Source organism: Bos javanicus, chromosome 27 (assembly GCF_032452875.1).
Source record: "Bos javanicus breed banteng chromosome 27, ARS-OSU_banteng_1.0, whole genome shotgun sequence".
NCBI lineage: Eukaryota > Metazoa > Chordata > Mammalia > Artiodactyla > Bovidae > Bos > Bos javanicus.
The window spans coordinates 33723294-33967086 of record NC_083894.1 but is presented as its reverse complement, the minus strand read 5'-3'; the positions used below and the strand labels follow the sequence as shown (position 1 = coordinate 33967086).

The following is a 243793-nucleotide window of genomic DNA, read 5'->3' as shown; positions in this document are numbered from 1 at the left end:
CACTCTGTGTGTAACAGTCTCTAGGTCCATCTAGCAGAAATAGTGACACAGACATAGAGAACGAACATGAGTACCAAGGAGGAAAGGGTGTGTGTGTGTGTGAATGAATTGGGAGACTGGAACGGACATATATACATTACTATGTATAAAATAGATAACTAATGAGAACCTCCTGTGTAGCACAGGGAACTCGACTCAATGCTCTGTGATGACCCAGTGAAAGTTGTTCAGTCGTGTCCGACTCTTTGTGACCCCATGGACTATACAGTCCGTAGAATTCTCCAGGCAAGAATACTGGAGTGGGTAGCCTTTCCTTTTTCCAGGGGATCTTCCCAACCCAGAGATCGAACCCAGGTCACCCGCATTGCAGGCGGATTCTTTACCAACTCAGCCACAAGGAAAGCCCTAACTGGGAAGGAAATCCAAAAAAGAGATATGTGTATACGTATGGCTGATTTCCTTTGCTGTACGGTAGGAACTAACACAGTACTATAAAGCAAATACACTCCAGTAAAAATTAATGAAAAAAAAAAGTTAAAGAAAAACCTTCGATGGCTCCCCATTTCCTCCAGCATAAAGCCCAGACTGCAGGTTGGTGGGCCAGCTCTTCACAATTTGACCCTTGCCTGGGCTTTCAACTTGGACATGCCTGATTGCCATGGTCCCCAGAAATGATCTCTTTCACCCCATTCCTCTGCACAAGCTGGGTTCAGAGTGAACTTTCTTTTATTATTATTTTTTTAATTGAAGTACAGTTGATTTACAATGTGGTGTTAATTACTGCTGTACAGCAAACTGATTCAGTGATACAGCCATCATATTTTTTCCATTATGGCATAATATAGAATATTGCATATAGTTCCCTGTGCTTCACTGTAGGAGCTTGTTGCTTATCCATTCTCTATATAAAAACTTACATCTGCTAGCCCCATCCTTCTCCAGAGTGAACTTTCTGGTCCCTTCTCCCCAACATCCTACCTGCTGGGCTGTCCCCTGCTAGATTTCCCAGCAAAGCTAGCCTCCTGTATAGTCCCCTCCCCTGGGCACGGGTCTTTGTTACAAGATGTCCTTAATACTTTACTCTCTGACTCACCCCGCCTGGCTATGGAGGGACCAAGACTGGATTGTTTGTTTGTTTGTTTGATGTGGGTCATTTTTAAAGTCTTTATTGAAAGTGTTATGATATTGCTTCTGTTTTAGGTGTCAGTTTTTTGGCCATGAGGCATGTGGGATCTTATCTCGCTGACCAGGGATCGAACAGACGCCCCCTGCACTGGAAGGTCAAGTCTTAACCACTGGGCCACCAAGTCAGTCCCCAGGACTGGCCTTTGAGTCCCTAACACTTAGCACACCACCTGAATCACAGAAGCCCCTTGGTGAAGGTTGTTGAGTGAATGGAAGTTGCTGTGGCCTCAGGGCAGAAGATCACACACAGACTTCAGTAATTACCTTGGAGACTTTTTGATACAAAACAGTGGAGGGGAAAAACTCCAACAAAACAAGGGGGAAGTCGTGGCGGGAAGTGCATTTGCAGGTAAAGATGAAGGGAAACCCAGAGAGAGGGAGATGGGAGGACTTATCAGTGTTCCCTTTAAGTCCCCTGCAGTAAAATTAATTCCTCCAGCCCTTGTGGCTCAGACAACAAAGCATCTGCCTGCCATGCAGGAGGTTCGATCCCTGGGTCGGGAATATCCCCTGGAGAAGAGAATGGCTACGGCCTCCAGGATTCTTGCCTGAAGAATTCCATGGACAAAGGAGCCTGGTGGGCTACAGTCCATGGGGTCACACACATTCAGACATGACTGAGCGACTTTCACTTGCTTACCTAAAGCACAGAGACAAGCGGGGTGGGGGTTCAGAAGCAAACAAATGAAGCTTTAGGCCCTGGCCTTAGAGGGGGAGGAAGTCAGAGGTTTTGCAGAAGGGGAAGTCGGAGCCTCCTGAAATTACTGCACCGGTAAGAAGGCCTCCCCAAGCCTTTAGCTCACGCCTCCCAGCTGTCAGGCTCCCCTTCTCTCAGGCTGGGCGACAGCATCTTCCTGATCCCCTTTTGATGTGATGACCTCAGATGGTGACAAGTTGCTTCCAGGTCTGGATTCTGTGTGGTGTCTGCGGACATCAGGTGTTTCTTTCCGCACTTAGTACATGAAGCAACTTCATTCTGAGAGCTACTTTTATGCTTGCAACCCATGGGGTCACAAAGAGTCAGACACGACTGTGTGATTGAACTGAACTTTATACTTCGAAGGCTGACTTCTAGGCTGTAGGACGAAGCTTATACAATAGAACTAGACTAGAGACTTCCTTGGTGGCCCCTGGTTAAGGATCTGCCTTCCCAAGCACGGGTTCTCTGTGTTGTGCTCTGTTGCTCAGCCGTGTCCAACTCTTCGTGACCCTGTGGACTGTAGCCCACCAGGCTCCTCTGTCCATGGGATTCTCCAGGCAAGAATACTGGAGTGGGTCACCATGCCCTCCTCCAGGGCATCTTCCCGACCCAGGGATCGAACCCACATCTCTTACATCTCCTGCATTGGCAGGTGGGTTCTTTACCACTAGCACCACCTGGAAAGCCCCCAAAGCAGGGAACACAGGTTCAATTCCTGGTCTGGGAACTCAGGTCTCACACACAACTAAGCCTGCAGGCCACAACTAGAGAAACCCCTGAGCCGCAGTGAAGACCCAGTGCAGCCAAATAAAATAATAAAACAATAATAAAAGCAAAATGAACAAGAACAGGAGGCCTGGTTCCCCTCTTTCCTCTGGTGCCCAGCTAGCTGCCTGCATCGGGGCAGCTGTATTTTCAACTTCTGTCCCTGCTCAGGCCACACCTATGAAGAATGCCCACTCTGCTTTCTGTGAGACTCTTTCACACTGACCCCATGGCTCTTCCCCATTCCTAAGACTGGGCCTTTGCAAATTTGGATCTACTTGGCGAGTTCTCTCTCTGATCACTCTCTGTGAACTCCAATGGCCAGGAAAGTATGATAAACAAAAGGAGCCCTGGGGGAAGTTTCTCAAGCTCCAAACGTTTGATCTCAAAAATCTGGCTGAATTTTTCTTCTGAAACCACCATCGACAGGATGTCTCTGGCTGACCTCTCTGCCTTCAGCACCAGCCACTCTGTTCTGAACACAGAGCTTTTCAGGCCTCCTCTCTGCATCTGCAGAGATACCTCCCAGGAGATAGGAGCCTCTGTTCTTCCTGGAACCAATGTAAACCCAAAGGAGCCTTAAAATAAAAAAAAATACATGTAATAGTTGGAGAGGCTGCCCCCCGCCTTCCTTTTAACTTCTGAGCTCATTCCCTCTGGGAACAAGTGACATTTCAATTCTGGTGTGTAAGTTGTTTCTTCTTTAGATTAGTTTTTGTGTAAACATTCCGCGGCAAATTATTTTCACATTTGGAGTTTCTTTCAAGCAGCCAGTCAGACTGATTCCTCTCTGTTCCCTTTGCTACCCGCAGCTCAACTCTCTCTCACGCGCCCACTTCCCCATTTCTCAAACTCAAACTAATTCTACTGTTGGTGAAAATATTTCCCCCACTTTCTGGAATTTCCATGTCTCAGGGTTATCTCCTCTGGGCCGCAGCCAAAGCTGCACCCACTAGGAGCAGGGACGCCAGCCCAGGTCAGGAAGGAGGGGGAGCATCATTATTCACGCAGATTCGGTCTGCAGAGGCCAGAGCTGCCCTCAGAAGGGGCCTTGGGACCCACAGGACAGGCTTAGTGTGAGAGGGAGGACCAGCCCCAGGACCACGCAAATGGGGAGAACCTTTCTAATTATGAGACTGCCTAGAGGCTGGCAGTCACAACCAGAAAAGCAGGCAAATCGCATCCTCTTCTTCAGCCACCAATACCACCGCTCTTTGTAACAGGCCCACAAGGGCAACGTCTCCTCCAGTCTTGTTTTCCAACATCGCTGTTGAAAGTTTGGCCTAATTTGGTGAAATTTTCCCCATACAGATTCTACCTCTCAGTTTCATTTCAGGTCAGTCGTGTCTGACTCTTTGCAACCCTGTGGACTGCAGCATGCCAGGCCTCCCTGTCCATCACCAACTCCAGCAGTTTACTCAAATTTGTGTCCATGGAGTCGGTGATGCCTCTCAGTTTTCATATATATATATATATTCATATTCATATATGAATATGAAAGCTTCCCTAGTGGCTCAGACAGTAAAAAACCTGCCTGCAATGCAGAAGACCTGAGTTTGATCCCTGGGTTGGGAAGATCCCCTGGAGGAGAGCATGGTAACCCACTCCAGTATTCTTGTTTGGAGAATTCCATGACAGAAAAGCCAGGTGGGCTACAGTCCATGGGATCTCAAAGAGTCAGACATGACTGAGTCACACACACACACACACATACACACACACACACATATGTGTGTGTATATATATATGTACATATGTATATATATGTACATATGTACACATGTGTGTGTGTGTATATAAAGCTATACGGAATCCCATTCAAGGCATATGGAATCTTCGATTTCTCTGTGCCATTCAGGGTCTTTATAGTTGCGGCATTTGGAATCTAGTTCCCTGCCTAGGGCTCAAACCCAAGCAGCCTGCACTGGGGGCAGAGTTTCAGTCACTGGACCAGCAGGGAAGCCCCGTCTGCCTCTCAGGGACTGGTCAAAACTCCAGAGGTGCCATTCGCACAGACTACAATATATAATTATAAAATAGCAAGCCACTTCTCCTCAAATAACACAGTATTGTAAATCAACTGTGTTTCAATTAAACGAACAACCAACAAAACCCAAGCAACTTCTCTTTAAAACTTAGAGACATCATCTCTCCTTTCTCGTCTATACATTCGGTAAGCTAGTGAGTGGAAAGAATACCAATCATTGCCAACAGCCTGTCACAGTCACAGACTCACCATGTGCCTTGGACAGATCCCCTGGTTGCCCACATCACACATCTGCAAAACAGGGAAAAGCGACTGGGTCATCGCCAAGCGCTCTGCCCTCTGGCAATGAGGTCTTCTGATCAGCAGAAAGTGAGATGTCTTTGATCAATAAGTTCCATGATGGGGAATTTTTGCTTAGTCACTTTCTTCCAACGTTACATTGGCATCTTAAGTTGTTCAGTCTGGTTCCAAATTCAGCACTCTCTGTGTGGATTTTTGAAGTCTAGTGAATCCAGACTCACCAGGTCAGTTTTCTTCCTTGATTTTCTGAGCTTGGATCTTTTCTGAGCCATTAAAACCAGAGGTACTAATTTGAGGAGTAAACTGAGGTGTTCCTTTGACATTCAGTAGCAGCAGTGGCCCCTTCGGGTCTCACTTTTGCAAAAAATGAGGGGCGAGAAGGTTAACCAGATAACTCTGAAGGTTTAGGAAACAAAGCATTCCATTCTAAGTTTGGGGCAGTGAAGGCTGAATCACGATTCCTCCTGGGGTTTGTTCTCTATCAAATCACAATTTGGCCAACATTTTCCCACCAGGGGTCAGAAGCCAGTACCGGGGACAGAGGAGAGACACTGCCAATTCCAGAACTGCTCTGTGATACCAAGTTCCGGGAAGGGGGCTCAGGAGGCAAGTCTCTTTTTTTGACTGCATCCAAGCAGCACTTGTCAGGAGGTCGGGTTGTGAGGAGACAACTTGTAAACAATACTCCTGAACCTCGAGAATGATTATAATCTAACACATGTGCTGAATTAGAAAATTAAAACAGTGCTTCTGGAGCAGGGATGGGAGGTGGGGGCATGATAGTCTAAGTCAGTTCAGTTCAGTTCAGTCGCTCAGTCGTGTCTGACTCTTTGCGACCCCCTGGACTGCAGCACACCAGGCTTCCCTGTCCATCACCAACTCCCAGAGTTCACTCAAACTTACGTCCATCGAGTCGGTATGCCATCCAACCATCTCATCCTCTGTCGTTCCCTTCTCCTCCTGCCTTCAATCTTTCCCAGCATCAAGGTCTTTTCCAATGAGTCAGTTCTTTGCATCAGGTGACCAAAGTATTGGACTTTCAGCTTCAACATCAGTCCCTCCAATGAACACCCAGGACTGATCTCCTTTAGGATGGACTGGTTGGATCTCCTTGCTGTCCAAGGGACTCTCAATAGTCTTCTCCAACACCACAGTTTAAAAGCATCAGTTCTTCAGTGCTCAGCTTTCTTTTTGGTCCAACTCTCACATCCGTACATGACTACTAGAAAAACCATAGCCTTGACTAGATGGACCTTTGTTGGCAAAGTAATGTCTCTGCTTTTTAATATGCTATCTAGGTTGGTCATAACTTTCCTTCCAAGGAGCAAGTGTCTTTTAACTTCATGGCTGCAAACACCATCTGCAGGGGGTTTGGAGCCCCAAAAAATAAAGTCTGTCACTGTTTCCACTGTTTCCCCATCTATTTGCCATGAAGTGATGGGACCAGATGCCATGATCTTAGTTTTCTGAATGTGGAGTTTTAAGCCAACTTTTTCACTCTTCTCTTTCACTTTTATCAAGAGGCTCTTTAGTTCTTCACTTTCTGCCATAAGGGTGGTATCATCTGCATATCTGAGGTTATTGATATTTGTTCTGGCTATCTTGATTCCAGCTGGTGCTTCATCCAGCCCAGCATTTCTCATGATGTACTCTGCATGTAAGTTAAATAAGCAGGATGACAATATACAGCCTTGAGGTACTCCTTTTTCTATTTGGAACCAGTCTGTCGTAGTGATGCTTTCTAAGGCCCACTTGACTTCACATTTCAGGATGTCTGGCTCTAGGTGAGTGATCACACCATTGTGATTATCTGGGTCGAGAAGATCTTTTTCGTACAGTTCTTCTGTGTATTCTTGCCACCTCTTCTTAATGTCTTCTGCTTCTGTTATGTCCATACCATTTCTAGCTTTTATTGTGCCCATCTTTGCATGAAATGGTGCGGTAGTTTGAGTATTCTTTGGCATTGCCTTTCTTTGGGATTGGAATGAAAACTGACCTTTTCCAAGTAATTTCTTCCTAATGAATACTAAGGACACTAAACGTTGAAAGTGTTTTGAAAATATAGATTAGAGTGTATTTGTGGTCATCTTTCAATATAGAGATTTTTTTTTTTTTTTGAAAGTCCTTTGCAGGAATCCCTCTGAAGGAGGGAATTGTTTTTGTTTGGGAAAATACCTTGAAGAGACATTTAGGTTTTAAACGATGGGACAGAGCCTGAAAAGACAAATCAGTGGAGGAATTATCGAATCATTGTGTATAATAAAGAGGCAGGAATGGGGTGCTTTTGTTTGTTATTGTTGTTGGAAATAGTAGAGCCAGAGTTGGAATGGTGGTGTGTGGTCTGTGCAAATGGCTGTAAGCAGGGACTCCAGAGTTCGGTCACTGAGCCCTCTGTTTATGAAACTCACAGTGATGTGTTTAGTAATAAAGCAACTTTAGATGTAAGAGAATTGGTACTTGGCTTCCATCCTCTACCCAACTCCCATGCTCAACCAGGACTGGGCCAAGATTCTTTCTTTTTAATTGTGGTAAAATATATATAACATAGCATTTACTATTTTAACCATTTTTTAAAAAGACTTTTTTGATGGGACTATTTTAAAAATCTTTATTGATTTTCTTACAGTTTTGCTTCTGTTTTGTGTTTTGGTTTTTAGGCCACAAGGCATGTGGGATTTTAGCTCCCCAACCAGGCATTCACACCCCTTCCTTGGAAGACAAAGTCTTAACTACTGGACCACCTGGGAAGTCCTTATTGTAACTATTTTAAAGTGGGAAGTTCACTAGCCTTGAGTACTTCCACGTTGGGCTGGGCTCAGGTTCTTACTTTCTCTGGGGGAAGGTTTGACACAATCTCCGAAGACAGAAGCATACTTTCATCTCCTGTGTTCTCCCTGCCCGTGGCCCTGGTACCATCTAACTAGAAGGTTCCTGAAGTTGCTGCTTCCATCCTGGAGAATGAGGTAACCCCAGGATGGGTGATTGACCCCATCCACAGGTAAGCCAGGGTGATCAGTCGCCACTGAGTGGATGGTACCCGGTCATAGGATGAAATCAGAGGACACAACTTGACCTTGGGAACCATGGCCAATGGGTGGGACAAGCTCACCCCAGTCATTTCATGGATTAATGTATTTAGATGTAAGAGAATGGTACTTGGCTTCATCCTCTGACCAACTCCCATTCTCAACCAGACTTGGGGTAAGGTTCTTTTTTATAATTGTGGTACAAGATATGTAACATAACATTTACTATTTTAAACCATTTTTTAAAAGATTTTTTTGATGGGACCATTTTAAAACTCTTTATTGAATTTGTTACAGCATTGCTTCTGTATTCCTGCATCCTGTATCCAAATCCTGCATTTGAGGGACTGAAAATTTTGGATTCAGTGTATCTCTTATGGAGGAGTTTACTGTGTATATAATAAATGCATGGGTATATCTAGCACATAAGCTCTCAGTAGGTACCAGGCATGTCTAACATTCGTATTTAACGTGGTGACCCAAGAACTAAAGAACAGATAAAACCCAGGAGAGGGTCTTGGAGTGTGGGAACGGGAAAACCAGACCCTTACCATCCTTCCCTCCCCCATGTTGTAACTACGAATGGATTTCAGGTCCTCCTGAGCAGTATAACCTGGCTCCCCTCCTACCTCATAGGGAGAAGGTATTTGCCTTACTCTTCCCCCCAGCCAGCATATATGCCTCATCCAATCAGCAAATGACCTGCAAGACCCCTATCCCACTCCTTGTACCCTGGGTATAAAAGTGGACTGAGGACCCCTGTTCAACGTCGGTTCTCCCTTGAGCTGGCCTGCTGTTCTAACAGCGTCTCCCACTCTAATAAACTGTATTTCCCTCTCATTCTGTCTCATGTCTGGAAATTCTTTTTCAGCCCACGCACAGACCACGACATTTCATTCCTGTGATGTGAACTTGTTCTACGTCCACAGGATTTCTATGTCCTTATCTTTGTATCACGATTACTACTTTGGTGATTTCTTTAAAAATATTTTAAAGAGGACTTCACTGTCCAGGGGTTAAGACTCTGTGCTCCCACCGCAGGGTTTGTGGGTTCAGCCCTGGTTGGGGAATTAAGATCCCACATGCAGTGACGTTGGGACCCCCTCCAAAAAAAGATGCTAAGGTACATATTTGAGTCAATGCAAATATAGAGACATAGAAACAGTCATTAGATGTAAAGATTAAGAATTCACTGGAGGAGGGACTGGTGGTTGCCAAGGAGCAGGGGGAAGGCGGAGGGATGGAGTGGGAAGTTGGGGTTAGCAGATATAAGCTGTTATATATAGAACAGATAGACAATGAGGCCTTACTGTACAGCACAGGAAGCTATATCCAATATTCTATGATAAGCCACAACCAAAAAGAATATAAAAAAGAATGCATATGTATGAATAACTGAATCACTTTGCTATACAGCAGTAATTAACACAGCGTTGTAAATCAACTGGACTTCAATTAAGACAAAGTAAAGAATTCCCTGGAGGAAGGAAGATGGATCGAAGCTCACCATAAGAAGGGAAACTGCTGTAGAGTTCTTGGTGGTCTGGCGAGGACACTGGATTTTCTATTAGCCAGGGATTGGAGATTGAAGTCCATCCTGCCCATAGCATCGTCCAGCATCAGGAAGAATCCCTAGGTGACAACTAACTCAGGCATCAAGTCATCCCTCCAGTGGGAGAGAAGGAAGTGCTCTGTGGGGGCTGTGCAAATCCCAGGTGATCTGCCCGAGGGAGCAGGCGGTGTAGCCCAGCATTGCTCTCCACAGGCGTGGAGTTCACACGCTGCACCAGCCCATCTGGGTTCCACCCCTGACTCTGCCACAGGCCGGTGTGGATCCTGGGGCAGGATGCCTTTCTCTAGATTCCTCATCTATGAAACAGGGATGATAATAATCCATCAAGTCTGGAAATGCATGGATGTCCTCAAGGGCATCTCCAATCTATAAAAAATATATTGTTATGGACACAGGGTCGTACTAACTTTTAAAAAAAATCTTTGTTAATTTGCCCGTGCCGGGTCTTCCATCTTCGTTGAGGCACGTGGGGTCTTTAATTGAAGCACGTAGGGGTCTACTGTGCTGACGGGGGATCGAATCTGGGCCCTCTGCATTGGGAGAATGCAGTCTCAGCCACTGGACCACCAGGGAAGCCCCTTGTCATACTGACTTCTGTCAGAACAAGACTGTGAAAGAGTAAGCAGGTAAAAACAGATTCGTAAGTGCTCCGATCCACTCCCCAGCTCTGTCATCTCCACCTTTCACCATCCGGTTCCTTCCAACTCTGTAAAGCCTGTTGAAAGCTGATACTAATGAAAGTGATCCCCGTCCATAGAAACGTGTCTGTGTCGTGCAATAGACTATTGCCTTGTGGCTACACCTGCTTTGCATCTACTCCTAAGTTTAGTGCGGAATTCCTTATTCTCTCTATATGTCTAGGCTCTTTTGAGTTCTCCTTTGAGCCTTTTGTGACATTTGACTGTTTCCCTCATTAATTAATGAGTTGAATAAAGTCTTTGAAATGTGTTCATTTTATATATCCACATGACCGTCATGGTTAGCCAAGAAAAGTATAGGTCATAAAACTAGTTTACATCCATGTTTACTAAATGATTAGCTTCAGTTTTGGAAACTATAGAAATCACAATTCTCGGATCCGTATATCAGAACAAGAAGATTTTTGAATCCTTGTTATCTGTATTTTGATTGAGGATCACACAGTGGATTTCAAAAAGCTTTGTTTAGACTGTATATGTAGTTGTACGTGTGTGTGCAGTCACTCAGTCATGTCCAACTTTTTTCGACCCCATGGACTGTAGCCTACCAGGCTCCTCTGTCTTGGTAGGCTACCAGGCAAGAATTTTTCAGGCAAGAATACTGAAGCAGGTTGCCATTTCCTATTCCAGGGGATAATCCCGACACAGGAATCGAACCCAAATCTCTCTGTCTCCTGCACTGACATGCAAATTCTTTACCACTGTGCCACCTGGGAAGTCATGTATGTACTTAATAAATGTTAGTAACCTGCACTGGTTTTTCATCTGTTAAAAAATAACAGGGGGACGTCTCTGGTGGTCCAATGGCTAGGACTCTGCACTCCCAATGCAGGGGGCCTGGGTTCGATCCCTGGTCAGGGAACTAGACCCCACATGTCACAACTAAGACCGGGCACATCCAAACCACTATTTTTTTTAATTAAAAAACAAAACAAAAACAAAGCCACCTCTTGGAGGACTTTTATAAAAATCCTTTTCATACTTCACAGGGTTATTGTGAAGGTGAAGCGGGTTAGTGCATACATGATCCTTGGTAGCACTTGGCACATGGGAAGCACCATGAAGTACTGATTGCTGCAATTATCTAGACCACAGCGCTCAGTACCCTATGATACAACTGTTAATGTCCATCTCCCTCTGCAATGTAAGGTCCTTTGGGATAGGAACTGCAGCACAAAGAACAATAAAACAAAAGCCAAGAAAGAACCTGGTAGACAGCCAACAGATTAACTGAATGGTGTAACAGAGGTTGGCAAATTTTTTTCATAAAGGACCAGAGAGTAACCTAGACTTTGCTGGTCACAAGGTCTCTGTCCAGCGACTTACCTCTGCTGTGCAGGCGGGGAAGCCACACGGATGTTACATAAATGAATGGGGGCGGCTGTTACAGTAAAACTTTACGGATGCTGAAATTTGAATTTAATATAATTTTACACAACATGAAATATTATTCATCTTCTGATTTTTTTCTGACCATTTAAACATGTAAAAGCCACTCTTAGCTTGAGGGCTGTATAAAAACAGGCAGTAGGCCGGACTTGGCCATCGGCCATGGTTTGCTGAGCCCCGAATTAGATGCTGGGTCCATCAAAGCCAAGAATTTTGTCTTCTTCATATAGCCTTTCATCCAGTCCTTCTAGTGGAATAGATGTTCAGATATTTGTGGGATTAGGCAACACGTGGACAAAGGCAAAAGGGAGACGTTTTAGGAGAGTAACTTACTGAATCGTTTCAGAAAGATTCAACCTGTAGTTTGACAGGAGGATGCAAGCGTGGCCAGGGCCTGGCCCGCGGGTGGGTGGGAAGGAGTGGTCCCACGCGCATCAGCCGAGTTTCTGTCATCATCACGCTTAACTGAAACCTTCAGTGACACTGATGCTTCTACAGCCTGCCCGTTGGCTGCCTCGAAACCTTTTCAGAACAAAATGGAATTATAAATAATTCTGAAGAGTCTAGGCTGGTCAGAAAACGAGACCTGAATCACATTGCAGGATCCCTTCTCCAGACAAGCTAGAAAACCTGTTGGACTTATTCTGTCGACACCGGTCAGTTTCATAGACCTGAACTGGGAATTTTCTAGAACTAGGAAACTGGCATCTTAGTGACCAAACACACAGAGGCCCATGAGTGTGATCCACCTACGAGACTGAAGAGGCTCTGGTGGGAGCTCCAGAGGCCGCAGGCTTCACCTCCGGGTGACCATGCCTCTCGCCTCCTCGCTCTCCAACCCCCTCCCAGGTGTCGTCTCCTGGACCAACAGAAGCATTTGCCTCCAGCCTCCCTGAAGACCACAGCCCCTAAACACTGTCACTGAAGTCATCGCCACAAAGGCATGGCCGTAGTTTTGCTTTGTGTTGTGTTAGTTGCTCAGTCGTGTCCGACTGTGCAATCCCATGGGCTGTAGCCTGCCAGACTCCTCTCTCCATGGGATTCTCTAGGCAAGAATACTGGAGTGGGTTGCTATGTCCTTCTCCAGGGGTCTTCCCAACCCAGGCATCAAACTCCGTCTTCCACATCTCAGGCAGATTCTTTACTGTCTGAGCCATCGTAATTCCATTTCATTTTTTGTGCCTCCAATTTCATTTAGGGCTCAGGCAAAGGTTATTGTGGAGGGCGAGCTTCCAAACAGGAATCCCATAAAAAGCAATATTTCTTAAGGCAGACCTATGACCAGATCAATTAGAAGAACATCTATGTCCAGAGAAACTCTCTGGAATATGAAAGAAACCAGGACAGAAACTGGAAAAGAGCTCAAGCTTTAAAGACACATTTATTTTTAAGATAATTAAATTTAAAAATGTTTAATTATTAAAAAATAAATTTAAAAAATTAAAAATTGAAGTGTTAATTTGCAATGTTTCAGGTGTACAGCAAAGCGATTCAGTTATATATATGTGCGTGTGTGTGTTTCCATTTAAAGCCATGGTTTTTCCAGTAGTCATGTACGGATGTGAGAGTTGGACTATAAAGAAGGCTGAGTGCCGAAGAATTAATGCTTTCAATTTGTGATGCTGGATAAGACTCTTGAGAGTCCCTCGGACTGCAAGGGGATCAAACCAGTCAATCCTAGAGGAAATCAACCCTGAATGTTCGTTGGAAAGACTGATGCTGAAGTTGAAGCTCCAATACTTTGGCCAACTGATGCGAAGACCCAACTCATTGGAAAAGACCCTGATGCTGGGAAAGATTGAAGGCAAAAGGAGAAAGGGGCGGTGGAGGTGGAGATGGTTAGATCAAATCACTGACTCGACAATGGACAAGTTTGAGCAAACTCCAGGAGATAGTGATGGACAGGGAAGCCTGGCATGCCACAGTCCTTGGGGTCTCACAACTTAGCAATTGAGCAACAACAACAACATATTCTTTTTCAGATTCTTTCCTATTATAGGTGATTACAAGATATTGAGTATAGTTCCCTGGGCTATTCAGGGAACTAAATAAGTAGGTCCTTGTTTATCTATTCGCTATACAGCAGTATATATGTGTTAATCCCAAACTCCTAACTTATCCCTCCTCCTTTTCCCCTTGGTAACCATAAGTTTGTCTGTGAGTCTCTTTCTGCTTTGTAAATAAGTTAATCCATATCATTTTTTGTAGGTTCCGCAGATAAATGATAACATATGGTATTTGCCTTCCTTTGTAAAGACACATTTAAAATGATAGAATGCCTAAACACTTACACGGTTTTAAAAAGAACATAGAGTCACAGACCAAGTCTCAACTCCTGGTATTTTATAGGTGAGGAAGGAGGGCCAGACAGTGACTGTCCAGAGCCCCACGGTCAGGCCAGGCCTTCAGCCAAGCTCTCTTTTTCCACTTGACTCTGGCTCTTAGCATAGAAGATGCAGACAGGGAACAAAGGGGGCCTTTCTTTCATCTAAGATGAATTATCATCACATAATGGTTTAAAAATTTTAAGGTAGGAGTTCCCTGCTGGTCTAGTGGTCGAGTGTCTGCTTGCTAATGAGGGGGACACGGGTTTGATCCCTGCTCTTGGAAGATCCCACGTGCCTCGGGGCGACTAAGCGCATGGGCCTCAACTTCTGGGCCCATGCCCCAGACCCTACGCTCCCAAGAGAAGCCACCGCAATGAGAAGCCCGAGCACCACAACTAGAGAGGAGCCCCCGACTGCCACAACTAGAGAAAGCCCTTGAGCGGCAAGGAAGACCCAGCACAGCCATACATAATAAATAAAAACAAAAAAATTTTTTTTTAATTTAAGGTACTACATCTTACTGGGAAAGAGATTACCCAAGATACCACCACCCAGCGACAACTGCAGTGATGTTTGTGTCTAAGACGGGGCGATGAGCTCCCGGTCCATCCTTATCCCTTTGTGCAGCTCGCCACACGAGCACAATCATGTTTGTAAAAAGGCGGGCAGCCTCGGCTTGCCACTTCCCTGTCCATCTGCAATTATTGCAAAATAAATTTAAATATTTAGGGAAGCCTGCAGTTATTGCCTGGAAAATCCCATGGGTGGAGGAGCCTGGTAGGCTGCAGTCCATGGAGTCGCAAAGAGTCAGACACGACTGAGCGACTTCACTTTCCCTTTTCACTTTCATTCATTGGAGAAGGAAATGGCAACCCACTCCAGTGTTCTTGCCTGGAGAATCCCAGGGATGGGGGAGCCTGGTGGGCTGCCATCTATGGGGTCCCACAGGGTCAGACACGACTGAAGCGACTTAGCAGCAGCAGCAGCAGTTATTTCAACAAATATTCCAACCGACCAATTATTTTCCCAAACCTCTGGAATTCTCTGATTTCTACCCGCTTGACATTGGGGTGAACCTTCCTGCTTTTTTCTTACATTTATGTCTTCAGTTCAAACGCTCAGATTCAACTTCAAATTTTATCACCCTTTTGCAAATATATGGGCCCCTCGGGACGTAGTCACTGACCTCAGACACGTGGATTAACGGTTTGTGGTTACCAGGGTGAGGGATGGCTTATGTGGTCATAGAAAATCACCCCCATCTTGTGAAGACTTACATCAGATCTCAGTGGCTGCAGCTACAACTGCTCATCATTTGGAACTGAACTGTAAAAAGAGAGTTAAGTACAATCGAGGAGAATTCTTGCTTATAACAGAGGAAGTATGTGCTTATTTGCTAAGTTGTGTTCGAGTCTTAGCGACCCCGTGAACTACAGACCACCAGGCCCCTCTGTCCATGGGACTCTCCAAGCAAGAATACTGGAGTGGGTAGCCATTCCCTTCTCCAAGAGATCTTCCCCACCCAGGGACTGAATCCAGGTCTCCTGCATGGCAGGCGGATTCCTTACTGTCTGAGCCACCAAGGAAGCCCCTATAACAAGAGGAGGTTTCAGATGTGGGTTGGGTTCAATTTTTTAAAGCAATGATCGCAAAACAGAAGTGGGGCTTCTGAACCCAAGTAACTCTCCCTCCGCTGCCAGAGAGGGGGAGGAGGGGTTTGGGGAAGGAAAAAAGACTTATGCTTTTATTTATTTTTTAACACACTTCATTTTTTAGAGCAGTTTTAGGTTCAGAGGATTTTCTTCTTCATATACTTGCCTGTTAGCTTCCTGTTTCCTTCTTTAGAACCCTCTCAGCTATCTTATTTTTCTTGCCTCATTGCTTTATAGTGATAAATAGAAATGATAAAAATGAACATCTGTACCCTATTCTTATTCCATATTTTACCACTAAGCATAATAATAGCTATAAGTTTTTCATAGATAACTTTTTAAAAAATTTAAATATATTAAAAAAAATTTTTTTACAATGCTGTGTTGGTTTCTGCCATGTAATACGCAAATCAGCATTAGAAAGAAATGGTTGTAATGTCCTCTTTCCTAAATGCAGCTTCATGTGCTAAAGTTTTGATTTCTTTAAGTTACTATAAACTGTGGTTGCTGGTTACTAACTCTATAGTTTACTTTTAAAAGATGGATAATGTGAACGGAAGTTATTTTTTCTTCCCATGAAACCCTGAGTCCACAACCCCTTTTGCCCCAATACCCTAAAGTCAGTGGCTTTCAAACTTTTTCTTTGGCCTTTTAAGGCCCCCAAGCTAAGACATTAAAAAAAATTGCAAGCCAGTACACACGTGTGCATGTTTAAGTGAAATAAAAGCCTCACGAAACAATGTTTGCCTTCACTCTTTACTCTTACAAAAGCAGTTTTCTGCAGTTTTCTAACCCATATCGTCTTAAGTGGGTTTTGACCTGCCAGTTTAAAAACCACGGTCCGAAAGGCTGACTGTAAGCTGTGAGACTGGGGCCCCCCAGTGACCAGGCTCACACATCTGCATTAGAGACTGATGCAGCAAATAAAATCACGTTTTGTATTATTTTCTTTTTTTCTTCCTTCCTTCCTTCCTCCCTGCATCCCTCCTTCTTTCGTTTCTTTCTGGCCTCACGGTGAAGCTTATGGAATCTTAGTTCCCCAACTATGGGTTGAACCCGGGCCCTTGATGGTGATAGCACAGAGTCCTAACCCGTGGACCACCAAGGAATTCCCCAACGTATTTTTGCCTAAAACTGATGTTACCAAGATCAATTGAAAGGGAGAAAGAAAAATAATGTCAGGGAAAAAAAAAATCAGGATTTCATAAAAGACACATTTTCAGTGCCAGTTTTCCAGTGAAGTAGAAGGCACATCATGGTATGTCACCACAAGGTCTGGACTGGTCTGTCTGGGGATGCAGAGACTTTAGTAAAATACTGCGAGTATGCCTGAATGCACCAAATTCGCTCATTGTGCTGTAAGTTTTGGTATCTAGCACCAAAATGCCTTTTTGAACCTACAGAGTGTCTTGTGGTTGAATATTTGTGATTATGAGCTTGCGTATTTTAAGACCTGGACACATTTAGTCAGCTTATTCTCAGAAATGCAGACAAGACAGGCTGGCCTCCTTCACGGGGCGTGCAACTGAGCTGCTGGGTCTGCGGGCACGTTAGTGGGGGAACGTTGGGCAGTGGGTCCAGCAGCTGTAGTTCAGGCGGGAGGACAAGAGCACAGCCGTTCTGGAAAAGGACCAGGGAACGGCGTGGGGCAAAACAGGTCTTGGAAACTTAAAACAAAGATTCTGAGGCCTGAGTCCAGAGAAAAAGAAAACCAGCTAGAAGGAATAAAAGATGCACTTTATCTCTGTTACACTCACGAGTATACCTAGTTGCCACAAGACAAGAAGCTCCACTATAAATTTTAACCTTCTCTCTGTTCTGGTGCTTTATTGCAGAAAATGGTCATGTATTTCTCTCCCCTCAGAGAAGCCTTTCCTGTTCCTGACAGCCACCAAAAGAGCCACTTGAAGTTGAAGAAGTATGAAGATTTCTAGAAATTATCAGTAATCATAAGGCAAACCCAGTCAAGAACCTGCCTGCAATGCCGGAGACTCAGGTTTGACCCCTGGGTGGGGAAGATCCCCTGGAGGAGGGCATGGCAACCCACTCCAGTGTTCTTGCCTGGAGAATCCCAGGGACAGAGGAGCCTGGCAGGTTACAGTCCATGGGGCGCAAAGAGTCGGACACGACTGAGCGACTAACACTTTCACTTCTGCTCCTTCTACTCCAGGAGCTGGCACTTTTTTCCACCTTCAGTCTTGGGCACAAACTATCTATTTTATTAAAAAGCACAGCTGTCTAATTAAAAGCTTTTCTTGCCTGAGTCTTGGGGAAGCGATACCCATTTCTATGGTATTGCTGTCTGAGGATCTGGAAAGGGCCCAGTAACATGACACTTTCACTCTTGGGGGAGGCCTCAGAGGATAGAACCCAGCTTGTCCATCCTGCGGACAAAGCTGAGCCAGGGAGCTGCAATGGCCAGAGAACACAAGGGCATGGGCTTGGTCGTTCACCTGGGACTTGGGTCCAGGCCTCTTCCCTTCCCAGGTGATGTGGGCTGGCGTTCACGTCTCTAAACTGTAGCCACAGTGAACACGGCAAAAAGTCTGGTGGATCCACCATCTTATGGCAAGTCCACTACTCTCAGGGCATCTCACAACAGGCGTTTTCAGAATGATTTTCAAAGAAAACCTGCGGGACTGTGACCTTCTAGTTAGCACTCGAGGCAGACTTGTAAAATCACAGATCACAGGAAAGGGCCTGCTAGCATCCTTAGTGCAAAGGAGGGGTTAAGGGCCTGGTCAAGGTAGCTGACCAAAACCAGGACTAGAAAGCACATCTCAGCCTTCATGCTAAAGCTCTTTCTGCAAACAAGGAGGGCAGAAAGGAGAACCGGAGCTCTGATTTCCCTCCCGGTGCCTTCCCAAGACAACAATGAATTATGCATCTTTAGGTTTTGTGTTCTTATTAAACTTTGGTGAGATGATTATGCAGTGGCTTCTCTGACATTCACTGAAATACTCTCACTTGAGATGAGAAAACAGCAAGAAAATTCACTTGGTGAAGACAGAGTTGCTCCTGAGTCCTGGTGAGGAACGTTTTCCAAAGTGTGCCCGACACGACACGTAGTGGCCTGAAGAAAAGTGGGATTTGAGATCAAAGAGACCTGGGTTCACACGCCAGCTGTGCTCCTGGCTGATTGATGTGAAGGGCTTTTTAGTTTCTGGGGAAAGAATAGCTTCCATTAGCATACTGTTTATAGTGGAGTTTCATGGAAACTTCAAAACATTTCTGTTTAGGTGACTAGCCTCAGAGATTTTATTTTTCTCTATTTAATTTTTATGAAAGTGAAAGTCGCTCAGTTGTGTCCGACTCTGCGACCCCATGGACTATACAATCCATGGAATTCTCCAGGCTAGAATACTGGAGTGGGCAGCCTTTCCCTTCCCCGGGGGATCTTCCCAACCCAGGGATTGAACCCAGGTCTCTCTCATTGCAGGAGGATTCTTTACCAACTGAGCCACAAGCGAAGCCCAAGAATACTAGAGTGGGTAGCCTTTCCCTTCCCTGGGGGGGTCTTCCTGACCCAGGAATCAAACTGGGGTCTCCTGCACTGAAGGTGGATTCTTTACCAACTTAACCATCAGGGAAGCCAACCTTAATTTTTTTTTTTTTTTTTAAATAGGACTTACAGTGTGTTGCTTCTTTTATGTGGGCAGAGATTCATTGACATCTACACACACCAGGGCTTCCCTTGTGGCTCAGATGGTAAAGAATCCGCCTGCAATGAGGGAGACCTGGGTTCGATCGCTGAGTTGGGAAGATCCCCTGGAGAAGGGAAAGGCTACCCACTCCACTATGCTTGCCTGGAGAATCCCCATGGACAGAGGAGCCTGGCAGCTACGGTTCATGGGGTCGCAAAGAAGTTTTTGCGAACTTTGCGAAGTTCTAGTACAGGTTATTGAAGCATGTTGACTAGCATTCCTTTTACTCTTAAATACATTTGCTCGTGAACTATTTATATATGTTTTAGTGCATATAGGTTTCTCCCACCTCCTAATTTCTATTCCCCCCCCCCCACTTTTTCCCATTGGTAAGCATACGTTTGTTTTCGATTTCTCTTTTGAAATGTAGTTCATATTGTTGCGTTTTTGATTCCACCGCTGTGACATTACACGATGTCTATGTCTTTTTTATTTAGTATGATCATATATGGGTCCATTCGTGTTACCGGGGTGGACTTCACTCTTCTTCATGGCTCAGAGTCCATTTTCTCTCTGCATCACTTTTTCCTTATGCTCTCATCATTCCACGGACATTTGCATCGCATCTGTGACTTGGTTATTTTAAGTACTGAGTGCTGTGGCGCCCACATCTTTTCAAATTATAGCTTTCTCTGGCAACCCACTCTAGTATTCTTCCTTGGGAAATCCCATGGACAAAGGAGCCTGGTGGGCTACAGTCCATAGGGTCGCAAGAGTTGGACACAACTTAACAACTAAACCAGCACCACTGCATATATATCCAGGCACAGAGTCGCCTGATCATCTGATAGCTTGACTTTTGGTGTCTTAAAGGAGCTCCATAGTGTTCTGCATGCAGCTGTATACCTTCTCATTTTCTTGGACAGTACAGGAGGTCATCCTTTCCCAAGACCTTCTCCAGCACTTATTCGTAGATGTTTAAATGATAACCACTTTGACTGGTGGGAAATGATACCCTGTTACAAGATTCAATTGCTTCTCTTTAATCTTTTTAATTGATTTTATTTTTAACTGAAAGATAACTGCTTTGCAATATTGCATTGGTTTCTGCCATACAGCAACATAGATCACCCATAGGTATACATATGTCCCCTCCCTCTTGAACCTCCCTCCCACCTCCCACCGCTCCCCACCCCTCCAGGTTGTTAAAGCCCCGGTTTGAGAACCCCTGACTCACACAGCAAATTCCCAGTTAGCCTCAGAGATTTTTACCTGTTTCACTTTAACTCTGCAAATGCAGTATACGGTAAATGAATGAAGGTAGAAAAAAAAAAGTCTTTGGTTTTTGATTAGTCCTTAAATGCCTCGACTTAGAAACTGATATACATATACCACCATCCCAACCTGGGAGCACCTGGAGGCAGAACAAAGGACCAAGAGGCAGTGAATTCTGTTGCCCGTTTTGAGTAACAGCACTGATGCTCTGCAGTCCTGGTCACTGCACTGCTCTCTTTGGGACTCGGGGTCTCCCACAGTAAAGTGATTCCGTTGACTACATCAAGTTTTTCATACTTGACCACCAGCCACAGCAAGAAATTCTGTTTTCTCTTTTTTTTTTTGGCTGTACCACGTGAGTGGCAAGTGGAATTTCCTTGGCCAGGGATTGAACCTGTGCCCCTACAGTGGAAGGATGGAGTCTTAAATCCTGCACCACCAAGGAAGTCCTAAGAAAATAATTTTTCATCATGACCTGGCACACATTTGCTTATATCTGAAACTCCATGAACACTCACCCTTCTTTTGTGTAATGCACTCTACTTCCTACTGTATTCTATTTATTATGTATGTATTAATTTATTAAGTGCCATGCCACCTCGTTTGGTCATTTCTTTTAAAAAAAATGTATTTATTTGCTTGCACCAGGTCTTAGTGGAGGCGTGTGGGACCTCGTTCCCTGACCAGGGGTCGAACCCAGGCCCCCACACCCAAAGTGCAGAGTCCCAGACACTGGGAAGTCCTTCCTTTGGTCATTTTACAGGATTCCCTCTGGGCAGCTGAGGGGGCTCGTGAGTGAGAAATCTTCTTTTTAAGAGCTTCAGAGGCTGCCACATCTAAGAGAGTGACAGTGCTCTGGTTTTCCTTAGGATCCCCACCTAAGTTGTAGACGGAGCCTTAACTGACCTCTTAATTTATCTTTTCCTGTAAAAAACTCATGACATTTCCTAACAGTCCTCCCGCTCCTTGAAGCAGAGAGTTGGTCTGGTTAATACTGAAAATATTTTTTCCTGATATTAACCTAGGAAAAAACAGAAAACATCATCTCTCTTCTGCGGGCTGTGCTGCAGTGTTTACACGGTCGGGCTGACCCTGTGTCCTTCAAGAGCTGGAAAGCTTGGGGCGACTTAGGATTTTACAACTTGACATATGCTGGGGCAGACAGGCGGTCTGTAAGCAAAAGCAAGAAGTACCCAGTCAAATACTTCGTTTGCACAGATGCAAAGGCATGGAGATTTATATGGCAAGGTCCGAATTCCAAAAATCGTTTTTTAATTAACACACCCAACCAAATGCATAAAACCTCACAAAATGAGTGTAGTGGAAATGTCTTCTTTTCTATTTTTAGACTGAAATATGGAGGCCGTAAAAGCGAGGCTGTCATGAATCTTCATGTTTGGGGATAAAGTGACTTATAACCGTGAGGGCAGGGGCGGGTGGCGGCGGTAAGAAGTCTCTACACAAGCCACATCTAACAGTGGTAAACAGTTTTTATTCAGGCAATGAAACATGGAAAAAATATATTAGTAATCATTATAATAATTTCATTTGTGTGAGTATAACTTTTACAAATATTTACCTGACATATAAAAGGGAAATCACTTGTGCATATAAAATTTATGTTGATGATTATTTCACACAACACAATCCTGACAGCAGTAGTCAATGCAGCGTTAGATTCCTCCGGACGAGGCTCCTCACACACTTCATGGCACCCATGGGAACACAGTGGAAGCAGATGTGCAATTAATTAACATTTACTTGTTGGCACATTAGTAAGTACACAGGGGTGTCTACTGGCAAAGACACACTTGCTACAAGCGACACTGAGAAGTCTACAACCTCTGAGAAGAGAGAAACGCTGGGACCCTGTCTCACTGGGCAGGAGGGCCAAGCGTGAGGCTGAGAGTGTGAAACCTGCAGACCACCCCACACTGGCGGGGGTGGGGGTGGGAAAGGTGTGTGTGGGGTGGTTTCAGAGCTCACATTTTTATATGTCCCCTTGAAAATTATCCAGAGAGCATCACTTAACGGCGGGACAGGGAGATACTTGGTGGAGCATGTTTCAGATGCCGCTAAAAGGCAGAGGGGGAGTAAAGCGGCATTTTCCTGATTCTAAAGTGACAAATGGGTACTGGGAAGGTTCAGGCCACACCTCAGCGCCGAGCCTGGCCTTTGCCGCCTCATTCAGAGTGCTGGATGGACGACTGCCATGGCCAGCATCGCTCACCCCATCTCCACGGTACAACTATAACCAGAGGGTATGTACAGATGTGTGTGTGTGTGTGTATATATATAGTAGCTGTAACCATATTATAGTTAAAAAGTCATTCCTTAGGAATCTTGTTAGTCCAAATCTAACTGCATGCTAAGAGGCACAGAAATGGGATTGCATTTGGATGAAAAAAAACTATGAAAAGTGCAATCTTTAGTCTCCAGAATGCTAGCTCTGGGCACTAGGGAGGGAGTCTTCCCCGGAAAGTGTCATTCATACGACCTTCCAGAGGAGATCCTTAGAGAGAGGGCTCTATTACGTCTATTCCTTTGCCTTTTCTACATGGGAGACTCCAGGTTTGAGGGACAGACTGCTTTCTTTACGTCACTAGGGTCTGGAGGCCAGTCAAACCTTTTTGTACAGAAGTCTCCTTGAAATACTTCTTCATGAAAAGCTTTGAAGAAGATGACCCTATAGACCTTTGGCTTAACATTCTGGGATTCCCAGACTGTTATTTGTTCTTTAATAAGGAAATAATAATCTGCCATCTTTTCAATTCTTCAGAATATATACATCTTTACTTTAAAATGCTTTGCCTGAATCACTGAATCCTTCCAACGTCTAGTTTCTCTCTCCCCAACAAGAGAATAAAATAAGAAACCACCCGAGTCCAAGAGCAAACTTGCACAGTCAACAAACTACAAAGAACACCAGGCGTGGATGATTCACGAGACAGCAATGAACCGCAGCAGAAGACCAAAAAGGGGAGGAAAAGAAGGGGCGCTTTAGGGATCTTACTCCACTAAAAAAGGACACGCTGGATCATTTCCAGTTAGTGCACTCAGACTCGCCACACTCCTGTTCCTCACAACTCGGTTTTGAGCTTCAGAGTCATCGAGTTCTCTGTTACCTGTCGGTACAATGACTGCTTCCCTCTGGCTGCACCGAGTCAGCCCAGGGATATCTGGGGCACTTCACTCTCCCAGCTTATAACCAGTCAGGATGAATCCAGGACCCAGCTAAAAAGCGTCTAGGTACTTGTGTGAGAGTTGCAGAAAGTGTGGGATGGGAAGAAGGGTAACTGGCCGGTAAGCAGATCTGACTTGAGCCATCCTCCAACACACAGAGTGAACCTCTGCTTGGACTCCATGCCACCTGGGAAGGCCGCTAGGCCCTCGGCGTTCTCACCGTCAGGCACCTCCGCACTTCCTAATCTGGGCTGGGCCTGAGGACGCTAGAAGCCATGAGCAAAGCGGGCTTCTCATTGTTTCCAGGAGCATCTCCAAATAAAGTAAATGTCATGAGGTCTGTCAATGACTTAGCCAACCAAGTGACAGACTGAGGAGTCTGGTTACATTAGATCCTCCAGTTAAAACACTTTTAGGTGAAGACTAGCTACACTTTGGCAAACTCAAAAATTAAAAAACAAAACCAAAACACGGCTCTGGATCAAGAGCCTCAAGCAGACCACTCACGCTCCCAAACCACTGTCCAGGCCTGCGGCCTTTTCTCACTTCCCTGTCATGTTTGTCACGGGATGAATTACTGCCCAATTCACAAGTAATCTGGCCCACTAGTGTTTTGAAGCAAAACTCTAGGCTACATTCTTATTCCCCAGAGTAGGTCTCTTTCCCTTATTTTTTTAAATAAACATACTTCATTCTGCTCAGTATATTCTCTTGATGTGACAGTTGTACACGCTACATTTTCCTTCCTGCAGGAAGACTGTCCATCCACTAAATCAGAAGGAAGACGATTTCCTTGTAATGGCCATGGGAGAGTGGCCAATGGCAAATGTTACTTAATGTGGGCCTTTTCACTTTCCTTGCGCAGTGACTTTACTCGGTAGGGTCTAGTTTCTCAGGGGTCTCTTCCCACCAGCATGCTCAGGAAGGATTGTCATCACCTCTGTTTCAACACACAGCTACTTTTTTCTCTTTCTACGCAAGCGAGAAGCCTAAAACAAGAGGACTGTGGGGTTCTAAGGGACTATGATAATAAGCCTTTCATGTGTCCAACAGAGCGATACGAAACAAGTAAACGTGGGTACGTCACCAAAACACAGCAGCAAACAGGTTTAGCAACGTTTCTTTCTGCAAAACTGTGAAGTGAGTTTCTCTAGTCATGAACGGTTGGAAGAGGGTATGGTCACGTTGCCTGAGATGCCTGCTCCTCCAGGGCCAAAGCTATAGCAGGGCAATCGCTTCAAACCACGGGGACTGCTTCCAGGGCCCGAACGATTGTCACACCACTTCTCCAAACACAGAGCATTTCTGCTGTTCTGGTTTGTTGTTGCTGTTTTTTTTTTTTTTGTACAAAATGTTAAGACAGTAGGCTTTAAAATACAGCCTAAGCACCAATTATGGGAAATGCATATCAGTAAAATGGGACTTCTGGCTTTAAAAGACATTACTGACCTCCCTGGGGCTAAAGATTGCACCATGTGAACAGTACATGGCTAAAGAAAAGGTCACCTTAAGAGAGCGAGGGGGTCTCCATGAGGCACACTTCACTGCTGAAGGTGGGCCATGCAGTAGTTTTACAGGAAAAGTACCACAACTTACGTGCACTGGAGATAACACACGTCACCATGAAGACGCTCCGGGTGTTCAGGTTAAGACAAAAGAGCGCTTTAAGATGCCTGCGTGGATTTGGTTTTGCCTATTGAACGGGAGGGGTTCACACAGGAAATTTCCATTCGGGAGTAAGGTTCTCCGCCACTCTGAATGGAGTCCAGGAACAGCTTGAGGAATCTGGTTTTGTGAGTAGGGGTCTACTCCCTCCACCAGTATTCAAATGGCTGTGGTTTAAAAATACTCAAAATGCACTGATTTGGGGGTGGCTCATGTGATTTTCCTGCCCGTTTGGTTGAAAATTCTAAATTCTACTATCTTTCAGCTTGAAAGGATTTTTTTTTTTTTTTTGGGAGGGGGTGGCCTTTGGGGAAAAAAATCTGAAGAATAATTCATCACACTTGGAAAAGTCCAACTGCTGCTTTACCTTACAGTTGCTAATGGGGTTCATTAAAGAAGGTCGTCTAAACCTTTTATAAGCAGATTTCCTTTGCATATTTCAAACAAAAAGACAACAGAGAGCAAATGTAGACTCTGTAGCAACAAACTGAAGTAGAGGGGACTGACGGCTCTAGGACTTGGCAAACCCCAGTTGTGAGGGAACGAAGTAGATCCCCTGGGTCTGAGCACTAACCCCAGAGGGGCAGCGGCACCCAAGCTGAGGGCCATCCAGACACGGGTGGGGGGAACAGGACGCTGTGGCCAAGAGTGCCCCCCACGTGACACCTGAGTCTGAGGTTAGGAGCCATGCCACACACGGAGTCTACAGGCTTCACCTCTTCAACCCCCCCAAATTCTGCAATTGGGATTCTGAGCCAGGACTCTGTTTTCAAATAGGGTTTTACGATTCATGGAAATATGCCTTTCTGTAGAGAAGTTCTTATTTGACTATGCTTCTGGGGGGCGGGGGAGACAAACCAGCATCATGTATAAATATGCACGTATGTGTGTGAGAGAGTGAATGTGTCTATAAATAGGTACTCAACTGGAAGTAACAACAGGCCAAATCATCTCCTCAAACAAAACCACTAATATTGAAAATCAAATGTAAAAGATGTAATAAATAAACTTAAAAAAATCAGGTGGACAGGATATGGTCCCAAGTAATAGCCACCAAATCATAAACTGAACGCACGTGGGCCAAGTAAAGACGACTTTAAAACGAACCAAAGACAGAGAATCCTGCCCAGAGCCCATCGGAAGGATGGTCGGGCCACTCTTTCCACGTCTTCGTGATGAATCCTCCAGCGTTTTCTTGGGGCGGGCGTGTCGGCAGCAAAGCGGGACAGGCAGCAGTAGGCATGTGCTTTCATCAAGTGTTTTTTTCTCTGCAAAGGGGCAATTATTCCTGGATAAGGCAAGATAATCGTGGTCACGAGAGAAGCAGCCGAATGCAGATCTGCTGAGCTTACAGGGGAAACTCAGTCCGTCTTTCCCAGCTTGGCGATCAGCTCGTCGCAGATTTTCGTCAGTTCTTCGATTTCTTGGTTCTGAAAAACAAACAATGGGATGATGCACTGTATGTCCCAAGATGGAAGGATTATGGTGAAGTCGTCCTTAGACTGCCCATACCTCTCTAGGCACCTGACTTGATGGTTCTTCACTGTTCTGCATCAGAAACCCTTTTAAAGAAAGTTTTTTGTTAGTCGCCTCAGTTGTGTCCAACTTTTTGTGATGCCGTGGACTGTAGCCCGTCAGGCACCGCTGTCCACGGGGACTCTCCAGGCAAGAATACTGGACTGGGTTGCCATTCCCTTCTTCAGGGGATCTTCCTGACCCAGGGATCAAATCCCAGTCTCCTGCATTGCAGGCAATTTCTTTACTGTCTGAGCCATCTGGGAAGCCCTTTAAAGAAAGGAAGGCTCTATACCTTCTCCCCTAGGAAATGGTCATGTGTTCTCCAAGTTCTGCTTAGACTGAATAAGGGGCAAGTGTAATGACTGGCCCTCTAAAGTTTGTTTCTCAGATTTCCTTGTTATCACGAGAATTACTTGGGGGTATTTTTTAGAAATGCCAGATACCTGGGCCTCACTTGCTCCATCAGCATCTCCAGGGACCTGGAGAATGCCAAGGGCCATCGTCTCTGGGTTTATCAGACCCCTCAATAAAATCCCTGCCCTGGTGGAACAGATGCCACAGGCCTGAAAATATGTTTGGAAACACAGTAACAAAAACAGAAGAGGCACAAAGAACAAAGTCTAAGAATCACTGGGCAGCGTGGTTTTTGCTTATGTAGCCATTTCTAGACCGTGGCACCACTGACATCGGGGCAGGAGGGTCTTGATTGTGGGGTGTCCTGTGCACCTTGGGGTGTTTGGCACCATCTCTGGCCTCTACCCACGAGATGCCCACAGCATCTCCCAGTCCAGACAACCACATACACCTCCAGATTTTGCCTAATGGCTCCTGGAGGGCAAAACTGCAATGAAGCGGGACAATAGCTTCATGTGTTACAGAAAAAAAAGTAGAGAGAAAAAAGGCAGCCTCGGAGCCTAAACCTTTGGTCCGCTGAACTTCCATGAATGCAACTTTCCCTCTGCCCCGCCTGTGGCCAGGTCCCACTCATGCTCCCCTCCTTTGTCGCTACTCGAGTCAGTGGACTGAAGCGTCTGAGCAGAGAGACAAGGTTCCTTCATCCAGACCCAAGATGAGGGCGCCACGGCGGAGGAGGAAAACCAAAGGTCTCCTGGGCATGACATCCAACCCCTCGTACCTTCTGCTGAAGGGCCCTCTCCAGGGACTCCACCTTCATCTGTTCCTTGCGGAGCCCCGCGTGGAGAGCTGCGCTCTCAGCCTTGGCTTTTGTTCGAACCTGAGCAATCTCCTCATTGGCTCTGTTATGGAAAGAAGGGATAAAAAACACATGGTTTGTCATCGGTCACGGCGCAAGAGCCAGGATGCTAACAGCTGCCATCTGTGACACAGGACTAAGTCAACTGACTTCACCATAGAGGGAAGATAGGAATCAGTGAGCTACAGGATTCAATTTTAATTTATAAAAATTTAATTACACGTAACCGCTGAGATTTCCCTGGTGCAAACTACTGGCAGAATTCATCTCAAGGCACACGGTGCCCTTCAAAATTCACATGCCACCCAGGAGTGGAATCACAGGCCTACAACAACCTTAGTTTTTTTTTTAAAACCCAGTACAACAGTAAGCAGGATCTTTGTGGATTAACACAGCTAACAAGTCAGGATACTAACTGTTGGCATCTATGAAACACAGGCCTACAGGCAACTTTATTGAAGAGATGCAAAAGGAAAATTTAAAAACCACAGACGTCATCTGATAAAGTTAATTGATGAAAAGACGCTAAAAACTCACTGTAATCAGAGGTGTGCAAATTAAAACGATAAACTTTTAAAATGTATCAGCTTGGCAGAAATTAGCCAGGATGATCTTGGCCTGTGTTGGCCAAGATGCAAGGTGCTGACGGGGAAAGAAAACCCGCATAGCCCTCTCTGTGGATGCGGTGCGGCAGGAACTACCGCGTGCCTCCTGCCCAGGGAGTCCATCCTAGCAATCTCCCCGAGGACCACACTCCCCAGCACCACGCTGAGGGCACAGGGTGTTCACTGCCACACTGTTTGCAACAGGAAAGGGGTGAAATGCCCGTCCACGAAAGGCATGAAATAGTCTACAAACTAATAATTAGATTGAGCAATATGTTCTAAAGCAAAAAAAAAGGGCCATAATATACGATTACATGAAAATAGAAACCTGTATGATACTGTATTATTTTTTTTAAAAAGCCCAAAGCCATTGGGTAGTATTTGTAAAGGCTCATAGAAAAGATTAGAAAGATGCAAAATAAACCTTTAATACCAATGCCTCTAGGGGTGGGGAGGGAAAAGGGGAACTTACAAGGCTTTACAAACAGGAAGGTGGCAGAATGTACAAGGATGTATTACTCTTTAGTTAAAAAATACAGTTGGGTACATCCTTCATAGATCCTTTATTCCCCAGGATAAATTGCAAATGCATCAGATTTAAGCATAAAAAAAATTAAGCCTTATTTAATAACCTATAACAGAAAAGAATCTGAAAAAGAATATACATATATATAACTGAATCACTTTGCCTGAAACTAACACAACACTGTAAATCAACTACACTTCAACTTTAGTCAAAACGAATTTTAAGCAATAAAAAGAAAACTAAGCCATTAAAAGTACTGGAAGGTAAACATGGGAAAATGTTTTACACTGAGCATGATGAAGATCTTTGTCACTATGACAGAAGATCCTATAGCTATAAAAGAAATGATTGAGAAATTACACTATTATATAAAAGTAAATTTTTGCATATCAAAAAACACTATGGGCAGAGCCAAAAGGTAACAAACTAGAAAAATTATTCACCACTCATATTACAACGGGCTGTCATCTGCAATATACTTATATTTAAAATACATAAGCTGACACTAGAAAACCAGGCAAAGAAGAGTCATTCACAGAAAAGCAAATATACGTATGCTGCTGCTGCTGCGTCGCTTCAGTCGTGGCCGACTCTGTGTGACCCCATAGACGGCAGCCCACCAGGCTCCCCCGTCCCTGGGATTCTCCAGGCAAGAGCATTGGAGTGGGTTGCCATTTCCTTCTCCAATGCACGAAAGTGAAGTCGCTCAGTTGTGTCCAACTCTTCCCAACCCCACGGACTGCAGCCTACCAGGCTCCTCCGCCCATGGGATTTTCCAGGCAAGAGTACTGGAGTGGGTTGCCACTGCCTAAATATATGTATGTGCTGCTGCTGCTAAAATATGTTCAATTTCACTCATAAAATACATATGAATCAAAACTACGTTGAATAAAAACGCTGTGTTGCTTGCCAAAATAAAAGAAAAAACTCAACTAAATTGAAATAACCATCTTCCGCTGGTTAGATGTATCGAAAACCTGAATCCTGATCTGTTGGTGAAGCTGCATGAGAAAAGAGCTGCTTGCACACACTGCAGGGTTGTAAAGTAGTAAAAGTCTAACGAGGGCAACTGGACAATATGATCATAGTTATAAATCCATAAATCCCTTTGCCCAGCAGTTCACATACAGGGATCTCACCTGCCTCCCAGACGATAATCGTCTGAGGTTACTTACTTTACTGCAGCACTGCTGTAGCAGAAGGTGCTGAATAACCTAAGTGTCCAACAGGCACGACTGGTTAAGTAAAGGATACGTTCCGTCAACGGAACACCAGATTAAAACATAAATAAATAAAGAGGCTCTTCATGGGTTGACACAGAAAGATTTCCAAAACAAACTGCTGAGTGAATAAAGTGAGTACGCTACCGTCTGTATATTAAAAAAAAAAAAAGGAGAGTATCAGCACATTAAAAAAAAAAGGACTGTGACAGAGCCTCAGCCAGCTCGACGGTGGTGCAAACACAGTGCATCAAATCCACACTGTACACCTCAGGCTTGCACGACGCCACTCACAGCCCAACACAGCTGGGCTGGGGGAAGAGGAGGGGGAGTATGTCTGGAAGGGTAAAAGGATGGTGATTTCCTGGGGTGAGGGAAGAGGTGGGAACTTCTCGGGGGGAGGACGGGATGGGAGGGAGAGACTGTATCTTTTTATTCTTTTAAAAAATGTTTTCATTTTCTCTGCAGGGACAGCTGATTAACAATGTTGTGACAGTTTCAGATGGACAGCAAAAGGGACTCAGCCATACTCCCCAAACGCCCCCCCATCCAGGCTGCCCCGTAACTTTGAGCAGAGTTCCCTGTGCGGTACAATAGGTCCCTGTTGGGTATCCGTTTTAAATAGTCATGTGTACACATCCATCCCAAACTCCCTAACTATCCCTTCCCCTCACCCTTACCCCCAGCGACCGTAAGTTTGTTCTCTAACTCTGTCTCTTTCTGTTCTGCAGGTAAGTTCATCTGTATCATTTCTTTTTAGATTCCACATATAAAGGATGTCATATGATATTCCTCCTTCTCTGTCTGATTTACTTTACTTAGTATTCTCTTTGTTCTTTTTAATGTTTGAACCAGAGGAAGATTTCACCTATTCAAAAAAAAAAAAAAGAAATGAGCTGATTTACAAAACAGAACCAGACTCATAGACTTAGAGAATGAACTTCTGGTCACCAGGGAGGAAGGGCGGAGGGGGAGGGACAGACTGGGAGTGTGGGACTGACAGGCACACAGTGCTTTATTTAAAATAAAATGTCTTTCCAGAAAAACAAAACGACCAAAAAGCACACACACACAAAAGCAAAACAGTAATTCTTTTTTTTCTTTCCTCTGTCAGTCTTCCTACAACAATATGAAAAATGAAATTCTTCCGCACAGGCTCTTACTTGTCTAGTTTTTCCTCGGCATGGATCTTCAGGGCCTGATACCGTTGCTCTTCTTGTTTAACTCTGGCTAAGTAATCCTGAGCACATTTTTTCAAGGCTTCTTCATTCTGTTACCAAGTGACAATTTAAAAGGAAGGAAACAGGTCATTTTGTTTCTCTTCTACTAGTAACCTGCCATGTGTCAAGAGCTTTCCTTTTTTAAAACATGAGAAAACCTAATTACATTCAGATGCCTTCAAATAAGATTCCATGGTACTTTGAAAAAGGCACAAATAATTCCCACTGAGGAAACTGTAGATAACATCATGCATTAACTTTCAAATCAGATAGTGAGTTACACTGACACACCTGCTTCTGAAGTGTGCATGCCTGTGTTAAGTCGCTTCAGTCGTGTCTGACTGTGTGTGGTCCTGTGGACTGTGGCCTGCCAGGCTCCTCTGTCCACGGCATTCTCCAGGCAAGAATACTGGAGTGGGTGGCCATGCCCTTTCTCCAGAGGATCTTCCCCACCCAGGGATCGAACCTGCGTCTCTTATGTCTCCTGCACAGGCGGGCAGGTTCTTTTCCAGTAGCACCACCTGGCTTTAGGAAGGCCAAAGTTATTCAAAACTGAAGGGTGCAACTTCCCTGGTGGCGCAGGGGATAAGAATCCACCTGCCAGTGCAGGGGACATGGGTTCGATTCCAGGTCGGGGAAGATTCCACATGCCGGGGACCAACTGAGCCCGTGGGCCACAGCCTCTGAGCCCGAGCGCAGCAACTGCTGGAGCCCACACGCCTACAGCCCCATCTCCACAGGAAGAGGCCAGAGCACTGCAGCCAAGAGTGGCTTGCCGCAATTAGAGAAGGCTCGAGCAAAGCCACAAAGACCCAGCACAGCCAAAAACAAACAGAAAAACTGAAGGGGAATCTGATTCCTGTTTTGGACACACTGGACAGTCATTTTATTTTAATATGAAAAAAAGAACGCTCACTGCTATAAATGTGTCTTTAGTGATGATGAGTGACCAAATTAAGTCAATATGCCCACTTACACCTAAATTTGAAACTTCACACTTCCTTCTTTGATACCTTCGGCTTGAATTTTTCAGTGCTATGGCTTGACTCCCTTTTACTTTTGACAAATTGGTGAATGATCAAAAAGAACATTTCTAGAACTCTCCTAAGGTCTGAGGGCCCCAGGTTCTTACATGCTGTGCCACACTCTGGTCGTGTCCAGGGCTTGTTGCCCTGACTGAGAGGAAGGATTCAAACATGCCACCCAGGGTCCCTGATTCCCTGTTTCTGGGCCACCCACACTTTGGGCACTTGGGTTTGACGACCCATCAGCAAGAAGACGCACCACCAAGGCGGCAGAAGGCAAAGGACAGGTACCTTCTTGAACCCTTCCAGGACGCCCTTCAGGTTCTCATATCTCCTGAACAGGTCAGAGAGGGACCTTTCCACCGAGTTGAGGTCGGCCAGGGCCTGCTCCTTCTCCATGGTCAGCTGCTGGAAGCTCTTCTGAGAGCTCATGCTTGTCCTCTGTTCATCTTCTGTGAGTCACAATCAGAGAACACACATTCACCCAACAGTTCACAGCTGCCCTCTTGAGCTGCGAGGCAATACTCTAGGGGGTTGGAGGGGGGCAACCCAGCAAGGAAGGTGACAAGTTTCCACCCTGACACTCTGGTGCGGGAGACAGGCAACAGGTGACGGGGAAAAGAACAAAGCAGGGCAAGAGGGTGGGGTGCCTTTTATATCAAATGGCCTCTGTCTGAGGAGAGATGCAAGCAGAGACCCAGAGGAGCTGAGGGCAGGAGCCATGCAGCTCCCAGGTGTCAGGTGGCATAAATTATCATCTCAGCACTTCAGTTAATGCAGAGAGACCTGAAGTGACTTGGGGAGTCAGTCCTTACGACAGCGGCTACAAGAGGTTCTAAATTCAATGCAGGAGGATGAAGCGCTGTCCTTTCTAATGGCCCTGATGGGTCTGAGGCAGGGAAAGCAGGACCTGCAGTGGAGTGAGGCCCAGAGACGTCCCACTGGAGGGGGCGGGGAAAGGGGTGGGAGGAAGGATGTGGAGAGGCCGCCCACCCTGGTGCTGGAAGTGTTCATCCTCTACAAGGAACCTAATCTTAATGGATCCTCAGTATTTGCAGATTCTGTATTTGTGAATTTGCCTGCTCACTGTAATTCCCATGTCGCCTCCAAGTCAAGACGTGCGGTGGATTCCCGGCCGTTCGGGGGCATGTGTGGGGCGGCAGAGAACTGGGCTGACCCGCCGAGCATGTTCTCGCCTAAGGCTGGACCAGGAGATGCTCTGCCATGTTGCATACTGCCAACAAGGACCCTATTTAGTCTACTTCGGGCCTTAATTTTGCATTTTTGTGCTTCCTGTTGGGGAATTTTAAATGGGCCCCAAGCCTGGTGCTGTGGAGCCGTCTTGTGTCCTAAAAGCTACAAGGCTGGAGGTGTCTTGGGGGAAAACACACGTGAGATGAGCTTCGTCCGGGTACGAGCTCAGTATTAATGAAACGACAATACATCTTAAATAAGGTTATGTATTGACAAAATTGTTGTGACCACAGGCTCACAGGCACCTGCTTTGCCTTCCTGAGGATCAATGGGTTAGAACTGCCTAATTCAGTGTTTGTGGCAATTTTATAAAAACAAGAACTGCATATAATGAGAATCAACTGTATCTCAGGGATGGACAAACTGAGAGATTTATATTTTAATTTGAAAATCATCTTTGGATCCTGAGGTTCATATTCTAGAGAAAAATTTCCTTACCAATCATTTGGGCAATGGTCTTCTCATACTCAGCCACAATTTTCCTTAAACAAACAGACAAAAAGTCTCATCAGAAGAGAATATCCAGACAAGGGAAGTTGGACAAATGCTGCCCTAAACAACAAAACACAGTAACATGTACTGACAAACTCACATAACCCAGCTACCTGCTTTGGGGTGCCCCCCTGCTTTTTTAGTATTTAATATAAGATTTGTTAATGCTCAGAAAGGCTTTTCTCAAGGTTCTGTTTAACAAGGCTTGCATTTTATTTGGGCTTCCCTGATAGCTCAGTTGGTAAAGAATCCACCAAAACAACTGCCTTCATTTTTCTTTGCACCTTTGTGAATGACGCCAAGGCAGTCCGTGAATTCTGCTTAGAGAAGTGACTCTTTTACAAAATGAGTTAACGATATCCTGGGGGCTCCTCCTAAGAGGCCCGATCTGAGTTCAGGCTTTCCTGGCCCCAAACCACTCTTACAGGCAGTGGGTCCCCTGTGATTCAGTTCCAGGTTTTATTTTATTTTCCTAATTCCAGAAGCATTTTAGTTATTCAAAGTTATTTAAAGATCATCCTGTCCTGTTCATGCGGGAAAAGTGCAATCTTTTCCTGACCCTCCAGTGACGGGTGCCCCTCCCTGACACCCTTGGTGAGAAGAACTCTGGTCCTCACTCTGACTAGGCATCCAAGTTCTCACGAAGGCAGCTGAAAGCTCCCCGAGATCAGGGGCTGTGCCTTCCTCCCCAACAAGCCGGCACAGGGACTGAGCAAGCACTCTAAACACCAAATAATACAAGAGCTACAAACTAAAGTGGACCCATTTAAAATGTTTCATCCAAGTGCCCACTGAACAGTCTGTAAATTATTTATGCCCCCCACTCTTTGATGCCATTTTTAGTTATTTCGCAGCTCCTAAGTGTAGGGGTGAATAGTAAAAGCAAAGAGAGTCCAAGTTAGTCAGTCAGCTTTGTTTCCTGTTAAAATGCTTTTTATGCTCGACCTTGTGGCTATGAAATCTGAAGCTACCATGTATAGTTCGTTTTAGGAAAGGATTATGGATTGTAATGCCTCCATAACTAAAGATGTCAATAAATCTTGTTACTCTGTATTTCGAATGGGTATTTTTGCACAAATTTGTCTTTTCAAAAGACAAGGATTCTGTGGGTTCTGCTTACTTGTCATGTTCTGAACAACACAAAATAAGATACCACATTTGAATACAGTAATTGGTCAGCAATCCTCAGGAAATGACCTTACCCATCACAAATTAAGGTGCAAACAGCAAAACCCTCAAGTTCTCAAGAGCTGGTTCTATGTAAGCAAGTACTGTCATCCCTTCCTTTGCACTAAATCTAATAATACATAAAGGGACCCACCCCTCCCTCAAACCTCCAGTCTAACCTCATCTCCAAGACTTCTTGTCGGGTTTCTTCGTATTTTTTCTTCCATTCATTTGCTTCGATCTCTTTAGTGATTATCTAGATTATAATGCAGACAGAGCTTAGTTTTACCGGCTCAGTCTCTTTACAGTTTGAATTCAAGACTAGAGCCTGAAAACAACACACAGCCAATGTTCATCCCAAGATATTCAATCTACATTAGGAATAAAAAAACTTCAACCTCTGTGTGTATTGCACACAGACACTGGGGAAATGTTGTCGGCCACATAAGGATGCTGGAATGCAGTCACCAGGGTGAAGGGGAGGAGAACCTCTCCCAGGAAAGCCCCAGGTGGGAATTACCATCTCTGTAAACTCCATGTTGGTCCAGGGTCTGGCTCTTGGCCTAGAACCCTGCTGGGTCAGGACGACAACAGCTGAGCCACTCGTCTGGCAGACTCCTCTTAAAGGTAAGACGCCAGAGCCCCACTTTATTAGTAATTAGGCTGAGACATGAAACCATCACAGGATCAGAGTCGGGGGAGCTGGCCTGGCCAGGTAGTCTCTTTCTGCAGAGATTTCGGATTGAGTCAGAATAGAGCTCAGAAGGTCAGTGCCTCCAGGCAGAGGCACCCAACTCACGGTGGGCAAGATCCTGCTTGTTAGACCAAGATCCATATCCTACATTTGGCAGGCCCATGCTAGCTGGAAAGAAACACTCTAGATTCATGGTCTCAAACACCTCTTCCCCTGCACAGGGCTCAGATGGGAACCTATTGTTCTCCTGTGATTATACTTTCCTGTGCGTCTTTCTAATTGTGTACAATCTTTATTTTGGTGCCATGAAGCAGGATTTCAAGAACCAGAAGCCAGCCTCTCTGCTTCAGGGAGGAAGCAGGCACATCTTTGTTTTTTGGGCCCCTCTGTAGGGCACACAGGATCTTTTCTTAGTTCCCCCTGCAGGGGGAAAGTGTTAACCACTGGACCACCAGGGAAGTCCTAGCACATTTTTGCTTTGATGCATCTGGTCAGTGGTTATCTCATAATTTTAACTCTCAGAAGAAAGAAGACACTTTTCTCATTTACAACACTTTGTGAAGCCTCCTGACCACAGCGTTTTGACAACAGGACTAGCTGACACCACTAATTACCAAAATTATTGCTCTGTTTTAAAGGTTTGAAAGACCTAGGTCAGAGGTACTTAACCATGTTCATCACATTATAAAAATAAAATCACTACACCAAGGGAATTACCTTCTTTTAAAAAAGTGGAAGAAATCCAAGAAACATATAAACCAAACACATCAAACACAGCACAGAGGTGTAAGGGGAGGGTGGAAACGAATTAATGGTACCTAACAAGTGTCTTTCTATTTTCCAGATCACCCAGGAAAGGCCCAGCAGTGATCTATTTCAAACAGAAGACGTTCAATAAACACGACAGAGGAAGTTGAGAGTTAATTAGCAAGTTTATATTCCTACAAGTCTAGAATTTGAGGAACTTTTAGGCATGAGCCTATATCCTCTGTAAAACGAAGGGGTGCTGACTTAGTTACGTATGTGGGTGAAGTTGGGAAAATTGTGTACTTAAAACTTCAAGGATAAGCAATAAAGAAGTGTCCTGAAGTTCTCAAGGACACTTCGAAGTGTCAGCTTTGCCCCTTGGACACCAGAAGACCAGGACTCCAGCTCCAGGGAGCCCTTTATATGAGCTCTCCAGCTGGTGAGCAAGAACTCAAGCCAGCAGAGATGGAACCTCCCCACTGGCACACAGGCTTGACAAAGAAATAAGCAACAGCGGACGTGGTGGGCAAGTCTTCACCTCTTCCCTTATCAGGGTGAGCACGGCCGTCTTATCTGATTCGCTGAGGCAGATGCCATCCAGGGGGCTCTCCACCCCGCAGGCCACGGACACGGGGGTCTTCTCCACCGGGGACTCCAGCAGTGCCTATGGGGGGAGCGAGCGCAAGTAAGACATATGGGCCTCAGCTGCTTAACCCCAAATACCCTTCAGCGACTTCCTCCTGATGAGAACGATCACATCCTTTAAAAACAGGTTGGAAGGGGGGGAAAAAAGCCAGCCCGGGGGTGGGGTGGGGAGGAACCAGAGACACTGATGTATAGAACAGTCTTTTGGACTCTGTGGGAGAGAAGAGGGTGCGATGATTTGGGAGAATGGCATTGAAACATGTATAATATCATATATGAAACGAGTCGCCAGTCCAGGTTCGAAGCACGATACTAGATGCTTGGGGCTGGTGCACTGGGATGACCCAGAGGGATGGTATGGGGAGGGAGGAGGGTGGAGGGTTCAGGATGGGGAATACGTGTATACCTGTGGCGGATTCATGGTTGATATATGGCAAAACCAATACAATATTGTAAAGTTAAAAAATAAAATAAAATTAAAAAAAAAAAAGAAGAGACAAAAAAAAACAAACCAACAAATCTAGCTACAGTACAATCTAAAGAAAAAACCATTCTTAAACAATGACCTTATGGTTGTGAGTGGGGGGACGGGGAAGGACAGGGGAAAGGGATGGTTAGGGAGTTGGGGATGGACAGGTACACACTGCTATATTTACAAATGGATGCCCAACAAGAAGGACATGCTGTACACAGCACAGGGAACTCTGCTCAATGTTATGTTGCAGCCTGGATGGGAGCAAGGTTTGGGGAGAATGTGTGTGTGAGTTGTTCAGTCATATTTGACTCTTTGCAACCCCGTGGAATGTAGCCTGCCAGGCTCCTCTGTCCGTGGGATTCTCCAGGCAAGAATACTGACTGGAGTGGGTTGCCATGCCCTCCTCCAGGGCATCTTCCTGACCCAGGGATCGAACCCGAGTGTCCTTCGTCTCCTGCACTGGCAGGCGGATTTTTTTACTTCTGAGCCACCAGAGGAGCCCCTGGGGGAGAATGGAGGCGTGTGCAGGTGTGGCTGAGTCCCTTCAGTGTGCACCTGAAACTATCACAAGATTTTAACTGGCTACGCGCCAAGTGCAGGCGGCTGCGACGGGCGCGCCAAGCGCGGCCGAGAGGAACCACCCCACGTCTGAGGTCAGGGGCAGAAGCTGGGAGGACCCCGTGCCCGAAGGGCAGCAGCCAAGAGGAGTTACCCCATGTCCGAGGTCAGGGGCAGCGGCCAAGAGTACCAGAATGCGACGGCGCAGGAACGGCTGAGAGGAGCTACCCCGCGTCCGAGGTCGGGGGCGGCGGCCGGGAGGAGATACCCCACGCCCCATGCCTGAGGCCAGGGGCGACGGGCGGGAGGAGCTACCCCACGCCCCTAAGCCCGAGGCCAAGGGCGGCGGTGGGGAGGAGCAACCCCACGACTGAGGCCAGGGGCGGTGGCCGGGAGGACCAACCCCATGTCCAAGGAGCCCTGGCTGCGCGGGTGGAGGAGGGCCTAGAGGAACTATCCCATGTTGAAGGTCAGGAAGGGCGGCAGTGAGGAGATACCCCTCGTCCAAGGTAAGGAGCAATGGCTGCGCTTTGCTGGAGCAGCCGTGAAGAGATACCCCACGCCCAAGGTAAGAGAAACCCAAGTAAGACAGTAGGTGTTGCAAGAGGGCATCAGAGGGCAAACACACTGAAACCGTACTCACAGAAAACTAGTCAATCTAATCACACGAGGACCACAGCCTTGTCTAACTCAGTGAAACTAAGCCATGCCCGTGGGGCAACCCAAGACGGGCGGGTCATGGTGGAGAGGTCTGACAGAATGTGGTCCACTGGAGAAGGGAATGGCAAACCACTTCAGTATCCTTGCCTTGAGAACCCCATGAACAGTATGAAAAGGCAAAATGATAGGATACTGAAAGAGGAACTCCCCAGGTCAGTAGGTGCCCAATATGCTACTGGAAATCAGTGGAGAAATAACTCCATAAAGAATGAAGGGATGGAACCAAAGCAAAAAAGAATACCCAGCTGTGGATGTGACTGGTGATAGAAGCAAGGTCCGATGCTGTAAAGAGCAATATTGCATAGTGTTAGGTAGGTAGAATAGGGAAAAGGAGTCCAAAATGGCGGTGGCTAAAAGACAAGGAAGGTCTGAGGACCAGAGTGAAGACTTCAGGCAGGACAAACAGAACAAACAGCACTCCTGGCTAAGCCCAATTTGCATAGGGCAGGCCCAGGTGGAGGAAAAAACATAAAAGGAGGAGCCAAAGTGCTTTCTCACAGACACTCTCTCTCCCGCGTGCATGCGCGCGCTCTCTCTCTCTCTTTCTCCCTCCCCATGCACTCCTCCACTCCCTTCTCTTCGAGTCTTGGATTCTCCTGCTATCTTCTAAATAAAATGGAGCTGTAACACTGATTTGCCTAAGAGCTGTAGCACGGTTTGTCCAAGACCTGAGAGCTGTGACGTGCCGAGGGCTTTAATGTCTGTTGCTCCAAATCTTTGTTGTGACGAGACAAAGAACCAAGGAACATACACCTACGTGACAATAGGAACCTGGAATGTCAGGTCCATGAATCAAGGCAAATTGGAAGTGGTCAAACAAGAGATGGCAAGAGTGAATGTCGACATTTTAGGAATTAGCAAACTGAAATGGACTGGAATGGGTGAATTTAACTCAGATGACCATTGTATCTACTACTGCGGGCAGGAATCCCTCAGAAGAAATGGAGTGGCCATCATGGTCAACAAAAGAGTCCAAAAGGCAATACTTGGATGCAATCTCAAAAACGACAGAATGATCTCTGTTCATTTCCAAGGCAAACCATTCAATATCACAGTAATCCAAGTCTATGCCCCAACCAGTAACGCTGAAGAAGCTGAAGTTGAACGGTTCTATGAAAACCTACAAGACCTTTTAGAACTAACACCCAAAAAAGATGTCCTTTTCATTATAGAGGACTGGAATGCAAAAGTAGGAAGTCAAGAAACACCTGGAATAACAGGCAAATTTGGCCTTGGAATACGGAATGAAGCAGGGCAAAGACTAATAGAGTTTTGCCAAGAAAATGCACTGGTCATAACAAACACCCTCTTCCAACAACACAAGAGAAGACTCTATACATGGACATCACCAGATGGTCAACACCAAAATCAGACTGATTATATTCTTTGCAGCCAAAGATGGAGAACCTCTATACAGTCAGCAAAAACAAGACCAGGAGCTTACTGTGGCTCAGACCATGAACTCCTTATTGCCAAATTCAGACTTAAATTGAAGAAAGTAGGAAAAACCACTAGACCATTCAGGTATGACCTAAATCAAATCCCTTATGATTATACAGTGGAAGTGAGAAATAGATTTAAGGGCCTAGATCTGATAGATAGAGTGCCTGATGAACTATGGAATGAGGTTCATGACATTGTACAGGAGACAGGGATCAAGACCATTCCCATAGAAAAGAAATGCAAAAAAGCAAAATGGCTGTCTGGGGAGGCCTTACAAATAGCTGTGAAAAGAAGAGAAGCGAAAAGCAAAGGAGAAAAGGAAAGATATAAACATCTGAATGCAGAGTTCCAAAGAATAGCAAGAAGAGATAAGAAAGCCTTCTTCAGCGATCAATGCAAAGAAATAGAGGAAAACAACAGAATGGGAAAGACTAGGGATCTCTTCAAGAAAATCAGAGATACCAAAGGAAAATTTCATGCAAAGATGAGCTCGATAAAGGACAGAAATGGTATGGACCTAACAGAAGCAGACGATATTAAGAAGAGATGGCAAGAATACACAGAAGAACTGTACAAAAAAGATCTTCACGACCCAGATAATCACAATGGTGTGATCACTGACCTAGAGCCAGACATCCTGGAATGTGAAGTCAAGTGGGCCTTAGAAAGCATCACTACGAACAAAGCTAGTGGAGGTGATGGAATTCCAGTTGAGCTATTCCAAATCCTGAAAGATGATGCTGTGAAAGTGCTGCACTCAATATGCCAGCAAATTTGGAAAACTCAGCAGTGACCACAGGACTGGAAAAGGTCAGTTTTCATTCCAATCCCAAAGAAAGGCAATGCCAAAGAATGCTCAAACTACCGCACAATTGCACTCATCTCACACGCTAGTAAAGTAATGCTCAAAATTCTCCAAGCCAGGGTTCAGCAATATGTGAACCATGAACTTCCTGATGTTCAAGCTGGTTTTAGAAAAGGCAGAGGAACCAGAGATCAAGTTGCCAACATCCGCTGGATCACGGAAAAAGCAAGAGAGTTCCAGCAAAACATCTATTTCTGCTTTACTGACTATGCCAAAGCCTTTGACTGTGTGGATCACAATAAACTGTGGAAAATTCTGAAAGAGATGGGAATACCAGAACACCTGACCTGCCTCTTGAGAAATTTGTATGCAGGTCAGGAAGCAACAGTTAGAACTGGACATGGAACAACAGACTGGTTCCAAATAGGAAAAGGAGTTCGTCAAGGCTGTATATTGTCACCCTGTTTATTTAACTTATATGCAGAGTACATCATGAGAAATGCTGGGCTGGAAGAAACACAAGCTGGAACCAAGATTGCCGGGAGAAATATCAATAACCTCAGATACACAGATGACACCACCCTTAAGGCAGAAAGTGAAGAGGAACTAAAAAGCCTCTTGATGAAAGTGAAAGTGGAGAGTGAAAAAGTTGGCTTAAAGCTCAATATTCAGTAAATGAAGATCATGGCATCCGGTCCCACCACTTCATGGGAAATAGATGGGGAAACAGTGTCAGACTTTATTTTTCTGGGCTCCAAAATCACTACAGATGGTGACTGCAGCCATGAAATTAAAAGACGCTTACTCCTTGTAAGGAAAGTTATGACCAACCTAGATAGCATATTCAAAAGCAGAGACATTACTTTGCCAACAAAGGTTCGTCTAGTTAAGGCTATAGTTTTTCCTATGGTCATGTATGGATGTGAGAGTTGGACTGTGAAGAAGGCTGAGTGCCGAAGAATTGATGCTTTTGAACTGTGGTGTTGGAGAAGACTCTTTCGGGTCCCTTGCACTGCAAGGAGATCCAACCAGTCCATTCTGAAGGAGATCAGCCCTGGGATTTCTTTGGAAGGAATGATACTAAAGCTGAAACTCCAGTACTTTGGCCACCTCATTCGAAGAGTTGACTCACTGAAAAAGACTCTGATGCTGGGAGGGACTGGGGGCAGGAGGAGAAGGGGACGACAGAGGATGAGATGGCTGGATGGCATCACTGACTCGATGGACGTGAGTCTCAGTGAACTCCGGGAGGTGGTGATGGACACGGAGGCCTGGCGTGCTGTGATTCATGGGGTCGCAAAGAGTCAGACACGACTGAGCGACTGATTTCTGATCTGATCTGATGCCCCAATACAAAAATAAAAAGTAAAAATTTTTTTTAAAAAAGGAAAAAACATTCTAATGAGTATCAGGCAGGTCTTAGATTCTCTTTTAACAGGTGACTTAGAGAAGTTTTCTTCTCATTCAAAAAGGAGAAAGTGTAATTATCTCAGAGGTCAGTCACCAGACAGTCACGTGCAGAAGAAAGAAAAACACCCGCTGTTACTATCCTGCGAACCTGGGGATCTCTGGGGATGACATGGTCCATGGAAATAAATTTCAAAATGAGCGTCGACCTTTTTACATACTGCCTCCTGTGTACTATGCTTTAGCCACTTTGGATGGAAATGTTTCTAAAATGACTTTCAGGCCTAAGCAGGCAGAAATGGCGAAGATAAGTGAACGCTGACCCTCCCGGGTCGTCGGGAAGGGCAGAGGCCCCGAGCACTGGCATGCAGATCCAGCGGTGCTGTCAGGGGCACAGCGTGAGGGTCTGGGCTGCAGTTCCTCATTTCAGGCCTTCCTGCCGGAGGTTTTAGCTCCTTTTGCGAACATGTCACCTTCTGAGGTGCCAGCCTGACTTTTTACCATAAACATGCGTTCCTGGGAGCCACGTGCTGTTAGGATTTTGTTTTTCACAGGAATGTGGAATCTGTACCACTTTTCTTCCTAAAAAGCATTTTTGAGGGTTATTTCCTCCCACCTATGTTAACTTTTTGTATAAACGGAGAAAAATCTGATCCAGTAACACCCAAAATGCCAGCCAAAGTGACCTGGGAATCTTTTTTTCTTTTTAAAAAAATTATTACATTTAGGGTTAGGATTCTGGAATAATCTTAATAATCTAAAATGTCAGGAAAAAAAAAAATGTCAGCATGACTGACCAATTAGTTACTGATTATAATCGATCCAGTTCTCTGGTGTCTTGTTTGAATCAAATTTGAATAGGAAATCCAAGGTCAACTTAGACAAGGGGTTTGTAAACTTTTCAAGGTCATTATGGACTCATTCTCGCTTTAGAAAACACTCAGACACACTCACACTGTTTCTGCATACAGCTTCACAGCCATCAGCCGAGGGCCTAACACAGAAACCCTGGGCTGAGGCCACAGATATGGGAAGCACAAAAGCCACAGGCTGGCAGTGCCCATTCCAGCAGCATTTGGGGGAGGGTGGCCCACCATCTGACAGAAGCCCGAGGTCCCCCAGAAAAACTCTTATCTTGGGAGAGACCCGTCACCAGAGCCAGAAGGCATTTGCGGTCTGCAATCTCTAACAAAACGGTCCCCGGTCACCCCAGCTCCTGTATGAGTTCTCCGCAGCCTCCCACCACCCTGAGTTAGGCTGGACCCAGTGACGGTCATATAAGAACAGAAGATGGTAAACGTCACAGGGTGTCACTGGTTTACAAACAGGCTTCAGGCTGTGAGAAGGTCTATGGAGAAGCCACGTGGGGAGGTTCTGCCATGTGAGAGGGCCTGGAAGTGGATCCACCCCAATCGAGCCCAGACGTGACGGCAGCCGGTGACAGACCCTAAGTCAGAGGCACCCAGCCAAGCCGCCCCAGGATTCCTGACCCCAAAATGAGGAAATCGAGAGCGTGTCACTTGATCACTAGCACACTGCACATCTGAGTCAGCCCCTTACCTCTTGTGTCACGCACTCCTTATCAAGAAACCTTCCCTCGGGGCCTTCCCTGGTAGGTCCAGTGGTTAAGAATCTACCTGGCAATGCTGGGGACTCAGGTTTGATCCCTGGTCAGGGAACTAAGATCCCACATGCCACAGATCAACTAAGCCTTCAAGCTGCAACTACTGAGCCCTCGAGTCACAGCTAGAGTCCAAGCACCAAAATGAAAGATCCCACGTGACACAACTAAGACCCAACGCAGCAAAAAACAAAACAAAACAGAAACTAAACGAAGAAACCTCCCCGCAGCAGTCTTGCTTCCCCTGTGTAACTCGCCTACTGGGTACTGCCTACACTTTTGGTTTCTTGTTACACTGCTGACTTTAAATTAGTACATTTTACATCAGTCTTTTGTCTTTCATTATTCAACTCAGAATCCCTGAGTCAAGTCAACTCTGGGAAACTGGCCCCCTGTGCCTTCCATGACCCTCATGTTAGCAAGAATTTGGGAAATAAGCCAAGTTTTCTTGGTAGGGAAAATATTTGTCTCTTCTGGAGTTCTGCATCCCAGTCATCTGCGAGGGGATAAATGAATTCGGCCTGCCTGCTTGTTTAACGACTTTGCTCTAACAGGTGAGCTATCTGGAAGGGGCAGCGTTCTGTGCTGGAAGATCAGACAGACCTTAGACAGGAGTGAACACACCCAGAGGCGTGGGCTCTCCCTGGCCACACGCCACAAGCCTAGTGGCTCAAAATGCAATGGCTCTTACGAGGAATTTATAGCTGTGGCCTATTTTAGCTGCCTTTCCCGGTCCTCTAGGATTTATTTAGCTTTTTTACATTCCTCAGGCCTTCATAATGTTTCTCAAACAATACAGAAAGCCTACAGAATCTACCATCATCAGAAATTGGCCCAGCCATCTCCTCCAGGGCTGGGCAACCTAGTATGTGTTTAATAAAGATGTTAAACCAATCAGATCATTTATCACTTACATCCTTCCGAAAGGGTCCTGCTTCACATCTCCTAGTCCTTATCCCCATCCCACAAAGCATCTACCCTTGAGGATCCATGAAGACCTGTCTACAGACAGTGGGGCCCAGGGATGTCTTGGCTGCAAGTTGACAGTGAGCACAGATGCTACAAAGCAACTCTCTGTACTTGTCCTAGCGACTGGAGAATCTGGGTTCCTCATCTGTAAGGCTCATCCCATTTGTCCTTGAACCTGTCAGAGCAGGGCCCGCCCTCCCCCCGCCCCTTCTAACAGAGACACACTGTGAACTCAACGTTTGAGAAGTTCAAGGTTTCTCTGAAAAAAATAATAAACTCAATCCTAAGTGAGAGATGCTGCAGACCAGCTGCTGAGAAGTGAGACGACTGTCCTCTGGCCTTAGTAATTTCACCCTGGCCGTTCCCCAGAGCTGGACAGCGGATGCAACAGGAATGCCCTTGGGAGCAACACCCAGAGGCTCACAAAGGCAAAGGCCAGACTGAACAGATTTCCCTCTCTTCTTTTTAATTAACTGATCTCTTTTTGCTGCCCTGGGTCTTTGTTGCTGTGAGCAGGCTTTCTCAAGCTGCAGAGAGTGGGGACCACTCTTCGTTGCAGAGGATGGGCTTCTCACTGCGGTGACTTCTCTTGTTGCGGAGCATGGGCTCTAGGCGTGGGGGCTCAGTAGCATGGCACACGGGCTTAGTTGCTCCCGGGGGGATTCTTTTTTTTTTTTTTGTATTTGTGCTGCGGAAGCGAGCACCTGGGTGGACCACTGGACCGCCAGGGAAGCCAGGGAAGCCCTGAACAGGTTTCTTATGTGGCGTTTTGAACATCGCAAGTTCTTTATGCAGTGTTTATTAAACATCCTAAGGAAGCAGATTAATTTCAGCCAGTTCAGCTGGGATTACTATTCAAAAATCATGACCCAGGATGTGCTCTTTGCAGGGGGCGCTGCAGAGAAACCCCCTCAAATCCCAGAGGAGTGCTTCTGTCGAGAAACAACTGTCCTTTGTGACGACCCTGACCCCAGCGTGCGTGTCCTCCTCCTGCCTGGTGTCCACAGGCCCCTCCCCCGCCCCACGTCACACACTCTGCACCCTCCAGGGAAACACGTGGGTCACAGCCCAACAGTGAGCCATGAAAACAGTTCCTGGAGCAAACAATGTGCATTAAAAAATTGTAATGGAATAAAAAAAAAATCAGAATGAACCACTGGTAGAAACATGGAAACTGTCTTGTGCAATTTGTTTTGTAAAAATACAAATGGATGTGGAGACAGTTTCCTATGTATCTATTAGTTAAGATACAAAACATGGGAATTCCCGGCCGTCCAGCGGTGAGGACTCGATGCTGTCGTTGCCGGGGACCCAGGTTCAATCACTGGTCAGGGAACTAAAATCCTGCAAGCCTACTGGAGTGGCCAAAAAAAGATGTAAACATGCAGTTTTACTGTGGATCAAGGTAAAGAATGTTTCCATGACAACGTCACCTACTCCTTCAGCTTCAACCATCTTAAGGCCCCTCAGATCTATTAAAGCCAAGCCACACTTTTCCTGAGCTCGTGCTGAGTGCTTCTTACGGCCTACAGGAAATGTGAACCAAGAACTGGTCACACAGACGTCTCAAGGCCACACGTCTAACACTGAACTTGTACGATTCAGCTCTCCCTGTACTCCTGGTATACTGGCTCCTATGTTCAGCAGTGTTCACTGTGGTCCAGGCTGGGATACAACAGTGAGCACAGTCATGGCCCCACCTCATGGAGGAAGCCAAGGAGGAAGCCAAAGAGAGTCAAGGGGCAGGTCCACAGAACTGAACGAAACCCCGTCTGCTTAGGCACGTATGTGATGTGGGAAGGAGGCAGGGTTCGTGCAGAAAACCAAGTCAGCAGCAGTTGAGTCTGAGCTGAGCCTAGAGACAAGGAAAGCCAATGAAACAGTTTAAGCAAAAGGGAACAACTCCAGCTTACGGAAAAGGAGGACAGAAAAACCCTTGGAAGAGGGAAGTTTGTTAGGAAACTGCCACCATATTTTAAAAGGCTGGTGGTGGCCACGGGTTTGACAAAAGTGGGTGGATTTACACTTAATCAAAGTTAATTGTACCAATAACGGATACATGGACACACTGATAGCCACAAGGCCACTTCTGACGCACTTGAGATAAAAATGCATGAACTGAATTTCCTCAGGAGGAAAACACTGCTGCTGCTGCTAAGTCACTTCAGTCGTGTCCGACTCTGTGCGACCCCACAGACGGCAGCCCACCAGGCCCCACCGTCCCTGGGATTCTCCAGGCAAGAACACTGGAGTGGGTTGCCATTTCCTCCTCCAATCAGGAGGAAACACTAGACAAGCCCAAATCGCAAGAAAGTTGACAAAACAACTGACCAGCACTCTTCAAAAGAGTCAAGGTCGGGGAGGACAGAGACAGAGTGGGAGCTATGAAAGGAGATTAAAGGAGACTGAGAACACGGGAACAAATGCCTTGTGGGGTCCTGCCCTGGATTCTGCACCAGAAAAAGGACATTATCGGGGCAGCTAATAAGACCTGAATACGGTTTACAGAAGGGATAGCAATACTGCACCAGTGTTAATGAATTCTGATAACTGTCCTGTGGTCACAGAAAAGGTTGATGTTTGAGGAGCATGGATGGGTATAGGAGGTATAGGAGTTCTCTGAACTATTTTCGTAAGCCTAAAAGTTAAAAAAAACTGTTTTTAGCTCAGTTAGCTCAAATCCAGCCTTCCTGACACCTGCCATACAGTGGGTCAGCCCTGGGGACGCACCCTGTGCAATATTCACCACAGGGGAACCATTTCCACCTTGTACCTGTGGCCAGGAAAATAACAGAAGCCATGTGTAAGTTAAAAATTCTCAGAAGCCGCATTTAGAGAGTAAAAGGAAATAGGTGAAATTAATTTTAATAATATAGTTTCATTAACACAACAGATCCAAAATGTCAACATGTCATCAATATAAAAAGCTATCGGCATTTCATTTTCCTTTCTTTTTGGTACTTCGGCTTCAAATGCTGGCTGTACTTTACACCTGGGGGACATCTGGGGACATTCAGCTACCGTCTGAGTGCTGGTGGTCTCGCTCAAGACACCTCAGACAGGCGCTAAGCTCCCCAGCTGAAGGAACTGAGCTTTATTTCTATTTCGTGCCCATCACCAAACACCGACGAGAATTTAACTACTGAGTTTACATGGGCTTCAAAACAAAGACTGAAAGCTCCCATGCCCACCCTGCACCCCCATGAGCCTGGGAACTCACGGGCACAGTGGATCCATCCTTCTCCATCTTCTGACATGGATCCTTCTCGGAGCCTAAAACACAGAGGGTCATTTTTATAGTCATCCCGAGAGGTGGGTGCCCTTCCTTCCCACTGAGAGACTCCAGGAAACCCCAGTGTAGGCCTGGAAGGACATCTGTGGACCCCTGAACCCCAGTATCTCAAGACCCTTAAAGGCACACTGCATTCTGTTGACCCCTGTGCTGTGTTCAAAGTCCAGAACGCCCAGAGGGAAAGAGGCACTCGGGGCCAGTCGGCCACGGGCAGAATCGTGTCCTCAAGTGGAGAGGACGGCAAGACTGCCCCCTTGTGTCCATTAAGAGTTTTGCAAATGAGCTATACTAACCACAGGATCATTTGGCAAAAAGGAAACCGTAACACTGAAAAGTATTTATTACCAAATTGAGGAGAGAATCTAAATTCCAGCCCTGAAGGGTACCCTCAATGGAATTAATGTAGCAGATCAAATTTTAAAAAAAGCTCTAAATTTTGATGCCTGGAAACGCAATATCCTCTCCACACCCTTCAAGCTGGTTTCCTCATTCTCACTCTACCACGGGAGTCAACATTTACAAAAAACCAACACTATGCTTTTTCTAATTAAAGGTATACGCATCTGCCGAAGAATTTTAAATATGGAAAAACACACAGAACGCTAAAGCTACAATCCTCCACCTACAATCACAAATTATTATTTTAGGGCACTGTCAAGAGTGAATTATTCAGAACACAAATGGGACCATTGGTATTCCACTTAAAAACTCGATACTCAAAAGCCCTAATTCCTCAAGACAACCCTGCCTCGAGTTCCCACTTGCCCAGGACTCATGGAAAACTGCTGGGCATTTTAGCCGTGCAGCAGGTTCCTTCCCATCCCTGTGAGAGATTCCCTGGGGCACCTCTGCCTATGTATCCATCAGGACCCAGCCCAAAGGTGACCCCTGGGAACAGCTCAAGCACTGTACACTCACACCCTCCCACCCCATGCCACCGGGCCTCTGCTCACTACTCAGTCATCAACAGGGTTAACAGGAGTAGCTGTTCTATTAGCAGAACCCCAGCTCTGTAAGCTTCTGCCAAAGCAATCTCCTCCTAGTGAGGAAGGGCGTAATTCAACAGATACGGACAAGGCCCCTACACCAGGGAAAACTTGAAGATGAATCATTCACAGTTCTTAACCTCAAAGAGTTATCGAAGATGACCTTCTGTAACTACTACAGGGAACGGGAACAGAAGAAGAAATGCAGTGGGAACCAACTGACTTTTCTGAGACAGACCTGCAAGGAAGGGCAGAATTTCTACAGGGTGAGGGTGCAGAAGAGTATTTCATACCTAAGAAATAAGCGTAGGCATGAGTCCTCGGGGTGAGCCTGAGTAACAGGTAAAGGGGCACAAGGGGAAAAGGCAAAAAGGGTCTTTGTGGAAAATGTCAAAGCAGAAAGAGGCCTGGGAAGAAATCTGGAACAGTCCTTGGAGTGCTTATTTTACAGACGGGAAACTGAGACCTGGATAGGGGTGGGGGTGGAGGTGGCTGGGGAGATAACTCTTGCAAAGTACAGATTTCCACCTGCTTCTCTGATTTGATAGATGATGATCTTTTAAAATCTGAGTATAAAAGCCCCACATTAAATTACGTTGCTGAAGACACTAAGTTTCCAATAATGGTTAATGAAGTCAGGAACATGGTGCCAAGCACTTTACAAATCAAGGTTAAGGCCACAGATACAATCTGGGACCTGGCAAAGGGCCTCGAATCTAGAATATTCTAAAGTGGAAAACAGCAAGAAGCTTCAGCACAGGGAACTACCTGTGCTGCCTGATATAAAACAGATAAACAATAAGGACCTACTATATGGCACAGGGAACTATATTCAATGTCTTGTAATAACCTATATTGGAAAAGAATCTGAAAAATAAATATACACACACATATATATTACATATATATATAATTGAGTCACTTTGTTGTATATCTGGAGGCAACACAGCATTGTAAATCAACTGCAATTTTTTAAAAGAACACTATCTAGTGAGGAGACATGAGTTACTATGCATAAAGCCCTCTAACCTGTGCCTACATGTGGAAGTAACTATATCTGTTAGTTACTACTATGTCTATACATGAAACAAGGAACTCAAAAATCACAACATGGTTGCAAACCACTACACTGGAAGCTGTGGCCAGACTGAAATAATTTAAAGAAATCAAGCAGTCTCACACACGGGCGTCTCCGCACACTCTGTCACACTTATCCACATGTTGCCTGGCATTCCACGGATGCCCCTTGGTGTCTCCTCTCCAGGCAAAGAAGCAAAGCACAGACCAGCAGTCTAACCTATCCTTCAGGGGGCCCGGTTCTCCAATCGCTCTAAGCTGCCTCCTTGCTCTAGGCTTCCAGGCATTTTTATGCTTATGTATGTAAGAAAGATGAAGATTTGCTTCCGTACCTGCTTCTGAGGATGAAAACGCATGATTTATGGCAGACACGGGAACATTGGAACATTCAAAGTACTCCAGGTCGTCCTCTGGCTCACCTTTCCCCTCGGCCCCAGTGGGTTTCTGAACCGATGATGTGGACGCCAGCTTCTCCTCATCAGTAGCATGACCGTCCCTGTTAGAAATGTCTGAGATCTGGGAGATCACTGATCCTTCATCCTGGGAAAGGCAACAGAGGTGATGCTACATTTAGGAGGGAAACTAACGTGTCAGGAACGGCGAAGCAGCCACCATTCTACAAGATGCTCTCCACGGACCTGGTACCAACCAAGGAAGAAGCTGCAGCCTCTGAACCATGGAAGGTGTATTTTCTAGGGCTTACCCTCTGTGATTCAACTTCAGGGTTTGAAAAATTAGGTTTTTCTAGCCTAAATTATAAGAAGTTTAAGTGGCCCAAGGCAGTGGTTTTCATATTTTTTGCTCCAATAGTTACTAAATTTCTTGGGAAATTTTATGTAATCCATTGTATTTCCAGGTGTTATCTAAAACCTTTAAGTATGAGTTTAAACAGTCCCAAAGGATATAATATCTGCTATATATTATTTGCTTATTTATCTTTCCTTCCAGTTTTAGTCAGATATAACTGACATACAGTACTATATAACTTGAAGATGTACAGCATAATGACCTTACACACATCATGAAATTATTACAGTAAGTTCAGAGAACATCTATCCTCTCATACAAATACAAAATAAAGGAAAAAATTTTTGTTCTATTTTAAATATTGATTTGCTTATTAATTCAATTTAGTTACTCTAGTGATCCGATACTTTATCATCTATTTAAAATTGAACATAAATATGCTCTTAATGGTCAGAAATTTACATCATTCCTTTTCCTCTCTAAATTTGTATTTCCTCTCTACTTCCATTAAGAAATTATCCCAAAGAAATGTATTTGCATGCCTGAAAGTCTTTTAAAGTTCTGCTATTATATTTATTTAAAAAAATTTTTTTCTACAAGCCTAAGTCTTTAAGTGTCAACATTTTTTTTCTTCTGGAGAGTTATTTCATTTACAAATGCACAATTTATTCTAAAAATATTAGTGTTTGGTAAATACAGTCAAACACAAAAGTAAATTTTTAAAAAATGGAAATTATAACATTTTGTTGCACCAATTTTAAAAGTAATTTTACAAAGTAATATGTGTTATTTTTCTGAAGTAAGTCCACGGTAAATTTTTCATGTGGATAATTTTCAAATTATCCTACTATCTAGCACAGGGAACTCTGCTCATTGTTATGTGGCAGCACGGATGGGAGGGGAGTTTGGGGAAGAATGGATGCATGTAATACGGATGGCTGAGTTCCTCTGCTGTCTACCTGAAACTATCACAACACTGTCAACTGGCTTAATCTAATCTAAAATAAGAAGTTTAAAAACAAAGGCAAACAAACAAAAGGTCAATTTTTCATGGTTCTTTTTGCCTGCTCTTTAGCAGCATTTGAAAGTGGATAGTTCATACATTTGTAATAGATGAAAAATCAAATTGCAAATCTCTTTTTCTTTAATCTTAAACTATGTACCAAGTTTTTGGTCCTGTGTAAGTTGAACTTAAAATGCATTCTATTAATCAATGAATATATTTCTGTAATGGTTATACTGAAATAAAATTTTAAAAAGGAAAAAAAAGCACCTCACTGCAATCAAATGGGTCTGGGTTTGGGGGGGTTTTATTTGTGTTTCCCAATTAATTCATATAGTCAAGGATAAATATTTACTGCTAGAATGAAACAAAGGTCAGCATCAATTTTATTCCTGTTTTCCATTTTTATAATCAATTAGAAGCCGGAAGCCTTACTAAAATAAATAAGTGAAACAGAAGAAAGTTTGATAACAGAACCATCTCAATTCTTTGAACCCCTTTCCAAGTTATGTACCAAAAAATTCTATCATCAATAATTTTCTTTTTGATGGAGATATAAGTGACATATATCACTGTGTCAAAAGTTATTTTTAATCATCTATCAGCTGACAATTCAGGTTCTCCCATTTGGTGGAAAGCAATGAACTGGAAAACCATCTGACTTTTAAAAATATATTATCCAGTCATTGCAGTCAATCACCTTAAAACTTACACCAACATTTCAAGTCCCTCTTTGGTGCTCAGAGGTTCCATATCCAACTGTACAGCAATAAGACAGAGAATGGGTGAGAAGGAACTTTTCCCCCAAAAAAGTGGGAACAAAGTAACTGTGAAGGAACAGGGTTCCTTTGTCTTATAGGGCCCTTTCTCAGATCCACTTAGGAAGTCAAGGGACTGGGAACTGGCTTCCTTAAAGCGGAGTACTCAGATCCCACTGGAAAAATCTTCGTTAGCCACCACCCTCATGGGGAACACTGGTCTAAGAGATAAGCTGATGAAAGGGACAGACTTACCTGAGAACACCCATCCAAAGCAAGAGACTGGGCTTCATATTTCTTCACCTTACAGCCACTCCTGGGGAAAAACAAACAGAACGCCAGGCTGGTTTGGCATCACACAGACAAGCTCCCAAGCCGTGAGATGGAGCAGATAGCGGTGTGTGCAGAAACCAGCCAAAGCGCACAGCCCCACACGAGTCACACCGCCACACATCAGAGACGGGAACACCTTCCCGCCTCTGAATCCTCTCCCGAGAGACAGGGCAAGCGAAAACTGTAATTCAGTGATCCCCTCGCTTGTTTCTGCGGGATGCTAAACACCGACTCTCGGGCCCCTATGGTTTTTAACTGCAACAGCATTCCCAAGAGCAGCCCCAGCACCTGGAGACGGCGGGTCACGTGATCCGCGCTCACCTGGCTTTGACAGTCACCAGAAAAATTACCACGCCGGACCACATTCTTTAAAAATTCTTTATTGTGCTAAAAGCCACAGAAGTCCGGACCTGTGTGCTCACAGAGGGCCGTGGGTAACAGAAAATATGAAGATAAAAATATCTGAGCAATCTGTTACCACTCCTATTCAGTAGTAAGATAGAAAATGAACATCATGGCCAGAACTGGGGACACTCACACCGCCTGCTATGTTTAAACTTGCATGTGATTTGTGATCTGAAGACTAGTCCAGATTTTGTTCTGTCTTAATGAACCTAAAACTTCCAATACCACCACTCTGACCCCGCCCCCCATCACCAAATTGCAAGTTCTTCTCGTCTCGTGGGACAAAAACAAAGACCAGCATACATGGTACCAGAATATGGACCCTCTACCTCGTCAGTGCCTGATTTTCTTTCCTAATGCCTGAGTGTCACCCTGCTACCAAACTCAAGCTGAGCTGACTCAGGAAAATGTATCCCTTGTGCTCCAAGGCGGCAGCCTTATCCTATCAAAAAAGTCAACTGTTCCTGACACTAAACAGCACAGCAGCTCCTCAAACCACCGCGGGGATGACCAGGCGGCCAAGCCAGCACACAGCATCACAGCGCCACACGGGGCGTGCCAAGCCAGGGACGCAAGCTCTCGCACCTAAGGTGGGAGGGCCTGTCTCCAAGCCTTTGAGTACAGATGGCAAGGCTAAGCTGACTCATGAAGTGGCAAATGAAATGGAAAAGTCATCAGAAGATTCAACTCAGAAAGGGAAGCCAACATGCTGTGGAGGAGATGGTCCAGGAAGGGTGGGGGAGGAACTGCCAAGGATCCCAGGGGAGCCAGAAACAGCAGGAGTACTTACAACAGAAAACAGAGAAATTTCACTTGTTCAGTAGTCCTGATGCACCAACAAAATTAGAGACGGGAAAGAGACAGACAGATGAAGAAAAAAATCATGTAAAGCCTGGAATATTTATCTCTAGTCTGGCAGACGTAAAGGCTGCAAAGTTCTATGAGATGAGACAGAAATTATAAATGTCAGATTCGTCAATATGACCACTAGTGAGTGAATGACTCTCAGGAGGAAGAGAGTGGTGGAAACACTCAGAAATGCCACGCAGTCAAATTTAAGGATGAAAAGTAAACTATCAAATAATTGTAAATGTTAAAAAAATAACATTACTGCTGAGCATGTTTACTCTTAAATGTCTAGTCATCCAGATTAAAGACAATCAATGCATGAATAAAAATATAATTGAAAATATATCTCCTTAAACCTGTCAGTGTCTATCACTAAGAAACTCAAAGTGACTTTACCTAATTTATCTTATTTGCCTGACAAAATCCCAATCATAGGATGATCTGTTTTATTTTTTATTTCATTTTTATTATACAACAGTGACTTTATTTCCCTGTGCTATACATTAGGTCTTTGCTGTTTGTTTTATATATAGGAGTATGTATCTGTTAATCCCAAACTTCTAATTTATCCCTGTCCCCCTACCTTTCCTCTGTGGAAGATTGTTTTCTATGTCTGTCGGTCTACACCTGTTTTGTAAATAAATTCATTTGTATCATTTTTTCAGATTTCACATACTAAGTGATATCATATGATGTTTGTCTTCTTCTATCTGCAAAGTCAGTAAGATTTTGATAGACTTGGCCAAGATTTAAATATTATTTGAAATAAAAAAAAATTTTTTAAGTTAGAAAAAAAAAAGATTAGTAAAGAAACTTTAGCACGCATTAAACTGTCTTTATACTGGATGTCTCTATATTACAGGAGAAGAACCTGAGATGTCAGCCGTATCATCTTTTAAGAAGTCACACAAGGACCCTGTTATCAGAACTTCAAACTCTGCTAGGTGCTACCTACTTCTACCTCTTTACTTCCACTCTTTTCTACAATAATGGAATTTGCTAAATAAAACCCCAGAGTTACACAACAGGTCGAGCATCTTTCTCCTGTGGAAAGAAGGAGACAAGAGTCTTGGTTGCATAAGAGTTTTTTTTTTTTTTTAAATACATAAGGTATTTTAGACCAAGAAGTTCATTCATCAAAAACAGATTGGGAGGAAAACGCTAGCAAGTGAGGGAAGTATGGCTGGGAGAGGGTAGGTACTTCTTGCTACCGAAAATAAGATGTAGGATAAACCTTCCTCCCTTTGGATTTAGTTTTATGCCACATGAATGCACGGGCTACACACCTTCAATAAGCAACTGAAAGAGAGGCTCCCAATGAGCCCTTATCAACCCTGAGAGGTAGGGTCACTGATATTTAGAGGACCCCATATTAGAAAGCACCTAGGCAAAGACCTGGCCATCGCATCCCCCAGGCCACAGGTAACCAGATACAGGTAACTAACCTGAGCCACAGAACAGCACCCTGAGGACACCTGATTAGTAATATTTTTTGGCATCTGTGTAACTGCCCGTCTGGCTCAGCAACCACTTAACAATGAAAGAACAGAGCAAGAATGACAGATGACCTTTCATTCCCTTCAGACCTGGTGGGGATATTCTGAGGCTGCTGAAGATGTGAGTCAGATTCAGGCAACTGGTTAAAAGATTCTTGATTCTTTTTGGAAACTCACTTCCTTACTGATAAGAGCCAGAAGTCTGACCAGGAGACATAAGAATTCACAGTAACTCTGAGTGGTAGGTTTGTTTTCAATAGGAATCACAGCTTTCTGTTCAAGTGAAAAGACTTCTATACGCCCCTTCCCCCACGTTACTGACACTACACGGGCAACCTGCAGGCCTGGGAGCTTTGTTTCATCCAGAGAATCTGCAGAGGGTGGCTGGCACTGATCCTTGAGTTCTGTCTATGACACCCCGCAGCTCAGACAGGATTTCTGAAAACCATCAGATCTCTACCTGCCTAGCTCATGATATTCTTTTTTTTTTTTTTCTTTTTAAAAGCAGGAAAAAACATATCCAAGGTTAGGGGGGAAAGAACTCAGCAGAATAAGCTGAGGATTCGGAAGCAAGGCAGACATCTAAAAAGGAGACCTCTGGCATCTCTGATTCCACAGCAGAGTCAGGCACAACAGTGAAGGCTGCGTCAGAGGCTACAAGCTGTGTGTCTGCCCCGGGGGGCCTCCCCGCAAACCAAAAGCAGTGGCCAGACTCTCAGAGAGGACACAGAACACAACGCCCACGCCCGGCCCCACTCACGTTATTAAACGTGACTTGGCCTTCTTGGGTGATTCTAAGATTTCATTAACTTGATTACCGGCGGGAGAATCAAAGTCACCGCTGGCGAAAGTCATACTGGGTTTAAAGGGATCCGAGGACTCGTCAAAGAGGTCCGGGTCAAAGCGGTAGGAGCCCTGGGCGGAGAGCGGGGGCGAGTGCTGCCGCGCCAGCGGGCCGCCGCGGGGCCGCAGGGTGGGGCTCGCCCCAGGGCCCGGCTCCGGTGGCGCCTTGGCGCCATGAACCTGCGGCATGACTCTGCTGCCCGGTTTCCGGCCAGGCTTCCTCGGGAGGGCTCTCCTGGACTCCACGGTCTCCGTGTCTTCGGCGAAATCGAATTCGCATTGCAGTGGGGGGCTCCTCGCATCCTCCGGCTGCTCGGCCCCGGAGTCGTGGGCATCTCCGCCTGGTGTTTCCATCATCTCAGGGGCACATTTCTGGCTCCCGGCCTTCCCATCCTCCCCGACAGGACACATATCCTCCGGGGCAGGGGTCGCTTCCGAGAGCTCGCTGCCCAGCGCCTTCTTCCGCAGGGGCACGGGCCGTGGCTTCCGCAAGCGGCTCCGGCCGGCCCCGGGCTCTGGACGAGGGCTGCCCGCCCCGGGGTCGGCTTCCAAGGCAGCGCCCGCGGTCATGGCCTCGTTGTCTTGCACGCCCACGGCCGGGCCGAGGAGCGCGGCTGTGCCGGGCGCCACGGGGACGTCCCCGCAGTTCCTGGATTCTATGGAAAACGGCCTCACGACGGAGATCTTGCTCGCGTCATGTTCGGGCTCTTCTCTGAAATCCTTGACTGGGCGAGACCCGCCAGCGGGCGGCGCTGCCTCCTGCCCTGAGGGTCGAGAAGCAGCCGCAGATGAACAGCTTCCAACCACTTCAGCCACCAGCTCTTCCTCCTCTTCTTGTGAGTCTGAAACAAAACACAAAAGCTGTGGGTCAACAAATGACCTTTCCGGCATTAGTGAATCTTCTCTACTAGCTGAAGCCACACAGACAGATGGCAGGCTCTCCCCATTTTGCTTTTACAAGCATCCCTAAGGTTCTGTATGGATGGTGGTGAGGCCTGAAAGGGGACACTGGTGCTACGCTCTAAAGGGTGCCTGTGTATTACCCAAGTCATGATGATAATAATTTACTAGGACTTCCTTGGCGTTTGGTGGCTAAGACTATACACTTCCACAGCAGGGCACATGGTTCAGTCCCTGGAACTAAAGATACCCCATGCTATGCACTTCGGCCAAAAAAAAAAAAAAAGTTATACAAATAACAATTATACCCATCAGAGCTATTTAAGAAAAGGTGAAGTAGATCATGGGCCCTCTGCAAAGCATATTAAAATGATGCTGAAATTCCACAGGTTTAAACAACTGGCTTGGAAGAAGCTTTGGACCCTGACAGCTCACAAACAGGGATCTCATCTGGCACGGACATGGTTCCCAGGCACTGCCTGAGAGGTTCAGGGTCTGGATTTTATGCAGCAAATGGATTTTAATCTCTGGAAGTTAAAAATAAGAATTCCTTCTTCCCCAGGATAGAATTTAAATAACTGGACTGTTTTAAAATTAAATGAAACACTCATCATGGTCTGCTCAGAATAACTTCTCTGTACATGTAAAAACCAAAAGAAGCAAATAAAAAAGCTAATTAGAAAAAGCAGAGATAGCAAAGTGGTTTCAGGAACAAACACTCCTTATTTTACTAAGACACAAATCATAAAACCAATAAGTTTTACTTCTTTAGAAGCTTTGTCTCTCAGCTGGCCAGGAATTCTCTCAAATCATTTGTGAAAATGAAAGATCCTTTTTAATTGGGGTCAGTCCATCCTAAAGGAGATCAGCCCTGGGATTTCTTTGGAAGGAATGATGCTGAAGCTGAAACTCCAATACTTTGGCCACATCATGTGAAGAGTTGACTCACTGGAAAAGACCCTGATGCTGGGAGGGATTGGGGGCAGGAGGAGAAGGGGACAACAGAGGTTGAGATGGCTGGATGGCATCACCAACTAGATGGATATGAGTTTGGGTAAACTCCGGGAGTTGGTGATGGACAGGGAGACCTGGCGTGCTGCGATTCATGGGGTCACAAAGAATAGGACACGGCTGAGCAACTGAACTGAACTGAAGGAGAAACACTGCTACCAACAAGTTGTGTAAATGAGGGTATTTCTTAAAAGCACAAATTAAGATAGTGCTTTCCTGACTTAGGTATCTGAAGTGACAATAGAATAGCAGCAAAAACTGAGTAAACTGGTTATTATCATAGTATCTCATGATTTAACAAAAACTCAGAAATGACCATCTAGTCATACTTCCTAATCATAATCCAGGATCAAAGAGCTGAGTATCACTGGGAGAGGTTTTGAAAGCACTCACACATCTTTTTACATGATTCCTTTATGGTTGCAACTGGGCAGTACATTTACAAACTTTTCTGCACAGATACTTCAGATATTCTACTAATGTTCAATATGTCTTGTTCTTAAAGATATATTTAACTGTTATTAATGCTGGTCAAGGCTATGGTTTTTCCTGTGGTCATGTATGGGTGTGAGAGTTGGACTGTGAAGAAGGCTGAGCACCAAAGAATTGATGCTTTTGAACTGTGGTGTTGGAGAAGACTCTTGAGAGTCCCCTGGACTGCAAGGAGATTCAACCAGTCCATCCTAAAGGAGATCAGTCCTGGGTGTTCATTGGAAGGACTGATGCTAAAGCTGAAACTCCAGTACTTTGGCCACCTCATGTGAAGAGTTGACTCATTGGAAAAGACTCTGATGCTGGGAGGGATTGGGGGCAGGAGGAGAAGGGGACGACAGAGGATGAGATGGCTGGATGGCATCACTGACTCGATGGATGTGAGTCTGAGTGAACTCCAGGAGTTGGTGATGGACAGGGAGGCCTGGCATGCTGCAGTTCATGGGGTCGCAAAGAGTCAGACATGACTGAGCAACTGAACTGAACTGAACTGAATGCTGGAATTTTAAAAAAAAAATTTACTTTTATTGGCTAAATCGGGTCTTAGTTGTGACATGCAAACTCTTAGTTGCAGCAAGTGGGATCTAGTTCCTTGACCAGGGATTGAACCTGGGACCCCTGCACTGGGAGTGCAGAGTCTTCGCCACTGGACCACCAGGGAAGTCCCCAGTGCTGGAATTTTTAATAAAGCTCTCAATGCGTGGTATCTAGGATTGAACATACTTCAAAAGGATTTTCTTTTAAAAGACAAAGCCAATGTGGCAAAATCTTGGTAACTGTTGAATCCAGGGCTGGGTAAATTGGAGTTTTCATTGTACTGTTTCCTCTATCGTATATGCTTGAAATCTTGCAAAATAAAAAATTTTAAAACTCAACTGCCTTACACACAGAATTTTAACAAAAATATTTTAAAGTGTACTGACAATTTAACTTGCGAGCATATAGATTCTCTATTCTTTTTTTACATATTTGAGCTGTGATGAGGGTGTTATTGTTTCTCTGTGCTGATGGGAGGTAGGTAGACAAGTAACAGTGAAAACATGCCATCAAAAACCCGGGGCTGCAAAAATCTACATGTGACAGTCTTGGTTAGAAGCCAGGCTGGGTTTGGGCATGCCTGTTCATACTCTAGCATCAGTCTGTTGAAAAAAATAAAATCTTTATTATCTCAAAGTACAGAAAGTGACTACTTATTTTACATGAGCCACAGAGAGTGTTTAAGCAGATTTACTTATAAATCAGATTTATGTTCTCAACAGCTCTAGCTGAAATGCAGGGAAGGGCTGGAAGGAGGTCAGAAAAGGAACAAACAGAACCACTAGTGTGTTATTCTGGGGCTTTGATTAGGGCGGTGCTAATGGAAGGGAAGAGACGTGCAGAGCAACTGAGAAAATGAGGTGAGACGGAGAAGGTTGTAAGGCGCTGGATGTAGAGCTGAAGGAGGAGGAGGCATCAAAGACAGCATGTACGTTTTCAGCTCGTGAAACGGGATGCTGCCACTACTCAGTGAGACTCGGGGGTACCAGCCAAGGAGCTTGGGGCTGTTGGACAGGGGCTCGAGGTCGGCCCCTGGACACTGAGAGCTGTCTGGGACCCTGAAGCAGAGAAGCTGAGTAGGAAGTGAGTAAGTGAGCATAGAGAGATCTAAGCTGCAACAAATACAGGACATAACTCAAGTGATGACGTTCATGTCATTACCTTCAAAGTCACACTGGATGCTACACAACTGAAAGGTATCTCCCTTCTACACACTTTCATCTTTGAGCCTTAGCATATTTTATTCTAAATTTTTAGATAGAAGCTGATTATCTTTTTCTCTCAAAAGAAGATAAACCCAAAAAAGATTAAATAAAAACTTGAAGTGTATCTTTTGTAAATTAAAAGCAATGCTATTAATAATGATATCTGTATCTTTATTAATAACAATACGATGTCAGCTACATAGGAACACGTCCACACATCTTTAAGATGCTTACTGAAACATCTGTGACATGCTATCTGGAATTTGTTTTAAAAATAACTGAAGTAATAGAACAGAAGAAAAAGAGGATGAGGGGACGATGGGACCAAGTCTGAGAAAATCTGGACAATGATTTAACCCGGCAGGTAGGAACACAGAAGCTCCACTTTTCCATACAACATTGGGACCTGAGGACAATCAAAGAAAAACTCTTTTGTTACGTAACTTCTCTCCCAATCTCTCCTTGCCATTGAGACATTCTAAACATTTACGGTTGGTCTCTCTCACGGGAGCCCTGTCCTCTGTGTTCTTCCCCCACAGGCTGGAGATCAGTTGAGGGGAAGGGTGAGGCTGAGACAGGAGAGGACAGTGTCTCTAGCCCAGCGGCCCTGTCCCTTCTGGCAACATTTGGTCTTCATTTCCTGATTTCTTCACCATCAATCCCACACCTCCCAAAGATGGAGGGAAGACCTCTGGAGTCACCTTCTGAGTCTCTCCTAGCTTTGTACTTCTGCCCTAGTCTCCCCTATTAGCAAAGGCAGGGGCCTTCCCACTTCCCACCCCCCTACACTTGCCTCCACTCCTCCAGACCCCACCCTTCCCCATGTCTACCGGCCATGACGGATGAGGGATGAGGATGGATAAGCCTCTGCAACCTGGGGACACCTGGAGGGCTGCTGCATCCTAGAGCATGCCACCTGGCAAGGGGGAGGGGAAGGCAGACAACACCCCTCACCTGAATTCAGCCCCCCAGTCTGAGCAGAAGACCGCCACCCCAGCATTTCTTGTCCAACTCTAGGCAGGTGCCAAGTGGGCAAACCTGCCCATCCAAAGTGCACTCCCTGCAGGCCCCAGCCTGGTCCAGCATCGTCAGTCACCAGGACAGAGCACCGCGGGGCAGGGGGTAGGGGGGAGGGGGAGGGCAGCTCACTGATTTAAGCCAGTGTGGGGAGTCTGTGAAAATGTAAAAGCAAAATCCAAGCTTCTCACCTAACTTGAAGTGATACATCTGAGTAAGGTTTTATTTGCCTTTACGTTCTCCGTCAGCAAGCGTCCCAGTGCCAGCTGACCCTGCCTACCTGAGGCTGCCCTAAAACAGGACCTAAAGGGCAAGCACCGCACCACTAGTAACTGGAAGAAGTAAAACAGCCAAGGTGTCCTCAGGCTCCGGGTAGGTCTCCCACTGGTTAGCATGAGTTCTAACCTCGGTCTTCGGTCCTGGCTTTCATCTCAGAGCCCGTTATGTAACTAACTTCTATTCATCCTTCCATTTTTACACAAATCCTTCTCTCCTTCAGAACCTTCCTCCCAGGGGCGCTGAAAAGCTCTCTCCCTGGAATGAGTCTCATGCGTTTGGATGACTCTGACAAGCACGGCACTGCCTGGCGGCATGGTGAACAGACAGAGATGAGATCAGTGGATGATTTCAAAGCAAACACTGAGGAAATCCAAAAATAGACCGACATTTCCACTTCTGCCACGTCTGTTCTGTTAATCAAACTCTTCCTTTCAACAAGCACCCTCCCCAAGATCTAAAATGTGTGATGCATCCATGGGTGCTCTAACACAGATGCCTTTTATGCTTATTCAGGATGTAGGCTAGTCTCTTGTAAAAAGGGATCTTCCCTCCCACCCCCCCCCACCCCGCCCCCCCGCCTTTATAATACTTTTAAAAGAAAAGGCACAGAATGCCAAGATTCAAAAGGCTGAGGTAACAGCTTGACTTTCTGCTTTGCACTCTGGTACGATGAAAATATGGGCTTCCCTTGTGGCTCAGTGGTAAAGATCTGCCTGCAATGCAGCAGACACAGGTTCAATCCCTGGGTTGGGAAGATCCCCTAGAAGAGGGGCATGGCAACCCATCCAGTATTTTTGCCTGGAAAATCCCGGCTTTGCAGGCTGCAATCCATAGGACTGCAAAGAGTTGGACACGACTGAAGCGACTAAGCAGCAGTTGCAGCACGTTGAAAATATACTGGGTTCAAATACAAGTGTATGAAAAACCTTGAAAACCTCAAAAGAGGGGGAAATGCCATGCACAGAAAATATTTTTGAAACTCAGAAATGTATTCAGCTAGCATATACTGAGAACCTGCTCAGCTGGCTGCTTCCACATGGATAACCTCATTTAATAGGAAGTGAACCGCAACCACTCAGAAAACATTGTATGTTAACACTGCAGATTTGGCATTTTTCTCAAATATGCTTGACTCTTCCACCTCAGATTTTAACTTTCAGGTGAAACGCTGTCAGCAAGCTCCTTTTAGATTTGCCCATCACTACTACTGCTTCACGACTGAGCGACTGAACTGAACTGAACTTCTGCTTCAGCTACAAGAGGTCTCGTTTATGGCTTTTTCTTTTGTGTGTGTGGACCATTTTTAAAGTATTGAATTTATTATAGGACTGCTTCTGTTTTAGTATTTTTGGTCCTGAGGCATGTCAGATCTTAGTTCCCTGACCAGGAATGGAACCTGCACCCCCAGCATTGGAAGGTGACATCTTAATCACTGGACTACCAGGGAAGTCCTCTCTTTTATGGGTTTTTAAGTATTGGACATGTGGGACTCCCCTGGTGGTCTACTGGTTAAGACTCTGCACTTTCACTGCAGGGGGCCCGGGTTCCATCCCTGGTTAGGGAACTAAGATTCGGCATGTTTTGCAGCAGGGCCAAAAATCAAAACAAATACTGGACATGTAAAGTGATAAGTCCACCAAAATTTGAACAGGCCTCCTGTGTCAACACACACTCCGGCCTCCTTCTAACCTCAAAATTTAACCAGCATCTCACATCCAAGTCTAGGATGCAAGGTCTGACTCTGAGGCTAAAACAAAATCTCTGAACCAATACATGAAAATGAATGTCTGTGCAATAATTTAGGAAGAAAGAGTCTCAGATAAATGTTGAGGGTCCATGAAGCCCCAGAAACTCAGTGAAAAATTACATCAGAGCCTTCTCCAGGGAAGAAAATCCACAGCCTTCTCCAAAGCCTAGCCTCAGAAGCCATGGAGCAGAAGCTTGTATTTCAGCAGCATGTTTAGAGCACCTCGAAGGGCTCCTCTCTTTACTTGAGAGTTACAACTTCAACTGCCTCCCCACCCCCCATCCACCCTGCCATCACCACACCAAGGTTTAAAGGACCTTTAGCTACTGGGGAAAATATCCTAACATCAAAGAACAAAGCTCACCACCTCCCAGAACATTCCAAGGGAATGCTGCGAGTGCCGTTTTAAGCAGTTTTAAGTGTGGAATGTCTGAGAGGGAACACTCACCAAAACACAGATTTCAATAGTCTGTTTAAATAGGACTGAGTCACTGGCTCTGCATATGTTGACATTAAGATGGGAATGACGGGTGGGTGGCCAGGCCCGAAGGGGCACCGAACGTGTGGTGAGAGCTGGTGGGGGTAGTCCCGGCAGGGCACTGGTGTGCAAGGAAGGGGCGCTGGGACAGACCACCCCATGGGAAGTCAGGCCTCCGAGGAATAGACCTGGGTGAATACTTCTCTTCTCTGGAGAGTGGTTTGGAATTGGAGGGCAGAGTAAGGGCGGGAGGCAGCCAAAACCTGGCCTAAGTCCGCAGAGCCCTTCCCCACGCTCTGCTTAAAGGAGCCCCTCATCTCCACTATCTGCCAGTACCCAAGGAGCCTGCCCTCGGAGAAGGCAATGGCAGCCCACTCCAGTGTTCTTGCCTGGAAAATCCCATGGACGGAGGAGCCTGGTAGGCTGCAGTCCATGGGGTCACTGGGAATTGGACACGACGGAGCGACTTCACTTTCACTATTCACTTTCATGCATTGGAGAAGGAAATGGCAACCCACTCCAGTGTTCTTGCCTGGAGAATCCCAGGGATGGGGGAGCCTGGTGGCCTGCCGTCTCTGGGGTCACACAGAGTCAGACACGACTGAAGAGACTTAGCAGCAGCAGCAGCAGCAGCAAGGAGCCTGCCCTCAGGGGCCGCCACGCTGCCAGCCTGCAGGGACCCAGGGCCTGCACTGGCCCCGCAGCAGCCCCGTGTCTGAGGCCCCAGGAAGACAGGCGTGCACACCAGACGAGCAGGGGATGCTGGGGTCATAGCTGGACATCAGGAGATAGACTGCCTCCAGCAGGACTGGTCAGAGCAAGGCAACACGGTGGAGAAGAGGAGGGGCGAGTCAGGCACGGACTAGTGGGTTTGCTCCGGGACAGGGGAGTTTACAAATAAGACTCATGTAATCACAAGGGAAGTTAAAGGGAACACACAGAGATGGTGTGGGAATGGAGGAAACAAGTCAATATACTAACACAGCCCAAAAAGACATTAATTCTACCAAATGCAATATGTGACTTAGTTTGGATCCAATGTTAAAGACATTCTAAGGAGAACTGGGGAAGCCTGATTGAACATGGCCTGGGTTAGATGATATTAATTACGTTAACTTTACTGATATGATAACAGTCTTATGGTTAACAGGAAAAACATCTTTATGTTTAGAGATACACACTTAAATATTTAGAGAAAATGTCTCATCTTATAAATCCTTCAAAAAAAAGAAGCAAGCATGGTAAAATGTTGACTGTTGTAATGGGGTGATAAGTACATGGAGATGCATTATACTCTTCTATTATTACATGCCTACACTTTTCATAAGATTAAAAAAATAATATCTAGAAAAAACTTTCGAAGGATGTGTTTTTAAATAGTTCATCCCTTAAATTGGGACAATGGCTTATTTTTTTTTCTCTCTTATTTATCTGTTATTTTCTACTTTGTGTCTACAATTAATAGGACTTAAGATAATTTTCCACAGCTACATACAATAATACATATTTCCGGAGAGTTCAAGACAAGTTCCCTCCCTTTCCAAGCACCGTCTGCCTCCCACCCCCAGCACAACGCTGAGGAACAGAAGCCGGGATCCCTATGATCTCACCCCCGCCGGTGCCTGGATGCGCTTGACGGCTTTCTAAACCTGGTTTCAGAAAACGACCTCCAGACACAGCCTGTCACAGAAGGACGAGAAGCAATTTAAACACAGTGCTGGTGCACGATGCAATCAGACAAAACATTTCTCCAAGAACTGAAGCGGGAAGGATAATCACAGTCTGGCTATATCAGCAAGTGTAAAATTGGCAAGCAAACGGCAGGCGGTTTCAGGCAGAAACGGAACAGCACAGGCTGCGGGACGGAGCCGGAGGTGAGCCAGCTGTGCGACGGCGGAGGACGCAGGGCGGGAGTGCCCGACGGCCGGACAGATGGAAGGCAGGCCCGAGGCGCAAACAGATGCACCCAGCGCAGCTGTCTGCAAAGGCTCTCAGCGCGAGAGAGGCGCCTGCCCTGCTTCCTCTCTCCTGTTCCTCCCTCCACACTCAGCAGCACCCGGCGCTTCTCCCCGCCCCTCCCCCACCCTCCATCCTAAAATACACACTCATTTGTTCAACTAATGACAGCAACACTGAAGTCACACTACATGGCAGGTAATTTTGCTTTTTTTTTTTTTTTAACATTCATTCATTTACTTATTATTTATTTGGCTCTGCTGGGTCTCAGTTGAGGCATGTGACCTCTTAGATGTGGGATCTAGTTCCCTGACCAGGGATTGAACCTAGGCCCCCTGAATTGGGAGCAGAGTCTTAACCACTGGACCACCAGGGAAGTCCCATGTCAGGCAATTTTTGAGGGTCTCCAAATTCCTTTGTCGTTCTAATCACTGCTGTGATGAACATTTTTCTATACGTATCTTCATACTAGAAGATGTAGTATAATAAGAATGGCCTTTGTCCAACGTTCCTGGCACAGAGCTCCTAAAACCCTCGGAACTTTCCTGGATGACTGGAGTGTCATGCGACTGATAACAAGCCCCTTTTGATCACACCTGAGTTTAATGAGGTGTCTCAGGATGGAGGCCCCAGAGGGTGTCCAGATGGGGCCCGTCACCGGAAAGACCAAACTTGTGATGAGAAGGTGGGAACTTTCTAGAGGTGACGACTGATCAGGTTATAAGAAGCCTTAGACAGTGAGAGTCACAGGGCCCCCAGGCTGGTGAACCCACAGAGGTGCTGGCGAGGTGCCTGCCCCCCACCTGGCCCCTGCATCTCTGCCACTCGCCTGTTTACAATCGCACCCTTTACAGTAAACCAGTAAGCGTATCTTCCTGAATTTTTTTTTTTTTTGAGTCCCTGTAGAGAATTCTAGGAGCTGAGAGGGGGTTGTGGGAGCCCCCTCCGAGCTGCAGCCAAGCAGAAGGAAGTGTGGGCAGCCTGGGGACCTGGGATGCACCTGACAACTCAGGTGAGGGCAGCCTTGGGGGACTGAGCGCTGAAATCTCCGGCGTCGATGCCAACTCGGCATTAGTGCCAGACCAGGACTGGACTGAAGGACACCCAGTCAGTGGGTCCACCCCTCAGGGAATTGGTGTTTGAAAAGACACCACATATTTGCTGTCAAAAAGAAAACCCCTCTCAACTACAAGTGCTACTTACATTTATTCACATATTTACATATACTAATAACCGACAGGTTGACCACGGGCAGTAGAGAAATATAGTCTTATCTAGTAGCAAGATGAAGGTTCTGTCTCCATGTGATGGAAAAAGCAGCTTGATTCACAATTACCCAAGGCTGAGGAACTTCACAAGGGAAACCAGGCAGACGCTGTAAAACGTCCAGCAGTGATAACCACCCCTGCATCCCACAGGAAAAAGAACAGAGGAAAAGTCTCCCCACGGCCCCGTTTACCTTTATCGCTACTAGCTGTCTGATTCCAGGTCAATGATTAAAACAAAACAACATATTGTGGTGCAACATTAAAAATTGTGTTTGAAGTAGTTAATGACATGGAAAGATGCTGGCTATATCTTATTAAAGAAACCGGTTTCTAGACAACACTGGGACCGGAACCTTGGCTTCACTTTCAGAATGACTTATCCACAGACTGTTTATTGTGTAACTATTTTCAGGCAACAAACCTTAGATAAGCACTAAATTATCCCCCAGTGTTTCAGATATATAAACAAATGACTAATATTAAGCCAATCCTCCCATTTCGAGGCCCAGAATCCTTCTTAAGCACAAAAATCTCTTCTTTCTCAAACCTAATCCCCTTCTACCCTTTCTCCTGTCTTCATCTCAACACAGAACTCTTGTTCCAAGTCCCACCCCGCCTTCTCTTCCCAAGACAGAAGGGTGGGATGTATTATTGTCAAGGGCTGTTTTTGAAGGATCTCCCTCCTGACAAAAGTCTTCATAGTTAACACTACTATTTTAACTGTGCTGCGAGTTCCAGCACTTAATTTCACATTCACAACAACCCTAAAGAGGTGCTCCTTAACCCCATCTTACAGGTGAGGGGACCACAGCTCAGAAAGGTTAGAACCAAGAGCGAGGGAGCAGGAGAGAGAAGAGGCGTGCAGCTGGGTCGAGGGTACAGGCGGGTCACGGCTCAACCATGCTACGCAGCCTGCGAATTAATTCTACAGCTGTCTTCAATCACTCAATTTCTCTTCACTCCTGGGATGACTCTTAGAAAACCCTAATAGGGCCACAAGCCCAAGAAGAGAGGTTTTGAGGTGGAGGCTCAACACTACAATAGGACACCGTCAAGTATATCGCTCTACAGGGCTACATCTATGAAGTGGGTGGGCACCTGAGTCAGGATGGAAGCAGGGGGCTGTCCGTGTCTAGAACAAACCATCCATGTCATGCTTCTAAGTGTTCACAAGTCAGGGACGGAACCACGTGACCAAGCGGGGCTAGACATTCAAACAGGTAGGACTGGGGGCTTCCTTGGTAATCCAGTGGTTAGGACTCTGGTGCTTTCACTGCCCTGGGCCTGGGTTCAATCCCTGGTCGGGGAACTAAGATGCCACGTGGAACAGCCACAACGAAAACAAAAAGGTGGGACTATTCCTCCCTCACTGCAGGGGAGGTGATCCCACAGCTTCACACAACCCTCCGGGTTGCAACGTGTCTCATAACTGGCAAAGCTCAATCTGACAGCTGCGAGAACAGGACCCCTGGTTACCAAGGCCCTGGGGCCTGGATTTCTGAACTCTAACCTGCAGGGTGGGTCTCTGTGATTCGGGACCAAAGGGGATATACACAGAAATAATACAAACGTGGAGGGTCTGGCGATGACAGAGAAGTTTGACAATTGTATTACTGACTGTGAGCCAAGCTGCTTTGAGTCACAGCACTAAGAAATCCTACATAAAGATCCAAACCAGATGTTCAGTGTCAGCACTCCCTAATTAACTCAAACCCTTAGCTGCATCAGGACCTGAAGCCTTAAAATCAAATCATAAAATAATGTCTAAGATAATCATCTACCCAACCAACCACAGGCCCTGTGAACCTATGATGCTGCGCCTGGCATGAAGTAACCACAGAATAAGTACGTGGGGCTTATAATCCTGTCAAGGAGACAAGAGCCACGCTCCAAGCCCCTTCAGAGGACAGTCAGGGATTGAGCTTAAGGAAGTTCCTACGACCTTCTCACGTGCTGGCCACCTCCCCTGTTCCTGCAGAGAAGATATCACCACTGCTCCACCTCTGGACTTGCCTTCCCTTTCTAAGTGGGTTATTTCCCCTATGAATCTGCCTCCATATTTAGCAAGAGAACTTTCCAGACTACAGTAATTCTTCATTTTTGAAAACCAACTAAGTTGTATTTTATTTTTTTTATTTTTATATTATTGGCTGTGCAATTTATAGAATTTTTAGTTCAATCCCGACTGGGGATTGAACCCGAACCCTCCACAGTGAAAGCACAGTCTTTACTGGACCTCCAGGAAGTCGCTAGGTTGTATTATAAAAGAACTTTTATTGCTGACAGAGCAGTAAGCTGGGAGAAGGTGAGGTGAATGAATGCAGTGCCTCTAAGATACAGGTTACAGGAAAAAGGAGGACATCTGGGGCTGAACCAAGCTGAACACTTGTCCTCAGGGAGGACAAGAAACAGCAGTTCTCGGGGCTGGGCAGGAGCTGAGTTCCTAATGCGGCACTGATGCCCTCCAACCCTGAAAGTGTACAAGCTATGTTCTGCTACCCCTCAAGAAGCAGGTAGACTGGCCCCCAACCACTGTAATTCCCCTCCACCCCAACCTTAGCTTATATTCCTTTGGTAACAAGGTCGACAATCTTACCCATGAAATGCAACTCACAAAGGGGGAATGTAGTAGAAATGTTAAGTTGCATAAACTGTGGACAGTGGTGCCCTGGAACTAAAAATTTACACAAATACACTACCTCACAGTCATATGGTCTTCAAGGCACTTCCATACATACTGCTTAACCTGATCCTCAAACCAACCCAGTGAAACAGGCATGGCAGGGCTGATTAATTCTGTTTGAAAATAAGAAAATGACTCTATGAATAACTGTATGTTAACAACTTTAGTAAGTTAGATATAAAAGACAAAAACTTAAAAAGACACAAATGACTGAAACTGACTCAAGAGGAAATAGAAAAATCTGAATAGATCTAAGACAAATAAAGAAGAGTGAATTAGTAAATTAAAAACTCCCCATCATACACACAAAAAGATGTGAACCAGATTGGTGAATTTTACCAATCATTTAAAGAATAATTAACATCAATTGTTCACAAACATCCAAAGACTATAGGAAGAGTAAACACTTTCCAATTCATTCCATCATACCAATATCACCCTGATGCCAAAACCATGCCAGTATCACTGAAAACACAAAACCAAAAAAACTACAGACTAATATTTCTTATTGAAAAGCAACACAAAAATCCTCAAAATACCAGCAAACCAAGTCCACCAACACATGAAAAGGCAAGATTTACTCCAGGAATGCAAGGGTGGTTTAACATCTGAAAATCATTTAGTGTAACATATCATAGCAATAGAATGGAAGACAAAACCCATATAATCATCTCAATATACATGGGAAAAGAATCTAACAAAATCCAATGTCCTTTCATAATTAAAAAAAAAAAATTCAACAAATAAGGAATAAAAGGGAACTTCCTCTGACTTCCCTGGTGACCCAGTGATTGAGACTATGTGCTTCTGCTGCAAGGGGCATGGCTCGAGCCCTGGCTGGGGAAATTTCACATACTGCACAGTGTGGCAAAAAAAAAAAAAAGGACTTCTTCAACTTGATAAAGGACATCTATGAAAATTCCACAGCTAATATCATATTTAACAGTAAAAGCTGAATGCTTTTACCCTAAGATCAAGAACAAGATAAGAGTAAGAATGTCAGCTCTCACCACTTCTAAAACTGTACTTGAAGTTCTAGCCAGGTCGATCAGGAAAGAGAAAGAAAAAAAAATGCATCCAGATTGGAAAGGAAAAGTAAAACCATCTGTATTTGCAGATGACACAACTTTTTATACAGAAAGTTCTGAGGAATCCACCAAAAATTATTATAACTAATAAATGAATTCATCAAGGTTTCAGGAAGGATCAATATGCAAATATCAACTGTATCCTTATACACCTGCAATGAAAAATCCAAAAACATAATTATGAAAACAATTCCATTTACAGCAACATCAAAAAAAAATAAAATACTTTGAAATAAATTTAACAAAGGAAGTGTAAGATGTGTTCTATAAAAATTACAAAATACTAATTGAAGAAATCAGAGAAGATCTAAATAAATGGAAAGGCATTCCATGTACATTTAATATTCTTAGGGTGACAATCTGCCCCAAATTTGACTATAGTTTGAACACAATCTCTATCAAAATTCCAGCAAATTTCTTTGCAAAATTAACAAGCTGATCTTAAGATTCATGTGGAAATGTAATAGACCTGGAATAGTTATAACAACCTTGAAAAAATATAACAAAGTTGGAAGACTGACACTTACTGATTTCAAAACTTACTATAAATCTACCATAATCGAAACAGTGTGTTTAAGGAGACATACAGATCAATAAAACGGAATCAAAAGTTCAACTCTTACATCTCTTGTCAACTGATTTTTGTCAAGGGTGCAAAATTAAATAAAAAAGGGGGGAAAAAAGTCTTTCCAACATAGTGCTAGAGCACTGGATGTCCATATGCAAAATAATGAAGCTATATACCACTTCTTCACGATGTGAATAAAAACTAGCTCAAGACTGATCAAAGACCTAAATGTAAGTGTTCAAACTATTAAGTTTTAGGACGAAACACTCTAGTAAATCTACCGTGGTAAGGCAAAGCCTTTTTAAATATGACACCAAAAGCAGGGGGAAAGATGACAAAAACGAAGTACATAAACTGAACTCCATCAACAGTAAAAACTTTTACCCTTCAAATGCTATCACTGAAAAGAGTGAAAAGACAACCCACAGAATGGGGCAAAATATTTACAATCAGATACCTTATAGGGGACTTGTATTGAGACTACATAAAGTACTCTTTACAACTCTCTAAGTAACCTAATTAAAAAATGGGCAAGGAATCTGGATAAACATTTTGCTAAAGAACATACACAAATAGCCAAAAAGTATGTGGAAAGCTGCCCAACATTATTAGTCATTAGGGAAACAAAAATCAAAAGCACCATGAGACAACATTTCACGTTTATGAAGGTGGATACAGTCAAATAGATAACAAGTGCTGACTAGGACGTGGAGAAGGCAATGGCACCCCACTCCAGTACTCTTGCCTGGAAAATTCCATGGATGGAGGAGCCTGGTAGGCTGCAGTCCACGGGGTCGCTAAGAGTCGGACATGACTGAGCGACTTCACTTTCACTTTTCACTTTCATGCATTGGAGAAGGAAATGGCAATCCACTCCGGTGTTCTTGCCTGGGGAATCCCAGGGACGGGGGAGCCTGGTGGGCTACCGTCTACGGGGTCGCACAGAGTCCGACACGACTGACGCGACTTAGCAGCAGCAGCAGCAGCAGCAGGACGTGGAGAAACTGAAAACCCCCATATACTCTTGGTAGGGATGTAAAAGGGTGCAGATAGTTTGGAAAACAGTTTGACAGCTCCTCAAAATTAGAAATATTTACCTTATGACCTAGCAATTGCACTACTAGGTATACAGCAAGAGAAATGAAAACCTTACACCCACATAAAAACTTGAACATGAATGTTCACAGCAAGATTATTCACAATAGCCAATAAGTGAAAACAACTCAAATGTCCATCAACTGATGAATGGGTAAATAAAATATGGTTTATCCAGAGAATCAAGTATTAATCAAGAATTAAAAAAAAGAATGAACTACCAATATATATGCTATAACATGGATGAACTTTGAAAAACATTACGGTAAGTGAACAGAACCAATCAGAAAAGAGTACTACATACTGTATAATTTCAATTACATGAAATGTCCAGAATAAATAAATATATTGAGACATAAAACAGTAGATTATCAGGTGCCTAGGACTGGGGGTGGCAGAAAAATGGGGACATGACTGCTAATGGGTACAGTAATTCTTTGCGGTAGGTGATAAAACATTCTTAAAATTAGGTTGATGTGCTAGTTGCACAATTCTGTTCATACACTATAAACCCTTTCCATGGTGAACTGCATGCAGGTGAATTATATCTCAATAAAACTGCTTACAAAAGAGACAGAACAAAGAGACTCAGAGGGTAACAGGGTAGAAAGCATGTCCTGCAATTCCTACAACATGTTCTATTACACCACAGACTTACACTTCAGAAAATGCTTTAAATAGTCTGTTATGCGTGTCCCATACTTGAGAGAGCTGGTAGGGCTCAGCATCACATCAATTTGGGATTTCAAATTTTTCTTAAGGAAGCCTACCATGTGCTAGATAAATTCTATTTACAGAAAGAGGTGAAAAAAATGACATCACTCTTTTTTCCTGTAACAGATATAGCCAAGTATAGGAAGCACCTTAGAGACACGACAATTGACACGCTCAAAAGGCTTTTGGTTTTGTTTTGGGGGTGGGGGTGGGGCTGTTTTTTTTTTTAAAAATTCTTTCATTTATTTCTTGCTAACATTTGCCTTCTCAGACCTCCCTCACACATTCCCTTGCTAAAACTACCTACTGGCTGCTAAACCGTCTAGGGACGCCAAGGAGGCCAAGGGGCCGGGGGAACAGAAGGCAGCCAGCTCCCTCCAGACTGAGGTCGGCAGGGATCTTACCACCGATTCCCTGTGTCCCCAAGCAGAAACTGAGCACCCAAGACAGAGCTGAGCACAGGATCACTGCTGAGCAGACGTCTGATATATACAGGACCCCCTGCCACCTGATAACCTTTCATATAGAAAAATGTATACAGAGTAAGCGGGCTACAGCCGCTCAGCGCTCCTACCCACAGGAGGAACACCTGTTCTACACTTGACCCTTTCCCTGTGAAGACCCCCTCCTTTCAGGGTCTTCACCCCACCCCTGCTCTCCCAAGTCTGAACCAAGGCGGGGCTTCAGAAGGGAGACAAGGGGGTCTGATCTGAGAAGGCTGTTAATAAGGTACACATTTGCATTTAGGCAAGTGTCCAAAATGTGACCTTTTTCTCCGTTTAATGTCTCTGAGATCCCAGGCCCTCGAATTCCCCCAAAGTTGAAATATACTTCATATATGCATGCTCTTAGCCACTCAGTCCAGGACATCAGCCTTAAAATGGAGTAGAAATGGACACACTATATTGTCCACAGACAGGATAACAGGACAAGAAGGCCTCTGCCAGGACTGCCGGGTAGACCCCAATGGTGTGGGCTCCAGGACTCACGTTCCCGACAACCACGGGGCCCCAGGTCACCCAGAGCCTGGGCGCGGCAAGAGGGGTCCAAGTGGATGAGTCAGGGCAGGAAAAAGCAGAACAGCCTCTGAGGTACACTGCAATGTTAAGACGTCACTACTTAACAACAGAAAAACACCACCAACACACACAGACACCCATGCCCGAACCCAGACAACAAACTGTCTAAATCTCCTCCTCCCCGCAAAACCAAACAAAAATATCACCCAGGAGCTGGGGGGAGTGGGGGTGGAGATAATTAATTTATTTGCTTTTTGTAATAGTCAGGGCCAGGTGCTGGAAGCTTCTAACTCCTGAGAGAGGCTCACTCTAACATGCAAGACTCCACAGATAAAGAATAATCTGGAAAGCCATTTGATAAACTGGAAAAGCTTTGTGCTAAGGATGAAGCTTTTACTGTTGCAGCTAAGTCTTTTTAGTTGTGTCCGATTCTGTGTGACCCCATAGACGGCAGCCCACCAGGCTCTTCTGTCCCTGGGATTCTCCAGGCAAGAATACTGGAGTGGGCTGCCATTTCCTTCTCTAAGTACCTCAAATTTCCAAATGAGTGCTCAGTGCTGTTTTATTTAGAAAGAGACCCAAACCCTCCCCCTGAAGGCCAAGGTTACTGTAAGATAAGAGGGTGGGGCCCATAACCAGAAGGAGTCCTCCTTCCCAGCCCTGAACCCAAGCCTCCCTGGAAGCTGAGCCAATGAGGGGTGTGCCTTCTCTTTGCACTCAGGAGGTGCCCTGGGTTTTTGGAACCACCTGGATTTGTTTAAGGCTGCATTTCCAGTAGAGCCGAGACCCCTCCAAATGGACAGAAACCCCAGAAGGCCCCCCAGAGTCATCTGCTCCCCGTCCCCAGCAGGCAGCAGCAGGAGCAGAGGAGAAAGGGCGCATGTTAACAGACGGCTCCTCCTCGCAGAGACCTGAACCTCACTGCAGCTAAACCACCACAACGCGCACCTCCAGAACTCATTACGAGAGCGTTCACAACACCAACTGCCTCTCTCGCAAAGTAGCAACCGCCCACACTGAGCTGGGAAGCTGACGCAGGATAGACAGAGAGGGAGAATGTTCAACCGGAGAGGAGCCTCCAGATGCCTCTGCGGCAGGACGGGAACCCTGGCCGAAGCCACGTCGCTGCTCCTGTCCCTCTGCTCCTGTGCCTAAGAAGGGCAGCAGGGGGCTTCCCTGGCGGTCCAGTGTGTGAGACTTTGCCTTCCGTCGTGGGAGGGTGCTGGTTTAATCCCTGGTCAGAGAGCTAAGATCCCACATGCCCAACGGCCAGAAAACCAAAACATGAAACAGAAGCAATATTGTAAAAATTCCATAAAGACTCTTAAAATAGCCCACATCAAAAAAATTAAAAAAAAAAAAAGAGGGACAGGAGGACCAGAGAGGCAGAGCAAAGCAAGAACTTGATGGCAGGCAGCCTCCAAGGCAACCCCCGGGAATCCCACCTCCTGGGATTCACACCCTTGGGCTTGGGTAACCAAAAGGATATTGTAGAAATAACAGAGTATGGCTTCTGAGGCTGTCATGAGAGACACCGCAGCTGCCTTACTGGAAGAATGCTCAGGCAACCCCACAGACAGAGCCCCACAGCACAGTAAGGAACTGAGATCTTCCACCCGCTGCCAGCACCAACGTGCCAGGTGTGGCTGAGGAGGGATCCTCCGGCCCTGGTCAACCTTCAGATGACTAGGGTTCCAGCCAACGCCGGGACTGCATTCTCACCAGGAATCCCAAGCCAGACCACCCAGCTGGGCTGCTCCCAAGTTGCAGACCTCTGAAAACAATGTGAGATAATAAACATCCAGTGGCTTGAGCTACTACCCAGTTTCGGAGTTATCTGCTATGCAGCTATCAGTTCAGTTCAGTCGCTCAGTCATGTCCGACTCTTTGTGACCCCATGAACTGCAGCACGCCAGGCCTCCCTGTCCATCACCGACTCCCGGAGTCCACCCAAACTCATGTCCATTGAGTCGGTGATGCCATCCATCCATGTCCTCCTCTGTGATCCCCTTTTCCACCTGCCCTCAATCTTTCCCAGCATCAGGGTCTTTTCAAATGAGTCAGCTCTTCGCATCAGGTAGCTAGAATATTGGAGTTTCAGCTTCAACGTCAGTCCTTTCAATGAACACCCAGGACTGATCTCCTTTAGGATGGACTGGTTGGATCTCCTTGCAGTCCAAGGGACTCTCAAGAGTCTTCTCCAACACCACAGTTTAAAAGCATCAATGCTTCGGTGCTCAGCTTTCTTTATAGTCCAACTCTCACATCCATATATGACCACTGGAAAAACCATAGCCTTGACTAGACAGCCCTTTGTTGGCAAAGTAATGTCTCTGCTTCTTAATATGCTGTCTAGGTTGGTCATAACTTTCCTTCCAAGGAGTAAGCTATGCAGCAATACCAGCCTCTTAAGAAGCTCCTCCTTCTACCCCAAAATGGGTGCAAAGTCCCAGGAGGCTGCACACGCCCCCGCGCACCTGCCTGTCCTCACCCACACACGACTCACGGGTGGAGAGGGAAGCAAAGTGAAAGCAAATGCTCCCGGTGCCTTTTTATTTCTCATGGATGAGCAGACGCTGAGCACAAAGGAAGCAAATGTTTTTAATCCAACAGCACTGCTTACCCAGTGATGCTTTTACTTTTTCCCTTCTGACTCGATGTTTAAATTGTACTGTAAGCTTCTGATGTTCAAAATTCCTAAAATACATTTTATCCTTCATACATCATATATGCTAAGTTAACGTGTGAAAAATGAAATCTCTTGCTAATTTTTTTTCAAATTACATCATTTTACAAGATACTAAAGAACATGCTTTCCCCCATCACATACTCTCTCCTGGCAACATTTTAAGAACTTTTCATTTCCTCTGATAAGTCATTTCCTAAGGCAGTGAAGAGAGAGAGATACATACATTCCCTGCAGAGAGAACCTGGGTGTGTGATCTTCAAAGCTGAATTTACAGGACTTCCCTGGTGGTCGAGTGGCTGAGACTCCACCCTCCCAACGCAGAGCTGGATCTTGGTCAGGGAACTGGATCCCATAGGCCGCAACTAAAGATCCCGCAGTCAAATAAACAAATCTTCCTTTTAAAAGTTGAATTTATGACCGCACTGTACTACTAGCAGTATAGGCTTCGTTTCCCCATTTTTAGACTGGAAATCACGTGTGGTCTATTTCGGAGCATCATTGTTATGAAACCAAGTAAGATGCTGAAAAAAACTGTATTCAATACATACAATAAATGCAGCTGGAACAGAAAGTTGGTGATCTGTTAGGTCGGAATTCTGCAGTAGGAAAGCTGGAGATCAATAATTTGCTGTCGTATTTCCAGCAATGACATAGGGAACAGGGACTGGCCAGGACAGTATCCAAATCAGCCAAACAGAACTGCCAGATCACATTTTTCCACTTGTGAATTAATGAGATAATCCATTTGGTTACTGTCCTCTTGCCAAGTCTGGCCATCATTAGTCTAGGCCCTGGGGATCTATCTGATTATGTTCGTGCAAGCCCATGAAATTAGGTTCATGTACGTGTGAAGGTGAGGGTGAGACCTTGAACTTACAAGCTGCAATCCCTTCCCAGGCCCAAAGTTAAACCATTACTAGACACTTCAGCGACCCCTAGTTATCAAATCCCTACAGAGACAGCTGTTTTGGGTGGATAAACCATGGTCTTCCTGTCACTCACCGGAGTTCAGAAGACTGTGACAAAATGGTATATTCTGCTAGGGCTTCCTATGAACAGTAAGTAGTATTACTGCTGCTGCTGCTGCTAAGTTGCTTCAGTCGTGTCCGACTCTGTGCAACCCCATAGACAGCAGCCCACCAGGACCCCCAGTCCCTGGGATTCTCCAGGCAAGAACACTGGAGTGGGTTGCCATTTCCTTCTCCAATGCATGAAAGTGAAAAGTGAAGGTGAAGTCGTTCAGTCATGTCCGACTCTGTGCGACCCCATGGACTGCAGCCCACCAGGCTCCTGAGTCCATGGGATTTTCCAGTCAAGAGTACTGGAGTGGGGTGTCATTGCCTTCTCCACTTGAAAAAGAAACTATGACTGCTCTTTAAATGTGGTGAAGGCTTCAGACCACATCCATTCTGTAGGTGGAGCACTGCTGTGTGAAGTCGCTCAGTCATGTCCAACTCTGTGCGACCCCATGGACTGTATGTAGCCCACCAGACTCCTCTGTCCTTGGGATTTCCCAGGCAAGAATACTGGAGTGGGTTGCCAGGGGATCTTCCTGACCCAGGGACAGAACCCAAGTCTCTTGTGTTTCCTGCATTAGCAAGCAGGTTCTTTACCACTGTGCCACCTGGGAATTAAGTGGTAGCAATGCAATTTAGCAGGGCTGCCCTCTCAGTACACCAGAGAAAACACCTCCACCGTCGGAAGCTCTCAAAGGAAGCTATACTGCTTTATTTGGGGCTCAAGTGAGCTCTAAATTGGGAAATGCAGGTCTGAGGTGAGTATAATCATCACGATATTTAAGAAGGTCTTGAATTTGCTATTCACCTTAAAAGAATAATAACTACTTTGACAGTTACTAAAATATTCATTTCCAGCATGCAGACTTTGCCCCTGCCCCCAAGTTTTTTATTTAGTACTCTCTGAATCTCTGCTGGAAAAATGATATTCTTCCCCAAAGTATCTCCTTGGGTGGAGCACCACACAGAGGAAGAGGTGCTCCTTACACGGCTCCTTTATTGTTGCTGTTGTTTAGTCACTCAGTCGTGTCCAACTCTTTGTGACCCCATGGACTGAAGCCCACCAGGTCCCTCTGTCCATGGGATTCTCCAGGCAAGAATACAGGAGTGGGTTGCCATTTCCTTCTCCAGGGGATCTTCTCAACCCAGGGACTGAACCTGTGTCTCTGTGTTTCCTAAACTGACAAGCAGATTCTTTACTGCTGAGCCACCAGGGATGCCCACATGGCTCCTTTACATTATTATAAAATAAAGCAACAAAGTCACATGGCCTCATCCCATTTACTACTAGTGGGAATTTCCAAGCTGAGAACTACATTCAACAGGGTGAGGGGGTGGGGGATGGAACTGTATCATGCTGCAGAGCTTTTTAAGCGCATTTCATAGTAATATGAAGTGTAATATACAAACTTAAACTGTGAAAGAGCCAATAAAATAAGAGCATTAACCTGGAATGTTGTTGAAGAAGCCACTGGGGTGAACTGTCAGGTAACACGAAGGGTCCTTACCGGTCGCATTGTGTGTGTGTATTAGTCACTCAGTCGGGTCTAACTCTTTGCGACCCCATGGACTGTAGCTCGACACGCTCCTCTGTTCACAAATTTGTCCAGGCAAGAATACTGGAGTGGGTAGCCATTCCCTTCTCCAGGGGATCTTCCTGACCCAGCAACTGAACCCAGGTCTCTTGTATTGTAGGCAGATTCTTTACCATCTGAACCACCAGGGAGGCTCATTAGTCCCATTACCTCTAGGATATTCTAATAAAGCAATCCCTGCAGTAGGAGCCTGGAAAGGTGTCAAACTAAGTCCCTAGGAGAACCACACTCACAGATTCGACTAGAACACTTCAATGTTTGCATATTTGCTTATACAAGTAGCCCAAAGCCTTAGGATCAAACATCTAAGGCTCAGATTTTAATAAGATTTCCCTTCTAAGTCTTACATAGGTACAATCTAAACCAACCAACCATACAACCTATACCAAAAATACACCATAGCAACAGTCAAATTACAAATTCTCAAACACCCAAAGTTACATTAGAAACAAAAGTGAAAAGTCTCTGTGTTTGTACTTATATTAAATGATTGCCAAATTCTCCCCATTCTTCCCTGATTTCCTTTTTGCTCATATCTTTTAGAGAATCGAAAATTAAGTATGAGCCAGACCGAAACGTCATTTTGCGAGGGAGACCAACAGCCAGCCCAACCAGTCTCTCCTTGATGCCGCCCCTGGCCATTCAGGCCCACAGGAGCGGCACCAGTGCCCACGGCTCACTTGCTAATTAATCCGCTACAGCCTTGTAGCTTTTTTTAAAACTAAAGTTCAATTATAAAGGTCAAATTATAAAGTACTTAAACTTTATCATTTTACCAAAATCATTGCAAGTGTGGATCAAGGTCGGCAAACTTCCTGTAAAGAGCCAGATAGTAAATATTTCAGGCATTTGCCTCTGTTCTGAGTTTTCAATCTGCTATCTTACTGCAAAAGCAGCCAGACTACACCTAAATGCACGGCTGCATTCCAAAATGAAACTTTACTTATGGGCCCTGCAATTTGAACTTCATGTACTTTTCACACAAAGTATTGTTTTCCGCCATTTAAAAATGTAGCAACAGTTCTCAGCTCTCCAGCAGAACAGTAACAGGTAACGGCAGGCCTATGAGCTATTGTTGGCTGATGCCTGATTTACAATGACCCCAACTATGTCAACAAACAAGTTAGCGGTCCCCACAGGCCTCCGGCAGTAATACCTATGGGCTGACCCTATTTATCTCTCTCCTGTTCTGGAGAACTACCTTATGTGTTTGGTGTATCTAGTCCTCTAATCAACACATCAAACAGGGTAAATGTTCCAAGGGCATAGAGAGCTCCAGTGTGAATTAAAATTCCCTCTCTCAAAGAAAGGTAACAATTTGTAAACAAAGGCGTGTGTGTTTGTGTGTGCCGGCTGGGGGAGGCTTCAATTAACAGAGGACAGCAGAGGACAGCCACTGCAGCTTTCACTTTTATAATCTAAACACGGGACAAAACCGCAGTCCATGAGCACTGGAAACAAACAAACAAAAAAAACGATGAACTTGACTGTACCTCTCGAACGTCCTTTCCTAGGTGATGTCTCCTTACTGATACATCTCCCAGCAAAGAGAAAGAACAGTAACATCAGCAACTTAAACACCCTTTGCAGAGCTTATAGATCATCCTGCCAGAAGACAGAGTCTTACATGATCTACACGGGCTGCTCCCCTGCGTCAAAGACTAACCATATTCTTAGGGGCTTCCCACGTGGTGCAGTGGTAAAGAATCTGCCGGTCAAGGCAGGAGATGCCGGTTTGATCCCCGGATGGGGAAGATCCCCTGAAGGAAGAAATGGTAACCTGCTCCTGTATTATTCTTGCCTGGAGAATCCCAAGGACAGAGGAGCCTGGTGGGCTGCAGTCCACAGGATCGAAAGAATCAGACACAACTGAGCAAAAGTGAGAATGCACACCACCTTACCAGGAGTCAAATAATCAACAGTTTTTAGAAAGAGAACCTTCCAGGCTGAGAAGTTAGACTTCAACATTTAGACTCCAGGAATTTTTGCCCACTGATATCTTCCCTGGTCAGACCTGTGCTCTGGCTGTATTTTTACACTCACTGTGTATGCATAACAAGGCCATCCACAGAACTCTGGACAAGGACTAGTGGGGAGAAGAAGCCCCAGAGGGCAGGATACTGCCAGGTTGATGAGGAATCATCCTGTTATTTAAAGACACTAAATGGCAAGACTTCTTCATATGCAGTGCTTTTTTTTCCCAGTTTGTACCGCCTGCCACTTTCATGGTCCACAATCTTGAGCTACTCCACTGAGCTTTCTTGATCCACGTTCAGCTGCATCTGACTCTTTGTGACCCCATGGACTGTAGCCCACCAGGCTCCTCTGTCCATGGGATTTTCCAGGCAACAATACTCAAGTGGGTTGCCATTTCCTCCTCCAAGGGATCTTCCCAACCCAGAGACGGAACCCATGTCTCCTGCATTACAGGTGGATTCTTTACCGCTGAGCCATCGGGAAAGCCCTTTCTTGGTCCTTGACTCTAAAAAGAAATTCTAGAGAGACCGAGAAAAGAGACTATGAGCCGTAAGTGACCAAAACTTGTAAAAATGAGTCAGTGGCACAGGAAGGACCAAACAATTGGGTCTGTGTGGTTCTGGGGGCCTGGGCCACACTGGCCTCCAATTAATTAGCAAAGAATCTGTCAGGATGAATCAGACCACCAGCTGACAGGATGGTGAGGAAGCAGGCGGCCCAGGCTGAGCAATTCAAAGAGGCTTTCAAACTGTCTTGTGAGCTTTTTTTAAATTTGAGGGGAAGGCCACAGAATAGCTCTCTCAGGCTTTCAAATCTCCCTTCAGATCTGCCAATCTTGAGAGAAGAAAGGGGAAGCTATGAAGCGGCATCTTCTGTCATGGAGACCGCTACCCAACCAAGTGGCACACAGAAGTCCTCTAACACGCAAACCTGCCTGTTCCCATGCGGTCTCTGCCTGAACTCATGGTAAAAAAGTGGCCCAGGGCCAGCTGAGGGAATTTTCAGCAGGGCAGCCCAGAATGGAGCTCACCATTTATTGATTTAATAAAAAAATTTTTTTTTGCCACACCACGTGGCATGCGGGATCTTAGTTCCCTGACCAGGGGTCAAACCCGCGTCCCCTGCATTGGAAGCGTGGAGTCTTAACCACTGGACTGCCAGGGAAATCCCTGGAGCTCACCATTGAAAGCAAAACCAAATCACAAAAAGCTGGTAACATTTCCCCAGTAAGTCCAGCTCCATCACGAAATCCAGCACAGACTTCCTGTGACCTCCCCAGGTGACCTTTGAGGAAATTGCTAAGCAAGGAAATATAATAACCGTTGGGAGAATAAATTCATGACCCGATCAAAAATTAGGTAACAGGGTAACTGAAAGCTGGCTCTACTTTGTCACTGCAGGTGACAGTGACACTCACTGGAATAGAGAAAACACAGGAAAAGGACACCCATCCTGGAGTCCCTTCTCCAGACAGCAGCCAGCTATCCTTTGAAAAAGGAAGCGAGAGCACTGTCCCTCTGTTCAAAGCCCTGCTGTGGGTTGGACTATATTCCCCCCAAAAGATAAGCTCAAGTCCTAACTGCCCACACCTGGGAATGTGGTCTTATCTGGACATAACAGTTGAGCCCTGAACAATGTGGGGGTTAGGGGTGTCTACCCCCAACCACTCAGCACAATTGAAAACACTCCATACCCACGTTTCTCTATCCTTGGATTCAATCCACCGTGGACCATGTAGTACTCTAGGACAGTGGTCCCCAACTTTTTTGGCATCAGGGACCCATTTCATGGAAGACAATTCTTCCACGGACCGGGGTAGGGGATGGAGAATGGTTTCAGGGTGACCCAATTGCATTACATTTACCGTACACTTTTTTTCTATTATTATTACATTAGATCTACCTCAGATAATCAGGTAGTAGATCCTGGAGGCTGGGGACCCCTGCTCTAGAACATACTTAGTGAAAAAAAATCTGTGTCAACTGGACCCACACAGTTCAAATCCATGTTGCTCAAGGCTCAATTGTAGTTATCTCTGCTGCTGCTAAGTCGCTTCAGTCGTGTTCGACTCTGTGCAACCCCATAGACGGCAGCCCACCAGGCTTCCCTGTCCCTGGGATTCTCCAGGCAAGAACACTGGAGTGGGTTGCCATTTCCTTCTCCAATGCATGAAAGTGAAAAGTGAAAGTGAAGTCGCTCAGTCGTGTCCGACTCTAGCGACCCCATGGACTGCAGCCTACCAGGCTCCTCCATCCATGGGATTTTCCAGGCAAGAGTACTGGAGTGGAGTGCCGTTGCCTTCTCCGAGTTATCTCTGCAGATGTAATCAAGGTAAGAAGAGGTCGACTTAGATTGGAGTGGTCCCTAAACCCACTGACTGGCGTCCTCCTCAGAAAGCCACATGAAGAGACAGAGATACGCAGGGAGAAGCTGACCAGGTAAGATGGGAGCTTTGCTGCCACGGACCAAGGAACACCAAGAATTGCTGGCAACCACCAGAAACTGGAAGAAACAGGGAAGAATTTGTCCCTAGAACCTTTGGAAGGGGTCTGGCCCTGCCAACAGCTTGATTTCAGACTTCTAGCCTTCAGAACAGAGAGGGAACCAATTTCCATTGTTTTAAGCTGCCCAGTTTGTGGCATTTTTAAAAGGCAGCCCTTCGGATCTCACTCAGAAGGAAAAATGAACGCCTTGTGACAACAGGACCCAGACAGCCCCTACCTGGCTGACCCCAGCTCCCTGCCTGGCCGCTGCTGCAGCCACCCAGGCCTCTTCCCTGACTTCCAACATGCTGCCCCCTGGGCACTTCCCTCCCCAGCCCTCTGCCTCAGGCTGGTGCTGTCTCAGACCTTCCCAGGAGCCATGCTCTCTGTTAGAAGAGTTCTCCTCAGGAAACTGCACAGATGTCCCCTCAATCCTCTTTCAGGACTCTGCTGAAGTCCCCTAATCAGTCAGGTTCCCCACCCCCATCAGCCTTCAGCACCTCCTACCAACCCTCCCCCTACTCTGTTCCCCCTTCCCCTGCTTCATTTTTCTCCGTTGTTGTACTTAGGCCAAAGCTGACAGGTGTGCGTGTGCATGCTAAGTCACTTCAATCGTGTCTGACTCTTTGTGACCCCAGGACTATAGCGCGCCAGGCTCTTCTGTCCATGGGATTCTCCAGGCAAGAATACTGGAGTGGGCTGCCAGGCTCTCCTCCAGGGGATCTTTCCAACCCAGGGATAGAACTTGTGTCTCCTGCATTGCAGAAAGGTTCTTTACCGCTGAGCCACCAGGGAAGCCAAGCTGACAGGTAGGTACATTCTGCTTAACCTCTGAAAGGCCCGTCTCCCTCCATGACACTGGCCTGCAGAGATGGGGACTGTTTTCACTGCTGAATCACAGCCACTCTGAATAGCTAACTGCCTGTGATCAGGCCAGGTGAGATTTTACTCAGAATTGGCTGTTGGACAAAAACGGTTTCCGCTAATCGAGAGGAACAGCAGCAGCCTCTGCAGATGAAATGCGGGCTCAAGGTTGGGCTCTGAGGGCAGCAGGGTGTCTCCATGCCAGGCTTTCTTGGGTGGACTGGAGCTCACCACCATCCCTGGTGGAAGCGGGGGCGGTGAAGAACTTTGACACTGCCTCTTAAGATTCCTCCTTGTCTAAAAAAATTCAACTCCTACCTATAATCCTTGTCTCCAGCCACACCCTGGAGAAAATGCGCAGGCCTGAGAAACGCGTGAAGCCAAATCTAAACACACCTCCATCCCAACATCACCATACATTTTGTTTTTCAGGGCCCAGCAGGAATGTTCTGATAATGATAATTTCATACTGCAAAATGTACAACCTACTTAGGGAAGAAAGATTCTGGCTTCCACACTTGGAAAAATACAAACAAACCATTTCAAATATGCCAGGAGCTTTCAAACAGCTCCTGCTGAGTAAGGAGACAACCCCCCACCTTTTAAAATGGCCCTGCATTAACACTTTTCCTTCTCTTATTTACATTTTCAAAACTTTAAACAACAGCAGCAAAAAAAGGCAGAACAAGGGAAGTCTTTCCTTACCTTGGGTCTTGGCCCCGGAGCCTGCCAGTCCGAGGTGCGACTCACAGGATTCCTTGAGAGGGGATCGGATGGGCGTTTCAGTTTCAGGGGTCTCAAAATTACCTTCAGAATCCGAGCTGCCAAGGGGGAAAAATGAGGAATTACCACTTTCAACGGTATTTCCGACACCCCTTTACAGGCTACATCTCCACAAGGTCCAGTATTTTTTGCTAACTTTGCACCCCGCGCAGGGGTCGTCAGTGTGGACTGGCCCGGGATTGGGGGGAGGCGGGGTGCAGTGCTGTAGCAGCGACCTCCTCCGGCTTCCGTCTCCCTGAAACCTCCTCCATCCTCCGGGGCCTTTCTCCAGCAACGTTTATTTCTGAGGTCATCCATCCCTCTGACAGCCCCCCAAAAGCCCCTTCAACAGACTCCTTTTCTCACAAAAGCCCTTTGCCAAAGGCTTAAAAATTCAGATCGCCCCTCTCAGCCTAAAATCAAGAAGCCAGCTTTCGCCACGATGCCCTTTTTCTGGAGTTAGGCCTCTCTCTACCTGTTTGCAAGGCACCCGGCCAGAGGCCGAGGACGCTGTCACCTGCCTCCCGCAATCACACGGGTTGACAGCTCAGGAGAGACAACCATTTCTCCCCCAGCGGCCAGGGGGGCCGGCATCACGCGACCTTCTTCACCAAGGCTGCATTTTCGGGGAAACAGGGGAGTCCCAGGAGGGCCTGGGAGCGACTTCTTCCCCGTACGGAGGGCCCCAAGTGCCAGCGGTTGTAATCCACGACAGTGCGTGCGTGTGTGTGTGTGTGTGTGCGTGTGTTTGTGCAGGGGCGGGCGCTGGGGTCTCGAAGCTTAGAGAAAGGGACCGAGGCACACGGGGATGCGCAGAGACTGCAGATTTTGGGTTAGGTTCAGAAAGCTCACACTGTAACGAGGGAAGGAAAACACCCGGCGGGAGGGCACAACGTCCTGAACTTCCGACTGCACAGCGGGGGCCTGGTTACGGGCAGGGACGGCAGCACTGCCATGAACACGGTTAACGCGGGTGGCGACCACACACACACACACACATACACACGCGCGCGCGCACACACAAAATGAGCCGCGGATGGATGGATGGCAGCACGTCCGAATCTCGGCAGCAACGCGTGTACTTGCCTGAAACTCAAGGATTTGGTCTCGGCTTGCGAGTCCTCGTCCTCGGGGTCGCCCTCGGGCCCTCCGGCCTCGTCCTCTCCGGCGCCCCCGCCGCGCACCGCGGACCACGTCCATCTCGCCCACTGCACGGGCGACAGGATCTGCCAGGGGCTGAACGCCATGCGCGCGGCTCCTGCGGCCCCGGCTCCTGGGAGGAGGGGAGCGGGGACGGGAGAGCGCTTTTTTCTCCCTTTCAAGATGGAGGGACCCGGTGACAGGCGCCCGGACGCGCTTCCAGCGGAGGCGCGGATGTGGTTTCACGGGCGCCGTCGGGGGCGCGGGCGCAGCGCTTCCTCTCAGCCGGCCGGCCGCGCGCCGCTCCCTCCTCGTCCTCCTTCCCGAACGTGCGGCCGCGGCGCCGAAGCCCCTCCTGGGGCCTCCTCGGGGCGGGGTGAGGGGAGCCCGGGTCTGCAGCTCGGCCTCGGCTGCCCGGCGGCTAGGCGTCTGCGTTCCGAGGGGCCCGGTTGCCGGCTCCCGCCTCCCGGCCAGCCGGCCGCGCCTCAGCTGCAGCGGAGCCGCGCCCCGGGAGCCGCCCCCCTCGGGCCGTACCACCCGCGCGCGCGGCGAGGGGCGCCGGCGGAGGCGGGGCCTCGGAAGCGCGCGGCACAGCGGCCGGGCCCCCCCCGCCTTCGCGCCGCGGTGGTCGCGCCCGCGCTGCGGGGGAAGGGGCTTGGCGGCTGCGACTCCGGAGGCGGCGACGGGCCGAGAACCCGGGCGCCGTCAACGGTTCTGCCGGCTTCCCGTTTTTCCGAGTCGGCGCACGCTGGGTGTCCCTCCTTCCCTGTTTTTCATCTTGCTACTGCGACTTAATGGCGTTGGTGATACAGGCTCACAGAGAAGTTCAGCCTCTTATTGTTAAAAAAAAAAACCCCAAAAACAACTTTTGAGGCCGCTGTTAACGGTGTTTTCCCTTCTCTGATAGAACGGCGTGGAAAATGTCAGCCTTTTCGCCCTCACCCGTCAGATCCCTCAGCGGTGGTACAAGAGTAGCCAAGGGCTGGAATTTTTCGATGCTTTTTTCGCTCCCCAGTCCGCACTGGTGGACGCGCCGTGGCCAGGTCTTGGGTATAGGGTGCTAAATGACACTGAAATTATAGCCTTATCCGTCTCCCATTCTCTCTCTCTCTTTTTTTTTTTTTTTTTTTGAGGCTTTCTTTTCATAACTTCTGATTCGGTTTCTGACTCTGCTGCTTCGAAAGTCGGTCAACAGGCCTGGTGATTTCAGCCTTCAAAGTAAAAAAAAAAAAAAACTATGTTTGAAGGGAGAGGGAAGTAAGTAGTAGAGTTGTCCTCGGATTTTCTTCATTTTCATTCCAGGAATTCAGTTTAGGGACGGCGCCTCTCAGAGTCACCAATGCACCAAGCAAGACTGCCTCAACTTCATGATCTCCGTGCCTGGATAAAGGCATTTCTTATCCTACTCTTAATTTTCAGAGTTGCAGGTTCCCAAAGAAAGAGCAGCTCCAGAATTAAGAGCAAAGGCTGACACTGCCAGACAGCAGTCTTCCCCTGAAAGGGGTTGGCATAACATACTGTTGATGAATCATGACTGCCTTACACATTTTGATAACAAGAACAAAAGCAAAAACGATGCAAGATAAGGCCTGGCGGGTGGGTCTTAACCATAACAGAAGGGCAGGGGTTTGCCTGAAGTCTAGACAAGAGGGCTGGGGTGTCTGGATACTTTACAATTCATCCAGCTCCCAGAGATAAACACAACAGTTTCGATCATTCTGGAGACTACAAAGAAATAAGCAGGAGTTGTTTTTTTAGGTCTACGTGAAATATGCCACAACAGTCTCCCACTGTTTGTATTTTTAGGTTTATGGCTCACCACACAACCCTTCAGATTATAAGGTTCCCCAGGTTCCTGGATCTGACACAAGCGTTTTGTTGCTTGGAAATGATATTGTCCACATATATCAGTGGGCTTCCCTGATGGCTCAGTGGGTAAAGAATCTGCCTGCAATGCAGGAGACATAGGAGACATGGGTTCGATCCCTGGGTCAGGAAGATCCCCTGGCAGGGGAAATGGCAACCCACTCCAGTATTCTTGCCTGTAAAATCCCATGGACAGAGGAGCCTAGGGGGCTACAGTCCAGAGAGTCACAGAGAGTCGGACAGGACTGAGCAACTAAGCGTGCGCACACATATACATCAGTAATTGTCATATACTAGGTCCTGTTCATTCTTACTCCTGAATGTTCTCGAATCCTTTCAGTTCAGTTCAGTCGCTGAGTCGTGTCTGACTCTGCGACCCCATGAACCGCAGCACGCCAGGCCTCCTTGTCCATCACCAACTCCCAGAGTCCACCCAAACCCATGTCCATTGAGTTGGCGATGCCATCCAGCTATCTCATCCTCTGTCATCCCCTTCTCCTCCTGCCCTCAATCTTTCCCATCATCAGGGTCTTTTCAAATGAGTCAGCTTTTCTCATCAGGGGGCCAAAGTATTGGAGTCTCAGCTTCAATATCAGTCCGTCCAATGAACACCCAGGACTGATCTCCTTTAGGATGGACATTCCTCTGCAATTCCATTATGATTCCTGCAGTCCCCATTTTTCGTAGATCCTCTGTAAATGTCTCCCAACCGCTTCTACCTCTGAGGGTTTTTCCAGCCCAGGTCACCCTTGCCTGGCTGATCTGTGACTCCTATTCTAGCCTTGCTATTCCTGCTCTCCTCTGCTCCAGCCCTTTATAGTCGTAGCCATAGTCCCTGCAGAATTTGTTCTGAACCTTTACTATGTCCAAGAATCATTTGTGGCTCTTCTTTAAAAATCCAAATCCAGGGGAGATCCTCGGTGGTCCCCCAGCTAAGACTCCAAGCTCTAGGTGCAGGGGAGCTGAGGTTCGATCCCTGGTCGTGGAACTAGATCGCACGTGCCGCAACTGAGACCCAGTGCAGACAAATAAACATTAAAAAAAAAAAAAGCACTTGGACTGAAAAAAAATTTTTTTAATCCAAATCCAAACTGCCCCAGCAGGTTCTAGAAATCTGTATTTTGACCGAGTGTCCTGGGGAATTTATTCCACAGGATAAATTTGGGAACGATGACTAGCTTGAGTTGACTAAATGTTGCTTCTGGAACAATTTCCCTTTAGCCTACAGTGTTTTACACACTCTTCCCCCTACCCCCACCCTGACCTCAAGCCCTCAGACCTTGAAGGTCCAAAGATAGCAGCGCAGGTGTCTCCTCCGGGAACTCTCCCTGCTTTCTACCATCTCTATACCCTAAACATGCATAGAGACTCTCAGTGTGGCTCCGTGGTAAAGCATCTGCCTGCTATTGTAGGAGACATGGGTTCAATCCCTGGGTTGGGAAGATCCCCCAGAGGAGGGCATGGTAATCCACTCCAGTATTCTTGCCTAGAGAATCCCATTGACAGAGAAGCCTGGTGGGCTACAGTCCATGGGGTCGCAAAAGAGTCGGGCACTACTGAGCGACTAAACAACTATTAATAGTTATCACCAGGGCAAGAGGCATACATCAGGATGTCCCAGGACATAAGGTCATCCTACACACTACACATAACATGTTTGTTTACATGTCTTTCCCACGTCTGAACCATAAGCTTCTAAACAGTAGGGGCCACATCGTAGTTATGATTTATTTTCGTTTGCCCAGAGATCAGTACCGGACCACACTGTCAGTAGGGTGTTGAATTAATGTGCAGAAAAGGAATATTCCAGTTTACAAAGAGACCTTCTAAGTTTGGCTACGGTGCCAGAAATTCCTAAAGCCTGACTCTTCCTGGCAAAATCAAGATTTTGAACCAGCCTACAACAGAAACCAGACAAGTGATGGCCCCAGCAAGACAAAAGCTTATACAGAAATTTCTTGAAATTGGAGAAACAAAAGCTCAGGTTTCTGAAAGTCTTTGCAAACTCCTGGACTTAATGGGAACAGCAATAAAGTAAGTATTCAATAGCTTGAATTAATTTTTTTGTCTAAAAGAACAAATAATGAGGCTGATACATCAGTTTTCCTATAACTCTGGAAAGAACGGGCAGTGTTTGACCAAGAAGGTAAATCAAATCACTTTGCTGCTACACCCTTAGCTTCAAGGACTAGATGTCTGCAAATGGAATGTCTTTGTCTTGGAAATGACCGGAAGCACAGGAAGGGCCCATCTGTTCTCTTCCTTCCTCTGCTTCTTGCCCTTCACAGAAACTTTGGGTCAATACTCCATGAAAATCTAAAATGAAACTCCTTGAAACATCCATAGTGGTGGCCGGGGCAGACACACACACCTTGCCACTAATGAATGCCCCAAGGTGGTGGTGGTTTAGTCCTTCAGTCAGGTCGCCCACCAGGCTCCTCAGTCCATGGGATTTTCCAGGCAAGAATACTGGAGTGGGTTGCCATGCCCTCCTCCGGGGGATCGTCCCGATCCAGGTCTCCCGCATTGCAGGTGATTCTTTACTGACTAAATCACCAGGGAAGCCCATTAAGGACTAGATCTCAACTCATACTGAACTTGATCGTGCAGTAGGGCAAGCAAACACAACTCCCTTCCTAGATAATGTGTCGGACATGACTTAGCAAAGTAAACAATAACAACAAGTCTTTCACTCGAGAAGTATCGGAGCTGCGAGCAATCCACGCACAATGGGAACCCTTTTACAACAGAAGGAAGGAAAAACAGCTACTGTGGACAAAACCTTTTCCGACAGCCAGTGAAACGAGAAGGCCGTGTGTATGAGATGATGTCCTAGGAGAGGACGAGGGTGGCCCAGGGTGGCAACAGGGAAATCACAGAGTTGAGGTCACCACCAAGAGAAGAGAAAACGCAGGCCGGTGGGCAGGCAAACCCATCAACTTATCTGTATTTCCTAACAATTTACAAATTCGGTGAGCAAAAGAAACACCTAACTTCAAGATGAAATGCCAAACTGAGGGATTCCCAGGTGGCGCTAGAGGTAAAGAACCTGCCTGCCAATGCAGGAGATGCGGGAGACACGGCTCGATCCCTGGGTCGGGAAGATCCCCTGGAGGAGGACGCGGCAACCCACTCCAGTATTCTTGCCTGGAGAATCCCATGGACAGAGGAGCCTGGCGGGCTGCAGTCCATGGGGTCACACAGGGTTGGATGCGACTGAGCACACGCATGCCAGATTGGTGAATGTCATCAAACCGGAGGAGTGGCTCTAAAGGGCTGAGAAAAGGCACTGGCCCATATGACTTGAAACAGCTGATGGCAACCAAGTATAGATGACTCAGTAGATCCTTGACAGACCATCTCCCCTCCCCATCCTGCTTTTGAGAGCCACCTTGTTCACGGAACACACGACACAGTGGGGTGTTCCCTGTGCGTGCTCACTCCACCAGCCCCACCACTGGATGGTCTCGTCTCACCCCGCGCACTGAGCTAAACCCCCTCAACCCTTCTCTTTTGTCTTCTCGAATACAGAAGAGCAGAAGGTCTCTAAGATGCAATGACAACCGTACCTTACATAATCAAGTTTCCTCTGATCCCTACAACATTCTCCGGGAGTGGGGCAGGTTTTCTCATCCTCAATTTGCTGATGAGGTGACTGAAGCGGAAAAGGCAGTCACCGGCCTAAAACTGTGACACGGGGCTGACTCGGGAGCCTGGTCTCCTACCTTTCAGTACTCCTCTTGAAGAACGCAGAAAGCACTCGCAGCCACGTGGCGGCTTGAGATTCCATCAGTGGGACGCTCTACACAGCTTCTTGCCGCTGCTGCAGTCTTGGCTTCCTGCTTACCTGGCCAGGGCTACAAAGTCCCAACTAGGAGTACCTCACTCCACCCACGAAGAAATGCCATTGCCAACAATGGCATCTGAGGTATTCAGGTTAAGTTCAACATTACAGTCTTAAACCTTGCAAGATCCAATGTTCTCCTTTACCTGCAGGCTACAGAATCTCAAACTTCCCTCCAACATGTCCAAACCAGGCGACTTCTATTAACACTATGCGTTTATACCAAAAATTACATCCTAAAGAGAACCCTCTTTCTCATTTTTTTTAAAACAGAAAACCTGGATTTATGTCCACAGCTAAGATGCTTGAAGAGCTCCAGAAAGATGAAAAGGGATCCAGATTGCATCCATTAAAGACTTGGCCAAGCATCCCACCTAGGGGACTTGCTCAAAGACCCTTGTCCAGGCTCTGCTCCGGTGAACGACTCTCGTCAGATCCACTTTGTCGTTTATTTTGTTCTCTATCACTAGAGCAAAGTTTGACTTCCCCAGAAAGTATGTCATTCCGCCTAGATCACAATCAGACCTACTGGAGAACACGACAGAGTTACACCATGCCAGCTTTCAGAGAAGTGGGAAAAGGAACAGACATATGTTATGATGTTTATACACAACTGGTGTCGTGAAGGGGCTTCCCAGATGGCGCTAGTGGTAAAGAACCTGCCTGCCAATGCAGGAGACACAAGAGTCATGGGATCAGTCCTTAGGTCAGGAAGATCCCCTGGAGGAGGCCATGGCAACCCACTCCAGTACTCTTGCCTGGAGAATTCCATGGACAGAGGAGCCTGGTGGGCTACAGCCCATGGGGTCCCAAAGAGTCAGACACGACTGAAGCGACTTAGCATGCAGTGTCATGGGAGAACCCATTCTTGAGGTTTTCTGCTCATCCCCAGCAGATGTCATGACTATGTTTACTGACTTTATAAGAAAGTTCACTTTCCCTGGAATATAAAAGTACTAGAAAAACAGCAGTTGAGTACAAAAGATATAAACAGACTTAGGTCAATCAGTGCGTTCTATGTGAGGAAAATAACCCAAGCATTGTCACTGATCCTTCACCAACTACCACAAATCTACAGTTGGAAACAAGCACAGAAGACCCACTGAGAGCAGTGAACTATCTTTAAATTCAGAAATACCTATCCTAATAGATAAAAGGTGTTTCCTGCTAAACAACATCACTGCAATTGCAGAGCCTGTTCAACAGGTATATCAGAATTACTGATTTAACACATTTTGTTTTCTTCTGTGGAACTTCCATTTTTTTTAGAAGATGAAACATTAGAAAAGGTCAGAGAGCTCCAAGACAGAGAGCTTCACGCACAGAACCTTAGACAAGAAACCCATCTGAAATCCTAAGTTGTTTATGAGTTTAAGTTTCTAATAAACCACATTGCTCCAAATCTGAGAGATCTACTTTACTTCATGAACCTGTGAGGGGAGACTGGAATTGAGACTGGCTGGAGTGAAGGAGGCTGAAGGAATTCGGGAAACCTGGTTGCTGCTGCTAAGTCGCTTCAGTCGTGTCCGACTCTGTGCGACCCCATAGACAGCAGCCCACCAGGCTCCCCCGTCCCTGGGATTCTCCAGGCAAGAGTACTGGAGTGGGTTGCCATGCCCTTCTCCAATGCATGAAAGTGAAAAGTGAAAGTGAAATCGCTCAGTTGTGTCTGACTCTTAGCGACCCCATGGATTGCAGCCTACCAGGCTCCTCTGCCCATGGGATTTTCCAGGCAAGAGTACTGGAGTGGGGTGCCATTGCCTTCTCTGAGGAAACCTACGGAACCTAGGAAATCAAAATAGAATACCATTCCTTCTTCTGTTTTGATTCCCTCTCTTCTACCTTACCTCCAAAACAGAATAAACCTCCCCCAATAAACCTCTCCATCTATTAGACTAGAAGCTCATTGATCAGATGGCCTAGATTTTCCAAGATCATCCTGATGTCAAATATTCCATCCACCATCCTCATAAATACATGTCCCCATTTTCATTTATGAAACATTGTCACTAAGAAGTTAGAAGGTACAGGGACTTCCCTGGCGGTCCAGTGGCTAAGACTCTGGTCTCCCGATGCAGGAGGGCCTGGGTTCGATTCCCGGTCAGGAAACTAGACCCTGCACGCTGCAACTAAGATCGAAGTTCCCACGCGCCACTACAAGACTAAGACTTGGTGCAGCCAAATAAATAAATGCTGAAAAAAGAAGAAGAAAAGAATTAGAGAGTACAGGCTGGGAGGCACTTAGAAAGGGCAGCAGAGAGTCATTGTATAAAGGATGGGAGAAGGGTATGTACTCAGAAGAAAGAATAAAACCACATCAAGGTTTCCAGAGTAATTGGGAAACCCACTCCACCGAAAGGCTCACTCTGGACATGTGTGGGGATTTCATCACAGGACTTCATGTGCTTGTGGCTGAAAATCTCATGTTTCTCAAAGACAAAGATAGGAAGCTAAGAAGCAAATTCTGTGACATGGTATGCAGCCTCCTGTTACTTCTGGCTTTTATCCTTTTACAGTAAAAGTTTCACTGCCATAAGTTGGCTCTGAAAATACATGTGTGTGGAAATTCGAGGAAACTGTGTCCTTTTATATCTCTGTTACAGTACAAAGCAGGGAGAAGGAAGTCTGTCCTTTCTGTGGGTGTTAAAATTTGTGACAGTGCCAAATATTAACACATTGCTCATCTTTCTCACTAATAAACACAAGCTAAGTGACTAGCTGAAAGTCAAGAAGGGGATTAGTTCTGCAAGACATCTAGAAACATTTACGCAGAAACAGGCATATCCTGGTTCTGTGAAACAGAACAAAAAGCCCAGAAAGGTAAGATATATTACCTTGTCTTACAGGTAAGATACAAGAATTTGTTATATGATAGAGGGGAAGTTACAATACAGTGGGGAAGGGAAGATGACTTAATACGTGGTTGAAGGACTAATTGGTTGGCAATGGGAAAAGGATCACATTCAACCCTTACCTCACAGCATATACCAGGATAAATTCCAGATGGATTAGATGGCTAAATAGTACAAATCAAACCACGGGGAGAAAACTATCAAGAAGCAACAGAATCTGCCAGAGCTCTGTCAGAAGGCTGACTGTCCAAACTTCGGAGTAATTAACAAAACATACAAAATAATGATTGGAGATTTGGCTCCATAAGAAAAGGAAAACTCCTAATGTCTGCCTTCAAATTAAAAGGCAAATCAAGAGACATCCCTGGTGGTTGAGTGGTTAAGAATCGGCCTTACAATGCTGAGGACCCAGGTTCAGTCCCTAACTGGGGAACTGAGATCTCACAGCCATGGGGCAACTAAGCCCACACACCACTAGAGAATCCACACAGGAAAAGACCCAACGCAGCCGAATAAATAAATACACATTGAAAGGCAAATCGACAGGCTGAGGAAAATAGTGGCAAACCAGGGCTGGCACTGTCATTATCTAAGGAACTCAGTAAGAGCTCCCCTGTCTCCTCCTCTGAGCACTCACTTCTTTCTAGCAATCCTGTCTGAATGTTTTTCTACTCTGAAGAGATCACAGCACAATAAACAAATATCCACCAAGTTTGCAGGCTCACGGACACCCCCATATTTACTCTCAAAGGAAGGCGCCCCCTTAGAGGCCTTTCCCAGCATTGGTCCTTAACCTCTCGACCACCAGGGATGTCTCTTGATGAGTTGGTGAGTTCTTTACCAAAATTTTCTGGTAAACCACAATAGTATTCCCTTAAACTGCCAAGGGAAACTAACATTCATGAGAAACTGGGCTAAATTCTGGTACATTACTGGTGCTGCCCTCTCTACTCTGAATCCCACTCGTGGCCTCTAGATGGGATCCTGGAAAAACTGGCAGAAGCCACCCAAGGGTGGCAGTTCTCACCAGAGTCAGCTCTTCCAGATGTGCCTAGAATATCTTTTAAAAAATCTGTTTCTTTATTTGTGGCTGTGCTGGGTCTTCGTTGCTGCACGTGGGCTTTCTCTAGTCGAAGCCAGAGGGGGCTCCTCTCTAGGTGCGGTGCACGAGCTTCTCATGGCACTGGCTCTTGCTGAAGAGCCCCGGCTCTAGGGCGCATGGGCTCAGTAGTCGGGCACAGGCTTGGGTGCCCCATGGAATCTCCCCAGATCACGGAGAGAACTCGTGTCCCCTGCACTGCAGGTGGATTCTTAACCACTGGGCCACCAGGGAAGTCCAAAAATAAAATGCCTTCTGTGCCCTCTTTGGAGGTCCCTCTTGAATCCAAGCGGTTGTTCAGTACTGTCAGAAATATTTACTGTTTGTCCCGGTGAAAACTACGAAGTATCTCTGTGGTCAGAAACTGGCCACATTGCAGAGCCTGATAGAAAAACTTTTAGGCCTGCTTCCCTAAAATAAAACTATGTGCTCAGAGGGAAAGAAAAACCTTCTAAAGCCCCTGTAAAAGGATTTATAGGTGGATCGACCTATCATTTAAGTCGCAGCCCAAATCCTCAGGAATTAAAAGCAACTGTCCTTCTCTCACATATCTTTGAAAAACCAGAAATTCTGTTCCAGCAACTCTTATTTAGGTCATCTCTTTAAAATACCAACTTCAAGGAGCCGATTCTTATCAGAAGGAAAACAGAAGGGATAAAAGGTATTTTGAAACTTAGGCAACTGAAAACTCCTAAAGGTCTTCTCCATAAATATTAATAAAAAGCTTTAGCCATCTGAACAGGTCACCTTAGGTTACTGCAGCTGTTAGAAACATAATTTGGATCCAATCTCTTTTATACTACCTGATTCGTGGCTAAATCTTTCAACAACAGCTATAAGGTCTCTGTTGGCCTCTGTCTGTGTGTGTGTATGTCTGTGTCTATGTACATGTGTTGTATGGTACTATCCACCTTCAGATGGTATTGCTGAAATTAACTTGTAGAGGAGCTCTATTTAATTGGCTTGAAGAGAATAAAGCACTTGTATATATGAAGGATACCTACAACTTTCAGACATATGATAGAAACTAACTTAAATATTTTTCAGGTTTACTTGATCTGAGAAAATCTTTGGTAAATAAAGTCTAGTTTAAATTTGTTGGAAAGGTATGTCTTCAGAATTATCAGCATTAAAATAATGCCAAAGCACATTATCCTAGTTGGGTTCATTGGTTAAAAAAAGTTCATGTTATCTCTGTTATGAAATTTGTCAGCAAGAAAAATAGCTTGGGATGATGGCTGATTTTGTCAAAACATCTTATGAAAGTTTTGTGTTTAGTCTAAACATACTTATTGAGAACAAGAGAAATAAATAAGACACTGCAGAATAAAATTTTTATGTGAACTTTTGAAATAATTTCCCCAAATCTTTTTGGTAACCTGAAACCTTAAAGTTTTGCCAAGTTAAATTAAATGGTGGATAGTTATCAAATATCTAAATCATTTCCAAATAAGACAAAATAATTATTGAACACAGATTTGTCCATTCGGGGATTTCTTCTACAAAGGAACTAAAGATATTTGGGTTTATTAGTAAACATGTTTTGTGCCACACTGAAAAATTTACTATGAGAACACATTTCTACAAATTATAGAAAGCATTTATACACAGAAACATACACAGAGTATTTACAAATTCACCAGGCCACAAAATGCTAATATGAAAGGTTCCCAATTGTTTATCACTTTATTTTCACTAAAAATTAAGGTTTTTAGCAGCCATGAAGTTAAAAGATGCTTGCTCCTTGGAAAGAAAGCTATGACAAACCTAGACAGCATATTAAAAAGTTGGGACATTACTTTGCCGACAAAGGTCCATATAGCCAAAGTTATGGTTTTTCCAGTAGTTATATACAGGTGAGAACTGGACCACAAAGAAGGCTAAGAGATGAAAAATTTTTGAACTGTGGTGCTGGAGAAGACTCTGCGAGTCCCTTGGACTGCAAGGAGATCAAACCAGTCAATCCTAATGGAAATCAACCCTGAATATTCACTGGAAGGACTTATGCTGAAGCTGAAGTTCCAATACTTTGGCCACCTAATGTGAAGAGTTGACTCATTAGAAAAGACCCTGATACTGGGAAAGACTGAGGGCAGAAGGAAAGGCGGGTGACAGAGGATGAGACGGTTGGATGGCATCACTGACTCAATGGACATGAGTTTGAACAAACTCTGGGAGATGGTGAAGGACAGGGAAGCCTGGCATGAGGCAGTTCATGGGGTCGCAAAGAGCTGGACACAACTTATCGACTGAACAACAAAGAAAATCATTGCCTGACAGGCTCAGGAACCCCAGGATATTGAAAAGAGAGGAATTCACTCAAACTACAGGTATTATAGATAAATGCTCACTCCTTCAGTGGAGTCCTTCTTTGACTTACTTGATTTTGATTGGTTTGTATAATGGGGACCTTGGCTCCAAAATGCACTCCAAACAGGAAATTTTCCTGTTTGTAATCATCATAGTAGTCTCCCTGTCATGCTGTATTGTCTCAAAAGGATTAAATGTATGTTCATAGCCACTAACCACCAAGCAAATGATCTCCCTAAGACTGGAAGGCCAGAAAAGGAATGAAGAAAATGACCAACCGAAAAACTGTGAGCCTGAAGTTACAACCTGTAAATACCACATGGAGAATCAACAGAAACTGAGAACTTGAGAACAGTAGCTGAGAGTGGCACTAACACCTTAAATTTTTACACATTTCCCAGTGACAAATGGGCTTCCCTGGTGGCTCAGACAGTAAAGAATCTGCCTGCAATGCAGGACACCTAGGCTTGATCTCCCTGGTCCGGAAAGACCTCCTGGAGAAGGGAATGGCCACCAACTCCAGTATCTTGCCTGGAGAATTCCATGCACAGAGGAGTCTGGTGGGCTACAGTCTATGGGGTCACAAACAGTCAGACAGGACTGAGTGACTTTCAAGGTCTGATCAAAAGGGGGAACTGTTCAAAAAAAGACAACAGGCCCAAATGGAGTCACTTGTGCTAAGCCTACCATGCCAAATGGAGACTTAATACCTAACCTGATTGCAGTTTCAGCCTCTCGCAGGAATATGATCTTAACCAGACAGTCTGGAATTCCCGGGTCAGCACTAGGGATGTAAATGCCTCATAGCCCCCTACAGTTAGCCCCCCACAGGGAAGTGATGTTGCCTGAAAATGACCCACTCTTTGCTAGTTCCTCTCTCCTTCCCTTCTGTCCATAAAAGCCTTTCATTTTATGCAGCTCCAGGGAACTCTTTCCTATTTGCTCCATAGGATGCTGCTTGATTCTTGGCTCATAGAATAAAGCCAATTTGATCTTTCAATTGACTTGCTTGAATTGTTTTCTAACACTCCCGTTAGGATGGTTTCTTCCAGGAAACCATGTTGCTGAGGCAGATGGCACTATTGGGAGCCTTTCTTCCCATCTGGGAAAAAAAGTGGGAAACGTGGTGGGGCTCTGCGGAGGAAGGTGGAAACAGAGCAGGCTGCCAAAGCCCCATTTTGTGAAGCAGGAAGCTTAGGAATTTGGGAGGCGGGGGTGGGGGGTGCTCTTTTGAAGAAAATTACCAAAGGACTTTACAAACAGAATGCCAGAGCCCCTCTGGAGACCAAGGAGGGGCCGCATAACTGAGGAGTCTTGAAGTTCAAGCTTCATTAGCCTCATGGTAAATTCAAACTGGTAGGTGGAAATATTGATACATTGAGGGAAAGGAAGGTTGGATACTGGACAAGGATATTATCTTGTTCGGGGGGATTTCCTTGAAAATAATGTTTTTTATAAATCCGGAAATACTATATAATAAATATGAGAATCTTATCCCAATTCAAAGACTAAACTAATAACTGGCTTCCCTGGTGGCTCAGTGGTAAAGAATCCGCCTGCAGTGTAGGAGCCACAGGAGATGCGGGTTCAATCCCTGGGTCAGGAAGATTCCCCTCGAGAAGGAAATGGCGACCCACTCCTGTATTCTTGCCTGGAGAGTTCCATGGACAGAGGAGCCTGGCAGGTTAAGTCCATGGGGTCTCAAAGAGTCGGATATGACTGAGTGACTCAACAACAACAACAAAATAACTGGCCGATACTCTATAAATGAATTAATCACTGTTAGCCTTTGTTTGTAACACTAACTGGTGTTAGCGATGATTTTCAGCATGTGCGTGCTCAGTCGCTCAGTCACGTTGGACTCTTTGCGACCCCATGGACTGTAACCTGCCAGGCTCCTCTATCCATAGAATTCTCCAGGCAAGAGATTATCCTCCATCTGTGGGATCCTCCAGGCAGGAATACTGGAGTGGGTTGCCATTTACTCCTCCAGGGGATCTTCCTGACCTAGGGATAGTACCGGTGTCTCCAGCATCTCCTGCATTGATTGGCAGGCGTAGTCTTTTACCACTGAGCCGCCTGGGAAGCCTGACGATTTTCAGCACTCACCCAACAAAGGATTTCCTTAGTATTTTCTTCTTCTTTTTTTTTAATTTTAACTTTTTGACTAAGCCATGTGGCATATGGGATCTTAACTCCCTGATTAGGGATCAAACTCTCACCCCCTGCATTGGAAGCACAGAGACTCAACCATTGTACCGCCAGGGCAGTCCCTAGAAACTATTTTCATATGGACTCATAATTAGTAAAAAAAAAAATATATATATATATATATCATGCTCCATGGCTTACAGGATCTTAGTTCCCTGACCAGGGACTGAACCGGGGCCCTCAGCAGTGAAAGTGCAGAGTCATAACCACTGGACTTCCAGGGAACTCCCATGATATCTTGTTAAAATTATCTTACAAAACTAGTGTAAGCAAGGTTACCCTTACTGCTCCTTTTGGCACCTCACCACATATGATACAGTAAGATCATATGTATTTTCTATTTCCTTTGGTCAAGGCACAGCTGGCTGCTGAGTAGAATGTATTTGTTCTCAGTTGTTTCCTGAACTAACAAGTCACTGACTCCCAGACTAGGCATGCACACCAGATCTCGAAGAACCACAGGAAGTCTTAGCTGGAAAGGCCCTTTGCCAAAGATCACTGGGCCCAGTATCCTGGTTTTCAGACAGGCAGGTGAGTCCTTGGTGTTAAGGAGTACGTCTGAGGAGTACCGGGCACCAAAGTCTGCATGGCTGGGACTCAGACCTCTTGGGGGGGACATCTGAATTCTAAGCTTTCTCCCCAACCCTGAAGGATATTATAGGGAAGCAAAATTCACTACCCTAAAATGTCTCTTTGGCGTGTGGATTACTTTAAGGTGAAAACAATCCAGGCCCCAAAACTCAGGAAGAAATTCTGACCTTCCCCCAGCTGATTAAAACCATTCAGATAGGGAGTTCCCTGGAGGCCCAGTAGTAAAGAATCTGCCGGCCAATGAAGAGGACACAGGTTTGATCCCTGGTTGGGAAAGATGCCACAGGCCGGGAGCAACTAAGCCCATTCACCACAACTACTGAGCCAGCACTCTGAAGATCCAGAGCCATAACTACTGAGCCTGCGCTCCCCAGAGCCCATGCTTCACAACAAGAGAAGCCTGTGCATCGCAACTAGAGAGCGGCCCCCGCTTGCTTCGACTAGAGAAAGCTGCAAGCAGCAGGGAAGACCCAGTGCAGCCAAAAATAAACAAATAAAATTATTAAAAAAAAAAATCAAATAGAGGTCCTCTTCCCAGGATAGAGCTGTCACCAGGGTCATCTGCAGAGTGGGCTCAGTGTGGAACGGACAGGCCATAAGACCAGGGTCCTCTCTGGGTCCCAGTGTCTCCACAGGCCCAGCACACAGTTGCTTACCAAACATTTGCTTTTCCACCTTGATGTGAATTTCCTTCCTGATGTGAATTTCCTTCCATCCTTCTAAAGTCCCAAAACATTACTTCCAACATCCTCTCTCATCTTCAGCTGAAGGTGGTATATAAGGTGAGGGTTTCTGCCACTTTGGTGAGTGACTCAGTTTTCCTGGGTCTCTTCCATGGACATATATTATTGAACTTTTGTTTGATTTTCTCCCGTTCATCAGTCTTGCTGGTGGTTTAGTCACCCGGTCGTGTCTGACTCTTTGAGACCCCATGGACTGTAGCCCGCCAGACTCCTCTGTCCATGGGATTTTCCAGGCAGGAATACTGAAGTGGATTGCCATTTCCTTCTCCAGGGGATCTTCCCCACCCAGGGATTGAACCTGGGCCTCCTGTATTGCAGGCAGATTCTTTACCAACAGAGCTACCAGGGAAGCCCTTATGTCCATTTAATTCCTAGACTAGCTAGAAGAACCCTGAAGGGCAGAGGAAAATATCCTCCTCCCCAACAATGTACACAGATGACCTGAGCAACAGAGATACAACATCTCCCTAAATTCACCTTGTTTGAGAAGGCAACATGAACTGTTTAATAAAGAAAAGGAAGGGACTTCCCTAGTGGGCCAGTGGCTAAGAACCTTCCTTCCAATGCAGGGGATGTGGGTTGGATCCCTGGCTGCGGAACTAAGATCCTGTATGTTGTGGAGCAACTACTGAGCCCGTGCCACAACGAGAGAGCCCATGCCACAACGAGAGAGCCCACTCACCGCAACTAAGACCTGATGCAGCCAGAGAAATAATTTTTTTTTTTTTAAGTACACTTAAAAAAAAAAAGGAAGAAGGAACTTCTCCGGTTGTCCAGTGGCTGGGACTCCACACTCTCAGTGCATGGGGCCTGGGTTTGATCCCTGATCAGGAAACTAGATCACACACGACACATCTAAGATGGAAGATCTTGTGTGCCACAACTAAGATGAGGCATGGCCAAATAAATATTGAAAAAAAAAAACCCAAAAACCCAAACACTGTCAAGGCTGGGCAGAATCTCTGGAGGTGGTCTCAGGACATGAGTCCACCTCCTCCCTGCAACTGCCAGCTTTTCTGATCAAAGCACCTTTCCTTTCTATTGACACTTGCCTCCTGAATTATTGGCTTGTGAGTGGCGTGTAGCCGAACCTGAGTTCTGTAAGAATTCCTTCATTCAGTTATGCCACACACTTTACAAATGCCCAGGCAGACCCAATTCTTGCCCTCACGGAATCTGCACAGTGGTGCGTTCGGTAAGCAAAGAAAGTAACTTATTAGTTGTCATGGGTGATGTATAAGGAAAGTGCAGGACCTCCCAGAGAGGCCCAGGAGGCTGAGGAGGGGGGACGAGTGGGGATGAATCAGGGAGCCGGGGAGGCTGCTCTGAGGACCAGCTGAGGGAGGAGCCTGAGGGCTGTGTGGCCAGCAGCCCCGGCTCGGCAGCAAGCGGGACTTAAGCCAAGTGACTGGGGGGAAGATCCTCGAACATCAAGGAGCACAGTCTTTGAAACGGTGGATTCCAGATGGCACAGAAAAATACAAGGAAGAAAGGAAAACTCACCCAGAGTTCTGTTTCTGGCTGAACAGCCAACTGTTAAAATGATGGTGAGCAACACCCCCGTTTTTATCTTTTTCTTAAAGCAACTTTTATACTTGGAATGAAATTATTTCTATTTTCCCACTTACTGTCTTTCCCAACCAGAAGTGTGTTCTGTGAACACAAAGCATCTTGTCTACTTTGTTTTATTTGCTCTGTAATATGTGGCGACTGGATGAACAGACAGAAACCTCCCAAATCACACTTGTTTCCTACAGGCAAGCATGTACTATGAGCATGGATGGACAGATAAGCAGACAAGACAGATGAGCAGTAAACAGACAACAGACAGACAGATGGGTACTTTTAAACAAACGAAATTTAAATATACATATTGAGGGGATATATTTATATGTATGGGCTTCCCCTGTGGCTCAGCAGTAAAGAAACCTCCTGCAATGCAGGAGACACAGGAGACTCAGGTTCGATCCCTGGGTCGGGAAGATCCCCTGGAACAGGGCATAGCAACCCACTTCAGTATTCTTGTCTAGGAAATCCCATAGACAGAGGAGGAGCCTGGCAGGCTACAGTCCATGGGGTCACAAAGAGTTGGACACGATTGAAGTGACTGAGCACACACTTGTATACTTACAGCTGATTCACATTGTTGTACAATAGAAACTAACACGACACTGCAAAGCAATTATCCTCCAATTAAGAAATGTGTTTGTGTTTAGTCGCTCAGTCGTGTCCGACTCTGTGACCCCATGGACTGTAGCCCACCAGACTCCCCTGTCCATGGGATTCTCCAGGCAAGAATACTGGAGTGGGCTGCCATGCCCTCTTCCGGGGGATGTTTCTGATGCAGAGACTGAACCTGCACCTCTTACATCTCCTAAGATAAACCATAATGGAAAAAAATATTTTTTAAATGTATTAAAAAATAAATGTACTGTTCTGTTAGAGGTAAGGGCTTATTCCCAGCATCTTCTGTTTTCATCACAAGCTCTGCTCCCAAAGGGAGGAAGTGGAATTCAGGCAGTGGGGCCAAGACCCTTCCTGACCCAGCAGAGCCCACGCTCTCATCTCCTCTCATCCGCATAACAAGCCTTGGTGTGTCTATGTGATTTACAAAACTTGCTCCCTGTGGAGGGATGTTTAGGCGGTTCACTGTTCCTCCTTACAAAGGAAACTGGGATGAATAACACATCTTCTCCCGTGTACAGGATTACTTCCTAGAGTTAAAACTCCAGATCGCATTTTGTACCTGGAGACACAGAGCCCGACTGCCCACCAGCAAGGCTGTACTGATTCACAGTTTTAAACAGCAGAGTAGGGAACAGCCCTTTCCCTAAATCCTCACCCAGGCCACGTCAGTCCATCTTCTAAAACCCTGGCAACTGGGGAGGAAGGCGATGCTTTATCTGAACACATTTGATTACCCGTGACGTCTGAACATCTTGTCCTGTATTTACTGAAATGCTGGCAGACTTTCTTCCTTTTCTTCATTTGTTTTTTTTTGGTAAGTGGAGTGTTTCAATCCTTTGCCTGAAGTTAGTAAAATGAAGGGGGGAGGGGTCCCTGACCAGGCAGCATCATCACCTGGGAATTAGAAATGCAAATTCCCATGCCCCACGCTGGACTTGTCGAATCAGAAACTCTGGTCCTGGGTCATCCAGTGGACGACCATTCTGGATGGACACTGAAATGCCTTCAATCGTTGGGATTTCAGTCACACTAGACTCTCATTCTTTGTACAGGAAACATGTCCCTAACTTCTAAACTGGAGACACAAACCTTTTTGATCAACAGCATACTCAACATTTCCTCCTTAAATCAGTATTTAAGGACCTTTAGTCCAGAAGATTCTGTAGATAATTAATTAAGACCCTGGTGGCTCAGCGGTAGCGACCCATCCCTGGGTCGGGAAGATCCCCTAGAGAAGGAAATGGCAACCCACTCCAGTATTCTTGCCTGGAGAATTCCATGGACAGGGAGTCTGATGGGCTACAGCCCATGGGGTCGCAAAAAGCTCGACTCGACTTAGCAACTAAATCACCACCACCATATAGCACAGGGAACTCTCTTCAATACTCTATACAGGGTTGAAATCTAAAACAGAGTGGATATATGTATATCCAAGTCTGATTCACTTGGCTGTACATTTGAAACTAACACAACACTGTAAATCAACCACACTCCAATAAAAACTTTTTAAAAAAGAGAGAGACTGTGAATTAACACCACAAAACTCACCTAACTCACAACAGCCAAGTCAATGCTGAGAAGGGACTCCCTGTTCTCATCTGCCCAGCATGGGTCCCCTTTTTTGAGCCACAATCTATATTGTCTCTGACCCTCCACTCTCAGGACCTGTGGTCTGGCTCTAGTACAGGGCTGGGAAAGTGACTCAGGCCTGACTCAATACCACCTCCTCCCACTCTCCCCAGTCCTCCCACCCCGACAGCTCAGCTCCCCCAAGGGCCCGGGACCCGAGCCCGTCGAAGGTTTATGTGTCCTGGGCAACCTCTCTCAACTCTTCCATCACTACCCCTCCTACTTCCTACAGCAAATCCAGGCCCTTCTGCAGGATTCCCAAGGGAGAGAGGGTGTGCTGACCACTGCCCAGAGGGGCCGCTTGCATCCCCGGGGGACAGGGGATGTTGTTGAGCTCATTTCAGCCGTATTTCGGGACCGGACATGCAGAAACGTGACTCTGTGCTGGGATCAGCCACCAGGATGGGCATTTCCATTAGTCACCAGCCTCCTGGGTCCATAATCCCTCTATTTGAGACACTCCATAAGCCTTCAGCAGCGACAGCTGGCAGACACATTTCCCAGCCTGGCGGGTGCCGAGGTGGATACGTGGAGACCCCGTGGCAACATTCCTCAGCCTCACTCTAGGGCTCCCGGTACGTCTGTCGGGGAAAGCTCAGTCTCGGACGTTCCCAGAACTGCCCCCCTCGCCAACACCATCAAGGGCCAAATGCACAGAACTTCCCCAGCTCAAAGACATCACCTGCCCTGTGCTGGGACCTTTACTTTTTCCCTTTGGATGCTGATTGCTGTTGTTGTTGTTGTTCTCAAATAAGATATTCAGGATGGTTTTATCTCTGCGTCCACACTTTGATGAAACTGACTTGCTCAAGAACGTCTGTGGAGCAGACCCAGGGCCCCGCTGGTACTCTCGGAACTCCAGACACATAAAGCAGACACGTAACAGACCACACAGCGCGAGGAACTGATGTGTTGCACACACTCGAGTGATGCAAGTGCAGGAGAGCTCCAGGCTGACCAAAAAAGGAAGTGACATGATTCACCTTCCATAGACGGCTTTCGGCCGCATGAGGGACGATGTGTGCGGATAGGCAGTGAGGAGGGGCCCCGGGCCGGGGACACGCGGGCCCCGGGAGAGAGTTTCAGGCTGGTGAACAAGGACGTGTCAGAAACCCCCCTCCGCGCTTTGTAAAGAAAGGAGATCTCAGGATTTGATGGGTCAGTGGGGTGTTCACGCTCCGCACCAGACTCACCACGGACCGTCAGCCCAGCGGGGAAGCCGCGCCTCCTGACATCTGTGTGTGAAAGGGTCACTGCTTCGTGACAAAGAACTCGCCAGCAAGTCTGGGCCGGCACCACTGGGACTCCACACACACACACACACACACACACACACACAATCACAAACACACCCCACACACACATATCTGTACACACCCACACACAAGCACACACCTACACACAATCACACACACCCCACACACACAGACACACACCACACATATACATACACGCCCACTCACCCTCACAACATCCCACATAAACTCACACACACCACACATAAATACACAGTCAAACGCACACCCCACACACATATACATACATACCTCTCACATATAATCATACACACACACACCACACATACACATACATTCACCTCCTACACAGTCACACACACATCCCCATATACATATCCCCCATTTACAATCTCACACGCACACACACACAGACGCACACACACACCTTCACAACACACACATACACCTCACATATATATATTCACCCACACGGTCACACACACACACCACACATATATGTACACACCCACACACCCTCACAACATCCCACATAAACTCACACATACCACACATACACACTCACACAGTCACACACACCCCACACATTTATATACACACACTTCCCACACATAGTCACACACACACACACACTACACATACACTCACCTCCTACACACTACAGTCACACACACATCCCACATATACGCACACACCTACACACAAACACACACCGCCACACAGACACGCACACACACCTTCACAACACACACACACACCTCACGTATATATATTCACCCACACATAGTCACACACGCACACCCCACTCAAGCATTTCAGTCCCAAACACAAAACCATCCCCAGTCGCACTGACCATCCAAACAGGGGTATGGAATCAACCAAACAAAACAGACAATTGTCATGGATTAAAAACAACTTTTCCTTAAAAGAAAAAGACCTTGAACTGGGCAAAGATTGCTGAATGGGAAACACAAGACGAATTTGAAAGTGTAAGGCAAAAAAAAGTGAGAAAAAGGCACGTTGGAAGAGCCAGTCAAGTCCTAGAACTGTCTGGGCTTTGGTCTCTGAAGAGTAGTCCTTGAAGCTGGAATGACCCGGGCTGTCATTGTTGAATGCTGAAGGGGACACCGTGACCTGTGAGGTGGGCGGGTCTCCCCCTTTCTGAGGATGAAACCGTACTCCACAGTAGCCACCAGGGGGCGTCAGAAAACTCTGTTACACATTCAATCAGCAAATTTTTTTGAAGGGCATTTCTTTCAGCTTTGTTTTTCTATCCATCAAAAGGTCACAGTGAGCCCCGTCTGAGTCCAACCCTGGGTGTTTATACTGCAGTTCAACCAGTGGACAATGGGAAAGAGGGGGAAGACTTCCACAAAAAATATGCTCTGAACCACGCAGTTTGGAGGAGTGATGAGAAATAACACACTCCGGAGAGGTGGATCCCAGCCAGCAGGAGGAAATGGAAATATCAAAACCCTCAGGTTCATCCTCCCCTGCTCCCTAGTCTGTTTCCTTTTCCCCTACATATACATGTAAGCTAGCATCCTTAAGACTCTCTGGTTTTTATCCCACCAGGCCAAGGAGCCGGCTAAAGACGGCCTGGTCACCTCTGGCCAACCAAGGCCAGACGCTAAGCACATGGTGGCTGGTGCCCCCTGGTGGGAGAACTAGAGAACAGCACCCTTTACCGGGCTAGAGGCCGGTGGACAACAGGTGAAGTCCATTGAGGACCTCTGTCTCCTCCTCCCCGCCAGCCACTCCTGAAATGCGGACGCATCTCTCAGTTCTAATCCTGTCCTCAATAGAACCTGCCAAGCCCCAGGTATCACCTGTAAAGGTGGCCCATGTTATTCACAACTTGTTTCCCCAAATATCCATCAGCGGACATTTCACAGGAATCATGGCTTCACCCGTGGTGGAACCAGAGAATCACGGATCAAAAGAGGCAAAGGAGGCAACTGGGGAAGAGACTGAGACAAGACACCACTGGACTCAGAAATGCCAGGAAGGTGATATCCAGCGGGAAAAACATCAGTCCTCTTCCCACCATTATGTCCGGCCCAAGCCTTCCGAGTTTTGTTTCCTCAACCCCCTACTTAAGAACAGTTTTGAGGTTGCCATGGAAACATAACATTTTGCAGTTGTTAGGCAAGAAGACTCACAGATGAAAATAATTCAGCAAAGAAACCCCAGAGAGGCGTTCTAGCCGCCCTGTGTAAATGCAACACAGTGTTTGGGTATTTGTCTACAGAATGGGCTGTATTTTTCAAACATTTACTTTTCTCAAATATTTACTTTCCTGAAATTGTGTTATCAGTAGGGAGAGACCCATAAAGACTTATTTTCTAGCATATAAACAGAAGCCTGAGCTGGTTAATAATTTGCTCCACGGTAGACCCACTCCGGAAACGACCAGTAATCGTTTCCTTTCAGCCAGGTTCACTTGAATTCTGCCAGCTCTGCAGCCTTAGTTTCTGAACTTTTCCAAGCCTCAGTTTACTCATCCGTAAAATGGAGGTAACAGGTCTACTTCACAGGGTCCCTGAAAGGATGAAACGAGCTAATGCCTAGGCCTCAGGATCTCTGACTCTCGTAACTTTTCTGTACTGTTTGTTGTTGTTGTTTGGTCGCTCAGTTGTGTCTGACTCTTTTGCAACCCCATGGACTGTAGCCTGCCAGGCTCCTCTGCCCATGGGATTTCTCGGGCAAGAATACTGGGGTGTGTTGCCAGCCAGCCACTCCTCCTCCAGGGGATCTTCCTGACCCAGGAATCAAACTCACATCCCCTGCACTGGCAGGCAGATTCTTCACTACTGAGTCACCAGGGGAGCCTCTTCTGTACCGTGTGGATGTGTATTTTTGTTTGAAAAAAGTCTATAAAAGTTTTATGTTATCACGGGATCTCTGACTCAATGAGTTTTCAGAGGTATTGCTCTAAAGTGAAGCGTCTTTGTCAGGTTCCTGAGAGGTCTCATCCTCACCAGTGACTTCTCAAGCTATCAGACTTTCACGGGGACATGCAGTACAAGACAGATGTACGGGTTATATTAGAAAGAGAACTATCTTGCCTTCAGAAAATAGATACGATTCTAACCCCTAAATATAAGTAAGCCAAATATTTCTTTTTTAAAGCCAAATATTTATTTTGCCTAAAATTGCTATTAATAACATTCGCAGCAGACAGACCATCAGATTGGCTAAAGGTGAAACTGTACCAGGCACAGCAAAAAAAAAGTAAAATAAAGATACCCAAAGTATCCTTAACAGTAAGAATCCAGAGAAGGAAGAAATGTCAAAGTGAAGGATTCTCGCATTTTCCAAGGTTCCCAAGTCTCCAGAGGTAGAAGACGTGGATGATCAGGAGGAGGGGAGGAGAGTGGGTTATCATTTGTCATTCTTGATATAAATCTGCTAGGATTTATATCATGTTACTGCAGAAACTAAAGTCTAGACCGTACATGAAAAATGTGAGCCTGCCAAGCATGCGGGTGACCTGAGAGTATTTGAGGGTACCACTGCTTCTGCACAGGATGCTAAGCTGTTTGAAATGAAACCTTCAGACGTACTGCAGAGTGACCCAGGGCGGTGTAAGACCTACAAGAAAAGTTATTAATGTCCTTTCGCCCCAAACTCCTTTCACAAGTTACCTCCCTTTGTCCTAATTTCTGGCAAATGTCCTGCCCCTAACACTATTGATGAATATTCAGATTTTATACATTTAGAAATGCTTTCCTCGGCCCTTGTAAATTTCCACGTAAATAGTAAATAACACTCACAGTGCCTGAACATAAGAAAGTGGTCAACTCAAATTTGTTGAATGAGTGAGAATAGAGAAAAAGCCATCAAGGGTTAAACAGAAGGAAAGATTTTTTAAATGGTGTTACGGCACAAGGAATTCCCTGGTGGTCCAGTGGCTAGGACTGGGTGCTCTCACTGCTATGGGCCTGGGTTCAAGTCCTGGTTGGGGAACTAAGATCCCACAAGCAGCACCACATAGCCGAAAAAAAAAAGGTATTACAAATCGGTAGGGAGAAAAAGGATTATTTAAAAATACTAGTACTGGAGTAACTGGTTATCTATTCTGAAAAAATACATATTAGAGCCTTATCTTACACTAGTAATTCTAGAAATTTCAGATGGAGTAATTGGTTTCTTATAAAGAGAGGGACTTCATGAAACAACTAGAAGAAAAGAGGTATCTCATTTGACAGGGAAGAGCTTACTATAAGCACAAAACAGAGGGGGGAAAACCCAAAAGCAAAGCGTGATAGGTTGTTTTATATTAAAAAGTAATGTGACTACTAAATGTAATATGCTCTGGAACAGAAAAAAAATCAGGTTAAAAACTAAGGAAATCTAAATAAAATATGGACTTAAGTTAATAACAGTATATCAGTGATGGTTTCAATAACTATAACAAAAGCACCATAGTAATATCAGACGTTAATAATAAGGAAAACTGCTTCTGGAATCTATGGGGACTCTTGGCACTTCTGCTGAAATTTTCTGAAAATCCAAAATTGTTCTGAAATAAAAAGCTAATGAACAAAATACCTCCCCTTCAAAACAAAACAAAAACGGAGGACAATGGTTAACAGGTTTGTTTAAGACAATGGCCAGGGATGTAGGTCTCTGGATTCAGGCTGAGATTCAGCCTTGAATCTCAATTCTGTCACTCCAGCTGTGACACCCCAGACAAGTTAATTAACCTCTCTGTATCTGTTTCCTTGGGCTTCCCAGGTGGCACTAATGGTAAAGAACCCTCCTACCAATGCAAGAGACATAAGAGACGAGAGTTTGGTCCCTGGCACTGGGTTATTTGGGGCTTCCTTGATATCTCAGTAAAGAATCCGCCTGCAACGCGGGAGACCTGAGTTTGATCCCTGGGTTGGGAAGATCCTCTGAAGAAAGGAAAGGCTCCCCACTCCAGTATTCTGGCCTGGAGAATTCCATGGACTGTATAGGCCATGGGGTCGTAAAGAGTCGGACACGACTGAGTGACACTTTCACCAGGTTATTTTAAGAGGTTTGACAGAAAACAACACAATTCTGTAAATCAATTATCCTTCAATTAAACAGTAATTTTAAAAAATCATATTAGTGAATGCACATGCGAGACTAACATTTTCCAAGAACATAATAAGTGCTCAGCAAATGTTAGCTGGCTTCATAGTATAAAGAATTCTCACCAAAAAATGTAGAAAAATTAGTGTGTGCATGCATACTAAGTCACTCCAGTCATGTCCGACTCTGTATGACGCTATGGACTATAGCCCTCCAGGCTCCGCTGTCTGTGGGATTCTCCAGGCGAGCATACTGGAGTGGGTTTGCCGTGCCCTCCTCCAGGGGATCTTCCCAACCCAGGGATTAAACCCAGGTCTCCTCCTGCATTGCATGCAGATTCTTTACCATCTGAGCCACCAGGGAAGCCCTGAAAAATCAGTACCTTGGTACAAAACTGGCAAAGAGAAATTAAGATATTAAGAAACTACAAATGGCTGATAAGGAACTACTGGTGGTCCAGTGGTTAAGAGTTTTCCTTCCAATGCAAGGGATGAGGGTTCAACTCCTGGCCAGGGAACTCAGATGCCACGTGTCTCTGGGCAACTGAGCCCGCGCTCCACAACTACTGAGTCCATGAGTTCTGGAGCTTGTGCTCCAGAACAAAAGAAGCCCACACGCCTCAACTGCACAGAAGGCCCTAAGCCTTTAAACTAGAGAAAGCCTGTGTGCTGCAGTGAAGACTCAGGGCAGCCAAAAAAAAGGCTAATAAACATACAGGGGGGAGTTCACCCTCACTGATAAGGAATTTAAAAAGTCAAACCAAGATTATAATTTTTTCCTCTTACCAAACTGGCAAAGATTGAAAATGAGAGTGCCTAGCACAGGAAAGGATACTATTACACTGCTAAAGTGGCAGTGGAAGAAAAGCTATGAGCAACCTGGACAGCATATTAAAAAGCAGAGACATTACTTTGCCAACAAAGGTCCATCTAGTCAAAGCTATGGTTTTTCCGGTAGTCATGTATGGATGCGAGAGTTGGGCTATATAAGAAAGCTGAGCGCCGAAGAATTGATGCATTTGAACTGTGGTGTTGGAGAAGACGCTTGAGAGTCCCTTGGACTGCAAGGAGATCTAACCAGTCCATCCCAAAGGAAATCAGTCCTGAATATTCAGTGGAAGGACTGATGCTGAAGCTGAAACTCCACTCTTTGGCCACCTGATACAAAGAACTGACTCATTGAAAAAGACCCTGATGCTGGGAAAGATGGAAGGCGGGAGAAGAAGGGGACAACAGAGGATGAGATGGTTGTATGGCATCACCAACTCAGTTGACATGAGTTTGAGTAAACTCCAGGAGTTGTTGATAGACAGGGAGGTGTGGTGTGCTGCAGCCCATGGGGTCACAAAGAGTCAGACACGACTGAGCGACTGAATTGAGCTAAAAGAGGCAGTGTGGGCGTGGGGGGTATAATTTGGGATGACTTTGGGGGGAATAATTTGACAATATACATTAATACATAACAAAATATAGCCTTTAGAATATTTGCATTTTTCACTCTATAATTAAACTTCTAGGAATGTGTTCTAAATTATTGATCAGAGATGCACGAATAATTATAAGAATATTTATTAACTGTGTTAACTTAGATGAGCAAAAATGGCAAGCCTCACGCATAACTGGCAGGAATGTAAAATGGTAAAGTCCTTTGGAAAACAGTTTGCTGGTTCCTCCAAAAGTTAAACATAGAGTTACTACGTGTGTGCGTGCTCAACCGTGTCCGACTCTTTGCAACCCATGGACTGTAGCCCACCAGACCCCTCTGTCCACGGGACTCTCCAGGCAAGGGTACTGGAGTGGGTTGCCATTTCCTACTCCAGGGGATCTTTCTGACCCAGGTATCAAACCCGTGTCTCTTGTGTCTCCTGCGTTCACCAGCAGATTCTTCACCACTGCACCAGCTGGGAAGCCCCAGAGTTATCAGGTGACCCAGCAATGCTGCTGCTGCTGCTGCTGCTGCTAAGTCGCTTCAGTCGTGTCCGACTCCGTGTGACCCCATAGACGGCCGCCCACCAGGCTCCCCCGTCCCTGGGATTCTCCAGGCAAGAACACTGGAGTGGGCTGCCATTTCCTTCTCCAATGCATGAAACTGAAAAGTGAAAGTGAAGTCGCCCAGTCGAGTCCGACTCTTAGCGACCCCATGGACTGCAGCCTACCAGGCTCCTCGGTCCATGGGATTTTCCAGGCAAGAGCACTAGAGTGGGGTGCCATTGCCTACTCTTCAGCAAATACCCACAAAGAACTGAAATCAGGTACTCAGTCAGATACTTGCAGATCAGTGTGCGTATCAGCACCATTTACAACTGGCTAAAGGTGGAGGCAACCCAAGTGTCCATCAAGAGATGAATAGATAAACAGAATGTGGTCTCTACATACACAGGAATATTATTAAGCCAGTCAAAGGAATGAAACTCCTTAACATGCTACAACATGAGTGAACCTTCAGGACATGATTCTAAGTTAACTAAGCAAGCCATAAAAGGACAAATATTCTATGATTCCACTTATATGAAGAATGTAAATAGAGACATTAAGTAGAATAGAGGTCACCGGCGGCTGGGGGACGGAAGTAAGGGGAGCGATTACTTACTGGATGCAGAGCTTCTCTTTGGGATGATGAAAAAGTGTAAACAGATACTTGTGACGGTGACACAACATGGTCAGTGGACTTAATTGAACACAAAAATGATTAAAATTGTGAATTTTACCTTACATATACTTTACAATAAAAAACTGCAAAAAAAAAAAAAAGCATACTATAGGACTCAGAGCGAGTTTCAGAACATGGACCTCCATGGCACGTTCCAAGGCCATTCGGCATGCTACCGATTCATCTCCTGACCTGGAGTTAACAAATTCACACAGCCTGCAGCCCACTCTGGCTACCAGCCAACAAAGATATTAAATAACCCGCTTCGATAGCCCAGGACACCAGCAGCTGTGCCCACCCGCCCCCCCACCTCTTGATTTTTGACACGAAATATGCACCAGCCGGGAGAAGTTGTGGGGTGGAGGTAAGGGTGGGGAAGCGCTGACGCTAAAAGAAGCAATTGAGCAAAACGCTAACCTCCTTGGAGTCTCAATCCTTGAGACAGTATCTCTCTTACCTTTTAATGATTTGCAAAAAGGGATTTTTCTTCCCTTAGTAACTCTTGTTTAGTATATCAGCTGCCCTCACCATCTAGAAGTTGTGCTATCTGAACTCAACATACACACACAAATAATTCCCATGTCCTGCAATGCAAACCATTTCCTGGGGGGGTTGACTTCACCAGAGAGAGAGAGGCAGCAAACATCCTCTAAAAATTATATATTTCCACCACGTCACCAGTCCCTCCTTCAAGCTAAGTACTTCTTTTAACATTTCTTCATAGAGCAGGTTTTTCTGGGTCTTTTCCACAAACTGACTCTAAGTCTGTCTCTTAACTGTGCGCTAAAACAGTTTCGATGGATGTTTGAAAAATTTCTACAGCAACTGCAGACCTAAATGTTTTCAATGACAGTAAAAATTGTTCGGTGAACAACACTATGGATTTGAAAGCCGTGGGTTTCAAGTACGTTGCCTCCTAAGATTACTTGTTGTGAATCCTGTGTGCTTGTGTCTAAAACTTCAAAGCCAGCACCTCTTCATGTCAGGACTTGTGTTCATCAAAAGGCTCTATCTTTTGTTGTTGCTATTTCTGTAGCTCATGAGACCTTTATAGAACCTGCATGTAATTCACATGATCAGAAAACCCCAAGGCAAAAACACTCCAGTTCTCAGAAACTCCTGGCTTTGCCAATAATCTAATCCATTAGAATATATTCCAAATGCAAACCAAGATTGCCCTAGAAATTTAACTGAAAGCGTTGACAAGAGCATTATGGTTCATTCCTCATGGACAAACTCAACAAGCCCTAGATGAGTTAGTTACACACCACAGTCCTTATGGAAAAATAGGTTCTGCTTTATGTCATTGTCCAAACCGCTCCACAAATTATTTACTGCTCTTAGAAAACCCATCTTGGCCCCATTGCCAAAAATAGTTCAACTCAGGAGTCATGTTTTCAAACATTTCACCAAACTACCATATCCCCAAACACAGGGCCATTCTCAGGACAGTGCTTCTTTCTGGAAAACGGAAATTAATTGAGGAAAAAGTTAATTCGAAAGAGCCAGTCTTGGTTCTCCAAGAGGCCTCGCTGAATTAGTACGCAAGTCAATCTTCCCTTTAGAAGAGAGTTGTGTGTGGGTGCTAAGTCATTTCAGTTGTGCCCAACTCTTTGTAACCCTATAGACTGTAGCCCTCCAGGTTCCTCTGTCCATGGGATTCTGTAGGCAAGAATACTGGAGTGGGTTGCCATGCCCTCCTCCAGGGGACTTTTTGACCCAAGAGTCAAACCCACATCTCCTGCATTGGCAGGCAGTTTTTTTTGGGTTTTTTTTGTTGTTTTTTTTTTTTTACCACTAGAGCCACCTGGAAGGGCCCCAGAACAGACTCAGTTCAGTTCAGTTCAGTTCAGTCGCTCAGTCGTGTCCGACTCTTTGCGACCCCATGAACTGCAGCACGCCAAGCCTCCCTGTCCATCACCAATTCCTGGAGTTCACTCAAACTCATGTCCATCAATTCGGTGATGCCATCCAGCCATCTCATCCTCTGTCGTCCCCCTCTCCTCCTGCCCCCAATCCCTCCCAGCCTCCGAGTCTTTTCCAATGAGTCAACTCTTCGCATGAGGTGCCCAAAGTATTGGAGTTTCAGCTTTAGCATCAGTCCTTCCAAAGAACACCCAGGACTGATTTCAGCCTTACTCAAAATATACATCCCACAGAAGCGAGCATAGCACCTGGTTTATAGGTACATATACATGGGAATGTATTAATAACTCAGGTAAGCAAGCATGCTTTAGGTACCAACCCTGCACTAATAACATACACTAGTTCATAAGGTAGGTATGATTATTATTGCCATTTTAAAGATGCGGACATCTGCCCAACTGAAGAGTTAAGTGATTACTTTCCAAAGCTTCCTGAACTAAGCTACTCCTGGAATTCCAGCCCAGGTCTGCCTGATCCACAGCTTCTGCTCTTAATCACTTTCTGTGCAGCCTCCCTGAATAACTGAAATGACATTTCCCTGTACCTTTTACCAAAGCCAACTCACTTGCTTCCTCCGGTTTGGGGAAGGTAGACCTTCCTGCAAGACTAGAAGCTATAATTTTCCATAATAATCAGTTTTATCTTAAAATCAGAACTTTCTCTTCATACATGTCCATACTTGTTTACATTTCTTTTTAAAAGTAATTTTATTTTATTTATTGGCTGCACCTCATGGTGTGCGGGACCTTAGTTCATCAACCAGGGATTGAACCCTTGCCCTCTACACTGGCAATGGGGAGTTTTAACCACTGGACCACCAGGGAAGTCCCCCACATGTGTTGATATTTCATAGTAGAACTCTGTTAAGACAGATTTATCTGGTTAAATTTCATACTTGATTAAATTTTTCTAAAATATAAACTGTGAGCATTCTGAAACATACTTTTCTCCCTCAAAAGACAAATGCATTCACGCATCACTTGTGAGATTTTCGTGTATTTTTATGTTTTTTAAAAAGGAACAATAGATTTTGAAAATGCAACGGCCCGAGTAGGGGAACTTCCTTGAGGTCAGTGTTATCCATGGCCACCATGTGTCCGGCAGGAAATCTGTAGCCGGTGACATTAACAATGACCGTGGAGACACTTGTGGCTGTACATCCGAATGAGGCAGGATAAAAAGCATGCTTTTTGCTCTTCATGTATATCACAGGCATCGAAGCTCATGTTTCTCATCTTTCACCTGGTCTGTGCCAAGTGGTTTGTAGGGCTGACTCATTAAGCCTGCACACTCTGATGAGGCCAAAACTCTCAACACAGCCCACATGTGTTTATGTCCTTCTCAATGCCCTCACTCCAGCAGGGTCCGGCATTCCTGGGTGGTATTCCTAGGCTTAGACCAAGGATGGCTTTAATGATTATTTTTAGGCAAGCTTTGGTAAATATATAAGGCATGTGCAGAATCTCCTTGGAGAAAGAGACCCTCTATTGCAAAAGCACAGGATAATCTGACAATCGAGAATCAATTCCTCACCCGGACAGCTGAATCCAGCACAAAAAGCCCTGAGTTCATCTCTTCAGCATCCTATCAGAGAACGATTCAAATATTTACTTTTGAGTTACACCAGCCACATGCTCACCAAGATTAAATAGTCAACCGTCATCCTTGGCTAAAACAACTTACTGCTCAGAGATAAAACCTATTAGCATGCTTTTCATATAAATATATGATCTTTATGTCATCCTCAGAGCAGCCTGTGAAGTGGACGTTGTCACCATTCCCAGTTTACATACAAGGAAGCAGACTCAGAGAGGTTAAGGATCAGATAAAAGAGCTCCAGATACTAAGGAGCAAAGCCTAGAATTCAACCCCGGGCAATCTGCCTCTAAAACTCTGAATATCATCACAGTTATTACACTGCCCCTTGTTTGCTTGTTTATTTAATATTTATTTATTTGGCTGTACTGGGTCTTAGTTGCGGCACAGGGATCTCCAGAGTGGGGGTTCAGTAGATGCAGTGCAGGGGCTTAGCTGCCCCATACCCGCCATACCCCCAGCAACCTGCTCCTGCCTCGTGAAAGCTTAGTTCCCAAACCAGGGATCGAACCCTCATCCCCTGCACTGGAAGGCAAAGTCTTAACCACTGGACCACCAGAGGCATCCCTTACGTTTGCTTTTTATTAAGTTAAATCAACTTTGCAATTCTTTTTCTCATTAGGTATAAGCATTGCTGATTCAGATTTCTCCCTCATTTGGGAGGAATTAAAGGAAAAAGTGGGGTGTGTTCTGCCTGCTGAGATAATAGTTTGTTTCCTAAAATCAATCCCAACACTCCCGTGGGAAACGGCTGCAGCAGGACCTCTGGAGTCAGAATCTGGGTCCCCCACCTTGTAGCTCTGTGACCTTGAACAAGTCATTTCTCTTTGTATTGATATTTCAGCTTCCTCACCAATAAAATGAGGGCCATAACAAAAATGAATTCAGTGTTCTTGGGGACTAACTAACACGCAGAGTATTTAGAACAGGGTTTGGCACATTTTTAATCTACTCAATAATTCTCAGCTATTCTTACGATTAATAAGATGCCTGGACTAAGTTTAGATTCGAGAACATATGTAAACCATCAGGAGGAACAACTAACATGTCTATCATCTGGATATTCTGGAAATTACTTTGTCTTGAAAAGAGAATCCAAAGAGGCCCCTCCCACGGCCCAGACTGTCTGTATGTGATGGCTAAGTGTATCTTTCTCAAACTAAACAGCTTTGGCACTGGCTGAATTAAAATAGAGTATGGATTCTTTGACATTACCTCCAGGACACACACACACACACACTTTAAACATTTTTAATTAAACGCTTAAAGATGGCTTGGGTTCTCAGATAAATAGTTATCATCAACACATCCTCTCTGCGATAAGACAGCAAGGCCACCTTTCAAACCGCAGCAACTTGCTCTAAATCACGTTCCTAAAAATGGCCCTTCGAAACTTGCATTTCAGTACTTGGTGTTCCCAGTTGTTGCTGTCCCAGAACAAAAGCCTAATTGCTGCCGCTACAATACAGTCCTTTCTCTGAGATCATCACGAAGCCCTCGGAGCAAACAAGAGGGAGTTCTTGCGAACAACGAGCACGGCATCAAGTTCCTGGACCCTGAAGGCCAACACGAGCCGAGTTATCTTTGCGACTCGAGTCCCTTTCTAATCTCTACTCCTGTAGCAACTGGCTCCGTCTCGGGGGTGTTTCTGAGCCCTTGAGGACACGTGTGTGTTCCTGCTTGGACGAGTCTGGAAAACTTCGGGGTCCTCTAATCCCCGCCTCCCCCCGCCCCGGGCACAGCAAGGGCGGGCGCGGGTCCGCAGCCCGCCTGGGGGCGATACTGCCCCCGTGGGGTCGTGGTCGTGCGTCCCCCGGGCCCCGCAAGGTGAGGCTTGGGGCGGGATGTCCCACCAGGCCCACCCCTGCGCCCCGCAGGCGCGCGCGGGAGTCCCCACTTTCCCAGCCCGGGTGGGACGGGCGCCGTGCGTTCCCATCCCGGGCCGGCACTCAAAGCCCCGAACAGCGGCCCCGGGGATCTGGGGGACGGGAGTTGGGGGTGCTGGGACTCACGCGGTCTCTCGGGGTCTCGGGGACCTCTCCGCGGTCGGCTCCCGGCCCCTCGGGCTCTGAGAGTGGGCGCCTCCCATGGCTCAGAGCGCGGGGCCCCGGCTGCGCCCGCCGGTGGTTGCTCCGCGGCGCGCCGGCCCGGCCCGGACCCCGCCGGGAGGAGGAGGCGGGCGCCGGAGGAAGGGTGGGGCCGCGGGGTGGGCGGGGGTGCCGGGGACAGGGTCCTGGCCGCCGGGAGCGCCGGCAAAAGGGCGTTGCTGGAGACGATGCGACTTCTCCGCCAATCGCAGGGCTCGGCCCGCCCGGCGGCCCGGGGACCCCCGCCCGGAGATCCTTCCCGGGCGAGGCTGAACGCGCGGGTCTCGCAGCCAGGGAGCCCCCCCGGGCGGCGGAGGGCGACAGGTGGACTGGGGCGGGGGGTGCCCGGTGGCAATCGCCCTCCCAGTTCGCCCGGGCCGCGGGCCGGCCCCCGGGGAGCCCCCGCGCGCGGCTGCCAGCGGCGCAGCTGGGAGGGGGCCCCGCGGGGCGGCCGTGCGGAGAAGCCCCGGGAGGGGGCGGTGTGCGCTGGCACCCCAGACCCGGGCCGCCTTCCCCGCCAGGCGGCCTCCCCCAGCCGCTTGTCCGGCACAGAGGGCTGCGCAGAGTCGTGTAGAAAACGGAGGGGACCTGTTCGTGCCCCCCCAAACTCGAGACAAGTTCCTGCGCCCTCCCCGAGTCTTGCTTTCTTTTAATTTGTAAAATAAGAGGGCTATGATCATTCTTGACCTCTTAATGTCCCTTCCGGTTCTGACAACCAATGAATGAATTCTCTTCCGAACTCTTGTGTTGGAAATAAGATCCTGTCCCTCCCATCAGCCCTGTGATGTACCTACTCACAGTCCTTACAGGGCTTCCCTGGTGGTTCAGATGGTTAAAGAATCTGCGTGCAATGCAGGAGATCCAGGATTGAACTGGGTTGGGAAGACTCCCTGGAGGAGGGAATGGCAACCCACTCCAGTATTCTTGCCTGGAGAACTCCATGGACAGAGGAGCCTGGTCGGTTACAGTCCTTGGGGTCACAAAAAGTTGGATTCGACTGAGAGACTAACACACCATACTCCTTATAACTTCCTTTCAAAATATTTCAGGCTCTTCATCCGTTCCCACCTCCCAGTTCGCTCTCCTCCATCCCAGGGTTTCTTTTAGTTTAAAATATGGAATGCCCTCTTTTCCTAACACCTGTTTATCCTTCCAGACCCAACTCAGATTGCCTTCTACACCACTATCCTGCATTCTGATCTTACAGCTTTTTATTATTGCCTGTTTCCTTCACTAGAAGGTAAACTCCACGACGGGGAGTTTATTTCGTTTTCATTGTCCTCCCAATTCTGCCGGGCACATACCTAGTAGATACCCATCATTGCTGATAAATGCATCCATCCTACATATGTTATCACCCTGCTCCCATACCTTGTTAATTCCTCCAGCATAGCACCTACCGATCTTATTTTGCAACTATCTCTTCATTTATTTCTTTCAGTTCTTTAAGGGCAAGAATACTTTCTTATCTCTGTACCCAAGCTTACTGCCTGGCACAACGCCTGTATCCTGGCTTATGTACAATAAATATTTGCCAAATGAATGAATGAACCTGTGGTTAAGCACACAGACTGGTGTTAACTTCTGAATGTTAACTAACTGAATGTTAACTTCCTCCTTGAGTGAAAACTACAGGCAGGAAAGATGTATGCAGCTACATTTTCATGTTTCCACAAAGGATGGGAAACTCCTACTATATTTACAATGACTCTTTTTTTTTATGTCAAATGTTGACTTCCTGTTTATGCATTATCTTTACCCTCCTATAGCCAGAGAGTCCCCAGCGTTCAGGATGCTGCTGGGTTATAGATAGACATAAACAAGCAGAATATTTGGGGCTGGGAAAAGAAACATTAATTAGTACACCAGCAGAGTGAGACGGGGAATGAGGTTTTGTGGGGAGGATTTCATAGAGCTGAAAAAAGTTGACTCTTGGCAGATGATTTTTTTTAAAAGTTCGAATTCTCCCTGCATTCTGTCTGGAATACTAAGGCAATGTGATTGAAGTGTCATTGAGAAGGCAAACAACCCTGTCAGAGCTGTGGCCCTTTCCTGAGGAACTGTTCAGCCCCCCCAGGGAGAAAGGTGGGTCATTCCAAGGGGGAAATGGGAGGGGAAGCCACGGCAGAAGGAAAAGGGGGATGGGAAAGTTTTATCCCCCTCCCCGCACCCCCAGTAGACAAGAGGGGCTGTTAGGAGGAGCTTTCTTACTGTTTCTGCAGAAAAGCAGAGGATAGTACTCTTGCCTGGAAAATCCCGGGGATGGAGGAGCCTGGTAGGCTACAGTCTATGGGGTCGCTAAGAGTCGAACACGACTGAGCGACTTCACTTTCACTTTTCACTTTCATGCATTGGAGAAGGAAATGGCAATCCACTCCGGTGTTCTTGCCTGGAGAATCCCAGGGACGGGGAAGCCTGGTGAGCTGCCGTCTACGGGGTCGCACAGAGTCGGACACGACTGAAGCGACGCAGCAGCAGCATCACTAAAATGGTTGAAAGGAAAAGAAATGAAGCCTATATCCTACTGTGGTGCAGAGAAACAGAGAGAATGAAGGGGAAAAGGAGTCTGCACAGAATGTGAAAGGTAGTCCCGCAGGGGCACAAAGGGCATCTCTACTGAGACGCTTGTGTTTACTGCTCTTGCTGCCCTGGCTGATACAGAGACAGGGGTAATCAGTGAAGTCAGTGCAGGGAATTCTTTTTTTTTTTTTAACTTTTTATTTTTTATTGGAATATAGCCAATTAACAATGTTGTGAGAGTTTCAGGTGCACAGCAAAGGAGCTCAGCCATATGTATCCATGTATCCATTCCCCGCCACCCCAACCTCCCCTCCCATCCAGGCTGCCTCATCACACTGAGCAGAGTTCCCTGTGCTGTACAGTAGGTCCTTGTTGGGTATCCATTTTAAATATAGTCATGTGTACATGTCAATTCCAAACTCTATAACTACCCCTCCCTGCCCCCTCCTTCTCCCGGGCAACCATAAGTCTATTCTCTAAGTCTGTGAGTCTGTTAGGGAAAGCAATTACTGTCTGGGGGGAAATAAATGGAATGAGGGCTTTTCAGAGAAAAGGCCTGATGTCCCCAGGAGGGGTAGTATCTGATACCCAGTGTTAGGGTTTCCCCTTGTGCTTTGTAATTCTGTTAGTAAGGTATTTTTTAAACATTGAAAAAAGAGTGAAAAAAGAAAATTTAACAAACCGAAATTCAAGATTTCCCCTGAGATGGCAAAAGACACCCTTCAGTGTCAAATCCTACCCCCAGAAGTTTACTTTTGCTCAGAAGAGGGATGGGCGCTAATGCTCAATGGGTACCAGAGTACTCTGTGCTCGGTGGTTGACAAAAGTAACCACAGTTAGTTCTCAGAGTGCTGGGGAAGGATCACAGTACGTAATATCTGTTGAACACTGTATGTGCCAGATACTGTTCTCAGTGCGTTAATTTATTAACTCATTTAGTACATCACGGCATTTTGGGAAGGTACTTTCAGTATCCTCAATTTACAAAGAGTAAAGTGAAGCACAGAAAGATTAAACACACCTAAGTTCACTCAGTAAGAAATAGCAGGACTATCTACCTTCCAATGCAGGGGACATAAGTTTGATCCCTGGTCTGGGACGATCTCACATCCCACGAAGCAACTAAGCCTGTGAGCCACGACTGCTGAGCCCGCGTGCTGCAAAGACTGAAGCCCACACACCCCAGAGCCTTTGCTCTGCGACAAGAGAAGCCATCACAAATGAGAAGGCCTCGAACCACAACTAGAGAAAGCCGCCTCACAGCAATGAAAATCCAGCACAGCAATAAGTAAATGAATAAATAGCAGAGCCCAGGTTCTAACCCAGGTAGGCTAGGTCCAGAGCTATCACACAGAGCTTAGCTTCTACGCTGTATTTCCTTAATTTTTACACTGTGCGCCCCACTTTAAGCTGAAGAAACTGACAAGTAGAGAGGTAAGTGGTATTTAAACCCAGTTCTGTCTTGATTACAAAGCTTATGTTTCACATGTATTTCCCCCCCGCCCCTTCAAAGTAGACAAGTTGGGAAGCTACATGCTTATCTTAGAGCTGTACCATCCTTCCTGTTTTGGAAATTATTTAAATGCCAATTTATAGCCACAGGATAAAACTGGATTTACTGCTTAAGAGTCACACACTGTTCTTGAAACCAGGTAGCGCTCCAACACTGTTCTCAATTTTCAAAATAGTTTTGACTACTCTAGATCCTTTGTCTTACTGTATACATTTTAAACTAAATTTTATTTAAATAATTTTATTTATTAATAAAATTATTTAAATAAAATAAATTTTAAAATAAAATTATAAATTTATTTTTTTAAAACCTGTTTGGATTTCTACAGGGATTATATTGATTCTATTGACTAATTCAAATGGAGATTCCCAGTTTAACAGTTTTGAGACTTCCGATCCGTAGACATGATACAGCTCTCTATTCATGTAGATTTTCTTGAATTTCCCATAGCTTTATAGTTTTCAGCCAACAGATCTTACATATCTCTTGCTAACTTTATTCCTAAGTGTATTTATACTACTGTAAATGGAATTGTTTTATAATTTTACTTTCTAAATGTTGCTGCTGCTGCTGCTAAGTCGCTTCAGTCATGTCCGACTCTGTGCGACCCCATAGATGGCAACCCACCAGGCTCCCCCGTCCCTGGGATTCTCTAGGCAAGAACACTGGAGTGGGTTGCCATTTCCTTCTCCAATGCATGAAAGTGAAAAGTGAAAGTGAAGTCGCTCAGTCATGTCCGACTCTTAGCGACCCCATGGACTGCAGCCTATCAGGCTCCTCCGTCCATGGGATTTTCCAGGCAAGAGTACTGGAGTGGGGTGCCATTGCCTTCTCCATTCTAAATGTTCAGATCAGATCAGATCAGTCGCTCAGTCATGTCCGACTCTTTGCGGGCCTCCCTGTCCATCACCAACTCCCGGAGTTCACTCAGACTCACGTCCATCGAGTCAGTGATGCCATCCAGCCATCTCATCCTCTGTCGTCCCCTTCTCCTCCTGCCCCCAATCCCTCCCAGCATCAGAGTCCTTTCCAATGAGTCAACTCTTCGCATGAGGTGGCCAAAGTACTGGAGTTTCAGCTTTAACATCATTCCTTCCAAAGAAATCCCAGGGCTGATCTCCTTCAGAATGGACTGGTTGGATCTCCTTGCAGTGCAAGGGACTCTCAAGAGTCTTCTCCAACACCACAATTCAAAAGCATCAATTCTTCGGCACTCAGCCTTCTTCACAGTCCAACTCTCACATCCATACATGACCACAGGAAAAACCATAGCCTTGACTAGACGAACCTTTGTTGGCAAAGCAATGTCTCTGCTTTTGAATATGCTATCTAGGTTGGTCATAACTTTCCTTCCAAGGAGTAAGCGTCTTTTAATCTCATGGCTGCAGTCACCATCTGCAGTGATTTTGGAGCCCCCAAAAATAAAGTCTGACACTGTTTCCACTGTTTCCCCATCTAGAAGTGATGGGACCGGATGCCATGATCTTCGTTTTCTGAATGTTGAGCTTTAAGCCAACTTTTTCACTCTCCTCTTTCACCTTCATCAAGAGGCCTTTTAGTTCCTCTTCACTTTCTGCCATAAGGGTGGTGTCATCTGCATATCTGAGGTTATTGATATTTCTCCCAGCAATCTTGATTCCAGCTTGTGTTTCTTCCAGTCCAGCATTTCTCATGATGTGCTCTGCATATAAGTTAAATAAACAGGGTGACAATATACAGCCTTGACGAACTCCTTTTCCTATTTGGAACCAGTCTGTTGTTCCATGTCCAGTCCTAACTGTTGCTTCCTGACCTGCATACAAATTTCTCAAGAGGCAGATCAGGTGTTCTGGTATTCCCATCTCTTTCAGAATTGTCCACAGTTTATCGTGATCCACACAGTCAAAGGCTTTGGCATAGTCAGTAAAGCAGAAATAGATGTTTTGCTGGAACTCTCTTGCTTTTTCGATGATCCAGCAGATGCTGGCAATTTGATCTCTGGATTCCTCTGCCTTTTCTAAAACCAGCTTGAACATCAGGAAGTTCACTGTTCACATATTGCTGAAGCCTGGCTTGGAGAATTTTGAGCATTACTTTACTAGTGTGTGAGATGAGTGCAATTGTGCGGTAGTTTGAGCATTCTTTGGCATTGCCTTTCTTTGGGATTGGAATGAAAACTGACCTTTTCCAGTCCTGTGGCCACTGCTGAGTTTTCCAAATTTGCTGGCATATTGACTGCAGCACTTTCACAGCATCATCTTTTAGGATTTGGAATAGCTCAACTGGAATTCCATCACCTCCACTAGCTTTGTTCGTAGTGATGCTTTCTAAGGCCCACTTGACTTCACATTGTTGCTAGTAAATAGAAATATAGTCGACATTTGTGTATTGTATCCTGCAGCCTTGCTAAACTCACTTATTACTTCTAATAGCTTTTTTGTGGGTTCCTTGGGTTTTTCTATACAATATCATTTGCAAATAAAGATAGTTTTACTTCTTTCTTTATAATCTGTATGCTTTTTTCCCCTTGCTTGGCTGCATTGACTAGGCACTTCTATACATTGTTAAATAAAACTAGTAATCCTTGCCTTGTTCCTTTTCTTAGGTAGAAAGCATAAAATCCTTCACATTGTAGTATATTAGCTGTCAGATTTTGCAGATGCAGTTGAGAAGATTTTTTTTTAATTTATAATTTACTAAAACATTTCTATAATAAAAGGATGTTGTATTTTGACAAATGCTATTTCTACATTTATTAAAATGATCATATTGTTTTCCCCCATATTCTATTAATTTGTTGAATTACATAGATTTTTTTGGATGTTAGATCAGTCTTGTATAGCCACTTGATCATGGTGTATAGTTTTCTTATATGCTGCTAATATTTGGATGGCTCATATTTTGTTGAGGAATTTTGTATCTATATTCATGAGGGATATTGGTCTGTAGATTCTTTCTTAAGATGTCTTCATCTGGCTTTGGAATCAAGATAATACTGGGATCATAAAATGAGTTGGAAAGTGTTTCCTCCCCCTTTATTTTTTAAGAGTTTTAAGGAATGGTATTAACATTATTTCTTCTTTAAATGTTTGATAGGATTCACCAGTGAAACCATCTAAGCCTGGAGTTTTCTTTGTCAGAAGGCTTTTCAACTCCAAATTTTGTAATTGATAGAGGGTGTTCAAACATCCTGTGTCTTCTTGGGTCAGCTTCATAATTTACATCTTCCCCAGAAAGTGTCCATTTCACCTAAGTGGTCATTTGTTTGTTAAGCAATAACCTTTCTTATCTTCCTTTTCTTAATACTGGTTGATTGGTTGCATCAGGCCCTAGTTGCTACATGAGGGATTTTCCTCGCAGCATGAGGGCTCTTCAGGTGCGGGCTCTCTAGTTGTGGCACACAGGCTCCAGAGCGCATGGACTCTGTAATCGTGATGTGTAGGCTTAGTTGCCATGTGGGATTTTAGTTCCACAACCTGGGATTGAATCCACATCCCCTTAGGTTTTTCTATAGGCTGTCTGTATTGATAAGCAGATTCTTAACCACTGGACTGCTGGGGAAGTCCTTAGGGTCACATTTAAAGGCATAGAGTTGTTCATACTGCTGACAATGGATTGTTGTTTGGACCTGTTTTAATGTCTGAGGGATCTGTAGCAACATCTTCTTTCATTACTGATATTGGCACTTTCTTTTCTTCTTGTTTGTCAGCCAGGCTTGAAATTTACCAATCCTATTAACTTTTTCAAATGACTGGCCTTTGGTTTTACTGGTTTTCTTTTTTCTGTTCTCTATTTCATTGATTTCTGTCTTATCTTTATAATTTCCTTCCTTCTGATTGCTTTGGGTTTAATTTGCTTTGCTCTTTTTCTAGTTTTAAAGGTGGAAACTTCAATCAGTGATTTGAGACCCTTCTTTTTTTCCTCTTAAAGGCATTCAAAGCTATAAATTATTTCTCTTTAAGTGCTGTTAGCTACATCCCACAAATTTTGAAATGTGTTTTTGTAATCCTTCAGTACAAAATATTTTCTGTCTCTTGTGATTTCGTCTTCACACCAGTCAATATTAAAAGGGTGTTGTTTCATTTCCAAATACTTGGGATTTTCCTCATTCTCTTATTGTTCTTAGTTTATAATTTAATTTTGCTGTGGTCAGAGGACAAATCTTCAAAATTTACGGAGACTTGTTTATGGTCCAGAATATAATCTATCCTGATAAACCCATTGTGTCCACTTGTATCTATACTTTGCAGTTGTTGGGTGAAGTGTTTCTCTAAATACCAGTTAGGTCCTGGTGGCTGATACGGTTGTTAAGATTTTCTTTCTTTGCTCACTTTTGTTTGTTTATTCAATTTCTAAGAGACATTAAAATCTCCAGTTATGATGGCCTATTTCTACCTTTAATTATGTCCATTTTTGCTGCATGTATGGTGAAGCTGTTATTGAGCATAGACAAATCTGTGATCTTTATGGCGTCTTGAGTAACTAACACTCATCATTCTGTTATCTTTAGTAGTAAATTATTTTTGGAAATCTCTTTTGTTTGATACTAATATAGCCTCTCTAGCCTTCTGTGCTTAATACTGATATATCTTTTACTATCCATCTGAAAGAGGAGAGTGAAAAAGTTGGCTTAAAGCTCAACATTCAGAAAACTAAGATAATGGCATCCGGTCCCATCACTTCATGGCAAGTAGATGGAGAAACAGTAGAAACAGTGGCAGACTTTATTTTCTTGGGCTCCAAAATCACTGCAGATGGTGACTGCAGCCAGGAAATAAAAAGATGCTTACTCCTTGGAAGAAAAGTTATGACCAACCGAGACAGCATATTAAAAATCAGAGACATGACTTTGCCAACAAAGATCTGTCTAGTCAAGGCTATGCTTTTTCCAGTAGTCATGTATGGATATGAGAGTTGGACTATAAAGAAAGCTGAGCACCAAAGAATTGATGCTTTTGAATTGTGGTGTTGGAGAAGACTCTTGAGAGTCCCTTGGACTGCAAGGAGATCCAACCACTTCATCCTAAAGGAGATCAGTCCTGAATATTCATTGGAAGGACTGATGTTGAAGCTGAAACTCCAATACTTTGGCCACCTGATGTGAAGAGCTGACTCACTGGAAAAGACCCTGATGCTGGGAAAGATTGAAGGCAGAAGGAAAAGAGGACGACAGAGGATGAGATGGTTGGATGGCATCACCAACTTAATGGACATGAGTTTGAGTAAACTCCAGGAGTTGGTGATGGACAGGGAGGCTTGGCGTGCTGCAGTCCATGGGGTTGCAAAGAGTTGGACACGACTGAGTGACTGAACTAACTAACTAGTTTTCATCTATTTCTATCTTTGCATTTAAACTATTTTTTTAAACTGGACTTTATTTTTCAGAGTAGTTTTAGGTGCAGAGTTAAAAGGAGCAGAAAGCACAGAGAGTTTATATATAGCCCCTGCCCTCAAACTCACACAGCCTCCCCACTACCAACCCCGTCCCTCCAGAGTGATACATATGTCACAACCAAGGAACCTGCACTGACATGTCACTGTCACCCAAAGTTGATAGTTGACATCAGGGTTCACTCTTGGTATGTATCCTACAAGTTTTGGCAAATATATAATGACATGTCTCCACCATTGCTGTGTCATACGGAAGAGGTTCACTGCCCTAAACATCCTCTGTTCTCTGCCTGTTCATCCTTCCCCTTCCCTCTCCCCTGGCAACCAGTGATACTATGTTTTATTGTCTCCATAGTTTTGCCTGTTGCAGAACGTCATATAGTTAGAATCACACAATATGTAGCCTTTGAAGACTGACTTCTTTCACTTAAGACGTGCATTAAAGATTTCTCCGTGTCTTTCTTGTGGCTTGATAGCTCTTCATGAAAAGTGAAACTGAAAGTGTTAGTCACTCAGTCGTGTCCGACTCTGCGATCACACGGACTGTAGCCCACCAGGCTCCTCTGTCCATGGAATTCTCCAGGCAAGAATACTGGAGTGGGTAACCATTCTTTTCTCCAAGGGATCTTCCTAACCCAGGGATCGAACCCAGGTCTCCTGCATCACAGGCGGATCCTTTACCATCTGAGCCACCAGGGAAGCCCAATAGTTCTTCATATGTTAGATATCTAATTTTGGACTGTATCATGGACATCATCAATACTAAGTTGTGGCGATTTTGGGCTCCATTACTTTTCACTGGTGAGAGTTGTTTTTCTTTCATTTCAGCAGATCATTTTCTCACTAGGCTTGAACTTCATCCCCTGCTTCTTGGGTGGCAGCTCCAGTCTGAGTGCAGACCTTCTGTGTAGTGGAGCTGCTCTGAGTGTTTTCTGCACACATGTATTTCAAGGGTCAGTCTGTGATTTGGTTTGGGGATCTCCTCTTTGACTCTTTCCTTTCTGGGTTCCCCCACTTTTTCAGCATTCATCATTTCCTGACTTCACTTCTTTCACCCCTTATAAGAGCAGGCAGGACTTGAGAGTTTCTCATGTATGCCTCTTTATCACACAAGCCACTGTGCGGACTACACTTAGCCCTGTGCTAAAAGCGTTGGCGGCAGGGACTTCCCTGGTGGTCCAGCGGGTAAGTCTCCAGGCTTCCAGTGCAGGGGGTGTGGGTTCAATCCCTGGTCAGGAAACTAAGATCCTACATGCCTTGAGGTGCAGGTGCGGCCAAAGAAAAAAAAAGCCGTGGCACAGAGACCACTTGTCTGACTCCTCATCTCCTCTTCTCCAAGCAACATGTAGCGCCACAGTCTAACTATTTCTGTTTCTTCAATGCCTTTAGGTAATTGCATTATGTATCTTATCCAAGTTCTAGAGCTTCTTTTCTTTTTTATGTATTAATTAATTTATTTTTGGCTGCTTCAGGTCTTAGTTGCAGCACTCAGGATCTTTCCTTGTGGCACGTGGAATCTTCATCGTGGTGGTGGGCTTTCTCTCTAGCTGCAGCTCACTGACTCAGTTGCCCCAAGGCACCGAGGATCTTAGTCCCCGACCAGGTGTTGAACCCACGTCTCCTATATAGAAGGCAGATTCTTAACCACTGGACCACCAGGAAAGTCCTTAGAGTTACTTCCGTCAGAATGGTCCTAATGCCCAGTAGAGCCTATAATATCCAGGAGTAAAAGCCCATATCTCATTCTTATGAAATGATAATTCTCAGCTTTATCACACATCTTACTCATCATAGTTTTCCCGAGTGATTCTGGCCTGCTTTCGAAAATCAAAGTCACTTCCACAAGATATAGATTTGTTTATTTGTTTGGAATACTAAAAATAATTTGCTATGGGCCCTGCAGATTTTTTTTTTCCTGCAGATGTTTTAAGAGATAAGAACCAAAGTAGTTCATTGCATAACTGTAATAAGTTTATAATCTCTCAAGGTGACAGAGACTAATATTCTCTAATACCTGTTTCCCCCTCTCTCTTAAAACAAGTGAAAACAATGCTGGTTTTTAGATATTCTGAACAAAAGCTATGTTTCCCAGTCTCTATTGCACTTAGATGTGACCAAGTATCTAAATTTTGGTCAATGGAATGGCAACAGAAGTGTCAAGTTCAACCTCTGAGAAGTATCATTCATGGTCAGTGGGGAGGGTACTATGGCCTGAATGTTCGTATCCCCCTAAAATTCATATTAAAATCCAAACATGCAAAGGTGATGGTATTAGAAGACAGAGCAGTTGGGAGACACTAAAATCATCGTGGTGGAGCCCTCATGGATGGGGTCGGTGCCCTTATTATAGAGCTCCAGAGAGATTCTTTACCCCATCCACCTCGTGAGGACACAGCTAGAAAGCATTGCTATGAACTGGGAAGAGGCCCTCATTGGAAAGGAGCCATGCTGGTACCACGATCTCAGACATGCAGCCTCCAAAATTATGAGAAATATAGTTTTGTTGTTTATAAATGACCCAGTCTGTGGTATTTTGTAATAGCAGTCCAGATGGACTAAGACAGTAGGTGATCCCCCCCCTTACCTTTTTTTTTTTTTTTGGCTCTTTCTTTTCCCTGCTGGCTGGAATGCTGTTGAAATAGCCGAGTTCACGCAGCCATACATAATCTTGAGGTGAAGGACTCTCATCCATAACACCATGGAACCTCTAAGCCTGCCCTGAATTGCCTACCGACAGATTTCTTTTATGTAAGTGAAAAATAAACTTACATGCAGTTTAGACACTGTTAGTTTGGATTTCTCTAAGACTCAGCCAAGGCAAATACTAATCAATATTCTGGTCCTTAAAGTGGGGAGAAGGAGAGTCCCATTGTCTTGAAGTTAAAGCTCCTGTAGCTGTAAGAATTATCATACTAGGCAGCCTACCAGTAATCACCCCATTTTGTTCTATATATAAAGAGTGCTATGTAAGCTAGTCTTAACCTTCATATTTCCAGGCCTGAAGTTCACCTCTGGCTGAACCTCTCCATAAAACTTCTTCCCAGGCATCACTGCTAAGCAAATCTACTTGTTATTTGTCCTTTAGTCCCTAAGTCATGTCCAGCACTTTTGCGACCCCATGGACTATAGTCCGCCAGGCTCCTCTGTCTGTGGGATTTCCCAGGCAAGACTACTGGAATGGGTTGCTACTTCCTTCTCCAGGGGATCTTCCCGACCCAGGGGTTGAACCTGCGTCTCCTGCATTGCAGGCAGATTCTTTACCACGTGAGCCACCTGGGAAGCCCAAGCAAATCTATGCCCTATTCCAGATAAACTTCTTCCAATGGAATGCTAAAGCATATTAAAAAGCAGAGAAACTACTTTGCCAGCAAAGGTCCATCTAGTCAAAGCTATGGTTTTTTCAGTAGTCATGTATGGATGTGAGAGTTAGACTATAAGGAAAGCTGAGCGCCGAAGAATTGATGTTTTTGAACTGTGGTGTTGGAGAAGACGCTTGAGAGTCCCTTTGGACTGCAAGGAGATCAAACCAGTCCATCCCAAAGGAAATCAGTCCTGAATATTCATTGGAAGGACTGATGCTGAAACTGAAATTCCAATACTTTGGCCACCTGATGCGAAGAGCTGACTCATTTGAAAAAGCCCCTGATGCTGGGAAAGATTGAGGGCAGGAGGAGAAGAGGACAACAGAGGATGGATGGCACCACTGACTCAATGGACATGAGTTTGAGCAAGCTCCAGGAGTTGGTGATGGACAGGGAAGCCTGGCGTGCTGCAGTCCATGGAGTCACAGAGTCAGACACGACTGAGCTACTGAATTGAACTGAACTGAATGGAATGCTTCCATTCCCTTCTCCCTCAGTGCTATCCTGACTGATTGATTCACTCATCTGACAAGTATATATAAACGCCTACCTTGATGCCTGTCTTAATCTCAGTTCATCTTTGCAAACATACTGGATGAGGTGAGAATCACCTGAAGCCTGCTACCAGCCTCAAGATGACCGACCCTCTTGCAAGAAAGACAAATATCATAAGATATTGCTAGTATGTGGAATCTAAAAAAGTGGTACAAGTGAACTTATTAGAGTCACAGATGCAGAAAACAAACTCATGGTTACCAAGGGGGAAGGAGGTAGGGTGAGGGATAAATTGGGAGATTGGGATTGACACATACACACAGATACACACTGCTTCTGCTGCGGCTGCTAAGTCGCTTCAGTCGTGTCCGACTCTGTGCGACCCCAGAGACGGCAGCCCACCAGGTTTCCCCATCCCTGGGATTCTCCAGCCAAGAACACTGGAGTGGATTGCCATTTCCTTCTCCAAGGCATGAAAGTGAAAAGTGAAAAGTGAAAGTGAAGTCGCTCAGTCGTGTCCGACTCCTAGCGACCCCATGGACTGCAGCCTACCAGGCTCCTCCATCCATGGGATTCTCCAGGCAAGAGTACTGGAGTTACCATTGCCTTCTCCCATATACACACTACTATATGTGAAATAGATAACTAATAAGGACCCACTGAACAGCACAGGGAACTCAATGCTGTAAAGACCTATGTGGGAAAAGAATCTCAAAATAAGTGGATATATGTATATATACCATTCATTTGTATATATATGATATATATATATGTGATATATGTATATATACCACTCACATATATATTTATATATATATACACAACAGTGTAACTGATTCACTTTGTTGTATAGCAGAAATTAATACAACGTAAATCAACTATATTCATTAAAAAATAAATTTTTTTAAATAAAAAAAATTTTTAAAGATTACCTTCTTGCAAATCTACATCCTAATTCCATCTTGCATCATTGTTTTGGCCTAAACAGAACAAAAATGAAAAACTAAGAGGCTGATTCCTGGAACAGAGCTGGAAAGGCTTTTAGAGGCCATCTAGTTCCACCTTCTTTTTTTTAATATAAGTCAGCCAAGGCCCTGGTGCGCCAGTAACTTGCCCAAGGTCAAGAGACAGAGCCAAGGTTGGAACCCGGAGGCAGATTTGCCGATCCCTGCACAGTCCTCTGTTCCTCCCTCAATCCTTATCTCCTTCATTCACACCTAATCCAAATACAAAGATTACACGGCTGTTATTTTGATTAGAAAATAAAACATTTTACTTTAAGAGCCTTCCCATATATCCTCAGTGTCAAAGGGAGAAGTTACCTTTGTTGATTTGTCTTTGAACTGATTCCCAATGGACTCTGAAGAATGAACATGCCTGCAGCCCAGACCAGGGCCTTTTTTCCTCTGGCTTGGAACCCTTGGGACTGAAGAAAATTAAGTCAGGTGGAAGTCACATGCTGACTTACAAGGTAACTTTTCAGTGCAAGCTTCCAGCCAAATGCCCTTCGCCCAAGGCGACTTCTCAGCAATTCCTCCGTAATTCCAACAGCCACTTGGTGTGACTGTTCTCCAACACGCTGTGCTAGCAAAAAAAAAGGTGGGGGGGAGGGGAAGAAAGTGTTCCCCTATTTCAAGGTGAGGCAAGTGTCATCCATCATAAGCGGGAAGTTTCCAGAAGAGAGCTCATTCTTCAGACCTGTGACCTTGGTCTCCTACACAAGCAGCTGTTCACGATTTCAATCTGGATTCTCAGGGAGAGGAATGAACGCTCTTAAAAACCTTCTTCTTCTTTTTTTAAAATTTCATTTACTTGCCATTTCTAGTCCTACATAATGCTTCAGGGACACTGCAAGCTTTGTGGGCTTTTTTGATTTACTTTTTAAGCAGAGTATTTTTTTGTGCTCTGGTATCGTGTTCAGAGACAGAAACTGCCTCTAATTCAAACATCCTGGATACAGTAACCACGAGTATCTTCTTGGAATATTAACTCTTAGTACTTTTCTGGGTCTCTTGCAATTTTGGGGTAGTGACCTGGAACAGCCACTGGGTATTTAAACATGGATTCCCACTCCATTGGGCTTCCCTGGTGGCTCAGTGGTAAAGAATCCGCCTGCCAAGTAGGAGACACAGGTTTGATCCTTGGGTCGGGAAGATCCCCTGGAGAAAGGAATGGCAACCCACTCCAGTATTCTTGCCTGGGAAATCCCATGGACAGAGGAGCCTGGTGGGCTACAGTCCATGGGGTCGAAAAAGAGTCAGACACGACTGAATGACTACGCCACCACCTCCTGCCTCCCACCCCACTGTCTGGTCCTGGGAGTAGAAGGTCAGAAGAGTTCATCCACCAACACTTTATTTCCACCCCCTGACCCAGCAGGTTTTTACGTTAGTTATTCCACCAAAAAACGACAAAGCAGACACAAAAATGAGAAGGCCGGCAAAAGTCCTGAGGGTCTGGGTTCAAGTGAAAATCTACTATTCTCTGGCTGGGCAAAACAAACAGGATCTATGGAATCTGAAAATACTTCAAAGCAGAAACAAACATTAAAAGGAAATCTTTAAAGAGAAACAAAGTAAATATTAAAAGTCCTTTTGGCTCAGAAGCTAAGACTGTCCTAAGAGGTTATGTACAGACCTCGCTTGTTTATCTTAGGACATTTGTGAGCCAGGCAGAGCTGCCAAGTTGCAAGAATAAAACAAAGGCTTTTAGCCTTTCAAATAAGTTAAATAAAAGAAAAAGTAACACAGGTAGAACAAAGCATCAGAGCCACACTTTCTTCGGGAAGTTTTCCACTTTCCTGCAGGTTGAAAGACCAGAGTTGCACTGCAGTGATTCCACATCTGCAGGTAAAAATCCAGGGGCACCCATAGGAGTTAGGATGGAAGAAAATAAAAGTATCCTGCCTTGCCAGGTGTGGCATATGCACAGATCGGAAGGGAGTGCTGTTGTTCTGCAATTTTTGATGTTCAAGGCACGGAACATTTCCAAACAGGATTTGGCCTGTGTAGTCTTAGCTTTGAATTTTTCAACTTTTTCTTGCTGGTACTCACAGCCTTTTATCTACCCTCCACATTGCTATTGATACTGTAATCTACCCCCCCCCCCCACCCCCACCTTTTTTTGAGCATCTGGAGTCTAGGAAGGTGTGGGCAACAGAGTGGGAGTCATAGTTTCCATTCTCCATGAATATGCTTGGTCCCTGATCTTATCTCTAGGACAGAGCAGGGCATAAGCTAGCGAGTGTAAGAAGAGATACAGGGGCTTGAGCAAGGTGGAATGAATATGAAAAATGTAATCCTTGAGTCTTCAGGATCAAAGCAGCTCATCATGGGGCAAGAGCTGAAAGAGGCCAATGGGACCACCTCTGCTCAAGATTCCTGACCAATGGTCAGCCAACTTCTCCTTGGAAACTTCAAAGGTCTTTCTGGCAGACACAGAGTTGCAGCACTCAGACTCTTGTCAAAAATGGATTTAGCAACCCAGCATCAAGGAATGTGGGCTTCCCTGGTGGCACAGTTGTAAAGAATCTGCCTGCTAATGCAGAAGATGCAAGAGATGTGGGTTCCATTCCTGGACTGGAAAGATCCCCTGGAGGAGGAAATGGCAACCCGTTCCAGTATACTTGCTTGGAAAATTCCACGGACAGAGGAGCCTGATGGGCGACAGTTCACAACTGAGCAACTGAGCACACAGCATATCAAAAAATAGAGTTAGCTGCTAACATCCAGCTGTTATTGCTTTCAGAGTCTGCCTAGGATTTTTTTTTTCTTTATATACAATCTGGCTAAACAAAACATTTATTATTTTAACTTAAACAAAAGCCTTTTATATTGGAATATAGCTGATTAACAACGTTGTAATAGTTTCAGGTGCACAGCAGTGACTCAGCCATACACATGCATGTCTCCATTCTCCCCCAGACTCCCCTCCCATCCAGGCTGCCACACTGCACAGAGCAGAGTTCCCTGTGCTCTACAGTAGGTCCTTGTTGGTTATCCATTTTACATACAGCAGCGTGTACATTCTGCTGCTGCTGCTAAGTCGCTTCAGTCGTGTCCGACTCTGTGCGACCCCATAGACGGCAGCCCACCAGGCTCCCCCGTCCCTAGGATTCTCCAGGCAAGAACACTGGGGTGGGTTGCCATTTCCTTCTCCAATGCGTGAAAGTGAAAAGTGAAAGTGAAGTCGCTCAGTCGTGTCCGACTCTTAGCAACCCCATGGACTGCAACCTACCAGGCTCCTCCGTCCATGGGATATTCCAGGCAAGAGTACTGGAGTGGGTTGCACATCCCCAACTCCCTAACCATCCCATCCCCCATCACGCACCCCTGGTAACCACACATTTGTTCTCTAAGTCTGTAAGTCCGTTTCTGCTTTGTAGATAAGTTCATTTATATCATTTATTTTTAGATCCCACATTTAAGGGATACCACACGATATTTCTCTTTCTCCGTCTGACTTACTTCACTCAGTCTGACACTCTTAGATCCATCCATGCTGCTGCAAATGCCTGGGCTTCTGAGCTATCTGCCTTCTCTGGCAGCCCCCAGTCAATGGCTGAGCGAGGGCGGTACAAACTCCTGGCCATCCCAGCCCAATGTGGGAAGTCTCTCTCTGCCAATCTTTGCTTTAGAGCTTCACGTTAGCTCAGCAGAGACTTAGTCCAACCTGTACCATCACTGTCTGAAGGCTGTCCTATTCAATCTTGGGAACAGAAAGTGGACATTAGGCAAAAACTAACGAAATCTAAATGACGTATGGACTTTAGTTAATAATAATGATATATCCATATTGGTTCACGGCAGTCCACTGGTTAAGACTTCATCTTCCAATGGAGGGGGTACAGGTTCGATCCCTGGTTGGGGAACTAAGATCCCACGTGTCTCATGGCCCAAAAACCACAACATAAAAACAGAAGAAATATTACAAGAAATTCAATAAAGACGTTTAAAAAATGGCTGACATAAAAAAATATTTTTAAAAATTGTTACATATGCACCACGTGCGTGCATGCTAGGTCACTTTGCTGCTGCTGCTGCTGCTGCTGCTGCTAAGTCGCTTCAATCATGTCCGACTCTGTTCGACCCCAAAGACGGCAGCCCACCAGGTTCCCCCGTCCTTGGGAGTCTCCAGGCAAGAACACTGGAGTGGGTTGCCATTTCCTTCTCCAAGGCATGAAAGTGAAAAGTGAAAGTGAAGTCGCTCAGTCGTGTCCGACTCCTAGCGACCCCATGGACTGCAGCCTACCAGGCTCCTCCATCCATGGGATTTTCCAGGCAAGAGTACTGGAGTGGGGTGCCATTGCCTTCTCCGTAAGTCACTTTAGTTGTGTCCAACTCTGTAACCGTATGGACAGTAGCCCTCCAGGCTCCTCTGTCCATGGGATTTTCCAGGCAAGATTACTGGAATGCGTTGCCACGCCCTCCTCCAGAGGATTTTCCTGACCCAGGGATCAAACCTGCATCTCATCCATCTCCTGCATTGGCAGGAGTGTTCTTTACCACTAGGGCCACCTGAGAAGCCCATGTACGCCTCACATAATTGTTAGATGATAACAACAGGGGATTTTGGAGGTGGGTTATACTGGAACAGTCTGCACTCCCTTCAACAATTTTTCTGTAAACCTGAAACTGTTGTAAAAGACAAAAGTTATTTTTTTTTAAATCACTCCTTTATATTGTTTAAATTAACTTTCCTATATTTAGTTAACATCTGCCTGTCACTCATTTTACTCAATGCCATTCAGCCTTAAAGAGCAGCTCCAGATCTAAACTCTACCAATAGATGCACTCTGGACATCGGGATTATTGTCTTCTGTAATGTATCCTTCTGTCAATATGACCTATTTGAGGGGATGGTTTGCTTAATCAGCAGTGAAGTGATGCCCTTCCAGTTGTCCTCTATCCAGAGATCATCACACTAGTGTGTGATGAGATAAAGAACTTGTAGCAGAATGCGTATCGACTACATCGTCAATGCATTGTTTAGCCGGGCTGACTTGTTTCCATAGCAAGGCTTTCTCAATGAAGGAAGCTGTGTGTTGCCTCCCCTCTGCCTCAGCCTGCTCACCTCGTGTTGACCAGGTCACTGATCCGCCACAACCTTCAGCACTGCTTCCTCCTTCCACGTAGTAACATACACTTGACATCCAGTGCATTCCTGCTGCCCACCAGCTTCTAGTAAGTGGGACTAACTGGGGTAGGAATCCTACAAAGAGTACGCACAGACTGCTCAGAGGAGTGCACCGCTGAGGTGTGATGGTGCGGAAGTGGCAAAGCCCTCACACCGAGTCCTGAGACTTCCAGTCTTCTCCTGGATCCATCACTGACCAGCTGTGAGTAAGGACATTCCCCTGTCCAGACCTCACTTCCCTCATGTGTAAAACAAGGTGGTGGATTCAGGTGATTTCTGAGGGTATTCAGATTTTCGTTTTGTTTTTGTCTACTGGCCATGCCACGTGCCATGTGGGATCTTAGTTCCCCCGCCAGAGATTGAATCCATGCCCCTTGCGTTGAAAGCACGGAGTCTTAACCACTGGACTGCCAAAGAAGTCCATGGTTTTTTTTTTGTTTTGTTTTGTTTTGTTTTTGGGGGAGGATTCTGGTTTTTGTACTCCAGGATTCAACTCTTTTCTTCAATCTTATAGAAGTGTAGCTGATCTACAGTGTTGTGTTAATTTCTACTGTAGAGCAAAGGGATTCAGTGATACATACATACATATATATATATATACACATTCTTTTTTATATTCTTTTCCATTATGGTTTATCACAGGGTATTGAATATAGTTCCCCGTGCTGTACAGGAGGACCTTGTTGCTCATCCATTCTATATACAATAGTTTGCTTCTGTTAATCCCCAACCCCCAGTTCTAGGATTCGACTCTGGAGTCAAACGACCTCCGCATCCACAGTGTCCCTTGGCTGGGCTCTTCCGAGATCTTGGTGTCCCCATCACACCTGCCAGCGTTTTGCCTCCTGTGGTGTTTCATCTGGTGACATCTGCTGGCTTCAGCTCGGGAACGTTGCTGTGATGGCCAGCTGCCAGGCCCAAAGATAAGGAACCAGAGGGTCTGGGGCTGCAAGGCCTTCTCAGCAACATGTACCCCCGATGACTGAATGATGCTTCTGCGAAGCACGTCAACACATGCGTGGAGTTTTCCAGTTCCGCATATAGAGAGCTTGGAGGTCACCACTCTGTCCTAACAACAAGTAAAAAGATAAACAGACTGAAAAGCCAGTCACTCGTCTGGGATTCATAAGAGGAGGGGAGGACAGAGTGCAAACCGCTGCAGCCAGGACTGAAGAGACGTACAAGGGAAGGCAGGAAGTCGCCACTTAGCAGAGCAGAAAGACACAATCAGAACCACCACGGAAATCACGCTGGGATGAACGGTCACTGACGAATTGCGGGGGGCTCTGGGCTCTGGAGATCGGCCCACGCGGACCTGCAGACAATGGACGGCCATCCCTCTCAGCTGCCTGCGTGCTCACGGGTCCAGGAGTCTGTCATCATTCCATTCATCTGGGGATCGACTGGCACCGAGGCAACCCTGGTCCATGAAAACTGTGGTTCTGTGTTTATTGAATGACCTGCCGACTGCAGGGGGCTTGTGGACATGTACGAGCCACGGAAAGCTGGCACTGGGGAATCATCCTGCGGACACACCCTCTGGTTCCACAGTGCTCAGGGGGGTGTTTGGGTTCTTGTTGTCGATGTATTCCCTAAGACGTATGCAGTCGCTTTGATTCAAATGGCGTCTGTTTGAAAAGAATGGATCATTCACTGGATCACCGGAGAAGGCAATGGCAACCCACTCTAGTCCTCTTGCCTGGAAAATCCCATGGGCGGAGGAGCCTGGTAGGCTGCAATCCATGGGGTCAGGAAGAGTTGAACATGACTGAGCGACTTCCCTTTCCCTTTTCACTTTCATGCATTGGAGAAGGCCATGGCAACCCACTCCAGTGTTCTTGTCTGGAGAATCCCAGGGACGGGGAGCCTGGTGGGCTGCCGTCTATGGGGTCGCACAGAGTCGGACACGACTGAAGCGACTTAGCAGCAGCAGCAGCAGTATGGACAACTCAGAAGGGTTAAAACTCCAAGGGGACCCAGCATTGTGAGATTTACCTCCAGGAGCTCAACCAGATTGCCACGGAGAAAAATCCCCTTGGGCTTCCAGCAAAGGTAAGGGGCAGGAAACCATTTGAAACACACCAGAGAATTCCGTTCTTCTTTTTCAAGTTTTAATTTACATTGGAGTATTGTTGATTAACAATGTTGTGTTAGTTTCACGTGTATAGCAAAGTGATTCAGTTATACATACACATATATCTATGCTTTTTCAAATTTTTTTCCATTTAGGTTATTACAAAATGTGGAGCAGAGTTTCCTGTGCTATCCAGTAGGTCCTTGTTGGTTATCTATTTTAAATATAGTAGTGTGCATATGTCAATGTTTCAGTGATAACGAAGTCATGTATGGATGTGAGAGTTGGATTATAAAGAAAGCTGAGCACCAAAGAATTGATGCTTTCGAACTGTGGGCTTGGAGAAGACTCTTGAGAGTCCCTTGGACTGCAAGGAGATCCAACCAGTCCATCCTAAAGGAAATCAGTTCTGAATATTCAGTGGATGCTGAAGCTGAAAGTCCAATACTTTGGCCACCACCTGATGAGAAGAACTGACTCTTTGAAAAGACCCTGATGCTGGGAAAGATTGAAGGCAGGAGGAGAAGGGGACGACAGAGGATGAGATGGTTGGATGGTATCACCGACTCGATGGACATGAGTTTGAGTAAACTCCGGGAATGGGTGATGGACAGGGAGGCCTGGCGTGCTGCGGTCCATGGGGTCGCAAAGAGTCAGACACGACTGAGCGACTGAATTGAATTGATATGTCAATCCCATACTTCTCCCCTGCCCCCATTTCCCCCTTGCCTTTGAATTCTGTGAGTCTTCAGCAAAAACTAGTTAACCAGAGTCTACCCTGCTATGATCAGAGCCTAACTGACCTGGGAAGGGAAATACTCAACTCCAGTCCACCTGAACCATCCTCTCCTAGACAGGATGGAGTGAACACGGCCCTGACGTTGCCTTGATTTCTGCCCAATGATGCTGAGGTTGGACTTCTGGCCTCCAGAACCTTGAGATATTAAATGCCTGTTTTTGTTTTGTATTGTAATTTTATTTATTTATTTTACTTTTGGCTGTGCTGGGTCTTCATCGCTGCACAGGCTTTTTCTCTCGTTGTAGTGAGTCGGGGGGCTGCTCTCTGGTTGCAGTGCATGGGCCTCTACTGCAGTGGATTCTCTTGTTGTGTGCGGACCACGGGCTCTAGAGCACAGGCTCAGTAGTTGCGGGGTGCAAGTTTAGTTGCTCTGCAGCATATGGGATCTTCCTGGGCCAGGGATCGAACCTGTGTCTTCCGCTTTGGCAGGCGGATTCTTATCCGCTGAACCACAAGGGAAGCCCACGCCTGTTGTTTTAAGCCTCCAACTTCATGGTCATTTCTCACGGCAGCCTCAGGAAACAAACCCACCCCTTTGCTAAATTTCATCTTCCTTTCGTATAGACTTTTCTTTCTCTAGTACACAAAGCCTCTTTTATCTGCGAGGACGTGGCAGGGTAACATTCTCCAACTGGAGCGCTTAATAAAGGGACTGTTTACAAAGGCCTTGAGCAGTCAGGAGACAGGACACAGTGCTGTTCTTCAGATGGGTACAGTCAAGGAGACACCACCGCCCTGGGCCTGTGGGGGTCGGAGGGACAGAGCTGTGGGGAGAGGGCCACTGACAGGGGTGTCAGGGGACATGGCCAGCCCAGGCGACACAGGAAAGGGAGCGAGGGGAAGAAACACCTTCGCGTCCCTCTCTCTTCCCTCTGCCCTCCCACCTGAGGCCTCGGTCGGCTGAACCTAAACTAGGAGCCAGACGCAAAGGAGCCATTCAGGTCAGCCTCCTGCATGCAGAGGAGAGTGGAGAAGCGGGTGGAGGGGACTTGGGGGCCCATGGAAACATCCAGCACCTGAGAAACTGTAGCCCTCTTCCAGACCCCCCGTCCAGCAGGCTGGTTTTGTGGGTCCAAGCTCTTCTCCATAGGAAATGGTCTCCTCATCTGTAAAATGAGTTTTTTTGTGTGTGGTTTTTTTTTAGCCATGCTGCAGGGCTTGTGGGATCTTCGTTCCCCAACCAGAGATGAATCCACGCCCCCTGCCTCGGAAGCTCGGAGTCCTAACCGCTGGACCACCACGGAAGTCCCCACAATGAAGGGTTTGGACCCGGAAGCCTCTGAGAGCCCTTTCGGGGATCTGAGGCTCACGGTTCCGGAAGCAGACTGATCGCCCTCCCAGGCTGAGGCAGATCTGAATGTGCCTGAAGTCCCACAGCTGTTTCTTTCCTCACTTCTCTTTTCCGGGACGCCCCTCAGATCTGGGCGGGCATCGCAGTGCACGCAGCCCAGAGCATCTCCCGGGAAAGGAGCTGGCTCTGCTCCCCCGGGGAGCCTGGAAAAGGAAGCCCGAGGTTGGAAGAACAAGAAGGGGCTCTGGACAACCAACGGGGAGAGGCCAGCCCCTCAGCCGTCGGGGAGTCAGCGCTCGGGGGCAAGCCTGCCTGTCCTGAAGAAAACTCGAGGGGCCCCAGCCTTCGGGCTGGCTGGCCCAGCACAGAGGAGGCTGCCAGCCCCACGCAGCTGGTAATCATTAACCAGAAAGCCAAACTGCGGAAAGTTCCAAAGGTCCTGACCAAGGAGCAGACACCAAACCTTCCCCTGCTGCCTTGGGGAATTCTGTTCTGTACTCTGGCTTCTTTTTCAACCACTCCTGTCTGCTTCTGTTTCATGGAACCTCCTTTTGAAGACAGAGGGTGAAGCCAGGAGACCCTCCAGGGCTGAAAGTGCAGAAAGTGTTACCTCCCCCAACCCCCATTCCCGTATCTTGAGTGGGAGATACAACAGATTCCACTTTTGCCCCTAGCCCTGCGTGCGTGTTAAGTCACTTCAGTCATGTCCGACTCTCTGCAACCCTATGGACTGTAGCCCACCAGGCTCCTCTGCCCATGGGATTCTCCAGGCAAGAATACTGGAGTGGGCTGCCATTTCCTACTCCAGGGGATCTTCCCAAACCAGGGATCAAACCCGAGCCTCTTGCACTGCAGGCGAATTCTTTACTGTCTGAGCCACCAGGGAAGCCCTAAGTAAAGGAGATGAGGGAGTGAAAGTCGTTCAGTCGTGTCCGGCTCTTTGTGACCCCATGGACTGTACGGTCCATGAATTTCCCCAGGCCAGAAAACTGGAGTGGGTAGCCCTTTCCTCCTCCAGGAGATCTTCCCAACCCAGGGATCGAACCCAGGTCTCCCGCATTGCAGGTGGATTCTTTACCAGCTGAGCCACAAGGGAAGCCCAAGAATACTGGAGTGGGTAGCCTATCCCTTCTCCAGCAGATCTTCCTAACCGAGGAACTGAACCAGGGTCTCCTGCATTGCAGGTGGATTTTTTACCAACTGAGTTATCAGGAAAGCCCAAGTAAAGGAGATTACCCTAAAAAAAAAAAAAAAAAACAACCTGCATCCAGAAGTTGCCCCACCCCTGGTAGTCTGACACCGTCTGCTGGCTGGGATTGCAGCTGCACTGGGCCTCTCCTGTCAGCCACCTTTGCATCCTCTGACCTCTGCTCTCCATCTGCCTAAGAGGGCTGTGAGTAACTGCTTCCTCCATCCTTTTCCAAATACAGCCCTCCTCAGGCAGACAGAAAGGGCTAAAATCCAGGAGGATTCCATTTGCCATAAATGAATGTGAATCACAGTCGCTCAGTCATGTTCGACTCTTGCGACCCCATGGAATGTGGCCCGCCAGGCTCCTCTGTCCATGGGGATTCTCCAGGCAAGAATACTGGAGTGGGTTGCCATTCCCTTCTCCAGGGGATCTTTCCAACCCAGGGATCAAACCCAGGTCACCCGCATTGCAGGCAGATTCTGAGCCACCAGGGAAGCAGAGTTAACCCCTCACAACCCACACCCAGACATCCCAAGTTAGAACTCCCACCCAGCGCTTAGCAGCTGTGTACTGTGCACATTATTTCCTTCTCCAAGCCTCATTATCCTCATTTGTAAACTGGGATAACTGTAGTACTGTTGACCCCTGAACACCATTGGGGGAGTTCAGGACCACCACCCTCCACAGAGTCAGCCCTCCATATCCAAGATTCCGAATCTGTGGATTCAACCAGCCCCAGGTAGGGTAGTAACTGTGTGTATTTACTGAAAAAAACCCTCATATGTTTCCCTGATAGCTCAGTTGGTAAAGAATCCACCTGCAATGCAGGAGACCCGGGGTTTGATCAAAATCAAATGCAGGTTTGATTCCGGGGTTGGGAAGATCCCCTGGAGAACAGAAAGGCTACCCATTCCAGTATTCTGGCCTGGAGAATTTCATAGACTACAGTCCATGGAAATGCAAAGAGTCAGACACAATTGAGCAACTTTCATTTTCTTATAGGGACTTACGCAGCTCAAACCTGTGTTACTTAAGGATCAACTGTACTCCCCTGATAGGGAGAGGTAGGGATTAAACAAGAGATGCTGTGTATGAAGCACTTAGTACAAAGCATGACTCATAGTAAGTGCTCAATAAATGGCAGTCCCCCAGTTTATTTCCTGCCTACTTTTACTTCCAGTAAGGGTAGGCAAACGTGTGCACGCTACTCTCAAAATCATTGCAAACTTAGTCTAGACTTAGGCGGCGCTCACAGATTTGTCCTCTGAGAAAGCCACAAAATTCTTTTGTAAGTCACGATCCCTTCCTGGGTTTGTTTGTTTTTTAATTTTATCAGCTATATTTAGCTCTTAAATTTTATATCTCAGCTTGAAATCTTAAAGTCATCCTTGCAAAAGTACAAGTGGTTCAGCCAATGGCATTTACAAGCAAGCTGTTTTTTTGGTTCTTTTTTTGTTTTTTTTTTTTTCCTCCAGAAATAACAATAGGTCAGAGGTGAGACTGATTTCCATAACTCTAAAGATAAATAAGGTAAACTTCATTTAATCAAAGAATCCAATTTGGCAAGTCCAATTCTGAAGACTAGTTATTCCAGTTTTATTAAACTTCCAAGAGAACATTTAAGCTTTTTTTCACAGGTTGTAAGCTGTCTCTCAGGGACCCTGGGTCTGGGTAAACACTCCATCCCCACTCCCAGCTCACAGTTGAAATTGTTGGTGTTGACTTTTTCAATCTCAAATACTAGCTACTTCTTTCCAGCCTGCCACCCAACCACTTTACCTAAGCCTAATCCAAACTCTTTTACACATAATAACATATATATTTTTTAAAGATTTTCTTGATGTGGACCATTTTTAAAGTCTTTATTGAATCTGTTACAATATTGCTTCTGTTGATGTTTTGGTTTTTTGGCCAAGAGGTGTGAGAGATCTTAGCTGCCTGACCAGGGATCAAACCCACATTGGAAGGCGAAGTCTTAACCACTGATCCACCAGGGAAGTCTCCATAGTAACATATTGATTGAGTCCTTACTATGTGCCAGACACAGTTTTAAATGCTTTATGTGGACTAAGTCATTCTCTCATAACGTTGTTACAATATAAGTACTATTATTATCATCTCTCTACACGAAATATTATTTTGGAAATTTGCATAAGAGGATCTAGCTGATCTGGGGCAGAGCAAGGATTTGAGGCCAGGGAGTCTGGTTACAGAGCTGGCTCTTGCCCACCGAACCGTATCCCCTCTCCTAAGAGAGGTGACGTTTCCCAGGGACACAGTTTGCACAAGAATCCCGACTCTCCATGTTCACAGCAACACCCTTCCTCCGTAGAATGTTCTGTCCTCGCCCCATTTCTCCCAGCCTATTCTCAGGGGCATCCCTTACCAAAAACGTGAAAGAAACACCCTACTAACAACAATGTCCTTCTCACCTCTGTCAAAGGGGGCTGCAAAAATATGCAAGGCAGGGTGGCTCAGACTTGGGGGAGGGGCTCCAAGTCCAACCTCAGTGTTAACTGGCTGGGCACCCTTAGTCAAGTCACACCACATCTTCACCCACACATGCTCACCAGCAGAGCGGGGGAACAGGCAGAAACCACCTTCCAGGGCTTTTGTGGGAACTGCATGAGCATATCTGTGCTCAGCACAGCGCTGGGCTCAATAAGGAAGCTGTCATCATTAAGGGAGATCAATAACAGCTATTATGAGTATTGATCGTACAGTCCATCACTGTGAGTAGAACCGAGAAGGGCACATTCCAAGCAGACTCAGAGAGAGCCCAGGTTGTCATATACACTCTCTGGGGCCCTGTCGCTTGTCCGTCCCTGAACCTGAGGACCAGCTACCTGAGACGGAAGGGGTCAGCCCCGAGCCTGCCTGGCACATGGCACCTGTGGGTTCCCCAGGGCAGAAGATGGTCATTAAGTAGAAGGTGATGCAGAGGCAAGTGAGAGCCCAGACAGGGCCAAGCTGGAAACACCTCCGTAAATCAACCCCATCCTGTAAGCAGTCATTTTCTCCCGAGACACAACATTACCTGTCCCAGGTTAGCAGTTCTGAACATTGATTTCAAAATTTGCTTTCCACTCAGCCCCTTAACACACAGTCAAGTGAAGATGGAGCTGCTTTGTCGGGAGAGGGAAGAGGAGGCTCCTGGAGCATCCACTTGTTGAACTCCACCCCAGAGGGACCCCGTGTTCCTTCTAAAGGGCACCAAGGTCTTTAGACCACAGCTTGAGAAACATACTCCAAGAGAAACAAATGTATAGTTATCCCTTGGCTCCCCCTGCCCCCAGGACTGGTTCCAAGATGTTTGAGGGTACCAAAACCCACCCATGCTCAAGTCCTTTTCATAAAAGGGCATGCGTGCTCAGTCGCTTCAGTTGTGTCTGACTCTTTGCAACCCTATGGATTGTAGCCTACCAGGCTCCTCTGTCCATGGGATTCTCCAGATAAGAATACTGGAGTGGGCTGTCATGCTCTCCCCCAGGGGATCTTCCCTACCTAGGGATCGAACCCATGTCTCTTATATCTCCTGCACTGGCAGGGAGGTTCTTTACCACTACTGTCACCTAGGAAGCCCATAAAATGGCACAGTACTTGCATATAACCTACATACATCCTCCCTTATCCTTTAAATCATCTCTAAAACCTAATACAAGAATGTAAATACAATCTAAATGTAAGCACAATCTAAATGCAAATAGGATCTAAATGTTATGCAAATAATCACTTGCAAATTCAAGTTTTACTTTGGGGAACTTTCTGGAATTTTTTTGGAGATGGCCTTCCGAGGTTGGTTGAACGCAGAACCTGTACACGATATGAACTTTGCTCTTAGTGAACTTAGAGTCTAGTGAGCTGGTGGCTACAGGTTTGCACTGGCTGGTAAGTGAACTCCAGTGTTCCTCGTTTAAGGTACAAATCCTAGCAAGGCACCGTTGCTACCTTCTACAGAGCCCTGAGGCTTTGCAGTTGCAAAAGTTTCCTCCGTGTTTATATTGCACAGGGTAGATAGGGGCTGGGAGGAGCATACCTGTATCGTTGATCTGCTTCAGTAAAATAATTTCTAAGATTAACTTCTCTCTCACAACACCTCTGTCAGGTAGGGTTATTATTGTCTCATTTTGCAGATGAGGAAGCTGAGGCTGAAGACATTTAACTTGTCTGAAGTCACCCAGCTAGACAATGCAGGACCCCAGAGTCAAACTTCATCCTGGTTTCAGAGGATGGCAGCCTGGACTCAGTACAGATTCCTCCTCTGCACTTACTAGTTGTGTCTCCAGCCTCAGGGGATGATAATGATACCTGCTACCTTCAGAATGGTGCCTGGCACACAGCCAGCGCTCAACAAGAGTTAGTACCTGTCTCGGGATCACCAAATAATAGGTTATAGTTCATTTGTCCAATACACTCTCATTTATTTGGCTGGTTAGAAAACTGGAGTGGGTAGCCTATCCCTTCTCCAGCAGATCTTCCTGATCCAGGAATCGAAACAGGGTTTCCTGCATTGCAGGCAGATTCTTTACCAACTGACCTATCAGGCAAGCCCAGAAAACAGTGCAAGGCAGTGTGTGGATAAGGAGCCAAATGCGTCCTGCAGAGAAGTAAAGGCCATAGGAGTTCAGAGAAAAGGCATTTGAAATGCTTCACTTATTATTGCTTCATAAAATTTTGAGCACTCCTTGTGCAGAAGCCCTGCTGAGCTCACTGTGTCAGTCCAATGTCAGCATGTGCTGCCAAGGCCAGCCTCTTAGCCACCAGCTGGGGCATGTCCTTAACAAGCCACATGCCGCCTTCCGGGTAGACCAGTTAGCTCTACCACAGACAGCCATTTATGTTCTAGGGATACCTGGGTTCTGCCCATTAACACATGGCAGGGCTGTGTGCCACACCCCCATGCTGAGAAACAGCTCAAGGTGTGTGTCCCCAAGACAGCAGGTGGCGGGTGGTGGGGATGGGTGGGTGGGACGGGGGCATCAGGGGCCAGGAGGACACACAACCCAGGTCCTGGGAAACAGCTGGACCCCAGTTCATCAAGTCAAAAATGCCTTTTCCTTGTGCATCCACGTGGTCCTTTCTCTCTGAATCTATTCAGACCCGAAGGTCTTTATGAATCTTCCCTGATATTCCAGGACTCCCCTCCCCATGCCCCCTCTCTCCAAGAAAAGAAAGCAAAAGAGAAAAGAAATCAGGGAATCCCCAGAATTCTGCCCTAGCACTTACCACACCAGGCAAACAACGGCGTGCTTCCAGAGACTCCAGAATTAAAGTTAAATTTGGAAAGAAAGAGGGAAAAGAAAAGCTGACCTCCCCCGGAGTCCACTCACGCACCGTTTACCCCTATCAGCCAGAAAACGCCCCCAGCTCGAGGCTTAAAGGTCAAGCCCTCGCTTTGCTCAATAAATGCCAAGTGAGCCCAGGGCGCCCAGCCCCCCGTTTCTACCTCGTGGCCAGTGGTCCCCGGTCGCCTCGCTCCCTCGGGCATCACCTGCTACGGCCGATCCAGCATCTCTGCTCTGGAAGCCGAGCGCCTCTGATGTGGGAGAGGTTCCGCGGAAGGAAGGGGAGGGCAGGCTGAGATCACTGACGTGGGGAGGGGTGGGTCTCCCGAAGCAAGCACTTGGTTCCAGGGGAAAGGATGTTTTGTTAAGTTTTGGCTTGAATGTCCAGGGGCAGAACAGGAAGTGTGCACTAGGGCTGGGAGCCCAGGGTGCATCTCCGCAGCCTCCCTTTAGAGGGAGCTTCCTGGGGTCTCTCACTGCGGCCCGGTCTGGAATGCAAAGCTCCGTCTGAATCCTGGAGCTTTCTCCGCTTTACGCTTTCCTCCAGCACTTTTTTTGTGTGCGTGCTTTTTTTTCCCCTCCTTAATGGACCGTCAGCTTCGTTCCTGACATGCTGGAAAATTTTCCCTAGGCCTAAACTTGGCTCAGGAACACTCTCCCCTTGTGAGAGAATTTCTCCTGTTACACAGTTCAGATTGAAAAAAAAAAAAAGAGAGAGAGAGAGCTATTTGTTTTGCCAACTTTTGTACTGGGGACATTTTTGATGAATTTCCTCCCCTCTCTGAACCTCTGGATTCCAAGAAATATACACACCCACATCCCTCCTGACTTTTTTTTCCCTACCCCTCTAATGGAAAAATAACAAAAATAATAAAATTGGTGAAAGATGGCAGAGAAAATGTTCTTAGTTTGTGGGCTCCTGGGGTCCTTCCTGGGTCCACCTTCTCTCACCCCCAAACACACTTTTGCCCACTGGCCACGTGTGTTGTGTGTCAAGGGGGAGGGGTAGTGATTGGCTTCCAAGCCCTCTCCTAGTTCTAGCTCTTTCTATGATGGAAGCCTAGGAATTGGCTATCTTTCCTAAATGGAGACCAGTCTACTTCCTCAGCCCCTGCAAGGGATGAGGCTGGAAGATTCCTAGTTGTGATTCTTGGAGGTGCTGGGTGGGGGTGCGTGGGGTGAAAAGGCATCCTAAGATTTAGCTGTCAACAGTTACCTGGAGGGTGTCACGTCTGTGAACTGTCAAATGCCACTATAAATTGGGATACTTCCTGCCAGTGCTGGAGATGGAAGAGACTCGAGTTTCGATCCCTGGATGGGAAAGATCCCCTGGAGGAGGCATGGCAACCCACTCCAGTGTTCTTGCCTGGAGAATCCCCATGGGCAGAGGAGCCTGACGGGGTATAGTTCATGGTATCACAAAGAGTCAGACATGACTGGAGTGACTTAGCATGCACACACGCACGAACCTTTATAAGCAACGTGGATGAACCTTGAATACATCATGCTAAAGTGAAAGAAGCCAAACATAAAAGACAACATACTATGTGATTCCATTTATCCTGCAAGGTCAAGAATGGGCAAATCCCTAGAGACAGGAAGTAGATTAATGGTTGCCAAGGACTGGGGTGGTGATGGAACTGGGGGCTGGGAGGAGATAGTACAGGGTACAGAAGTACAGGGTTTTGGGGAGGGGGATGATAAAAATGTTCTCAAGCTGATTGTGGCAACTATCACACAACTGTGTAAATATACTAAAAATCACTGAATTGTACACTCTAGATAGGTGACTTTGCGGCATGTAAAGTATATCTAAATAAAGCTATTGCAAAGATAATACACATACCTGAAAAGATAACTATTTCTGTGTATTTTGTAACCTAACCCCAACTTCTTAAGTGCCATAGTTTGTGTATAGTTTATTGTTTCCTTGACTAACTCATCTGAAGGTTTATTTTGAGAAATTCAAGACACTGTCTAAGAAAAGAAAAGAGGACATGGGAAACTCAAGGAAAGAGCCATTCCTTTTATTATTATTATTAGTTATTTTGGGCTGCATCAGGTCTCAGTTGTGGCACACGGGATCTTCACTGTGGCGCGGGGGCATCTCTCTAGTTGTATGTGGTGCGTGGGCTCAGTAGCCCACGGCATGTTGGATCTTAGCTCCCTGACCTGGGATTGAACTGTGTCCTCTGCATTGGAAGATGGATTCTTAACCACTGGACCACCATGGAGGTCCCAAGAATCATTTTCTTAGAGGAACACATTATTCTGCGTATTGCGATTCTTTAATAATCTTCCTTCTTTGGGGACACAAATATTCCCAAACTCTCTCTATCCTGCCCTCTACCAAACTGCATGTTAAGAAGGACTTTGAAAGTAAAACTACCTAAGATTTAGGAGCCTGACAGCTCTGACTGTATGTGCATGTAATTAATGAACAAAATTTTGGGTGTTTTAAGCTAATGAAATACATTCATTCTCATTTTTCATCTCTCAAAAGTGACCAAACTCCTACTATAGTCCAGGTAGCCCGAAATGTACGGGAGTTACGAGTCTGACAAAGGTAACAAGCAAAGAAGGCAGTGTCGTGGGCAGTTCCAGGTGCCCTAATAGAAGATACAGGTAAGATAAGGGCCCAGCGAAAGCAGAGAGTGCATGTCGTGGGGAATGGCTGGCGCGGCAAGTGTGGTTTTAACCAGGCCTATAGAGTTGGTTCTGTAATCCGTGCAAAGTCTGAAGCATGGGAGAGTGCTGAGTGAGAATGGTGAAAGTGGTCCAGAAATTTCTGGCAATTGGGTAAAAGAAGTTGCATTCCTATTATCATTCTTTTGTTTTGAAGGATAGATTACATAGAGGTAATTTATTAGCAGCTTCCTGGTCCCTGAAATATGGCTTGCAAGGTTACAGAGGGAAAGAAAATTCCGCTGCCCTTTACAGAGGCCACCTCCACACCAATCAACCTCGCTCTCCGTGTCCATCGGATGTCGTTCTCAGGTTTGTCCACTAGATGGCGGCATTGTTATTCCAGAAAGAAAACTCTTTCCAAACTTGGTTTCGGTATTGCTGCTACTGCTAAGTCGCTTCAGTCATGTCCGACTCTGTGCGACCCCACAGACGGCAGCCTACCAGGCTCCGCCGTCCCTGGGATTCTCCAGGCAAGAACACTGGAGTGGGTTGCCATTTCCTTCTCCAATGCATGAAAGTGAAAGTGAAGTCGCTCAGTACTTGTCCGACTCTTCGTGACCCGGTGGACTACAGCCTACCAGGCTCCTCCGTCCATGGTAAGGAAATGAGTCCTGAATATTCAGTAGGACTGATGCTGAAGCTGAAACTCCAATACTTTGGCCACATGATGTGAAGAACTGACTCATTGGGAAAGACCCTAATGCTGGGAAAGATTGAAGGTGGGAGGAGAAGGGGATGACAGAGGATGAGATGGTTGGATGGCATCACCGATTCTATGGACATGAGTTTGAGTAAACTCTGGGAATTGGTGATGGACAGGGAAGCCAGGCGTGCTGCAGTCCATGGGGTTGCAAAGAGTCAGACACGAAGAAGCAACTGAACTGACTGATTGCTGGGGCAGCTGAGAATCAGCAACGTCTGCCCTTTATCCCTTTTTGTATCAGGCAGCAGACCAGCAGAGGAGCCCAGAATGTGCCGTGAAAAGAGCATGGGCTTTGGAGCTGGACCAAGTTGTGTCCTCACCCAGATCCGCCCTCTCTGAGTAGAGTTTGACTCTGGGAACCTCAGTTGCCTCCTCCAAAAAGCAAGGATTTCAGAGGTCCACACTCCTTTGTCCACATTCCAGACTCCGCACTCGGCAAACCAGAAGCGTTTCATAATTCACTTGGCAGCAAGACCTGACCTAAAGCGACCTGAGGTTACGTGTTTTTCTATGTAGTGCGAATATTCTTACACTTCCCGGCAGAAAGGGTTTATGTTGTTTGATGGCAAGGTGCTCCCCGGGTCCACTGGGGGCTTACTATTATAAAATGTATATTGTGCAGCGCTACCTTTCCATAATGTGAAATGAATCAGAATTCTGAAGCACACCTGGCTTTTGGGTAAGAGACTGTGGATTTGCAGTATGGACCGCAAGGGTGTCATGAGGATAAAAGTTGACGGCTTGTCTGAAGCATCTAACACAAAACCCATGGGGCTCGCTCTCTCCAACCCCAGCTAAACAGATCTGGGGCCTGGCCCATGAGAGAAAGGGGCGGTAGGGGAACAAAGCAAAGAATCTCAACGGATGCATTCACATCGTTCGTTCATATGACGAAGATACAGTAAGCACGTACTGACATGCTAGGTACCTTGTGATGACTAGGCTCCTGGTCTTCTGCTGAGCCTGTGCTTATTCTTGATACTCGCTCCGAAGATTTCCACTGATTAAGCATCCCCGCCCCACACCCCTCCCCGCCCCCGCCTCCCCCCGGAGGAGGAGGCATTTCTTGACCCTGGAGCAAATAGCCTGAAGGCCTGGGAATCTCACCAGCTTCGGATTGAAGCACCAGTCTACAAGTGACAGTCCCTGGCCCCGCCCACTCCGCATCCCATGTCCCGCCCCGCCTCCCGGCTCTGCCCCCGGTGCTCCGTGGTATCAAGTACAGGAAATTTTTCAAATGTGTCAGGTTCTGCCTTCCTTCTTTGGCTTTGCGCGCTCTGTTCCCTTTTCCTAAAACCGCCTTCAACACTTTTCCCTTCTCTCCTGTTTAACTCGGAGAAGGAACTGGCAACCCACTCCAGTATTCTTGCCTAGAGAATTACATGGACAGAGGAACCTGATGAACTACAGTCCATGGGGTTGCAAATAGCTGGACATGACTGAGCAACTGATTGCGTGTAACTCTCAGTAGCCCCTGACTGCAGCCCAGGGCTCAGTGTCTGCTGCCAGTCTTGCGCCATCCCCGGGGACCCTGGGCACGCTGCCACCACGGTTCCCAACCGAACGCACTGCATTGGAATCTTCGATGCCAGTGTGTCCCCCATCCCCACCCTCCCCATCACACACAGACGCGGGCAGCGCCTTGAGGACACGCTGTGTTCTTTTTTGTGTCCTGAGTACCGCTGAGCTTGCCACTCATATAAATGTTCCATTGAATGGTCGATTGAATGAATGGCAGTGGGAATGATGCTGCTATATTTATGAAGGAACTCTGAGCTCTCGGGATTTATGATAAGGTTCTACAGAGCTGAAAATGGCCTGAATGTGCTGTCACTGCAAGAAATCTGAGACCTATTTTGAAGTCAGGTCCTGGCCCTGCGCAGCCCCTTGCTTCACCCCAGGAAGAGAGACTACTTGTGGGAAGCACGCTGGGCTGGAAGTCCCAGCTTCTGGGCTCAGGGCTGACATCCACCACCAGCCACCTGTGTGATCCTATCAAAACACAGCAGCCTCCCATGTCCTCTGCCTGCTTTTTGTCTATGGAAAAACTTTAGCTGAAGAATAAGTTTAATCAAAATGCTTAAATACAGAAACAAAGGAAATAGAGGAAACCAAATAATGCAGTCATTACGCATAGTCAAGGACCTTTAGTTCCTTCCCAAGGGCTATAGATCTTATTCTGAGCCATATCCTGTGAGCTGTCTCATAGATACTGAAACCCCACCAGGTGGAAAAGTTAACTACGTGGTGACCAGACTATAGGCATGACATAAGCTGCTCCATCTTGCACAATTCCAAGAACTGGCCTCAAAGAAATGGAAACAAACCAACCCTGGAACTGAAGATTAACTGTACTTAAAACAATCAAAAGATGATGCTGGTCAGACCACTGATGACCAATTTCAAGATTACTGTCAGAGCTGACTGCTGTTGCTGCGTGGAGCCCCCTCCCTTTCTCTATAAAACCTCTTGCCCCGCCCAGGGGGTGGAGTCAGCCTTTGGACAGTCATCCGCCCTCCCCCGGCCCCCACCTCAGTTGCTGGCATCCAAAATAAGGCCAACGGTCCACCAACATGGCCTCTTTATTGGATTTTGAGCCAGATCTCACTTTCAGTAACAGTACCATCCACCATCAAGTCGCAGCTTAGCCCCACTTTCTTTATCAGGACAACTAACAGAGCAGCTGTGCCCTAAGGTTCCTCCTCCCTCGTCCTGGGGGTCTGTGGCTTTGTTTTGAGTGCATAGCGCTGTGGGCTCATAGAAGAGCACACGGTGACACCTAATCTAGTCTTCTAGGTCTAACTGTAGTACGTCTGCGTGAATGTGCACGCCCTTTGGTGTAAAGTCTGGCACACACACATCTCCACGTTTACAGACTGACTCCTCTTCTGTCTTCAAAAAGTCTCCTCTTCAAATTTAAATACTTTGAGGTCCTACCTTGTCACCTTAAAATCATAGAATTTCAAAGTTGGGAAGGAGTTCAGTGGCTAATAGTTCAGATGTGCTGTGCTTAGCCACTCAGTCATGTCTGACTCTTGGTGGGACAATGGATTGTAGCCCACCAGGCTCCTCTGTCCATGGGGATTTTCCAGGCAAGAATACTGGAGTGGGTTGCCATGCCCTCCTCCAGGGGATCTTCCCAACCCAGGGATCAAACCCAGGTCTCCCACATTTGCAGATGAACTCTTTACTGTCTGAGTCACCAGGGAAGCCCATGAATACTGGAGTGGATAGCCTATCCCTTCTCCAGGGGATCTTCCTGCCCCAGGAATCAAACTGGGGTCTCCTGCATTACAGGCGGATTCTTTACCAGCTGAGCTACCAGAGAAGCCCAATTGTTCAGTTATCCTGTCAAAATCTGGCAGGGATGGTCAGGCTCCAATTGGTACCTGGGTCACAAACCCCAGTGAGACTTGCAAGGCTGTTGATAGGAACAGAAATTACAATACTAAAATGTCCTCTAGCCTCTTGATTTCTCCTGTAGCATAAGCACTTCTACCTAAGCAGGACTTTTCTTCCAAACACAGTAAGTCTTCTACACATGAACCAGTTCCATCCTACAGGTATATTGGTAAGTGACATTTGTTCATGAGTTCAATGAAGTTAGCCTAGGCACCCAACTAACACAATTGGCTGTATAGCACTGTTTAACAATAGGTTTATAATACTTTTAGCACAAATAATATGTAAAGACAAACACGAAAAACAAGCATTTTAAATCTAACATTCAGTTCAGTTCAGTTTAGTTGCTCAGTCGTGTCCGACTCTTTGCAACCCCATGAATCGCAGCACGCCAGGCCTCTCTGTCCATCACCAACTCCCGGAGTTCACTCAGACTCACATCCATCAAGTCGGTGATGCCATCCAGCCATCTCATCCTCTGTTGTCTCCTTCTCCTCCTGCCCTCAATCCCTCCCAGCATCAGAGTCTTTTCCAATGAGTCAACTCTTCGCATGAGGTGGCCAAAGTACTGGAGTTTCAGCTTTAGCATCAGTCCTTCCAATGAACACCCAGGGCTGATCTGAATGGACTGGTTGGATCTCCTTGCAGTCCAGCGGACTCTCAAGAGTCTTCTCCAACACCACAGTTCAAAAGCATCAATTCTTCAGCACTCAGCTTTCTTCACAGTCCAGCTCTCATGTTACAGTACCTTAAAAAGTACAGCATACTTTTAAAACTTAGTACAATACAGCAAAAAAAAGTTAATAAAAGTACAGTACAACAGCTGGCATCTGGGGGCTGGCATTGAGTGAACAGGCAAGAAGAGTTACTGACTGACTGGAGAAGGGAGGGGAGGTAGGAGATGGTGGAGCTGAAGGACTGTCAACAACAGGAGCCAAAGGACGAGCTGCAGTGTCACTCAGGCCTGACATTGATGGAACACGCATTCAGATCTTTGAAAGTTTGAAACTTGAGAGTTCGTGTGTAGGGGACTCACTGTACAAGGTCTTTTCCACGTTCTCATTCTGCTTTGTAGGTTCCCTCCACTATACACCGGTTGCTCAAACCAAAGCCCTAGAAATAGTCCCTCTTTCCCTACCCCAACACTCAATCCATCAGTTATTCTGTATTTGAATTCCTTCAAATGACCAGCTCATCACCTCCATTCCTGACACCCAAGTCAAAGGCACTCTCGTTTGCTGGGACTAATGCAGCAGCTTGACAGTCAGGTCTCCACCTCTCCTCTGGTTCCCCAGATGTCATTGTCTGCACAGCAGCCAGAACCATCTTCTCCAGCCTAACACCCTCCCCTGGTTTCTCAGGATAGGGAGATCTAAACCCCCCACCACGTCACAAGGCCCGGCCCACGCTTCCAACCTCAACTACCGAGGCTGGGCCGCACCAATACACCAAACGCTTTGTTGTTTCAGGACCTTTGACTGTGTTACTGCCTCCTTGCCCACAGGCTCACGTCTAACATTCCAGAGGCCCAGGAAGAGACTACAAATGGAGGCCCCCACACACCACGGAAACTCTAACATAAGGTATGCTCTGTCCTCTTACCGTGACAAATGCCTTTCTAATGGCAAAATGGAAAAATATACATAAACTTATGGTTTTTATGACTGTGTGTTAGTAAAATACAAAACAAAATTGAATCTAATTATTACTGTGCATATTTGAGGAGTCTGTGGGTTGGCGGGTGGCATTAGAATGAGCGACAGAGACATACATTATTCATAACTTATATGTTTACTTCACAGAAATTCATTGTTTTGCTTTAAAGTGAAATCACTAATAAAATCATCTTTGAATAATTTGTATTCTATTGAGTTGAATGATCTAAAAGACTTTAAATGCTATTGTCCTCAGAGGTACAAAATCTGAATATATTGTCATTAAAAATGTAACTGAAAGTTAAGTGTACACAATGAAAAGTTAAAATGTTCTCATGCTTTCAAGAAGTTATTTTCCTCAAACATTCAAAATTATTTAAGATGACATAAATACATATTATAGTTGGCAGGTATAACCATTTTAACTTAGAATTATTTAAATAAAGCTGAAGAACTTTGGAGGAGTATTTACCAAAGTTGTATTAATTTTTTAAAAATGTTCGTCACTTATTTTGCTGAGTCTTTTTGCTGTGAGGGCTTTTCTCCAGTTGTGATGAGTCGGGGCTACTCTTTGTTAAAGTGCACGAGCTTCTCATGTTGTGGAACATGGGCTCAAGAGCACAGGCTCAGTAGCTGTGGTGCATGGGCTTACTTGCTCCGAGGTATATAGGATCTTCCCGGACCAGGGATCGAAACTGTGCCTCCTGCGTTGGCCGGTGGATTCTTTAGCACTGAGCCACCAAGGAGGCCTTAAATATTCTTAACTTTTAAAATTCTTCTTTGATGAGTCTTGCATGTCCATGTCGTTGTCCAGGAAAATAATTGGTATGCATCAGGCATCTAACCTTTAGACCAACCTACATACAACTTTAAGAGAAAATGAATTATTAACATTGCACCATGGGCATCTCCAGAACACAAAGAAAAACCAAAAAAAAAAAAATTGGATGTTAGGAATTCTGGGAAACAATTCTTTAGGCAGTATTCTTTGCACTGATGCCATCTGAGAAGAGTGTAACCAATTAGCTCATTAGTTCATTGTTCTTTCCTCTCCTAAGTGGCCCCCGCCTCTCATGACAGCAGAGTGGAAAAGCATTTCCCTGGCGTCCAAACAGTAAAGTCGTGAGGATGCTCAGAGTCCTCTTCACGCAGGGCCCAGAGACTGCCACGTGCCTTGGTCCAAGGGTAGTTCTGTTCATTAGGGCACTTTCTTCTCTGTCCCTTTCTTGACCACCTGGATTAACTGAAGCAGGGCCCACCTCCCAACCCCAGTCTTCCTCTATGCCATCATCCTAAATGCATTTCCCCGAGGCCATGGACACCAGCTGGTAGAACAATTTTACCTTATTTATTGATAGTTTATTATTCGTCTCCCCCAACCGTGGACTTAGTCATGTCTACTTTGCATTTTCAGCTTTTACAAGAGAGCGTGGTACGTGACAGGCCTTCAGTAACTACTGTTAATAACTGAGCATCTCTGACCTTAGATGGTAAAGAATCTGCCTGCAATGCGGGAGACCCAAGTTCGATCTCTGGGTGGGAAAGACCCCCTGGAGAAGGGAATGCTGCCCACTCCTTTATTCTTGCCTGGAGATTTTCATGGATGGGGGACCTGGCTGCTTATAAACCTATGGGGTCACAGAGAGCACCTAACACTTTCACTTTTGCTTTTTATGGGCTTCCCAGGTGGTGCCAGTGGTAAAGAACCCGCCTGCCAATGCAGGAGACATGAGACTCAGATTCAGTCCTGGGCCGGGAAGATCCCCTGGAGGAGGACATGGCAACCCACTCCAGTGTTCCTGCCTGGAGAATCCCATGGATGGAGGAACCTGGCAGGCTACAGTCCATGGGGTCACGAAGAGTTGGACACAACTGAAGCGACTTAGCAGGCACGCACGACCTTATAATCCTAGAGTTACCATACAGTGTATGCTTATTTATGTGCTATGTTCTTGCCTCCACAGTACCGGCTCATCCAAGCTTCTGTGAGATGCCTGGAACCGACTAGGTACAAAGGGCATGACTGGGGCTAAGAGAGGTTAGGAGGTTTGTCAGTCTGAGCAAGTGATAGAGCCTGAAACCAGTCTCCTAACCATAAAATTAGGGTTTTGGGGGCTTCCCTGGTGACTCAGTGATAAAGAATACGCCTGTCAATGCAGGAGACATGAGTTCGATCCCTGGTCCAGGAAGATCGCACAAGCACCAGTCCATCACAACTATTGAGCCTGTGCTCTGCTACTGAAGCCTCTATATTCTGGAGTCCATGCTCTACAATAAGAGAAGCCACCGCAATGAGAAGCCCGCAGACCTTCCTTCAACCAAAAGTAGTCCCCACTCGCTGCAGCTGGGGAAAAGCCCATGCAGCAACAGAGTACGGTCAAAAGTGAATAAATAATAAATTTTAAAAATTGGGGTTCTTTACCGGATGCCATTGGGCTTCCCCGGAGGCTCAGCGGGAAAGAATCGGCCTGCAATGCAGGAGCCACGGGAGACACGGGCTCTGTCCCTGGGTCGGGAAGATCCCCTGGAGGAGGAATGGCTACCCAGTCCCGTCTTCTTGCCTGGAGAGTCCCCATGGACACAGGAGCCCGGGGGGCTATAGTCTGTGGGGTTGCAGAGTCAGACATGGCTGAAGCGACTTAGCATGCATGCACACACCCGATGCCATTAAAGTGAGTAAGGGGCTTCCTGAGGTTTTACCCCATTGCCTGGAAACCGTCCTCACAGTGGGCAGCTCCATGCATTTCTTCCCCTAGAGGGCAGTGGCGGTCCACACATGGACCTCTGACCCATTTGGTCCGTGGACGGTGGCGATGGGTGCCCATATCTTCACCTAGACTTCATTATTATTATTTTAAAATATTTCTTCATTTGACTGTGCTTAAATGAAACTAAGACTGGTCTTAGTTGCAGCACACGGGGCTATTCGAGCTTCATTGTGGCATACGGGATCTTTACTTGCAGCAAGCAGGATCTAGTTCCCTGACCAGGGATGGAACCTGCCCAGTGGTCACAACCCAATCCCTGCTACACACACACACACACACACACACACACACACACACTCACAGAGTTGTGACAATTTAAAATACACACACACAGGAGTTGTGACGATTGAAAACGTCTACAGGACATCAATAAATGACTCCAGGAAGGGTGGGGGCGGAATCACCCTCTCACCCGAGTCCGCCACACTGTTTGTAAAAACCAAGAACCCAAACTGCCCTGGAGTCCAGCTGCAAACAGAGACCGCTGAGAAATTCACACACGTTCTCAGCACAGGATCTGGTGATTTCCATGTAAGTGTTTCTTCCAGCCACATTTAGTTTTTTTTATCATCTCCAAATGGCAATCTTTTGCAAATTAAGTGGTGTTTATCCTTCTGGCTATGAACTCTAAAAGGAGTGCAGGGGATTTTTTTTTTTTTTTCCTCTGCCTGCACAGTTCTCAGTCCCCGGGACTCATTTCTCTCTCTTTTATTGTTGTTTTTCTTCACTCAGCCTCCCACCACCAGACAGGCTTAATGACTGCAATCATCACATCGCAGGGCAGAGTGGTAGGCAGCCACCCCCGCAACGGGGAGTCAGACGGTTCCTCTGAGCCCGGGTTTCTTTTGTTTTCTCAGGCAGACTGCAGTTTTGTCTCTTGGCTTTCCCTGAATGAAGAGAATCTTAAAACATCGTGGGGCTGCAAACAGCTTGGGGAAGGAGCGGTAAACAGGAAGTCAACAGCAGAGGAGAAATAAAAGTGATCGTTCAATTAGGCTGTTAGAACGACTTGCCTCCTGCCCCCCCAGCTCCGCTCCCCCAGCCCCAGGCACCTTTGGGGAAAGCTGAACTGTATTAATCAGGCCAGGCATCCAGGCCTCAGAGCAGAGCTGCAGGGAGGCCTGCTGGGAGCCAGCCAGGGCCGAGAGCGCCAAAGATCTTCCCGGAGAGGCAGAACAATGTGCCCCACATGCCTGCCACGCAGATCATCACAGCCAGGCTGCAGGACTTGCAGGGCGGTTTTTCATCCTTCCCTGGAGGGGGATAAAAGGCCACACTGTGAGCAGAGGGTACAGTCCTTCTGGTGTTCCTGCCCCACCTCTGGCTGCTAGAATTTCCCATCCAGCAGGAGACAGCCCACGATGCTCTCCAGGCCGGCGGGCCCTGGGATCCCCACGGTGCCCCGGAGTCCACAACTTGGGACCCTGGCTGCCCCTCCCAGTCACCACCCAGCACCAGTGCCCTGACCCCATGGTGCTGCTCCAGAATCATGGCCACGCTGGTTTAGACCCTGATTCATCCAGCCTGGGAGCCTTTCCTGAAAACAGCATCACAGAACTAGGGGGATGGTATAATGACTTCTTTGCTGTCAGTTGGATGCCTCCCGAAAGTGATAGAGAAAAAGAGAGACGAAGAGATACATGGTTCCTCGTGAAATGAGACCCCAGGTTATGCAGACAGAGATTTTTCTAAAAAGGGATATCAGTTCAGTACCGTCACTAAGTTGTGTCCAACCCCTTGGGCTGCAGCATGCTAGGCTTCCCTGTCCTTCACTGTCTCCAGGAGTTTGCTTATGTCCATTGAGTCGGTGATGCCATCCAACCATCTCATCCTCTGTCGTCCCCTTCCCCTCCTGCCTTCAATCTTTCCCAGCATCAGGGTCTTTTCCAATGAATTGGTTCTTCACATCAGGTGACCAAAGTATTGGAGCTTCAGCTTCATCATCAGTCCTTCCAGAGAATATTCAGGACTGATTTCCTTTAGGATGGACTGGTTTGATCTCCTTGCAGTCCAAGGGACTCTAAAGAGTCTTCTCTAGCACCACAATTCAAAAGCATCAGTTCTTTGGTGCTCAGCCTTCTCTATGGTCCAACTGTCACATCCGTACATGCCTATGGCAAAACCCACAGCTTTGACTCTGCGGAGTGAGTCGGCTTTGTCGGCAAAGTGATGGGGCAGTATTAAACTACTTTGAGATCAGAAGGCCAAGAACCATATTCTAAGGCCAGTTTCTAAGGCTACCTGGAAGACGCATGGTACCCAACGTTTAGAGAGCGCTGTGATGAAAAAGTAACTCCCTCTCCAGTCAAAATTCCTTTGATTCATTCATTTTCCCACAGATCATTATACAAATCCAAACATGGAAGTAGCTCAGGCTGTGCCACCATACAAAGGTGCGACTGTGGATGGGGGGGACAATTTTCAAGGAGGCCCCGAGAAGACTCATATCAGGCAGGATGTCGAACAACGGGAGGATGGCAGAGTCTGACCCCAGGGTTCCTGAACTGGCGTCTTAAGCAAGTTGTTGTCCAAGAGTCGACACCCTACTGACTATATGGGACTGTTAGGGATCCTGGCCTGGGAAGGTGATTGGTCTCCAGCTTCTGGTTAAGCAAAGCTTCTCATCTTTCTGGAAATACTGCTGCTGCCTGGGCCCCGGGCTACAGGACCACTTACAGGAAGCAGTCACGACCGCTGCCCTCCCTGCCACTGCCAAGGGAGGACCCCAAGGCAGAGGTCTCAGAACCTTCTGCCCACACTCAGACATATCAATTACATTAGCCCTTGTGTGATTCCCCACCTTTCCTATAAGAGTCCCAGTGGGAGCTGGGCAATCATGAATACCTAACTTTTCAATAACTTGGAGGTTGATAGGGTAAACATGGATGCAGATGCTGCAGGGGTGGGGAGGGCCTCTTTAGCATAACTCCCATTTCTCAGATGAGTAAAGTGCAAAGACTGGACCTCACCAGTCATCACGGGGAATTAGTGAATCCATAAGAGCCTCTGCCGTGTGCTGGGGCCACGTTCAGTCCTGTGGGTATGAGAGAAGCCAAACCATGGTCGGGGCCTCTGTGAGGTTGCATCCTAGTTCGACCCACAGAACTAACAAACTGAAAACCTGAGATGGCATAAGGCCACCTGATCGTTCTGGCCCTCAGTCAGCTCCAGCCGGAACATTTGTGTAGTAGAGCTTTGGCACTTTGTTAAATAATACCTCACATTGTCATTTAATCTGTACTAAAGTACCCATTAAGTTATAAACTCCCCCAGGGTGGAAAGCACAGCTTACTCTTCATAGGGGTTCATCACACACACACACACACACACACACACACACACGGTGCTCATTATGCTGTTCCTGAATGCTCCAGTAAGTGTAATTGTGTGAAACAGAAAATAATTGCAACAAGAGTAATCTGGGTAAGTAAGAGAGCAATCTGGGTGGCCCGGGCAGTTGGAGGAGGGAGGTTTCACTGGACATGCAAGAGGCAATTGACATACTGTGGTTCCCTTTTTTTCCTTTTGAAAGTAGTGATTAAAGATAACATTAGGAAATACATACATATTAGGACACATGTACATATTCATTATAGAAAATTTGTCAAATAAAATGAAGAAAATGCAAATCACAGATAATTTGACTCATAAATTTGATTCATAAACATGCAGAATACATAATTACAAACTGTAATAAGTGCTATGAAGGAAGAAATAAATAAGAAAGTGAGTAATGGAGGACTTCATCTAGAACACAGGAGGCCCCTCCAGGGATGTGATATTTAAGCTGAGACCTGGGCGTGAGCAAGGTTTAGACAGGTGAAGAAAGGGAGGAACAAGATTACAGGATACATTTTTTTTAAAAGGTAAATTATGACTCTGTACAACTATTCAATCAATGTGTATCAAAGATTTTATTTAACTCATAAAGTAATGAGAGAACCAGTAAGATATTACAACTGGCCCAAAGGAGACTTCAAAGAACCACACTTATCAATCGGGAATGTTGAAATGAAATACAAATATTCAGATGCCAAATTGGGTACAAGAAAATTAGCTGTCTCTCCCTTGGATAGCATCAGCAACTCAATGGACATGAACTTGAGCAAACTCTGGGAGATGGTGGAGGACAGGAAAACCTGTCATGCTGTGGTCTATGGGGTCAGAAAGAGTCGGACATGACTTAGCCACTGAACAACAACAACCCCTGGACAGAATTCACTGGTATATGGAAAATAATCATTTGCATTATTCTCAGTTATCTACTGGTCTCATCACTTCATGGGAAATAAATGGGGAAACAGTGGAAACAGTGTCAGACTTTATTTTGGGGGCTCCAAAATCACTGCAGATGGTGACTGCAGCCATGAAATTAAAAGACGCTTACTCCTTGGAAGGAAAGTTATGACCAACCCAGATAGCATATTCAAAAGCAGAGACATTACTTTGGCAACAAAGGTCCGTCTAGTCAAGGCTATGGTTTTTCCTGTGGTCACATATGGATGCGAGAGTTTGACTGTGAAGAAAGCTGAGTGACGAAGAATTGATGCTTTTGAACTGTGATGTTGGAAAAGACTCTTGAGTGTCCCTTGGACTGCAAGGAGATCAACCAGTCCATTCTAAAGGAGATCAGTCCTGGGTGTTCTTTGGAAGGAATGATGCTAAAGCTGAAACTCCAGTACTTTGGCCACCTCATGCGAAGAGTTGACTCATTGGAAAAGACCCGGATGCTGGGAGGGATTGGGGGCAGGAGGAGAAGGGGACGCCAGAGGATGAGATGGCTGGATGGCATCACCGACTCGACGGACATGAGTTTGAGTGAACTCCAGGAGTTGGTGATGGACAGGGAGTCCTGGCGTGCTGCGATTCATGGGGCCACAAAGAGTCCGACACGACTGAGTGACTGAACTGAACTGAACTGAACAGTTATCTACAATTTATAGGTTTGTAAACTAGCTCCGAAAAAAGGAAAGATATAGATAACCAGGATGAGCAAACTAGTTAAGACATCCGTAATTGCCCCCACCCCATGCACACCATTTCAAAGTGTTTCCCAGTTTTCCTGACATGTGCAAATGCCCTGGGGAAGGAAAGAATTTAACGGAACTGAAAGAAGGATGTTACTGGAATGTAATGAGCAGCAGAGTGGGTTGAGACAGAGGTCATGGTGTACGATCCAGATTGTAGCCTGTGTTTTTCACTTAACAACATAGGATAAACATTTCTCCGTTATCGCTGAACATTCTTTTGAAGCATGGTTTTTAATGGCTACACTGTGTTCCCCAGCAATGGACTCACTGCAACATATTCACTAACCCCCACACCTCCTTTGTCCATTTAACTGGTTATCATTTAATATTCTTGTTCATGAATCTTTGTTTTCACACATCTTCAATAATTTCCTTAGGATACATTTCTGGATATAGAATCTCCAGATCAAAGATGATTTTAAAGGTGTTAATTCATGAAAATTGCTTTCCAATGAGATGTTTTAGGAAAATACTGAGCCCTGGAGAGGTGGAGGCTCTGAAATTAGCTAGAAGACCAGTGTAAGGAGGAGGGGTGAGGTGGAAAGGGTCTGACCTAGACAGAGAGTGGAGGTGGAGGGGAGGTCTGACGTGGGAGGCACTGAGAGCCTGGGTGTGTAGAGACCAAGGAGGGCAGGAGCAGATGACTCCAAGGCTTTGGGGTTGTTTTTGCCATAGACACAGGTTGGAGATGGGCATTTAAAGGAGAAGCAAATTTGAAGGAAGAAGACACATTTATTTTTGGACACACAGGGTGTGGCACAGACTTCCCAGGGGTCTCAGTGGTAAAGAATCCACCTGCAATGCAAGAGCTGCAGGAGACGCTTGTTCAATCCGTGGGTCAGGAAGAGCCCCTGGAGGAGGGCATGACAACCTACTCTAGTACTCTTGGCTGGAGAATCCTGAAGACAGAGGAGCCTGGTGGGCTACAGTCCATGGGGTTGCAAAGAGTCAGACACAACTGAGCATGACTGTAGCCCACCAGGCTCCTCAGTCCGTGAGGTTCTCCAGGCAAGAATACTGGAGTGGGTTGCCATTTCCAGGGGGTCTCCAGGTCATCTTCCTGACCCAGGGACTGAACCAGCGTTTCCTGTGGCTCCTGTGTTGCAAGTGGATACTTGACCACTGCGCCACCTGGGCTACAGTCTGTCCATGGGGTTGCAAAAAGAGTCAGACATGACTTAGCGACTAAACAGAACAACAAGAGGGTGAGGTAACCGTGGAGCGTGGAGGATGGTGGGGCAAAGTCTGGGCTGGAGAGGTAAGTTTGGGAGCCCTACAGAGACCATCTGGTTACAACCAGCAAACAGGGGATGGGGAGGAGACCCTGCAAAATCCACACACGGGGGTGTGGGGTGGAGGGGGTGGTGGTGGAGACACAGGACGCAGCAAATGAGCAGGTGGGCCGGAGAGAGAGGGAGGAAGGTGAGGAGGCCTGCCTGGGAGGCAGACCATTCACTATGTCCAGTATCGCCGGTGAGGTCAGAAAGGACAAGGACCACGGGGGAGGAAACACACTGTGTTTGGCCAGCAGACAGTCACAGTGACCTTGAAGACACGTTTCCATAGAATCGCGGGGGCGGGAGTCAGCGGTTAAGGGAAGAGGAGACGGAGCCGCGAGTGTGGCCACAGAAGTGGAGGGTTTTGGCAGCAAAAGGAACAGGAAAGTCTGGAAATTAGCTCGAAAGGAGTTGCGTCCAGCATGATTTGGGGAGCCTGTGTCTTGTCTGTATTCCAACCCAGCATCTTCCGGCCACCGCTCCACACCCCTGGCCGCAATTTCCTCCGCTTATTTTTCCATCCCCAGTATTTCTTCAACCACAGAGAACAGATGTGGCTTCATATGATAAGCACATAACACAGAGCTGGGGCACATAGTAAGTGGTCAGTAAGTGTTGGCAATTCTTCATTTTTGTTATTAATCATGGGCCCTTAGGAGAAAGATAGGCAAATGAAAGGGAAGAAAAGAGCGCCAGGGAGGGGTGCGAGCGCGGCTGCGGTTAAGGAGGGGGCAACATCTGTACCAGGGCATCTTTAGAAACATAATAGACCTTTTTTCTTTTTTCGAAGATTTCCTGTTGACTTAATCCTAGATACACTGTATCTATATAAGATGTCCTAAGGAGCCTGCATTTCGTCCCTTTGCATGTAGCTTTGAGATCCTTCTCAAGGATCTCTTTCTGCATCGCATTCATGGCCTTGGGGCCAGGATGCATCTTAGGTCTGGTCCTTCCCCTGGGAACCTTGGAAGAGAACAAAGGACAATTCCTCCTCAAGGGATGAGATTTGGGAAGAGAACCTGCAGAGCGAAAATAACCGAATGCCCGATGTGTGCGAAACTTGCAAACACAAGCCAGGGAGAGAGGAGCCCAGAAGCCCAAACCTTCGGGCTGGACAGAGGGAAATTGCAGCTTGTCATCGACAGGGAGGACCTGAGGAGGACCAAAGGCCCGGAGGGTCCTGTTTGCCTGGAGGTGAAGGAACCATGTGGGCTGAGGAGCAGGGGGCCAGGCCCTGCTTTTCCCATAGCAAGAGGGCAGGGTCGGTCCACATTGCAGCAGGGCTGTGCAGAGAAGATGCACTTCGTTTATTTTGTCTAGAACTCTGCCGGTCTTCCCTGAGCCCTCTTCACCCGCTGATTAGAAGGGGAAAGGAACTAAAGGTCCAACTTCATTTAAAGCTTCAGTAGCTTAAACGGTCCCTTTGGGTAGAGTCTGGTGTCTCATGGATAAAAATGGGCCTCCTCGTCCTTCTCACCCTAAGGTAGCCTCTGGGATGCAGAGGAAGAGATGTGTGTGGTTCACCCAAGGGAGAGCCTGAGATAACACCCTAAGCATCCCCCGGAGGTCCAGTGAGCTTTCCTGTCTTTTCCTTGTTGCTCCTTGGCCTTCTCAGGTGAAGCAAGGGCTGCTTCATATGCAACCTGGCCACTCTCAGCTTGACCGGAGCTCTGAGCACTTCCAAATTTGACCCATATTGATTCCCAAGTTGACCCGGCTCTCCTGTGTCTGCATGCCTCTCCGAGGACTATCTGTGGCTGCTGTGAAGTCCCAGTGCCTGGATTTCACCCTGCAGCCTGGCTACAGAGTCCCCCTTCCCAGTGATAATTCGAGACTCTCTCCCAGCAATCTCTTTTCAGTAGCCTGGCCATTACAAAAGCTGACTGTCTCGTTGCTTGGTTTTATAACTGGGCTAAATGTCAGCCCAGGGAAAAAAAATCGGCTCTGAAGGCTACCCTTAATCATGAGAAATGAGGCCCTGAATTCCTCTGCATTGGCTGGGGCTTCAGACCAAAGTGTTTGAACTGACCAGTCATCCTGGCATCCAGTGGAGATGGCTTCCCCACCCCCCGTACTCAATCCTGTAAACCTGCAAGGTCTTTTATTTCAAGCCCTCTCAACTCTGCTCTCAATGAGGACGGAAAGTGTTGCATGTGGAAATTGCCTAGGCGACTGGGGGAAACATGCCAAAAGAGAAACTTTCCAGTTCTTAGCTTTCAAAGTGTGCACTGTGCCATAAGTCATGAGGTAATACGGATGCTCTGAATGGGGGCGCCACCGCCAATGAAAGCAGTGGCTTGACAGTCAGCAAATACAGTTCTAGTCACTAAGCAGAAGCAAAAGAATTGCCAAGAAAGAGCAAAAGAACAGGCACCTTAGGCATCGAAGCAGCATAAGATGGAGGGAAGTCTGCCCTTAACTTCACTTTGTTAGGAGGAGAAAATGGTCTTGAAAGTGCTCCCGGAGCAGCAGTCTTCATGTGAACAGATGCCCCCCACCCCCCACCACCATGGAAATCGATAAAACTCAGATTTTTTTTTTTACAGATTTGTACTGAAAACTATTGCCAGCCAAGGAACCTCAAATCTCAGAAGTCTCCGACCGGGCAGTAAGCTTATAAACAATCATTTAGCAAGATCTGAGGTCAAAATGACAGATGAAGATGGCTGTCTTTTCTGTATGTACGTCAAGAGATGAGGTCAGACAGGACCCAGTGCGTGGAGATGTGATTGTCTGGTGAAGTTTTTAGCAGTTTTTAACCTGTAGAGGCCAGCCTCAGGAACAAGCAAACTGGATCTTCTAGACTGGTTGTTCCTCCTAAGTACCTAATGTCCTTGCCTTGACCCCCTCTTCCCCTCTCTGCCCCCCAAGATCACAGTTCCTGGAGGGTAATGATTTAATGGATTTGTTAGTCTTTTCCTTCAATCACTCTACCTTTTCTCCATATTTTCATTTCATTCATTTATTTTAATTTGTTGGTTGTGCTGGGTCTTCCTTGCTGCTCATGGGCTTTCTCCACCTGTGGAGAGCAGGGGTTCTTTGTAGCTGCGGTGTGCGGGCTTCTCATTGCGGTGCCTTCTCTCATTGTAGAGCACCGGCTCTGGATTGTGGGCTCAGTAGTTGAGGCTCTCAGGGATTAGTCATCCCACAGCACGTGGAATCTTCCCGGACCAGAGATGGGACCCACGTCCTGCCCTGGCAGGCGAACTCCCAACCTCTGGACCGCCAGGGAATTTCCCCATGTTTGCATTTTATGAAGGTCTTTTGGAGATAACAGTACTTCTAGGAGAACTCCCTGGTGGTCTACCGGTTAGGACTTCGAGCTTCCAGAGCTTCCAGTGCAGGGGGCACAGATTCGATCCCTGGTCCAGGAACTAAGATTCTATCTGCCGTGCAATGCAGCCGCCTCCCGCCAAAACGAAAGCAAAACAAATAATACAACTAAAAGAGCTGTCTGAATTGTGGGAATTTTAGGCAGTAACCTGGTGGGCTTAGGGTGAGTGGGGTGAAGAGAGAGGGGAAGCATTTTAAGAGTTGGTGAAAGTGAAAGTCACTCAGTTGTGTCCAGCTCTTTGCGACCCCATGGACTAACCAGTGCATGGAATTCTCCAGGCCAGAATACTGAAGTGGGTAGCCTATCCATTCTCCAGGGGATCTTCGCAACCCAGGGGTCAAACCCAGGTCTCCCACGTTGCGGGTAGATTCTTTACCAGAGGAGCCACCAGGGAAGCCCAAGAACACTGGAGTGGGTAGCCGATCCCTTCTCCAGCAGATCTTTCCGACCTAGGGATCGAACCGGAGTCTCCTGCATTGCAGGCAGATTCTTTACCAATTGAGCTATCAGGGAAGCCCGTAAGAGTTGGTACATTTCTCAAATCACCACTTCTCAGACAGTCATCGCCTGCCCAGGACCATTCTGGGTGGAGGCTGGCTATCGCTTCCTTTGACCGAGCCTCTCTCATCTCTGAGTCCACATCCCGGCAGGTGTGGTCAGGAGTAGCTGTGAAAGTCTTGCTCTCTTGCATAGCACAGAGCTTGAAACTAGCCTATGTTGATGGCCAAGAGCAATTAGTACAGAAAAACAGGCCCCATGTATAATTCCTTGCCTGCGTGTGGCTCTTTCGCAGGCCAAACCCCTCAGCTTCTCCGAGCACCCCTGTGTTTGGCTTCTCTTTCTGGCCCTGCCCTGCTAGGATTCAGCAAAATCACAGCCCCATGACTGCCCAGCCACCCTTGCGTGCTTCCTCCTACTCCTTGCTGGACTGTGGGGTCATTCCTGCACTAGGGCAGGTCACAGGCTTGTTATTAATAATCAGATGGAAAGCAAAGACAGGATACACATTTTCCTAGAAAAACACCAGCATGGTATGATGTCAGTACCGTTTTCAACTTTCTGCGGTGATTATGGCTGCTACCCTTTCCTGCTTCTTGAGGATGACGGATCGACCTGCTTTTCAGGACAATTAAAATGAACTGTTTTAGGCAGAGCCAGTGTTGAGGGGGATGTGGACCTTCCGGTCACCAGGCACTGATTTTTTCATTGACTTCTCAAGGGGGTATTCATGCAAAACTGTAATTGGGAACACATAGAATTTCCCGGCTTTAGTTTTATTTGTGAAAGTTGCTCAGTTGTGTCCGACTCTTTGTGACCCGACGGACTATACAGTCCATGGAATTCTCCAGGCCAGAATACTAGAGTGGGTAGCCTTTCTTTTCTGCAGGGGATCTTCCCAACCCAGGGATCGAACCCAGGTCTCCCGGATTACAGGCAGATTCTTTACCAGCTGAGCCACAAGAGAAGCCCAGGTAGTTTTATTTGTAGGCAGGTTATATTTGCATGATACTTCTTTAAAAAAGTTGGGTTTTTTTTTTTGGCTGCTCCAGGTCTTTGTCTAAGCACAAGGTAGTATATAGTATGTGAGTTCTTTTCGTTGTGGCACGCAGGATCTTTAGTTGTGGCACGCAAATGCTTAGTTGAGTCATGTGGGATCTAACTTCCTGACCAGGGATCAAACCTAGGCCCCCTGCACTGGGGGCGTGGAGTCTTAGCCACTGGACCACTGAGGAAATTCCTGCATGATGCTTCATTGTTGGCAAGCAGTTTCACCTTGGTGATCTCATTTGGGCCAAACCAGAATCATCATTTGAGCTACATAAGGTGAGGATCACTCTTTCCCTTGGATGAGTGAGATAGCTGAAGCTCAGAGAGCTCCCACAGACAGTAGTGAAAAAGTAGGACAAATCCTAGGTTTCCAGATTCCTAGATCCTATTTCTATTGTACCAGCATCCTTTCCTCTGGAAATTATTCTGCCCCCAATTGGTTTGGTTTGACTGTAGTAGAACCCACCATGTCCCTATCTAAAGAGATGCCCCTAAAGCCTGACCCTATGATTGGCTCAGGGATGAGCACATGACCTAGGCTGGCCAGTCACAGTCTTCTCTGGGTCTTGTGTTAAAGCAATTGGAAAAGAAGTTCTCTCTTGCTCTGGATCCCTGCTGAGACAGCAAGAGAATGAATAGGAATAAAGGAAGGCAAGCAGAGGGAACCAGAGCTGAGAGGTGGAGAGAGCCCTGGAATTATTTAAACCATTCATCCAGCTGTGCCTGAAACTCTTCAGTGAGCCAATAAATTCCTTTTTTGCTTAAGCCAATTGGAGTTGCGTTTATGACACTTGCAAATGAAAGGAGTTATTGACTAATAAAACTGCCATTTCTGTCTTTCCCAGAATTAGGAAATTACCTCTTTAAAATTGTTTATTTGTAGTATGCTTTATTCCTTCCCACACACAAAAAGAATTCCGAAGCAGCTTATAAAAATAAATAGGAAAAAATAGGCAATAAGCCAGAAAAAAAAATCAAAGGGAAACTTTAAGACATAAAATATATGTCATATGTCATATACATATGTACAGCACAATCTTTATATTAAGTTGACAAAATTATTTTTTAAATTATAATACCAAGTATTGTTGAGGGTGCTGGGAAATGGACACTGGTGATGGAAAAATTAGAAATTAATGTGAACTTTCTGGAGAGAAATTTGACAGCACTTATTCACATTCAAATAACAATAACCAGTGCTTGTTCATAACCAATAATTGGAATGCACAGAAAGGAAATAATTAAGTAAGAAAGAATGCATGCAAATATTTAGCTATAAGAATGATTGTTACAATCACCCCAAATTGGAAAACAGCTTGAATATCCAATGACAAATTATGGATCAAAAATAATATGTCCACTTATTGGAATATCATGTATTTATTAAAATAACAATGTAGACTTTTATTTACTGACCTGGAATAATATTCATATATTGTAGTAGATCCCTGATTTGGGAAGATCCTCTGAAGAAAGGATAGCTTTGGACTAGCACATCTAAATTCCCCCTAAGCCATAGCAGGGTTCAAATAAATTGTTCACTCTTAACCCTATGTTTTAAAAATCAGAAACAAAAGACTATTTATTGGCTGTGATCATTAAAAAGGGAGAAATATAGAAGTGGCAAAAATTGCCCTTCTAGTCTCACAGTTCGAGTATTCTTGCTTAAGTCAAATTCAGCTTTCCAGAGATGCCTGGTTAATTATCCCCTCTTTGACCATGTGTTATCTAAACACTCTACATTTTTCAGACATTTGACTAGTATTGAGAGATTATTTCTTGCCAATGAGTTGGGTCTTGGGCATCATCTATTCCAAACCAAAGGTTACCAAAATGTGTATAGGCTCAAAACAACAACAACAACAAAAAAAAAACCCACCGAATGGCAAGAAGAACATTTTAGAATTTGTATTTATAGCTAAGCCCTTTTAATTTTCTATTTCTGATATGTTTTATCATATATCAGTAACTGGATAGGGCATAACAAGTAAGTATACCAAGATTGTGAAAATGTTTTTGATGATGGAAGTATGCTCTGGTTAACTGTTACTGCAGCAAATACAATGGCAACTTAGTGGTTTTAATTTTGTTCACAAACTTCTGGATCAGAAATCTGTGAATAAATTGCTCATCTGAGCAGTTCATCCACCCCCCGTCCTGCCTCAGCCCAGACAGCACCTCAACTTGATCTAGAAGATCCACTTCCAAGATGGCTTGCCCACTTGGTTGGCAAGTTGGGAGCTCAACAGAGCTCTTGTCTGTAGGGGGAGGGGCAGGTCCCCATTCTCTGCCATGTGGCTTCCCCACTGGGGTTCTTGGGCTTCCTCAGGAAATGGAGGCTGGATTCTAAGAGGGAATATTCCAAGAGACAGGAAGTAAAAGTCAGTCTTCTAAGTCCTGGAGCAAGAATATACTGTCCTGTCACTGCTGTCATATTTTATTAGTCAAAGGAGTCCAAGAGTCTACCCAAGATTCAAGGGGAGGAGACACAGACTTTATCTCTCAGTGAGCGGTCTGGCAAAACATTTGTGGCCATCTTTAATCCATTACATGGCATGGAATCACTAAAGTCTGAAAATCACTAATTTACATAAATAGAATATGTAGCAGAGGCTCCACCCCCAGACTGGGGCTCAGCTCTCTTACGTAAGAAATTCTTGGCCATCAGAAGCTGATCTGTTCCTTATTGTACACCTCCCGAAAACTGTTTCATCAGATTTTTCTCTTAATGGCTTATTTATTCCAGAGGCATAGACTGAAGAATATATGCATGATAATGTAGGGGAAAACAGAACTAACTCATATGGGTACTACTGCTTTATCTTGCTTAGGGAAAAAAAAAAAGATTGACTTAACAATAGAAATAAAACATTCATCTGCTCAGGTGTTGGTGACCTGTAAAAAAATTTTCTTTTACAACAGTATACTTTAAACCAGGGAACTTTGGTGGTGGCCCATGGTTAACATTCAGTGCTTCTAGAGTAGGGAGGCAGGTTAGAGCCTTGGTTGGGGAACTAAGACCTCACATGCCACACAGTGTGGCCAAAAAAGTTTTTTTTAAATACTGAGTATGAACCTAATATAGTCAGGATGACGTTATGACTTGAAAGGCTATAATTATGACAGTGTTCTACCAGAAATTCCCCAGTGCACAGGTTAACACCTGCTTTTCCTTTCTCGCTAATCAAGTAAAACAATCGCCAACAGAACTTTAAGATTTCTCCCATATAACAAAATATACTCTTGAGGAAGATAAAGTGGCTTACTAAACAGAATAAACCCATTTTGTAAGAAAATGTGTATGAGAGAGTCAAGAGTAAAATTTTTCATTATTTATGGTCCTAAATTCTGGCACTAAGAAGAGCGGATCCTGAGAAGAAGCTGTTGTTTTCCTGAGCAGGCTGATGGGTGAGTGTGCACATTAGAAAAAGTAAGGTAATAAAAAGGTGGTTTTTTTTTTTTTATGAGAAAAGGAAGAGATGTTGGAAGGCAGCAGAAGCAGAGAGGGTGACTTGTTTAAAGGTGTGGGTGGAGGATAGTTTTCCTAAGTGGGTTGCAGGGAATGTCTTCCAGGTTGCCCTAAAACCTTCAGTAAAATCTGTTTTATTTGGCAGTTCTTTTTCGAAATTTATTTTTATTGAGGTAGCATTGATTTACAGTATTATATAAGCTTCATGTGTACAGCATGATATTTTGATTCCGGTATACTGGATGTGAGAGTTGGACTGTGAAGAAGGCTGAGCACCGAAGAATTGATGCTTTTGAACTGTGGTGTTGGAGAAGACTCTTGAGAGTCCCTTGGACTGCAAGGAGATACAACCAGTCCATTCTGAAGGAGATCAGCCCTGCGATTTCTTTGGAAGGAATGATGCTAAAGCTGAAACTCCAGTACTTTGGCCACCTCATGTGAAGAGTTGACTCGTTGGAAAAGACTCTGATGCTGGGAGGGATTGGGGGCAGGAGGAGAAGGGGAAGACAGAGGATGAGATGGCTGGATGGCATCACTGACTCGATGGATGTGAGTCTAAGTGAACTCCGGGAGTTGATGATGGACAGGGAGGCCTGGCGTGCTGAGATTCATGGGGTCGCAAACAGTCAGACACGACTGAGCGACTGATCTGATCTGATCGATTTGATACACTATAGTGTGCTCACCACCATAATTAAGTTTCTATCACCATACATTTGATCTCCTTCATCCATTTCACCTTCTCTCTCACCCCTTCCCCTCTATTCTGTCCCCTGTATTTATGTGTTGTTTTCCTCTGGTTTGGTTTGTTAATTAGATTTTTTCCTACTACATATATGAATGTGTTGATATAGTATTTGTCTTTGTCTGACTCATTTCACTTTGCATAATACCCTCAATATTGTCACAAATGGAACATTTCATCTTTTTAATGACTGAGTAATATTCCTGTGTGGGGGGGGTGTGGGGGGTGTATGGGGATGTGTGTGTGTGTGTGTGTGTGTGTGTGTGGTGTGTGGGTGTAGGGGTGTGTGTGTGGGGGTGTGGGGTGTATGTGAGTGTGTGGTGTGGGGGTGTATGTGGGGGTGTGGTGTGTGTGTGTGTGTAGGGGTGTGTGTGTGGGGGGTGTGTGGTGTGTGTGAGTGTGTGTGTGTGTGAGTGTGAGTGTAGGAGTGTGTGTGAGGGTGTGTGTGTGGTGTGGGGGTGTATGGGGATGTGTGGTGTGTGTGGTATGTGTGTGTGGGAATGTGTGTGTGGGGTGTGTGTGTGTGTGTATGTGTGTGTGTGAGTGTGTGTGTGTGTGGGGTGTGAGTGGTGTGTGTGAGTGTGTGTGTGAGTGTGTGTGAGTGTGTGTGTGGGGGGGTGTATGTGTGGGTGTGTGTGGGTGTGTTTAGGGGTGTGTGTGGTGTATGTGGGTGTGTGTGAGTGTGTGTGTGTGTTTGGCGGGGGTTTGTGTGGTGTGTGTGTGTGAGTGTGTGTGGATGTGTGTGTGTGGGGTGTGTGTGTGTGTGCCTCACGTCTTCTTTATCCATTCATTCACTGTTGGGCTCTTAGGTTGTTTCCATGTCTGAGCTATTGTAAATAATCCTGCAATAAACATAAAGTACACCAATCTTTTCAAATTAGTGTTTTAATATTATTTGGATAAATACCCAGAAGTGGGATAGTTGGCTCGTATGGTTGTTCTATTCTTAATTTTTGAGAATCACCATACTGTATTCCATAGTGAGTGTACCAATTTACATTCCCACCAACAGTGTATGAGGGCTCCTTTTTTCCACAGCCTTGTCAACTCCTGTTTTTTCTATTTTTGCCTTTTTGATAATAACCAGTCTAACAGGTATAAAGTGATAGCTCATGTGATTTTGCTTTGCATTTGCCCCATAGTTAATTATGTTGAGCATTTTTTCATGTATCAGTTGGCCATCTGCATATCTTCTTTGGAAGACTGTCTATTCACCTTCTTTGCCCATTTTAGTACAGAGACTAAAACAGTGATTGAAAGGCTCCTGGAAAAAAAAGTCCAGGATCAGATGGCTCTACAGGTGGATTTTACCAAAATTCTTTTACTTTCTTCTTTTACTCCAAGAATATCTAATATCTATCCATCTAAACTTTTCTTAAAAAAAAAAGAGGAGGGAATGCTTCTTAACTCACATTAGGAGGCCAACCTCACCCTAATGCCAAAACCAGATGAAGACAACACAAAAAAGAAAATTACAGGCCAATATCTCTGATGAACATAGCTATAGAAATTAGCAAACTGAATACAACAATACATTAAAAGGATCATACATCATGGTTAAGTAGGATTTATTCCGGGGATATAAGGATGGTTCAACATCTACAAATCAATAAACATGATATATACCACATGAACAAAAGTAAGGATAAAAAGCATAAAATCATCTCAATATATGCACAAAAAGCATTTCACAAGATTCAACACTCATTTATCATAAAAACTCTCAATAAAATAGATATAGAATAAATGTACTTCAAGATAATAAAGGTCATATGTGACAAACCCATAGCTAATATCATACTCAATGGTGAAAAGTCAAGAGCTATCCCTCTAAGATCAGGAACAAGGATGCCCACTCCTGCCACTCTTATTCAACACAGTATCAGAAGTCCTTAACTGAACAATTAGGCAAGAAGAAAGGAACAAGAGCCATCCAAATGGAGAGGAAGAAGTAAAAATGTCACTATTTGCAGATGATATGATTTTATATGTCGAGAATCCCAAAGACTCCATCAAAAATCCTATTAGAAATAATAAATGTAGAAAAGTTTCTGGTTAAGGAATCTATATACCAAAAAATCTGTTGTGTTTCTATATGCTAACAATGAGCTAGCAGGAAGAGGAATTAAGGAAACAGTTCCATTTACAGTTGCAACAAAAAGATCGAAGCACCTAGGAATAAACTTAACCAAGAAGGTGAAAGACTTGTGCAGTGAAAACAACATAATACTGTTGAAAGAAATTGAGGAAGACACAAAAATGGAAAGACATTCTGTGTTCATGGATTGGAAGAATGAACATTGTTAAAATGTCTATATTACCTATAGAAATTCTTATGGGTGTTGGATTGTTTTCTTTGAGGGAAAATTTGGGGCAACATTGACATGAACTGAAGGCAGATCCAACCCAAGAACAAGGCTAACCTAAGGAATTTCAAGTCACTTGTGAGTAACATCAGAGTAGGAAAAATCCAAGATACACATGCACCAAATTATGACATTTAATATCTCTGCATGGTGGATTACAAATGATACGTATTTCATTCCCTCTTCATTTTTGTATTTAAAGTTTTTTCTATGAGCTGTACTGTGTAAAGGAAGTTATTTTGAAACACACATGTGCTTTGCAATCATACAGGCTTAAGTTAGAACCCACCTCCAATACTTGAATTTGTGATTCTAGACAAGTTACTTGAACTTTTAAAGCCCTCATTTAAAGTCTCCTCATTTGTACAAAAAGGACAGTAATCATACCTCAGAGGTAATTGTGAGGATTGAATAAAATAATCTGTGTAAAGTTCTTCAAACAGTACCTTTGGACTGAGAAGCATACCATAAATCTTTACAAGTTATTATTGTTGGTAAGTAAAGTTTGCGGATGGGTCTCAGAGCCTGAAAATGATCAGTCTTTTCTACTCTCTGCCAAGAAGTTAAGTGGCCTTGTGTCTTCATCCTCTAAAAAAACTGGCGGAGGAAATTCAACAGAGTTTTATCCCTACCATCATAAGTCATGCAACATAACATCATTACGAAGAAAAGCCTCTTTTAGCACCTACTGTGTTCAAGTAATATAAGTTCTCAGACATTAGACGGGGTCCCTGTGGCCTCCAACTTGTAGCCAGGTCAGTTCTGGCCACTAACGCTTAAGTGTCTCAATGCCTAATTAAAAACACGTCCAGGGTTGGCTATACTTAGGATGAACCCACATGGTCTTAATTCCCAATGAAGAATACACATTGCATTTCAGGACTTCCACACTAGCCAAGGCGTTCTGATGTGGGGTTTGAGCTCCCTGGTGCTGTCATGTGACAGGCTTTTTGATGTGGTGGCTGTTCCAGTAAGTTAACCTCTGGCATCTCAGAACTGGCACAGCCCGCCTGGCTACAGACGAATTCTGAGCGCAGATGCGGGCTGAATCTGCATGCCTGCGGGTGGACGGACCGCAAACGACCACGGGGCTAATTAGCGGGGGGCTGTTTCAGGGCAGGTCCCACTCCTCAGGGTTTCCGAGTCACTGCTGTGCAGCTTGGCTCTCTGAGACTGTGCGCCTCAAAATATTTTTGGTTTCTGACCTCCTCGGTGGGAGGAAAAAAGAAACCCCTCTGGACCCTGCATGTCCCTGCTTGAGGTGACAGAGACAAGCTTACTGGGCTTCAAGAAACTTGTCATTGTTCTGGATGAGATCTGCCCTGCGATGCCTGCTGTTTATTTAATACAATAAGCAAATAAATAAGTTGTGCTTGAAACAAAAGCACAGGCCTTGCTAGACATTCTGTGCACACACCATCTGGGTCTCCTTACCTTCCAGGCATGTAGGAGATGGGACCGCCCAGACTTCTGGGGCTGGTGGGGTCACACTACCAGTTTAGACCAATGGGGGGTGAGCTGGAGTGACCCCCGTCACTCCTCAGCATTGAAGAGCAGGTGAGACATTCAGCCTCTCTCTTCCCTGGAGACCAAAGGAGTAATGTGTTCTAGATGTTACAGTTACAGAGGGTTCAGCCTCCATCAGCCTGGATGCTTGAGTGACTGTGGAATGGAATTTTCCCCGCACACGTACCCAACATCCTTGACTTGGCAATGGACATGAGGCACACACAAGAAATAAATCTTTTTTGTGTTCAGCAATGGGATCTTGAGGTTCATTTGTTATCACAGAGCAACCTAATTTATTCTAACTAATACAATTCTCCCATAAACATTAGTGGCCTTTTTCTGGTAGCTCAGATGGGAAAGAATCTGCCTGCAATGCAGGAGACCTGGGTTTGATCCCTGGTTTGGGAAAAAATTCCCTGGAGAAGGGGATGGCAACCCAGTCCAGTATTCTTGCCTGGAGAATCGCATGGACAGGGGAGAGGACAGGGGAGACTGGCAGGTTACAGTAAATGGGGCTGCAAAAGAGTCGAACATGACTGAGGGACTAACACATCCACTTTCATAAGCATGTGTGACACAGAAAGTGGTCTGCCAGTCACCTGTAGACCTGTCACTGGGAGTTGGCCCAGGCAGTCTGTAGTGAAAGACTAGAGGAACATTTGCAGGGAGGAGCAGCAATTCAGATGGTCAAGTTCAAGGTGACTGCAGTCTACTCTGGGAGGCTAGGAGGAAGGCAGAGCTTCAGAGGACACTCTGGCTCTGGAGCTGCTCATCCAGACCCTAGACTCCAGACCAAGGTCAACCAGACTCCAAAGACCAAAGACATTCCAGTAGACTGCTTCTCTGACCTCCCTGGTTCAGAAGCTGTGTCAGTCAGCAGTATGTCTTTAGAAAGTGAAAGAAGATTCGTAGGTCGCTTTATTTTTTAAAAAATATTTTTATTTACTTGGCTGCATCGGGTCTTAGTTGCACACGCAGGATCTTCAATAACAGCGCACAGACTCTCTAGTTGCCATGCCAGGCTTAGTTGCTATTCGGCCTTCGGTATCTTAGTTCCCCAGCCAGGGATCAAACCTGTCTCCTGCCCTGCAAGGCGTATTCTTAACCCCCAGACCACCAGGGAAGTCCCCCTTGGTCACTTTAAATGCACAAGATGTTCAACCATAATAAGAGTTTATTTACTGGACCGTATTGATTTTCTTTGCATAGACCTCCAAGGGCTGACCATCCACAAGGGAGTTAAGACATACTCACACAGCCTGCATCTGAGTCTCTAAGAAATACTCCCTGTGAATGATTAGCAACCCAGTGAAAGGGTTGCTGCTCTGTTCATTTTTAAACCTGAAAATATCCAGCGACCCTCTCAAAATCCAGGAACATTTCAGTCTCCTGATGGAGAGGCACCTGGAAGAGAATGAGGAGAAGCTGTCCTCTTGTCGTTGCCGACAACATGGTTTGTAGCATCTGAGAGTCAATGTTACCATCCGTCTTCTGTCTGGACTGCCTGGAATGAGGTGGTCCTCAGCCCACAGCAGCAGAAGGCTGCATGTAACCATATTCATCATGGTGCCAAACTGCCTCCTTATTCAAGAAGAAAAGATAATGGCTCATCCTCTCATGATTCCCTGGACTGGAATTGCTGTATAAAATTGTCTTTGCAGAAATAGACTTCTCCGAATTCATCGGGAATGCAGAGCTAGATGTCTGGCCGCTTTGAGACGAAAGGATTCACTGGGAGCAAATCGGTTTTTGCTCCTTTGCTACTTAGCAGAGCTTTAATGCTAGAGCCTCTCAGAGTTTTTAATTTTTACAAGGTAGCTATTTTCAGAATCAAAAAGGTGCAGTTTCCTTTACCGAAAACCTCGTGATGCAAGAGAAATGGGATTTTCTTATAAATCCCTCAGCTCACTCTGCTCCCTCTGTCTAAATCCACGCTGCTGGAAGAGCAAAGACTACAGCTTCGTTGCCAGGAATACGGGAAAGACAGTAATCACACCGGATGTTAATGTGATGAGTCCACTTAAACAGAGATAAATTTCAAATGCATATATATTTTCATTTTGAATGTAGTATACTTACAAAGAAATGCTTATGCTTTTAGAGTAGAAGGCAGATTTCTTTTTTAGAAAGTATTCATTTACCTGGCTCCGTCGGGTCCTAGTTGTGGCTCGTGGGATCTTCGCTGTGATGCTCCCAGTAGTTTCAGGGCATGGGCTCAGTTGCCCCGAGGCATGTGGGATCTTCCTGGACCAGGGATCGAACTCGAATCCCCTGCATTGCGAGGCAGTTTCTTAACCACTGGACCACCAAGGAAATCCCTAGAAGGCAGATTTCTGACCCACTCCTGAAACATTAATTAAAGGATTTGGAGAAAGCAAAGAGTATCAGTTGAAAACCAGTGGCAAGAACCTACTTAGCGGTTCCTTATCTTTTGATCCACGTTAACAGCATGAAACATGTACTTTAATTATAATATCCAAATCTCACCTTGATATTCCATGAAATGAAAGAGTCCCACACAAATGTACCATGTGTATGTGCGTGCTAAGTCACTTCAGTCATGTCTGACTCTTTATGACCCTATGGACTGTAGCCTGCCTGGTTCCTCCATCCTTGGGATTCTCCAGGCATGAATACTGGAGTGAGTTGCCATGCCCTTCTCCAGGGTATCTTCCCGATTCAGGGATCAAAACTGTTTCTCTCACCATCCCCTGCGTTGGCAGGTGGGTTCTTTACCACTAGTGCCATCTACTTTTTATTTTTCAGGTGTTCTAAAAGCACTTTATTCCCAAAGGTTGCTGATATGAGGATTCTTGGGAACCAGAAATGGCAGGAAGATCCACGTGCTCGGATCCCCAAGGCCTGGGCCAAACTGAAGCCAGATCTATCCACTAATGATGCCACAGGCCACAAGGAAGAAGGTCAAGGATGTGTGTTGGCTTGTGGAGCTGTAAGTTGCACCTCGAGGGTGGAAAGCATTCCTCTGACTTCAGGTTGGTCCTATGGCTGAGGTGTAGCACAATGGCCACACCAAGTGGATATTGAGAGCAAAAGCTAGGAGGCATGTGCCCTCTTCACCAGCAACAGTTAGAATTTTCATCACCTAAATTGAGCCTCTCAGTAAATGAATATCGCCTCCAGAAGATTGAAGCTGCAGAGATAAACAATGGAAGGAAGGGAAGTGGGCATGCAAGGGGTATCTTTCTGAAATGCCAGGTGAAGATGATGTTGACTCAGAATTGTTGCTTCATGCTGGCCCAAGGCCATTGTCAAACTAAGTTCTGTAAAGGAACACAGAAAGACTAAAGAAACAGACTCCTAACTCGCTCACATAATGAGCAGCTCGTCCTTGCTGCCTCCAGTACCAGCCCTGATTGAAGGGCGCTGTGAACTCTGTTCCCACCTCGCCAGCCTGGGGAGCTGAGATTGACGTGCAGCCTGGGAAACATGAACCCTGGGCTTCGGGAGCAGCTTGAGGTCAAGTCAGAATTTGTTTCTGTCCTGCCTTTCAAAGCTTTGTTTTCCTATGAACCATCCATACTAACCACTCTGCATTGCTGGGCCCCGGAGAACCGGGGGTGGGCAACTTCCAGGAGATTCATTCAGGATGGACATTCATTAGCTCTGAAGACAGCTGGGGCTTTTCCTAAAAGGGCTGAGGACAGCTGGAAATTCCCAGATTAATCATTGACCAGACCAGGCTACTGCCACCCCACCAAATCCCACCCCACCCTGAGGGTTGCTCTAACCAAAATAAATCATAAATGTGTACAGCTCAACAGTGATTCTATTCAGAGTCACTGCCACCCACTTCTAAAGCCCAGGCCAACGTAAAGTAACCCAAGACTTCACTTCTCTTCAAGGGGCTGCTCCACGTCCTCAGAGGCAATTAAATCACGGAACCTGTGTAAATAAGACTTTTCTGGAATGCTATTTTGAGACACGCTGAAAGCCTTTCCAGTGAACTGAGTCTTCATTCTGACCATCACAGATAAATGAAGGACGGGTTCTTTAACATACTAATGATAACAACAACTAATTGATACTTTTCCTTTGCAAAGCATTTAGTTCCTGCCAGATAACTTCACATGAACCATCTCTTTTACTTTCAGAATCATATAGCAAGGCAGGACGTGCGTTATTATTGACATTAAGCAAATAAACTGAGACTTCTTGGCAGTTAACAGCCTTACTTGGGTAACAGAACTGATGGCCGTTGGACATAAGGTTAAGACAGACTCCAAGTCCAGGACTTTTTCCAATCCATCCCACTGTGTCTACAAAAAATCTTACCCTCTCTTAAAAGCTTTGAATTTTATAAATTGTTTAAGTGCTTATTGTTTTATTTGATGGGAATGAAGTACAGCTAGCACTGTTGAGTCATGACTAAGCTGAGTCATTGTACATCAAGTGCTTGATATGAACGTCCTCGTATATGAGGTGGTCGTTATTATCCCCATTGTGATACACGAAGGAACACAGAGAGGTTTCTGCAACTTTCCCAAACCACATAGCTAGTAAGTAGCAGGGATTTGAAAACTGCGCGTCTAGAGCCTCCCACATGCATCCTTCTGCTGAGATAGGCAGGTGTATAACTTCTCGTGCTGTTTTTTGAAGAACCATAGGTCCAGTTGCTGGAGACAGAGCCATCCACATCGCCAACATGTTTGGCATCGTTTGGGTCCATGGGGATTATTTCGTCTGTGAGGCCAATCTAGAACCAATAGAAATAACCGATCAACAATAGAAATAAACCAAACACTCTGCTATGAGATGGGGTTCCTTCTTTCTTTCTTTTCAGGCTGTACTACGTGGCACGTGGGATGGTGGTTTCCCGGTCAGGGATTGAACCTGTGACCCCTGCAGTGGAAGTGCAGAGTCTTAACCACCGGACCACCAGGGAAGTCCCTCAGGGCTTTCTTCACAATGGCACCACTATTGCTCCTATTTCCAATACTAAAAACCACGAAGTTCCTTCTCCCTTGTGTCTCTTATCCAGTCAATTATCAGCAATTCCTGTTTCATGGTTGTGTGTGTATCTAGAACTTGCTTCTCCCTCTTCCCTCCTTCTCTTCACATACACTGTCCAGTCAAGTAACTAGACAGCGGCCCCTCCAGCTTCAGACACTTCCCACAATATAGTCTATCTTGTCCCCATGCATCCTAAAAGCGTAGGATCTTCATCCCATCTCATCCCATGCTGTGTTCCTACACATGGCGCCCCACTGTCTATCACAAGCCCTCTGGTTTGCATCTTCATGGTCTAGAGCCTCCATTTTCCGGCCATTTTTTAAATTATCTATTTATTTTTGCCTTTTGACTTCCCCGCATGGCATGTGGGATTCTAGTTTTCTGATCAGGGATTGAACTCACAGCCGCTGCATTGGAAGCTTGGAGTTTTAACCACTGGACCCCCAGGGTTAAGTCCCCCTCTAGGGGACTGGACCCCCTAGACAGCCATTTTCCTATCAATTCTCTGTTTCTTCCTTCTCCTCTTGCCAAGTGGGGCTCCTCACAGTCCCCAGCCCGCATGCACACACCCATCTTCCCATCTTGTGACTTCACTGTTATTCTCCTCATCTTGTTATCGCTCTTCTCTCCTGTTTATAGCCCAGTCTAGACATCCCACCTGTCTCTGGCGTCTCCTCGGGCTATTCCTCCTTCTTGGATTCCTATTGTCCCCACAGAAGGTGCCACGAAGTTCAGTGTTTAATTTTGTTTTCTCGTTGTCTCACTGTTTACCTCCTCCACTAGACTGGGAGTTTCTCAGGTCAAGGACTCTGCCTTACTTTTTTTCATGATCCTTACTGGGCATAATATAGTCCTGGACTCAGAGACAGTGCTCGTTTGGTGGACGGATCTCGCTTGGTGGAGGGACCTGGTGGCAAATGAGCATGAGTTGATTTAGTGGCTCTGATGAGCAATCCAGTGGCCTTGCTTGACATGGGTTAATTCTCCAACACTAGATGCCAGCATCAAATTCATGAGAAGGTCAGGAAATTACAAGCTGGTCAATTCGTTTTCTGCAGGAGAGTTGTTGTTTGCCCAATTCGAGCAGTTGAGGAACCCATTTTTTCTGATTCCTTTCCCAGTGGGCTCTTCCCTAAAGAGATACAATGACTGGGTGGGGGGTGGGGGGCGGGTCAAGTGAGTTGTCCAAGTGAAAGACCACAGCAAGTAGACTCTGATTTATAATCTCCAAAGTAATACATTAGAGAATGGAAAGTAGCTCAAGGCCAATGTTTTAGAATAAATCATGAGACAGTTTTTACCAGCAGAGAAGTCACTGGACTCTGTGCAGCCTTGTTCAGCATCAGCATGTTTAATGGCCATTCATCCAAGTTCAAGTTGCCTCAGGCAGATTTCAGAGGGACCAGTTCTTTGGAAATCTAATAGCAGAAAGAATCGAGTTAGTATATATGGCCACATTTGGAAACTATGTCATACTTTCCAAACTGTGCTCTTAAGCTCCATCTTAAGAGTTGAGTTCTTCTGAGTTGGAAAGAGTACCAAAGGTTATCTGGTTGGAAGAGGGATGACATGTCTGGAATACTACTAACACACTTTTCATTTCTGTGTTTCATGGGTTGATCTATTCCTTCACTTTCCCATTTTCTCAGAGACATAAGCCTACCTTCAGACTTCAACAGCATGAATGCAAAAAAAAAAAAAAAAGCTAATATGCTGGTTATCCCGACCCCAAATGGGTATTTTGTAGGCATAACAGAGGTAAAAACTAGGTTTTATTGAGAGAGAAATACGATTTTCTAAATTTATTTAGCTCCCATTTCGCATAACTTGCTAAAGAGCCAAGCTTGTAGGTAGGACTCAGATCCTGGAACTGCTTCCATGCAGATGAGAACTGGTTTTGCAGTGACAACTAGGGCTTCCCATGTGGCACTAGTGTTAAAGAACCTGCTTGCCAAAGCAGGAGACCCAAAGACCCAGGTTCCATTCCTGGGTTGGGAAGATCCCCTCGAGGAGGAAATGGCAGACCACTCCAGTATTCTTCCCTGGAAAGTTCCATGGACAGAAGAACCTGGCAGGCTACACTCCATGGGACTGCAAAGACAACTAGACTAGGAGGTTTGAATTGTAGAGGCAGGAAGCATGCTCATTTCTGGTCCCAAGGGATCAAGAGAAGAAAGAAGACAGAGGCTGGAGAGACATTCATCTTGATTTTCTGTCTCTGGGCTAGTCTGAACTTAGATGTTCAGTTGCTAAGTTGTGCCCAACTCTTTGTGACCCCATGGACTGCAGCATGCTTCCTTGGCCTTCACTATCTCTTGGAGTCTGCCCAAACACATGTCCATGGAGTTGGTGAGGCCATCCAACCATCTCATCAACACAAAGCCTCTTCCTCATTTCAGACTGCATGAAACACAGGCTCCCCACACCCATGTGGGAGTGGCCACATCAGAGTAAACTCAGCAGTACTCTGTGGTCAGACAGTGGAAGGGCTAGCATTTAGCTTTCCCGAGCTACCCTCACTTCCCTCACTTCCTGTGTGGTGTGGAAAGAACTTGGAATCTCCTGGGTGACCCTGGAGTGGGGAGGCACAGAGGCTGGGTGGAACCTGGCTAGAGCACATACCAGAGAGGAATGACCATGGTGGGGGCAAGATGGCGCTGTGGGCTAGGGGTTGCAGAATGAACGGCCTGGGCCCTGACCTCACGATTAGAGCCAGGGGCTCAGCACCAAGGGAGACCCAGGGGCCCACACTCCAGGGGCGGCCCAGGGGCTCAAGGCGCCAACGGAGACCCCCAGGCCAAACCAGGGATAAAGAAGGCAGGGCTCCAGTTCAGTCAAGACAGAAAACGAACCACCCAACCCAGCAACAAACACTGGCCTGAAGCCAAGGAATGGGGCAAGCGGAACTTCAGTGGTCAACCGTCCAGGGAGCGTCCCAGACCAGCCACCCTGTAGCAGACACAATGAGGATCCAGCAAACCCTGTGTGGACTCCAGCCTGCTCCCCTCCACCCCCGGGGAACACAGCAAGTCCCGCTCACACACTCAGGCAGAGACTGAATTATCTGCAGAAAACTGCTCCCAACTGTGGAATTGGGCTAAGATTACAGGGCTGGCGTAAACCCGGTATCCCACCTCACAGTGGGACAGGGGCTCATTGAAAAGCTCCCAGCATTTCGTCAAATCTTCCATACTCGACTCAGAGGACAGTGGGCACTTTGGTGACTTTGCTCCCCGACATGAGCTTCTCCGTCACGTGTAGGAAAAGGCTCACGGGAACCTTGGGACCAGGTGAAGTGTTTATTACGGTCTCCATTATACATGGTGCAGAATCCAAGGTCTGGGGATAAAATGTCTCATCCACAGTCAAGAGGCATAGGGTACAAACCTACAAGAGGGAAACTTCCCTGGTGGTCCAGTGGCTAAGACCCTGCGCTTCCAATGCGGGGGGCCTGGGTTCGATTCCTAGTCAGGGAACTTATTCCCACATGCTGCAACTAAAGATCCCACAGGCTGCAATGAAGACTGAGATCCTGCGTGCTACAACCAAGATGCGGTGCAGCCAAATAAATAAATAAATATTGAAACACACACACACACAGGAGTTAGGCCTTTTGACCCCAGTTCCCTGCTCCTCTCGAAGGGCTGTGAGCCCCTCCTAGGAACGAGATGGGGGCACCCATGCACTTGGGCCGGGGGAGCCCTGCTGAAAGATACATATGCTCAGAAACAGGCTTCGGTTTCCCGTTCTGGTCCTGGTCATACCTTCAGCCTTCATTCAGGGGAATCTTCTGGCTGGAGAAGTCCCTTTGGCATATTTGCACCTGGCGGGCGCTTGGGGCTGGTCAAAGTCTACCCATCGCCCATGATGCCAAGTGTTCCGGTCGGCACCCAGCTAACAGGATAGTGACAGAACAAAGCGTTTCCGTATCTCTCATTTCTCCCAAGTATCTCCTAAAATTGAAACCTCTGCATTGGCTGCAGTTTTCCTCCATCTGCAAAAACACATTAGGAAGAGAAAGAGGTTGGCAGCTGACTTCAGGCTTTTCCCCCCGGAGAGTTACTTACCTGACTTTAACCAGATGCTGTGTATCAGCCCGTCTCTCCCCTCCGCGCTTAGTGGGCAAAAGACAGAAGAAATACAAGGAATGCTTGCTACGCTCTGCACTCTCTCCCCCTCTCTTTCTCTTTCTCTCTTTCCCTTTTCTTTTTTTTTTTCCCCAGGACCGGATATACAAGTTCCAGAAGAGGAATATACATCCCCAGAGTCTGAAATCAAATCTGGAATTCATATCCTCTGTAAATGTACTTTATTAAAAGCAGGAATCAAGAAAGGTTTTGGAATTATTATATTGGAGAGCTTGATTGTGTAGAGAGGACTTGGAATTAGGGATAATTTTAGACATGTTTTGCAGGCAGCCTGCTCTTTGGATGAATGGAAACACTGGGTACTTTGGCATCAATCTTATCCCAGAGGTCTTAAAACCAGCCTTTAGACTCTGTTACCAACACGAGAAGGAAAACAGGAGGCTGCAGTAAGGCACGTTCGTCTATGATTACGCAATCGCGTGAACTGACAGTGTTGTAGGGACACAGAGTAGGTAATATTTTCAGACATCAGGCTGTCAGTTGGGAGGTAATGTTTGTAAAATCCGCTTGCTGACACTTCATGGTGTTAGTCCAGCCCCAGACCACGGACATGGGTGGAAGGCATGAGTGTTTGTGTGTGTGTGTCTCTGTGTGTGGGCATGTATATGAAGAAGCTGAAAGGATTAGTTGAGGCCCAGAATCGGAGCTGGTGGAGACTGTGAGGTGCGAAAGTGGGGCAACTCCCGGGAAATCCATCTCCGCCCCCACCCTCTGCCTCCCACCCCCGCCCCTAGACATGCTGGTGGCCTGTATTCCTGGCTCTTCCCTGGATGGGGAACCAGGAACTTGTCCATTGTTCCCAGAAGGCCCAGACCATTTTCTATGTTAACTGTCTCTGAATTATTTTTCTCCCTCGATTTGGAATCACAACCTTCTGAATATCATTGCAAGCTCACGGTATTTCTCTGATGAAAACCGCCATTTCACAGGGGTCAGCCAACTCCACGGCGGGAGCACAGTGACTATGGGATTCGCATTCCGGTAATAAAAGATGAGCCAAGCCCTCCAACCCGTCAGAGAAAGGTGGGAGCCCCTGGAGACCCAGGAGGAGACTTCAGATTCTCAGAGGCCCCAGAAGTACAGAGAGGGAGTCAGTGTTTCTGAGCCCTTTTGAAGGAGAGCTATTGCTCTGTTAGGTGGAAGGCTTCTCACATGGCTCAGATGGTAAAGAATCTGCCTGCAATGCAGGAGACCTGGGTTCGACCCCTGGGTCGGGAAGATCTCCTGGAGAAGGGAATGGATACCCAGTCCAGTATTCTTGCCTGGAGAATTCCATGGACAGAGGAACCTGGCAGGCTACAGTCCATAGGGGTCCCAAAGAGTTGGACACGACTCAGCGACTAACACTTTCACTTTCAGAGGAAAAAATTGGAATGCTGAATGGATGCTTGGGGCGACGGGGGGCGGGGTGCAGGGGGTGCTGCTAGCTGGCTGTCTGCTACTATCTCACTCCTTGACCCACACTGCCTGCTCTTTATTCACATCCGGGATGTCCCCTGTTCCTTTATGTAGAAAGTCCCCTCTCTTGGAACAGGCAGGAAAGTACAGCGAACATTTGGATGGCTAAGGTCCTTAACTTTTCACTTTGGCTGCCCTTTCCAAGACTTTTGAATTATTGTCTTAATTACAGAAGCCCTAAAGAGGAATTTGAAATCACCCCTGCAGCTCTCAGGAGAAATAGCAGTAGACTCCTCTTCCTTGGCTCTTGGACTGATTGGGGTTTCACCCGCCTCTTTCTCTCTCCTTCCGCGGGGTCCTGGCCTCCGGAGTCAGACAGCGTGGGCCTGGAGCCTCTGCTCTCAGCATCTCTGCAGGAAGGGTGGCCGCTTAGATTCCACGCTTCCTGCCGGCCTCTGACACCCGCTCCAGGGAGGTGGTTTGTAATGTTTGTCCCGTAAACTCTTAGGTAACTGTTCTGTTCCACCCGGGGAGGTCATGTGGCTCAGAGAGAAAAGCTGTGTTTTTCTTGTGGATATCTAAGGACACTGAGCTGCGGCCAGGCAGCCACGCCGCCAGAACCCCCAGTCTGAACAGAGAGCCCTGTTCGGGGAGCCAAGGGGAAATGACGCTCCCGGACAAGGGTCAAGTGCAAATCACCACGCCGCAGAAGCCCTGGCCCTGGGACATGCATCTGTCTTCCAAGACTTCCCCACAGTAACGCCCCCTTTTCAAAGGGCGCAACGGATGAAGTGATATCTGGTTCTGAAATTCTCAAGCCCCTCGGCCAGAGGGTCCTGGGGCTTTTGCTTTCCTGGTGTTCACTTATGGCTGCGTTTCCCATCACTACTTCAGCCCTGGTTCTGAGTCTCCGCTCCCTTGAGTTCAGGGCCCCCGGTTGGTCTCTAAAAGCCAAAGGTGTGTGTGTGCTCAGTCGCTTCAGGCGTGTCTGACTCTTTGCGACCCCATAGGCTGTAGCCCGCCAGGCTCCCCTGCCCATGGGCTTCTCCAGGCAAGAATGCTGGAGTGGGTTGCCATTTCCTTTTCCAAGGGATCTTCCCTATTGACCTGGCATCTCTTATGTCTCCTGCATTGGCAGGCAGGTTCTTTACCGGTGGCATTACATGGGAAGCCCTTGCTTTACCCCACAGGCACTGAGACAGCGGGTTCTGAGCATCTGGGAAGAAGGGACTGCAGCCCAGGACTCCCTGGGCCCAGGCTGGGCTCTACCCAGAGGCTGCTGGAAGCCTCACCACAGGCAAAAACAGGGCCAACCACTCTTCACTAGGATGTTTTATCTTCTTCCTTTTTTAAAAAATTTGAGGTATAATTGATACACCGTAAAATGCACATATATATTTATCGAAATATGCCCTCATTTACCCTCCACTCAGGTCAAACTCATAGACCTCCCCTAAGACCCCAGGAACTCCTTTGATGTTCATCCTGCTATTAAACGCTTGGAGTCATCACAGCAAAGCTTCTTGCCCCACAGCTAAATAAAGCAGCTGCGGCAGATTCCAATGTCTCCTTCTGAAAACTCGAAGTTCAGAGAGGTCAAGTGATCAGTTCCTGGCCACACTGCCAGTGAGAGATATGTGGTGGCCGGAACCCAGCTCTGGGCCCTTTCTCCTATTTCTGGACTTCCAGAAGAGCGCAGAGCTGTCTTCTGAGACAGCTGAGAAGACTGACCACAGGGCTTCCATGGTGGTCCAGTGGTTAAGAGTCCGCCTTGCAATGTAGGGGACACCGGTTCGATCCCTGGTTCAGGAAGATCCCACGTGCCACCGGGCAACTAAGCACTGCAACGAAGACCCAGCTGAGCCCCCAAAATAAATAAATAAATCTTTAAAAAAAAAAAAAAAGACTGAGCACAGACTAGGATGCAGATCACACAGAGACCAGAGGAGCAGAGGCCTGACGTCCTCGTGTCCAAGTGACACAGTGTCCAGGCTTCAGGATCCAGGCTGTCTCTCAGCTGGGGGCCACCCCTGACCGGCAAACGTGTGATATGTGTTCTCTCTTGACGCCCATTCCTTCTCTACCTTGAATGTAGATAACCTGTCCTCAGACTTTAGGATGCCCAAGAATCCTGGGTAGAGTGAGCTGTACATGCTGATTCTCAGGCCTGGGGCAGGACCCAAGAGTCTGCATTTTCAAGAGGCTGTTCTCCTCCTCCCGCCACGCCACCTGTCCTCCCCGACACCCATCCAGGGGGTCTTTGACCAACGCTGTGTAAGGGGACCACTCTCAGTCTCCTCCACCCTGGAAGTGGCGTTAGTCACAGTTTCCAAGATTCCACCCCATCATACCCGCCCTCGCCCTTCCTGGAGGACTTCCCCTTTCCTTAACTTCTTCCTTCTTTTATCTTTGCTTTCTGCCTCTTCCCTGGATTGCGGGGTTGCTCTTGATCATGATTCTAATATTCAACTTGTTCATCTAACCTCTAGTCCTCTCTTGAATTGTCCCTTAATCTCTAGAAAGCCTTATGGCTATGGTGATTTGAGACAGTCCACACACACCAGATACACAAACAGTCCTACTGAAAATCCTTCCACGGTGTAAAGTCCAGACTCCTTCAAGAAGCACTGAAGACTCTTCAGTTTCTACTGCTTGCCTTCCAGTTTCATCATACCTCCTTCTTCTCTGAAACCTATCCTTCCTTCTCACGACGATTTCCAGCTGCTGTCATAACCTCGTGCTCAGGCAGTCTGCTCCGTTTGCCTGGAAAAGCCCTCCTCTGGGACCCCTCCAGTTTTCAGGACCAAGGCTGAAGGAAGATTCCATCCTTTGGCAAAATTCCCAGCCTCTCCCAACACCCCCAGGAATGGATTGCTCCTTCTTTGGGGGCTATGTCTTCTCCCCCTGACGAATCCAGGCGCCCTGGATCCTCAGCACCTTGATGGGTCTGGGCCCTCACCATGGGGACTGAGGGTGGAGTCTCAATCCAACACTTCCATGGTGGTCCAGCGTTAAAATAACATACAAGTCAAAGTGTTTATAGTAAGTCCCCTACATATGACCTTTCAAGCTATGAACTTTCAAGATGCAAACGTTCATGGCATCGACACCAAGCGTGAGTGACACAGAAGCTTTAGCTTGCCCTTCATCTTTTACTGCTGGTGGCGATCCTTCAGCTCTACCATCCCCCACCTCCTCTCCTTCCTCCGGTCAGTGACTCTTCTTCCCTGTTTGCTTGATGCCAGTCCCTGGATGCCAGCTGTTGTACTGTACAGCCCTCAAGGTGCTGTACAGTAAGATTTAAAATGTTTGTATTTTGTGTGTTTGCTTTTTATGTATTATGTGTGTGAAACATTACAAACCTATTACAGTACAGTACTATATAGCCGATTGTGTTAGGTACGTAGGTTAACTTCATTGGACTTACAAACAGATTGGACTTCAGGAACAGGCTTTCAGAACAGAATTCATTTGTACGACAGAGACTTACTGGATTGTGTTTCCTATGTGCTGGGCTCTGTTTTAAGTGTTTTTTTCGTATTCGGCTTATTTGTATAAAATGTGTTTTTCTCTGATGTTGGTAATTAGAGTGATCTGATGTCTGTGTAGTGTAATGTTTTAGGTTTCAGAGGATGCAACATAACTTTTAACTGTAGCATCTGTAAGAATCAATAAAGGCCATTGTCTCCCATTGATCTGAGGGTTCCACTTCTATACTGAGCTTCTCTGACGCATTCATCCTAGTGGGATTTTTTTTTAACTTGTTTTCTTGTAGGCTTAAAAAAAATGCTAGTTGAATAATTTGAAGGGCAATTTTATTTATCACATCAACTCCATCTGCAGTATTTCTAAAAATTTGAATAAAAGTCAATGGGGGAAAAATGATTCAAAATATATAAATGATTCGACATATGGAGGTTTATTTTAAAAGCAACCTCTCCTGACTATGTCGGTTCCTGTAAGACATTTGGGATGCCACGAGGAAGAGGACAATGTCTCTAGACAAGCTTCATCCTCCCCTCGATTTATGATGCAGGAGGTGGATTTAGAGCTGAGGTGGCTCTGTGCAGAAAGGAGAAACCAGCAGCGGAACCCTCTAGATGCCTAGTGATCACTGGAATGTGTTGCCATTTCCCAGGGGGCAGTCAGTTTCAAGCCACCAAAATGCGCTTCTCGATTCATTAATCTCTTAGTTAGGGTGGGAGTGGAGACAGGGAAATCTACTCCAGATAAGCATGAAGTACAATATGACTTTGCCTTCTTATAAAGAGCCATCATTCACGTAAATTGCATCCTTCAGCCTTTCAAGGGATTAAATGCTACACGACAGACAGCATCTGGTTCAAACAACAGCAAATCAAAGAGGGTAACAATACACCTCGTGGTGAATAACAGGCAGGCTCCTATATCCATAAGAGGCCAACAGCAGAGGGGGAAAAAAGAGACCTGTGAGAGGCACCGTAAGAAGGGTACACCTGTAGATGTGTCGGGGAAGATAGTGATGTTGGCTGGCATAATAACGCCATTCTTCTAACGTGACCCAAAGTGGCAGGCAGCCGCCCTCCTTCAGGAGCTGGAACACAGCTCTCGGTGACCCAGGGACCAGAAGAGAGAATAGGGTACAGAGACTCTCCTTTCTGAAAGCCACCAGCCCGGGACTTTAATTAACGCACAGACTCACGTTGGCTCCTTAGAGGGTCTCACTGGAAAGCAGAGGGAGAGGCCATTTGTCTGGAATTCGATAAAAAGGACTTGGAGTTTGACTTCTTTGTTTTGTCTCCCTTTTCTCACCCTCCCCCACCTCAATTCTCCTCCTCCCCTTCGTCTCCAATGCGGGCTCTCATTACTCTCATGACCTCTGCCCTCTGACCCTTCCAAGGAAGGATCAGATGCATGCCATTCACACCTCGGTGTAAAGTTAATCCTCTGGCATTTCCCAGGTATTCTGTTTTAGCCATAACCCCCTATGAAAAGCTCTCCTCTGTTAAAGGAATTTCAGGTGGAGATGAGTGTGTTTGGGGTGGGGTGGGGTCGGGTGCACTGATAAGAATCAAATTCTGGAAAGTTTGAGTGGCAGCGGCCTTGAGCATCACAGGCCATCCTTCTTTGGGACTCCCCCACTAAGCCCCTCCATTGGGAGTATTAATATATTGAACGGTAGAATGTTCAGAACTATTCTGTGTGCTTTATTTATGTATTCATCTCTTTTACAGTTAGTTTTAATTTCTATCAAAGCTGTATGCCCACCTTTTCTTTTCTTTGGTGGTGCTCAAAGGTGGCTGACATTTAGACTTCTCTGGGAAAATGTTTTAAAATCCTGAAGTCTAGATTTCCCTCCAGACCAGCTAAGTAAAGCCTACTGGAGATATGGCCCAGATCTTGAGGGTTCTGAAGAGCCCCAGGTGATGCAGCCAGTAGCTGAGCCATCCACATGGATTTGAGGGAGATAAACTTACAAGGTATATTTAAAACCAGACCAACACACCTGCACGCTCCGTCGCTTCAGTCGTGTCCGACTCTTTGCGACCCTGTGGACCGCAGCCAGCCGGGTTCCTCTGTCCATAGCATTCTCCCGGCAAGAATACTGGAGCGGGTTGCTATGCCCAAACAGCAATATCCCCAAGACTTCCCACTCCCCATTCTCCATCCCCCAGAAAGAACAGTTTCAATGATCTGAGCTGATACATATAGTAGTTACCCTCATGCTTCTAAATTACATGATTATATCGCTGGTCCTTGACTTTTCGGCTTTAATCATCTATCGACTTCCCATCATGGAAACTATGAGTTAGTCCTCCTCCAACACCACCACCTACCCCTCAAAAACTCGACTTCCCGAACACCACATCATCCCAATACTGTTATCATTTGGTTGCATTGATATTTGTATTGTGACTCTCTTCTCTGTTCCCTGAGTTTTCTCTGTACTCATCATTAATACAACCCCCAATTCTTCCCAAAGTGTTCTCAGTTGAAATCTCTTGAGGAAGTCTCTCCCACTGCCCAGGGACCTCCCATCTGGACCAGCCCCTCGTCGGGCGCTGCTGGGTGACCTCCACCATCAGCCCAATGATACCATCTTTTCTTGTGCTGAATCCTTTGTCTTTTTTTTTTTTCTACCTTCTTTTTTGGGGGTTTGATCCTCTAGGAGCCTCTGGGGAAAGAGTACATGAGAGTAAAGATTTTGAGACCTTGACTGTCTAAAAATTCACTCTTCTCTCCTGGAGTTTGGCTGAAGATAGAATTTTAGCTGGAGGGGTTTCCCTGGTGGCTCAGGGGTAAAGAATCCACCTGTCAATGCTGGAGACATGGGTTCCATTCCTGGTCCAGGAGGATCCCGCATGCCATGGAGTAGCTAAGCCGTGCAGCCCAACTGCTGAAGCCCAAGAGCCTGTGCTCCGCACCAAGAGGAGTCACTGCAACGAGACACCTTCTCACCGCAACGAAGAGTAGCCCCCACAGTTAGAGAAAGCCCACTGACGCAATGCAGCCAAATAGATAAATACACTATTTAAAAAAATTTACTCCTTCTCCTCACTCTGTTCTCCCTTTTCGAACTTTCTCTTGTTCAAATATTAAACTTCAAGGATTTGCCCTCTAAATTTCTTCTGTTTCTCTCTACTCTTTTTCTAAAAAAATTTTACTCAAGCACAGTTGGTTTACAAAGCTGTGTTTAATTTCTACTGTACATCAAAGTGATCCAGATGTACGTATATATTCTTTTTCATATTCTTTTCCATTATGGTTTATCACAGGATATTGACTACACAGTAGGACTCTGTTGTTTATCTATCCTATAAACACTAGTTTGCATCTGCTAATCCCAAACTCCCCCATCTTTCCCTCTCCTATCCTGTTCTCTGACTTTTTGTCTTCTTGTTCTACTTTCTAGGTGACCTCTTCATTGCCCTCTTCCAACTCTTCTATTAAATTTTGTATCTTCTATTAAGTTTCTAAGGTCTCCTGTTTTCAGAATATCTCTTGTGTAGAGCATCCTGGTATTTCAAGTGAAGTGAAGTCGCTCAGTTGTGTCTGACTCTTTGCGACCCCGTGGACTGTAGCCCACCAGGCTCCTCCATCCATGGGATTCTCCAGGCAAGAATACTGGAGTGTGTTGCCATTTCCTTCTCCAGGGGATCTTCCCGACCCAGGGATCAAACCCAGGTCTCCCACATTGCAGGCAGATGCTTTAACCTCTGAGCCACCATGCAATAGCTTATCCCATCAAGGACTTCGGAAATTACACAGTGAGGAAGCACCATGCAGCTCTGCAGCCCAGATGTAAACTCATCTCTGGGACTCACCCCGTTACACACCTGCGTAAAGTGACTAGGGGACCGTCTCCAAGAGACAGAAGAGAAACTTTTCGAGCACAATATGTGAACAAAATAGTACACAAACCCAGACAGACACTGCCTCCTTCTAACTATACTTCCATTACATTTGGCCTTGAGGGTCAGAGAAGAAAGAGTAAATCCTTTTTTGATGGCTTTAGAATAATAAAGAAACGCCTGTTCTAATTTATAATCCACTTGCTAAAGATGAAAACCACTAGTGAACTGTATGTGAATAATAATCCCCTTCCTCTCTGTGCAACTTTTAATTTTATCAAGAATGTTCGCAACCATTGTCCTGTTTGGTCCTCATAAAGACTGAGAAGACAAACAGGATAATTTTCCCATTTAGCAAAGGAGGAAAGCTTGTTTCCTTTTCTTCCACACATGCTACCTCACTAAGACACCTTGTAATCAAATTTGCCATGTACATCAATATAGTGAAAAGGGGAAAACATTGGAGTGGGAATCAAGAGACCTGGATTTTAGTCTGGACTCTGCCACTAATTAGTTAAGTTGAACTTGGGCAATTTAGTTCCATTCCATGAGCAGGTTTTCAGTGCCTCCTATATACCAGGGATTGTGCTTGAAGTACCAAGCTGGATAAGACATGGTTACTGTCTTTAAATTGCTTACAGTTTGGCTGAGAAGACAGATACAAACCAGTTCTCTATCATCATTTGTGAAAGTCATACATGAACAGATGCCTTGAAAGACCATCAGAGGGCATAATTAATTCCATCTGGAGAGGAAAGGCAGGGAAGTTTTCAAAGGAAAGGAGAAAAAAATCATCTTTTTTTAAAATTTAATGATGACAGTAATATAGCGTTTCAAGAAAGTTCAAACAAAATATGATTCATAGAAAGTGAAAAATCACCATAACTCCCTTCCCATCAAGAGACGAGTGCTACTAATTTGATGTTTATTAGCAGGTGACATTTGATCCAGGTTTTAAAAAACCAGTGGAGGTTTGCCTGACGTGAAAGGTGGGAGCACCTGGAAAGAGAGTTCACGGTTAATGAGACCTGAAGAAAAGGGGCAATCCAGTTGGTTAAGACTCTGCGCCCTCACTGCTGAGGGCCTGGGTTCAATCACTGGTCAGGGAACTAAGAGATGAAGGAGGACACGGCAGGTTTGGGGCACAAATGAGGGTAAATTGTGGGGAAATGGCAGGGAATAAGGTGGGAGAGCAAAGCATCTATCTCAGTAAGTGGGGTCTTCTCTACCATACTGAGGATTTTGGATTGTTCTGCTGCAGCTGGGGGACCACGGAGGTAGTTTAAGTTGGGAGGCAGATGGAGTGAAGTCTGTGTTCAATATTCCAGTCAGCGGCACTGTGGCCAGTGCAGGAAGGATGCAGTGAGGCCAGACCAGTCAGAGAGACCAGTTAGGAAATCCAGGTGCAAATGGCGAGCTTGAACCAAGGTGGCAGAGTGACGATAGAAAGGGAAGGGTGGGTTTGATAGACTTTAGGGGGTGGTGTTAAGCAGAAACAAATGAACTGGAAATAAAGGAAAAGAGGAGGCTAGAATGGCTTTTTGATTTCTGGTTGAATAATTAACTGAGCAACTATTGATACTAGTAATGAAGAGAAAAAACTACAGGGGGAAGAGGCATGGCTGAGGTAGGGGATTAAGAGGTCCAAACTATCATATATAAAATAAGCTACAAGGAGGAATTCCCTGGTGATCAAGTTGGTTAAGACTCTATGCCCTCACTGCTGAGGACCTGGGTTCAGTTACCGGTCAGGGAACTAAGATCCCACAAGCTACTTAGTGCAGTCAAAATAAAAAAGGTACAAGGATTTGTTGGACAGCACAGGGAATATAGCCCATGTTTTGTAATAACTATAATTGGAGTGTAACCTTTAAAAATTATGAATCACTATATTGTATACCTGTAACTTATGCTGTGTTGTATTCTTGTAACATTATACAGCAACTATCCCTCAGTTAAAAAAAAATACAGGACAAGAAAGAGGAAAAAATATATATATTAATGCATATATCTGGAATCTGAAAAAATTTGTACAGACGATCTTATTTACAAAGCAGAAATAGAGATGCAGACGTAGAGAACAGATGTATGGATACCAAGGAAGAAAGAAGGGTGGGTGGGATGAATTGGGCAGTGGGGGTTGACACGTATATACTACTGATGCTACATATAAAACAGATAACGCAATAGAACCTACTGCACAGCACAGGGAACTCTGCTCCACGCTCTGTGCTGACCTAAATGGAAAGTAGACCCAGAAAAGAGGGGATATATGGATATGTACGGCTGATTCACTTTGCTGTACACTAGAAACTAACACAGCTTTGTAAAACAACAATGCTCCAATTAAAAAAAAAATACAGAATCAAGGAGCAGGTTTGGGGAGAGTGTGATGTCTGGAAGATGCCTTGGGGAAGCTATCCGGAAAGAACTGAATGAGGCTGGCAATATTCAGATTCCATTTGTCAGCCTGGGGTGACTCCCAGGACAAGCACTAGACAAGGGAGGCTGAACTGGACCAGAAGATACAATAAACTGGTAGAGCAGAAAGGAGTGAGTGGGCACTGTCAGTACCAGAGGAATAATCTCAACTGTCTGATCCAAGCTGGGAGTGTGAAACCACAGTAGGAAATAAGTCTAGGAATCAGGAAGTTAGAGGATGAAACAGAGCATTGGAGGCTGAGTGGACATCGTACAGGCTGTGGGCCGCCAGGGAGACGAATAGGACAGGTCTTTTTATTTAAAATTTTTTTTAAGTATTTATTTATTCAGCTGTGTCAGGTCTTAGTTGCGGCAGGTGGAATCTTAGTTGTGGTATGCAGGATCTAGTCCTCTGACCAGGGATCGAAGTTGAGCCCCCTGCATTGGCAGCACGGGGGTCTTAGCCACTGGACCACTGGGGAAGTCCTGAGACATGTTCTTTTAAAATTATTGCTTCTGGAGCTTCTCTGGTGACTCAGTAGTAAAGACTCTGTCAATGCAGGAGACACGGGTTCGATCCCTGATCCGAGAAGACCCCACGTGCTGTGGAACAACTAAACCCCTGTGCCACAACTACTGAGCCTGAGCTCTAGAGCCTGGTAGCAGCAATTAATGCGCCCACATGCCCTAGAGACTGTGCTCCATAATAAGAGAAGTCACTGCAATGACGTGATGAGAAGCCTAGCACCACACCAGGGAGCAGCCCCATACAGCAACATGGACACAGCATGGCCAAAAATAAATATAAAAAGAATCAACAGAAATAAAAATAGCGTATTAAAAAATAGATAAAATTACTGGTTCTGACTTGGGAGCTGAGAGCCCATCTCCTGGCCAACAGTGTCCTTCCAGGATCAGGAACGCACTGTTCATCCCCGACAGCCCACTCAGCTTTGCCCGGTGAAAACTCTAAGCCAATTGGAGACAGGAGGGTCCTTTGAGACATCCTCTCTGGTTCTCTCCCTTCCCCTGCACCAAGGGCTCAAGCTGGCTTCAATTCCAGTTTGCAAGATGAAATGAGTCGGGAAGCCAGAGAAAAGGTGAAAGGATATGATTTTCGGTTCACTGGAAAAAACCTAAGAAATGGAACTGGGGTTCATATTAGGGTCTTACCCCACATATCCCATTATCACAGGGTGGGTCCCCTGGAGATGGTGTCTTCAAGCTTCAAGGACAACCATTTCTCACTTCCAAAGCCGAGTGGATTGCTTCTAAATTGCTTTAAATCTTCACTGAAGGCTTCTTCTTCTTTTTTTTTTCCCCAGAGAAATGGTCATATTTTCTATACGCTTGGTTGGGATGGGCCAGGATTGGGGCAGGTATAAAAAAGTCCTTAAAATAATCTTGCTGCAGGTGTCCAGCGAAGTCTCATCCTTCTCAACCGGACTGTATTAATACTGCAAGTGCCACGAGAGGGTCCAGCCGATAGGCTTTCATGGGACCAGGTCCAGGAAGAATGAAATGTCAACACTCTGATCTCTAGGTCCCAGGGTATAAAGAAGTTTTACTCATTAGACCAAAGGACTTTGACCAGAGTAACAGTGGCACTATGGGTAAAGAATCCGCCTGCCAGCGCAGGAGATTCAAGACATGCGGGCTCAGTCCCTGGGTTGGGAAGATCCTCTGGAGAAGGAAATGGCAACCTGCTCCAGTATTCTTGCCTGGGAAATCCCATGGACAGAGGAGCCAGGGGAGGCTACAGTCCCTGGAGTCACAAAAGAGTCAGACATGACTAGTGACTAAAAAACAACAATGTATAGACTAGAGAGGATTATTGAGGCTTTGACTCTTTAAAATGCCCCCGTGGACCCAAAATGCAGAATTCCTTCCCATCTACCCCCCTCCTCTGAAATATTTAATCAGTTTGGAAGATATCCAGAGAAATCTAAGCACCTGTAGGAAAACAAACCTGTCTGCAGCGCCATCTGCTTTTTGTGGTCTGACACCCTGGTTTTAGTGGGACGTCAGCACCGCCACCCTCACCCCCAGCATCCAGAGCCCTACCAGCACCTCCTGCTGAGCTGGCTTGGACTCAGGCTGTATTGACAGCTATGTTGGCTAAACCAAGGAGAGATACCACCTTCCCAGGTGTCTGGGAGCCCACCTCCATGTAGGTCTGTGGTTGGGACCCCCAACATTCTTCTTCCTGTCATCCCACCCCCCTCAACACAATTCATACCCCAAGTGGAGACAGATAAGAAAAAAGAGAGAGAGGGAGGCGGGAAAAGAGGGAAGAAATGTGTTCATTACTTTAGAGGAAAGGGAAAGGAGTAAAGAGAGTTCCCTCCTGAAGGCTCCTGTTTCTTTGGCTGGATTAAAAGGAGTGACAGGGCTTGCCTGGTGGTCCAGTGGCTAAGACTGTGCTCCCATTGCAGGGGTCCAGGTTCAATTCCTGGTCAGGGAATTAGATCCCGCATGCCACAACTAAAACCTCGTGTAATCAAATTAATTAATTAATTTATTTTTTTAAAAGAAAGACTGACATGATGAAATGCATTAAAGTCTCCAGGAAAGCAAAAGTGGAAATGACAATGAGAATATCTAGTTGTGGGAGAGGAGTGCAAGGAGCAAGGCAGTGAATCTAGGGGACCAAGGATAACCCAAAAGAACAGGATGTGAATAAAGATGAGATAATATGATGCGGCTGAAAAGCACATTCGGTGGGAGTGGAAAACGAGGTGGGAGGCAGGTGTGGTGGGCTGAACAAAGTCCTGCTCCAAAAAAATATATCCACGACCCAACCCCTAGAACCTGTGATTACTACCTTATATGGCTAAAAAAAAAAAAAAAAAAAAAACTATGCCAGTATAATTCAAAGGATCTTGAGATGGAGAGATTAGTCAGTTTATCCAGGTGAACCCTCACACAATTAGAAGGGTCCTTACAAAGGAATGTCTGACTCACAGAAGAGAAGAAGGCAGAGACAAGTGATGTGGCCATAAGCCGAGGACCGCCTGCAGACACCAGAAGCTGAAAGAGGCAAGGATTCTCCCCTAGAACTCCCTGAGGGAGGGAGGTGAGGCCCTGCCAATACCCCAATTTCAGCTCAGTAATAGTGATTTTTTATTTCTGGCCTCTGGAACTGTGAGAAAATAACATTCTTCCCCCTAGCCACCAAGTTTGTGTTGATTTGCTACAGTAACTTCAGGAAGTTTATACAGGTGAGATACAGCAGGTTATTCAGATGAGATCACCGAGTCGTACATTACGAGAGGTGAGTGGTTTGGGGTGAGAATAAAATCTGACTTGTAGACACATGATTGCTAAAGAAGAGTGATGTGAAATTGAAATATCTACATAAGCATTCACCCCATGCTAGGCATCTGAAGTGCATTATCTCATTTAATTCTTACAACTACCTCTTAAGGTAGGTTTCTTTCTCTTTTTAAAAAATATATATTTATTTTATTTGCCTGTGCTGGGTCTTAGTTGCGGCATTCAGGATCTTTCTTCTTTCAGTTGAGGCAATGCGGGCTTTTGGTCATGGCATGTGGGATCTAGTCCCCTGACCAGAGATCAAACTCCCCTGCCTTGGGAGTGTGAAGTCTTAGCCACTGGGCCACCAGGCAAGAAATCCCTTAAGATAGGTTTCTTATCCCATGTTTTTTTGAAGGTGAGGAGACTGAAGTACAAAGTGATTAGGAAGTATATTGATTATGGAAATGGAACTTTAAGGTCCTATATATCCATCTTCAAAGTTGGGGTTCTATTCACAGTACCCAATGAAGCTGAGGCTCCAATGAACACTGTGTTCCCAGGACAGACATCGAGGGGATGACAGAAGTTAGAGATGAGACCAAGACTAAAGTGTCTTTAATAAATATTCTACCCCTACCCTGATTCTGAGATGTAAGTGTAGTTTGTAAGGGTGGGAAGGGAGTGTTGGGCCCTTTACTTGAGAGGGTTTCACAGACAGTGGTATCATACAGGGCAAAGCCAGACTTATTAGGACAAGAAAGCAGAGGGTACCTTCTAGAAAAGGTTGAGGAGAAAGGGAACTTCCTTGACTGTGAAACTGTTAATTGCAGAGGGCTTCAGAAAGGGAATCTTAGAGATTCCCTCATCCAGTCAGTGGCCATAGGATAGCATAGAAATCCTTGCATACAAACACTGAGAAAATTCTTCTAAAATAAAACTCTTAAGATGCATGGCAACAGCAACAATAAAACAACCAAATTTAAAAACGGGCAAAGGACTTCAATAGACATTTCTCCAAAGAAAATACACAGATGGCCAATAAGCACATGAAAAGATGCTCAACTAGTCATTAGAGAAATGGAAACCAAAACCACAATGAGATACCACCTCACACCCATTAGGATAGTAGCTGCTATAAACACAAAACAGAAAAATAGAAAATAGCAAGTGTTAGTGGGGATGTGGAGAAATTGGAACCCCTGTGCACTGTTGGTGGGAACGTAAAATGGTGCAGCTGCTATGGAAAATGATATGGCAGTTCCTCAAAAAATTAAAAATAGAACTACCATATGATCAGCAATTCCACTTCTGGGTACACGTCCAAAAGAAGTGAGAGATATTTGCACACCCACATCCCTAGCAGCATTCGCAAGAGCCCAAAGGTGGAGGCAACCCAAGTCCATCCAAGGATGAACGGATGAACAAAATGCGCTCTACACATAAGACAGAATATTACTCAGTCTTAAAAAGGAAGGCAATTCTAAAACGTGCTACAATATAGATGAACTTTGAAGACATTGTGCTTAGTCGCTCAGTTGTGTCTGACTCTTTGCAATCCCGTGGACTATAGCCTGCCAGGCTCCTCTGTCCTTGGAGATTCTCCAGACAAGAATACTGGAATGGATTGCCATGCTCTCCTCCAGGGGATCGTCCCCACCCAGGGATGGAACCAAGGTCTCCCACATTGCACGCTGATTCTTTACCATCTGAGTCACCAGGGAAGCCCTTGAAGACATTACGCTAAGTGAAATAAACCAGTCACAAAAGGACAAATTGTATGATTCCACTTATGGGAGGCAAATTCATAGAGACAGGAGGTAGAATGGTGGGTACCAGAGGTTGGGGAAGGGGGAGATGAGGAGCTGTACTGTCTCATGGATACAAAATGTCAGTTTTGTAAGATGAAAGGAGTTCTGTGGACGGATGGAGGTGATAGTTGCACAACAATGGGAACTAGAGTGGTAAATTTTATGCTGTGTGTATTTTATCCTGATTTGTAGAAATAAAAATAAATAAATAAAACGTGGACAAGCTTAATAGACAGAACAGGAAATTTTCAGATTTCCTGAAAGCTGGGAGAGCAGACTCTGGAACTTCTACTGCAGTGGTCCTAGGGTGATGATCCCCCATGGAAATGGCTGTGGACTTGGACTCTAACACCCATGCAGGGTCAGGAGATGAGGCCTCCAGTCTGGTTGAAAGGAGGGGTTGGAATTGAGTCCCCTACATGAAACCCAGATACTCCCAGAAAAGCCAAAAATCAACCCAGAAAGACATCAAGGAAACTCATCTCTGCTCTGACTCCAAATGCGAAAGGACAGTCCCCCAAGAAAAATCACAACCTCAGTCATGCGCCTGGCACAAGTCCAAATAACCACTACCTGCATCGGAGGAAAACCCAAGCCAAGAAATTAACATAAAATTGGTATTTTGCAAGTGATACCCCTAGGATACCTGGCAGAAGCAAATATAAAACCACTCTGAAATTAAACTCCAACACTCCAGGCCACAGAGAATTCCCACAGGAGAAATAAAGCTCTGCTTACAATAAAAAATTATAAAAACAGAAGGAAATAATCTACCATGTGTAAGAGTCAGCAGTCTAAAATAAACAGCAGGATTAAACTCTTCAAAATTTTAGATGTTAGATAAACTACCAGATAGAGACAACAAAATTAGTGTTTTTAAATGATTTTACAAATCAAAGAAGGCTACTCCTAAGAATATTATAAGACATTATTTCTAAAAAATAGAAAGATCTGAAATGATCAAGAGGGAACTGAAATGAAAAATACGGTTACTGAAACTAAACTGCAAGGGATGCTTACATAGCAGAATAGACACACAGAACAGAGAATTAGAGAAATGGAGAGAGATCTGAGGAAATATTTCAGAATGCTCCATAGACAGACACAGAAGTTAAATACATTAAAGAAAAAAAACAGGTAAAAAACAGGATGGATGAAAAGAGCCAACATATGTCTCCTAGCAATACCAGAAAAAGGTAATAGAAAGAAGAAAAGTATTCAAGATTTAATATCTAGATTCAAAAGCTGGCGCTGCCAATTACTGTCTTAGCTTGGGCAAATAATTTAACCTCTCTGTGACCCAATTTCCCTGATTGTAAAATGATTATAAGATTCTATTATGAGAAATAAAATAGTTCATGTAAAGCAGAGCGCATGAGAAACATACATGTGGCTATCATTATTTTTTAATTTTTTGTTAATATTGTTATTAATGAGAATGATTCCAGATTGGTAAAAGATTCAAACTACTGTTTAAAGAGTCATATGCTACTGTGAAAGAACTAGGCTACTCACAGAGAACCTGGAGAAACTATAATGGAAAAGAATATAAAAGAAAATGTATACCCATGTATAACTGAGTCACTCGGAGATACAGCAGAAATTAACATTGTAAATCAACCATACTTCAATAAAAAAAATCAATCTTAGACTTCAATTAAAAAATATTATTAACATTGTAAATCAACCATACTTCAATAAAAAAATCAATCTTAGACTTCAATTAAAAAATATTTAAAAGAATCACATGGAAGATAAAAATAAATCCATACCTAGACACATTATATTAAGCTGCAAAACAGGGGGTTTCTCTGGTGGTCCAGTGGTTAAGAATCCAACTTCCACTGCAGGAGATGAAGTTTCCATCCTTGGTGGGGGAGCTAACATCCCCCATGCCTCAGGGCAACTCAGCCTGAGGGCCAAAACAAAGACTCAGCTCAGACAAAAATAGAGATAAGTAAACAAACTGTAGAACATCAAAGACAAAGAGAAAAATCTTAAAGCAACCGAAAAGGAAAGATGTATTCCCTACAAAGGACTACGGACTTACAAGATTTTAAGTCTTATTCCTACAAGACTTACAGATAGGATCCTCCTCAATAGCCACAAAAGAGAAAGGAAAATGTCTTCATCTCACTCAAAGGAAACAGAAGTCAACCTAATATTCAACATCAAACTAAACTGCCATTTCCCACTGAGGATGAAATAAAGGTATTTTTCAAAGTAAAACTGGGATTTTTTTTTTAAACCACTCTCAAACTCTAAGGACCACTAAAGGACGTCCTTCAAAAAGGAAACTGAGGGAGTTCCCTGGTAGTCCAGTGGTTAGGACTCTGCATTTTTCACTGCCATGGCCCTGGTTCAGTCTCTGGTCAGGGAACTGCGCTCACACAAGCCACACGGGGCAGCCAAAGAAAAAGGAAAGAGAGAGAAGGAAATCGATGATGTGGAAGAAGCAGTTGTGAGCAAAGAGGAGGATCTGTTGGGGTGGGGGTTGGGAGAATATGAGGGCAAAGGGTCTGCAGGAGAGGAAAGAGGGTCGAAGGATCTGATGCTGTGACGATCATCACACATCACAGAGGAGGCTGCGAGGAGGCACAAGGAATCGTGAGCAGAGAGGAGGATGAAGCAGACAAATTGCATGGCACTGATTAGAATCTTGGTGAGGGGAGAGGCTTCCCTGGTGATCTGGTGGTTAAGACTTTGACTTCCAGTGCAGGGGGTATGGGTTCAATCCCTGGTAAGGAAGCTAAGATCCCACATGCCTCGAAGCCAACAAACCGAAACATAAAACAGAAGCAATATTGCACAAAATTCAATAAAGACTTTAAAATGGTCTACGTTAAAAAAAAAAAAAAAAAAATCCTTAAAAAAAAAAAAAGAATCTTAGCAAGGGGACATAGGTCCACTCCCAGGAGACCTGAAGGAAGCAAGTGGCTTTCTGGGCCTCGGTTTTCTCATCTGCAGTGCGGGGTTGAGACTAATGATCTGCAATGTCCCTCCCGGCTCTGACATTTCACACTGTTGGGTAGACTGAGGGATGTGGGAGGCTCTTGAGAATAGTTGGACTAAGTGTGCGGAGGTTTTGAAGCTGAGCTCAACTCACTTCTGAAAGCAAGGCGACAACTGATATTGGATTAAAGTCCCAATGAAGAGGAAAAGGAGGTGCATTGAGACGACCAGAGCAGAGAATGGGCCCGTGCATGGCCCAGATGACAACAGGGCAAGACCTAAAAAGCCACATCCTGGCTTCCAGATTGCCTTCCAAAAGCTCCGTTTGACAGAAATCCAAACACGCCTTGTCTCAGGCACTTTCCCCTTTAATTTTCAAATTGATGTATATTTTGAGGGAAACTTAATCCATGTGGCTCTGAATCATGTACAACAAACTCCTCTAACAGACTCTGGATGCTGAGAGCTCTTCCTGAGCTTGGAACAGCTCAGTACAAGATGCTCTTTTCAAACTGATTCTGTTTCCAGTTTTTCTGTACCCATCTACTCGAGGTCCAAGATTTTGGTCAGATGCTAGGAACCTGCTGGATCGGGACTCTGCACTTTCCTTCCTTGTCTTCCTTGGAGGTCAAAGGGAACGCATCCAGGCCGTGGGTGGCAGGCGGGAGTGGGGGAGAAGGGGGCGTAGGCCTTGGCTCTGCCCAAGAAACAGTGATGCTCATATGAACGGGGCCTGAACTGGCTTCTCCAGCACAGTGGCTGCATTTGAGGCAGGCCTGGCAAAGAGGACTCCAGTTTCCAAGCCGCGTTTCCTTAGGTTTCAGTAAGGGCTCCACCCAACCTTGTTACACAGGGCAAACCCCACAAGCTGGTGGTTGGCACTCCTGCTAACCGGAGCCTGGTCCCACAAGCCCCAGGAGAGCAGGGTATCCAACCAGGATGGGAGGCCCTGTATTTTCTTTTAATGGTTCTCAAAATCCGCTGGCTCAGAGCGCGTGGTCCCAGCTGACCCTGACGCTCAGCGGTCCCGTGGTGTACCTCACTTCCAGGAATCCTACCCAACCCCAGGGTGGAGAGCCTCGTCACGTCTTTACCCACAGTCTGGTTGGTTCCAAGATGTAGAATCAAACCACTGGAAAGAATCTTGTCTGTGATTTTGGGCCCCATAATTTCCACATTTCCTTTACAACTGGTAATGATATGGGTGTCCCTTTAAAGCACTTCTCTTATACTTTTTGTTCTTACTCATTTAATTTTTTTGACTTTTTGTTTTATATTAAAGTATAGCTGATTAACAATGCTGTGATGGTTGCAGGTGGACATCAAAGGGACCCAGCCATGCATATACATATAGCCATTCTTCCCCAAACTCCCCTCCCATCTAGGCTGCTATAGAACACTGAGTAGAGTTCCCTCGGAGAAGGCAATGGCACCCCACTCCAGTACTCTTGCCTGGAAAATCCCATGGACGGAGGAGCCTGGTGGGCTGCAGTCCACGGGGTCGCTAAAAGTCGGACACGACTGAGCAACTTCACTTTCACTTTACACTTTCATGCTTTGGAGAAGGAAATGGCAACCCACTCCAGTGCTCTTGCCTGGAGAATCCCAGGGACGGCAGAGCCTGGTGGGCTGCCGTCTATGCAGTCGGACAGAGTCGGACACGACTGAAGCGACTTAGCAGCAGCAGCAGCAGCAGAGTTCCCTGTGCTGTACAGTACATCCTTGCTGGTTACCCTTTTTAAAAAAAAATTTTTTTTTTTAATTTTCTACTGGGGTATAGCCGATTGGCAAACCATGTTGTGATAGTTTCAGATGAACAGCGAAGGGACTCAGGCATGCCACACATACACATGTGTCCATTCTCCCCCCACAAACTCTCCTCCCAACCAGCCTGCCACATAATATTGAGCAGAGTTCCATGTACTGCACAGTAGGTTCATGTTGGTTATCCAATTTAAATATAGCCGAATACATGTATAAATCCCAAACCATGCTCATTTCATTTTTTAACGGATTTTGAGCTGGGCTGAAAAGAACAATCCAACGGAAGAGTCAAATTTTGCTACTTAAAAAGCATCATGGGAGCCGAAAACTATCTCAGGGATGGTTTTCTACAGTTTTTTTTTTTCCTATTTGGGGTTGGAGTTACTGCTTGAGTGGCATGGTCTTAAGGGTGACTTTCCTTCTGTAATATCCCCCTGTAACATCTGTTATTCCATGATGAACTGTTATTAGCCATCCCATCTGCGTCAAGATTGTTGGAGGAGAAAAAGAGGGGAAATTTGGAACATGCTTGTAAAATGCATATACTCTTAGAAATAAAAGCACACTGAGTCCAAAACAGCTTGATGTAAATGAGTTAATTAGAACAGGAAGCCCAGCGAGACAATGTGGTTTAGCAGAAAGAATGCTGGGCTTGGAGGCCAAAAAAAATAAGAGATTGAATTCCGGCTCTGCTCTCTTTCTCTGCCTTAATTTCCTCCTCTGTAAATGCGCAATAACCATCCCTGTCTTATTACAAAGGTGTGATCAAGATCTCCGTGTGTGTGTGTGTGTGTGTGTGTGTCCATGAACATACTCTGTGATGACTCTGCGAATGTCAGCACATCAGCAGGGTGGGGAAAATGGGAAAGGGTAGAGGAAGGAGCAGGGGGCTGCAGGATTTGCGGGGGGCTGGGGCAGCGCGGGGTCCTAAGGAACTCCCTGCGGTCTAGCCTCTGAGGGCGCCAGGCAGCTTACCCCTGGACCAGCCTGCTCCAGGGTGATGCTTGGGAACTGAAAAAGGAGAGGGTTCCACTCCAGCTCACCCCAGAGCCTGTCTCTCTCAGCCGGTCAGCCCTGGTTCCCTCCCTGGCCGTGAGTGTGGGTCTGCCCTCCGCCCTGGCCTGTGGTGGAAGGCTTGAAGAGCAGGCTGGACCATTGGAAGTTCCCTGGCGGTGTTTTAATGAAGACTGTGGTACCTCGGGTTTAACTTTTACTGACTCCTGGGGAAACCCGCTCACTTCTGCTTGAGGCACCTTTACTCCGGCTTCATAAAAATTTGTTTATAAGGTCAGGCTCAAATAAAGTTACAACAGTGCAGCACAGTGGAGGGCACGGATTACGAAGGACTTCCAGCCCATTACACTAGCAGATCACCCTGTAGCCCCTGGGTCTGGAGGCTGGTGGATGGTTCCCAGGAGTTCTTTTTCTGCTCATTTTGGCAGGTTTCCCACCCACCCCCCAAAGCAGGCCCCTGGAGCCGCCAGGCCAGGGAAACCGGGAGAAACGTGGAGCTGACATGTGAGCCCTAGCCATCGGGGCATGGGACTTGTCTCACCTCCAGGCTTGGAAATGCAGCCTGACTTTTGGGTGGGAGCCGAATGGATTCTACCGGTGGTGGCGGCACTGCGGTGGAGAAGACCCCTGGGACCAGGGTACCAGTGCCGAAACCACACATGCTTCCTTTAATTAACGGGAGCACGAAGCCAACAGACACACAGGCATCTGGGAAGTGAGGGCAGCTAAACGGGAAGCCTCTTGACTGCCTAGGGGAGCACACTGCCTGCCAAGATTGTTCCCTGTTCCTGTTTCCTCACAAAAAAGCCCCTGTGCTTCTTGAGCGGCCGGCCCAGGTGCTGGCAGGCCCCCAGCCCAGCCACACTGCCCAGGCTTGTCCGCCCGCCTCTCTGGCGAGGATGCTTTCCTTGAGTAGCTGGTTGGAAGCGTTCAGAAGAGCCAGTGGATGTTCCCAGGGTTGTCCCAGCCTTAAATGGTCCTCTTCGGCCACCCTCGTGCTCTCCTGTGGCGTTTCAGGACCTTGGTTATTTCTGTCAATCCCCTGCACTTCCTTCTCCCTCCAGACCTCCTGCAATCACCATCCCCCCCGTCCCCATCCCCTGTAGGTTCTGACATAGTCTCCAAGCCCAGGGAGCCCGTTCAGGCAATGGGGGTGACACTGCCCGTGGCTTTCCTTGCAGACAAGGTCAGGGCCTTTCATTTCCAGAGTAGTCTTTTCTATGCCCTGTGAGTCTCTTCTGATTACTGGGCATTGCAAGCATGGCCAAGAGATAGCGAGTCATTTATCAGACCTAAGTATCCAGTGTCTGGCATATGGCAGGCTCTGTGCCGGGTGCGGGGGATTCCAGGCAGCTGCCGAGGTGGGACCCCACCCCAGGAAAGGAGCCAGAGGCAGGGACAGAAGCCTCAGGACACTGTGAGGGGCTCTGATAGGTACATCCAAGGGGCCACAGGCACCCAGGGAAGGACCATCCTGGCTGCGCACAGATCATCTGTAACAGACTCAGACTCGTTACAAATTAGATTCCTAGACCTCACCCTTGAACTTCCAAATCATAATCTCAGGGAGATTATCATAAGGCAGAAAGATATATTTTAATGACTTTCTCAGTTGATTCTTTTTTAAAAAAAAAATTTACTGAAGTATAGTTTATTTAAAATGTTGTATGAGTTTCAGGCGTACAGCAAAGTGAATCTGTTATACACATACACATATCCACCTTTTTTTTTAGATTCTTTTCCCTATAGGTCATTATAGAGTATAGAGTAGCATTTCCCCATGCTGTACAGTAGGGTATTCTTTCTAGTTATCTATTTTATATTTAGTAGTGTGTATTCATCAATCCCAATCTCCCAGTTTATCCTTCCCTACCATCCCATGGTAACCATACATTTGTTCTCTATACCCATGACTCTACTTCTGTTTTGTAAATAAGTTCGTTTGTATCCTTTTTTTTTAGATTCTACGTGTAAGGGATACGATGTGCTATTTCTCCTTCTCATCTGACTTATGTCACTCGGACAATCTCTAGGTCCATGCACACTGCTGCAGATGGCACTGTTTTGCTCTTTTTTATGCCCGAGCAATATTTCATCACGTGCATGTACCGCTTCTTCTTTATCCATTCTTCTTTTGATGGACACTTGGGTTGCATCCATGTCTTGGCTGTAGTAAATAGTGCTGCAATAAACATGGGGGCGCATGTATCTTTTTGAATTATGGCTTTCTCTCATTATATGCCCGAGAGAGGGATTGCTGAGTCATACAGTAGTTCTATTTTTAGCTTTTTAAGGATCTGCTGCTGCTGCTAAGTCGCTTCAGTCATGTCCAACTCTGTGGGACTCCAGAGACGGCAGCCCACCAGGCTCCCCGTCCCTGGGATTCTGCAGGAAAGAACACTGGAGTGGGTTGCCATTTCCTTCTCCAAGGCATGAAAGTGAAAAGTGAAAGTTGACTCTTATTTACTCTTAACTTTAAGAACCACTGACTAGTTTGACGGCCACTGTCCCAGAGATAGGATGTGTGCACTGAAGGGATGACATTTGAGGATTTTTTTTTTTTTTTACATTTACATTCTTTTATTTACATTTTGATTTTCCTTGAATGAAATTATCAGGAGATACTTAATCATTATGTCCTGTATATATACAGGCATGGATCCCACCTTTGCGAGTGGGGCAATACCTTGTAAGACTTGAGTGACCTTTTTTAATCTTATTTTATTATTTTTAAAAATTGTGGTAAGACGTAAACAACATAGACTGTATCGTCTTAGCCAGCTTTACAAATGTACTACCTTCAGTGGCATTACATTCATTCAGGTTGTGCAAACCATCACCGCCATTCCTCCACAGAGCTCTAGTCATTTTGTAAAACAGACACTCTGTACCCGCTAGACAGCATAGCTCCACATTCCCTCCTCTCTCTAACCCTCTCTCTCTAACATTGTGTCCCTATGAATTTGCCTCATGTAGATGAATATTCGGTCCTGAATATTCATTAGAAGGACTGATGTTGAAGCTGCAACTCCAATACTTTGGCCACCTGATGCGAAGAGCTGACTCATCTGAAAAGATCCTGATGCTGGGAAAGATTGAACGCAGGAGAAGGGGATGACAGAGGATGAGATGGTTGGATGACATCACTGACTCAATGGACATGAGTTTGGGTAAACTCTGAGAGTTGGTAATGGATAGGGAGGCCTGGCCTGCTGCAGTCCATGGGGTCCATGGGACATGACTGAGCGACTGCTCTGAACTGAACCGAGGTTAAATCATACCATATTTGTCTGTTTGTGACTGACAGATTTTCTCCTCTTGGGCTCCAAAATCACTGTGGATGGTGACTCCAGCCCTGAAATTAGAAGACCCTTGCTTCTTGGAAGGAAAGGTATGACACACCTAGGCAGTGTGTTAAAAATCAAAGATGTCACATTGCCAACAAAGGTCTACATTGTCAAAGCTGTGGTCTTTCCAGTAGACGCATATGGATGTGAGAGTTGGACCATAAAGAAGACTGAGCTCTGAAGAACTGATGCTTTCAAACTATGGTGCTAGAGAAGACTCTTGAAAGTCCCTTGGACTGCAAGGAGATCAAACCAGTCCATCCTAAAGGAAATCAACTGAGTATTCATTGGAAGGACTGATGTTGAAGCTGAAGTTCCAATACTTTGGCCACCTGATGTGAACAGCTGACTCACTGGAAAAGACCCTGATTCTGGGAAAGATTGAAGGCAGAAGGAGAAGAGGGCATCAGAGGATGAGATGGCTGGATGGCATCACTGATTCAATGAATACTAACTTGGGCAAACTCTGGGAGATGGTGAGGGACAGGGAGGCCTGGCGTGCTGCAGTCCATGGGGTCGCAAAGAGTCGGACACAAATTAGCAACCGAACAACAACAAGAAATAAACTTATTTACAAAACTGAAACAGACTCACAGACATCGAGAACAAACTTGGTTCCCAAAGGGGAAAGGGGGGAGGGATAAATTAGGAGTTTGGGATTAACAGATACACACTACTAGACACGAAAGAGATAAACAATAAGGACCTACTCTATAGCACAGGGAATAATACTCAGTGTCTTGGAAAAAGAAAGAGAGAGGGTCACTTACTACATCCATTCACTCTCTCCAATACTCCTACCACTGATAAGAGATGTGCGTGTTTGTATATAAAACAGACACTCATTCAGCAATTACTTGGGGCAGGCTCTTCTACAAGGCAAGCATCGTTATCTCATTTTACACAGAGATAATGTGATAAGTGGTGAAAAGAGAATTCAAGCCAAGGTCTTTAGGTTATGTGTGTAAAGCCCATGATGACCGATTTGGTTTTTTTCCATCAACTAGAACCACTCTGTCTCTCCGTGTCCCTCAGTTGGTTATTACACCACATCAGACAGTGAGTGTTTTTGAGCAATAGGATTACATGATCAGGTCTTTGTCTTGGAAAGATAATGATGACCACCAGGTATAATCTGGGCAAGAAACAACAGAGGCACACAGGGGCCATCGCAGCAGGAACAGTGGGCAGGAGAAGAGTTGGGAAAATAGGAGGTGCTAGATAAGACAGGAAGAGGGATTGAGATGTGTGAATGCTCCAGAACAATTCTCCCCTGTGGTTTCAGAAAACTGAGTGGGCAGTCCTGCCGCTTACTCAGACAGGGAAATTCCAGAAGCACTCAGAGTCTGAGATATTAGACCACTGCTTCTGTACCTCCCCTGTGGGACACTAGGGTTTCCCAACCCGGTTCTTTACCATCTTCCCAACGTCGGACCAGTCCTCAGTTTGACAGCGTTTGCCCTCAGTGCCTGACAATGTCTCAGTTCATAGGAATATCATTGCCTCCCAGTTTTGACCAAGAGAAAACCGTGGGTGTGATAGGTGTTTTGCCAATGGTGAGATTTCACCATCATGTCTGTGGGCAGCTTCATGATTCCCAACTCAAACCATTCTTTCCACTGCAAAAGCCCCTGGAAGATCTCAGGGTGAGCATCTCATCTCTTGGTCCACTGCAGTGAGGTGGGGGGGCGGCATTCTTTGCAGATGTTTTTCTGGCTGGTGGCTTTCACAAACCACAGGGAAGGCGGCAGTTTACATCCGATCAGCAGGCTGCAGACCTGGGCTTACATGATATTCAATGGCACTGTTTAATGTACCCACAGCCAGGGGGGGTCTCTGGCAAACCCAGAGCAGTGGCCAAGGCCAATTCAATCCCTGAGAGGAGTTCTCACAATCTGGAAATGAAAAAAGCTGTCACTCATTTGGTTCTGGGAAGAAGAGCGTTGCCATCAGGTGCCCTGGTTCTGCTGAGCCTGCACAAAGCACAGGCTAAGCTGAAGGCTGGAGTACAGAGTTAGATTTGGCCCAGAAGGGGACGGTGCTCAGTGGTAGTGGCTTAAAGCAACAAATATGTGCTTTTTCACATAGTTCCTGTGGGTCTGGAAGCCAGCTGCAGCTTAACTGGATGGTTCTGGCTCACTAGGGTTTCCCTAGTGGCTCAGCTGGTAAAGAATGCACTTTCTAAGTAGGAGGCCTGGGTTCGATACCTGGGTTGGGAAGATTCCCTGGAGAAGGGAACAGCTAACTCACTCCAGTATTCTGGCCTGGAGAAATCCATAGACTACAGTCCATGGGGTCTCAAAGAGTCGGACATGACTGAGCGACTTTCACTTGACTTAGTCCTGGCTCAATAGCTCACGATGTTGTAATCAAACTATTGGCAGGGGCTGTCATCTGAAGAGTCGAACAGGGCTGGAAGATCCATTTCCCACTTGTTCACATTGCTGTTCGTGAAGGTGAAGTCACTCAGTCATATCCGACTCTTTTCGACTTCACAGACTGTAGCCTACCAGGCTTCTCTGTCCATGGGATTTTCCAGGTAAGGATACTGGAGTGGGTTGCCATTGCCTTCTCCAGGGGAATCTTCCCGACCTAGGGATTGAACCCAGGTCTCCTGCATTGCAGGCAGACACTTAACCCTCAGAGCCACCAGGGAAGCCCAATTCCTTCCCCTGTGAGCTTTTCCATAGGACAGCTCATGACATGGAAGCTGGCTTCACCCAGAGGTCTGGGAGGGAAAGAGAGAGATGGAAGTCGGAGTATTTTTTAAAATCTAATCTCTGGGAAAGATTGAGGGCAGGAAGACAAAGGGGTGACAGAGGATGACCTGGCTGGATGGCATCACCAACTCAGAGGACATGAGCTTGAGCGAACTCCGGGAGAAAATGAAGGACAGGGAAGCCTGGCGTGTTGCAGTCCACGGGGTCTCAAAGAGTCGGACACAACTTAGCGAATGAACAACAATCTCAAAAGCAGCGTAGCATTACTTATACCATTTTCTACTGGTCACTGAGACCAGCCCTGGGACAGTGTGAGAGAGAGCCATGTGAGGCTATGAACATGGGGAGGCAGTGGTCCCTGGGGCCGTGTTGGAGGATGGGTACCACATGATGAAATTTCTGGCGAGCCCCTCATCCCAGAGGACACCTGTTAAACAGCCAGAAGGAAAAACAATTCAGCCCACAACACCCTCTCTTCACTTGCTCTTCCCAACCTTATTACAATGTAGAAAATTTTGTGAACTTTAAGTTGCCTGCATTTTGACTTCCAGTATTTCCACCCCTTTCCTGCCCATGAACCTAATGTATACAAACTGTCCAAACTTCAATTGCATTTAAACTCAACACCATACAGCTCACACTTTATCATTTTCTTTTTATCATTACAGGTGCTTATCTGGTTTCCCCCACTAAGCTATAGGTGTCTGATGAGAAGGGACCATGTCTCCTTTTTATCTGTAAGGGGCCATAGCAGCAAGTCTGATGCTAGACACAGGGTAGTTGTTTAACCAAGAGTTAGTCACTGACTGACTGATTTAGAGGCTCTCCTCAAATCCTCCTTTTTATGGTCTGGGAAGTCAAGGAGTCAGCAAGGAAAAAACTTGGTCGGATGAGTCATCCCATCAAGTTTGGAGCAGAACTCCAGGAGCAGCTGCGGAGCCCAGCTGGAGCAAGGAGACAGGTTCTCCGACCAGGGCTCAGAGACCGCCCGCGGCATTTACTAGGGTTAACGACCAAGCCTCTGCTGCACTGAGCTAAAACTCACGAGGCTGTTGGAAGCCTCATTTCTGTACAACCCGGGCTGGTTGTGCGCATTCCGCCAGGCAAGCAGCGATGTTGCAGGAGGAAGTGATCCCTAACAAGCGGAAATTCCCTTTACACCTCCCGGTGATTCGTAACAGGGCTCTGAGACGGGCTGCAGGTCTGCTCTGCAGAGCGGAAGGGCACTTGCCCTGTGCCATGTCATCAGCACACACCAGTGGGTCCTACGGCTTTGATTCCGTTCTGCACATCAGCAGCGGATCAGATGAGAGTCGGCGATGAGGGAGGGAGGCTGTATTCAACCTGGTCCTGGTGAAACAAGGTAGTGGTGCCACCAACTGCCGTCTGCTGAGGACCTATCTAAGAAGCAACATCAACGTCTTGGTCTGAAATCCCAGTGAAAAGAACAACAGCTCACCCCATCCCCGCCCGCTTGGGGTCACCTGGGATAAATGGGTCCCCGCCATGCTGGCTTATTCAAAATGGCCTTCGGAAACGTGTGTCTTTTGTTCTTTCGATGAAGGAACCTTGATTCCTGCGCTGTCTGCGCCTCAGCTTCTCCTACCAGTGGGTTTTGCCTTTGTGGGGACTGAGGGAGAAGGCCGGTGAAAAATGCTTTGTTACATCGCCCCCTGGCTCCAATGAATTGCTCCGTAAATCACCTTATTGTTAAAGTGTCCTGGCAAAACTACACCACTTTCAGGGTCTAAGAGAGCACAGGGATATTAATCAGAGGCAACCAGTGCAGAAGGGACATTTAAAAAAGAAAGAAAGAAAGAATGAACATAAAAAACACATTTTTTTTAATGTGTGGAATCTGGAGAAGAGCATATATTGGGACTGGGGCCAAACCAGATGATCTTGACTCTTTCATAAATACTCTGATATAGGAACGCATTATCACTGAACACTTTAAGCCCCTTTTGTTTTGTGGCAAAACAGTATTGAACACCTGCTGCATCGTAATGACCTAGTTCAAGCAGCACAGGGTGACGATGGGAGGGCGGGGACAGGGGCTCCATAAATCAGGAGGACCTTTCATCAGACTCGGGCTGGACCTGCAGAGTTGGCCGAGAGGCCTGCAGGTACCAGCATCTCACAGACATTCCTGGGAGGGCCTGTCCGTGACTAAAGCACCACAGGGGCAGGGAACCCAGCTTCCCAAGTCTGAGACTCTACGTGGAAACCTTAGGGGGAGGAAGTGGGCACAGGGGCATTGGTTTCTCAGATTATTGGTTAGGACAACTAATTAGCAGGCCAAGAGCCTTTCCTGAGAGCCCGTAAACCACTCGGTACTAGGTGTGATAGAAAAACACACACCAAAGGAAAGCCATGGGACTTCCCTGGTGGTCCAGTGGCTAAGACACCAAGCTCCCAATGCAGGGGGCCCAGGTTCCATTCCTGGTCAGGAACTAGATCCCACGTGCCACAACTAAGAGCTCACATGCCCAAACTAAGACCTGGTGCAGCTAAATAAATTTTTTTTAAAAAAAGAAAGCAAGCCAAATTCTACTGTAACTAAGTAAATTCTGGAACTTTGGCCAACAGTATATTCCCCAAATAAGGGGTGCTTTCTTGTCTTTTTGTGACTTGGTTTTCTCGTCACAGGATCTATTTTCTTCTTTTTCTTTTTCCAGCTTTCTTCAGATATAATTGACATACAACCTTGTGTGATTTTAATGTGTACAACATGATGATCGGAAACACCTAGGCACTGTAAAATGGTTACAATGAGGTTGGTTTACACATCTTTCATGTCGCATAATTTCCATGTTATTGTTGTTATGGTGAGAACACTAAAGCACTACTTAAAAAAAAATTGAAGTGTAATTTATATAAATTGTAGGTTTTCAATATACAGATTCACAATTTTTAAAGGCTGTGCTCCATTTATAGCTATTATAAAATATTTGCTATATTCCCCATATTGTGCAATATATCCTTACAGTTTCTTTTATGCATAATAGTTTGTTCTCCTTAATTCCCTCCCCCTGGCTGCCCCTCCCTCTCAAAGCTGTACTTGTGGCAACTTTCAAGTGTACAGGGCTGTGAGCAATAGGCAACAAGCTGTACCTTAGATCCCTAAACTTATTCACCTCATAACTGAAGGTCTGTACCCTTTGACCAACACCTCATTTCTCTCAGCCCCTCACCATTCTGTCTCTGCTTCTGTGAGTTTGGCTTTTTCAGAGTCTACATGTAAATAAGACCAAACAGTATTTGTCTTCTTCCGTCTGACTTATTCCACTTAGCATAAAGTCCGCCAAGTCCGTCCCCGTTGCTGCAGATGGCAAGATTTCATGCTCATGGCTGAATAGTATCCCACTGTATACACGTGCCACACCTTCTTATCCACTCACCTGACGGTGGACGCTTAGGTGGTCTCCATGCCTCTGTGAGTAATGCCACAGCAAACACGGGGATGCGAGTAATGGTTTCATTTCTTTCAGATAGCTATCCAGAAGTAGAACTGTTGGGTTGTGTGAAAGTGAAGTCACTCAGTCGTGTCCAACTCTTTGCGACCCTATGGATGTAGCCCGCCGTGCTGCAGGCTCCTCCGTCCGTGGGATTTTCCAGGCAAGAATGCTCGAGTAGGTTGCCATTTTCTTCTCCAGGGGATCTTCCCGACCCAGGGATCAAAGTTGGTAGTTCTATTCTGAGTTCTCTGAAGACTCTCCATACTATTTTCCATGATGGCTACAGTAACCACCAGCACTAAACAAACAGCTCCCGCTCATCCACACCCTCGACAACACTTATCTCTGGTCTTTTTCATGACAGCCATTCTAACAGATGTGAGGTGATACTGTTTTGTGGTTTTGACCTGCAGGGTTTGCTGTCTAATAGAATCTGACTTAAAGTAGATGGCTTATGCCCTCAAAAGACTTATCATCTAATGGTATGCAATAAGCACAGAAAAGTTCTGTCCCTAAACATATATTAGAGACAGCTGTTTAAATCCCAGATGTCACAAACAAAATCTAACCAATGGGGAGAGAGGTGTTTTTCCACTGATCATTTGCAAAGGAAACATTGCAACGAAGTTCAACCTTTTCAACCCCCTTCTTATTTCTTCAGCCTTTTCCTCACTCCTTAAACACACAAAGAAAATAAAACCCACTTGACATGTCTTTTAATATTTTGTTACATAATGATGATGATCAAGCAGATAGACTCTCTGGGGTCAGCAGGTTTAGGTGTGAATAACAGCTCTGTGTGCCCCTGGTCAATTATAATGAACTCTCTAGGCTTCAGCTTTTTCATCAGTAAAATGAAAAAAGGAATAATATTAACCTCATATATAAGCATTATGAGAATGAACTAAGACAATCTACCTAACAGGCTCAGAATATTAGCAGCCAAGCAGTAAGTGCTCAATAATACTATTATTATAAGCATTGTTATATATACATAGATCAATCCCATAGTGTTAATGTATACATACATTCACGAACTCTTTTTAGAAAAAAAAGAACCATACTTTACATGGGCTTCCCTGGCGGCTCAGCAGTAAAGAATTCACCTATAATGCTGGAGACGTAAGAGATGTGGGTTCAATCCCTGGGTCAGGAAGATTCCGTGGAGGAGGAATGGCAGCACACTCAAGTACTCTTCTTGCCTGGGGAATCGCCAGGCTCCTCTGTCCATGGGGGTCGCAAAGAGCCGGACATAACTGAGCAAGGGCACACACACACATACCTTACATACTGTTTGGTATTTGTTTTTAAACTTCTGATGCATTATGAACATTTTTACACATCATTAGTCTCCCACAACATCATTTTTAATGGGTTCCAAGTACGCCATTACATGAATGTACCCTGAAGTGTTTAAACAACCTCCTATTGTCAGACAATTAGCTTGTTTCCATTGTTTGACATTATAAACACCCAGTGAGGAACCACCTCGTAGAGCTTTCTTGCACACATTTTTGGTTGTTACCCTGGGACAATTTCCCAGAACTAGATCAAAAGAAATGCAATTAAAACATTCTCAAAAGAATATAAACACATTACAGAAAGTTGGGAAAAGAGAAGAAAAATACAATTCTCCCACACTAATACAATTACTAATATAATTTGAGTGATTAAGATATTCCAATGTTTTCATTTTTACTTAAAAGAATAGAAGCTTTAAATAAAAGATGGGCAGAAATCCACTAAAATGGCATTAAAGAACTAAAAAAAAAAAAGAAGAAGAAGAAGCATATATCCACAATGAAGAAGAGAGTGGAAGAGGATGACAACAACCAAAAGATGTGATCAAAATTCTGAACACAGAGAGGCGGACCAGGCAAGTGATAACTGACTTAGTGGCCTAGAGGAAATTAACATCTATGCTATGACTTAAAATGAATGACTGACCTTAAAGAAGCATCTGGACACTCCAAAGCCCCTCTTTGAGCCTGAGAAGCAGATTTACCCTCAAGAGAAGCTGAACCAGACCAGTTCTCTTTCAGGAACATCAGGTACTGCTGAGGGCAGGGCGAGGCATCCTAGTGAAAGGAGCGTATTTAAGTGAAAGTTGACATCACCTGCTGAAAGGTAAGTTTCCCAGCCCTTTCCCCAGCTCAACTCCCAGAATGCTGGCAGCAAAAGCTCAGGCACTGCCCCACCTCCACCCCAGACAGGAGGCTGGAAAATTCTATGAAACACTTACAGATCCAAGAGAAAAGACTAAGGAGTTTCCCCTAAGGAAATGTCAGTTTCCTGCATAAGCTATGGTGAAGCCTCTCCCTGTATGGAGAGACATGCACCCTCCCACCATGCCAAAAAAAAAGAGCAATAGACATTTGAGAAAGGCTCCTAACAAGAAACACACCAAAACAAAACAAACTAGCCAAAAAGAAGAACTCAGAAAAAAACAAGGCAGGACACAAAAGAAAGTCTCTAAAAAAAGAGAAAACACTGCATCCTTGAAATAAGAATAACAGAGTCTCAGGAGGTCCCTGTTGGTGTAGTGGTTAAGACTTCATGTTCCCAATGCAGAGGGCATGGACTCAGTTTTTTTGGGGGGTCTGGGGGAGGAGAGACTAAGATCCCACATGCTTCATTGCCAAAAGATATTTTTTTAAAGACTTACAAAGCAAGAAAATGCCTCAAGCAGTTAAATATATGATAAAAAAAAATCAACATTTCACCTTCCAGAAAATGGAACAAAAAGAAAAAGCTACAGAAGATGTAAAGGTTAGGAAATTTTGAGACAGTGGTTTGAGACATGCTAGAAAGTGTGAACCAACAAAACAAACAGGAGGAAATCATTCAAAAATTAATACTGAGTCTGAACTGAAGGACAGGACAGTAAGTGAGAAAAGATATACCCAAACACATAATTCTAAAATTTCACATCATCAGAAATTTTTTAAAATTCATAAACGTTGCTAAAAAGAAAAATTTCAAAGTCACTTAAAAAAAACTCGAGAATCAAAATAGCAATTGAAGACAATAAAGAAATTCTGAGGGAAATGGTTTGAACCCTGAACTCTCTACCCAACTAAACTATAAATCAAGTTCACTCTTTTAAAAACAGTTTCAGACATTCAGTGTCTCAAGACATTCACCTTCTTTTCTCAGAAAACTTTTGGTGGATGTGCTTTGATAAAACAGGGGAGTAAGAAAAGGAAAGCAAGAAGTGGTGATAGGAGACTCAAAAGAGGTTCAAAAAGAATTTAATGGCTAACGAAGACAAGCTTTTTTCCTTCTTCCTCACAGAACGGTCACAGAACTCTGCTCCACTTAGTCATTCAGGGAGCCTTATTCTTTCTGTCTTGATTCTCTGCCGCCTCTGACAGCAGTGGTCCTTGCAGGGTGATCCTAGCAGCACCACTTGAGAACTTGTGATGTTCTCAAGTGATGCTGGTAGGGTCAGGTTGTGCCAGTGGACGCATGCGTAAGCAACGTATTGCCACTTCCTGGCCTTTCCATAAAAACCTCCACACTTTTTCCCTCTGGGGAACTGGAACACGAAAGTGCTTGCAATCAAACTTTGATCACACAGAAAAGAATAATGCCCTAAAATCCCCCGAATTCTTTACCAGGCAGACTCTTTACCACTAAACCACCTGGGAAGCCCTGCCAATGCAGGAGATGCAGGAGACTGGGGTTCGATCCTTGGGTTGGGAAGATCCCCTGGAGGAGGGCATGGCAACCCGCTCCAGTATTTTTGCCTGGGAAATCCCATGGACAGAGGAGCCTGGAGGCCTATGGTCCATGGAGTCTCGACTGAGCATGCATGCAGAATGTCCCAACCACAGACCAGAACTATGACTCAGGCTGCAGAGTGACCAGTCCAGATGGGAACAGGAGAGCTGCAAAAGCTCCAGGAGAGTTGCCAAGGAAAATAACGAACCCAAGAGGAGAATACCTGTATTTGAATGTATTGACAGGAGATTTTGTGGATGCATTAATAATAGGTACATAGAACACCAAATGGAATACAAAAAGAGATAGAAAATCATTAATTCCAGGGAAAACAAAAGGTTGAATGAGAAAGGAAACATAATTATATGATTCTATGTGGCTTAGCTGGGAATAATATTTACAAAGTCATAATGTAAATACTTAATATTGATCTAACCAAAAATGGTGATGTAACTATATTGGGAGAATAAGCAGAGGAAAAAGGTGTGCCAGACAGTTCAATGATGATAAACATAGCATTTATATAGCTATGTATATTATACTGTGTGCCAGAAATTATTCTAAGCTCTTTCTATATTCAACTTTTAATCTTCATATATATTCTAGGAGGTAAATACTATTATCATGTACATTACACACTGAAAAACTGAGGCACACAGCAGTTAAGCAACTTGCATAAGTTTACAAAATTAGTATGTATTGTACTTGGAGTTTAAACCAGGTAATTTCTCTCCAGAGTGCATGCATTCATTACTACGCTACCTAGTCTCACTTTCTGTGGTAGGAAGACAAGAGACAAGACCTAAAAATCAATAAACTGAGAAATACAAGCTAAGCATGTTATTTTAAAGGACATAAATCCCACGAAGAAACAGATGAGAGTCTAAAGTGATTGCTTCTGATCAGGAGGTGGGAGTGGTCGAAGAACCGCTGCTTGTTATTGTTACAGACCCAGCACTCAGGTTTGGCTTTTCAAATCTTGAAACAGCACTTTGATCAAAACAATTTTTTTAAAAGAAAGATGACAGAAAGAATGAGGCTGGCTAAGTTACCTTAGCAAACGGAGAGAATGACCCAGAAGAGAAGGTCAAAAAGTCCCTAATGGGTAAAACATGCAATAGAGCTAGGAACTAGGAAACTTAAGAGACAAAGAAAGTTTCCACAAGAAGTAGAAACAAAAGGATGGTATTCTTGGGGAAAGTACCAGCAGAAAGGAAGAGAGCCAGAGAAAATGAAAAGGGGAGAGATTAAATAAGTCAGGGCAAAGATATTTGTCCTGGGCTATAGACCCAAAAAGGGGAGCAGCAGACTTCATGGAAATTCTGTGGGCTGAGTCCAAGGAAGCTTCTGAGGTGGCATTCTAGCAGCTTTACAGTCAGCACCTGTAAAGCTCAGCTTTACCCAGAGCCCCTATCGTGAAATTCCCTCCTCAGCTGAAATAAACAACTCTGACCTTAAAACTGAAGGTAGACAGAAGGATGCATTGCAAACCCATACTGAGGTGACTGATTAAAACCCAATTACATGTCAATCCAAGCCAAACCAAAGTAAGAAAGAAAACATTACTTGTCTATCTACTATGTGACCTTGGGTCTTCCGGTGGCTCAGTTGGTCAAGAGTCCACCTGCAATGCAGGAGACCCAGGTTCAATCCCTGGGTGGGGAAGATCCCCTGGAGAAGGAAATGGCAACCCACTCCAGTATTCTTGCCTGGAAACTCCCATGGACAGAGAAGCCTGGCAGGCTACAGTCCACGGGGTTGCAAAGAGTCACACACGACTGAGAGACTACACACCCACACACACACACATATATACACGTGCTAAGTCGATTCAGTTATGTCTGACTCTTTGCCACCCTATGGACTGTAGCGCACCAGGCTCCTCTGTCCATGGGGATTCTCCAGGCAAGAATGGGAGAAGTTTGCCATGGTTTGTCATGCCCTCCTCCAGGGGATTTTTGTAACCCAGGTTATAAGAACCTGCCTCTCTTCTGTCTCCTGAATTGGCAGGCGGTTCTTTACCACTAGCTCCACCTGGGAAGCATAAGTTAGAGTATATAACCCCAATTTATAAAAGAAGAAACAAGATATTGCTCACAATACCTGTCTGGTTGGCATCAGAACCAGAACTCAAATTCAAGTTTTGGTGCTAAATTAAGAGTTTTTCAAAAACTGTATCTGTTGTAAGTAAATAAGAGAGTCAATTATAATTACTAGAGGAGGGGGGCATTGGCTCGAAAGCCTCCTGGCACGGCGTCCTCCCCATCCCCGGCTGCTTGGGGACCGCAGACAGGGGCGCGGGCACCCGCCTCCCCAGGAAGGCCAGAATTTAAACTCTGTCCTGATTTCAGAACATCCGTCGCCCAATGTTTTGATTTTAGAAAATACGACATTGGAATAATAACAGCTACGATTTGCTCATGCGTGGCGACTGTGATGAGTCCAGGTTACGGATTCGGGAGGATCAACAGCTGAGCGAAGCTGGCTGCGGCGGCGGCGGCGGGAGGGCCGCGGGCCTAACACCCTGCATCCTGCTCGGGCTCGGACCGCGGGCCGCCGCCTCCCTTCCGGAGCGGCCCGGCCACCCCGAGCTCGCATCCCGCCCGCCCCGCGCTCACGGCCTGATGCAGCTCCGTCCGCCACGCCGGGCTCCTGCGAGGGCGCTGGGCCGCGAGCCGGGATCCGGGCGTTGGGCCGCCGCTTCAAGCCCCGCTCGGCCCTCGATGCCGGTCCCAGACACTCCCTGCGGGTCTGCGTTCTGGCCTCCAGGCCCGGCCGATGGTGATGGCGGGAGGAAGGAGCCGCCCGGGTCTCGGGCCCTCGCGGAGACGGGAAAGCCCGCGCTGTCGGCCCTGCACACTGCACCAGCTCAGGAGGCCTGGGCGGCCCGGCCGCCGCCTCCGAGGGGCGATCTTCGGAGAGCGGGTCCCCGCAGCCCACCCGCCCGGACACCCTCCTGGTGGGGACGCACAGCCTGGCCGCCAGGGCCGCGCCTGCCGGAGGCCGCCGAGGTTCCAGCAAAGCAAAGCTGGACCCGCTGCCCGGGGCCCGCACCCTTCCCGGGGCAGTGCGCCCCGTCCCGCCCCCACCGCCTTTTAACTGGGGGATGCTGACTAGCCGAATACGGCGGGAATAACAGCCATTTGTTCTGGTTATCGCTGCCGGTATTGAAGCCAGATGTGTGCGCTGCTGACACTGACATGGTACATCTGGCCGGGTTTTTGGTTTCCATCGCGGAGTTGACCACATCCACCCTGGTCTGCGAGAAGAGAAGAGGCGAACATCTGGAAGTCATTGCAGCTGTCGCGCTTCAAGGGGATCCTGTACCGCAGAGGAGAGAATTCAATACGTAACTGGGCAAAATTATCCAGCTCGTCTTGTCAGTCCAGATCTCAAAACACATGCAGGAAAGTGGCACCCGCGTTCTGGCGCCCTCCCTTGCCCTGGCGGTGCCCCGTGGGCACCTTCACCCACCGCCCCAGGCGCCTGAGTTGTCGCTATGGAAGGACAGGGGCTGCAAAGTCACATTCATCATGACCAGAATCTTCTGTTGCTTTTGAAGGGCAGGGCTTGGGGGGGCGGGGGTTGTTGTTAAAAAGGCTCTTTCTTCTTCCTTTTGATCCCAGTTTGCTGGAAACTTTAAACATTGCTTAGTGTTGCCTCTCGCTTCTGCTTGTAGCCCCCTCCTTCTTGCGGCATTCAATGCCCTAGCCCTACCCTACCTATTCGGTTTTATCTCCATTCCTTTCCCAAGGCAAATACTCTTCATCACCAAGGCTGAAATGAGTCATGCTTATTCTGACCCCAACCTTGCCTTTTGTCTGAAATCCCCTTTCTTTCTGTCTTCTCTTCCTGCCAGTCCAAATCTTCCAAAGACCCCAAGGTCTACCTAAATTTTAATCTTCATTTTTGGGGGTTTGTTTTTGGCTTTTTGCTGTGCCAGGTCGTCATTGGGGTGCTCACCATTTCTCTAGTTGTGGCACTGGCTCTAGAACAGCTGGGCTCGGTTGTTGCGGCTCCTGGGCTTAGCTGCCCCTTGGCATGGGGTATCTTAGTTGCCCCACCAGGGATCGAATCCATGTCGCCTACGTTGGAAGGTGGATATTTAACCACTGGATCACGAAGGAAGTCCTGATTTTATTTTCATTTCTGAAACCTTCCTGACCACTCAAGCCTCTGCTGATCTTTCCTTCTGTGTGTTTTTAATGAAAGTATAAGCCCATAGAGAGGAAATCCTGGCTTAAATTTTTCTTCTATCTCCCTCAGCAGCCAGCATTGTGTCCTGAAGTATAGTAAGCTACCTGTAAACACCTGTCAAATAAAAGCACAAATTCTCCTGTTCTTTCCACATAATTTCTTTGTCTTCCGTTTTACCTTTCATGACAAGACTCAATGTCTGTGTAGAATGTGTCTTGAACTCTTTGGAAAGATGGGTGTAAAAAGCTAGTAAGGGACTTCCCTGGTGGTCCAGTCAGTGGTCCACCTTCCAAAGCAGGGGACTCGGGTTCAACCCCTGGTCAGGGAGCTGACATCTTACATGCCACCGTGCATCTAAACTCCTGTGCCACAACAAAGAGCCCAAGGGTCGCAATGAAGCCCAGGCACAGCCAAAAAAAAGAAAATTTTAAATAAAAATTAAAATAATTTAAATTAGAAGTAAATTAGTAATAATAATAATGGAAGAATTCTGTCAGTTGGAGGCTCCGTTAATTTGGAGTCTGCCTGCTATAGTGCATTGATAATTGATAACTGAAGTGCTTGGAAAGAGAAGAAGATCACAGTCGGGGACGTGAAGCCTACTCCCTGGAGCACCCCAAACTTGTTTGGTGACCTTTGACAGTCAATTATCTTCCTTATGCCTCTGATCTCCCTTTGTAAGAAGGGTGGGATGTAGCCCCTGCCCAGTTATGAACAGAGCTGGGCCACTTTCCTGTGAAGAGGTAGATTTCCATCAGAAAGCAGCTTTTCTCTACCACTTGTGCATGTGTTCTGGAGTTAGAAGGCAGCAGTCTTCATCATTTAGTGTTCCACCTAACCCAGCACCAAAAAGGAGATGGTGGCACCTACATAAATGACATAGAGGAAATGCAGAATCAGGAAAGAAACCAGGCAGGAGTAAGAGCAGGATTTAGCCTTTGTGAAGGTCCAGCATTTTGCATATCAAGACAAGCGTTGCATGGACTTCCCTGGTGGTCCAGGGGTTAAGAATCCATCTTCCAGTGCAGGGGATATAGGTTCCATTCCTCGTCAGGAATGAAGGCATCACACACCATGGGGCAACCAAGCCTGAGTGGCAACTAGGGAAGCCCTCGCTCCCCAACAAAGACTCAGTGCAGCCAAAAAAAAAGGGACCAGCCGTTGCAGCAATGGCGTGGGCGTTCCAGCCATAGATGAAGTCTTTTGGGGTTTGTTCTTCTTTGTGAATCAACGAGGATGAAAAGCACCCTGCAAAGCCTTGCTCTGTGGGATGAATAAGAGCATAGGAGAATAAGTAGAATCTAGAAATAAAGGGGAGGGATAGAAGGAGGGAAATACTGAAGAAGAAAGAGAATGTGCCTCTCTGGTAGGGCCACCCAACCAAAGAGGATGGTTAACTTGCATGGGTAGAACTGCTTTACAAGATAAGCCTCTGCACTCTGTGGGTGGGCAGGTGGGTTTCCCGCTCTGACTCTCATTTGTTAAATGAGACATTTAGGTGAATTGATCTCTAAGGTCTGTTAGCTCTTACATTATATAACTCACCTAGAAACCACTTTTGAGCCCAAACCAGTATTTCCCTTCTGACTAAACTCTACATTGCAGCGCTAGTCTGTCCTGAGCTCATAGAAGGGAAGTTCAGACATTAGATTTCTGAAATCTCTTTACTTCATGCCTTCAAATTTCTTCAGATGGCAAGAGAAACTTTCTCCCCTTCTTCCAGAGAAGTTACGGTAGGAAGATTGCAGATTAATGACCTAGAAAAATCTTCCTCAAGTGGAATGATACTTAATTAAGCTCCATTAAATCATAACTCCTGGCTTCTGCTTTTGGCCTCTTGCTACTAAGTCCAGAACTGAATAATTCCTCCACCCCTGGGGCTGTTGAATTAAAAGTGCATAAGCTCTAGGGAACAATCAGTTCACTTCCGTTACATCCGCGGTCACCCTCCTTCCTGTCTGAACACTCCAAAAAAAAAAAAAAAAATTACTAGATATGTCTGACTCCAGGAAAGAGGATGGTCATTTCTAATTTGTCTTGGTTTATGGGCAACTTGACAATTTGACTAACTACTAAGGAGCCAAGACTATATCATCCTCTCATAAAAAGCCAATAAAAAAGGCTATTAATGCAGCCCATTAGTTGGCTAAAAATGAGAGGTTATGCAATCATTGTCTTAGCTGAGAGGAACTAAGCTCTCCAGAAAGAGTTCATTCCACACCCAAAGGCATCAAGAGGGAAGTTCTTCTCTCCGCTGCCATTTGCCGGGCTTGGGTGTTGAAGCATGTGACCTTTTCCTCTTCCCTGAACTATTCCTCTGTGTTAAGGGGACCTCATGCTTTCCTTGCAAAATGCCTCTCTCCAAATCCACTCCCTCTCCAGGACACTTCCCCTCACCTTCCTCTGCCGTGCTGTCCTGTGGATGAAGCCCTACAAGTCTCCAGTCCCATGGAAGCAAAGTGCCTAGAACTGTAGGCTCAGTACTTAGGTCAGCCTTACATCATTACACAATTTGAGAGGTTCCAGGCCCCTTCTTCTCTGTAAATTAAAAAAAAAAATGCTCTTCTCAGGACTTCCCTGGTGGTCCAGTGATAAAGAATCACTTTGCAATACAGGGGACCCGGCTTCGAGCCCTGGTCAGGGGATGAAGATCCCACATGCCTCGGACCAACTAAGCCAGTGCACTGCAGCTACTGAAGCCTCTGTGCTCAGGAGCCCGAGCACCACAACTGGAGAATCCATGTGCTGCATCCTGCATGATGTAATGACGATCCCGAGTGCCACAACTAAGACCAAAAAAATAAAATAATCATTTTACTTTAAATGGGCTTCTCAATTCTGCTATTAGATTCCTTGGGGGCCTTGAAAGTCCCCCAAATGGAATTGTGGGTACCATATCCTTTTATCCTGAGCCAAGGGCTCCCTCAGCTTCTGGAGTCCAAGCCTTCTGTGTGCTTTCCTCTGGCACTCTTCAGCCACTGATTTGCTCTAGGACCTCAAGCAGATCACCATTCCTCTCTGAACCAGAGCTTCTCCCTTTATGGACTCTGGCTGGCAAGATGGTAGAAGAACCAAGTCTGAACAATTTTTCATTCTGATCATATATAGAGCCAAAACACCGTGACACACAGTCTCATCTCTTTGTGCATCTTATCACACTCGTGTGTATTGAAGGGATGATGGGGACCATGTCAGCCTCCCCCCACTTGCCTAGCATTGTCTAGAACATGGACATTAATATGTGATTGATTTTATCTTATGCTCAACTTAACTTTCAGTATAACTCAAGGTACCTCTAAAGAAGGTTATGGCTTAGGATCTGTTTAACTGGAATCCATCTGAAGGAATCAGAAGTAACTGATGCTTTCTGGAGAATGTTCTGCTCCTGATATTTTAGCAACAGATTTCGTCTTTGTTTTTGTGGCAGCCAAGGTGTAAAGGGTCATTCTTGCTGGACAAATAGTAGGTTGAATAAAAAAAATTTTTTTTCATTGACTCTCATCCTCCACCTTTTAGTTGGGAAGGAAAATTACTGATCGAGAAGTCCCAGAAGAACAGAGAACAAGGTGAGTAGCTAGCAAGGTCTTCAGCAAAAGGAGAAACCTAAAAACAAGCTTCAGATTCCCCTGTTTCCACCCTGTTGCCAAAGATGGACCCCCTTCGAGAAATTCCCATGATGCCTTCGGGCCACCAGCATGGCCCCGGAGTGGCTGGGCACAGGTTCTGTGGCCCCCTATAGCAGCTCCCTTCCAGGAGGGAAGCTCCATCTTGACCAGCAGGCCAGATGTTTCTTTGAGGAGAATGTAGTATTTTTTTCTTTTACCCTATCACACATCTTTGGAAGGGAAAAATAAAACCAACCCTCTACCATGGATCCTTAAGCGTAAGTGTCCGCCGGCTGCAGAGCTGTCTCAGAGAATCTCTCGTTACATAAAGCCTCTGCCACTGACTAGGGGCTGAACGCAGCACCCCCTACCCCCACAGGCAGTCAGCTGTCACCCCTCAGATTCCCAAGCCTGCTGTTGGGGTTCATTATCAAGCCCAAGCTCAGCCCCAGTCACCCTTGTGTGAAAGATCACTCAGTTCGATCCCTGAAATTCTCGGGGTTTCCCAACAGTAGGGGACGTCCTTTTCATCCCCGCTCCTCCTTGGTCTCCACACTCCAGCCCAATTGCCACTCCCTAAAATGTTTTCTCTGCTACTCCTTTCCCAGATGCATGCTCTTTTCTTCTGCAGGATCCTCGAAATTATTTCCGTTTGCTCCAGTGGGGAAGCTAGATGAGTAAGTGCCCCCCGAACCCTGTACCTGGCATCGTTATGGTCCCCTCCACCAACTCAGTCGCATTTGGAAACCTAATTTGCCCTGGTGCCCAAATGCTCCAACCGCGGACTCTTAAGACCAACAAAACAACCTTGGAAATGATCTTATAAGATCACTGGGTCCAGCCTCTTGCTTCTGGACAGGTGAACACCCAAATCACGAGACAATTAATCTACCCTGTCTCCGGATAGTCCTACCACTACTTAATGACCCTTGCAGGTGACGAGTACTTCCTCAGATCAGACCTGACTCTTGCCTGCGCTAACAGGGGCCTCGACTCTCATCTCATCCATTGCGTCCATGACAAATCACTACCGAGTGTTTTCTTTCTGTCCTTGGCCTTCTCCTCTTCAGCAGAGAAAGTTTCCCCCGAAATAAAACTCTGATTGTTCTGCTCCTCGCTTCCCGCCTGCCTCCTCTAAGCACCCTCTAAATCAGACCCGAAGCTCCCGAGGGAGTAATAGCCCTGCTCTCGCAGCTGGTCTGAGTTTTGCGTCTGGGAGCCTGGGCTTAGAACAGCTTGAAGTTAGCACAGAGGCGAATGAAGCTTTAAATCTCCAGCACTTAACAGCTTCTCTGCAGCCTCAGAGGGAACCGCATTTTCTTGCCTGCTTCCTCTCATCTCTCTATATATCTATGTAATCTCTGTTCACTGGAGCCTGACTCCAGCTCTCTGTCTGCGCTGCTGAAAGAAGGAAGGGTGGGGAAGAAAAATTAATAGACACAGACCCATAAAAATAACAGGCTCTCTGGAGCACACATGAAGAAATAATTAAACAGATTAAATTTGGGGGTGGGGGTGGGGGTGGGGAGAGGGCTGAGACTGATTCCTCAGACTTCCATTCCCAGAGGGGCTACGGCTCAGCCAAGGGGGATTTGGGAGCTTTTTCTTTTGTCCTGATGTGTTGGACTCAGAGCCAAATATTGTTAAGTCACTAAGCCCTTTCAAGTCTGCGATGGTGCCTTCTATTTCTTTGTATTCCCCCATAGGGTTCTCAAACAGCACCGCACCCCAGTGAGAAAAGGAAATTTGATATTTATTGAGGGTTCATTGTGTGCCACGTACAATGTCAGATGCTGTCCGTCGAGGCTGATGATCAATGGAGTGTGTTTCAGACTTCAGAGCCGACTTCAATCTCCTTCCTCTGTTCAGGGATCAATCCTACCTCACTGTTACCTCAAGACCTTATGATGCTGAAGCTGGAAAATACCTTCTCACACCTTACCTCCACTACCTCCTCCCTTTCTTCCCTTCGGTGGGCAGAAGCTTCTGCTGTGATGGCAAGTGAAGGAGCGAGGCTGGCATTTAGAGATCATTTAATATCTAAAAATGTGTAGGTCAGGACTTCCCTGGCCGTCCAGTGGTTAAGACTCTTTGCTTCCATTGCAGGGGTTGTGGGCCTGGTCAGGGAACCACAGTGTGGCCAAAAATAAAACAAAAACAAATAAACAAAAGACTATACTTCACTTGTTTAAAATTAATTTAAAAAATAAAAATATGTAGGTCAAGAAGCTTCTAAAATGACATGGGATAGGGAGGGAAAATGGCAATCCACTCCAGTGTTCTAGCCTGGGAAATCCCACGGACAGAGGAGCCTGGAGGGCTACAGTCCATGGGGTCTCAGCGACTAAAGAAGAAAGAAAGGGAGAGGACACGGGGCTGGAGATGGCCTCCTCTGTCTGACAAGTCTGTTCATCCTTCCTGCCTCCTTCCTTTGGGCTCAAAGGAAGACCTTGAAGAGGAACACTCCTGCACTGCTCTGATGTGCATCAACACTCTATAGTCTATTACAAAATACCGGAAGATTACAGAGTATCACAGCACAGAATCAGAGGAAAGCGATTTGAACATCTTGGCGTCTAGTGGTGACCCTGAATTATTCAATATTGCTTCTTCAGGACTTAGTACGATACTTGGCATGTAGTGGGCAATGTTTATTGAGTGAATAAATGAAAAGCTGTGTGTGCGTGCACTCCAAGTTGATTCCATTGTGTTCAGCTCTTTGCGACCCCATGGACTGTAGCCCACCATGCGTTTCTCCAGGCAAGAATACTGGAGTGGGTTGACATTCCCTTCTACAGGGATCTTCCCGACCCAGGGATTGAACCCTCATCTCTTATGTCTCCTGCATTGGCAGGTGGATTTCTTACCACTAGCACCACCTGGGAAGCCCAGATGAAAGTCTAAGTAACTGCTGCTGCTGCTGCTAAGTCGCTTCAGTCGTGTCCGACTCTGTGGGACCCCATAGACAGCAGCCCACCAGGCTCCCCCGTCCCTGGGATTCTCCAGGCAAGAGCACTGGAGTGGGTTGCCATTTCCTTTTCCAATGCATGACAGTGAAAAGTGAAAGTGAAGTCACTCAGTCGTGTCCGACTCTTCGAGACCCCATGGACTGCAGCCTACCAGGCTCCTCTGTCCATGGGATTTTCTGGGCAAGAGTTACTGGAGTGGGGTGCCATTGCCTTCTCCGGTCTAAGTAACTATAAACTATTAATTAATATGGTTAATAAACAGTCATGCAACAGTACTAAAAATACTCTAATTTTTAGATTACTTTTACTTTCTGATTTTTTGACAATTTGAGGATAACTATTTCTGATATTGTGATTTATAATAAGAAGTATGTATTTGGCCTTCATCTCTGTTTGGGGCTAGGAGTTTTTCAACCCTTGGAATTGCCTAAGGTTGATGAAAGCCTTGAAAGTGTCTTTAGCTATGTTAAGGAGGTGACTTTTGGAAAGCCCCTAGGTCACCTAGGATGGGAGCTGGTCAGGAGAGAAACCAACCATGCAATTAGAGGTTTGAAACTTTAAATCTCCCCCAACCCCCCACCCCCCAAGACACACACACACACCACCAAGGAGGAGAGAGGACCTGGAGGCTAAGTTCTATCATCAATGACCAATATTTTAATCAACCATGCCTATGTGGGAAAGCCTCCATAAAAACCAGAAAGGGTGGTGTCCAAAGAGCTTCTGAGTCGTGGAGATGGGGACAGAGCAGCTCCCCTGGAGCATGGATGCTGTGCACCCCTTCCCACATACCTTTCTCTAGCTATCTCTTCCATCTGGCTGTTCTTGAGTTATATCCTTTTGTAATAAACTAGTAAATAAAATGTTTCTCTGACTTCTGTGAATCACTATAGCAAATTAACTGAACCCAAGGTCATAGGATCCTCCAATCTTCGCTGGTGGGTGAGAAGCGTAGGTGGTCTTGGAGCTGACGTCTGACAGGGGGCCTGGGAGCAGACTTGTGGGGCTAAGCCCTTAACCTGTGGGATGGGGTGCTCTCGCGAGTTAGACAGAGGCAGAATTGGGTTAAATTGTAGGACAACCACCTGGTGTCTGAGAATTGCCTGGTGTAGGAAAAAAAAAAAAAAGACAACACAGTATCTTAATATTAAAAAGTAGGTTTCCCTTTGCTGCCTGAAACGATCACAACATTGTTAATCGGCTCTGCGTGTGCGCATGCTAAGTTGCTTCAGTCATGTCCCACTCTTTGCAACTCCATGGACCGTAGCCCACCTGGCTCCTCCGTCCATGGGATTCTCCAGACAAGAATACTGGAGTGGGTTGTCATGCCCTCCCCCAGAAGATCTTCCTGACCCAGGGATGGAACCCGAGTTTCTTACGTCTCTTGCATTGGCAGGCAGGTTCTTTACCAGTGGAGCCTCCTGGGTAGCCCTGAATCAGCTGTACCCCAGTACAAAATAAAAAATTTAAAAATAAATAAATGAAAATTTTAAAAGAGAGGTAAAGTTCAGAATACAGGTACTTTCCCTAGAGAAGGCAGACCTGACGAGCACTCGGAACAGCAACGGGCAGTGGGAACAGTGAGCATGGGGATAAGATGGACTGAATTCACCTCCTGATTTTTCTGTCCCCCGTCTGTGGAAATGTTACTTCACTTCCCTGGGTCCATCTCTCACTCTTTCTCTCTTTCTATTTTTTTAAAATTAATAGATTATGTTTTTGAGCCGTTTTAGGTTTACAGAAAAACTGAGCAGAAAGTAGAGTTCTCTTTTACCCTCTCATCTGCCACCCCTAGCTTCCCCTGTTATTCCGACCTTCACTCTCAGTGGTGTACATTCTGTGGGTTTTGACAAATGCATCTAACACTGCAGTCAGGTACGGACTCCTTTCAGTGCTCCTATTCATCCTTCCCTGACCTTAACCCCAGGCAACCAATCATCTTTTTACCGTCTCTGTAGTTTTGCCTTTCCCAGAACACCATCTACTTGGAGCCATTCGGTAAGCAACCCTGTCAGATTGGCTTCTCTCATTTAGCCATGTGCATTTAAGGTTATTGTGCATCTTTTCATGGCTTAATAACTCATTTCTTTTTTTTTTCTGCTTATTTATTTTTTGGGCCATGCCACACAGTATGTGGCCTCCTGGATCCCTGACCAGGGATCAAACCCACGTTCCCTGCCTTGGAACCATGGAGTCCCAACCACTGGACCACGAGGGAAGTCCCTTGATAGCCCACTTCTCTTTATCACTGAATCTCTAATTTTTTTCAATTAAAATATAACAAATATACATTAAAGCCCAGTGAATTTTTATAGTGAGCACCCAAAGGCATTATGAAAATTGCCAGTACCCCAGCATTCATCCCCCCTACAGACCCCTCCCAGTTATTACCATCCCCCCTTCCCAAGTGGTCACTATTGTGACTTCTAGAATCGTACATTAACTTCGCTGGTCTTTGAAGTCATTTAAATGAAATCACACAGTAAGTACTCTTTCGCATCTGGTTTCTTTTCCTTGATATTTAGGTTCGTCCAATCATAGTAATTTGTTCTTTTTTATTGCACTGTATAAATATGTCACAGTTCATCTCTCCATTCTAGTGTTAATGAGCATTTGTGTTATTTCCAGTTTGGGACTATTAGAAACACTGCTGCTATGAATATTCTTGTACAGGTCTTTGGGTGAACATATGCTCACATTTCATTTGGGAATATACCCAAGGGTGAAATTGCCTGGGTACCATCGGGTATCTGTATTTTTAAGTCTGGTAGACATGCCACTTTACTAAAGTAACTGGGTCAGTTTACACTCCCACAGTTTTTCATGCTCATCAACACTTTGTATTGTTAATACTTTAATTTTAGCCATTTTAGCCAATTGGTGATTTGAATTTTCATTTCCCTGATGACTAATGAAACTGAGGACTGCCTCAGGTCAGCTCCTTGAGAAGCAGACTGAGATGGAGATTTCTAGACAGAAAGTTGGTGGGAGCACGCACTGGGAAAGAGAGAAGGCAGCAAGACTGACATCCCTCGGAAACTGGCTTCTGCGGACCCCTCAGGCAGCTCGGGGCTGGCAGGACCCTTTAGAGTTGTCCTGCCTTGAGACGAGGAGGCCAGATCTTCTTAGCAGTACTAACCAATCACTGAACGTGGGCTGTCCCAGGGGAGCAGTATGACTTGGGGTAAAAAGTTCTCTTTTGCCAAAGGCAGTTCCCAGAGAGGCACACAGCTGAGAGCGACTCTCCAAGAAGCTAAGGGACGGAGCACTTTAGTCCTGAAAAGAGATCTGAGCTGCATATATAAGCACTTCTTCACGTACTCATTGGTTACTGGGAGATCCTCTCTTGTGAATTACATATACTGTCATTTGCCAAATTCTTTTTTTTACTGGGTTATGGTTTTGTTTTCTTTATTTTTTTTACTGAGTTGTAGGAGTTCTTTATATATTTTCAAGAAGAATCCTTTGTCAGATTTATGAAATATAAAAACATACTGACTTTTTACTCTTCATGGTGCTTTTTAATTAATAGAAAGTCTTCATTTAAACAAAGTTTTCTCATTTTTGATGAGTGAGTTTTTTTGGTTTGGGGATTTGTTGGGTGGGGTTTTATTTTGGTGATCTGTGTATAAATCTTTATACCCTCTAAGGTCATAAAAATGTTCACATTATGTTATCTTCTAGAAATGTGATTGTTTTATTCTACACATTTGTCTCTGATCCACCCAAAATTAATTTTTGTGTATAGTGTGTGGTAGGGATCCAATTTTTTTCCAGTTGGACATATATTTAATATAGCAGCATGTATTAAAATGATTATCCTTAACTCACTACATTTCAGTGACACCTTTGCCATAAGCCAGGTGTTACCTTTGCCATAAGCATGTGTGAGGGTCTGTTTCTGAATCCTTTTCTGTTCTATTGGTCTGTGTGCCTAGTTTGTCCCAATTCCACACTGTCTTAGTCACTGTAGATCCATAAGTCTTATATCTGATAATATAACTCATCTAACCTCATTTCTTTTCCTCAAGGTTGACTTTGTACCAAAATAACCCTTTCCATTTCAACACAGATTTTAGAATCAGCTTTCCAATTTCCACCAAAAAAAAACACAACTCTGCTTGGATTTCTATTGGAATTGCACTGAGTCATTGATAAATTTGGAAGAACTGACCCTGTACACTATTGAATTTTCCTATCCTTGAGCATGGTATATTCCATGGTGTATTTAATGATTTCTTCTTTACCATCTTTCAATTATGCTTTATAATTTACAGTGACAATCTCTTATATACCTCTTGTTAGATCAGATCAGATCAGATCAGTCGCTCAGTCGTGTCCGACTCTTTGTGACCCCATGAATTGCAGCATGCCAGGCCTCCCTGTCCATCACCAACTCCCGGAGTTCACTCAGACTCACGTCCATCGAGTCAGTGATGCCATCCAGCCATCTCATCCTCTGTCGTCCCCTTCTCCTCCTACCCCCAATCCCTCCCAGCATCAGAGTCTTTTCCAATGAGTCAACTCTTCTCATGAGATGGCTAAAGTACTGGAGTTTCAGCTTTAGTATCATTCCTTCCAAAGAAATCCCAGGGCTGATCTCCTTCAGAATGGACTGGTTGGATCTCCTTGCAGTCCAAGGGACTCTCAAGAGTCCACACCACAGTTCAAAAGCATCAATTCTTCGACACTCAGCCTTCTTCACAGTCCAACTCTCACGTCCATACATGACCACAGGAAAAACCATAGCCTTGACTAGACGAACCTTTGTTGGCAAAGTAATGTCTCTGCTTTTGAATATGCTATCTAGGTTGGTCAAAACTTTCCTTCCAAGGAGTAAGCGTCTTTTAATTTTATGGCTCCCTAAATATTTGATTTGTATTTTTCTATAAATGGTATCATTTAAAAGTCTTTATTTCCTAAGTGTTTGTTACTGGAATATAGGAATACAATTGATTTTTGCATGTTGCTTTTTAAAATTGAAGTCTAGTTGATTTACAGTATTGTGTGAGTTTCAAGTGCACAGCAGAGTGATTCAGTTATACATACATAGATATCTATATTTTTCAGATTCTTTTCCCTTATAGGTTATCACAAAGTACTGAGTATAGTTCCCTGTGTTATACAGTAAGTCCTTGTTGATTATCTTTTTTAAAAATTATTTATTTTTTTAAATAAATACATGAGTGTACCTATGGCTGATTCTTGTTGATGTATGACAGAAAACCACAAAATTCTGTAAAGCAATTATCCTTCAATTAAAAAAAATTTTTTAAAAAGGAGATAAAGTTGCAAGCAACAGCATTTTAGAAAGTGAAATGCAAATGAATGGCTACTAATTAGCAGCCCAGAAAAAAACTGAATCTTAAACCAGTTCTGGTAAAAGTTAAAAAAAGAACCTATTTACATGCAGAACCCCTCAAAAACTTATGAATTCACACCAAGTCCCTCAGGACCTGGGAAGTAATAGACGTGCTTAAAAGCCTGTTTATGAACAGGTCTCTAGATCCCTTCCCTCACACCTTGCAGCCAGGCGTACACCCTCTCCCACTCTGGTATAAAACTGGAAATGTGTTCTCTGATGGGATAAAACAAATACACCCTGGGCTAGAGGATTCTAGGCACAGTTGACAGGATGGCACCATTATGAAGACAGGAACAAGACAACCTATGTGTCCTAAATATTCAGGTCTCCAGCCAGTTCTGCCAACATAGCTCTAAGAATGCCAGCAACCAGACTGTGTCCTCCAATACAAAACTGGAGGATGGTGGATTCTTCCCCAGAAAGAAGAAAGATTTACAGAAAAAAAAAAAGTATTTATTTGTTTTTGGCTACATGGGACTTCGTTGCTGCATGCAGGCTTTCTCCAGTTGCGGCGAGCAGGGGCTGCTCTCTAGTTGCTGGGCACGGGCGTCTCATCGTGGTGGCTTCTCTTGTAAATTTTATCCTAGGCCTTCCCTAATCCAGCATAGGAACCTATAAGTATAAATGAATTATATATCGAGAAATTGGATTTTGCCTACTACTACTACTAAGTTGCTTCAGTCGTGTCCAGCTCTGTGCAACCCCATAGACGGCAGCCCACTAGGCTCCTCTGTCCCTGGGATTCTCCAGGCAAGAACACTGGAGTGGGTCGCTATCGCCTTCTCCGGATTTTGCCTAGGGGTACATTATTCATATGTTCATTCAACAGACCTGAAACT

General features: G+C 45.8%; 1 protein-coding gene and 4 non-coding genes across 17 annotated transcripts; 2 read left to right on the top strand and 3 right to left on the bottom strand.

Annotated features, from left to right (window-relative positions):
- Window positions 1–11023: 11023 nt before the first annotated feature.
- TRNAG-CCC (transfer RNA glycine (anticodon CCC)) lies at window positions 11024–11096 on the top strand. Its single transcript has one exon. It is a non-coding gene; the product is annotated as a tRNA-Gly (tRNA).
- Window positions 11097–21993: 10897 nt separating this feature from the next.
- On the bottom strand, window positions 21994–152530 carry TACC1 (transforming acidic coiled-coil containing protein 1). Of its 13 annotated transcripts, none has more exons than XM_061404522.1 (14): window positions 88012–88271; window positions 86869–86984; window positions 57400–58324; window positions 55085–55120; window positions 53812–53872; window positions 51381–51588; window positions 48914–48966; window positions 37589–37714; window positions 35789–35865; window positions 34389–34432; window positions 32988–33148; window positions 31615–31721; window positions 28023–28143; window positions 21994–26799 (listed from the first exon to the last, which is right to left on the bottom strand). In XM_061404522.1, exons 1-14 carry the CDS (start codon window positions 88170–88172, stop codon window positions 26731–26733), a joined length of 2265 nt encoding a protein of 754 aa, XP_061260506.1. In that variant the 5' UTR covers window positions 88173–88271; the 3' UTR covers window positions 21994–26730. The 13 variants fall into 13 exon arrangements, with proteins under 13 accessions (XP_061260506.1, XP_061260507.1, XP_061260501.1 ...); XM_061404523.1 differs by having other exon boundaries at window positions 51468–51588; XM_061404517.1 differs by lacking the exons at window positions 55085–55120; window positions 88012–88271 and adding an exon at window positions 152173–152471.
- TRNAG-CCC (transfer RNA glycine (anticodon CCC)) lies at window positions 60474–60546 on the bottom strand. Its single transcript has one exon. It is a non-coding gene; the product is annotated as a tRNA-Gly (tRNA).
- A 34805-nt stretch (window positions 152531–187335) lies between the features above and the next one.
- Window positions 187336–187408, bottom strand: TRNAG-UCC (transfer RNA glycine (anticodon UCC)). Its single transcript has one exon. It is a non-coding gene; the product is annotated as a tRNA-Gly (tRNA).
- Window positions 187409–190879: 3471 nt separating this feature from the next.
- Window positions 190880–190952, top strand: TRNAG-UCC (transfer RNA glycine (anticodon UCC)). The gene has a single exon. It is a non-coding gene; the product is annotated as a tRNA-Gly (tRNA).
- Window positions 190953–243793: the final 52841 nt, after the last annotated feature.

What these genes read in the sequence shown, in the direction of transcription:
- TACC1 (XM_061404522.1), bottom strand. Translation starts at nt 88,172, where the DNA reads ATGGCGTTCAGCCCCTGGCAGATCCTGTCGCCCGTGCAGTGGGCGAGA. An exon ending in GCCAAGTCACGTTTAATAAC is followed by an intron (nt 55,121 to 57,399) that starts GTGAGTGGGGCC and finishes TTGGTGCATCAG; the next exon opens with GACTACTGAACAAGTGAAAT. An exon ending in CAAGAAGTCTTGGAGATGAG is followed by an intron (nt 34,433 to 35,788) that starts GTTAGACTGGAG and finishes TGTTTGTTTAAG; the next exon opens with GAAAATTGTGGCTGAGTATG.